Source organism: Plectropomus leopardus, chromosome 12 (assembly GCF_008729295.1).
Source record: "Plectropomus leopardus isolate mb chromosome 12, YSFRI_Pleo_2.0, whole genome shotgun sequence".
NCBI classification, from domain to species: domain Eukaryota; kingdom Metazoa; phylum Chordata; class Actinopteri; order Perciformes; family Serranidae; genus Plectropomus; species Plectropomus leopardus.
The window spans coordinates 5,644,729-5,933,086 of NC_056474.1; the positions used below are offsets into that span (position 1 = coordinate 5,644,729).

Here is a 288,358-nt window from a genome sequence, read left to right on the forward strand (position 1 = left end):
CACTCAATTACTGTGGTGACCTTCAGATGGGCGCGGTTGTTCTTATCGTGCAATCTCCACCAGTTGGCATTACACCACAATTAAAATGCGTGTTCAAAGCGACCTGTCACCGCGGTTGTTTGCCGTGCTGCTTGGCACCCTGTAGTGGAGAGGGTGACATCTATGACTCCTCGCCAAGGGAGCCCGGTAGACGCACCTAACTGTAGTTATTCTTCCAGCTCCGCATCCAAAAAATCGCCGAATAATTACACCAACAACTCCAGCCAGGGGAGTTTTTCCCGTTTCCTTTTTCCATTTTTTTGCAAGAACAGCTCCGACCCCACACATTCTTAGATGGAAGGTAAGATCTGTGTTTTTTTTGTTTGTTTTGTTTTCCGAAAGCAGCGAGTCCTTAAGCGGTGTTGTTCTGGTAATAATCTGTGTCTATGACCTCCAGCGTAAAGGCAGACAACCAAATGATATTATATTTTCAGGTAGAGTTGTTTTTTATTTCTTCTGCGAATATATTCTTGCAACTTACTCTGCATCCTAATTGCGCCGTACTTTGAATTCCTGCCCTGAGGACTTGCCTCGGTTAAGTTTCGGTGGATTTACTCTCTACACGCATTCCCTGTCATGGTAGTGATCCTAAAATGTGATAATAAAAACTCAATGAGTTCACACTTCGGTAAGACTTCTCTGTTAAGCCCTATTACAGGTGATTATTGTCATCACTGTATGCTGTAGCTGTATTTTGTGATTTTCAAATGACATCGGTGCGTTTAGGTTTGCAGCTGTTGGGGCTGGAAGAGTTGGACGCTGCTGTAGAGAGCGATGCAGCTCATCTCTGAGTAATTACAGCATGAGCAACTTTAAATAGAAGATTAGATTTTACTGCAGATATGTCTCCGCTTACCGATCAATTTGCATCATGATACGAGTTTAAAATGATTCCCTTGACATGAATAAACGGGAGAAAATGATCAATTTTATTTTTATTTTTTAAAAAGCATCACTGAAGGATCGAGTCATTTGCTTTGTGAAATTCTAGGGATGAGTTACATTTAAAACAGAAAAAATCAGCCTCGGTGGCAAAAAAAGATAAGATACGGCGGCTGATTCTCTCATTAGAATAAACGACCCGAGGGAAGGCTGACTATTTTTGCGCAGTTGCTCGAATTTAACAACCGCGTAAAAACAACGGCTGAAGTTGAGATTTACAAGCAAGTCAGTATTATCTTTAGGACCCGGCGGAGCGCTCGTATGTAACTGGACATAGTGGCTCCATCTGAGGAAGATTGCTTATCTCTCTCCTCCTCTCCCGTCCACAACTCAGCTGAGAAATCTACCCAAACGACTCCAAAGAGTTGCTCCCCATCGGGATGTGTTCTAATACGTGTTGATGGACTTCAGCGAACCGGCGACCGCTGTGAATCCCACTTGAAGTATTTCTTGTGCGCCATTCCGATGAATGCTGCGCCAAGAGCAGCGCTGCGTGAAGCCAAACAGCTCGTGTGGACGTCAGTCGAGATTCGGCGGCGTTTGTAAGCGCGGAAGAAAAGGGTCTAAATGTGAACCCGGAGCGTTATTTGGAAGGAAAGTCAGCTTTAGTGTAACTCAAAAGTTTAAAGAAAAGTTGAGAAAACGTTGTTGTCTTTACGCGAATGCGCGCTTTCTGCGCATCCATCGCTTTTATTGATCCATCTGTTGAAATTAGAATTAATTGAAGAGAGAAGAATCAGTCAAAGGCGTGTGAAAACCTTTCTGCAACTACTCTTGGCTGTTAATAACTTGTTGAATAAGCAGCTCGTCCCGGGAGCGCATTTTAAATGTGAGTATTTTGAGCATTCAGATTGTTCACTTTCCTTTTTGCATACCGTCACTTGGATGATGATGATGATGACAATCGTGACTAAATGGGCAATAACAGGGTAATTACAGTGGGCTGTTTCATGGGCGGAACTATAATTGTAATCAGGTTTGAAGTGGGTTAAATGAATAAGGAATGAGCGGCGCAGCTGAAATAGAATTTAAAAAATCCACAGCGTTTTGCATTTTTCTCCGTAGGAAGTTTAACTTGAGAAGGTTTTCTTTATTTAGCAAAGCTTATAAATGCGGATTTGCATTTGTTTCCACTTTATCAAAACCTGCTTTCATTGTAAATACATCACCATTATCCTTGGTGGTTTGATAAATGAATGATCATGACTGTAACCTGTTGCGCAGCAGGTCAGTAAAGTCAGATAGGTGTGCCTCGCCTCTGCGCAAAATCTGACACAGCACACATTGAGCTCAGCTTTTGTTTAAGTCTAAGTAGTGATAAATGGTTACTTTCTTTGCATTTTCATTTATATTGTGCCTATAACCTGACAAATTCTAAAATTACTGGACCTTTGTCCTTTGTTCTGTTTCTGGTTGTATGAATGTTACATATTCTGTATATTAAAACTACACATTCTGCGTGTTTGCATGTTAGTACTTCAGGAGAACTGTGAATAATGTATGGCATCAGATTTCATGTGTGGCAGTGATGCAGGCAGGCTGGCTCTCTGGCTGAGGCTCCACACTGAGGGACCCCTTGCATTGTCTCCACATCAACCACATCCTCTCAGGGAAAAAGCTCTTTGTAGCAAAGCACAGCCAGTCCTTGTAAATAAAAAGTGACTCCAATTGCAGAGGCTAAAGGTGCAGCCCTTGGACATTAATTGCAATGCTTTATGTGCTTATACGGATCTAGTGCAGCAAGGAGAGACAAAGAAATGGAGATGGGGTTTGAGGAGAGAAAGAGCTGGACTGAGGGATTGAGTGAGAGACCCAGAGAGAGGGTACGAAGGAGTGAGAGACAATAAGAAGACAAATGCGTGCCAGGACAGACATGCTTCTGCTTGCCAGTCAATCCCACTGTGACTCGTATGGAAGGGTTGGTTCTTGGCTCGGAGAACGTTGGAAGCATTAACCCGTTTATTGTTGCGCTCATCAGCCAGCTACAAAAGCATCAGTCTGCTCAAACTGGCTGTGGATCAGAAGTTATTGGTTGGAAGTCAGCGGAATCAATAAACACAACGAGGCGGTATTGTATGTGTGCACATCCAAAATCCTGACCAGGTGCTCTATATAGAAAGGCAACAAAATAGCAATTGTTGCGGGAAAAACCACAGAGGGAGCATCAGTTCAGGCTATCAGACGCTTTTTTTCTATTAAAAACTCTGTAAAAGTGTCATTTTGAAATCACTTGGTGTTTAAGAAGCAGTAGGAGCAGATTTGATATCCTGTATTTCAGCACCGTGGACAGCTTCCCCTCCACTTTGCCCCTGTATGGGAGCCAGGAGGCGATCAGAAAAGCCACACTGAGACAGCGAGCAAAGCCACACTTTAGTGGGATTACTCTAAAATGAATGGAATACATCCGCCATGGTTTTAAGAGTCTGGCTGGGAGTTTGTAACCAATATAAGCCACGGGGCACGGCTGCCTGCTGCTTTTAAAACACTCTGCCATGCTTGAGCTGCCCAGGGGATGGAATGCAAGCGGACACAAGGGGGTGTTTCAGAGGCTTCAAAAACAAGTGAAGGAAAGAGGGGGGGGGGGGGGGGGGGGGGGGGGGGGAGGTGGTCACCCTTAGCTCTAAGCTCTCTCTCTCCCTGCATATGGAGAGCTGCTCAAATATTGATGACTTTTAATATAGAATCTGACCTCATATTTTTCTCGGTGAAATTATGACATTCCTGAGTTACTCGTTGCATTTTGAGTGCCACAGGGTATATAATACCCAATGAGCATTTAACGTTGAAAAAACATTTAATTAATGTTTACTATATGTCTATTTGTCTTTTGATGTTTGAATTTATTTGTCTTTAGGCGTTCAGATTTCAGTTATTCAAGGTTGAAAAGTAAAAGTTCATAGACATCTAGTCTTAGCCTAGATGAAAGAGTAAAGAGAATCTGTGTATATGACATAAATAAACATTCATAAGTACATGCAGTACTTACTTACAGTACTAATAAATAATTATTGTAAAATATGGTCTCCAATCAGGCTATATGTAGCCGATAAATCCTGGTGTAAAACAGTGCTAAAGCTTGGAGATGGCGTTTAAATAACATGTATTGATCAGTGGGTATAGATGCAGTCCAATGAGCAAGCTAACATTAACAAGATGTTTAATAAATGTGGACTATGTGTCTATTTGTCTTTCGGCATATAAATTTCAGTTATTCAAGGTTGAAAAGTGAAGTTTAGTAGATGTAAACATTTAAACGCGGGGGGGATACAGTACTTTTGTTACTTATTTATAGTTTTGTACTGTATTCATAATATATTTAATGGTTACTTTAAAACACTAGAGTTCCCACACATTTTCATGGGCAAAATTTCAAAAAGTTTCCATGACTTTTCAAGGACCCATAATAACCTTAAATGACCACTCACAACATATGAAATAAACAGAGCTGCATGGTTTACTTTACTCCAAATGTGATTGTTTTGTGTGTTTTTTTGTATGAAAACTATAAAACAACCTTTTGAATCTCAAATAGTTGGTTATGTTTTTTACACTGTGTGGAAGGTTATCCATAGAAGCAACAACTAATTCATTACAAGCAACAAAATTCTATGCTGTTTCCAAAAATGTCAATGTATTCTACTAAATTCACATCTTTTTTAGGCTTGGAAAATGACAGTGGTAAATTCCATGACTATTCCAGGTTTTCCATGACTGTGGGGACCCTGAAATATGGTCTAAAATTGGGCTTTCTGTAGCCTATTATTCCTGCTTTTTGTAGCCGATTATTCCTGGTCTTTAACAGGGCTAAAGTGTGGGGACAGCGTTTAAATGACATCTTTCATTCAGTGGGAGGGGAAACAATGATAGAAGGCTCTAATTTTACTGTTGCATTTCCACGAGTTAAAATGTTAGTCATTTGTTTGATGTTTCTATAGGGGGGGAATTAGCTTTCTAAATGGTGTCAGAACACTTTTTGTATGCAGAAATAACCTATCGCGCGTAATGTCTTTTTCTGTCACCTTAGTAGTGTTCTGATGTTGAATGGTATCTGTCATTGGGGGTTCACTGGCACCTTCCTTTCATCTGTATAGTTTTCATTACTCCAAGTGTCTATGAATTAAATACAATATTCTCGTGGCTAGCTCCATTTGCTGTCACTTATTAGCTTTGAATGTTCCCTATTAAATAAAAATAAGATAGGCGACCTCCACGACCCTGCAGCTGGTACCTAATTTAGCTGTCTGTATAATGAAAGTCAACCTCAGCGTTACGGGGGGGGGTATCTTGGTGTGTGTGTGTGTGTGTCTGGCCTGTGAGTTGAGAGCAGTCCACCCTCATGATGCATCTTTGACCCAAGACTGACATTTATATTTATGAAATTTGATACACCCCAGTGAAAGAAATGGCTTATTCATCACTCAAAGCTCCAGCCGTGTTATCAAATCGTCTTTTTGATTGACACAAGCATGTTTAAAGAGACAAAAAAAATTTCCAGGTACACTGTAAAATCTTGTTAATCTTACTTCAAATATTCTTGGAAACCGATTGTCTTGAAAATGCAAAGTAAATATAACAAATAATCTTAATTTATGTTTACTTTATATCCAATTGATAAGCTATATTTACTTAATTTTTTGAAGTTGTTGCAAATTAAAAATGACAGCTGAAATTACCTTGTTCTTGTTAGTGTTATAAACTTCCGTAAACCAAATTAGTCTGACTTTACTTGATCATCACAAAGATGATTTTTGCAAATGATAGAGTTAGGAGATCTGTTTTTTTAACGTCCCATTATGTCCTCCCGATTGCCATTCACCTGTCCTCTGAGGTCAAAATGACCCCGCCTGGTTTGACATATTTTGACAGCATAAGATTTCATTTGGGGTCAGAATGACCCCAAGAACAACACGTAAAGAAAAAGAGGATCTGGCTGGTTTAAAGGCACTGAGGTGGATAAGTATTGCATCTCACTACCTACTACCACTCACACCACTTAAAGAAGTTAAGAAAATACAAATATGATTGGCTAGTTTGCAGCTATCAGAATACAGACATATAGCACAGTAAACTTGGTTTACTGAAGTTGCTAAAACTTAGAAAAATTTATTTAATTAAACGTGTCATTTTTCAGTTGCAAAAACTTCACAAAATTAAGTAAACATAACAAAATTTTAAGTAAACTTAACAATTAGATATAATACAGACATCAATTCATATATTTACAGACATTTTTAAACATAATTAGTTTCTTTTTTTTTTTTTTTTTTTTTAAGTAAAATCAACTTGTCAGATCTTACAGTGTACACCCCCCCCCCCCACAGTCTTCTCTCCTCTCCCACCAGAGGTCTGTCAAATGAAGCCGTCCACAGATACCTCCTGACATGGCTCACTTTGAAGGGTCTGCCGAGCCTGAATGGCAGTGCAGATAATTTTTCCTGGCTCAGATGAACATCTGTCATTACAGCTGAAATGTATTCAAGCCTATAGTCATTTTGTAAAAAGGGCATTAGGTTGGGAGAGGAAAGTGGTAATTGCCTTAGATGTGGTCAAACCCTGTTAAAAGTGGCACAATTTTCAGTCAAAGATGGCCAAGCTGAAATACTGAATTCTAATGCCTCCACAGTCAGCAGGGAGCAATGATAACTAGCCTGCATGTGTGAAGATGAAATTCCCCAAATCTCTCACACGATAAACCTTTCTACTGAAATCCATCCAGTAATTAATTTGATTTGACTTGATAATCTCTGGATAAAAATTGTAATCTTGTAACAAAAATCCCGAAGTATCCGTTTCCTCTGAACATAAAAGACTCTCCAATGCTCTCCATTTTACCTGAAACCTATTTGTTTCTGCAGTGATTGTCAGTCACAGCAGTAGCCTGGAGGGTGGAGTCGTAAAGCTGCTGAGCGGAAAGTCACTGGTTCATCTGCACATACCGGCTGAATGTGCCGGGCAATTTTTTAAAGTCTGGATCTGCATCAGAATAAATGTGATGTGACACTGTGAACTTGTAATGGGCTTTTAAGGAGGATAACTGTACATGCTTGTTTAAATTGTACCCTGAGTTGGCAAAGGTTGAATTGAAATGTAAGTACATTTTTCCAAACAGCCACTCGCGGGAACATAAGACTTCTTTTCACTACGGAAAAAAACCTCAGGCCGTCTGAGCGCATTGACAGTCAACAGTAACTTAACTCCTATTTACAGTGTCATTACTCTGTTGCAGGCAGCTGTATATAGCTGCTCAATTTTATTTTCCCCACTACCGCACACGCTGTACCTGAGACATTGAGATGGTGTGGGTCTCCATTGACTGCTGCCAGGCACCATTACCTGATGACTTAGGCCATCTGACTGATGGTTTGTGATAGCTCAGAGAAATGCACAATCCCTCAAATAGACCATTTCTGTCTCCCAATTTTACTTTAATATTTCCCAAATGCCTCCGAAGGCATCGGGACAAACGCAACTCCACATTCGGCTGTGAAGGAGCAGGAGAATTGGAAAAAGCAATAACTTAAATGCAGTGACTTGACACATGGAAATAAGCCTTTTTGTATGAAAATCAAATGGAGATTAGGCTTTTCAGAACAAGCGCCATTTGAATCGTATACAGTGATTTTGGCAAGGTTATTATTGTGGGATACATATAAACAGTGCAACCCTGCTTTGTGTATACATTATGTATGTGTGTGTGAGTGGTAGTAGGTAGTGAGATGCAATACTTATCCACCTCAGTGCCTTTAAACCAGCCAGACCCTCTGTTAATATTTTAAAATAGTGTTTCCAATGTTTTATGTGACCTGTTTAATTCACCAAACTGTCTTTTTTTTCTGTCCTTCAGGATGCCGTCTGCTGCAAAAACCGCAACTGACAAGAGATCAAGCTAAGACGTCTGACAGCCACTGACTTATGAGGAGTGTCACTCCTCTCTGCACATCACATCTGACCGTTAGTTGACCCTTTCATCAACGCCCAACACTTGTGAAGAAGCTCCCTTGTTGACACACCTCATCAGCCAGGCAGAAGTGGCAGCAATCAAAGACAAAATAACTGAATGGGGGCTAATCGTTGCCTGAAGCTGCTTGCGCAAAAGTAGCAACATGCTGCCACAGTTCCCAAATGCATCATTGCGCCATTCAAAGCTGCAGTAAATTTAGGAAATTCTCAGTGATACTGTCATTCCTGTGACGAAGCAGCAGCTGTAAAGACAAAAAGAAGTTCCACAGAGACCATACACAACAATATCAGCGATGCTTTGGCCCGTATTGTTCACTCTGCAAGCTGTGTGCACCAGCGTGGCACATGCCATGCAACATTACCCGGCGGCCTGGGGACACTATGACGTGTGCAAGTCCCAGATCTATACAGAGGAGGGCCTGGCGTGGGACTACATGGCCTGTCAGCCAGAAGCCACCGATATGACAAAGTACCTACGAGTGGCCCTCGACCCCCCAAATATCACGTGTGGAGATCCACCAGAAACGTACTGCGCTTTGGTGAGTCGTAACCTCGCCTGTCCCCTGATGGAGACAAATGAGGCTGTAGGCAGCATCACACAGCATACTGGGTCAGGGATAGAGAGCAGTGCATACAAGGCAACGTGCTGCCGCTGCAGCAGAGATTAATGTCCACACAGACCCAGTGTGCACATTAGGATACAAGTGCTAACACCCGGCAGCACAGTCACAAGATAGACATACACACAATAGGTGCAGACACATATCAATATATACACAACACTCAGAGAAGCAGGTGCACATCAACTCACATATGGACACTAATACTGCATAAGGACACACAGGTTATTTACTTACAGAGCCGAATAATCATTCGTGCAGACATACATGTGCAGAGCATTCACGCAACAAGTCATAGAGCATGAATAAGAGCAAAATTACAACAATTTCTGTGCTCATCTGTCTCCTCTGCCTGAGCTAAATGAAAAGTGTCATTTTTCCAGCAGTGCTTTATTTATCTTTGCCAAAATGTCATGTGTCTATATATATCTTGTGAATTGTCTTTTGCAATCTGTTTGAGTTTACGTGATAGATTTTGTGCTCTCTCATAAAACGCTGAATGCAGTTGCAGAACTTAAATATTACTTACTAATATCATTTTCCTCTTTAAATTATTTTAATAATGAACAGCACTGAAATAAATTGCTGTAAAAATACAGTCAAATTCCAAAAGCAATATATTTATCAAAAATACAGTAAAACACTGTAAATCATACTACTTTTTTGAGCCAAAACAGCAGTTATCATAAACGGTAGGCTGCTGTATGATTTTACACATGTAGTGTTTTTTATTTTACCAAAAATAGGCCTAACAAAGAAACAACAAACAAACAAAACAGACACCAGCTTAGCTACAGTATTACACTGTAAACTTGACATTCTTCGTAAGAATACTGTAATAAATGTAACGTGAATATAATGTTGAAGTAAATACAGTAGTGGCACTGTAAAACAACAGTATTGTGCTGTATTACAGCTGCTAGAATTTTACGGGAAAAATTGTTGCAGTCTGCATATGTACTAGAAATGAACATTTTACGTAACTTCAAAATTGTTCTGGCATTACATTTTTACTACTTACTACTACTTGGGTGTACTTCAGTACACCCAAAAATAAAATCTAAGGTAAGAATTGGGTTGTAAATTGGCCATTGTTTGAAATTCATTTTTTAACAAACAGGCTTCAATTAGCCTTTTAAACCATACATTCTAAAATAAGAATGATCAGAAAACTTTCTGTTGCTGCCATTACATGGGTTAGACACAGCACTGATAGACAGTCTCTATCAGTCGCTATTCTCCTGATCAGTTCGATGTCTGCCCAGTTAGCACTGAGCCATTAAACAGCACCAACAAACTCACACCGACACTAAAATGGCTCCATTCTGTCCTGTTAACAACCATGAGGTAACATTAGCTGTGTGATGCTGACAGTTGGCCCTGTCACTGTGTGTGTGTGTGTGTGTGTGTGCGTGTGTCTGCGTGCTGACAGATTCTTACCCATTGTTGCTTGGTGTGGACCTCACACTCCTGCAGCAGTAGTCTCTGGACAAATAGAGAGAGAGCGAGATCAGGACAAAGAGGCGATGAGTGAAGCAATAAACTGCATGCAGCTCTACAGTAAAATGAGATTTTATCCTTTCTTAATAGTAAAAGCAAAAAAACAACAGTCATGTTCATATTTTGGAGGTTGGGCACCAATTAGTATACATGATGAACGAATACTGACGTCCCAATGAGTACTCAAGCACTCATACCCATCCCTAACATATGCATATAAAAGTATTTGGTCAAAACTATTGTGATATTGGATTTTGCCAATCAGTCCTACATCTGTAATCACACACAGACGCACATACACTTGTACATCTGACTTCACATACACAGTCACACCACTATCAGGTCTGCACACACACAGAGAGACAAAGACACAAAGGCACAAAGAAAGTTCAGTGTTCACAGTGACAGGGTAATTGTACCAGAGCAGTTATTATGCACTGCATGCTCACTGCAGTGTTTAGCGTTGTGTTTTACTGGCCCTTATCAAGTATTATCTACAGTTCAACCCCAGGTTGCATTTGTTTAGAATCACACTCAAAGCAAGCAGCAAGAGCCCATAGGCTTTAAAGTGCTTCATTAGAAGTCGTGTGTGTGCCCGTCGAGAGCTCCTGCAAGTAAATATTTACCAATTAAAATGGGCATCTTAAATGCAGAGTTTCTACTCTCGCAGCTCCAGATGGCATTGAGACATTTAATGCCACTGTAGGATGAAAAAGGAGCTGGTCTCCAGTCGCGTGTGACGTTCTGTGAAGCTTTATATCAAAAAGAACAGTGAAACCTTTATCAGCTCTGACTGTTTCGAATACGCAACATCAACATAACACGAAAAAGAGCAAAATAGAGACAAAGGGAGTCAAAAGGTTTTGGGCTGATACTGAATTTCATTACAGTAACTGTTGGTGGTTAAAGATGCTTTGTCAAATCTCTGTCCATGCTTCCCTTTTTGTTTCTTTGGAGATATATTTTCATACGTGGTATACTGCATACATATTGCCTCCTATATTTGCATAATTCATCACATAGACTAAATATACTTATTTTTAGGGGTTGACATATTGTTCTAGTACTTAATGAGACTGATAACAGATATTTGGAACCAATATGCATTCTGCTACCTTAGGTCATCAGCTGCTTTTCCTTTAGGGTCATTAGAAACGTTTTCACTTACATACATGACATACATCAAATACTACAAGATGGATTGGCACAAATTTGTATAGATATCATGGTTCCCATATAATAAATCCCAGTAACTTTGGTGATCCTTTCATTTTTCCACTAACAAATCCATCAGGTTAACACTTGAAATTCTCAGTAAAATTCTTGATTGGATGGATTGCTATGAAATTTGAAATTTGGTATAGACATTTATGTTCATGTTCCCCAAAAGATGACTTGTAGTATCTTTGATGATACCCTGAATTTTATCTAGCAGTTCTATTGAGTAAATGTTAGAAGACGTTACAAGCTAACATAAGATTGTGAACACTATAAACATTAGCATTTAGCTCACATCAATGATGTGCCTGAATTCACCCTCAAAGACTCAGTGTGGCAAAACTGTAGCTTATCTGTCTCTTTATATATTCTCTTCAATTAAAAAAAATTGAATTGTACAGATCTGTTTTCAACAGATGCTGATGAAATACAACAATTGGTCAAGAACAGAAGAACACTCAACTAACTCATCATGAAGTTTAAAGGTCAACGAAAAGTCAAATCATAAGTAGAAGAAGTTTGATCACCATACGGAGGAGGAATTAGATTAGATCGGACTTAACGGTCCCAGTGGGAAATTTGTCTTGGAAGTCAGTGTCTGTGCTATAAAAAACAAAAAAGTTAAAAAAAAAAAAAACCAAAAAAAAAACCCAACAACAAATAAATTCATCCATCAGCAGACCAAAAAACTGCAGACTGGCATCCGTGGATAGCTGGATAGCTTTCCCTCAGAGCCAAAAAATGTGGCTGTTTTTCTTTTGTCAGGTAAGGTTTAGACAGTTATTTTGGTTATTCCACCAGCCACAGGTTCTGTGACTGGAAAAAATAAGAGCAAAGAACTCACACTGATAGTCTCTGGTAACTGGGGATAGCTACCAATAGAAAACAGATAAATAGACAAAAAATTCTCTCTGTTGACACACCTCCTTTGTGCCATAAATCAAGCCTTAATTTTCCCAGGAGACTGTAACCAGCAGCAGACAGACGTGGCTTAGAGGGAATCATTTTAAACACAGATGGTGTCATTATTCTATAGCCATTACACTGTGCAATTAGTATTTATTTCATAATGATAAGTTAAAGCATAAAACTTATCTATTTCTACTTTAAATATCACTGTGGGTCAAGGAAGACAAAGGTTATCAACCTGCCATAACAGGACCTCAGTGATCCTGTTCAAATTACGGATAAAATAAAGCATTTACAATCTCCATACCCCCTAACGCTTAAATCCGAGCTGTACCTTTACCTGACTAAAAGCTTTTGTTATGTGACTACTCAGCCGTCCCTACATCTGGCTGTCAGACTGCCAGGATCACCTCTGACATGAATTTGAGGTCATCAATGTCCAGATGATCCAGAACACAGGCTCCTCCTGCACTCGCTTAAACGGCTGTTGCACGTTTGATCTGTTTACATTCTCGGCTGGCACACAGGCAGACTGACACCGGTGACCTTATCCACCGGTGCTTCCTGAGAGTTTGTTGGGAGATGAGAGCGGCATGCAAATGAGCTCTTTTAGCCAATCGCCAAGTTGCCTGCAGTGAGCCTAGTCTAATCACTTTCCCCAGGAGCTGGTTTCCCTCACAGCGGATGGTCAAAGAATCCTGGATGGCTCGTCCCCCTCTCCCTCCCTTCCCTCTGTCTTGTGCTTATGATTCCCATCTCTGTCGCTCAAGGATGTTTTTCTTTGTCCAAACTAAGCTCTGCTTAATATAGTTATGACAGAGTCTTTGCGCATGAAAAGGGCATAAATCATTCAAGAGCGGATCTTTTATAACTTAAGGTTGTTTACTTTTTGGATGAGAGATACCCTTTCGGTGTTTGGTTCTAATACCAAGTCTGCTTTTTCCTGAATTTTGAGGACAAGTAATAAAGAGAGTCCAGGATAAACAGTGTCTAGGACAGGTGTTCTGCATCAGGGAGTTAGCCCTGTTTTTATTTTTAGCTGCAGACCTTCAGGGGCTCTTCAAAATGTGTTGGTATTAAGGCTGTTCTCCTGTGGTGCTCTGTGGCACTGTCACTCACTATCATTCAACACCGATTTAAGGTCTTTTTCATCTAAGACGCAGCGTGCAAGATAAAATGTTGAAATACATACGCTGTAATCTAAAAGGAAAGCTGAATTAATTGCCATTATTTTTTACAATCTTGTTAATGTTTCTTAGTCATGCATTCAGTTGAAACTAACGGAAAAAAGGATAATTTTGATTTTGAGCATTTTCATAGATTAATACAAATTATCCAATTAGACGCATTTGAATGGTCATAGACGAGACAAATATTAGACTATTGCCCCACATGGTGCCTAACTAACAAAAGAAAGCCTGCTGAACGTCATCGGCATCTAAAAGCTCTCATAATATTTTTTGATATGGTTAATGGACATGGGAGTGTTTTTAATTACAGCACTTTTCACCCTCTCTTAAGTCTAAATCAGGTTGGCTTTGGGGGATTTAATGGTAATTCACAAAAGTGGCAGGCCATTACATCGACTTCATTGAGAGAGAGTTTAATTTTCATGCATTTCAGACTTAAACCAAGTCATTTGTAGTTGCCAAGTAAATGGGCATGGACGTGTTTATTCCACAAAACATAAATAAGCATTTGGCAGATGGCTGCCACAGCGTCTTAAAATTTTCACAATCTGAATCTGCTGGGTAAATACATTCTGTTTTGTTAAATAGACCACCCTGTCAAGCATTTCTAACTGCGACTGCCATGCTGGAGTAGTGTTTGGATTAGTACCCCGCTGATTAGAGAACTTTCCACCCAGTGGTTTGGCGGTTTAAAACGCGGCAAGAGGAAAATCTCGGAGAAAGAAGTTGAGAGACGCTCTGTTCTCACGTAACATCCACAGCAATCTGGCAGGAGATCTGAATGAATGAATGCGAGCTTTGAGTTAGGTGTCATCGGCCCACATGCTCCGCAGTCATCCGCAGCCCTGCTGATTCATCCACGTCACGTTGGCAATTGTATAAACATTTGTGAGACTGATTCAGTAATGGTGCTTATTCCAGCTACTCTGAGTCTAACTGGTAGATTCTTGTAATTCCTCTGAACTTTATTCAGTTCTCTCAGAATGGATGAAAGGAGTTGCTGCTGCCAGTTCACCACACGGCCCCCTCGGAGGCTTAGGAAGGAAAGACGAGACGAGAGCTCCCACTAAGCTGCTCGGAGACTGCCGCGTTATTGACAGTCAATGCAGCAGACTTATCTTTGCTGGCAATGACGGGAGTCATTGTGAACTTTCAATCTGCGTCTTACATGCTCACAAGAATTGACGTAATGGGTTTTGGAAATTAATCGATTAGAAGGCTAAACAAAGGGAAGTAACCTTTGCTACACGGTGTGAGGTCACTGACAGAAATAGTCAATCTGTAAAATGGCAAGTGCTTCTGCTCTCCTACAAAGTATGTTCATGTACTACTAACTTGCTTTGGCATTTACATTTTAGAGGAAACTTATTAAAGAAGCTTAGAGTGTATCTATGATTCAGAGGTTGTCTGCACACGGCTGTCAACACGGTTATGGTTAGACAGGATCGGCCTTGTGTAAATATGACGTCACGTTCTCGCTGTAATCTGAGCACCTCGGAAGGGCTCCGAATACTGAGGTTCGTCTGTTCCCTGTTGCATTAATGTTGTATCTTGATTTTTCACTTAATTTCATAAAGATAACCTTAACCTTGAACTTCATTTATGACTTAATTACATTACTAAACCCTTTATCTACAATAAATTACTCTGACTGCATTCAAATTAGCTTGTATGCATGTCAAACAGGACTGCAGATGCAACCGTCCTACAAGTGTAGTGGTATTAGATAAAACTGCTCATGTTAGGCTGCAGTGGTAGAGTTTCAGTAGTAACTGTGCATCATCATCAATTGCCTTCAACAGTAGGAGACAAGTTAAAAGACGAAAGAACAGTTACCGGTGAACAGAGATTATGAGCTCAATGGAAAGAGGGATCGTTTTCCACACACTCAAAAGTAAACCTGCACAGGTTTTCATCAGTTAGTATTTAAATTAGTTAGGAAAATAATTAATATGTAATGATGGATTTTAACTTTTTATTATTTAATTCAATAATAGTATAAATGGACAAATCCAATACACAATCTGGAGCTACACTGTTAGTTTGCTTTGCCTTTAAGTAACAAGTAATAGGAAAAAAAACTTGTAAAGTAAGGGTTGTCATTTGTAATGACGAACTTTCAAAAATTAGCACCAGACTTTGAGGTTCCTCTCAGCTCTAAAGGGCTTTTTTGTGTCTTTCAGCTCATTGTTTTGGTTAACAGTCAGTTGCAGTAGGCAGCTGCAAGATGCAGATATGGGCAGCTGTTGGCTATAAATACAAAGGTATAGATTTCTGAGGGAGGGGAGGTGAGGACATGTTCCCCTCAGTATTAAGAACATGTGCATTTGTCCCCCGAAATAAAAAGATGAAAGTAGCAGATGTCTTTTTTTACATTTAGCCCATTAATTGACGCAGAAAGGGCACAAATTGTTGCATAAAAATTTACCAAAATGCAGAAAATTTCCAGTTTGATGAAAATTTTGTAGTAGAGGACCCCCAATGCCCCCATTTCATGTGTCCCACCCAATACTGAAACAAAACCTATGCCATTGTATAAAGGCTATGTAATATCAACTTTTGATTTGTCAGTTATGTTAAGCTTTGTTTGCTGCCACCAAGTGGCCAAAAATTAAACTCATGCAGATTAAACCTAGTGCTTCAAGTCACAACAACATAATCACACTAATCATTTTTTAGACTTAAAATTGACAGCTAACAGCTTGCAAATGTGTTTGATATAAAACTACTTACAGTATATTGATAAAAATGCATTCTGAGTGACACTGAATAACCTACAGAAATAGTTGCATATGGATGGAATATTTGGGATGCAGGGTTGTGAGTACCCAAATTATAAGAAACGTGAATATCCATCACTTCCTTATCCAGATGGCCAACCCCTATTTGGAGGCAATTTATATGTTAGCAGAAGACTTTTTTGACAGAATATAAGATATTTACACCATAAATTGATGCAAAAAAGACACAAATTGGTGCATAAAAATTCACCAGATTGCGGGAAATTCAATCAGAATCAGTCCCTCGATTACTCATTCACTATAAATATACTGTGTACAAATATATACACAGTAGTTACTCTGTATTGTCTCACATGTCATAATTATAGAATGTGGTGCACTGCATTTTGGGATTTTTAGCCTAAACTAGTGAACATGCCCTGAACTCTACTTGTTCCATTCTACTGTTGGACTTTTTCAAGAGAATCATATAGTGCATACATTTTACATAGATTACCGACACTCAAAAGAGTTTAAAAAAACCAGAGAGTCATTATATACAGGAGAGTAAAAAGTGTTTTGGGAGCCAACCTATGTCTTTGGCAAACCTTTTTGAGCATCTCTAGTCACTTGAACTACCGAGCAGTTCAGAGGTCACACAAGTAACAGCCTCTTTGATCCCTGTACCCTTCCTTCTTGGGAGGGGGGTTCATTCATCCATATATTTGTTTGGGGACAGGAAACAGTTGGAGCGTTTAGCTTCCCGTCAACCCTGTGCCCTTGACTCTGTTCTGAACTGGCCCTGCCCAGCACATCATCACCGCACCACTGCGTACCAAGACACCGAGATGACATGCAACATGTCCCCTGACTCCAGGAGAGGGGGGGAGTCATCATTTATTCTTTCACTCGCCTGCCACTTCTTTTGTCTCCTGGCTTTTTAATTTTCCTGTCCCTTGTTTTCTGTCAGCTGATGACGCATAATATCCATGCCTTGTTTGAACATGTGGAGGTTGGATGCTCCATATGAGGTGAGGACAGATAGAGATATGTCGGCGTTATTCCCTGAGAATGTGACAGGTTAATTCTTAGAGGGTTGTAAATACAAGCACGGATGAATTATGCATGGAGATATAAAAGAAAGAAACAGGCTTTGTGGGTTCGACTAGATGGAGTCTTTCCGAACAGCTTAACATTTGAATGCACGTTTGCTGTCTGAAAAAGAGCACTTATAACCATACGCATTCATTCTTTAAAAATAATAAATAAATAAGCAGACGTAATACTTAAAAGCCAGTTTGGAATATTTTCCTGTAGGTGTGTGTTAGACTTGCTTTCTCAGCACAAATGATGATATTAGCAGGGTTTTTGCTGTAAACTGAACATCAGACTATCTTCACTAACAAAAGAAGTTGTCTGTTACCCGTATACTTTCCAATATCTATATTTAAATAAAGATGTTTTATAAACTGTTAACATGTTGTGAAACAGAAACATGTGTACAGTTGGTTTATTTTATTTTACACTCTGCTACTTTCACTGACACATGATGACACCAAGCTGCGTGATGTGGCAGGCTGTCAAACCTTTATGGACGATGTTATGTTTGGCCCTCTGTTTGATGCAGTGAAACTGTGCAGGCTGTTCTCATATAGTTTTCGTACTTTTACTGGTAAAAAGTAATGGCATATAATTCCTGTATAAACCATGTAATCATGAGCCATGAGGCAGAGATCCTCTGTATGCTCTCCAGGCCACGTCCCGCATATTAATTTAGCATGCTAGTATGTTTATCCAAGTACAAGTGTATTTGTTATATTGTATATTTTATGATTATTCTAAAGATAAATACATATTCTTACGAAATATGCATGCTTTCAAAATATGCTAAGGGTTATTCTTATTGTTTATTTTTTTCTATAAAGATATATTTTTTCTCTTTTAGTTTGATATATGCATCATTGTCTTGCAGCCATAACATAAAGTACACATCTATCTATCTCTCTCTCTTCATATATATATATATATATATATATATATATATCTATTAATTTATGACTGTGATTATTTTTAGAAACCATATCCATATCTACACCGAGAACAGGATGATGTGCCTGACTAATGATTAAAGTGATTAATTAATCGATCACATTGTATGTTTACTTTGCTGTGGTTAATTAGAGCAGCATGCTGAAGTATTGGAAATCATAAAACTGGAGTTTTTACAAGATGAGAAAACAAACGGCGCAATCAGTCACAATTAGTTATTGATGTGTAAGAGAAAAGTCACAGCTGCACTGCAGGCTGAGGTCAGTTTGATAATCAGCTGTCGGACTTGAGTCAGTGAGAGCTGATTATGTACAACATATGACAGTCAGCTACAGATGGAGGCGTTAATGTAACTACATATGTATTTAATGCAACCTTTACCTGCACAAATTGCATTGCAGCAGAGACTTCCATCAGCCAAGCAAGCAACTTCCTGTTTAGTCCATATGCTAACATGAATGGGGATAAAATAATTCAATCTTGCAGCTCGTCTCGACTTTCAAAATGTTATTGGGCCACATTAATCAAATTGTGATGATAAAAGAAGTTGCAGGAGTTGTAACCACAGACTGAAAATAAATGGCCGTCACCAATTTGGAATTTTTAATTGACCATATTTGGACAAGGTTGGCGCTGCGGAGGTGTGAGGGGTGGATGTGACTGAGAAGCCGAGGACACTATTGGCACTCAGCCTGTCACTTGAGGTGGTCCCACCCTTAAAAATGCATAACTTTGGGCCTTAACAAAAATGTCATAAATCCTGTCATAAATGATGAAAATTATCTACAGAGACCAAAAGCATCTTTTGTACCAGGCTGTAAACATGTTTATTCCTGCTGTAAAGTTGGGCATTTTAACATGGAGCTCTATGAAGATTGACTGACTTCAGGAATCAGCCTCAAGTTCTGTTGTGACTTTATTTTTCAGCCCCAGAGTTGCTGCCTGGTTCTAACACTCAAAACAGTTTATCTACCTCTTGCAACATAATGACGGATTAGATGGTGGTGCTGATGATGAAAGAATAAGTTAAACATTTTAGTGGGAGGGTAAAGAGACAGACTTGTAACCACTGATTAGGAGTAGTGCCCCTAATTTATTTGTATTCCAACTAATCCTCGGACCCACAGTTTAATTTTTGACCGCCCGGACTCATATGCAGCAAAGTAAAAACCGACAGCTCCCGTGAGGTTTTTGTTGGGTCCCACCTGATCCCAATCGCAATGAAGTCCTCTACTTTATTCCATGAGAGGTACCTGACATTAACCTTTGTGCTCAGAAACGGTGTCATCAATAAATCAAACGCAGTGTGCTCATTTTACCAAAGAACATAGTCTGTTATAGCTCATGCCAGAGTGAGGTCAAATTATCTGAATAAGAATCAGAGATACTTTATTGATCCCCTGAGAGAAATTGTGGTTTGTTACAGTTGCTCTGATGTAAAGCACAGAGAATTATAGAAGTACAAATTAGAAGTAGAAGTACAAAGTAAAAATATAAAAATAAAAAATGTGTTAAGAGCACTTACTATCAAGGTGTCAACTGGTATTATAGGTAGTTTCTATGTTTTTACTTTGTATTTGACAGACAAATCTGGCATAAGGATTTCCAACTAACAAAGATTCAATTTTACAACACAAAAAAATGAGACACTCTTTGTGAGTGATTTTATTATTGTATTTTCTATACAAAGTTTGACAAATGCAGTTTTAGGTTTACGTGTGAAAATCAGTCTTCTGAAAGTCAGACAGCATCCTTACTTCTCATCTCTTTTCAAATTCTACATCAACAAACTTTACATAAGATATTAAATCTTTTTTGTTCCCTTTAGGTTCGAATTTTAAAGCATGGTGACAAAGATGAATCTCATTAGCATTTACTCCTCGAGGACCCAAATTGCAGCAGATAAGACGGCATTTTGGCATGATTCAGAGGAAATCCTCTTACCTCATGATATGACTCAGCCTCCTTTCTTCCAGTAGTCCAGCCACATTTAACTAATTTGCTGTAGACTCACATGCCGACGCATTTCTGCCGCTTGCCTTGCAAAGGCGTACTGTAATACAAGCATGAATGTTTCATCGGTGATTCACCGTGTTTGTCTTACACCTCAGTACACAGGAAACAATTTGTTATTTCAGCGTATGTGGGGCCTTTCAATACCAACAAGACAGTAGTTCTTAGAGAGCCACCGTGACTCAGAGCTTTGAATGCGCTCCTGGTGATGACGTTGTTGTGGTGACCTGTGGGCCTCAGCTATTTTCTGATTGACTCCCCCCAGCTCTGAGAGTTTCCCTGTCCTATTTTGCCGTGTCCATCTCAGTTCTGCCACTTTTTCAATAAAGAAATGACAGAGTAACAAGACTGCCCACACAGTAATTTTAAAAATAAAAGGGAATTCCTTCACCATTAAATTAAATTCTTTGCACTCCCCCAGCCTTCAGTGCTTTTACACCCATTCAGCGTCCTTTTATGCCTGACAAGCTGAATGGGATTCTTGTAAAAGATACAGTAATTGAATTACTCCAAAGCTATTTGGCAGGCTGACTCTCTGCTGCTGCCCAAAAAAACTCAACTTGGCTCACCAATCTGCCAAAGGTTTTTTTTTTTTTTCATTATTTGCAGGGAAGTGCATGTGAATGTGAAGGACTTCCCCTCCCTCAAGACACTGTCTGTAATTTTGGCCAGACTGAGAAGTGTCAAGCAATCAAGCAGTTCTCTCATGGGAGAGGAACGCTTTGAAAGCTTTAACCTCAAAAGTCTGTGATGTTGGGAACATGGCTGTGTGTTACAATGATGGCCTTTTCTTTTTTTTTTTTGAAAAAGGCCACAGTCATCTATTTAACATGAAAACACTGCAGATAACCTCACAATGCAACACAGGAGCTTGAATATGATGTTGACCAGAGTATCTGAACTGAACTGAATTTTCACAATTTACAAGTGCTTACATTTTGAATAACTAAGTTAACATATGTAAAAAATACTGTAAAACTTCAAATAATAGCCTGGTCATTTATTTTCTTTAATCACTGAATTTAAGCGCTGTATATTTGGGACAGACATCGAAATGGAATGGGCCTTTAAACTTCCTGCTCAGAAAAGATGGAAAATACTATTAAACTATTCATTTAAACAAGTATGAATATGACTTTGCTCAGACTGAGAGAAAGAGAGAGACAACAGTACCAACAGGCTTTTCTACTTTGGGGACAATTTTGTGACAAGTTTCTTTATGCTTTTATCTGTATACCTGAGGCACACTACTGCAAGCATTTACATTATGTAGCCTACACTGCTACATGTTAACATCAGGGAAACTTAATTTTGGGTGCCGATGTTGTGAATTTCTCCCCAAATCCTGATCATATTCCTGCTGGAACATGTCTGATTTTGTTTAAAAGCGTTTTTTGGTGTTTTTCGGGGCAGAAAGAGCAGCTATCCCCCGTTCGAATTTAAAAGAGACTGACTAAGCAAAATATATAAGAGAGAAGTAACAACCGTAACATTTTCACTGGCCTCCATGCTGCTTCCTACTGTTTGCTAAGCTGTTTTCTGGCCTGTCAGTAACGATGAATGTAACACACTCATGCACAAAAAAAGGCATATTCATCTACTGCACAGCTGAGCACACAGCTGGGGTCTACAAGCAATTGTAAAGCAGTCTATCAATTATTTTAATCGGGTTTTCCCAGGTTTAAAATCTCTTGTACACATGGTAATCTTGGTGTGAAAGGGTATAAGTGACGTCTTTGTTGGGTATATTTTTATTTTATTGTCTTTGAATGGAATCAGGCTAGCTGTTTACCCCATAGACTGTATATAAAGATGGACAATATAACAACAATCTTGATCGCCCCCTGGTGTCTGTCTGTGTTATAGGTCCTGAGGCCCGCCCCTCCATGTTAGTGAACGGACATAGGCCACACTAAAAACTAAAAGTACACGCCAAATAAATTTTTCCCAAAGACGGTTTCTGTCACTAAAGGTAGTTGTCAATACCCTGAAGTGTTGTTTTTATGATAAGCTCAGTTTTTATAAGTAATTAAATTATACAAAAGAGGTCTTTTCCACCATGATTGACAGCTGTGACAGGCAATCTGTGCACTCGCATTCAATGGAGCCGCTCGCAATTGGTTGGATGGGTGTTTTGGCAGGAACTCACCCACCACGGATATCGCTACTGCGCATATGCATCCTCTCAATGACATCAACCTCGCAAGATGGTAATGCCCTTATCTCGGATATTTTAACCTAACTTCAGCATAGCAGGGGTAAGTGGGGGCGTGTCGTCCATCTTTATATACAGTCTATGGTTCCCCCCGTCAGTCTCTGTGCTAGGCACAGGCACGAGTTTGATAATGAGCTTCAGATCTTATTCTTGGAAAGAAAGGGAATACACGTACTACCCAAAATGTTGAACTATACCTTAAAACGTGTTAATATGTACAGCACATCCACGTTGCATTGTGTGAGTCCAAAATTCCCTCAAAGTCAAAACACTGGCTTTGGTTTTGTTTTGTTTTTTTGTTTTTGAAAAGGTCAAGTATTACCAGGCAGAATTTTGTGTTTTTGTATTCATTTTTATTTTTTATTTTGAGAAATCATGAACTGAGTCGAAGGGGCAAGACTTGAAAGAGAGAAATAATGGCGAGATGACAGGCAACTGTTGCGACCCACCTCCCCTTAGGAAACCCAGCCATCATGTTGTCAGGCCATATCGATCTCTGGGAAAGAGTGAACGAGACTGTGCTGTGGAGAGGGAAAGAGGGAGGGATGAAAGTGCAGGAGGGAAGAATGTCCGTTTCCAAAAGTGGCTGGTGTGATTTTATCATGCTCAGTGAAAGGGTGACATTTCAGTAATGCTTTATTCCCCACTTTGGCATTTCAAATTAATAAAAGCCTCTAATAACTATGCAGATTGAAAAGATGGAGGACGAGTTGACACACTATGAGCTAACACACTGATGAACAATGCGGCAATTTCACTCTCACTCGCTTCTCGTTCTTTCTTTGGCTCTCTCAATTTCATTCCAGTTTCTATCAATTTCTCTGCGATGACCCCTGCATCTCATTGTAAAAGGCTGAGAACTGAAGTCTGTGTCCTCTGATTTTCCTCTCAATGAGAGAGCACTTAGAATCCCTCAGTGGCAGATTGATGTGTTTTAAAGCTGCTTATATGAAACTAACAAGAGCCTAAATCAATAATGCAATGGTTTAAAAGACTTTTATCAATGTATTGTTAGGGTGGAGGCATTCTGGGGTAACGAATGCATTACATTTTTGTTTTGTTTTTAAATTGTTTTAAACTATAATAGGAGAGAGATAGAGTAGATTAAGAAATTTGGGTTTGTAATGAAAGTTCAGGGTTGTTACACTTGACGTGATCAATGACAATCATGATTTAGAACAAATAGTAGTCTGTTGGCTTTGCAAAGGTCAGCTCCCCTGGTTTAAATCAGCAACAATTAGGGCTTTTATATAGGAGGGTAGCTATGGAGAAAATCAGATTCCTCAATAATGATATTGCAACAATATTGCAGGGTTGACTGTTAGTGCTTTCACATAATATCTTCACATTTTGCACAATGAAATTTTCGATAAATAATCATCAGTAATGTGGAAATAATGTCCAAGAGGGTAAAGGCAAATAAGTAGGTCTGCCCCTTGAAATTCGGAGATTCAAATCATCATTCGGAGACCCTCAGTCTACTGAGATTGCTTTAAGTCGAGCAGTCGTTCTTTCTCTGTGCAGTGTTACTTCTGGGTACATTTTGGTCCACGGATTTTGCTGCAGCGTGAGTGCTCTGGACTTTCACGCTACTCTTTGGTACAGGGAGATGCAGACATGCAGGCTCCAGCATGGAGGAGAAGGAGAGAGCAGAACCCTTCTGCTAAGAAGTGGTGAATTTACAGCTCACAGCAAATTAATACAATACAGTCTCTGGCTTTTGTTTGATAACTAGTATTGGCAAAAAATGATGTTGCACATTTACAACCTGTGGTTAGTGCAGTTAACTTCTGAGGTTTAATATATGAAATGAATGTCGCTGTCACAGTGAACATCCCCAGAGCCCAGTCACACTTTGAATCATTGTATGGAAAACAAAACAAATCACTGAATATGTGTATTGAACAGTCAAATCCAATTCGACTGGCATAATTCTGATTCGAGTACAGTCTTACAAATAACATAAAAGCTAGCAGAAAATTACGTCACATTACTGTAATGCAGCCTGTAAAACCAGGGAAAGACACAATATTAAGATGTCCAAAATCTAAGACAATATCGAGTCACACAATAGTCACAATATCAAAATAACAACATATCGAGTATGGAATTAACCTGCAGATGCTTTTGTTCAAAATGAGACCAACCTTTCCTATAGATGTCAGTTTTTTAGCCACAATGAAAGCCAAAATATACCCTCACCAGATGGTAAGGCTTGTTATTTTCAGCCGAGCCCTTTTTCCAAAAGTTTGCGCCCCCTTGCGGCCGGTTAAGAGGAGAGGGGAGTCAGCAGTCAATGAGGGTCCACAACAGTCAAAAACAGATTTTTAAGATATATAAATCGCTGAAACCACAAGAGATCCTTGAGCACCTCATCATACATGTGCGCACAAAATATTAGACTAACTGATACAGTAGTACACATACAAACGTGCGCGCACACACACACACACACACAAACACAAACACACACACACACACACACAAACACAAACACAAACACACACACACAGACACACACACACACACACTCTACCAAAAACGCATAATCCCCTCCAGGAGATAATTTAACTTTTACTTAAGTACTGTTTGTTTACCCTTCCCACCACTTTTTACAACATATTAATCTTGTGAAATGTGGTGAGGCCATTTTTACCAAAAAATACTATTTTTAGCACAGCCGAAACCAATGAGACACAAACCTACAACCCTGGCACTGTCAGTGCCATGCCCTATCTTTACAGGATCAAAAGAGATGCTTGTAAAAATCTATCTGATGTGTTTATTTTACACACAAATCTCTGCCCGCGTTAAGCATTCTCTCTAAAGTATCTTGACAAGAGAGATATCAATTTTTACCACACAAGCAGGCAGCGTTTCATCCAGAGGCTGCTTTGGAATCCAGAGCGCTGCAAAGCGAGGGAGAGATCTCGCAAAGAGAATTAAACATCCTCTCATTATAGCAATGTTAAAGCGTTTTATTGAATCCCGACATCAGAGGGAATCTAATCCTGCACACAGCCAAGCTCACACATGCTGAGACTTACAGCCACACACACACACACACACAAATTCCCGGGAAAATATGCAGGTGTGCTCACGTACAGATAAAGATACACACAAAAACAACACATACACATGTACAAATGACTTTGATTCAGTTTTCAGTATATGTAAACATCCAGAGATTTTCACACATGCAAGCTAATGCACACATGAAAGCCCACAAACATCCCCCATGATAATATGGCGGTGTTAAATTTACCCCAGTGGGACTCTGCCACATGGGACAGATAATGAGGCCAGGTGTTAATTAATGTGGAGTGCGTTTCCCCTCGTCTACCGACGCCCCGTGAATCCCAATCAAGGCTGGAACGTGGTGCCGCTGATTTGCCAAGCAGTGTACTTCAAAAGGCCAGACTGGCTGTACCGCAGCCCTCAAAGGGACTGCTTTGGCGAGGGCTGCGTTCCAAAGGGCGGAGTGCTTGGCATGTGGCAAATCGAAACACGAGCACCGAGAGAAGTTTGTGTTTTGGTTTTGATCAGACATCGGTGTCAATAGAAGGTTACAGCCGTCCCCCCTGCACCCTTTGATGTGCTATTTACTGAACCACCTGATGCGTATGTTTTCATTTTGTGTGCTGGGTGCAGCCTGACACATTACACTTAAAGAAGCATTCTGATGTGTCGGAGCAAATTTTACTCACAAATCCAAACCTTAGCCTTGTTGGTATCGTAATGTATTGTTGCAGGATCAAAGCTTGACGAGACTAAGAGGCTGCTTATACGGCAACGGTTCTCTGTTGCGGTTTGGCCTTTTGTTCACACAGCAAAACATCTTTTTCTTTCTGTGATGTATTTTTTTAGAGACCTAAAGAGCTTATTGTCTGTAGTATCTCAGTAAAAATGAAATACAATTCTCTGTAGCTTTTCCAATTCCTTCTTCTGACCTTTCCAAATCATCTTTGGACCCCCAGGTTGTCGATCATTGGATTGTATCACTCAAGCAAGTTTGGGCTAATTGATTTTCACTCCTTGCAGAAATGAGTCTAAGCCAGCGGGTGTCTGGAATGATAAAAAAAGTACACAGTCATGCTTGCATGATACTGACTTGCCATTATGTGCTGTCAGGTCTCAGACGTTCATAACCCTCCAACCTCAGATGTGATATGATGGTGCACTCACAGGTCAGATGAGCAATCCTCCTGTCCTTCATTCCTCTGAAGGTCAGAAGAATGAAAAGCCTGGCTCTGTTGTGAGCCACTGCTGGCCCTGACTGCAGGTCATTAAAGCTCTATTGAGTTTCTGCCAAAGCTCTGACTCTCCCAATATCTCACCATGGCTCATCTGAGCTGTCTCTTCCATCAGGGCTTATACAGAGCCCTGAAAGGATCAACAGCCACTCCCAGTGTTCGCTGTACACTTGAGCATTCCCTCTTCTAAAAAGCCGAACGAGATCTACCTTGATATCATCCCCCCTTTTAGCTCGGCTTCTGTGTATCACCACAAACATATCATCTTCAGTTATATCGAAGTACCATGTGAGTGCAGGGCAAGGAGAGCTCGCCTTTTTGCTCAGATTGAAAGGTGAGATTTTATTGTGGTCTTAAAATGGGCATCTTGCCATTTTATCAAGTGGTGCTTCGGCTCAAATAATCATCATTTTTGTTGACTTGGATCAAGTCCCCGAACACTGAATCACAGACAAGTGATATCGCCAAGCTGTCATTTGTCAAATTGTCCTCCTCTTGTGCTCCCCATGAACGAGGATGGGCATCCGGAGGTGTGATAGAGGGGTTTGGGCCAGCGACAGGTCTGCAGGTGTCATGCGGCAGGTTAGGAGGTGTAAGGCCAAGCAGGATGATGGGCTGATTAATCCAGCAACACCTCGAGTCCAGTGGGAGAGGATTCTCTCACAGCTAGCGAGGAGTTACTGAGAGCTCAGCACAAACAAGTAGGGGAGAGTCGCCAACATTTTTCACTTGTCACTTTTTTACCCAGAGATTCTCTTACTTACACAGGTAATATTTTCTGGTAAAATACCTACATGTGTCTGCTATTGTAAACCACTTTAGGTTCTTTAATATAGAAAACAAGTCATGAGGAATTACACAGAAAGTGGGTGCTTTCTGATCTTACAAATGAAGCGTGAGGGCATCTTAATTGTAACATTACAGGATGTGACATCTGACTTCCCATGTGCAATTGCACACTGACCCATGGAGGCTCAAAAATGTAGCAACACTTGAAGTCACTAAGCTTTACAGTGTATGCTGTACCCATACCGTACATACAAGTTTTATTCAATTCAGTTTTCAATTCAATTTTATTTATAAAGCCCATTATCACAAAACAGTTTGCCTCAGAGGGCTTTGCAGCATACGACACCCCTATGCCCAAAAAGACAAAAGACAGACATAGCAGTTTCATATAGGCACAATTATAGATATACAAGTTAAGTTATCGAACTGTGTTTACAAATTTAGGCAGCTACAAATGTAAGACATGTTACAAGTGAGAAAATGGTTGTGCTTCAGCTTTAGTGTTCATAACAGATCAGAACTAGCACGCATGATATGTGGAAACTGTGCTATCTGAGAAAGAACAGACAGGCACAGACAACTGTCTGGATTTTAGCTCCACAATATGAACACAAGTTTATCTTCTAAAAACACCCCTGGATCTTAAGTTTAACTTTGTTTGTGATAAACTGGTTTTCTAGCTGCCGTGCACAGCGGACGAGTCCTGTTGATATTTCTCAGAGATGTTTACTTCCAGACGCGGGATAGATGATGTCATGATGACATTTACGTAGCGAGAGGAAATGTGCGCATTGCAACTCAACTGTGACATAATTTTTGGCAACCCTCCTCAACACACAGCTCACAGACTCATTAATGTTATGTTCTGTATGTTTTACATTAAAGCTTTGGGACCTTTAGGGTCTGTATGTGGCATACAGGTTAGGCAAAAAAAACTATGGGATTACGTTTAGTAAAACCATCATGCTTTACGTTAAAATAAGAACATAACGTGACGTAAATATGTTACGGACAGACATAAGTTACATAACTTTAAGAGAGCACTGACTTTGGGTTTCACACGGGCAGGTTAATAGCAGTATCCAGGATTAAAGTTGTGTTTGACCAACACACAAGCCTTTCCTCCCTCTCTACTCTGACTTTCTCACTCTTCAGGCTATGTCAGGTGCTCTAAGCATCAAATACTGCTACGGATGAGTTCACAGTTGGTTGAGAGCTTGATGCGTCTCATTGAGATGCCATACGGTGACTTCATCTTGATATCACATGCCATGGGGCGTATCTGACTACCTGGATAAAAAAATAGGCTATAATAAAGGATGGTAAAGCCTTGAGTTGAAAGAGAAATCCTGTTTTTTTTAATCATTTTTGTCTGAATTTTGTAGTGATTTTGGCCATCATCACTAGTGGTAATAGAATTTTTTACTCAGTTATTTGCAGAGATTAATGAATGCAGTGAGTGTGCTACAACAAAATCAAGGGACCAAGAAGTCTGATTATCATATACTGCAGGTTTTAAACAAACCCACAAGTTAGCTGAAATAATAGAATTACTCAAACTGTCCATTGTTAACACTGATCACAGTTAACAGACTGAAAATTTGGATTAACTGGTGGCCTGTTTTCAGACTTTCTAATCATATGGTCATTCATGTTTATTGCCCATTTAAATTTAATGGTATACAAGTGTTCCTCGATCTCCATAATTGCTCTGCTGGTGATACAGTGTCAAAGTTATCGTACCCAAGTCATACTAAAATGGTCTAAGGTCTTTCATATTTTAAATAATTCTATTGCAATTTCTGGAACAGTATGTAGTGAAATAAAGCTACGTCATGTAATACAAAAAGATATCATTAGAGCATTTCGGAAAGGAAATGCTATTTATGCGAGGGTACAGAGTTGCCTTCTGCATGTAAGAGAGTAAGATTAGAGAAAGACTCATCTTCATTATCATCAACTTCTGCATTGTAAGAGCACAGCCATTCATTCTATATAATCTTATTGCATGTATGTATTCCTGCACAGTATCCGTGTAAGGTTGCCGTTTGTATATATGCTGCATTTATGTAGGCAGGAAGGTTGGCGGAAACTCTGGCAAAAAACAAACTAATCAAAACTGAATGAGTAATTATTTAACTGGCCCACAATTTGATTAGTTATAATAGCTGAGAAACTGTGTTATATAATTATCATTATTATACCCTGCCAGTGTTGTGGCTTCTAACTGATATGCTTTTCAATTTGAATGAACTTTTTTTATGCTTTGGGCCTTTATACCAAAAATAAATTTCCCCCGGGACTGTTTGGTTACTGATAGCACAATATTTCCTCCTTTTTTTCCCTGAAAAAGGGTTGCACCAGTCAAATAATGTCAAGCCAAATTAATTTAGAAAGCTTTAAAATGTAAAAAAAAAAAAAAAAAAAAAGTGCATCTCAGAGTGATTTACGGAGAAACAAAGCAGTGAGCACACATCAAACTTTAAAATGTCACTGTGGTGAAATAACATGCTCGCCTTAAAAGGAGATGGCTGGAGCAGAAAACTGCAGTGGGTTCAATCTGTGATCTGAGCTTCAAGTCCAGAAATCTGTCAGCTAAACTGATTGGTTGGATTGCCTGCACCCATCCTTCAACCGAAGCTGTCGTTGGCCAGAGAATTTATCTGCCGAGCCACATCTTGTGTCAAAAGGCACATCAACGAGAGGTTACGCTTTGTCAGTCTCACAGGCCATATGTCACTCATTTAAACATCTGCCTCACATCACATCATCACATACACGTGTGTGTATGCGAATAATTTTATGATGTGTGTATTTGCACAGTTTTAGATGCCAACTGTGTGGGTTTTAATGCATTTTTGTGTCAATAGTTCAAAGATTTTATTGATATAATCATGTGCAACAGATATACTCTATGCTGTGGTTGTCCTGTCACGGCTCATCGGTTTCTATAATAGAAATCTTAAACTACTGAACACAACTATGAAATTACATCTAAATATCCACTGAGCCTTCACCGCAATCTGAAGTCCTAAATGTCCCGCATACTTTATATTCCAGTGAATGACATTTGGAGGCACATTCACAGCTCATGTCTCTCTCTTCCTTGTTCTTTTGCTCTCCTGCTGTGTGACACCTTGATATTGGATTGACCTTATAGGCTGCAGAGATCGGGGCATCATTAGCTGCGACCAGCCGCAGACTTGCTGCTCAGGCCTTCTGCACTAAGCCACTGCCCCCGGACAGATCATATAGCACTGATAGAAACCAGCTGGGCTCGGTTACACAGCAGCCATGGTGGCAATAGAGATGTCAGCAATACCAAGAAGAGACAGGCCATTAGAAGACCTTGCAGCGCTGTATGTAATGTCAAGGATGTAGACCATCTGAATGACTATCTGACTGCTATGACATGACCTGAAGGGAATATTAAACACTTACAAACCAAGAACAAACTAATACGAATTATAACGTTAAGTGAAGTATGTAAAATCATCTTATGCCACTAATGCAATGATAATATCATAGTAATGCAAATGCACCCTTTCAAAAAGAAATCAACTTGTATATATTAATATATATTGCTAATATATACTTGTATTTTATAATTTTATATCCAAACATAAGGGTTTGGGGGGTGGGAGGGATCAATATATCAAAGTATCACAATATTTGTATAACAATATTGTATTGTATGGTTACAGGGACAGCAATCAAACTATAATGAATACAATTTGAAATTCTAAAATAAAATAATCAATTGTCTATATATATATAAAAAATGCACCACATATAAAAAAATCCATTGTCCTCTAGATACATTTTGTTGCAATAAAAATGAGTTAATTTATTGCAATATATTGCTTTACTCTACATATCACAACACATTTAAAATTGCTATTATACTATATTATGCCGTATGTATCATGATAATATTGTGTCATGATTTCCACTCCTACTCAGACATTGGGATGTATCTATATAAATAAAATATAAAAATGCATGAAACTGGCCGAGAAGCTGTTACTAACATTATATCCCTGACAACAAAACACTATATTGTAAAGAACTACTTCACTGGTCCATGATTTTGCAAATGTATTCTACTGCACCTTTAATATTTGTGTCCTTGTACTGGTTCTTTTTTATGTGGACATAAATAAATTGTTAAAATATGTGCTGAGGAGCCGGGCCCCGCCCACAGAGAAACTTACAGAGGGTCAGCGAGGACAGAAGCCGTGCGACCAGAAAAGACAGCAAAATGTCTCTCAGGCTGGATTTTTTCTTTTCATTCGGCTGAGGCGCTGCACCCAAGGCAAAACCCAGCTGTTTACTCTGGCATCATGTTGGCTAAAATTTGGGTGACAAACAGGTATATTAACAGAAAGGTAACCTGGTGCAATCTATGGACATGACCTCATTAACTTCTGCTGGCCTTAAATCGATAATGTAATTATTGTGACAGACCTACATACAAATAAATGGGTTTTTTTGTGAAATAATTACATCATCAGCACATTACATTTTCTTTAAAAGTGACATTACAATTACTTCTAACTTCAATAATAATCCAGGCTAAATTATTCTCTCATGGCCACAATTCTTTTGTAAGGGTTGGTCACATTTTTCTATTGGTCGATATCTCATTTTGGTACAAAACTCTTGTTTCTTTCTAATTCTCTGCTGACCGTATCCGTCTCCCACAGCCATGATCACAGGTAAAGGATCAAGCTGAGAGGGCTTATTGTTTTTCAATAGCCGCCCTGCGGCAGAATACTGAAGCCCTGGGTCTTAAATGACCACAGAAGGTATTGATCTTCATAAGGCACTGTTTTTGTTGTTAAATAACCACCACAGGAAATCCGATAAAAGGTCCAGACCTTTGTCCAAGTCTCTGTCAGTCCCCCTTAACTGGACTGTGTGAAACCATTCCAGTATGGTGGGCTTTACTGGGAGAAAGTAAATACTGTGCATGCCACTTAATGTTAGATTGGGAAAGCGCCTTCACATTATTGACTGTTGTTAATGATGGAAGAGGCTTTTATGAGAGGTTTGTCCTCAGCCAGCCCCCATATGTGAATAGTTAGAATGATCACTTCCCTGAAGGCCCGAAGTCGAGTCAGGCAATGAGAGAATGATTATGGATCAAATTTATGACTACTGGTCTCTGAACACTTCTTCTGCTGGCGTGATGAAGCACATTTCTCTCCTTTTAATGCTTCTATTTATGCTGCTTCTCACTGTTCAGCCGGGAAATTGTTTTTCTCATTAGCCACGGGACGCTTCGGTCCGACTTCTTTATATCGTCTGTAAATAAGGCTCCCATTTCGGGAGATGCAAAGGCAGCCACCCCGCTGCTCCCCTGAACCTTACCGTGACCACAAATGAAACAAATATGAGTGAAAATTCATGCTCTTGAATGACAACAGGGAAATCACTCTCTCTTACACCGTCTGTGTATCTCTCCCTCCCTCGCTCTCCATGAACCGCCAAGGTCTAAGCTCGGAGCAGACCTCCAAGGCTGTTCAAGCACAAGCAGGGAATATAACAAGTCTCAGCATACATCATTGGCCAACAGTTGACACAAGAACAATTTATCATCCCAGTGGCCAATCTCAGGCAGCCTGCGTCCTCCCTATTTCCCCTTAACGCTCTTTTTTTTTACATCTCTATCTTTATTTCCACTTTCAGTGTGGCCTTTCAAGCAACATGTCGGCTTTGCATGTGTGTGGGCGTGCGTGGGCGTAAAAGAAGAATACTCTTAGCAACAGAGATCTTAAAAAAAAACACACATACACAAAAAGGTGCACTTGTTTTACATTCTTTCCTCCTCCCACTCTCTCTGTCATGCTATCTCTCTGTGTCTTTCCAGCATAACCCTTATTACCCTCCTAATTGGATCATGCATGCTCCTTTGCGTCAGCTGGGCGAGCCTAGTGACCCACAATCCCTCAGTCTTGTTCTACCTCATCCCATAGTTATCACGTCTACTGTAGTTGAGGAGCTGATAGAGTATCACAGTCCCACAGGAAATAAAATGGAGTGAGAAGATCGGTATCTAAGTCATACATACATCTCCCTGTGAAGAAGATAAAGCATCAAATACATTTTTTTTCTTTGGCCGAGAGGAATTTAGGGTCTTTACTCAAAGACAAAAAGCAGCCATTGGTCTTTTCAAATAAAATATAACTGCGTCTGCTTATCAGTATTCCTGCCAGTGATCTTCACTCGACAAAGTGGCAGTCTCCGCTGAATGCGCCGCAATACCGGCGAGATAAGCGAGTAATGTTGCAGATAGCACTGTTCTCACCTTTAGATAATTTTGCGTGTAGAGTGTCGGATGATTGCTGATTATCGAACCGCTTTACAGTTGATCTGAATCTCATCTGCACTTAACCTCATTGTTCCTGGAGCAGAGGTGAGAGGAATGTCAATTGGGAGTGTGTCTTGTGCTCTCCTGGCTCGGTTTCAGCTCGCTCGCGCTCTCTTTCTCTCTTTGCCATTCACTCACACACACATACACACACTCACACACAGAGGGATACATGCTGCATGTGCACACACAAGCAAACACATTCAGAGCTCTCTATCCTTCTCACAAACAAACACAAACACATCAAGAGCTCCTCTTTCTCTCCGCTAACACGCTCGCACAAACACCCAGACTTGGTGGATGTCTATGGTACAGAGCAGACGCGGGCCCATGAAAAATGCATGTCCCTTTGCGTGTTTCATAAGAAACACTCATCGGGATTCCATTCCCATCTCACTTGAAACACCACACAGGAATATCAATTACAGTGGCAATTTGGGTGGCAGTGTAGGCTGGAATGGCGCTGAACGAGAATGTGGGATCCACGGTGTCATCGTAATGAGAGGGTCACTGTCTCCAGCGGCTCTCAGGCCAACATTGCTTGCGCAGATTATAAAATACACGTTGGTCTGAATGTGACAGAAGTGCTATTGAGTACGGCGGTGGAATCATGATGGGATGGCGAGCCGGCGAGGCACTGGAAAAGCAAATAACCTTTTGAGGCAAAGTGGAGCAGCAGCCGACCTGAGAGATGCTTTAGGGTTTGTAATTGTGAGGGTGGGACTCTTAAAGCAAGCTGCTTTATAACTAACAAGTGTTCTAGGATTCCACTTTTATGCTGAATAGTTTATGCAAAACTAAATATTTAACTACCTTTTTGACATTTCAACTGCTGAGCTTCCCTAACTCAAACTACAGGGCGTAGTTTGTCCTTGGTTTTATCGTTATTGGTCGTTTTTATTGTACAAAACTGTTCCTGCACACAGATAAACTGAATGAAATTTCAGATATTTTCAGCCTTGATTTCAAATCTTTCACCACCATTAATCAAAATTTTATTAGTTTGCTACCTACTCCACAGCTAGCAGGAAGAGCTGCTCTCTGATACAGTCCAAAGGAGTCAACAAGAAACTCATGCATTCAAACAGAAAAAGCAATTAAATCATGCCCTAAGCCTTACCAGCAGTTTGTGAGACACTAATTTTATGATCTGGCTCTCAGGTATAACCATTTTCATTCCTTAAAACAGATATTATGATTTTGCTTATATAACGGTGTACATATACACTCCTGATATATGAATGCAAAAAATCTAAAAAATCTTCAATTTAGGCTTGGGTAGTATCTGTTTTTTCACACCATTGTACCTTCCTGAAATTTTTGTATTTGTGTGCTGTGTTTGGAAATTAAGTCAATAGTAAAGTGCCAAAAACTGCAGTTCATCAACTGGCCTCTTGATGCTGGCTCCAAAACATAGTCAATTCGCATAGACCGCCCTGCTAAAATCCCAAACTTTACAGCAGAAATAAAAATGTTTACAGCCTAGTACAAAAACATCAACCAAAACAGTTGTAGTTAGTCTTTTTAGTTGGCGGTTTCTCCACTCCTAACAATCACTGACTCTGGTTTGATTGAGATAAAACTTAAAATTACTTGGTTAGATGTGAAAATGACCCGTTTTTCTAAGCAGTTTCGCTCTGTTGTTGTGGGCTGGCTGTTTACAGTCCTGTAATGTAATCCCCATCACCATGTCTATCATATCAGCTGCCTGTGCCACCAGTAGATACTGACCTCTGGTGACATATGTGCAATACATACAATACATTCTCTATAAAACACCTCTTTAAGTTATAGAGAGACAAGCTTCTGTAATTTGGACAGTACTGAAAATCATACCAAAGGGATATCATAATAACCTGGTGATACCCCAATACAGCTCAAGCTTACTGCAATTAATAGTTTCCTGTTTCCATAATATGAAAAAGGATAGTAAAATAAAAGCTACTTGTCCATTGCCATTGTATTATCATATCAAGGAATTTATGAAAAATTCCTTATACCTTTGGATTATTGGTGCCTTTTTTACACAAAAGAAGCAACACTGACTCAGATGGCAAGAGTTCAACAATTAACAAATGCATTGCAGTGTTATGATGATATAGTTTTTGAATAATATACTATTTCACTGGATGCACATTTCTCTTTGTATAGCATGGGCTTGTGAGGGCCTGGGCAATATATTGCAATTCTATCAATTAATCCTGGTATAAGACTAGATATCATCTTAGATTTTGTATATCCTAATATTGCAAATGTTGTATTTTCCAGGTTTTAAAGGCTGCATTACAGTAAATTTATGTAATTTTCCAAACAGACTGTTCTAGCTGTTCTATTATTTGCCTTTAGGCAAGGAAAGGCAGGTTTATTCATACAGCACATTTCAGCAACTAGGCAATTCAAAGTGCTCTACATAAAACATCAAAATGCATCGAGACAGTGCGAAAGCAACACAGTATAAAAGGACATTTAAATGCAACTGATAACTTAATTAAAGACCTAGAGAACTGTAAATATAAACAAGCAAAAAATACTAAAACGGGTATATAATATAAAAATAAGAATAACAGTGTAGTTTAAGAGATGAATACATATTTAATTTAATAGATGGCAGTGGAAATTATATTTGCATTACTGATTATTATTTACTAAAAACTAATTGTGTAAATATCTATAGCCCTTCAATAATGTTGCAATATTAATATTGAGGTACTGGGTAGAAAATATCGTGATATTTGATTTTCTCCATAATCACTCAATCCCAAATATTACTCCAAATTCAAACTTCTGAATTTTGGATCTTGAGCTCTGCAAACATTTTTTTGTAACAACTAACTAAAATTAGTCATTGAAATTGGTACCTCTACAACATCTACGAGACGCACCGAACGCATTTTAATAGCCTGATTGCAATGTGCACTTATATTTGTGTATCCTTTTTGTTTTGTCTTTTATAGGAGAATCCTTATATGTGCAACAATGAATGTGACGCCACCACTGAAGAGCTGGCTCATCCTCCAGAGCTGATGTTTGACTTTGAGGGTCGCAACCCCACAACGTTTTGGCAGTCGTCCTCATGGAAGAAATACCCAAAGCCCCTCCAGGTTAACATCACGCTGTCATGGAACAAAACCATCGAGCTGACTGATGACATCGTACTGACCTTTGAATCAGGTCGACCTGAGCAGATGGTCCTGGAAAAGTCGCTCGACTACGGCCGGACCTGGACCCCATACCAGTTCTATGCCACCGACTGCCTGGATGCCTTCACTATGGAACCCAAAACGGTCAACGACCTCACCCAGCGCACCCTGCTGGATATCATCTGCACTGAGGACTACTCCCGAGGCTACGTGTGGAAGAATGACAAGACGGTACGATTTGAGATAAAGGACCGCTTCGCCCTGTTTGCCGGGCCTCGGCTACACAACATGGCCTCGCTGTACGGCCAGCTGGATACCACCAAGAACCTGAGGGACTTCTTTACCATCACCGATCTGAGGATTAAGCTGCTGAAGCCAGCCACAGGAGCCACCATGGTGGATGAGAATAACCTGTCTAGATACTTCTATGCCATCTCTGACATTAAGGTGCAGGGCAGGTAAGAACCATTTATATTTCCAACTGTTTTTTTTCTTGAATAGACTTAAGACTTGAAGTTTAGCTGCTTCAGCAGCTTTTTTACAGTCTCAGTTTGTATAACCTATTTAAAAAGGTGCTGAGTGTGCTGAGAAACAAACTAAAGTTATGTTTACATGCAGTGGTTTTCACCAAAAAACACTGTGGGTATCCTTCAGATCTAAACAAACATGTTGCATTCAAAACCTTCCTCATAAAACATTTATAGAGCAGATTTTATAAAATTCTAAACCGTGGATGAGTCATGTTTACCTCTTCTTCTTTTCTTCTTCACTGCCTTTGTGCATTCCTGCACGGCTTTTCACAGTCAACAAAGTCCCAAAAAAACAGAAAACCAAAGTGAAGGTCTTTCACTAAAGAGGCTTCAATTTTTTGTAAACTAAAGCTGGCATTTGTTGAGGCAAATAGTTTGTCAAACAGCAGTTTTGCTCTAAGAATCTGTATCAATACTCCTCAGATTCCCGTAGAACTCAACATTGGAAAAAAAAACAGATCAATACTGACAGATGTCATGGATGGACTAATATATACATATATGGACAGATAATATGCAGCACCATTCATTTGTTAAAAAGTGCCAACAGTTTGCAGGTTTTCATTCCAAACAAGACAAAACACACTGATTACTTCAAATGGTATTAACCAATCTACTTTTTCTGTATTTTGTGACAAAATTACTTCTTCTCTTTAGAGTCGATTTCTGGTATCGCTAATCTGGTCTGATATACAAGCTTAAACCAGTTTGATTTTGTGCAAACCGGCTGAACCACATTAGTCATTAAGTTCTGGCATAATACATATTACAAAGTCGCCTACATCAGCAACCTGTGATAACAGCATCAAAACACTTAATCTTATTTGTCTAATGTTAGTAACAAGCAACAATGTGATCTTCATACTAGTTAAATGTAATGTCTGTTTATAAACTGACTAACAGAGCCACTACTGTCTAACAGGCCATGTGAAATTTATTAGCAAGCACGGGCAACACAAAGGAGATCAAGTTTCAGTAGAGGTCAGAGGGGGGAGAGCAGTGCACGTTGTGTTTGTTTGCTAAAAAGTTTTTTTTTGGTTTTTTTTGAGGTGACATGAGGAGGCTTGGCAGAGTTAGTCTCTCAAGAAAACGAAAGGACTGTGTCAATATAGCAACATTTTAGATTTGAAGACGATGAAGGACGTGTCTTCACTGTCCATAGGCAGCAAGTGTGCCATTTTGAGCTGAAGTAGGCTACCTGCTAAACACGGCAGAGTTAGTTTCTCAAGAAAACTAAAACTGTGCCAATTTGACAATATTTTAGATTTGAGGTCAATGAACGAGGTGTCCTGACTGCCCATGAGCGACACAGCACTGCCACTTTGAGCTGGTCTTTTTCTATTATATTTCTTTGACTTGCTTTGAAAGCTTTGCAGTGGACGAGGAATGGCTGATTCATTATGGTGATATGAGAAATGATCTGCCGGATACCTCCTAATTTCACTATAAAAACCTAAATCGCCCATGTTCTTAGACATTTCTGGTTTGCAGTTAGGACACAGCATATATATGTTCCACTCAGGAGCAGCTGCTGAGTCAAGTGAGACATCAAGCGGTTTGATGTTTGAGTCACTATCAAACCCCAGTTTTTCGACTTGTTCTGATGATCTGGTCTTGGCACAACAAAGCATATATGTGTTGTTTTTCCTTTTCTATAAAGAGATATAAAAAATGCTGGTGCTTATGATTTTAGAAGGCACCATCAGCTGGGCAGAAATGTTAACGTGCCGCATTCTGATCACGAATGAAAGTCACTGAATGCACTTATGTGAGGATACCGAATTGAGTGAATTGATAAATTACATTAATGATTGAAAATTAAAAACGCAAAGGAAAGAAACTTCAAGGCCTCCCTTCCTTTAGCCTAAGTCTTGCACAATTTGTACTTGTAAACACATGGCAGCCAAAGTAGTCAGGTGACCCAGAGTTAGTTCATCTCAGCCCAAAATTCTGTTTCTAAAATGAGTTTGAATCAGCATGAGCAGATGCTGAACTCTCCTCTCCTAAATTACTTATTACAACCCTAACTTGACAAGGACAGAGGGCTGGGATTGCCTCCTGAGAGCTGTGGTGAAGAGAAGAGTTTTAATGCCTGTTTCTCTGCATTTTTTATTGCAGACACACATCAAGATTCCACAGACATCCCATAATCCCATAATATGATATTACGATTATTGGGTCAGGTAGCACATAAAGTCTGGATCTGTGAACTTACTTAGTGGTTATATATTATCTCTTCAAACACTGTTGTCAGTTCAGCTGAATGACAGAGAACTTTTCTTTTGATAAAGGCAACTTTTAGATGATGATATGAACGCATTTACATCATCAAAAAACTTTGTAACGTTTCTCATTGTAATAAATTAACACTTAAAAATACTGCCATTCGCAACTGATACACACATTGCACATCGCCATACACACAAGTCCCCTCAATTGCGGAGTGAAGAAGAATGTAGCCAAAAAGTTTAAGTTCTCTGCTTGCCGTTACGTTCAGGTACATTACCATTAGCTATAGAAACAGACAGCTTTACTGGTCTCCCTGAAGAGAAAAAAGACTTTATGTGATTTAGGTGAGCTTGGAGATGAAGTCGATTTCATATTTTATCGCTCATTATATGATGATTTAAGGGCTCTTTTTAGTGAAATGTCCTCAATTTGAGTTTTTCTGGATGAATGGTTTTAAGAAACGTGAGCTGTGTTTTAGGAGAGAACCTTTTGTGTGGCTAATTTCTATTTCAATAGTCTGGGTAAGGAGACAAAGTTCATGTTAATGAGAGGTTATGTAATAATAATTAAAAACAAACTAGAATTAATAGAAAGCACATGATATATATTTTTAGTTTCATCAAAATTGTGTTAAATGATGTTTTGCAACTTGGAAACAGCTGAACAATCTATAAACACAACATGGACGTTTTATCAGCTTAGAAAGTCCCAATGGCAAATTTATTAGCTAATAGCAACTGATTTCATCATATGCAAAGCAACATTAGCATTTATTTGGAGTTGTGTTCCCAGCTGATAAATTTAACTTTCACTCTCCTTTTATCTGTGGTTTGGTTTCCATCCACTCCTGAGGGAAAAAAATCAGACTTTTTAGCAGCTAATGACTCACTAACTTTGTCTCTCAGCCATTCAGTGCTGAGCAGGCAGTCTACAGAGCATGTGTATCCAATTTTATAGCTTGAAAACACTGATGATAAAAACATGTTTGGAGACCCAAAAACCAAAACAACAACCCAAAAAGACATTTAAGAGGTTTGTTCAGCTGAGGGAGATATAACATTGGTTGTATCACTTCAAGCATCCCCCTTGACATCACACATGCGACTTTTATCCGTTGTTAAAGGACCAGTGTGTAAGATTTAGTGGCATCTAGTGTTGAGGACTGCAGATTGCAACCAGCTGGAACTTCTTCCAGTTAGAATTCCTCCAGTGTTCATTGTTCAGAGGGTTTTCACTGAAGCAAATATCAGCAGAGGTCTCCTCTTTTTAAAACAAACAAACTGGGTGATTTAAATAGTGAAAAACACTTCATAAAGCAGTTTCATGCGAATACGCATTTTCTCCAATACTGTTTTGCATGTTGGAAACGGGCTGATTGATCAGCATTTGCTGTGTGCTCAACTTTTTTTCTCAGATAACTTATTAAAACACTGAATAAAGCTGTTACAGGTTTAAAAAATCTGTGTTTTACCAAGTTCTGGCTACTGCAGAAACACAGTAGTGCAAAATAACAATCTCAGTAGGCAAGGACCCCCTCCCTATGAAGATATTTAAATATTAGGGCTGTGCCCCACTCAGAATTATTAGTCAAATCAGATTCGGCAGTTTAATACGACTATTCTACGATTCTTTTTTTTTTTCATATGTATTAGTGCAGCTTTAAAAAAAGGGAATTTATTTATTTTGCTTCTTTGAATTAGTCTATAAGTCTAGTAATCCATACTCTATATACAATAATGTTTTCTTATTTTTCAGATTTTAAAACCTACATTTTCAGTTCATTAAGAAGGCTTCCTCTGCATGTCATTAACACAGCTTGCAATGTTGCAGCGTATGATACATTCATCAGTGAGTGATCAAAATGCCTCTGTGATTTTCCGGGAATGGAAACATTGTCGTTTCATGATGCATGAAAACGGCCCACATGATGGTCGTAAAGCCTCTACAGCTGCTCCAAATGGGACCTGTGTTGCTTGCTGCAGTTGGTTTATATGAGGATAACTAGGTTGGTAATGACCCATCAGATGGGCCCTCGGTGAATTCAAACAGTTAGTCCCTAATTAGGATTCAGTCGACTTCAATGGCAGATTAGAACCATTAGCACGTTGGCTAATTGGTAGGAGACTAATCTTGTAATTAAGAGCATTTGCAGCTGATTAAATGGTAATCATCAGAGACACATCAGTGAAACGTGCAGACATTCAGAATTGCAAGGCCGTGGTTCCAAATTTAGCCTTGCCCTGTTTAATAATGAGTAGATTTATGGCTAAATGTACGAGGTTTCCCTTTTGAGCCTGCTGCAGTTTGTGCTTTAAATAGCACATATTTGCAGAAATCTCAAGTATCTTTTTATCATCTTCACAAAATGTGAACAAATCAGAACATGAGCTGTCATCACTGGCAAAAAAAAAAAAAAATCAGACAACACTTGATGTTTATGATCACATGCCACAAGTTTTTCCCGACAGAGGCGAGTGCTTCTCAGCCCAATCAGAGATATACACGTTCTGCAGTCAAACACACCCTTCCAATATTCACACTCGTACTGTAAACATGAATTGATGAGTTCTGAATTGCAAGACATGCTACCCACTACAAAATAGCATCTCCTACCAATATCTTATTTTGCCATTCATTAGAGAGAGTGGCAAAAGGTTGGATGGGAGGAAAATAAGCTATTTTGCCCAATTTTCCATCCTGCCCCTGGGCATCAAATTCAATTTTCCACCAAAAGTTTGCAGTGAGAAAGAAAAGAAAATAAACATACGATTTCTGTCCAGAGGTGGATCAGTAACTCACTTGAAAGAGGGTGATGGGTGGGGGGGGCGGCTGATTAGAGTTCCCACCAGCCTCTGCAGCCTTCTGGCTACAACCATATGTGAAAGCCTTATCGCAGAATGGCCATCCTGTCTGAGAATTTCCAGAATGCTCCACAAACCCTGATTAACTCATACACAGCTGAATATTTGCAGTGTCAGGTAACCTGCAGATATGTTCACGAATGTCACAGCTCTGAATCAATGGTAAGGGTGGGCGAAATATTGAATATACTCAATGTATTGCAGTTTGTTTCAAGTGCAATATATAAAATTACTATATTGTGAGCATCGAATATGAATTGTCACGTTAGTTTTTTTTTAAGCCCCCGGCATGAGACTCGGTCTGCATTTTGGTTCTTTTGCTCTCTCCAACAGCTTTCTGCCTCTCTCTCTCTATCTCTCTCTCTCTCTCTCACACACACACACACACACACACACACAAAGCTGGGCTTTTGCAGAGCTCAAGACCATGACTATCTAGTCACATTTTCCCACCATGTAACACTTGTGAGACGTGCATTAATATTTGAACTGGAGAGAACTTACAGTGATTAAATCCTTACGTTTATTGGCACCGCAATAACAGTCTTACTTAATGAGTGGTAGTGGCGGTAGTGTGTTTTTGTATCTGCAGAGCTCCAATTGTGACTTTTTAGTCCCATTATGCAAACATGGAGCACAAGTACGACTTAAAAATCATTGCAATACATGAACTGGAGAGCTGTCAGTTTGTTTCCAGCTCACAGTGAATTAATTCTTATGGTTAAAGGCACCACGGTAACAGTTTAAGTTTCTGCTAAAACGCTGACATCCAAATGTTGAAATGTTGACCTGAAGCTTCAATTAAACAGCAAAACATAAACACTTCTGGCTTTCAAAATAAAACCACCATGGGTTTCATTTTATTTCATTTAATTATTACAATACTTTAACTTTACTATAACTGTACTTTATTTAACGTCATTATAACAGTGTTTTATTAAACTTTATCATAACAGCAGTTTGACTTTACATCTAACATCAACTAACTAATTATAGTAGCTACTTAACTTAATTATAACTGTAGTTCATGTAATAATTTTGTATTTTCATAGTTTACAATAGTTAGCAGGTATTGCAATATAGCCTGAAAATATTGTGATATTATTTAAAAGCCATATCACCTAGCACTAGATAGTGGCATGCTTTAGAAACATCATAGTTTTTCCACAATGATCTGTGAATGTTTTTGCCTCATTTTATACTTTTATTTCAGAAGTGACATTATTAATTCACTGTGTTTAAGCGCTTTGCAAAGATAAAAAGCTAAAAATTAGTCACAAATGGATAACTTGTTTAATTTGGGGAAAATGTTATCAGGAAAATCAATCACAGAACAATTTAAGTCCCTTAAAATTGAGATAAAAGCAATGAACTTTTTTGAAGATCATTTTGTCACTTGCTTATGAGTGTGTCATAGTATCAGGAATAACTATTTCAACTTCTTGTTGTCACTTTAAAATACAAATTCAAGAAAGTTGCAAACCAGAGAACTTTCAGCAATCGACAGTGGAAGATATACCAGTATGTTCACCAGTATCCAAGAATTACATTCATACTGGATGATTCTGCACCTCATGACTTATGACCAAATGCCAGCGGTCAGCACTAATGAAGAAAGCAGAGAGCCCTCTGAGGATTCAGGCAGTAAGTAAGGGTGTGCAGGTCAGGGTGATGGGTTTTCAAATACGAGACCAGATTTCATGAACTGCCTGCTTTTTCATATCCCTTTCAATAACACACACATCTTGCAAAGCCATTATCCGCTGCAAACCTTCTGCTCACTGCGACCCCCGCTCTCTTTCACAGTGAATGAAGCAACGTAAATATGGTGATCGATCACACACTTCACATCCATCTAGTGTTGCCATATTGCATCAGTGTGGAGAAAGCTGACCCTGAACTATACAAAGTTGTGCAGGTATCTACAGTGAAACTTCCATTAACCCCTTGCATCAACAGTAAATCAAGTTGAACCCCAGCCATACATTAATCATACTGTAAATGCCACGCACAGATAACGTGGGAGGACTTCTTCTTTTTTATGTTGCCATTTAATATAAAACACATTTCTCATTTAACCAAGGGTTGGGGTGATATAGCCCAAAATGTAATCACGGTAAGATGTTCATATCAGTCAGTATCAATAAATATCACGATAAATGTTATATCATTATTTTTTAAGTTTAAAGTCTGAATTTTTGCTCCTTAGTCTAAGAAAACATACAGTTTATTGTGCAGGATTTCCAAAAAATGTATTTATGTGTGGCAGGCAGCCACATTAAAACATCTGCCTCACATAAAGATTTTCGAGCAATATTGTAATATCTATACTGTGTCACTATTCATTGCTCAACACTCTCAGAACACTGAGTGTACTGTTGTAACAGGTGGAGCAAGAGAACACCAGCCACAGTGAAAATTAAACTTAACTGTTCATTGTGCTGGGTCTAAAAGTTTACATTCACTCAGTCAGCACCCTGCTTCACCTCTTTTTCATTGATCTGATCTGCTCTGACCAAATTACCTGATCAATTTTCCACGCCGCAACTCAAACTGTTGCTGAGGGTTATGAATAGCTCATGAGTTTTGCCTGTGCTGCATTAAACAGACCCCAAATCAGAATTTAGAGAGGGGACAGAATGATAAAAAGTGGACATATGCATGCACACACACACACAAAAAAAAGGTGAAGCGCATTAGATGAATCAGCTACACAAGTATCTAGTGTAGCTAACATTATGAGGCAAATTCAGTTGTTGGGTAGCTCAGCACTGTTATCCGTAATCAAAAAAATCTGACTATAAACAACTTTATGAGCGTGCTGAATGTTGCAACGTTATAATGTTACTGTTCACACTAGCTTGGTGGCTGGGCTGGTCTCATCTTCTTCCTTTACTTCCTCTGTTTAATGATGAGTAGCAGTTGATGTCTAAGGTGCATTAATGCCATCCATCTACCGGCATGGGGTGGTTTAATCAACTGGAACATTTATCCAGCATTTCTAATATTTTCATCCAGATAGATTATATCAAGATTATCATCATGATCATTATACGGTTATGCAATACTATGCAATATTATTATTAGGGCTGTAGACAATTCATAATTATGCCAGTCAAACTGGATTTAGAAGTTCAATACAAATACTCGATGATCCGTTTTGTTCTCCGTACAATATTACAAAATAAGTTTGAATGGGCTTAGTGTGACTGCAGCACTTGCATAATATAGTAAACAAAGTTAACATCGGATTGCAAATGTGCAACAACATTTTTTGCCAATACTAGATATCACCAAAAGCCAGAGACAAGAGTAGTGTGAAAGTCAAAAGCACTCACTCAGCAGCAAAATCTGGTGACCAAAATGTTCCCTGAACACTGCACACTGCACAGTAAAGTATGACTGCTCAACTAGCAATCCCAGACTGAGGGTCTCCAATTGATTATTCGAATCTCCGACTGTCAAGGGGCAGCCCTAATTATTATATTTCTTGTCTAGGGTAGGATTTAATATTTAGCCCCATTAAAGCAAAAAAGTGTCAACGCAAGGCATGTTAAGATGTTTCATTTTTGATGTGGCTGATGTTGCTGATGTGGCTGAATGTGTATTAATTAGTATTCATAACTTCATGTGTCAGTAGTAGTCAGACAGAAGGCTCAGAAAACTAAGAGCTGTACTTGATGCCATGACCACTTAAACTATTGCAATTAATTTCAACAAAACAACAAGCATGTTGAAGTATATAAAACAGAAATATTAACACTTTTCCTCTGTGAGTCTGCTGCACAGGTTTACTGAATGAAGCTTATTATCTGAAGGCTCTTGGCAGTCATTGTGAGAAATGTAAGAAATCCCTAAATTAAATGCCTGAGGCAGGTTGAAGCACAGCCAGCACACCAATAAAAGCAAATAACATTTCATTCAGAAATAAATCCCAGGAAGCTCAAGATGCCACACATGACATCATAAAAACACCAGAGTAGATTTTGCCTTTAATAATCTAAGAAAAAGTTGATAAATCTGGCTTCACACGGCTCAGAATCACATTGCACTGAAAATACTGGGACAAATCCCCCTGTGAAATGATCTTGTATGATAGAGAAGACATGAGGAAAAGGCAGAAGGGGGATTATTCTTTCCACCTCTCCTGAGCAGAGTCGTGTGTGGCGGGGCTGGCCGGGCTATTGATTTCTAATGTTATTCCACATCAACGGAAAACAAAAACCTTGAACCGTGCAGGCTGTCCCACCTTTCACGTCTCGCTCTCCATCGTTCCTCACTTATTGATCAGATGTCTGCTCGTTAATTAAGACATGACCGCTACCGGCTGGCTGCGCGGTCAGAGCTGCACATCTGCAGGGCTGCAGCGGGGCCTGGGAATGAGAGGCAGTTAATCCATAAGTGCTAATGTGCTATTTCTCTCATCCCCCCATGTCATTCTCTATTTTTCCCAAACTGTTTCTCTCGTTTTTCTTTTTCTTACCTCCCTGCTTCTTATCTTTTCTTTTTTTTCCTTTTACCTTGTATACAAACACTGTGTCAAAGTAACCATAAAATAACAAGTTATCACCAGGGCCACGGGTCTGATGTGATGGTATTAGGCTTTTATAACAGATATATAAGGGAAAATAGCATCATAGTTGGTGGTATTCATGCAGTTAAGAATGAGTGGGATTTAGTCTAAAATAAGAAATGTTATTTTGCCATTTAGTCTAATACTACAGGATTAACTTTTATTTAAGCTATTGTGTTTTTGTATGCAACGTATTTTAAAACTTCAGACTTCAGACGCAGAAAAGTGCAAAGGAGCAATCACTCCAGTCTAAATTCCATGTTGAAAATTCAGAAAAGTTCCATCAAGCCTGAGTTCACCAACATGAACACACCTGATATCACAGCAACATGGCTTTGTGCACAATGACGTGAGCAAAATGACCTTTTCATTAATTATTCTATTTTATGAAGTATTTGATATAGTGTTAAAATGTGCTGTAATAACTTAATAACTTAATAAAAATAGGAAAGTCCCTTCCTGAGACGCTAGCAGGACATGGTTGGTACAACTGGATTAGGCCTTCTAGTTTCATATGACACCAGTATAATCAGCCCAGTATGGTCTCTTAAAGAGGGGAATGTCGGCCAGCGATTAACATGATAAAAAAATATTACCGCATTAATTACAGAGCTAATGCGGTAAGGCTGACAGCCCTGCTAAAACTAATCTCTTCTTAGGAACTTGTTTGTGTGGCAAAAGCTATTTAAATTAAGTGATAAATCTTACCACTTACTGTAGCATTCCATTATGAATGGGCTAAGTTTGAATTTAAGAACAGCTGGTGCTTATTAGCTCCAAGATTATTTCTTAAAATCTTATTGATCACAAAACTATAACATTTAATCCATTTTTTAATTTCGGATATGCCATTTTTGATACTAGCAATTCTTGTGCAATTCAATCCCCAGTGAGACTCTACTTTGTAACACATAAGGAAGTTAGAATATCTAATGTTAACATGACTGCAGGCTTGTAGAAATTTAAAAAAAGAGAGAGATGTTTTATTCCCTTCTGACTTTGTGTGCTTACAAATATTAAACAAAAGCAAATTTCAAAGACAAACAAAATATCCTGAATACTCCCTCTGAGGTATACATGAGAGTTATTCAAAAGCAATTTGGATACAAAAGAACAATAGTTTTAGATGAGATATGAAACATTTTACTGTTATTATGTGCTCCCCAATGTTCCCCTCGAGCTACAGACAAACTCTGAATCCCCCTCTCCCGGTGGGAATCCGACGCTCATAAAAGTCCCGTATCACACTTCAGCTGGATCTTGCACTTAAAAAATCAGTCTTAATGTAGTTCCTCCATGGTGCATTCACAGGACGGGCATTGCACCTCGCTCAACCGCATATAGAAGATCTAAACCCAGAGGATAGAACGCCTTTCGAGGGTTGCATATAGATATTCAAGAAGAAGTGTAATATTACACCATCATCAAGTGTATGATGTCCCAGGATATGTTCTTCCTTCGTTTACTGACGTCCTTCTGTTCCAAAAAACAGCCTTCTCACTCTGTTTTTGTGTCTCTCTCCCTCTTTTTCTCTCGCTTGTACATTTATAAGGCAGGACAGGATGCAGCAGGAGGAAATAAATCAATATTCCTCTGGAGTGAGTAAAGAATGTTGTTGAGTAGCTTGATGGAATTGGTTGTTGATTTTTTAGCTCAGTGGGTGGAAATGATTTCATAATTTTTGACTGTTGCAAAGTGTATTACTGCAAAGCATTCAGAGTCACACAGTGTGTCGCTCAGTTTTTGACCCGGACCGTATTTTTATTCTTTTTACTCCTTTTGTTGTTGTCACATTCAAAGTTATTTTGCACCAACATTCACCCTCAACTTTGAGCAATATGTAATCTGTTTCTCTCCTTTTTGGGATGTTTGCTGCACAAAATGGATGCTTTTTCTTTCAATGACTGCTGAAGACTGTCGCAAAGTCTGCTGTTTGAAATATTTGAATATTGCCAAAGGTTAATTATTCATCCACTGTTTACATTTTAAATCCTAATCACATAACTAGTGCAGAAAAGTAATCGTTTACCTTTATCAACCTCTAGAGGCGATGAGAAGATACTGGATCTTGCCCTCTTTCCAGACTATAATTCAATAATATATCGATACTACAATATATTCGCAGTGTTAAAGTAATACTTTGCCTTCACACTGATCATTTGTATATGACCTACTCACCCCCTGTTACACTGCATTTGTGTCTTTGTTTTTGTAGCATGCCTCCACAGTGAACAAAGAACCAAAATACAGAGAAAATTCTTGATGAACTGAAGTAAAAGTGGTAGGTGTTTAACAACAGCAATAATATTTAAAACACTAACACATATGAGTAGTGCTCCTGGGCAAAAGTACGGGGGTTTAAAGTCTGCTTTTGCATTTCATTGAGCAGAGTTCAAACACACACACTTCCCCAGGCTTGCTACTCTTCTGTGTTTCAGACTGTTCAAGTCTAACTGTTTTAAATAGTACAGTTTTAGGGAAAATTCATGTGTTTGGGATGTACTGAGCATACAACTAGGTAAATGAGACTTGGATTGTTCTGCACAACTTGTGTGAGAGTTTGTAGGTGGATGTGTGGATATAGTTTTGCTGTTATTACACACACTTCCCCTTTCACTCCACTTTTACTACTTTAAATTCATGAAGAATTATCTTGGTTTTGGGATTTTTATTCACCCTGAAAACATGAAAAAAACAACGTTTTCTTCACTGATTCAATGTAAAACTGGGCCTGAACAGGTCTGATTTTTAAGATCCGCTGTAGTGCAATACTGCACCAGCCCCACTACCGCACATATGACCAATTAGATCCACAACCCCTATCAGATCCACGGCCTTCATATTCCAGCTGGTGCAGAAGACAGACATGGAAAGTCAGCAGTAAGAGAGTGAAAACGGTAGAACAATAAATGAAACTGTTAGTATTCTCATTTCATTTCAATATATTTATCATCCAACACCCACAATTCCACACACATGGGGTTTTTTTTCTCAAAGAACAAAATTGATCATTTTAGTGCAGATATACCCTGAGTTTTATATTTTAGGTCAAATACATATTGAAGAAACACCTTTACTCAGGATTTCTGCTAGAAGCTAGAAAATGATGCTGGTCATGGTCACTTCAGATGCAACATGCCTAAAGTATTCCTTGAAGTTTAAATATAAAATATGTAAAAAAAAAAAAAAAAACAAACAAAAAAAAAAACGTATAGAAAATTAGATCATACAAATGATACAAACTTTTTGGTGACTTGTCTTTATGTGGTGTGGTTGCATCAGCAAAACTGTTTATGATGCTAAGCATTTTCAAACGTGGCTACAGCTCTTCAAAAACAGAGCAAAGATTCAACAGAATTGTTTACTGAAAAGGGTGTCATGTATTGTCCATTATTCAGCAGTTGAAAATACTTGGAAAGAGATAAATTAATGCGGCTGAGAGCCAAAGTAAACACAGAGTCAAGCTTATCAAACACACGATGCTCATTCTCCTTTAAATGGCTACACTGAAGTCTTGCCCTTCACATAAACCACACCAGCCAACACAAACAGCACACACAAAATCACTGGCTCTTATCCAGCCTCTTACATACAGTGTACACACACACACACACACACACACACACACACACGCACACACGTGCCTCCAATCCTCCAAGCCCGTGCCCTGTGAACCATGACAGCTGTAGCCAGCTTGATTGACAGAGTTTGAAAGTCAGGTTCAAGTGCAGGTTCACACGACCCCCAGCGTTACTCCGCTACCACCGTAAGGCTCTCTCCAGCTCTGCCAACGCCTGCTCACTTATCTTCCACCAGATGTCTGTCACATGCTGCGATGTTTTCTGCCAGTCATCTTCCAGTCTCCGGCGTTTAATTAGTGCTCATTAAGGCCTGGGCTTTCTTTGTAAATAATATATGGAGAGAAAAGTACACCAACATAAGCTGTCTCTAGTGGGCCAGAAGCCATGAATAGTAAAATCATCAACATGTGCTTTTGCTACACTTATTGTATGATCAAGCTTTACTAGTAGTGGAACAGACAAGGTTGTTGTGCCTTCATGACTTCTAATGTATATGTGTGTGTGTGTAGGTATATGTGCGTGTGTCCTCACTTGATGGGGTTTTTTTTTCTCATTACATTCAAGTATTAACAGTGCTTCTCTGAAAACAGATATTTTTTGTACTTTCACCCTTCATTCTGTAGTAGGTGAGTGCATGCAGTAAGCATCAATTGCATGCTTCTGTGCTTTCAGTCACTCACACACACACACACGCACACACAAACACACACAGAGCATGCAGCCAGCCTCTGATTTCCATATTAATATGTCTTCCCATTGCCGATTTCTTCACGGCTTCCTCCTTGTCTCAGTGGCTTACATCACATGAATGAGACGGCCCTCCCAGGGCTGAGGTGGGTAGACATTACCATACTGTATGCCTACATCAATGCACAACCTCAATAATAGGCCCTGTCATTGAAACAAATCACAGGCTTTCAGTGGCAGTGGCCCAAGCCACGTAAATTCAAATTTCATTTCGTCTCTGCAGAAAATTGAAGCAGGGGGAATTAACTTGTGATCCATTCCTAATATTTCTCCAACAATTTGGGCAGGCCTGGCGTGGCTACTTTATATTTCGATGGGGGACGCAAACAATTTGCTTGAGATGTATTACATTACACCCTGAAGAATGACAAAATTGGCCACAGCACAGAGCGACGAAAACAAGCCTAATCGGACTCTTCAATTTCACGGTGACACAGCCCGGTGTAATGAGGTGACTCTGACTCCCCTCCTCTCCTCGTAAAAGCGCTCAATGCCATCCGAAATGTAAAAAGAGTCAATGTAAAGTAACTCTGTCAAACTCATTATGCTTGCTGGATTTTCCTTGTTCCCGCTCAAATTACTCTTGTTGATATCACAGACTTTTTGCTTTTCATTTCTGTATCCCCTGCAACCATGTGGTATGAAGTTTTCTAAAGGCAGCTTGGACGTAAGCCGCTTTTGCTTTTTTCTGGATAATGAAACTAGTTGATTCCTTATCTAATTTAATTTGATAAACCTAAAATCTCATATCAAGTTAGGATACATTAACGGAAAACTTCCTTTTTTTTATCTTTTTCATAATCACTTAAATGTTTAACTCCATATTTATTTTTTAGATTACATTATGCAAATTATATTATCCATTTCAACATACATGTATGATTTCCTTCAGTCCAAAAGAGTAAACAGATCAGCAATCTAGATCATATTTAATATGTTTTCTGAAATAAAAATCTCTAGTCTATTTGTATAGCCTAACCTTTTATACTTTTTAACAAAAGAACCACAGGATATTAGAGTTTATTCCATTAACTGTTATATTGTTTTTTTGTAGATGTTTTTCCCAACATCCTGTTCTAAATGCCTTAAGCCTAAAGCCTTAACCACACACTGCAATTCTAGTGGGAAATACTGAATACTTTATTTGTTGGCCTAAAGTAGTCATATTTAAATACATTGAGACAAAAAACACTGGGGGCAGCCTCTAAATAAACAAAATGTGTTGAGTTTTTTATGTTGTAAACTGGCAAGGAAATTTAAAGTGCCTTTCAGAGACTATCCCTGACCCTCAGTCGCACGCCTCCGCAAACCAGAAAAGTTGCAGTTACACTGTACATCCATGTTAGTGAAAACACGTATGCCTCAAACACATCTTCCCCCAGCAGCACAGAACATCTATACAGCAGAGTTTCAAGGTGGACACCCAAGATCAGTGTCACCAATTCAGTATCACCAAATGTCTCCCCCTCAGTTGAGGAGATATGACATTGAGTAATGATCGCAGTGAAGTCGACCTTTTAATTTTTTGACATATAATGTCGTCACTTCATCATTATATCTTATTAGATGTCTGTGTGAAATTGTGCCATAATTGGCATATCTTGAGTTATGGCCAAAAACATTGTGTAAGTTCGCATTGACCCTGATTTTTGATTTTCAACCACCAAATGCCGATCAGTTAATTATTGACTCAAAGTGGAAGTATGTGCCAAATTTAAAGAAATTCACACAAAGTGTTCTTTAGATATTGTGTTCACGAGAATAAGATGGACACAAGATCATAGTGACCTTGACCTTTGACCACCGAATTCTCATCAGTTCTTGTGTAAAATTTAAAGGAATTCACTCAAGGTGCTCTTGAGATGTCAAGCTCACAATAATGCCATGGATAGCTTTCTTGACTCAAAGTGGATGTTTGTACCAAATTTGCAGAAATTTCCTCAAGGTGGTATTCAGAGATTGCATTCATGAGGATAAGACAGATGCAAGATCACAGTAACCTTGACCTTTGATAACCAAAATCTAATCAGTTTCTCATTGAGTACAGGCACAGAGACCTTAACCTTTGACCTATGACCACCAAAATCAAATCAATAGCACATCATTTCTAAGTGAATATTTGTGCTAAATTTGAAGAAATTCTTTCAAGGCATTGTTGAGATATTGTCTTAAAAGAATGAGACAAAAGAATGAATGAAAGAACAAATGAACAAATTAATGGAAAAACAGATGAACGGACAGACGGAGGGACAACCCACAAACATGATGCCTCCAGCCACAGCTATCAACTGCACAGAGGCATAATAAAATAAAAATAAGCTACATATTAATGAAAAAAATTAAAAAGGAAAATAACAATGGCATTGCAGCCCAAGATACAGTATGAATGAATCGCTGAAAGTTTTTCAGCCTCCTTTCCCAGAAGATCTGAGTGGTCTGGATATCCCTAGCATGCTGTAGTAACTAACCAGTGTTCAAGCTGACCACTGATAATCGTTCTCCTTTGGCTCCAAATATGAGTATGTATAAGTATAAGTATGTCTTTATCTTTGTTTAGCTGAAGCAAAGTTTGCCGTTGCCTCTAGGACAGTAAGAGACAGGATCCCTCAGCTAGGGAACAAGACCAACTTCTTGATTTTTTAATGAAATTCTCAAATTTTTGGTCCCTCTGTACCACAGAATTCCTTCCTCTCATTCAAAAGACATAAAACAGCCTCTCTTTCCTTGTAAGATGTTTGCAGGTTGTTCTGTTTTTGACGGTTATTCTGGTTTGTCCAGGTAACACATTGACATTCATCTAAAACTTCCAGCAAGGTCAAAGTTTCTCCTAAACAGCCTTGATCTCTTCGTATCTGTCAGAGCTATCACTGGTCAGGATATGTGAGGCTCACAAAGTGTCTTGTTGAGGAAAGTTTCAGGAAGCCTCAGTATGTATTTATACAGCATAGAGCCGCATTACAGGTTCTGACCATGGGCGCCTTGTGAGAGAGAACAGGTGAAATATAGCTGAGGGAGAATGGTTTGCTCAGTCAGTCTGAGCAGTCAGAGTGGCAGTCATGGGTTAAATCTCTAATGGGAAAGACAGAAAAGAGGCTTTTCAGTCTAAAATGCTGTATAGATATTTCATAAATTTCTCAATAAGTATGTCTGCATACACATTTGCAGGTTTCAGGCAAAAGCATTTTGTACTGTGGGAGCTGCTGCCACTATTTTTCCAAATGTAGATAATATGCAATTCTCATTATCTTTATTTTTCTTATCTTTATAGCAGTAGGGAACAATGCACACACATTTTTAGCTACCAGCCCTTCATCAGTGCATGACCTGTCTCTGTGAGCCTCAGGATTATACCCCACCACAGGTGCAAACAATCAATTAGGTCAACCACATCATTGCCTCCACAGAGAGAGAGAGAGAAAGAAAACCTAGGTCGGACCACAGGGAGCCGGCAACAAACACCAGGCACATTTATAGTATTGTCTGCTTTTCAGCATCAGCGTCTCAGACAGTTCAGACTTCATCTCCAGGGCACTGGTGTGCTGATTTACAGGTCAAAAGATGTCTAGGCACTGAGGTTAAAACCATTCATCATATAAGTGAAACATCCATCAATGTTTTTATTCTTCTCCTTTAATACCAACGGTCTGCACCCACATATTAAAGACCGCTGCTCCCTCCACAGGTGTTTTCAGTTATTCTGATTAATTGGACCTCAGGATGAAGTTGGCAGAGCTATGCTGGAAATTATGAAAGGTCACCAACTCAATCTACTAACAGGCCTTTCTTACAGCAGTAAATGTGTCTTGCCATTGTAATCAAGCTTGGTTCTTTAAGTACCATAATACCATAAAGAGCTGCAAAGGAACTGCGGAGACAAAGAATTACTACAAAAAGGGTCAAAAAACCACAAACAGACACAAAATAATAACCAACATACACAAAACTGCCAAAAAGTGACACGTAATCAGAGACACGTAATTACTGAAAAGGGACACAAACAACCAAAAATGACATAAAATTACTTAAGACACACAAAATTACCACAAAGACACATAAACTACCAAAAAAATACCTCGCAAAGACACAAAATAACTGTGAACTGACAACTACCAACAAGAAAAAAAAATACCTCAGACACAGTGTTTTAAAAGAGACACGATAAAAATACACAAAATTAACCCAAAGAGACACAAAATGACCATTATAGCCATAAACTACAAAAACTACAAAAATGACCTTAAAGAGACACAAAATAACTACAAAGAGGCGTAAAACTACCAAACACAAGAAAAAAATACTTGAGACACACAGTGACTGCAAAGACACAAAACTATCACAAAATTACCCCAAAGAGCCACAAAACTACCAAAACATGACAACAAATTACTTCAAAGAGACAAAAAGAACAAAGAGAGAAACAAAGAGACATAAGACTCCTTAATTAAAGTGTAAAAAGCCTCCCATTTGAAAATGACTACAGTTAAGATCCAATTGAATTTTTTTTCAGTATCTTGGATAAGCAAATGTTCATGGTATGATCATAGTCAAGTTTCATATCACGATATACCTTGAAACTGGTATACTGCTGCAACCCAACTTTAAAGAGACACAAAATGACTACAGGGAGACATAAAACTTAAAAAAAAAAAAAAAACACAAAAAATTACTTCAAAGAGACACAAACCAACTGACCGCCTGTGCTGACACGAGAATGAAGTGACACTCCCTTCTTGTGTTGTAATTCAAGCGTCTTTGTTCTCTGTCCGATATGGCAGTTACGGGCAGTTGATATCTGAACATTATTGTCACAAAAGCAGTGAGAGCCCTGTGCAGGCAATCCTGCGTCTGACTCTCAGTCTTAGATATGCATTGGATGTCGTATACAGCTCCTTTAGATTCAGACACATGAGCAAAACCTGTGTGGGTAGACTTGTAGTGCAAACATTTTTGGCTTAAGCAACAGTGTGTCAAATATTAGCCAAAAACTTTAAGACAGGAGTGCTTCTGCAATAGTTTCCAAAGGAAATCATTATGCTCTATGGCTGCTTTTAGATGCTCAAGGTCCTGTTTCACCTTCTTTAGCAACACATGGCCAAAAATATTCACCACTTCAACGCTGGTAGCAATACAATCAATAATGTAGCTAAAGATAATACTGTAATTCTATATATATTACAGTAAAGGCACCTGAAGCAAACTACTACTTCTCGCACACGCTGGTTCAGTGAAAAGAATAACCACAGGGCACGCAAATAATTCACCAAGAATAGGACTAAGAATTAGGTGGCTGGGTTTCAAAGCCCAATATCTCCCTATATTTTTAATGCAGATTTTAAATATCCCAGGTTAAAAGGTCATCAGTAAATTATATTCTGCTTTATTCCTTAGATGCTCGTTAAACTGTTAATAACCGTGATTTCTCCCTATTCAAACACTTCTAATGCCTGAGATTTAATTCACTGTTGTTTATCAGCTAGGATTTTAGGAGGCAATGCAACAAATTAAAGTAGCATCATGCATTTTTCCACATTTACCTCAGAGCTGTTTACTTAACAGTGAAAAAGTTTTTTGCACTTTGGCAAAAAATTTAGTTTATTCAATAACAGCTTGATTACTTTAAATGTGGCCAAGATAAGGAGCAATAATTTACAGTTATTTATCTTAAGCAAAACATACACTTAATGAAATCAGCTTTAATGTGATTCTTTTTAGAAGTCACTAAAAGGTTAAACTTGAAAATTAGCGGAAAAAATAAAAGTTTCCCTAACCTGTCAGTTGAGGCTCCTCTCCTCTGAGGTTCTTATTTAACGAGTTCTGTGCTCCTCTCTTGTCTTGAATCAGAGATGCTACAGTAGAAGCTGTCACAGAGAAGAAAAGCGGTGTTAGACATAGTGAGCCTGTCAACACAGTGCCAAGAAGCTGAGGTTCGGCAGCAGACACAGGGCACTGCGGCTGTCTACTCGCGAATATCAACATAAACTAGCCCTTAGCCTCATCTAACTTCACTGCAGAGATTTGTTCTTCTCTTACATTTAGCACGGACATTCACAGGCCACAATTTAGTTCAAATCTGCATCACATTATTCACTAGGTGCAGCGTAAATCAGATGCAGCACATTATAATGTCTTCTAACTAAAATGGAAGGAAACTGTCTGCCTATATGTGTGTCCTTCAATTTTCTCTACAATCGCTCATCCGATCAACTTCCCACTTGGCAGGTGTATTCCTGACTACCCGAGGAAGTGTTGAGAGCAAGCTCTTGAGATCTAGTGGACAGATTTATTAGAAATGCACTTCTAACCACCAGAAATACACACTGTGTACTGTATGGAGAAAAGGACCCCTATAGACTCTCCATCACGCATTATACATTTAAGAGCAGATGAAGGAACAGACCGGAGATATTACAGTGCAGCAAACTCAAACATTTCAGGCTTTGTTGAGCAGCACTGAGGCCATTAATGTTTGTTTTGCATCTAAATAATGTGTAGCATTGCTAGGGAACCCAACTATGTCATGGTAGGAGCGTTTCTCAGGACCTGAGGAAGCACAGTGTTGATTGTGAAGTTGTTTGGATAACTGAGGCAGTCGTGACAGCACTCATTATTAGACAGAGCCTGGAAACTATGTTTCCTTTGTTAGGTTCATACATGTATATTGAGTTTCTGCTTGCCTAGATTCTGTCACTGGTCGATCATGATTATCATGTCAAGAAGTCAATTTTATTCCAAGATGCATCAAGATGCATTACATCCTCAATTGGCTATATTAATGCTCATGGATACTTTTTCATCAATAAATACAGGCAGTTGGCTAGCTCCGTTCTCCCACAATTCAATGCAACATTGTTACCATACTGTGCTGGTACCTTTATTATCCAGCCACAGCTGGGAAATCAACAGGCAATGTTACGTGGCTATAATCAATTATGTGTTGTCACTGCATCGATGCAGAAACGTCCACATTGTGATGCATCTTAGAAATGATTAATTTCAACTCCCCTACTAGCACTAGTACAAGTTCACGTGTTTCAGTGTCAAAAAAACCCTTTATTTTCCTGATACTCTCTGAACTGGAACAACTGTATTCACATTCTGTCTGACACACTCTGTTTTAGCACCTGCCTCTTTAAGCCCCTGAAAAAGCCCACTGTGCTCTGATTGGTCACTGTTTCTGGGTATTCTGAATCTCAGTGTGTCAATAGTAGCTGGGGAGTGACAATAGCGGTGAATAGGCACATTATTTATTGTAAATAGTCACTAAATAAAACATGAAATTATTTGAAATTGGGGAGAAATTAACACCTTTAGCAACCTAGATGACATGTTTTCCTGACTTTAGCATGTGGCTACATGCAGTAAAGCTGCAGCCAGGAAAGGACTGTATAGCTGTATTTTTTCACATTAAAAATAGCAAAAGTTTCTAAACACAACCGGACATGCTCTAGCAGGAGCATGATCCCAAATCAGGGAGAAATTAACATCAGCAACCAAGATTACATGTTTCCCTGACTTTGGCATGTCGCTACATGTAGCATTTTAATTGAGGCCGGAAAAAAAAATGTATAGCAGGAATTCATCCTGTTAAAAATCACCAATAAAGACCTCTTAACACCAGCTAACAGGCTCCAGCGTGAATTACCATCATAAATTGGGGAGAAATTAACAACGGCAGCAACCAAGATGACATGTTTCCCTGATGTTAGCATGTTGCTACATGTAGCAGTGTAGGTCACATGATGTAAACATCTGCATGTCTGACGCAGATGACCAAATAAAGAAATCTGTCACAATCTGTCATCTTGTGACAAAGTAGAAAAAATGTTGGAAACTGAGGTTTCAGGACATTCTGAAGCCTGAAGTTTTTGGCTCAAAGGGATTACTTTTACACACATTTACATTTCATTATTTTAAACTTTGGCCACATGAAATATGAGCATCCATCAATGTAACAATTTATAGATATAATAAAATTGGGGAAAGCATAATAGGTTCCCTTTAGTGTAAAACCTTGGACCATTCAGATAAAAAAGATGCATATATTTTCTGACCTGGAATTAGATTTAACCCAACAGATAGTTTTGATTTTATTTGCCAAGCTTTTGATATATCTGTCTCTGATATCTCTCCCTTCACACCAGTTCAAAGAAGGTAATGTGAATTTCATTTGTGGTGTTTACAGCGCTGAAACATTAAATTTATTAAATTCCACAGAGGCAATGTCCTGGTTGCTCTTGACAATTTACAGACCTTGCTGTGAACAGTTTTCCGTAAGATACTTGATATCAAAGAAATAGTTCCAATAAAACAAAATAATGATAATAATTGGGGGTTTTTTACACAGATCTTGTTAGAAAATAAAAACAAAACTATCTTCATACTTTAAATACCACTTAAGGTAAAAATATGCTCTTTTGCAGTTCTAATTAAGTGATCCTCTAAGTAGTGTCCAGTAATGAGTCCCAGTACTCCTTTCTTTTAAACATGTACACCTTAACAAAAACAGACATCCATAAAAGTGCTCCATTTCATCCATTAAGATCATTTAGACCTGCAGCTGAAGAATGCAATTGATGAGGAAGTGACAAAGACGCTAAATTATCTCCAGTGTCTCCTAAGGGAGGGTCACTTGTTTGGATAATGGATTATACCAATTGTTATTGGTCTATATGCTGGATAAAAGGTTATTAAAACTTTATGAAATGTGTCTACGCAATGCTGCCGGTTGGACATACAGGAGACCTCTTCCCTCTTGTGGCCAAAACTGGGGACAGAAAAGCTCTCTGATTTCAATATGACAATGCCAGCGGCAAAAGCATCACATCCCAGAGCCCCCCTGAGTGCACATCCTCTTCTCTATCAGTGTGCAACGCGCACCGGTTGGGCTCGATGATCCAGATTTTGCTGGTTTTTAATTAAGTGGAAGGTCAAATCTCATCGCTCTTGACTTCAGGGAGCTGCTGCTGTCTGCATGGCAGAAGAGCTACACCCAGTCATTAATTTTATGGAGAAGGGACTTTAATTGATTAAAAAGTTAAGGACTATGGGGAATGCAGGGTAAGAGGCACTAGCATTCACTTGCTGTGAAGCTGAGCTGGTATTCAGTCGCATCCATTATGGCTGTGAATGTTGTGAGACAGCACTTAACCTGAGGAAAGATGGTGATTTTTTTTTTTAAGACTTCAGAAGTTGTTTTCAACTTTAAAGTTGCTGTGTGGCTGCAGAAATCCATGTAACTGCAATGATGACAACTTGAAGTTAAAGGTTTGCATGATTGTCATAATCTAAGGTTTGAATTTCTGCCTAATCACATTAGATTTCATTAAGTCACTGAAAAAAAAGTGAAATCTTTTTTTATAAAATGTCAAAAATTGCTGTGTGTGTCACTAAAACACATGATTTTCAAAACAAAACAACCTTATATTGGATTTTGGTTTTGAAGACAGCATTGATAAGTTTCACTTTCTGGTTAGTTTTAAAACCCAGTAGTGAGGTTTCAGCAAAAATGCACGCAAGAGACAGAACATTTCCTCACAGATTCAAGGTCACACGTCATGACTGTTTCATACACAAATGGTCATTTTGTGGGTAAACTATTCCTTTAATGGACAAAGGATTTGTAATCACATAACATGTAAGTATTTATATACCATAAAACGGCATCAAGCCATTATAGTAATATCTATAACTTAAATAAATCTAAATATTTATAGATGTGAACAATTTAAACCCCAACCAAGCACCTTTCATTTTAAGAAGAATGATTTTTAGAATTACATTTTTACAACAGTGTCTTATATATATATATATAATCTAAAGTATTTGAGTGTATAATGCTTACAAATGCTAAATACCAGATTTAAAATACAGCATTATCCTTTGGCTGATGTTACCAGACATCCACACTACTTATTCAGACCTTATTCACTCAATTTTTACTGCTTATCATCTCTACAGAACAGGCTACAGTTTCCCGCAGCTATCTATCACTAATGTGAGATGTCACAGTAAGGCCAGGAAGTCAATTAGAATGGATGTATTTCTGACTGCTGCTGTCATTTCTCTGTCTCATGTTCACTGGTGATTGTAGGCAACAGATACCCGGCTCCTGGGTCTCAAATGGGAGAAATCTTCCCTCGGAAGCACTTTGTAAAAACAAACATATGTGAAACCGTGAGCTGCCCAAACCCGTGGGGACGGATAATGTGTCAGATATACGCGATGGTCCCCCTTCCCCCTTTAACTGTTTCTGTATCACCCCCAACTCTCCTGAGAAGCTGAGGTCACCAGCTATAACCTTTTACCCTCTTAGGAGTAAAATCAAATACAGAGAATTATATTTGGAATACAAGTGGAATATGAAACTGTAATATCTCATGTGACAACAAACATAGCCTGTTCGGCCTCTGATGGAGCTCTTTACTGAGGGTAAACACAACTCTCACTACAATAAACTAAAATTAATGCCTTATGGTTTTATGTCTCCGCAATCCAGTCAAGCTGCATTTGCAGTTTACATCCATGTGTGTGAAAACATGGATGATTCACAAACATCAGTTCAGTATCTGACCAAATGTTTACCCTTTTCTTACAGAGTTACAGTTCAGAATAATGGCCGGAAAGTGTTTCTGCAGGACATTATGATGTCATAGGGAAGTTATGGCCAAAAACATGTGACCTTCAACCCCAAAACTCAAATGGATGTGGATATTTGTGCCAAATTTGAGATAACTCAAGGCCTTCTTGACATGTTGCATTCGTGAGAATGAGATGCACAAGATAACAGTGACCTTAACCTTTAACCTTCACATTCTAAGCAGTTTATCGGTAAAAGCAAGTGAAGGTTTGTGCCAAATTTGAAGAGATCCCTTCAAGGCATTCTTGAGACATTAGAGAGACAAGAATGACACAGACAAGGTAATATTGACCTTGACATTTGACCTATGACAACCAACATCTAATTGGTTCATCGTTTATTTTAAGTGGACATTTGTGTTTTTTTATTCTATTGGTATTTGTGTGAAATTTTGTCGTAATAAGCTAATGAACTGATGAGTTAAGGACAGAAATATGTTTTGTGAGGTCACAGTAACCTTCAACACTAAACTCTAATAAGTTCTTCCTTGAGTCCAAATGGATGTTTGTGCCAAATCTGAGATAAGTCCATCAAGGCCCTCTTGACATATTGCGCTCATTAGAATGAGACGGACAAAGTAACAGTGACCTTAACCTTTGACCTTCATATTCTAATCAGTTCATAATAAAATCCAATTGAACATTTGTGCCAACTTTAAAGAAATTCCCACAAAGTGTTTTTTAGATGTTACAGTGACCTTGACCTTTGACCTCTGACAACCAAAATTTAATAAGTTCATCATTAAGTGCAAGTGAACGTTTGCACAGAATCTGAAGAAATTCCCACAAGACATTCTTGAGATATTGCATACACAAAAATAGGACGGATGGACGGACAGACCACCCGAAAACATAATGCCTCCAGCCACGGCTATCGGACACATAAAAAAGTTCATTTTGTAAGAACATATTATTTAGTCCCTGATTATCCAAGCCGTTAGAAACACACAAATGAGACTGAAACTGCTAACAACTCTTTTTTTCCCTATAAGCTTGGAAATACAAGCGCGCTTGTTCCATGTGGTCAAAAGAGGGGGTGGATTTGGTTGAGTGTTGAAAGCCATCAGGCCTTCTCTCCTCTCCAGTCAGGAGCATCTGTCAGCTCTGCCACAGTTCTGTCTAATAAACCAGCTCTGTCGACCGGTAGGGTTTCCTGCCCGAAGGCTCCCTTGCCAAATAACACAGTAACTTTGAAGAGAAAGAAAAAAAAAGAATTCTCAAGCTACACGGCTTCTCTTTATGCTATCATCTCTCTATCAGATCCCTGTTTTGTGCTCAATTAGCGAATCTTACAGACTGCCTTTCATTTAGCTCTCAGAGTGGCAAAAGTGACCTTATTCGCGTCGCTGTTCTCTCCACAGAGGCAGCGACAAATGATGCCTTGTTTTTTTAAAGGAGAGCATAATGAAGCTTTGTGGAGGCACGATCCAAGTCAGATAACCCACCAGGATTTCAATTTAGCCCTGTCAAAAAATTTGAAAAGCACAAATACACGCTGCAGCAAGGGCAGACTTTGTGCGTTCCCTCCAGAGGGTATAGATTCAATGGCTACAGAACGATGCCTATTCATGTGTCCGTCTTTTGTTGTTATCTTTCTGTCTCAGGTGCAAGTGTAACCTGCATGCCAACAGCTGTGTGTTTGACAAGGGGAAGCTGGGCTGTGAGTGTGAACACAACACCACAGGGCCAGACTGCAGCCGCTGTAAGAGGCACTACCACGGAAGAGCCTGGAGTGTGGGCTCCTACCTCCCTATACCCAAAGGGACTGCAAATATATGTAAGTATTTCATGTTTTCTAATGTTTGGTAGATACAGACTGCAGTCAATTTACTAGTAAGACTGTTCGTGCTGGTAGAAAGACGCCATTTAAAGTCTGGCTACAGCAGAAACTGGTATCTGATGCAATAATGAAACATCTGAGAGTTTACTCTTTGCCCTTGAGAGATTATTGCAGCTTTTTATCGCATTAGCTTTTAGCTTCTGGGTTGCACCTCTCCAAATGTTTTTTGATTTATCATAATCACATACTGCTAAGATTGTCTTTTGAGTGGTTGACATTGTAATCTTTCTACAGTGAAACAAATCTTAAGATTAAAAATGTACATCAAAGACTAAAATGACAACTTTGGTCATTGCTTGCTTGTTTAAACTCTTAGAATGACCTGAGTTTACTGACTGAACTGAACTGACAGAGACGGATAATAACACATTACAAAGAAGGCATATGAGTAAGAAAAAGAATATGTACTTCTACTCTTTACTCAAGTACATTTTTGAGCCAGTAATCAACTTCTTAATTCCCTACATTTGCAATGTATGTCTTTGTTACATTATATAACGGTGGAAGAGCTGTTGTTAAAAAAATAGTCCAGTCCCAGTCGAGCTGTGAAACTGTTTGCAGTGGCGGAGCCAAGAAAAAGTTCTGAAATAAACAAACAAATCATGATCTGTTGTTGATTATTACTGTATAAATAATACATGGAGCTTGTAGAACTGTTGTATAAAAGTAATATCGCATTTGAAGTCATACTGTTCCAGTGAATATCGGCACAGCAGTGGTTATCTTTGGCACTGGTCAGCACTCCTGTCATGTGATATTGCCTAATTTCTTCATCAGCCAACCTGCTTGATTTAATTCAAAAAGGTTTTATCATTCATCATTATTTTTGCACTAGACCACGCATCCTACAAAAAAAAAGAAAAACAGAAATGGAAAGTCACTGAATAATTCATTAACAAGGTCATTTTTTCAATTTTATTTGAGTCAGCTTTTATGAGAGTCATTTTTACTTCAGTATACATTTTTAGCACTCTATCCACCACTAGGAACTGATAACAGGGAGGATATTGAAACACCTGTCTCTATAATGTCCTTGGTGTTGAATGTGAGTAGCCTTCTTGATCTTTAGCTGTCCACTGACTCCTCATTGATCATTTTGACCCCTTTTATCCCTTAACATCCTTGAACACACACAGAGTTTGTGATTAAGTTATATTATACCTTGGTCTCTGATTGGCAGCAGGGTGACGGTTAGAAACTGCTAATGGACACTTGCTATGTAGTTCTGGTGAAAGTGTCTGTTCACTGTTATAAGTTAATTAAAATAATTCTCCAGTTGTCAGACGGTTCACACCTCCACATCATCCCTTAAAGGCATTATCCACTCCTTATGATTAGTGTGGGGGAGTAAGTAGTTACATAAATTAAATAACAAAATAAATGTAATTTTAATCAGTTACAGTTACTGAGAACAAATATGTAGTTAAATTACAGTTACTAATCAAAATGTTGGGGATTACAAATGGGTTACATATGGAAAAAAATATTTTTAGCCAAAGTTTATATGTTGAATAAAATACTCATTCTATTGCTTTGCATCTTTTTGCCGTGTAGGACTGCCTTCTTTTGGCAGATTTTGGAACAAAGCGGGTCAGCAAAGCCTTTGAGACAAATCTGAGCGCAACATTTATGCAATTATGTTTTTTGGTCTTTCCAGCTTTACTGCCCTGTTTAAAACATTTGTTAGAAAAGGAATAACATGTAATATGTGACATTACTCTGATGGAGTTATTAAAATAGTTACATAACTTATTACACTTTTAACAAGGTAACTAGTAATCTTTAACCAATTACAATTCAAAAGTAACCTTCCCAACACTGCTTATAACTTGAGAAAAGTTCCATATGGTCGGTTACATAATGACAAACCAGCCATCTTCATTACAACTGAGCAAAGTAAATCTGCTCATGAAGACAGTAGGATAAAACTCCTAAAAAGGCTTGTAAGTGGATGATGAACTACGATTGTTTTGTCAAGGAGGTACTTTTAAATCATCTAAATGTAACCTATACTTGAACCATAGGCTTGGCTGATAACAAAAACCCTGATAAGAGTCGTTTTTAGAACAATTTTTTCAGGTCATTGTGGGAGGCAGTGATGATAAACGACCTATTCTGTTATTTCAGTATGAGCACTTGTTGGGTTTGTTTTGCAGGGACTTCATAATTGATAAGTCACGGTGTATTTTATTCATTCAGCATTAAGTGAACATAACCTCCTCACAATACTTTAACATTAAATTTAGTATTCCTACCTCAGCTCTATGACAAGTGTGAAATAGTGCAAGATATTTTTCTGCGTGTTCGCTTGGTATCTCTGAGGCAGAAGGTGCTCTTTTGCATTATCCCCATTATAATCTTGGACGGGAGTTGAGTCACATTTATCAAATCCCATGCCTGAGGCAGGGGGCTCATTGCCTCAATAAATCTAATACAGCCACTCAGGGATGTGGCGGTGGACGGCCAGGCGAGGCCAGATGGTGGAAGATCTAGCCCTCTGGTCCTGCATTCACACTGATTCAGCCTCGCAGTCAGAAACTCTCATGGCAGCAGTCTGCTGGGATTGACAGCAGGTTTCTCAGATGCTCGGCTTGATCATCTGACTTGAATTCACAGACATGATGCTCTGATTAGATTTGTACAGGGATGTGATATTGCTATTGATCCGCTGATTTGGTGTGAGTACATTTGTGCCGTTTTTTTCTTCTTCTTTGGGCTATTTGCTGATGACGAATTGGAGGAGTACACAGTCATTTGTACGAATCTTATGAGTGGTTGGGCATGCATGTTTGTGCGCAAGACTGCGTGGGTGTGCAAGCATGCACATGGAGCACATTTGATTGTGAGTGGGAGTTTGTTTTTGGGAGCGTCTGTGAACTCCAAGGAGATATTGCTGGATTTACCCCTGCACCTCCTCTGTGTTATGAGTCTCCCTGCAATGTGGTGCTCGCTGTCAGATTGACAGGCCGTTATTAAAAAATCCAACACTTGGCCGCATCTGCACTGAACTGATGAAACCGAGGTCTAGCCATATCAAAAGCAATATTAAGCACTTGTTTGGCAGTGGCGTAAAATGCAATAATGTTGCACATGGAAATGACGTAACAATATTGGTCCCCCAGGTGTTGAATGAACACACTTTTGTCTTGGATTATTCTTATTTCTTTCATAAGTAAAGCCCTGTTACATGCCTTTATCCATTACGTGAAGCTCATATTTCCTTTGAGGATATTAAACATACAGGCCTCGTACCAAGACAAATATGCTGAACGTGCAAAATGTAATTACGGTTTAATAGCTTTCATCTGTCATCAGGTCTTCCTCTTTAATCACCGAAGTCATTTATCTCACAGGTAGAAACAGGGCAAGCTCTATTACATATTCAAATCCCGGCACATGCAGATATATGGACATACGTGACCCTTCATCTAATAAATTAGAGCCCAAAATGGAGCCCTGCGTTGCTATGGGCCATAGCTGTCAGCGGCAGAGACCGACTGAGAGTGATTCAAATCCAAGGCTTCCCTAAAAGAAGGAGGAAAAATCTGTAAGTTGCCTGCAGAACCGAAGAGGAATCACTTTGAGAATTATGTTGACAGTCCACTTTGCAGCGAGCGTCAACTCATCTTGTGTTCCAAAGCAGGTTCACAGGTTAAAAGGGGTTGTGGCTGAGAGTTTGATCAGACTGTAGAATGTGCTTTGGCTTCAGAGGGCAGCATTGTTTGCCCTCCATTTCTCACACAGAACAACTATCGGGAAAGAATGGCGGCTTGCTTGCTTTCTTGCAAATTGGAGCATAAAATCTGTGCTTCTCCTTCTGCTGCTGTGTTGTGCACTTGGCAACAGTTGTTGTGACAGACCCAAACTGGTAATGAAGTGATGAATGGGGTGCAAACAATATGAAAACCCCACGGAAACATAATCACAGAGGGATACGGGGATAAAGCATGAGAAAATTATCAGAAATTGCACTAATTGTGGGGTGGGATTTCCCTGCTGATTACATTAGCCAAGCAAGTGAATCCATAGCCAGACACTGATAACATGTTTCAGACAAGAAGGCTTTAACAAGGTTGCAAAAGTCAGCTTCAGCTCAGAGACATGTGCATGAAAATCTTTTCCCTAGCCCTATTGCCTTTTAGTTTACTATAAATCATAGGTATATGTTTGAAAGCATTTTTGTTATTCTTCCGTTTCTTTGAATGGCTCCAATTTCTATAAATCCCACTAATCAGACAATCTGAGAATATTACAAATACAAACTCTATGAATTATTTTTAGATTCTGTTTGACTGGTTTGATTAAGAGATTCTTAAATTCAAAGGTGATACTGAAAACTGACCACTGTCTACCTATTAAAACAAGCCAATTGCAGATAAGGAAAGCAAACACTTTTTTTAACTGTTCAAGGTCCTCTCTATGAAAAAAGGATAGGGGCTAAAAAGGCTCCTTTTTTCACTCATTTAAGCTAAATAAATATTCCTAACTTTGAAAATTCCACCACACAGAGCCCTCACGTTTGGTGTGACCATTTTGTGACCTAAACCAAATGGTAGAGATGGCTTGATCAGGTTGACTTCAACACATTTTTTATTAATATACTGTGACTAAAAATGTGCTCTGCCAAACAGTTGAGCAGAATGGTAATAAAGATTAATAAAAACACTGATGAAAAGCCTTTTCCTGTGTATAGAGTTTTGATTCTGTTGACATTTTGCCATTGGCAGACCTGTTATTATCATCAGAAATAGGCATGAGTTAAACCATGCATTTCCTGCAGAGCTTTAGCTGCTGTTAATCAGTGTTGGACACAGCGGAGACCAATTTGATAAGTGCTGGTAGACTCTGAATTATTCAAAGCAAACAACACAAAGAATAAAGAGTCAAATGAAATGAGTCTTTGCTTTTCATGAAACGCTGTTTCTTTGCTCTTTCCACAGGTATCCCCAGTAATCACGGACCAGTGCGTAAGTTGATCTAGCTTTTTTAAATTGGCATGCTAACTAATGGCTTCCTCCCTCAGTGATGACTAACTCTTGTTTGACTGATGAGTTTGGAGAAATTGTGCTTAACATTACCATTATCATTTATCAGTACATTTTCCACAGTGAAAGAAAATCCATCCTAACAAGGAATTAATGTTGAATTACATCTTAATACTCTATTTTTATGAATAGAAGTGAACCAATGCATGGTGTGAGAAAACTTAACTTTTTACCAATGCAGTTTTAATAGTGACATCATAGACTGTATCATAAAGATGGACAACATGACAACTCCCCAAATTGAAGTTAAAACATCTTGATCACCCCCTGGTGGCTGGCTGCAGGATAGGTCATAAACCCCACCACCTCCATTTCAGCTGATGGGACACAAACCAAACTAAAAACTCAAAGTATCCCTCTAGCTCCTAAGTGAATAACTTACTTAAACATCAGGGATTTAGCCAGAGGTGACAGTCAAGGGCTATGCAAGGTTGTTGCAGATGGTGTTTTTTTCTTTTTATTATTATTATTGTCAATTTATTTTTATTTATTTATTTATTTATTTTGTTTTGTCTTGTTATTTTCATTATTTTTTTTTTATTATTTCGTTGAGCTGTTTTGAGAATATAAAGAGCACGGTGTCGTTCAATTTCGGTTGCAGTTGCAAAAATCAGGAAAAAAAACATGCAAAAAAACAACAAACAAAGTAAAAGTCAAAGATTTTTTTCCATAGATGGTTTCTGTCAGTTTAGGTAGTTTTTATCACGCTGATGAATTTTCAGATGTTGATTTTTCTGTTAAGTTTGGTTTTCGCTCATTATTTGATACTGTAAAAGGGGATATGACATCATGAGTGACAGCTGTGTGTGTGCCAATCGTGAGCCCCTGTTAGCAGTTGTTCATACAGGTGTATGGCCGGGAACTTGATACCTCAGAAATTGCTACAGTGCACACTGGCACAAGATGGCAGCACCATATCCGTGATGTTTGGCTTTATTTTTTTTCAGTGGGAGGAAGTGGAAGCTTGTTGTCCATCTTTATATATAGTCATTGAGTGGCATGTGTTCAAATTCTTGAAATAAAAAACTGCATTTCAACAAGAAGAATTTTCTTATCCCATAGAAAAAAAAATGTAAAAGCACTATGCCTGATTTTTCATGGCAAATCATACATTTCTGCAGTTTTGCAAACCATATTATTAGTTTTCATTTTTTGGAATGTTGTTCTCCTGCCTTTCAGGGAAATCAATGGAAATAAATGGTTAAATTCCATCCATTACCATGTAGTGTTAAAATCAATGAGTATCTGCCTCAATGACTATGGAGCTCTGCAAACTTTGTGTTAAAATACAAACCACACACAGGCTCTAAGAGGCATTTTCATTTTGCAAAGAAATGAATGGAAATGAATGGAAAACAATGGAAGCCTGAGTTTTTTCCTACCCTCCAGGCATCCATTGTTTTAGGGAAGTAAATCCCATAAAACTCTGCAGCATGGTTTGCAAAATGGTGAGCAGCAGTTATATTGAGTGTTTAATCTGCAGTAAACGAGCTAAAACGTTAAGAATAAATGACTTGCTAGTTCATAAAATACAGTTGGAGTCCTGCATGTTTAGGCCAGAGTATCAGCAGGAACCACTGTGAATCATCTCCCTTCCACACTTGAATATTTGCTCTAAGCGCACAGACAGATATTTGCCCAAAGCCAGAGAAAAGAAAACTATTTTTTATGAAGACATGGCCCCCACCATGCATCCTTACGCATGTTGATGCCTGAAGGCGACTGCTCATAGTGGATTACAAAAGCAGCTACCATATGTACGTGTCTCTGCCTTTGTCTTGTGGAAGATTCACTCATTTAAGCTGCATGCACACTCCTCTACATTAGTCCATTTACTACTCCAAAACACGTGGCAGAAATTGTCCAATAATTCTGACACAAATCAGCCAACATAACTCACATAATATAATAAAAAACTGAATCTATGCATGCTGTCCCTGTGCTTTAACATAACAGCATGAATTACATGACAACTCAGTGTAATTTATAACCTTTCCCATTTCTACACAGATCGAGCAAATGCTTCATCTCTTGGTGTTGCAAATCGTAACCAAGGTAGGCTTATAGGCTTTGTAACTTCAGCATGACACTAACAATACAGAATTGATTGCTTATTGATTCGGCAATTTGGAAAAAAAAGAGAAGTAATGTAGAATATGCAAACAGCAGAATGCAATAGGTTGTTTTCCCAAAGCCCAAATGCTTTCATCCTGCATGCACACAAACACACGCTGGTCCTTACAAGGCAGACCTTTTGTTGTGAGAACACTGCAGGGAACGGACCACATGCCTCATGATCACCGAGTCCACAGCCTCCTAACCCCTTTGATCATGCCCTCTTTTTAATTACCCAGAATGCTCTCTGGGGGTGCACCCTTTCTGCCATGTTCACAAGGAGAAAAAAAAAGAGAAAGAGGAGAAGGAGAGGGAAGGAGAGAAGAGGCTCCAGGGGGGTTTATGTAGATTGATCTCCAGCTATCTCAAGCTAATCCTAAGGCCCAGATATCCTGTGTAGTGAGTGTTAAGTTGCATCTGCACCACTGCTCTCACAGAAAAAAAAATTAAAAGAGGACTTTCAAGATTTCCAAGAGAGGGTGTATCCTTCTCTTCTCTGGATTCATAAAGCTGGGAACAAGATGGACCAGTGTCAGAGGTGAACACGAAACACTGGAGTGGATAACAAACAATTCTGCATCATCTCCATATCAAGTATCAGTACACACTATCAATCTAGCCAATAATAATTTCAATAAAAGGGATTTTATGCGCACTGCATTTGCTGCACTTACATTTGAGGTTTTGAGTGCCTCGTGACAGCAGGAAAAATCCTAAGGTGCAAGCAGAGGTGACATATTTTTTATGGAGAGCCGACATTTTATATGGCAACAACACTTTCCTAAAAGGCACTTGCTCACAACATTAATGCTGAAATTAGCTATAGAGACCAAAACCATTTCTGTACCTTCACATGCTCCTTGGAAATAGTGTATTTACCGTATTCACAAGTTGCAAGCACAAAAACATCCCTCAAAAGTCGTTCTCACAAGGGGCAAACTGAGAAACTTTGACGATACCTGAATTGCCATGATGTGGCATTTGTGTGATGTTTAAGGGCAGCAGAAATGGTGGAAAGCATGAAAACATTTTGATATTTAGTTCCTAGTAGCTATCATTTACTTTTAGTAGTTGCACATTTTAGTATATGCATCTATTAGCTCTAGCATATAAAAACTATATTGATTTACTGATGAATATTTGGCATATTATTCATTAAAAAAATCTTAAATTCTAAATTTCAATTTAATTAAATCTCAGCTTGAAATACTTTCAGATGTATTTGCTGAGAAGATGATAATGAAAATAAGTATTCATGACGTGTTGCCTCTTGAGTTAACGTGCTATTCACAGAAAACCAGTGTGAAATTTAAGTATGGACATTCTGTAAGTATTTTTAAATGATCGTATCAGTAACTTAGAGGAATAGATAGATATTTGGGGCAATACATTTATTTGCTTTCTTGCCTAGTTCAGTTTAGCATAAAGAATGGAAAAGGGGGAAACAGTTATCCGGAAGAATGCCAACCAGCGCCTACAATGTTCACTAAATAACACACTAAATCTGGTTGCATGCTATAAATACTTTTGGATGAAAAACTGTCACTGCATTTGGACACTAAATTTTAAATGAAATTAAATTCCCCGTGAAATCACAACTTCTCATTTTTACTTTTCTGTTTGCGTACTGAAAAAACTGAAGGTACAACATAGAAATTTGTGGGTTTTACTGGTGCCGGTAGGTGTGTTTTTTTTAACAAAGCCAAATTAGCCTGCTTCCACTCTTTGTGCTGAGCTAAAAAAAAAAGGCTGCAGCTTCACATTTAGCATACACAAGTCTGATTTTAATCTTCTCATCTAATTCTTGGCAACAAAGAGAATGATTCCCAATTTTTTTAAACTATTGGTTTGATGAAACTTTCTAATCTTCCAATTCTGACTAGACAAGCATTTACTAACACAGGACTTGTACTTGAGTGAAAGTTAAATCAAGCACTTTCTGTCTTCAGATGCGGTATTGTATCCCTGCCACTGTCAAGTGCTACTGTGCAGATGACACCTTATATTGAACCTCCGAGCCTCGAGTTATGACTAATGATGAAGGCTTCATGTTAATGTGATAACAGGAGGCAGGGCTGATCGCAGGTTTCAGCTTAACCTGACACCATGGCAAAAGCTATTGATCTGATGTAATTGAAGTAACACTATTCTGTCTCAGAGCGTATAATTAGCTGATCCTGTATCTGAAAACTGTCTCCAGTTATAGTTAATTGCACTGGTAAATTTATAGTTATAAAGACTTTTTAAAATGTTAAATGAATCACTATGAATAACTATAGTCCTGTTTCTTCCCGGCATGTAATTAAAGGGATAGTTCAGGCTTCACATGACTGCAACAAAATCCACTGATTTATGTAATATCAGATCTGTTGATATAAACTGACACGTTTAAAATGATCAGCTATTCGACAGAACTTAATTCAAGCAAATACTGTAGGACCTAGATCTATATCTCAGAGTTCAGTTGCAGAGAATCAGAAGATCAGAAAACATCAAGTTCAATAAAATGAGTGGACTGGAAAACTGCCTGAGTATGTTTAGAAGATAAACAGACTACATTTAAAAACAGCCAATGTATCCAATATTTCAGTATCATAGTAGATGAAATGTGTCCTTTCTGGCAAAATAATTCAATCAGTACCCTGCTACAGCATGCGATACAGTGCCACAAGACAAAATCACATTTTAAAATCTCTTTCGATTGCATCATGATTCCAGTCACACAAGCAGCGATATGAAATTTAATTCAGCTCTTTGTCCTTCCTATCTTTCTCTTTTGTGCCGTTGCTGTGGTGAATTTCCTCCATGTTGCTTCGTGCAACACCAAGGCCCAAGGATGGATCTGTCATAACAGTTATACCACTGAAATGTCACACATCTGATGCAGGTGTGAGGTGCACATATGTCTCAGAGAGAGTACGCCGGTGCTAACCCAGGACTCAAATTGCTGTGTTCTCACTTGCTGCAAGCACAGGTCCAACAGTGAGAGTTGTCACACAGCGGAAATTTGTCAACTGCCCTATGTGAGATACAGTCATATGTAGAAAAATGCATAACAATGTATTTTATGATCTAATATTTAAGGAACCGTCTGCCTTAATTAATAGAATGTTTTCTGTGGGGTGAGGGAGTTCTCCAAAGTCTGAAAAAATAACCTCTAATCATGTCATCAGTGTTATTGTGGCTTGGTCTTGGAGACTTATTTTTAGCACAAAGCCTGTGTTACAAACTGGGGGGGGGGGGGTTGAAAAACATGGTAATTTGCCAGGCAGGGAGTGTGTAATGAAGCCATGGATGTATAATAATAACTAGATACCAGATCCCAAGATAATGCCTATTTATTCCACTGGCGTTGCTCACCTGGTGCATGTGCCTAAAAAAGTTTCTAACTTTCAGGGTTACTTTCAGGCCTACTGAAGGAGCACAGTGGTGTTTCTCTTGCTGGCCCATCCACAAGTTCCTGCTCAGTTTATAGACTTTACATTGCAATGACTTTACATTGCAATGAATCACAGGTTTTTAAGTTGCTTTTTTCCTTTTCCTTTTCCAGGAAAGTTTTACAAATATGAAACAACCTTGGCATAAAAAAAAATTAGAATAGAAAGATTCATAATTGATCCCGTTTGCCATTTGGGGTGTCAACTAGGGGTCGATCAATATTGGTTTTTCAAGACCAAATATTGATCATTAGTAGTTAAGGAGACTGATAACTGATATTTGGAATCTATATGCATTTACAATAAAATTAAAAATCTTTCTGTCAATATTTAGAATTTGAAATATAACAAAAACTCTGTTAAAATGCCTTTAGCAAATGTTTAATCCAAACTGAAACTTTCAATAGCAAATACAGCAAGTTCTCGCCAAATATTTTTATAAAGTTAAGTGAAAATTTAAATAAAAAATACATAAATAAATAAAAATAGCTCCCTGAGGTTTTACATAGTAAAAGATCCTCCAGTAATGACTGCTTCTGAGGGAATAGACAACTCATGAAGAGCTCAAATATATATATATATATAATATATTATATATTTGACCTGTTAATTCTGTGAATAGGCAGAGAAACAAAAAAGAAAACAATGACTTATTCATAGTTGTCTGTTCATTTCCCTGAATTATAACAAAACACTTATTCACTGATGATGAGGGTAAGCCTGTTTGCATCCTAGATATCATTCTTCTTAATTGCGCCTTCATAAAGAACGATTGTTTTTTTAAATGGGTGCATTTTTTTTCAGCCTCAGTGATGAGTCTCTCTGCAATGTCATTTGCCATGTTGAACATGACGCCCTGTAAATTCAGATGGATTTTGATTGGCTGTCAGTTTTTTTATCGTTCATCAAATTGCTCTGAAAGTGATCCCAATGATATCATTCATCCTGTCTTTGTCATTACAGTTGTGTAGACTCTACCATCCACTTGAGTTAGACTTGACTTACAAGTCCTCCAATTTTACAGAAGTGGAATACAAAATCACTGAAGTGCACCTTTAAACATTATCTCTCTTTCCGTAAACTCTCTTGGCTTTTCACACAAAATGACTACGCATTTAAAAATATATATATTTACAGTCCAAAAATCAAATTTGTCTCACTGTGTTGTTTTTACAAAGATAAAGTTTCACTGACATGTTCGTCTTATCTATAATAGATAGTATCTGAAAAAAACAATTTACAAACTTTTCATTTTTTCACACATACCCAGTCATTAAGTGAGATGTTTTTCTGAGCGACACAGAATAATTGACTTATTTTTCTCTGTATTTGTCATGACAGCAGGGCCCTGTGACTCCACAAAGACACCGCAGGCTTAAGCATCAGCATCAGCAAACTAATTGGACTACAGATGCTTTTAGAAAGACAATGGTCCTGAGGGTCTGCTGGAGGACACAGAGATTATCCTTCGGCCACAGGAAAAAAGTTAATGTGTAGACTAGACAATGGAGACTCAGCTGATCCCATGGTAATTTTAACCAAAACACACAGAGCAGGTGTTTTCCATTAGCTGTAAAATGAGAAAGCTGCTTTGGCGTTACTGATTGGGGTGTAGCCAGAAGGCCATTAATGCTTGAACCCACTGAGGACAGGGCAGCAGCACTCTGTAATTCAGCAGTCCATTTTCATGCATGCAAAGTTCAAGTACAGACAATTTTGCACCTGTAAGGTGTTCATTTGTTGGGCATGAGAGGACTGACAGAAAGTCTTGGCCTTGTCAGACTTGGACCGAGGCTGTCAGGGCCTGAGGCATATTTTAGCTGGGTAAGAGCTTATATTGCATACAGAGTTTGGGGACAGGTAGGCTTGAATTACAATAAAACTATACTCAAACTTTCTATTACTGTTTTTTAGGCTCTTCAGACCAGAAGAAACAAGTTTCAAGTTGATATTGAAAACCTGATGTTTAATTACAAATGCAGTAGGCACCGACAACACTTATTTAGTGTCCTTCACCTCCTGCATTTGTTGTTGATGCTCCAGGACACTGTGTAGATTTACACTTGTTAAATGCATTGTATCTTTTCAAAATATAATTCAGTTTTTGCAGGAAATGTACGCAAATAAACTTACAACATTGACAAAATACTGCATTTCGCATACATCTCTTTGTGCAACACAAGCATGTGGTTAGGTTTTGAAATAAGCATCATAATTTGGCTCAACATTCATATGGGAAGTGAACAGCAGTCTCCGGTGTGAAATCCAGGTTGTGTTGGACTGATCCAACCCTTCGCCCAGTAGGGCTTTTACAGGTCCTTATATTACGTCGTTACTGGCAGAATTTTAAACTTACGACATCTAGGCATATTATACCACAGTGAAAGGTGGCTTATGTCATATGTGTCCAATCCTAGAATCCTAGAAATGTCCTAAAATCTGAGAAATGGCCTAAAATACTAGAAACATCCTAAAATCCTACATACATCCTGAAATCCTAGAAAGGTCCTACAATCCTCAAACTGTCCTAAAATCCTAAAATTGTTAAATATCCCAGCTCTACCATTTTTTTAAAATCCTTCCTTTGTATCACCATGCAGTAGCAAAATATGTACACAAACGCAAAACTTGCAATACAAAAACAGTCAGTGGTCTTGGCGGGGAGCCATGGCATGCCAGCCTCTAACACACCCAACAATAATATAGTAATTCTAATCCAGCCGTGCCACAGCTGCACTACACCCTCTAATTATGAAAATTATCATTTTTTTCTGTTCAATATTGAATTGCCCTTTAAATCTGACCTGAATGTAAACAAACAGCTTATTCGTGACATGTTTTGCAGATCAGGGTCCTTTGTGTATTTTTTTGTGCTTCCTCTAAAAACAAACATTACGATGTCATATGTTCAGTTTTGATTCAAGTTTTGTGGTTGAAAATTGGTAATCTATCTAAATCATCAATTGTAAATGTCAGGTTTTGTTGTCAGGCTTTGAATAGAGAAGCGGTGGCTCCTTGCCAGACTCATTATTTTGCACCGGCGTTCAACAATCATACAGGGAGAAATCTATCATGCAACGCAGCCCCGAGAAGAGCTGCATTTTAAGTAAGGAGTTTGACTGACTGGAAGAGCTGCTATATTTGCTCTTATAATGCTATCATTATCTATCTTTCTATAAATACATGAAAAAAAAACAACTGAACACAACAAGGCTGACACACCAAACCTCTCAGGGTCTTGGAGGCAGAAAAGGGCTCACCAAAACTGTAATTTATAACACTTGATCAAAAAATTATTAAAAATCCCATATTGATGATAAAACCCTCTATCCACAGGTGGAATTTCCATTTAAAGTACATAACAGCCGCTGTGTCTACATGAAGGGGATGGGAGTATTATTACATTAAATGCAATACCAATGCCTTTCTAATCAGTTTTGGCAGCAGCAATGATTATTTGTTGAGTTTATTCTGATGCATGAGCCACATTACTGAAAACCAAAAATGTGATTACTATTTATGCAAGGAGAGATATCCAATTACACTGAAATCTCTTGGCAAATATTACGTCTTCCAGGATTTCACCTCTGCCAGCAAAGAGGCTTCTTGGGATAATTGAGTCGTGAGTTTTTGTCTGGAAATGTGAATATTAGCTTATGTAGTCCTAATCAATCTCTATCAAAACAAAGAAATGTTTGGTGGCCGCTAGAACAATGCAGTCCTGGATGTTACATCGTTTTTCTTCTAACAGGATTGTATTGTTTGTTGTAAGGTCGACCACAGACAGGAAAATAAGAGGTGAATTACTGAAAATGCATATTTGCATATCAAAAGGTAGTAGTGGTGCAGGTGGAGCCAGGTATCCATCCCATGTTCTCTCCTCTTTCTGTGCTTTGAGTGTCACCGTGCCAGAGGGAAGCAAAAATTTAATCTCCTGTCCTGCACAAAGGGGGGGCTGTTTCACAATACTCTGGCATCCTTTGATTCACTAATCATTAATTTCACCTCATCACTGCCATGGTTTGCTTGCTCTTTTGTTTTGCCAGGATTATTTGCTCTAAAGTCCCTTTTGGTGCTCCTAAAAATATCCATAAATCCCGAAAATGTCTGTCTGTGTTCTTTTGTCATAAACAATCATTCATGGCAAGGGTTGTCACAGGCTGTGGGCTGCGTTCTCATACAGTACGTGCCCTGGTTATCTGTCTCCCCTTTTTCTCTGCCTCCACAAAAGTCCTTGGCTTCACCCTCCCTAATGTGTCAGCTGTGCTCTAAGGACACAGAGCGATGCAGACAGGACAAGAAGAGGCAGCTTGTGCCCTGTGAACTTGCCTGTTGATGTTCTCTGCCGACCTATCACTGAGTGATCTATTAATCACCCCTCCCTGTCTCCCCCTGCCCTTTTTGCTTTGTCTCTGCAGCTCGGGTGTGTGACAACGCGATGCTGCGCTGTCAGAACGGTGGCACTTGCCACCACCATCAGCGGTGCCATTGTTCCCCCGGCTTCACGGGCGTCCTGTGCGAGAGAGTTCGCTGCCAGGGCCCCGGGGAGTGTGATGACCAATTGTCTGGACGGGCCTCCTTCCATCATCCCCCCATCACCCGCCAACTCGCTCTTACCCTTGTAGTGCTCCCGCTATTGATTGTTTCCCTTTGCTGAGAGACCTGAACGGCCTCCCAACCCCTCAACCAAAACCCTAAGACCACATATGTTGAGACTCTCAACCTTAAGGACATAAAGGACGTGTGGACAATGTGCTCAGCATACAATATAAGCAACTCTTTTGTATATCCAAGGCCACAGTGGTGGGTGATGGTGTTATAGGTGCAACAGTTGCTGCACTGATCTGTTATACTGAGATGGATTTATGAAATGCTTGGTGAAGTCACTGCTGTCTGATAGTGTCAAAGAGGAAGCAGCTGCTTTGTGATTAAGTCATACTTCATTAAAAAGGCAGACTGAAGACTCAGATAGAGCTACCCACACTCTGAGAGAAAACTGTACAAAACTAGACACATGATTTCTAAGTATCATCTGAAGTTATTAAAAAATAATTATGTGGACGGGGACATCTTAAAACATCTCGCCTCACTGCCTCCTTCCTTCCTTCCTTGCTTCTCTCCTTTCCTCACTTTTCCCCTTTCCCCGCTTCTCCTCCCTGTGCTTTGGTGACTCTGGTGATTTTACTTTGCTGAAGGGTGTCTGTTGTTTTTGCCAAAATGCTGCACATGTATTATTATCAAGCCCCTCTACAAGTCTTTTTTTTGTTTTTTTCAGAGGCTTTGTAGTCATGCTGGAGCTCACCTGTACCGGGGAGAGGAAAAAAAAGTTGTAACATACTGTAACTGTATTTAATTTTTGTATAAAACAGATATTTTCATGACTACGCAAAACAAAAAAAGATGTATTACTTGTTTTCTATTGCTGCCTACCCTGTCCTAGATGTGGACTATGAGTGCGCAAAGAGTTTTGGTTGTATTATTTCTTTGCTTGTGTGGCACGTGGTTCTCCTTCATTTGAGAGCTGCTGTCGAAACTATGTTTACATACACACTTACACAATACACTTCCACCAAAGGGAAAAAGAAAAGCACGTCTCTGTCTTGTTGTTGAACAGTAGTTATTTCGTTAAGTAGTAACATGACATTTGAGACAACATGTGTAGAGTGTATAATTTGTAGTTAAGCCAATGACAATAGCTGAATGTCATTTTGAAGGATTTTTGAAAGCGATCAATGCAAATTGTTCATCTAATCACTGAAGCGACAGTTGCTGGTAGCAATATATCAATCAACAAATTAATTCCTCTACAGCTGTTTCCATCTAATGTGTTGTAACCAATAGGCCTGCAGCGGTATGTAATATTTCATACCTTAGTACTTTCCTGAAATTTCGCTGGGGTATATGATATACGACAGTATAATTGTGCAGCACTAACACGTCCCACCCCAACAACGCGTGTGCTATTTACTCTTAGCCTTTCAGACTAATAGATACATGACACTCAAAAGAAAGCTACAAAATGCTCAGAAAAGTAATATTATCACATCTATTTGATTACTAAACAGAGCAATATAACTGTACACCTTTTGAACTCAACTTCCTCTTAGTTACAGAAGTCCTCATTCAAACTAAACAGAAACAACATAAAGCTTACCCAAACCATCTTGCTAGTGATCTAATTAGTAAGTCAACTGTTCCAACAATCACCAGCTCCTGTTTGGTCGAAATAAATCCTTAATACACCAATTTAGAAGCAAAAAACATGCCATTATTACCCACGGTCTTTCTCTGCTAATACTGGCCGCCAGCTGTTTACAGTCCTGCAACTTATCTATTGTTGCCCCTTGAAAGTTGGAGGCTTGAATCATCAGTCGGAGATCTTAAGTCCACTGAGTCAAGCTGTCATTTTTTCTGTGCAGTGTACTTCTGGGGACATTTTTGTCCCTAGAGTAAGTGCTCTTGACTTTCAGGATACTCTTTGCAGCTGCAGACATGCAGGCAGCATCATGGAGGGAGAAAGGGTGTAAGCTGAAGAAGTGAATTTACAGCACAAAGCAAGTAAATACGATACAGTCTTTCTCTTTTGTTTGATATCTAGTGTCAGTAAAAAATGATGCACATTTGCGATCCGTCATTAGCGCAGTTAGCTTGTTTAGTATGTTGCATGAATGCAGCTGTCACACTGAATGTCCCATGGAGCCTGTTTAAACTTTAAAACTTTTTATGTAAAACAAAATGAACCATCAAATATTCATATTGAACAGCCAAATCCAATTCGAATGACATAATTCTGAGGTGGGCTCTAAACTTTTCTCTCCACCACTAGATGTAGTGGTGTCTTTCAGCTCAACTGGCTGTTTTCCACCTGTAGAGACTGGAGACTGAGCTCTGATGGTGTGTGCTATGCACCACATACAATAAGTTTAGTAGAAAGAGAGACACCTGTATTTATGACTATGAAGTAATGAATAACATACCTTTGGGATTTCTAAATATCCTGGTATAACGTAACACCGTGATACCGCCCAAGCCTGGTTACCACCCTTAGGGTCAAGAAACATGTGAAAATCAGCAGAATCTCGAGCCAAAATCCCATCTGCTTTATGTAAATTTAACAAGAAGACTTGGAGGGGAGAAAAAGGAGATTGCACGGCTGTCGCAGAGGTTGTCCAGCTCAAGTCTGTAATCAAATATAATCCTCAAATCAAATGGAAAGAGGGAAAGGTTTTCTGAGCTGGTACGGTTGAAAGCCTGCATCCTGCTGTGGGAGCCTCCGAGAAGCGACACATTCAGGAAATGAGCTTTAATTCATGGAGGGTCAATGAATAGAAATGAAGTCACATCCCACTGGGTGACATACTGAGTACTGAGACCAATTTCATTTGAGAGATTAATTTTCTTACCAGGGTTGTCATGAAACACCTAATTGCGTTAGAATCCTACTGTAAGTGCCTCTCATTAAATGACACTGTCGATTAAAAGAGAAGCGAATGCCTTTTTTGACAGAGACTCCTGCTTTGGAAAGCACATTTTGGAAACATGGCAGGGGTACTCGAAATGGGTTGAAACTCTCTGTGAAATAACCAGAGAGGGATAGATATTAGTTATTTAGTAGAGCAATAATTACATTTGTAGAAGAAAAAAAGAAAAGCTCATGGTCAGTGTGAATATGCTGGAGAAAAACAAGAAGCATATTGACAATTAATTTAAATTAGAGAATAAATCAGCAACATCCTTGAAGAATTTACCACTTGCTAAATTTTTTCCCAAGACAGGGATTGCTCAGTCGTGGGCTAGCAACCGTAACTAGGCACAGCAGATCTGTCAAGCTTTTTTAATAATCCACATGTTTAAGTGGGGAGCATTAGGCTGAATTAAAGGTCCACTGTGTAGGATTTAGGGGCATCTGTTAACAGAAATGGAATATAATATTCATACCTATGTTTACATAAGTGAGCTGTTAATATCATGGATGTATTAAGAGATGTAAACACTGTTAAAGGCAGGACCCTGTTCATTCCTATGAAAGTTGCTCTTTTGCTGAATGAAGCAAAATTAATTGAATTACTGTGTAAAAAATTTGGGGGATGATTGACGCTGCTTCTGCATCACTAGGCTCAAAACGCAGTTGAGACTCCCGGCAAACGTGAGTAGATTTTGGTTGTTGGTCATAATTTAGACAGTCTAAATGTGAAAATATTCAAACACTATTTAGTTGTACATGTTTTCCAATATAATGTTATGATGATCATTTTGAGAATTTATCAGCATTTAGGTAAAAGTCATGTGAAAAATTTTGCAGGGAGGTCCAGTTGTGGTTGCAGCAGCCATGTACAAGGTGCAAAAAGTGTATCTTCATTAATAGATATTCTATAGGTTTATCCTTATCCCTATCCTGTATCAAACAACTTTTTGGTTCACGGTTTTGCTAGTTTATCCAAAAGGTGCAGAGATTAACCATCGTGAGCCGATAAGAACAAGCATCATGCAGACAACACACTGTGTGACACACAATGTAAGGCACTGTCTCCAGGTGAAATACCAAGTTTTTTTGGGAGTCCCAGCTGGAGGAAGCATTTTCATCCAAGTCAAGAAGCTCAGGTTAGCTACAGCCAATGAAATCACCAGCAACTGTTGTCACTGCAGGTGTAAACAGAAAGGCAACTGCCAGCTAGAAATAGGAAGCGAATTTCAGAATGGTGAAAGAATGGCCTGTCTTACTCTGCTTCTGATTGACTTACCCTAACATTTTTACCTGACCCTTATCAACCCCATGCGTCTTGCCTACAACTAACCAATCCAACCAATGAAGGCAAGGAGTACTAGCCACTCACAGGAAGACTTGGGCAGGTCATTCTTCTGCTGTTTGCAAATTTGCAAACAGGAAAGCCTGTTTATGCACCTGAAATCAAGGACCTGGAAATTGTTTCAAAATTGAGAACAGAAAGATTATTAAGGGGACCAACAGTTACCTAAAGGGGATTTGGGCTTAGTGAAAGGTCATTTGCCCTTTAAACTTGCAGATATAGTTAAAACTGACAAACAACTATGCTCTTATCCCAAATACAGTAACAACATCTTATACTAAATCAAGCATTACAATTATATCGCCTTCTGTGACTTAATAGTTTTGTTCAAGGCTCCTGTCTCTGAACTGGCACTGCAAAATGTGAAGTGGCACTCTTGGGAGAGTTTGTGGTGACAGTTGGAGGAAACAAAGCTTTAGAGCAGCATTTAAGGGCGAAAGCGTGTGTGTGTGTGTGTGTGTGAGAGAGAGAGAGAGAGAGAGAGAGAGAGAGAGAGAGAGAGAGCGAGAGAGAGAGAAAGACAATTACCTTTATGACATGTTAGTGCAATAAAAATGGTGTTTTATGACACTTGCTCCTGCCTTCGGGCTGTATTTTGCTATTAGCACAGAAAAGTTTTAAGGTTAAATCCAAGTCTCTTCCACTTAAATGCAGATTATGGCACAAAAGGTTGATGAACAACTTGACTGGGACCATTGCTCTGCCTCTGGAGACAGTACAACACACTGACAGTCTTAGCCACGGAGGGAAAATGGGCGCCATAGATCCTCCACATGGGCCTGCTTACTGCTGGAGTATTATGGGCTTGGAAATATTTAAAGCAACTTTCTCTACCCCAGATTTACAGACAGAAAAAGATGTGGAATCTCCACCTTGTTACTGAACATATGCATGTATACACTTTCTAATACTATCATACATAGCTGAACAGAAAATGCTGACATTTAACACTATTGCAGTGAAACATTTTATGATAATGATTTTTTTGGTACAATGCTGGAGTGCAGCATGAGGCTTTTTTTTATTTTTTTGCAGGGGTCAGAACTCAGTGCACAAAGAAAAGACCTGAGGATTTTGTTCGCCAGTTATGTTCCCCACTGTTCCGTGTCACAGCAACGCCTTGTCCTTCCTCCTTTCACTTCTAAGACTCAGGAGGGGGTATTAGAAGGACATTTTTAGACACGAGCAGTCCTTGTGTTCTGCCGCTGTCAGCACTGGTGGCACCGACACAAAGTTACATAACATAAGACAAGGGGTATTCAGTGTCTAGGAAAGAAGAAGCTCAGCAACATGACTGGGGCGCTCAGCTTATTAGCAATCCAATATCCATATTCAGCTCATCAATGACACTCTTTGAAATGCCCAGCAGTTTGGAGTCAAAACAAACCTGTGCCTGCTTAAGGGGTAGAAAGCCAAACTTCTCTGTCAGGCAGCAATGTAAAAATACTATTGCATGCATTTTTCCAAACCATTTGATGTGCTAAAAATGGGAACGCAAAGCCACAATCATACTTCTTCCAATGGCGCTTTTCAAATCAAAGGATCGCAAAGAAATTACAGCTTGCGTTTAAATCATGTTATATATATATTCACTATCTTACAGCTCAGAATCCAACTAAGAGGTTGTAGATTCTTATATTTGTCGCAAGTACAGTATTGTTTCTAACAATAAGTCGTCCTTGACCCATCACTGAGCAGAGCTACAACTGCTGGCCCAACTGTCAAGGCAACAAAAGAAATGAAACTATAAGTGTGGCTCCATAAGGAGAGTTGCAGTTTCCACAAAGATCTTCTCTTCCTTTGAGCAGCAGCAGCAGCGGTATTCTCCTAGAGCGAAAGCTGCCTGCTGCCTGACAATGGAAGCGACTTTATTTATATATTTTCTTGTCAGTTTGTTTGTTCAGAAAGTTTTGTTGCAAGAGATATCAACCATTTGAAGAAAAGTTACACCTGGTTTTGCAAAATGATTGAGAGCACCAAATGAAACTAATTACTGTGTGACAGTTGGAAATGATGGTATGTCTGACCAGATTCTGAAATGCTGGACTGACAATTTTTATTTTTTAATTGTTACAGTCTCCTTTCTGTATGTTCGTGTAACAGTACCAGTGGATGGACCTTTCCATTCATTCAAGGGACAGCACTTCTGAGTCTGCTTACTACTGAATCAAAGGCACAAATTTTATGTTCATTGTCCCCAATTGCGAATTAATTGATCAATGTATCCTCATACAACGGTTTGTACTATATCCTATGAATTAGCCCCCCAAAAATGATGTTACTTCCTTAAGGTAAAGTTACAGAGGTTAGTTTAAGAAGAAAAACATTGGGCCTCTTTAGGTTTAGACAAGTAAAATTACTGTATCTAGTTTTAGGGAAACGAAATATGGTGCTGACGCACATGAAAGGGATTCAGATTTCACTGAAAATAGTAAAATATGTCAGAATTTTGGTGTATTGCTTTTCATAGGAAAACGTATGAACAGTGCATAAGAACAGCCTTTACTAATTGTTGCAATCCAATTGAAATAATGAGATTTTACTGCAGAATTTTGTCCCTTTAAATACTGATGTAGCCAAGCCTTACGATGAATTTTAGCCTGACTCTGTTACCTGCATTGACCTCTGAGCAAGACTATGTAAAAAAAGGGCAAAGAAATGCAAAGAAGTTCCACTGTGAGAAATCAGTGATACAGGGTAAAATTACAGTGTATCGTCTTATTATCACATCCTCATCTAAGTGCACTTTTGGCAACAGTTATGCTTTTGTGCAGAGAATAGTAAACTAGAAAACTCTTAAGATATTGTATTAAAGAAGTATTTCACTGCTCTGAAGTTGGTCTTTTAATATAACTAGACTGCAGTCTGCCGTAGAAATGCGTAAATACTTTTGAAATTGGAGCGACATGACCACAGAAAACAGAGAAAAGGGCTGTGGCATTCACTTTTGCTCAAGACTACAAGAAAAAACATACCACAAAAAATGCTCCCACTGGTGGGTGACATAATGCAAAGATGCCCATTTTACACAATGGTGGCCAGCTGGTAATAAACAGTTAAATGTTAAGTAGATACATGTTTCTGAAAACATTTGAGGCGAGAAATAGGCAACAAAATATCAGAATCTTGATTTTTATTTTTGGATTTGGTTTGAGTTTGTAGTTCAAACCAGCAAAATACCACCAAATTACTTATTTTGCGTCATTCACTGTAGTGGGAGAGGGGAGACACAGTTATCACAGTTCATTTACACATATTATCCACATTGTTATGATACAAAGCTGGATGAAAACCAGCGAAACATCCCTTTGAAGTGTTCTCTGGACAGGCAAAAAGAGGTTGAACATCATGTGAGAGCCTGAAGCAACACAAAATGCACTTCATGTGTTTCATGTACAATTCATACCGTACATGCGGCTAGGCACACTAACACACCAACATCTACAGGACCTTCCGCCCTCTCCATCCTAATCAATTTGTCAGCTCCGGCGGTAGAAATTGTATTGACTCCATTCATGTGGCAACACATCAGGAATGGCAGTTATGGAGGGGTGGGAGCAGCATGCCATCTGTGGCTTTATCAGACTCCTATTCACATCCGTGACATCGCAAGGACAGCTGGTGGGTGGTTGGCTGGCTTGGCACACAGAGCCAGAGTACACTGGAATCAATAGACAGAACAAAGAGGAAGTTAAGCTGCCTCCGCTGAAACATAATGGAAATACCTTTCTCCCCACTGCTCTTTCAGAGGTCTTGGAACTGGCCAAACAGGAAGCAGTGCGTACACTCTGCTGCCATCCATTAGCTCAAGGAACATGTGAAAAATAGTATTTTTGAAATCATGCAGGTACAGATTTAAACTACCCTTGTATCGCTGAGGATTTATACTACAAATTTGTATTGGATGTAATGGACTCAATGTGGGTGTCAAGTGATATGCACAACAGTTATTCAAAAAAAAAAGAAAGAAGGATTTAATATAATTTATCCAAAATACATAGGCAGCTTTAAGCAGGGCTGTTTGAAGCTATGAAAGAATTTTGCTGTCTTGTCACGACCACAAACCAATCTGATGTCCCCTCATTTCAATACAATCTAGGGCAGCAATCGGCTCTTCGGCTATAGATGGTAATCCTATTCAGTGTCACACACGATCACAGCTCTTGTCTATTTTTTCTCAATGCCAAATCCAGCAGTTCTTGGCCTTCAGTGCCACACCTAAATTGCAAATCAGCCACGGCTGGGATTGGCACCGCAAGCCCCCAACACCCTGTTGAAGAAATTATTTATGTATCACACCGACGCCGTCCATAAATAAAAGATACCATTCACAGTCTGTTCCAGAGTTCCCGGAGCTTGGAAGAAAACGGTTTATCCTCATTTTTTTCACGTGCTGGGAGGGATGTGTTGCTCCCTGGGTTGCATCATAAACACCTTTGACTGGGAAAACAAAAATAACATACCTGTAGAGTGTATAAAAGATTACACCCTGTTCCAAAGCACACTGCACACGAAGACTGCTGTGAGTCCAAAAAAAAAGTCATTCCAGTTTTAACATTTAGTATTTCTGCTCTGCTATTCTTACAGTGGGTTTTGGGGTTTGCCCAATAGGACCCCATCTAAGGACCAGAAAGGATAGTGTTTAAGTATTTGAGGTTAGGCTACTAATTTTAACATCTACAATCCTTATTAATTAAAATGAAAACGAAGACTGTTACGCTGTAGACATGGCTGTAGACTGCTTACATATATTTTGCAAAAAGTGTTAATGATGATTTACATTTTGCATCAGAGGCGCAGTGTTCAGCCCTTTTGAAATCTCTTTACCTCTCTCTCGATGGCAAGAAATCAGTGGGTTTACCCAAAAAAAAAAAATCCCTCACTCATCTAGCTATATCTGACTAAGCATGGATCCCAGCAGTAGTACAAACAACATTAAAAATGTAAGTGCAAAACATATTACTAGCGCAGCAGTGTAGCATCATTAAGACGCCTCAACTGATGTCCGCAGCACACCGCAAACCCAACAGAGAAAGTTTCAAGGTACAGCGGACAGACCACTCAGATTGTTGGATGTTGTGATAAAACTGCTGCTTTTCTGAGGAGTCAACATGCATCAAAGCTGTGAAAAAGGGCAGTGATGTGTCCCATTCCACAGTTAGTTTACATGCACACTTTATCTCAATCTGATTGAAGATTTCGAGTCAACTGTTTACATGGAACATCCTCCAACACGATCTGGTGTTTACATGCACCGACTCATGGAAAAAGAACAGCTGTGTGACATGCGCAAAAAATATGAATGTAGTAACTTGACAAGGCTGCCAAATCTCGCACTGACCATGAGAGACACACACTTGACATGTTCACACAATCTCATGCTACAAGTGCATTTTCTTTTCTTTTCCTTCTTTTTAAGTGCAGTGAAAAATAAATGACGGATAACTTCTGACAGCAGCAAAGCGCTCTCTCCCTCTCCCTGTGCGCACCTGGGCAGGAGTGAGCAAGTTTCTATGGTTACGTGGCCGCTCTGCCCCCCCCCCCTTCTAATGGCTAAAACGGATATTTATCATCTGTTCAGGGCAGTATTGGATGTTGTTTTGATGCTCTTACTCAACTAACAGTGTGATACGAACAGACTTCTTCTGGAGGCAATGAAGAGGAGAAGAAGTGAGGATGGAGCACGCGCAGAAAGATGGCAACCAGATATGAATCAGTTTCATTGTTTACATGATAAAAAAAATTTCTTTTGATCAGTTTATGAAAAATTTTAAATGACCTCTCTGCAACCTATTGAAATTTGAATACGTTTGGGCCTGTTTAAGCTGACTGAAGTATTTATATGGATTATGTTTAATCTGTTTGGGCTTTTAAACATATTCGAATCAGATTAGCAGGCTCTGTGTAAACGTGCCTCGTGACACAGGTCAAGATGCCGCCATTGCGCAGACTTACATCAGGATGTTCTTAACCTACATATTTTGGAAGACTGTGATCACATCACCAATGCATTCAGTCGGTTAGAAAATTTTGGTGGCATCTCAATGTGCTGAACCACCATATGCATTAAATTAATTGACGCTTGATCTTCCCGCAAACAAAGCTATACAAATAGTATTCAAAAAGTTAAACTATCATTCAACAATCATCTTTAACTTGTCATAAAAGCGTTTTCTTCATCTGTTAACTGACATTATCCTACTGTGATCTTTTCATGATAATTCAAAGGTGCATATGCTTTTGCAGTGAAGTTTTTGAAAAATATAAATACAAAATCACTTCAGATTACATTAAATCATATTCACAGTTTCCTCATACTAGAAAACTAAATTTCTAAAAAAAAAAAAACAGTCCTCAATAGGTTGTATGAAATTTTCAAAGGATTCCTGCTCAGGATGACCCTGACTATGATCATGTCATATTTCATGTGGTCTGATGGTAAAGTTTTGGAGAAATGTGCAGGGAAATTTAGCTCAGATCACATAACATTTTCATAACTTCCTGAAATTCATATCATAGTCCCCCTCTAATATCATCATGTGGGAGACTATATTTTAGTATGATTTAGTTTGTTGTAATATTTCATTTTACATGTGAACTTTAAGTCATTTTAAGGCACGTCGTCAACATGTTTCTTTTACTAAACTTAACTACAGAAACTTTATTTGCCTAAACCTAAGCTCTATAAATTTATGTGAATTGTGTAACTTTGTGTAACATCATTTGTGGGACGCTAATACGTAGGATACCACACAAGTGTGATGTCCTTTCCAGAAACAATGTCCAATTCCTAACAGACCTCAGTTTTCATAGGGACTATTTCCTCTGTAAAACAACTCACCTCTGATGTATTGAGGTGTCAGCAGAAATGTTTATCTCAAAAATAACAAAAAAAAACTAAATAATTGCTATTATGCCGCCAATCTACAGCCTCTAGTATCTTCTGACATTATTTCAACATGTCTGTCATTTTAACAAAAAGTGTCTGTTCCACAACTGTTGCAAACCAGTGTTAGCGATAGTACTGGTTAATCCAAGGACCGTTGTCTTGTGTATTGGAAGAAAGAGAGGCACAGGTGGTGGCAGTAGCAGAAAATCCCAAAACAAAGAGCTGCTACAAAAGCGGTTAGAGAAGAAACAGAAACACAGAAAGATAGTCAGAAAGACAGACTGACGGGGACACGAGAAGAGGTTGTTTAGAGGCAGACAACGGGCACACAAAAACAAAGACACTGAAGTTACAGTGGGGAGAAATAAAGCGGGGAAGACAGAAGCCTTCATCACAAAAGCCCGCCATGAAACAATGGTTCCCTGATGGAAAGAGGCAGCAGTAAACATGAACACCCCTGTTTGGCAGACCTAGAGGAAAGGACTGCAGGAAAAGAGCGAGACACAGAAGAAAGAGGGAGAGAGAAGGAGCAGGAGGGGTAAGAGACAGACGGGCCCTGCCAAAGCGGCCCCCATGACGAGCAGCGCCACCTCGTTAAACCTGTCCGCAGGAGTCACAGGCAGATGCTCCGCTTTTTCTATGATAATGGCCGAGCTGCTAAGCAGCTAGCGGCGTCACGCTCCTTTGAACAACTATTGACCTCAAAGCTGTCACTCGGTTTCAAGCCAGCGCTGGTTCCAACTCGCCACACTCAGAAGGGGCTTGTCGCACCATAAGTTTTAATGCGGGCCTGGATGTATGAATATTGCTTGTTATCAAACGCTGTGCAAAATGCCTTTCTGCCAATATGGTCTCCATAAGTCTGTTAGGCTTCTGCGCTCAGCTGCGCTGCATGTGGGCATCAGATCAAGTAGCTACGGATTCATGATCACCAATTATGTCTTAAGACCTTTGAAAACACGCTCCCCAGCCAGTGCAAATTGGCATTAAGGATATGAAAGTGTTACCCATTAATGTGCATTTATTCACCATTTTACATTTAGGAGACCCACCGCTGTCAAGCATCAAAGCGCAGTCAGCACATGGTGCCATGAGTCAAGAGGAAGGAACCAGGGTGAGGGAGAGATAGAGAGGGGGAAAAGGGAGATAGACGGAGGAGGAGAGAGCAGCGGTTCTCTGAGGATTAGCTCATTTAGACTGCTTTGATCTGGGAGATCTTAATTGCTGGGTAGTACTGATAGAGTCCTCACAGCGACTTAGCAACAATATCCAGGCGAGGAGGGAGGAGGGTGGTCTTGTCCTTAACTTCTCTTCCTCACTTCTTTCGCTGGATAAAATCATCTGAATTCCTGGACATTATTATTTAATTCTATTTCTATTAATTATTAGAAAGAATTAGCGCCTACATTCGCTCTGACAGCTTTGGGAGGCTGAACTTTGGCACAGCAGAGCTTTAAACGCTGAAATTATTGTTCATAAATGCTCATATTTAATGTTCACCATCTGCATTTAGTGTTTTTTATGTGCTATTATTTGCTAAACACAAAGTGCTATTGAGGAATATAATTTTTATAGGTAATTAGTCAGACTATAGTGTAAGTATGAAGTGTGAATAATGAAATTTTTACCTGATGATTGCAATTTATATAACATATTTCAAATTTTGTGACTTGGAATGTCAGTTAAGGTTAATTTTGCTTTTTTTAATACCCATGAATCAGCAACTAATCAGGGCTGTACCTTCTGGACCAAAATGTCCCCAGAAGTACACTGCACTGAAAAAAACGACTGCTCAACTTGAAACGACTGAGGGTCTCTGATTAATTATTTGAGCCTCCATCTTTCAACCAGTTACATTTTTAAGAAATAAAAAAACGCAAAACGACGTGAAATGCAAGAGGCTTTTCCCAGGTTACCTGCACATTCATTTGTTTGTAGCGACCCACTACCATCACGTTTGAAACATCTGCCACCACATTCAGTTATTTTGCATCTCTTTGGGCTCACAACATACTGTGGGCACAGCCGGAGCAGCAAAATGACATGCACATTGAAAGTGAAACTTAACCGTTCATTGCACTGGGCCTAAAAGTCTGCAAGAGCTGCTCCTCTCATCTATAGATCTGATCAGCTCTGACCTGATCTACAGCTCAATAATCCACACCTTGATTCATACTCCTAAATAGGCTGCTGAGCAACAAAAAAACTCATGACGACATCCGCCTGCACTGCGTTTATGAATTCACAGAAACATCTAAATTTGGAGTAGGGACACAAAATGATATAAAAGGGACACTTTAACATTGCTTCCACTGCAATGTTGAGTTGTGACGGTATTTGTGGTAACCACCAAATGAGAGACTCCACTAGCCAGTCCACACCAGATTTAGTTGGTGCGCAGTGCATAAAACTAAGGAGCAGCAAAATTAACCTATAGAACAACATGTGTAACCGGTCAAAAATATTCTCAGCGGTCAACTGGGTAACAGATAATTGTTGACATCCGTAACTGTGTCTTGCCATAACAGATATAGATACATTTCACCAAATAAGTAATGAATTTGACCTGCCAGCTCCACTTGATGAAAGCCAGTATAACTACAGAACATAGGTGGTACCAGAATGACTCACGTTTACAAAAAACAATCCAAGAGTATTATCTGATCTGCCACCCATGTCACGATAGAGATGGGCCTACGGGTAAGATTTGTCAGCTAATGAGGCTTTGAAGTTCAGTGAGGAAGCTCTTTTGTCTCATTGGATATCTGCTTTTTCATCCAGCTACAAACTTATTTAAATGCTTTTGCAGAGCTCCTCTCATTCACACCCTTTTACATCACTGAATCTGGCCAATCATCATTCTTCCCAAATTCTATGAATCTTGCACTTAAAAACATTCCCTGTTGTCATCTTAAAAAGAATACTGTGTATATATTTCTAAATGATCTATCCTCTATCCTTAGGTTGAGGAAAACATCGTGGTTAAAGTTTAAGTTAGAAAAAGATGGCCTGTGTGGTTAAAAGAAACTGACTGTTGACGGAAGCAGGACTTGAACATCCACTATAAAGATGAGATGAGAAGAATCAGGGATGATTTGCAGATTAGGTAGACACAGATGTTTTCATTCACCACTCTGTCAGCTCCACTGCATTTCTGCGTCTAATTTCAAGTTTTGGTGGTGCTTTTTGTGATCAGCATTGGACAGTGGTGGCATGTGGCTGCGTGTCACTCATGAGGATAAGAAAATCAACTCACCAGTCTGTAATCTCTCCTGCTATTTCTGCTAATTAACCAGGTGGAGGTTTTCAAATGTAAACATCAGTAACATCTAGAGAAAAGATGGACAAGAAGGGCACAGCCAAACTAAAACCCTGCAAGCCATTACACAGGCTTTTAAGAATAAACTGAATGAGCGTTATGGTACCAATATGATTATAACAATTACAATGTCCATTGATTCACCAAAATTTGACTAAATCTTTGTCAACGCCATTAAACCAGGGGGGTCATGTATGTAAAAAGAGCATACAAATTTCTATGGCAAGAAAAAGAGAGGAGTGTGCTTAACGGTGAACATGGACTGGTGTGACGGTGAGAATGTGAGGTGCAGTCCTGTTCCTGCTGTGGATCACCGCGACTCTCTGTTCAGAGGCGACTGCTACATGGTGCTGTCTTTAAGAAAACCTTGTTGGGTTTGGGATAAATGGTCCATTAAATCATTCCACAACCAGAAACCATGATTTACCAGAACCATCTGAAAAAAGGACAAATACGAGGCAGCAGCAGCAGCAGCAGTCAATTATGTTATTGGAAGCAAAATAGAAAAAAAAGGACTAAATTACAGGGCACAAGGTAGAGGAGCTGATGGGATCACATTGTTCTGCAGTTGTATGTTGTAGAATGTGATGGGATAAATGATTGATTTTAATCAATGCGAATATTTATAGTATTCAGTTAAATCATAAGATTTCACGACATCATGTGGCCCTTGAATAGTAAATATCAGGAACAACACCTGCTATGGGTTTTGAAACAGGACTGCATTTTTTCTATACATTCCTCTTTTCTCTAGCGAGGCAGGTTTTATGTACCTTGTCTGCATACAGAAAAACTCTGTACTTGTAGATTTATGATTTTGTAAAGGGGGGGTTGATGGTCACAAGTCAGCAATTGAATATAAATCTTACAGATAAAGTCTTCTGGAGAGTCGAGCCCTTCTGAGAGAAACTGAGAGCTCACCGTATTTGAGGGCAGCTTCAGCTTTTGCTAAATCCCTGTTTAACCCCCATATAGAGATCCAAAGGGGCTGACTGGCAAAGACTGGGGGTTAAGGAGATCATTCAGACAGATGAAGATGATGCATGGCTTTCTTCGCTCTCTCTCTCTGTCTGCCTTTTTCTCTCTCAGATCCACACATATTTACTTACACACCATCTTCTTTCTCCATGCACTTTATCTACTCCATGCAACCTTGTACACCCATTTCTCTCTCTCTGGCTGCTGTCCAACTGCTCTGTCGTCGCCTTTCATCTCTTTGGCTAAGACAGGAACAGGCAGATTAAGGAGAGGAAGAGTATTAGGGGAGCCATTCTTTTCTGCCTCTTTTGTGACGGGAGGGTTACTGTTAGCGCAACAGAGCCCTCCCTCTGCTGAGTTTGGTCATTAGAGAGGCTGCAGAGCAGTGGGGGGAAAAGTAAGCCTGAGGGAGTGTTTACATTACCAGAATACTGATACTGTGAGACTCTGGTGGGTAAATGCATCACAGAGGATTTCTGTTTAATCTTAAAATTCAAAATCCACAAAATACAAAAGGAATAAATTAATATAATTGTTCAAAACAGTAGACTGAGCTAATTTAAATAGCAAACAGATAACAAACAGCAATGTCATGAAGAAAAAAAACTTCAGAGCATTACAACACTACACTGACAAAAACCATTACAGATATATCGTTATGGCAGACATAATTGAACGATAACTAGCAGCGTAAGAAGGGCTCAAGGATCCAAAACAATATTCCAACTGGGGGTGTTGCGGTATATTGGTATTGACAATAAAGGTCCTATTTAAAAAATGAAATAATGATATAATGTTCACAATACACAAATGAAAATATCATGTAAATAATCAAGCACCTCTCAAATCATTGCTGTCTTTACGTTTTTGTTTTGTCTCCCTCTTAAAATCCCCATACTTGAATTTTGAAAGCCATTTATTTACCAACACATAGACAAAATAATAAACAATAAACAAAGTTCAAGATAAATTTGACTGATAGCATTATTAGTAATATTTTCAATTTTTTTATAGATATCATGATAACAAAGTTATCATGAATCATTTTGATAATCCTGTTTAGTGAAAATCTGTTATCATGCCAGCCCTAATATTATAAACCTTTTATGAATTGAAAATAAAATAAAACACCTCTAACTGCTGGAGAGAATAATGTAAACCGTAATATTCTCTTGGCATGGACATCCATGCTCGTCTGTTCATTATGAACGTATTTGGATAAAGCCATGTTTATTAAAACATCCCATGGAAGCACACTGTTTTGGTAAAGCAACAACTGTACGCTTGCTTTTTGTAATATCTGCTTGTATGTAATATGTAGAGCAGCTGCTTATCACAGTCATTATTCTGATCTGATCAGCTGTGATTGGATCAACTAATAAAACATCCAACTTGTTACTCAAACTCTATAAAACTGCTGCTGAGGAATAAAATATGTCATGAAAAGTTCCAGTTTCACTGTGTCCAGGGACCCAAAACTGTCTGGTTTTAAAGAGGGGACACAAAATGATACAAAAGACAAAAAATAAGAAACGGAAAGTATGCTTAAGTTTGGAATCATATCCAGACATATGATGTTTGCAGTTGCAGATTTGCATATCATCCAGAAGACTGATGTTTTGGCCGATGGTCTGCGCTCCCTGGGTGCCCTTCTAGTTTGGAAAAGTGAAAGCACTGTTATTGCTAAAAGTTGATTTGCTCCTCAGCAGTTATGAGGATCCCTTCAATACAACATTCAGTGCATTGTAGAAGTTAAAATGTCCCCTTACAGCACACCTCCATTTATTTTATTCTTTATTCTTTATTCTTTTTATTCTTAATTTCTGCATGTAATATGAGACTGAACAATGCATGCAAAAAATGCATCAAAAACTTTGACCTCATTCAGCATAAAATAACTTCTAGATATCTGGCATGAGATGAGATTATAACTTCAATAACTATTTTCTGTGAGGCTCAGGAGGGTTGTCCAATAATCGCAAGATCTGCGGTTCAATCATCGGCTTGTCCAGTCCGCATGTCAAAGCATCCTTGGGCAAGAAACGGAACCCCAAATTGCTCCCGATGGCCGTGTTACTGCATATGAATGTTTCAACTGAGCATCAGGAGGCGCCTTGTATGGAAGCCTTGGCCACCAGTCGATGAACGTGTGTGTGAATGTGACATTATGTAGTGTAGTGTAAAAAGCGCTTTGAGTGGTCAGACGATGAGAAAGGTGCTATACAAGTCCATTTCACATTTTATGTTTAACTTTAGATGAGCTATTCCTCTCAAGCAATAGAAAGAGGGTCAGTGAGAAAAAGGGCTAGAAACAACTCCCACAAGCAGGTAGTTCTTACATGCAGACTGCAAACAGTGCAACAGTGCATTTTCACCTCACCCAGCAAATGACAGATAAATATGGGAGTCCTAAAGGGCTCTCACGTGTTCATGCATGGGCTGCACATGTGGCATTTGTTTTAGCTGGTGAAATATGTAAATTTTTAACACAAGAGGGTTTAATCTTGTGTTGCAATCTTGGAATTTCGACCGAAAATCTTCACTGACCTAATACATACATATATATGTGTGTGTAGGTATGTATGTATGTATGTATGTATGTATGTATGTGTGTGTGTGTTGTGTGTGTGTGTGTGTGTGTATATATATATATATATGTGTGTGTGTGTGTGTGTGTATATATGTATATATATATATATATATATATATAGTAAGAGAGAGAGTAGATAGATAGATTGATAGATAAAAAAAATATTCTCTCTCTCATTTTGGTCATTTGTGTTAATGACAATTAACATGTATGTATTAATATCTCAAATGGTTATATTTTGAAAATGTAATGTCGCAAAAAAAATTTTGCTAAAGCATCACAGACAGAGAACATAATAAATTTTGAACCTGTGTTTTCAAGAGGGGAAAATGAAAAGATGTTTCTATACCACAAATGCTTTTTGGTGTCTCTCTTTTCTGTTCTGTTGTGTTTGTTTAGCCATTATGTGAACACAGCCAGCTCCACTGCACCTCCCCAACTGTGTCAGACTCAAATAGCGTCAATCACACTATGATTCGTGATGCAACCACAGAGCCTTTGCTCCTGCAATGTAACATTTGTCTGAAAAGAGAAAAATAGACGATCAAATTTCAAAAGTACAATTCAAAGAGTCTGCTTGTATTAAATATTGATGTCACACACATGGTTAGCGGGATGTTAACGTTTGAAGGAAAACAGCATCACTTAACGCCCTTGTGCTACCTTGCTCTACAGTGAACAGCAGTTACATCACCCTTGAATCATTCATTCTGAAACCAGAAAGAGTTGAGGTAAACATAAAATCTGTGGAATGTAAAAGGGCTCCCCAGTTTCTACAGAGAATGATCAAAAGATGAAGCAGCTCGTGGTGAAGTATCGACCTATACCTACAATTGCACAATCCCCCCCACACACATGCACTTTTCAAAACCTATTTGTCCTTGAATCCTTTTGTGCATATTATTTCTCTTTGATGACTCCACATGTATGAAGCCAAACATGAGAACAGGGTGTTCCTTTTTCGCTTTTAGTGCCATTAAATGGGAAAAATGTGAAATATTATCTGAGCGTGTTCTCTTTATTTTGAGTCTCATGAGTTTTAGTCTCACAATGCTAGTCATAACTGTACTCAAATTTGGCTTAAATTAAACTTTGATGTTTTGGGAAATACGTCCACTCCTTTCTTGGTAAGAGTTTGATGGGAAGATTGATACCTCTTAAATTGGTGTCCGTTAAATATAAAGCCAGCAGACGTTTGTTTAGCTCACAGATGAAGAGAACACTACAATATTTTACCTAAGTGCAATTAAAACCACGTGTGAAAATTTATTTAGAGACTATTTGTTATTTATAATGGGGGAAGGGGGATGTAAAATGTGGAAGGCATGTTAGATATCTTTTTAAGCACTGGAGAGGGATTTTTTTTTTATCTTGGCTCAGGAGGTATAGATAAGTAGCTGTATTTTATATTTATTTTGCTGCCAAATTTTAAAGAAAAGTTCCTAACAGAAGGCATAGTTTTGTTAAAGATTGACAAAGTTACCAAATACCATATCAAGAAACTGTAAACGAAGGCTTCTATCAAAAAAATAACCAATTCTGAGGCTAAAATAGTGGTATTTCATAGAAATAACTTTTTCTTGGTCTCATTTAAAATTTGGCCAAAAATAAAGTTGGCACAGACTAACCAGCATGCACAAACAAAAGTGAAAAAGGCTTGTGTCTTCAACTTTTTCACTTTCAAACATCAAATGGTATGCCTAAGTTTTAAAATCGAACAACTTTTTTTGGTGAAGGGAGGGTCATGTCACTCAGAGAGGCTTAAGGAAAAATATTTGTAGCTGTGGGTTGGGTCATGATGATGTATTAAAAAAAAAAAAACAAAGACATACCCCAGCCACCCTTCTCTTATAGTAGCTAAAGAACAGTCCCTTAAACAGAAGTAGGTCACACTGACCCTGAGCAAAAACTAGTCAAGGAAGGATGAAAAAAAGTATATGATGATGACATTATATGACAGTCACATTAAATCACAAAATAGGCCACAAAATAGCCTACAGAGCATTAAAATGTCAACCTACAGCCTGTACATCACACCAAAGAGACCTTATGACCAAACCAACGCTGTATTTCCTCTCTGTATCAGGTGCATGCAACTAAAAATCACTTACAACAACATCTTCCTCAGAGTAGCCAATAATTTACCAGAAAACAGGAAAACATGAGCGACAATACACACAAAAAACAAGAACACCACGGCGGGTGTAACAAGCATCAGTAAGCCACATACATTAAATGACATTTCTGACAGAAATAACAGCAGAATAAAATATAACCAGGGCAGAAACAACACGGACATGCACAAACAAACTGCAGAGAAACACTCACAGGCCTACAGCAAAAACACAGCTGCAAAGTTTTTGTACTACCTGTACTACATGCACGCGGACATACGCGCACAGCCTCCTCTGAAGAGTTACAACATTTTACAGTGAGTTTGTGGTTGTACTCACCTGTTTAACCAGCTCTGCGTGAGTCTTGTGCACAGCGAAGTCCTCCAAAATCTGCTCCATTTTCAAAACTGCTTTAAGGTCCATTGTTGTAGCAAAGTATATCCAGTTCACGCGTCCTCTCTGTCCGCACTCCTCAAAGTTTTCAGACATAATGCTCCGCGGTTATAACATGACACCAATTATGTAAGAAAAAAAAACGCTGTACTTAAGTAAAAATACTCCTCAGTGAAGACCAAAGTTGCTGCTGAAGTTTCCATTAACACTTAGCATGTTAGCTAGGCACCTGTGCTACGTCAACAACTTGTGTGTGTTTGATTGTGATCACCTAGCGTGCCAGCGGGGCGGAGCAGTGATTTATTAAAGGGATAGTTCACCTCAAAACGATATAAATTGTATGGCGCTCACCTCCTGGTTCCAGAAAAAGTGTTGTATCAGTTAGTGTGCAGTGAGCACTTGAGGTGTATTATGCTCTGTTTATAGGGGTCTTATCCTGAGGTCAAAGGTTAAGGGATGGTTAGGCCTTGGGGTCTAATGCCTGGAGTACGGACACATGGCTTAAATGACATGGAATGTGTCCCCTTGGGGTTTTTGTGGTTGAACACAATGGGTGACTGATAAATGTGTAGATGCTTGTACCTATATAAGACACATGCATGAGTTGTAAGGGAGAGGGATTCACATTGGTCCCGAATCTTCTCCCAGGCAGACCATGGTGCCTGGTGGATGCTGAACTTTGTTGTAATAAATTGATTCTTATGCAACTAAGTCGGTGTCAGCGGAGGTTTCTTCATCGTCTACACATCATTGCTGCTTAGGAAACAATGACACACTCACGGTCCCCTTGTCTCGAAGTCAATGTGCTTTTTAAACGTCTTTTTGTTAGATAAGTGTAATAAATTCTGTGGTCAACACCACAGACTGTATATAAAGATGGACAACGTGCCCCCACTTACCCCCACTGTGCTGAAGTAAGGCTAAGATATCCACGATATGGGCATCATTTTGCGATGGTAAAGTCCTTCGAAGCCGGAGTCTGCACAGTGGGGGCGTTCCCGCCAAAACACCCGTCCAACCAGTCACAAGCAGCTCCATTGAATGCAAGCACACGGATTGACTGTCAAAGCTGTCAGTCATGCCGGAAAATCCCCTTTTTGCAGCTATAGTTTAATAACTGATTAAACCCTATCTTATCATAAAAACAAATACTTGAATAAACATTAAGGTGATGAAAACTACCTTCAGTGACAGAAACCGTCTTTGGTAAAAATTGATTTTGGTGAATAATTAAGACTTTTAGTTCTATTCACTAATATGGAGGGGCGGGCTGTATGACCTATACTGCAGACAGACACCATGGGGCAATTGAGATTGAAAAGCTACACTTTTGGGGGAGCTGTCATGTAGATGCTACTTTGTTGGGTTTTTTTTAAAACCTGTACTAAGGTACAGATATGATAACCTTAACCTATAATGATTTTCTTATGCTGCACTATTGGAGGCTACTGTTCACAAACTGCTTATCCCAGCAGTACTGCATCACACACACGCACATTCAACATGTATCAGTCATAGTGTCAGTGGACTGCAGTGTCACCTCTTTGGACACGGAGTGCTCTGGAGCTCTGTCCTCATACCATCAGCTTCAGACAGACACCAGCCGCTTCTTCTCTTCTGCAGCTGCTGGTTTATTTCCTTTTATTTTCTTGCATGCACACACAGTATATCAGGACTTTTTATGTGACTTTTGTTTTTTACTCTTTAAGGGACACCACTTGAAAAGTAGCAAAGTGCAATGCTTGAGATTAAGAACACTTAAAGCTGAAATGATAGCCCCTTTTTTGGCGAGATGCAATGACACGCCATCACAAAACGTCATCCGCCTTTGTCAAAGCAGCACTCAAACGTTGTTCAAAATTAGTCTGCACTAAGTTTGAAAGAGAAACTGAATTAAAAGAAGTAACAATCGTAATGTTTTCAGAGGCCTCCATGATGTTTTCAACTGTTTACTAACCTGTTTTCCAGCTTGTCCATGATGTCAAAGATGACACACCAAAACAAAATAATCAAAAAGCACAGACACACAGAAAGGCATACTTGTTTACTGCAGAATGGCGCGCACAGCTCTGCTCTCCTGGCAATGAATGACTTAGCAGGTTTCATTTAAAGTTCTTACGTACATGTGCTAATTTTGGTGGACAAGGTGTATCATAAACAATTTCTCACAAAACCAATTATTTGTTTTTGGTACGGATAAAACAAGCATGTTAATTAGTGACTTTACAACGGACTGGGGAGGCAGATTGTTCTACCTTCAGACATAGCTAGGCTGGCAGTTTCCCTCTGTGTGCAGTCTGCACATAAGCTAAGTTACCCAGCCGCTGTCTCCAGCTTCACATTGAAGAAACAAATTGAAAGTGTGTTCTCAAAACTAACAAAATCAATCTATTGCTTTACATTCGGCTGGAAACAATAAAAAGGGGAACTAATTTGTAAATCCTGAAACAAATGAATTGTCTCATGAAAATGCTACTTAAAGTTGAGGTGGTGATAGAAACATAAACAATGATTTAAAAGAAACGATACCAGAATAAGACTTGGGAGACGTAGCTTTATCAAACTTTCCACAACAACATTATCGACTACTTTGTGTCCAGATGTGTTGCTCTGTTATGATATGATCAAATCACTTCTGGCTCCACAAGTATAATAGTTATCAAGATTGCACCACATGTGAGTGACAGATCCATTGTTCATGCTGTGATACTGAAATCTTTCCATCCTTTTTCCAAACAGCATCAAATCACAATTCAGCAAGTGCATTTAAAATATCATGTTGCTCATATCAGTCCAGTGATTTAAACTGTTACAAATAAAAGTCTTTGACAGAAAGTTGAGCACAAAAGTCTGAACAGCCAAGAGGGCCACAGTGCTCCAACAACAGTCAAAGCTCCTCCTGCATTTCAATTTGGTGCGGTACCTGGGCGGTGCGCTGTCAGCAGGATCTGTGTTCCAGTTGGGTGACTGAGCCTTCCTGGTATCGAAACATGATGACAGTGAAGGCAAGTCTCACCAGCCAATGGAGTCATCAATAATAAGACAAGGTGAGCAGGAAGGGAGGAGGGAGGGTTATCTGGGTACAGCACATGCACTTCCCAGAGGGCCGCAGGGGGCAGACAGGGCCGCTGAGAGGCGAGATATGGCGTGACGCTCCTGGAATCTGTGATTTGACATCTGCACTGTGTGAGAGTCTGTCAGAGGGCAGGAGAAGGTTTTTGAGGGCGCCGCCACATCCTCTTTAGTCCGAGTCTCTGGGTTTTATCAAAGAGATCTGACTTGCAGGGCACAGAGAGTGGCTGAGCAGCAGGGCGCTCGCTGGAGGTGGTCGGCTTTGAACGGACGCTAAATAGACGTTACCCCTTCTGCAAAGTCAGTCCTCCTCTTCCACGTAGGTAGAGGGGAACCAGCCCATCTGAGAAGCAACAAAACAGGAAACAATTCAAGCAGCAGCACATGTATTTGACAGGATATACATCTTTAGGGTACTTTTTGCATTCCCCACCTCTCTCTCCGAATTTTGAATCGTGAATTGTCCTCACACTGCAGCCCTTGTCACAGCCAACTCTTACTCTTGGCTCAGCCTACACATAGCACTAACAGTAAGGAGCTTCACAGAGGTTGCATAATGCACACAAAGTTTCAAACTAACCCTTCCCACTCCTCAAACATCAATCCACCCGCCATGCAGATTCCATGAGCCCCCAGGAATCCCTAAAAACTTGGCATTTCACCAAGTGGGCATGGCTTTCTAGGACGTAGAAGTGTACACTTTGGCAAGCTCTGTGACCATCTCAGCCTGTGCTGAGAGCACATTCATACCATAGCCTGCATATATAGCTGGACGACATGTCTCCCACTGTACAAAAGTGAAGCCAAAATATCTCAGCTATGGCTGCTGTCATCTTGCGCTGGTGATGTCATTTGGAGCCAGAGTCTGGGCAGTAGCAATCTCTGCGGCATTGGGTTTCTGCTGACCAATTGCAAGCCAAACCACTGATTGTAAGCCCACTTCTTGGCACACACAGCTGTCAATTATGACCTCAAACTCCATTTTTAGATCATTTAATGACCAATTAAAACCAAATTTATTGGAAACACAAATCCTTCAAAATACATCAGTATAATAATAACTACCTAAAATGAGAGAAAATGGTCACCTCTGGCCACAAAAAATTCAAGATTTTGACGGCTGAAAAACTGAACTCAAGTCTTCAGAACAGTAGTCCAGCAGCCAAGGGGTGACCTCACGGTAACTATGTCCATTATGTACACAGTCTACTGTATGTGTGTGATGCAGGACTTAGGGAACCACCCCACCAAGTTTTTAGGGAGTCCTGTAAACCCTCACCATTTACCCTACACCACCTTGGCACCCAAATCTTACAATATGTATGGTCAAAAACGACTGATTGAGCCATAGCATAGGTTTAAATGCTAAAATATTTGTGAACTGTTTTCATCAATACATACTGTACACTGAAACTCTACTGCTCAGACAATTAACCCTCAATACTAAAAAAAAAATATCTTACTCCTTTTAAGCTCTAAGAAAGTAAAAATTAATTCTGATTAACTGACAGCAAAATATGATACCAAAATATGTATGACATTCAAGAGCAAACTGTTCAGTTGACTGAATGTGTAGTAATACTGTATGTATATTTAGGATAGATGTATAAAAAAATTCTACATTAGCTACCACTGTATAAGATAAAAGCAAAAATGGCACAAAAACATCAAGGTAAAAATTAAATAAAATGTGTTACCAGATCCTTCAGCAGACCTACCCTGCCATCGACCTCTCCCTTCCACCACCCGTTGGACATCTTGGTATAGATCTTTATTATGTCTCCCTGCAGCAGGGAGAGCTCCCGCGTGTCTCTGGAGCAGAAGTCATAGCGCGCCACTGCAATCCCCACCACCCTGGGAGAAAACACTGAGACAAAGAGATCTTGTCTTATTATCGAGAGACATCTCTTATTTAAGTTTTTGGAGCAACTGTTGGACAAGAACGATATTATCTCTGGCACCTCTCATTGGTCCACCAATAACTATCGCTCTCACTAAATCAGAGAGTCACGCTCCATGCAACAATTTAATCAGAATCCAATCTAAGAGTATGGTTTCTCAATGCTCCTCTGGGTAGCCCAAGCTGACTATTTTTAAAACTTTAATACTCCCTAACTTTGAAGTGCACAATTGAATCTGCAGCACTCAGCCATTCAGTGTTTGGAGAACTTCTCACCTGTGTTAGGCTCCTGAAGCTCTCCAATCCAATCGGAAATCCTAGGCTTTCTAAAAGTTATGCTCTCACCCTTTAGGTTTATCACCTTGGGAGCACATGCAAGGGCAAAGATGCTTGGTGACTAACTCTTATACCTTGAACTAATCATATTTTTTACATTCTTGTAAAACTTTTACAAGAAAAAAGTTAACTCAAGGTCCCAAAATAATTACTTGAACTATATCAAGCCTTTTGAGACTCAAAGGGCAATCAGAACTGGGCTAAACAAATCAGTTTCAATACCTTAACCCTTTGAACCCTGAGCAAATTGGTGCGATTTCTTTCAAAGACATGGGAAGAAGGCAATGAGCAATGAAAGAAGAAACAATCCAAAAATTAGCCAAAAAATTACCTAAAAAAATTACCTGAAAATTAGTTTTTAAAAAAATAAATAAAAAAGAGAAGGAAAGGAAATGTCCTGGAAAAAGTGCTTTTTAAATTATACAAATTTTGAACCATAATTTTATATATATAATTATGATAATTATGAATATAGTTTTCCCTTAGCTTTTTTCCTGATACATTTTTTTCCTGGCTTTTAAAAAATAATAATTTCCTACACCTACTAATTTCTTGCAATTTGTGGAACATTTCTTACCAAGTTGATCATTGCCTTTTTCCCCATGTTTCTAAAAGAAATCGCACCAATTTGCTCAGGGTTCAAAGGTTCGTGAAAGCGACTGAAAGCAACACAAGGAAAGTGAAATAATATGCAGAAGTATATTATCTAGTAATCTAGTAATTACTAGATATCTAGTAATATTATATTATCATTATCTTTCTTTGAAGTTTCTCACAGGTGTTATTGATAGCAACAACTATCTGGTAAGAATGACAGGGCAGCAAAGAGCCTTGACTCCTGGGCCTGAGTCATACAGGGTGTCACAGCAAAACCAAAGAGTCACAGATGAGGGCTGAACTCTCCTTATTAGTGAGCGAGGAGAAATAAATCGAGGTGCCCAGCTCAGCGGTGCCAAACACACAGTCAAGATGACAGGTCATGGGTTATCGTGGTCATGTGTTGATCTCATTAAAAGTTAATGTTCAACGCAGCACTTATCAGGTTATACAAGGTTATTCCTACACATGCAGGTCAGGGCTCATATCATTTGTGAAAACATGTGTACATAGGTTTGTTTACCTTATCTGTGGAAATACAGGTGACACAGCTGGGGAGATATACTGGATGAAAGGCATTCATCTGCTCCCTCATGCACACACAGGCACATCATGCCAACACAGGAGTGCAGAACCATACATGCACGCATGCATATGGACTGAACAAAAATTTCAGTGCAAGACTTTTGTTTTTGCCCCCATTTTTTCCACAGTTTTCAGTTAAAGATCTAGGAGTTTTTTTTAATGTACTCAATGGATACATTTCTTTCAAATCTTGGTCACAAATTTGTTAAAATCCCTGTTGGCACACTTCTCCTTTTTCAAGATAATCAAAAAAATGCCACAGATGTCACAAATTTTGAGGCCACTGGCATGCTGACTGTCGTGTTGGATGAGACTTATTTTCGTAAAGATTTATTTTATTTGGTAGATAACTTTATTTTATTCTCTGATTTATTTAGGCAAATAAGTCAATTTCATTTATGGTAAATTCATTCATTAGACTGTATGCTGCCTTTTAAGTTAAAATTAGGAACTACATAATGTGGTGCACCTTCATTTTAAGGTCAAGGATGGTTTAGATAGCGGAGTGATATGAGAGACGTAAAATGAGGAATCACCTTGCTGTGTGTTCAGTTGAGTTGTTGTCCTGCTGATGAAGCGGATATTAAAGTGACGGAGAAACTAAGACATGGTGCCCATGTCTTCCTAACCACCGGCCTCAAGTAATTCAACTTACAAAGTTAAGACTGGAAGAAGACAACCTTACAGTAGGAATGCCCACCAGAGGTGCTGCATGTGAACTGAATGTTTATTTCACCATGATAAGACGTCTCCTGTATAGTTTTCCTGAATTTGGCAGTACATCCAACCGGCCCCACAACTGCAGAAGGCCATTACGATGACAAACTGCCGTCAGGTCGAGATCCTGGTGAGGACGATGAGCATGCAGTTGAGCTTCCCTGAGATGGTGTATTTTATGTAGACGTCCTGGTTTGATGGAAGGTTTGATGTACTGCCAAATTAAAGGAACTTGGAGACCACTTATAGTAGTGAAATAAACGCTCGGTTTGCAGGTAGTAGTGATGCTGTAAATAACTGATAAATAAACAACTTCAACGATGTCTCCTTTAATTTAGCCGAATTGATAATGTTATCACTGGATTGTTGTCAAATGTAAATGATGGCTTTGCAGCTCTTTGTCACTGATTTGTTGAAAATTCTGCAGTTATTTTTACCTCGTGGGAGACATCAGAGCTGTCAGAAATGGAATTACAGGAGACTGACGTGAATGTTTTTTCCCCAAATGACAACTTGTACGATTCTTTGCGATATGACGTAAAAGCGGCATCATTAGACTACATTATTTAACAGAGACAGGAAAAACAAGACAGTTTTGTCTTTGGAAACCTGGAAATGTGGGCATACAGCAAGGGAGAGACAAAGAGAGTAGAAAAGCTGTACCCGTACCTGACCAGAAAGGCGAGGAGGAGGGAGGAACAAAGCTGCAGCCGCCAAGAGGAACTACAGAGAAACGGAGCGAGTGATGGGAAGGGGGGTTCAGGCCGTAGTGGGAGCAAAGACAGAAGATAAGCAAAGTAAACACAAGTTTGACAGAAAGAGAGTATGAGAGAGGGTAAAGGAGAGAGAAAGTGGGGAAAAGTTGGCAAAGTCAAAGAACAAGCAGAAAGCAAGGACGGGCGGGAGACAAGAGTGAGAGAGGAGGGCAAAACTGTGAAAGCATCAGATAATTTGTCATTTCACCTTGCATATGATTTTTAAGTAATACTGACCAATAGAAGGGTATTTAGTCATAACTTACTGCTGGGCATGTACAAAAGTATGCAGACATGTTCACATACTTTGGACTGGAGCTGTTTTCATCAGGCTTAGTTCCAATCAAGAGAAGTCCTATTGCTACAACAAACAATGATATTTCAGACAATAGTGTGCTTTTAACTTTTTGGTAACAGTTTCAACATGACACCATTACACAAAGCCAGGTCTATTAATGGTTTTTGAGAGTTTATGTTTGGAAGAGCTTGTCTGGCCTGCACAGAACTTTAACCTCAGGCCCATACAACACCTATAGGACGATTTGAAACACTGTGACTGAGGCTCAGTGCCAATGCAGGAGTGACAAAAACTGCAGTTCTTTGAATAGCCACTTGAGGCTGGGTTGGCTACAGAAGCCACTCAATCTCCATTGACCCATATGTTGAAATGCAGAAATAAGCATGTCTATAGCCTTGTACAAAAAAGCAAAAAAAAAAACAACAAAAAACAATTTTGGTCACTAAAGCTAATTTCAACATTTATGACAACTCTATGAGAGAGAATATCTTATAAACTCCCCAGTTTATATTTTTTTAAGGCATTATGTCGCACTTATTGAGGGTAGGGCCGCTTTGAGTGGCAGGCTGATTGCGAATAGTGGCTTGGCTTCTCAGTTAGATCAGCCCCTCGCTCCACACAGCCACCCTCTCACCCAAATATGGTCACTTCTGGCTCCAAAGAAACCAAGATGACAACAGCTGATATGCTGAACTCGAGCAACGGGAGTCCACAAACCAGTAGGTGACATTACGGTAGCTACAGTGGTTTATACAGTCAGTCTATGACTGCCATTCACCGTGCTTGCTTCTACAGTCTATGGTTGCAATACATTCTCATGTCCAAATTGTCAAAAGCCGACGCTCAGTCAGTGGCACTTCAAGCTAAATAATAACGTGCTAGCTCGGATCTGGACGCTCAGGGACTGCATGACAATTTACCTTCGTACATGCTTTGTGTTTTTGCAGAATTTCCACAGGAAATATACAGTTTCTACTTGTTAAATGCATACAGTCTCCTTAAAAAAAACTTTAAAAACTGGAAAAAAAATGTCATGGATTGGCTCAAAATAAGTATGTCTGTTACTACATAATGTAATTTCATATCACTAGCACAGTATGCCACACATTTTAAAATACTATACTGTTATTTAGTAACTCGGCTGACTTTTGGTTTTACATGAGACACAAACAGCAGAATTCTGGAGTTTGTTTGACCGATTCACCACCACTCCTGCCTACCCTACTTTCTCGCTCTTTATATAGTACAGTAGTTGCCAGGAGCATCAAAAAATGCTGCATCTTATACTGCTGCTAAACGGTGCCTCTGTGTGTCACTGTCTAAAACGCTGAGGGCCACTGATGGATTAACGGTATTTGACGAGTTGGAAGTGAGAACAGGTTCTGCATTTCTACTGTTTGCTGTTGTGATAATATTTAAGAATTTTTAAATTGTGTCTCAGAGTATCATAAATATTGGTGCAATGTTTTACCTTCTGATGAGCCTTCAGACTCATCAATCTGTTACTCAAACAGGACTTTCATGATCGTTTTTTTTTTTTTTAAATGATCCCACTGGTACCTGAAGTAACATGCCAAGACTAAGGCAACCTCTATGTGGTCATTAATATCTGTCTGTTTTTCGGTCTGAGCACCCACTTATTGCCCAACAGCAATGGCTGACCTCTCGTGGCTGAATGGGAGCAAATCCCTGCAGCCAGGTTTCGAAATCTTGAGCAGAGCCTTTCCCAGTAGAGCTGCAGCAGCATATCGATGCCTGTGGTTTCTGAGGATCAGGTGTTGATAGGTCTAGATACCTATGACTATGTAGTGTAGCTTCTATTATCTTCCCCAGGTCATGCTGCTTAACACAATAATAATAACCTTTTGAGCTTCAGACTGGGCAAGCCAAAGCAGCAGTTTGGGGGTAGGTATGCGTCTGGGCACAGCATGGCACCCTGACAAGGCAATTCATGCCGCAGAGCCAACGACTTCTGCTCCGGTATGAAATCCCATCTGAGCCAGCAGACCCTCACACTGAGAAAACCACCTGCTGTCATCACAACAATATGTTTCCATGCCTTTTTCCTCTCCCCCACAGGGATAAGTAAATGCAGGGCCAATATGTGTCAACTGTTTGTCTGACCAGAGTGCACACTAGACTACACACAAACCTGCAGGAAGTATAAACTAACACAAACTGTATGTGTACATATATAAATAAGCATGTGCTGTACATACAACCATAAACTCACACAAGCATTTTATAAAAATCAAACTAAAATATCCAGTTTTTACAATTTCTCTCATACATTCTCTAATATTTTCAGATCTCATTTTGAGATTTTGTATATTTATGCTCAATTAAAATACCCCCCTTGCCCCTTTCACTTTGCCCTATCCCTCCATTTCGCATGTTCACATCTAGAGGAAGGATGCAGGGCAATTCTTGTTGAGATAGAGGGGTAGGGCGAAGAAATGTTAAGGACAAGACACACCAAACTGACATCAAAGAAGTAGCGACAAAGACAACTGCTTCGTCACCTCATGTCGCCTGTGTCTCAGCCAAAAAGTTGTACATATACACACCACAAAGACCACAACCACTGTGTGTTCTGGGCTTGCATGCGAGATAATACCCCTCCACACTGGCAGATGGAGGTTGTCTGTAATTGCCATTAAAAAAGAGAAACCGAAAGACAGTTGATGCCACTTAGCCAGATAGCACATTAACAGCACAATCCATTGTTAAAAGAACAAAGCACATTCACCGTGCGCCAGTGAACAACAACACAAACCATCAGGAAACGTTTCTGCTTAAGAGCCCAATGGCTAAAGAAAAACAATCTGGCCTAATATAACAAGTTTGATTTGATCTAACTTCCTGTTAACTTTAGCTCTTTGTTTACATTCCCCACCTCCGTTTCTCTTTTTGTGCACGGAGCTAAACTACCAATGAGAGTGATTTTATCCACCGATGGATGATCATCCCTAACACTGATTCTCTGTGCTTAATTGGCTGGATAAAAGTAGACAAAGGTATACAAGGGCAGACAAGGGCCAATGACATGGGTCACACCGCAGTGACTAGGGTTACGCTCATCAACGATCCAACACCAATGGCCGACCGGCCCGTCGGTCACCAGTAGCTACCAGCTATCTAACATTCTACTGTTATTGCTAATTTGTGCATGACAGTTATACATTATGACACATTTTCATGTTGCACCCCCCCACCCCCCACACCTTTGATAGCAGATGACACCCAAAATGAATCCAGCAGCACTGTTTTAGCATTTTAGCACCTTTCACCGCCTCTCCAAATATCAGTGCAGACTGGCAGGGTGGGAGCATGGGTTGCTAATATTAGCCTACAGAGCGCTATTAATGGCCTGGTAATGACACATTGTTTGTTTGTTTTTTTAACTTACTGAGTGTAATGCAAAACTTAAGTTGCAAACGAAGTGTTCGTGCTTTTCTACCTCATTCGATAAAATGGCACGTCATTGTAATAATACGATTATTCCCATTGTCGCCTCTGTTAACTTAAACGCCTTTGATGACGTTTGATGTTTGACCTTTGATCAGGATCTTAAAGAGAGAGGAGAGGAAGATTTAAACTGTTACCTCTTATATCTCTTTTCTGAGGGGAAAAGGGGTGCTTGAAAAAAAACAGGTAGGGGTTAAAATAAGCGGTCCTGGGCCTTATAATCACTCATTTCAAACAACAGAACTGCATATCCTGACAACACTGGTACTTAACTCCAAGATGATTTTAAATTATTTCCCATCCCCAACATTCAGGCAGATACACAGATGAAAAGCACTCAGTCAGAATTAATTAAAGATGCTGGCTGGGGTTTCTCCAAACAAATTACTCCAGAGTTTTGATGGTTTTTCAATAGTTCTGCATCTTGTGATTGTTTACTCAGCCTTGCATTCTGTTTTCTTTGCTATGAGGTGTCTGTTTTGAGACTCAAACCATTTTGTGTGTGTGTGTGTTTTGTTTTGGCATGACATCTGTCTTTCCATGGAGGCTGTTTACCAGACAGAGAACGTGGTGCCCACACTAAGTCTGTCTATGGGGGTGGACGACTTAAGGCAATAATAATCTATCCCAGAATGCACTGAGGCAACGGCGGGTCTGTCAAGGCTTTCTCACAGAAGCAAGCACGGTGAATGGCAGCGATGCACAAACACACCTCTTGCAGAGCTGCTTTGAAGCGTGATGCGCTGGGAGACCGAAGCTGCCAAAGGAGGCTGAGGGACAAGGATGTAGCAGAATTTTACATCCGAACAGACACAAAGGGCTAACTTTGACTTTGTTCCGACGCTCGTTTCTGCTTGCCTCTGCTGCTGCTGTTGCAGCGGCTGTGGTTGTTTACACGTACACCTCTCTTTAAGTTAAGACAGTTTACCTCCAGCTGCTTTCTGCTCTTTTACATCAGATCATATTTGCAAACTTTTCCCAGTTTTGTGGGAACAGGCGCAGTCCCTCAGTTGGACCAGGGGTATCCCCCAGGTGTGTGTCAGCAGGCGGCTGTCACACAGTTTTCTCCGCTGCCAGCCCAAGTGAAATGTCATGTCCTGTCAGGAAAATTGTGAAGCCATCTCGGAGCTGAGCAGCGTGCGGAGTGTGACGTTTGAGGTAGCAGGCTCCTGGTGCTTGCCTGGGGCATTGGGCCTTAACTGGGACCTCTCCGCCAAGCCTGGTGAGCTGCCGAAGCTCCTTTTTATTTCTTTCACTCATTGTCTCTCTCACTCTCTCCTTTGTCTTTTGCATTTCCTCTGTATCTTACCAAATACCTTCCCTTTATACCCTGAGTCTCGCTTTAATCCCATTCACACTTGGTATTAATACACCATCTGTATTTCTCTGGTTAAGGAATAACACATTAATTAGAGGTGCAAACACATGTGGAATACAGTGCAATCTGAATAGAACTGCAACACCACATCTGGAAGTGGTCCAGCTTGAATTACGTTTCTCTAAATATAGTCTGTACATTTTTTGAAGGATGGTTTGACAGTTTAAGAAATGCACTTATTTACTTTCTTGCAAAGACTGATTAATACCTCCCTTGTGTCTGTCTGTTAGAGACAGGAGGTGCTTCCTTAGCTTTGCATAAAGACAGAAGGACATATGCAGGGAACAATGTCGGGGGCTGAAAAATAAAGCAAATGTGAAAGCGCCAAAAACTGCAGATCCTCTAATGGCCACTTGAGGCTGGCTCCAGAAGTGAGTCAATCTGCTTATACCCCCGTGTTAAAATATCCAACTTTAAGCAGAAATAAACATGTTTACAGCCTGGTACAAAAAACGATTTTGGTCCCTATAGTTAATTTCTCCCTCCTTAAAAAATGACAGGGGGTGAATTTTTATATAATTTACCCATTTACATTTAATTAAGGCTTAAAGTTACACATAATTAGGAGCAGGGCCACTTGAGTGACAAGCTGTCTGCAAGGCAACAAATTCTCATCTTAGCTCGTCAAATACCGCTGCTTAGTCAGTGGACCTTCATGTCTAAATATGATGCACTAGGTCCTCCTGCTTCTTTTTTGGACATTCTTGGATGATGTGTCAATTCATACTTATTACGTGCATTGTGTCTTTTCAAAATTGAGAAAAAAGGTTAGCATTTAAAAAGTATTCACTTCCTCCTACTCCTTTTCAGACATTACTTTACTTGCTGTTCTTTACTAAATATGTGTGATGGGAATTCTAGTATCATTTTTCTTGCTAATATTCTATTTTGTGCTCCTATTTTATTTGGCACGTTAGAAATAAAGATCTAACAACTACTATAACACGAAGTACACTTCAGTTTTGACAGGAAATGTACAGTTTCTGCTCATTACATGCATTCAGTCTTTTTTAAAATGAACTTACAACAAAGGTAAAACACTTTGTTTTTATGTTATTTCCTTAGGTCAAGGCACGTGTTTAGGTTTAGAAAAAAAACATCATGTTTTGGCTTAAAATTTCCAAAAGAAGTGAAGAGCAGGATCCCAGGTAAAACTCCCTCCTGTCTGCCCAATAGGGACTTCATGGGTCTTTATATTACTGTAGTTGCTGGCAATATTAAGGAGTGTTGCTGCACTGTGCGTAACATACCACCATGAAAAAAGTCTGGTGCAACCGTGTCTGACACCAACATCCATGGTGGTATTTGACGAGTTAGGAATGAAAATGGGCTGTACAATAAGTCGGATCCACCCTGCACTCCTCAAAAGCATCAGCCTTTTGTTCAAATATGGACACTTCTGGCTTCAAAACCAAGTTGGCGATGGGCAAAATTCTAAACTTGAAGCTTTAAAACAGGCGTCCACAAACAAGTGGTGACATTATGGTGGCTGCATCCATTCAGTCATCAGACCTGGCCAAATCATTCAGAACAAAATACTTCTAAAAACAATAATTTTATCTTTTCTGGGTTTTTTTTTTTTTTTACAGATTAAACAAATGAGATCTGTCCATTCTTGAGCTTTTTAGGTGCAGAACCAGGTTAGCTGTTTCACCCTGTTTTCTGTCTTTATACTGTAAGCTCAAATAAATAGCTCATTATTTAGTTTGGGGCAGCGGTGTCTCAGAGGTAGAGCAGGTCGTCCTCTAATTGGAAGGTCAGCAGTTCGATTCCTGGCTCCTCCAGGCAACATGTCGAATTATCCTTGGGCAAGATACTGAACCCCAAATTGCTCCCAATGCTGCGTCATTGGAGTGTGAGTGCGTATAAATGGATGCTGAGTGGCAGGTGGCGCCACGTCCAAAAGCCTCGGCCACCGGTGTGTGAATGTGTGTTTGAATGGGTGAATGTGACATGTTGTGTGAAAGCGCTTTGAGTGGTCAAAAAGACAAGAAAAGCACATACGAGCGCAGTCCATTTATCATTTACCATATTTACTGCGCAGACAGAGAGTGGTTTCAATCTTGTGATGTAACTTGGTTAGTTCAAAGACTTCACTCCAAAAAGCTACAGATGACTCTCCAAAATGGGGTTTTTGTCCTTTTCCATTTTACCTCAATTTCTTCCACTTTCCTCTTCTTCACTATCTTCTTATCTCCCATTCATCTCACTCTCACCCTTTCTTCCATCAATTTCTTTCTCACCCATTTCTGTCTCTCTCCCTCTCCCTTCCCTTCTCTTCTGACACCTTTTTTGCCGTTTTCACCTCTTCCTGCTCTTCCTGCTTTCCATCTCTTTCTCTCCCCCTCCTCCACTTCTTCTGTCCATTTCATTCTATCCACAACATGCTTTATCTTTCCCTCTCACACTCTCCATTCCTGACCTGTCACTTCCTTTTTTCTCCCTCTTCCTCAAGACCATTCTCCTCCACATGCCTCCTCACAGTGAATAAGCATCTAATTCTGTCTCCGAGGGCTTGAAATGACGCATTGATTGGACTTGTTGAACTTAAGCTCAACCGTGCATTTGTTGGTGTCTGTTAATGCCAGCAGGTAGAAATCAAAGAGTTGCCACATGGTGACAGTACTTAGGCAATACACAACACTGGGAGCATGTTTTATTCTGACCCTTTGAAAGCTTCTCATGTTTGAGTCAAACAGTATTACTCTCTAATGTTTGTTGAACCAAGATGCACAGGGTCTGCGATATTACATGTGTCACATCTATCAGATAACCTATAATGATTACACAAAGAATGGTTACATTACTTAACGCTTAAAAGTGACTTTGTAAAATTTAAGTCCTTCCTGTAAAACTGTTTTATCGTGTCTATTTCAGGTACATATTTAACAAAAGTCATTCTCAACTGAAATGACACCATTCTTTTCTTAAATCTATATTAAATTAGCATATTTCAGTACAATCACTGACATTATATATATATAAACAATATTTTGCATTTTGCCCTTTATCCGGAAAAAAAACATAATCTTACTAGGCAGTTTGCATGGCTAATGAATATTTGACTAAAACTCACGTGTACATGCAGCCTCTCATGCTCCGAGTGACCCTGACAGAAATCTAAGCAAATTGCTTTGATTTCTTGCAAACACATGAAGAGAAGGCAATGAGCAACCTAACAAGAAATGGCCTCAAAAAATAGCAAGAAATTAGAAAACAGTTACAGGGAAAAAAAGAAAAGAAAACTACCTAAAAAAATAAGCAACAAAAAAAGGAAAGGAAAAAAAAGAAAAGAAAATTGGGCCAAAAATTGAGGAAAATCTATTGGACTAAAAAAAAAATTTACTAAAAAACTATACTGATAATTGTTATGATTGGTCATTGAGATCTTGCAAAAATATTATAACTGGAATAAAGGACATAAACTCACCAAAATCAGTGTAATTAAATTATTATAAAGCCAATTTATAAAAAAAATTGACTTTATTTATGTTCTAATCTGATCTAATCTAATTGAAGTGAACTATAGTAAGCCCTACTTGCTGGTTGGAGAACATTTTGTATCCACATTAGGTCTGGCTGAGCTCTAAATGATCTATCTAAAAAGCATTATATATGTGTAAAAATGATGTGTTGGACTTTGCAGTGATAAGGATCAACCGAGCAAAACTGAAGAGGCACATCTACTAAGAAAACACTGCTGCTGTCTCTCACCTAGCGCTGCTCCGGCGGGGACTCCTGTTAGCTCATTATGCTGTGCTAAATATTTCTAGCATGTCTCGCACGTCAAAGATGGGACTGCCTCGGGTATTAAGACACAATTTAAACCAGAGTGTCTAATAACTAAGGAAATGCACCATGACTTTGTAACGTAACATGTGCATACAGCACATTAACTGGTCTGAAATAACAAAATCTATCAAGTGAGACTTCAGGAAACTGTTTCTGACCTCAGCATTTTTTTTATTTGATGACCTGGAAAATATCCCGTTTCCATTGACTGTTTTGGTCATACAGAGAAGCTTTATAAGCAGGTCGGAGAAACAACACCCCTTATTTCATCAGACCTGGACTGTTGACTGCAAAAAAAAAAAGTCACCCCTGTGGTACTCCAACAGGTCAAAACAAATGCTCAGAATCACTTTCAGCTGTAACCGGATCAAGATCAGATCTGAACTAGTAGCATTTCCCTCTGTCAGACAGTCTCAGGGAGGGAGAGTGGGTGTTTTTGAGGCAGACTCACCACTGCCAGCCTTGGTAATGGCCTTGGGCATGTTTCCATTGGACAGTTCCCTATAGGGGACCTGCAGAGTGGTGTCAAGACTGCTGAAACCCTCCTTCAGTGAGTGCTGCTTGTAGTATTCCACCAAGTCCTGTGTAAAACAAGCACAAGCAAACAAACCTCTGTGATAATCCTGGGTGAATCTAGATAGTATTGTGTACAAATGTATAGAAATGAAAGACATGTGGGGGTGCTGGTTAGTGGCGACTTGCTTGTTTGATCTTGATAATTCAACATCAGTCGGTACTGAGGAAGTGATCCTGAGCAGGCAACTACCTGCCATATATCTTAAGGATGGATGTTGTAATTCTTTACTTTTTTTTTTTTAGGGATTTTGTGCCCTATAAACTACTCTTGCATCAATGAGTATAATCATTTTGACATTGCTTTTGCAGCAGTCCCCTGGGATAAATCGTGTAATATTTCAGTTGCAACCACTTTGTGACTTAATTCTGGAAACAAACCACTACTGGTATTTTATCATTGTACAAAACAAAAGAAAACCTTTTTGCTTGGATGCTGGGGTTTATCCCAGGGGACTGCTGCAAAAGCAATGTCAAAATGATTATACTCATTGATGCAAGAGTAGTTTATAGAGCACAAAATCCCTAAAAAAAAAAAGTAAAGAATTACAACATCCATCCTTTACCAGCACAGTCTTGAAGAGGCGGCTGTCAGCGATGTAAAAGCAGCCATCCTTGGTCAGAATCTTAATGTGCTTGACTTTGTCGTTGAACCTGTGGAGGATGAATAAGACATGGGCTGCTAATCAACTATACATGCTTCCACATCAATCCAGTCACTATGGTGAAAGTGTCACGAAGGTCTGTTTAAGCTGACTGCTGGTTACAACGCTGAGCTGAGCCAAGCAACTCTGTTTGACAAGAACACCTTGTTTTTTTTCCTGCAGTGGATATCAGATCCAGTTCACTCATATCACACAATAATAGAAGAATATAAGGATTTCCCAGTCTTAGTCTGTAAGATGTCTTTATTCTGTATGTGTCTACCTGTGACCCTTCATTACAGGTAATGCTTTAAAGTTGTTAACAGCTATACAAAACAGTGGTTTTCCTTTTTCAATTATTTCATTTTAGATCTTTTTAGAGACATTAAGAGCTAAAAGTATCAAGTAATTAACAAGAAAAGCAACGCGTCAGAAAAAAACATAATTAAAAGTATTTCCCTCTTTGTTTCTCCCTTTCATGCTGTCTGAATGCAAGCTTTGTAAACTCTGCAGGGATAATGCATTGTTTTGTGTGGAAACAAACAAAGTATTCAACTTTAAAATAATGCAATTAAAGAAAGAACTATTACAGTTTAAAAAAAAATCCCTCAAGAACGAACAAGAAAGAAGTTCCTAAAATCAACATTTTTTTTGATTTATGTAAAATAACTAATTTTTTTATGAATTAAGTTAATTAAGTTTTATTTTTTTTTTTGCCAAACATTTGAGAAACAGCTTTTGTTCTACTTAGAGGTGATTGGCTGATGAGCATAAGGAAATGATACAAAAGATGCTCTTACAGACGGAAAAAGCAAAATGCAAAAACAAAGCAAAATGTTTTGATTGAATTCTTTTTTCATTTTGTTTTTTGTTGTGTGATGTTTCTGGAGCTGTCACCACCATTTATAATGAGCCTTTTTTCCACAACAAACATTTAAACGAACAGCAGAAAAAGCACATGAGTAATTAATGACAATAACAATAACTTTGGTGCATTTAAGTGTATCAGTAAGCCTTGTCAGTGAGCCAGCATACACATCTGAATCCCAAAAAGCTTAATGGAATGCAGCCCTTATTAATATTAATGACACCTGTGGTGTTCCTGCTGACAAGTCAAAACGTCTGCTGTGAAAAAGGCAGTTTTTCTTATTTTGCTTTGCATTTCTGTGTTTTATCTCAATTTGCCAACAAGCACTCCCATCCTTGAATACGCCACATGAAGTGCTTACTCAATCCAAGATAGAAACATGTTTCACAATCAGCTGTTAAATATACCATACAGTACTTGAGATGGTATGCTATAGGCTTACTTAAATAAATAAGTGATTAAATAATCATATGTTATGTGAGAATCATAGTTCAGGCTACAGTAAGGCTGTCCAACCTTGAAAACACACATTCTGTAGGCTCCAGTGGGGATGTGCTGTCAAGACAATTGCAGGCGCTGTGCTGTATACAGCATGGCCTCCATATGGTGATGTGCTAGTTCCATGTGGAGATAGATCCACATTGTAAATCTCCTAATGCAGCGTATAACGGATGAGAAAAGTACTGTGTGATCAAGTTGCAAATTTGCAGATGCATTATGAATATACGGAGAGCAATACATTATTTATGTGTGTGTTGAGTTATATGGTGCATACGGTAACACACGGAGACAGATGAGAAACTTCACTTCCTCCTATAGGCTCTCGAGTCTGCACACAAACATGATTCAACACACACACACACACACATACACAAACTGTATTGTTTGACACTCGACAGTTGCAGTTGATTAGTAGCAGCTCTCTGTATAAAGCTCCATTATCTCAAACGGCCATCCTGATAATGATCTTAAGCAGTGAGACAGGCAATTAGGATTGGAGCGTTCAGAAACTGGCCCTGTACATCAAAGCTTTGAATGAGGGAACGGTATGAGTCCACCAAACCAAATGGGCTGGAATGGTGTGTCACTGGCTAAATAGTCTTAACATCCAAACACTATTTCAGAGTGCACCCTCAATCGTTATAATCTCCCGCAGCCGTCATGCCAGGTCAGGAGGACGCGATGGTCCTTTTTTTTTAACGACTGAACAAGCTTTGATGTAGCCTGAAAGATATTCGCTGGTTAAATGGCCAGTGTTGTATTTCAAAAGAGGGATACCGAGGCACTCAACTTGCAGATAAAGCAGCCATTTATTGGAGCCTAAAGGGATAGATGCTTTATCTACAATTCGAGTGTGCTGCTAGCCTTCTTTTGAAATACATTTCTAAGAGTGATAGCCAAAGAGCAGCAAAAGTATGATGCAAAGCTATCGGGTTGTCTTTGAATATGTGTCTGAGCAGAGGACTCAGACAATGGGTAGATGGTAAAATAGATCATCCAATGCCACCTCTCGCCGACGCCGCATTCAGCTAAGATGTGCATGGACAGGAAGGCCATGAACGGCAACAATGTTAAGGTATGACGCGGTTCAAACTCTTTCCCACTGTCACAGGGAGGACGAACACCCAAATTCGACTAACATTTTCTCATATACCATCAGTATCAAACCATGCTAATATGGATACTTTTAATACTTCTAAAAATCTTTTTAGTCGGGCTTTTATGTTGTGTCTTACTATCAAAACTTTATGGTTTATACTTATTCTATTTTCCATCCATTTTTTTTTAAGATTCCTTTTTGCTTATATCATATATTGCTCTTGTTTTTGTTTCTTCAGTCACACTGTAAAGTACTTTGAATTGCATTTGATTTGTTTGAAAGGTGCTACATAAATAAAATGTCATTGATTGACCATGCCTAAAAGTAGCAGCATGTATTTATAGATACAATATTCAAACTTTAGTGAGAGCTGTTGTAAAATGTTAGCAACCTGATGGGCAATAAGCAGATACTGATATGTGCAGCTCTCGAGGTCATATAAATTCAAATTGACAACCCCATTTTTAATTAGCTATCATGATGAGCTGACGTTATGGCAAATATAACATCCTGCTGGAGGCTTCATATGACCAAGTAACATTTGTTAAATGCAATAAAAACTGCAGGTATGCTGTCAGTTCTTTTAAATCAAGGCTGAAGTTGTTTCTGATTGCCATTGCTTAGTATTAACTCAAATATTTATTCACTTCTTGCAATGCACCATAACTTTTTTCTTGTATTTTATACTTATGTTAGTCTTGTTTATATTCTAGCTCTTTAATTATGTTTCTTATTGTATTTACATTTTCTTTGATAATGTGTATCTTTTGCACTGTCTTTAAGTTCATGATGTTTAATGTTAGGCACTTTAAATTCCCTTGTTGCCAATATGTGCTATATAAATAAACTGGCCTTGCCTTGTTAAGCACAATCGCACTTGAACATTGATCATGATTGTAATCAGCACAATTGCGAACCACGATTACCATAGTAACTTCAGTTGCCTACATTTGCTGACTTGTTGTTCTACGCCTTTTTAAAACAAATTCAAATGTAATTTCTAAAGCTAAAACTTTTACAACTGAGAAACATAAATGAGCAACATTCAGAGTCCGGACCAAGACTTCCAACTCGCAGCTCTAACTTTGATCCTGAGGGCAAACATTGGGGTGGCTTAGAAAAAGTGGCGGCGGCTAACAGTGCTAGCTGTTCTAACGCTTCTAACTGCATGAACAGTGCAAACCACATAGTTAGTGCTGAGAGTTAACAGTGTTAATCTGGGGGGGGGGGGAGGGGGTGGGAAAGGATGAGTGTTACACCTCTGCAATGATACTGTCTCACTAGTAGGCAGGTTTCAATTAACCCCCTAAAATTGCGCAAATTGAAATTGTGAATGAAAAAATATGCCTAATGGAAACTCAATTTTCCACACTCACACTCAAATGTGGCAGCTCCCAGGTATAAGGGACTTGCCTTTCCATTACTGCTCACATAAAGGCCAGTGCGGTGGCTGCAAAAGAAATAAACCTGCTAATGTTGTTAACAAGCTTGATGTCCCATAACACGACACAGTCATCTCACAATTGTGTTTTATCGACACTTCAAAAATATCGCTATATCTATATAAGTTTTGCCCAAATCTGTAATGGAAACCTGCCTAGCGGTAACTGCTATATGAGCGCAGTGCAGAACATAGGCAATTAGCTAGCCTGTGTTACATGAAGAGAGGGACTAATCAAGCCCCCAGGAACTGCGTCAGACCAAAGCCAAAGCCAGTTTAACATAGTAGTCAGATATAAAATTAAAAATCATAATTACATTGCGAAATCATTGGATACTTTTTTTTTAGCATCACAAATCCATGACTTGTTTCACTGTCAGAATTTGATTCATTTGGTTCGATAACATTTTGAAAGTGTAGAAGAGAATCATTTTATCCTCATTCAAGTTAGCTGAGCGCTAAACCAGAATCCCGTAGAAGCCTGTAAGTCTCTAGTACACTTGGGCCAGAGGATGCAAAAGATCTGGGCTGTTTCTACTTTCATAGGAATAAAAACGGTCTTACGACAGAGGTAGAGGTAATGTGACATCAAAGCAACAGCAAATATCTGTTTGCTGCTTTATTAATGTTCAAACATCTTCAAGAACCTTTAAGACAAACAACAACGGTCCGCAATCCATTAATGTTTACTGAATGAAATACGATGGCATCTAATGCAGGGTTTGGTAGTGTGCAGTCTAAAAGCTCTAAGATATATATCTCAAAACTTGGGCAAAACTATTTGCTTTATATGACTCAACAATGAATGAGAAAATGTATTTTATTGCAATTTTTGTAAAACAGCCCTTTGAACTTAAATCTGCTCCTCACCATTTCCATTTTAGACTCAACTGTGATTCATCAGACCAGGCAAACTTTTTTCAACTCTTCATGATTGTGTAGTCGCCATAACTTTTTGTTTTTCATTGGCATGAATGAAACTCAGCATGACCTCCTTCTGCTGCAGCACATCCACTTTTAACATTTGATGAGCTGCTTGTTTCCAGATAACGCACCGGTGTTGTGCGGAGCTATTATTTGCATGTGGGCATTTTGTTTGCCTGAATGATTCTTGCCACTCGCCTCTCACAATAAGGTGTTTTTGCCCACGAGACTGCCACTGACTGCATGTGTTTTGTTTACACCACCAATTTTAAAGTGAGTGAAAATTGTAGGCAAGTCAGTATGGAAATAAATGAAAAAACATGTCACTTACTTTATACTGATGGCGTATTCGGTGCACTCTTTGCTCCTGTGTCGAACCAGATAGGTGCTGTTTCCTCGGTCCAGAAGCTCCACCTCAGCCTGGTATCTCTCCATCGGCCCTGCAAACCTGAACCACCCATGAACAACTACTGCACTTACACTGCTATCAATCATTCTGAACATGAGGATGAAAACGGTCAATACAATCAATAAAATAGAGTAAGAATGATTTGTGGTTATTGTTAGCAATCTGGAGTCATTTGTTTGCATCACTTACCAGAGCTGGGCAGAGTAATCGACAGGTTTTGGAACCTGGTGTGGAAAACAATTGTGGTTATTTTGTGTTTTAATGGAGTCGATGCAGAGGGGTGGAGGTCATTTGTGGTAATGTGATATTCAAGCCACATCTAATAGCTAAAATCACTCTTCTACAGCAAAAAAGTGCAATAGAAAAGCACTACATTTCTTTGCCAAGACATCAATAGTAGCCATTATCCACTGACTGCATTGTAATCACACTAAATGTGTCTTATTGATTACGAAAAATATGCACACTTACACACGGGCAAGGCCTCACAGCATCACTTGGAAAGAAGCCAATCTTGCTTGTCGCCAGGATTTTTCCCTGCAATGGCAACTGGCTGTTAATCGCATTATATTTGTCTGGGAGCGACTACACCTCTCTCTGTCTCCCTCTCTCTTTCTCTCTCTCTTCCTTTCCTCTTCCCCTCCCACACTCGCTTCAATAAATCCTCAGCAATTAGCACACAACAAGCAGTGCATCTAATTTGCAGCCCAAGTTAATTATGGTTCAAACTCTGCCGGCAGTTAGATTTGTACTGCATCAAAACAAGAGCCTCGTTTAACACTAAATAATGGATCTTATTCTGGTCTTTGAATATCCAAACAGCGTGAGCTCTGTGGCTTGCACTAAAGACTAACAATTGCATTTGAGCTAACCCGCCTCTAGCACAACACAAGTTTTATATGAAAATCATTAATTCTTTCAACAAACATTGTGTAGACAGACTTTTTTCTCCAACTAAATAAACCACTTTGTTTACACAGATTACTTAATTCTATAAAGACTTGCTCCTACACAGAAGTTTATTCCATAACATTCATTCTCTATTATGTACATTATCTGGTAGACAGTAATATCAACATTAAGTTAATTTCAGTTTCCAGTTCTGAGTTTGCGGTCAATTTGAAGTCCATTGAGTCAATCTGAGAAGACAGTGAGTGTTGAGGGCATGTGGAGCTCCTCATTCAGCTTCCTGCCCTGTTTATGCTTTCCTCCTCACTCCTCTTTATTAGAGTATGAAATGCTTTTTGGGACCGTGCAAGCCCCGGCAGTAACTAGATTGGAAAGCGAATCTTTACCCATCTCTATGATTCATTCTGTGTAATAACATTTCATCAAAGGTTTTTTGAGAGCCCCTCTCTATTTGTTATGCCTTCGATAAGCGTATGATAAAGATTAAACTTATTACTCTGTTGGCATAAACAGGCAGCAGCCAAAGGATCAAATGAAATTACAGTGATTGATTGTATTGTTCTGCCAGTGGGATGGGGGATAATTGCCTCCTGGGTAACAGGGGATATGAATTCTCAATGTTCTGTAATTCCATCCTCTGGCGCCACTGGGGACGCTGAAGATTAAAGGTACCCTGTGGAGCTTTCATTGTAAACAAACTGGGTTTTCTTTAGATTCTGTGTTTCCCTCCAAAACACATTGTGTGCCACTGTAAGACCCAACAAACTTGTTGAAAACAGTTGCAGAGCCTTTTTTGCTTGCTTTGTTAAACTTGTATTGTTTATAAGGGACCTCTATTAATTAATGCTTTTTATATTTTGTGTTACAATGAAGAATTTTCATTTTAAATCTGGCCAGAGTGGTTCAAAATAATGAGGTAAATGTATGTAGAAGCAACCCCTCTGAACACTTTTAAAAGTTTTTCTACCATGGCAGTATGATGTCATAATGTGCCATGGATTTCTATATAGAGAAACCTTGTAATGAGTCCTAAAACCCAGAAATCCGTATTAGCAACTCAAAGTCAACTGGTTTTCTGAATGTTTTTTGGGGGGTAGAACCCTTAAATAGGTCTGTGGTTCACAATTACATAAAAGACTTTAATGTTTTGTTTCATGACAAAAAATACCTTCGGAAATGCCCCATACGCAAACTTTGACGCATTTATGTTTCCTAAAAAAGACGGTTGCTAACAAGTGGATAAAAGAGACTACAGAATGTCGTCACGCCAAACTGTGTAGCCTAGCATTAGCTTTTTACTTCTGGTGACTGCATTCAGGCTTAAAAAATCCTGAAAGTGGTGTTCATTTGTGAAAATTATTTTGCTGAAGAAAACATGTAAGTATCATAAAACAGGCTGTTTGACGAGGGAACCAGGTTGATGTTCACTTCCAGGTTGACTTACAGAAAAACATCAACCCTCTAACACTGGGGCCACTGGAAACGTGGAAGAAACTGAAACGCCGATCATTCAAATAAACAGACACTAAAATGGAGAGTCTCAGACAGAGGGTGAATACAGGTGTTCCAGCACAGACAGTATAAGAAAAATCAAGTTTATTTTGAACCCTAAAGCATGTAAACATGTTCTGGTAGAAACCTTAGATAGTATGAACCAGAAAATGAGCATAATAGGTCATCTTTATATGAGATTTATTACTGCATTCTACATTTTTCAGCCCATACTGCCACCAGCTGTTGATATGCATTACCACCTCCTGGTGGGTTTTTTTTCCCTTTTTTTGGAAGAAATGTAAATCTTAAAAAATATGTATAATTTCATACATCTGCAAACAGACTTAATGTAATGCGACGTTTTGGTGGATAGCTACAAGTGCCGTTGTTGTAGTATCATTATGCACGGAACAGGAATAAACACAAATGTGCATTATCTTTTAATTCCTTTAATTATCCCCCTCCCAGCAAGCGTGGTTACCATGGCAGCAAACAATGCAGTGCCATCAGGTCTGCAGCATGACATTCTGCTAGCCCTTCTATCGGCTTACAAGAAGTCTCCTGGCATTCATGTCCTCACCCTCCACCTTGTGCTCTGTCACAACAGAGAGAAACACGGAGCATAGGAAATCGGGCTGAGCGCCAACTCCCAGCCGTGCCGTTGGCAAAGACTGCAGTCTGATTGGAGCAGCACCAACAGCAGGATGAGGCTTTAATGCCGCCGTAAAGCAGAGTGAGAAACAGCTAGGGAGGCTGCCGAAAGACCCCAGATAAATCGCCCATCCTTTCAAAAATAGATAAGGTCAAATGCTGTCAACCTTTGGCTGACCTCGTGAGATGGTTGCTAAATGTGCCTGTACATGAGGTTGTGCACCAACCATTAAAACATCCTCCAGAGGCTCCAGTGTCTGCTGTTTTATTGTCTCACTGTGACACTCAATTAATCAGCTGAAGCCGCTAATTGGTTAGATCATCTGATGGAGGCTGTGATTCAATCCGAGGAGTGAAAGAACAGACAAATACCTATTTCTAATGTAACTGGGGTTCATAAAGTTCTTCGACTGATATTTCTAATTACTCTGATGTCATAATAATATCATATTTATGGCTCACCTGACAGCACACACAATGTGATAAAACGATATCATTTGTGATTTATAAACAATAATGCCCAAAGGGAGATAAATTGTTGATGTCATCCCATTCATATGTTATTTTTTAAAGCTTTTCCAGATAACGAGACACCCAGCAGGAAAGAGAGAAGAGGTGACACGCAGCACGGATTCAAACCCATGACACTGCAAAGACTTTGCTTGCACGCAGCTAACCCAGTGAGCCGTAACATGTTATTTTTTCATAGAGTCACAGATGTTGAGATAAAACGAGGATGAGCTAAGTGACACGCACCTGCCACCAGGAGCTGTGCAGGTCTGCAAACATCAGTTCAATGACATCCCCCGCATGAATGCTTAGTGGGGGCCCGCACTGGGGACAGGGGCTGCCACTGTAGTCTCTGATCACAACCATCCTGGGTAAACCTAGCAGACAGGGAATACAAACACAGTCATACTCATACTTTAAAACATTTATCTGAGAGGCTTATCCAGAGGAACATACAACAGGTGCAAGAGTAGCAATAACCACGTGTAGCCTCATTACTTTTAGGTAATAGATCAAAAATACTGCAACCATGAGACGCTTTTTGAAAATGACAAAGGAAGAAGGCACAGGTGATGTTTTTCTTTTCTTTTTTTTTTAAGAGAGAGGGCATTTGAGAGAAAGAGCTATTTTTGCTCAGGCTATGACTAAACTGGAAAAATCGGATTCCAAGTATTCTAGTAGACTTGTAGAATTACACTGTATGCTAATATTTACTTCAACTGATATTGTGATGCCTATTCTTTTCCATAACTACGCACTGATAGTATACATGTAAAACACTTGTGGCTTTGGCATTTTCTGTGTGCAGGGTATAGAATAAATTAATGAAACAATTATTTTTATTTTGGTGACATGCATCACGATAACCAAAAAAGGAATAGCCTGAAGCCCAAGGCTAATTTTTGTGTATCCTATATCAAACAAGAGAACCTAAAATAACAGCAAAACCAAAGAAAGAAATTGAACAAAAAAAAACATTTCAACCAAGAACTCAAAAAGTATTTTGAGTTGTAAACAATAGTTTTAGAATGTTTTTTCACATGTGCAGTAAACACACATACACACGTATCCAATGTGAAAAGTATTGACAGAAAAATTAAAATAAATTTACTGCAGATTCACCAAACGCTCTTAACCATTCTAATCTGCTCTTCCCAGGTGTGCTTAATGATGAATCTCACTTGATCATTAGTGACCTATTAGCACAGGTAATGCACCCTAGACACTATAAGGGCAGGGGTTGTGTCATGTGCAAAGACTTTTCAAATAAAATAAAATTGGCAGATAGTATATTTTTAGCCCACAAATTTTAATGTGCCTTGTTTCCTCTTGTTGCATAACAATTTGTGAAGAGTGAAAACGAGATGTTTTTTTCTCTTAAACTATTAACGGTGCTCTGAAACATTGTAAAAAATAAAGAAAATAAGAACAAATTGTGAATATAAACAAAAATAAGATAACATTTGTAAATCGCTTTTTGCATGAGGCCCATTGTTAGTTTATGCACTCAGTAAAAAACTGTAAGTCAGAGACTTCTTACTCTAATTAGAGCTAACTGCAGCTACGGCCTACATACACAAGGATATGTTCTGATGCATTATCTGTTTTCATTTGCTTTGTTTTGTTTGGTTTTTTTACTTCTTCATACTGACAACAGCAAACTATGGTGTGCTGATGCACTCTGGAGTACACTTCTGTACTATTGCAGTAATGTGAGGTTGGAAAAAACAAGATTTCTGGCTGCTGTTAAGTTGCTCTTAAAATGTTTTTTTCCATGCTCTGAGCACGATAAACAAAATTTTTCCATCACAACTGCTTTGTGTTGGGTTGACAGCACAAATCTCAGAGGCGGATATGTCAAAACATGGGCAAATAAAACCAAAACTATCTGCATGACTAGATATCACTGGGGGTGGATGCATTTTTTTTTGTTTTGTTTGTTTGTCTGCTTCAATAATTATTATAATATAATTTATTTCTTGCAATAATCGTGCATATAAATCAAACTGTATGCAACTGTCATCATCCCAAATGTTGCAGCACAATCGCTCTTCAACGTGTGCATAAATGTGGACGTCCTGACAGTCAATTTGATTGGGCTTGGTATAAACCATCAAAATGGCACCATCCCTAAAAAGCAGTGATTTACTCTCACAGAAAATTAATCTCTTTGATTCCTGTACAATGCAGCTCCAATCTTTCCTCAGCGTGGCAGACAAACACAGCCACAAGCATCCGGCTAAGGCTAAGACTAAACACCCCTGCCAACTTTAAAGACACAGCCACTTACTCTCCACAGACTCACACATCTAGCCCCCTCAGACACACCAGCCACAGCTCCCCTGCAAACCAGCCCGGGGAGACTATTAGCTGACGGTGACCTCAAATGAATGGAATATCTCACATTCATGTTTTTAATAAGAACAATAAGCACGGCTGTCTTTTTCATAAAGCCCCTTATGGAAATTGATTTATCATAAAGGCACAGCTCAGCGGTTGAGGCCACGGCATATAGACTGCTAGAAGTGCTTTTCTGCCAGCATTTCTCTCGCCATAGTCCTCATAATGATTCCACCCACTCCAATTCATCTCAATGCCGTCTTGGATTTAGGCATCACAGCATGCGGTGAGAAAAGGGATTTTTTTTTTGTGCATTGGTTAAGGGATCCTTCTGCATCCTATTATTCATTGGTTATTCTTACTCAAATCTATTTGTCAAAAGGAAACTGTTGAAACCTTCTTTGAACCCTGTATGTGAGCAGGAGAGATTCATGTCAGTGCATTTCTAAGAAAAACATTTCAGGGTTTTTTTAGGGCAACAAAAAAAAAAAAAAAAAAAAAAGGAGTTGAGTAATATTTGATCAAAAATGAGAAGGGCGGGGGGTTTGATAACATCTGAGGGTTAGCTTTAAACCACCATCTATCTCCTCCAGGTCTCTCTCTGGCCTCTGACTAACCGTCTTCTTTTCATCCTGCCCATGTTTGTTTTGTTACAGGAGAGAGATGAAAGCAGCTTAAGAGGTACCACGTAAAGCCCTTAGCAGGTTCACAAAAGTGGTGAAGTGGTCGTGCCATACTGACCTGGGTCTGGTGGTGTTGTGCTTTCCTGTGGATGGAGAGAGAAAGTACGTGAGACAGAGGAAAACAAAGGAAACAAGGAAGGAAGACAGATTTACAGAGAAAGAAAAAGAACACAGGATCAGCCTGACCTGAAGAATGAGTCATACTAAATACAATCATCTGTGAATGTTGCACTCTTTAAATGTGGTCTAACCATTTTTAAAGTGCAAGACAGACATCAAGAGTAAATTTTAGGAACTGTATTTCTTAGCATTTTGTCTTTTGGGGGATTTTAAAAGAAAAAATCATAAATACTGGATCTTTTTATCCTTTTGTCCACAACACACCTAGAGAGAGTTTCCACGTTTTAGATTTGTTGTTACAAGTAGCACAAACAGACATGTCTTGGAGGCAAACTTGAACTTTTTGCATTTGTTGCAAAGTGATTCATTTTCTCCATCTAGCGTTTTAAAAGTAAAAGCCTTCATCAGTTTCTGACAAGTGATTTATGGAGCTTTCACATGAATAAGAATACATGTGCTTTTAAATAGTGTTGGGTGTGGCAGCGCTGTAATTCCACTACTTTTGGCGCTGACTGGACATATAAAGAATTACTTTCTCAAATCAATAATGCAATTAAATTACTGATATTTATATTTACATAGGTATTACTCATGACTTTGGTCTTGATCATAACAGTAAATTGCAGCATATTCCCTGAAATTGTTCAGTGCAAGGTGGACTATTGCATACAATGATTTATGTTCCATTATCCATTACATTTAAAGACATGTAAGCAATGCACCACCAGAAAATAAATAATGTCCATCCCACAGCGCAGCAGTAGGAGATCTGATTGGCCAGCTGTTGACAGGAGTAGAGCTAATCTTGTGAATATTATCTTTTGTGCTGTGTTGTGCCTCACTTATAATGTTGGTGTCTTAGCCAAAGAAGAGAAACGGTGCAGGTCTTACCTTGGGTTTCGGCTTGGCAGAATCTGCAGTCGGGTGAGAGACAGACACAGTGAGAGGAATACGATATGAGCGTGTGGTGGCTTTCTGACATACAACCTCAACTGTCAACCCCTGCTGGCCCTCATCACGCCTCAGAATGCATAAAGACCACAGCGCTTCTGCTGAGAAGGCTTGTCAAAGGCCCGAGCTGCCTTTAACTGTCTGTGTATTCAGAGAGGGTAATGTACCTGGACTGCAGCCTCGGACCAGTGACAAAGAGCTAAGGCTTCACTCGGGAGTAAGATGCAACATCTGCTGAATATCTTAAGGACATAATTTACCTTCAACTGCTAAAACACCATGTGTGATATGCTGTCTTTTGAATTTATTTAACCATTTAAAATCTGGACATCAGTTTTCTTTTGCTGCATTCAAATTTGATTTCTCTTCAAAACAAAGCTTAAACAGCAATGAGCAACTTGGCAAGGGATGTTCTGCAAATCGTAAGAAATTAGGAAAAGGTGGCAAGAAAATGACCTGAAAATTAAAATAAATGTAATTAAAGATTCAAGACAGAGAGAGAGAAATTATTAGAAGTTAATAATAATTAAAAAAAGTTATATCATTGTTATTATTATTATAGTTATTATTATTACTATACTATGCAATCTATATCTTTATTTTTTATTTTAGTTTAATTTTTTTACCTTTTAATTTTCTTGTTTTTGCTTAGTTTCACATAATTTGCTTGTAACTCATAGCCAATTTGCTCAGGTTTCATAGGGTTAAGGAGAAAATAAAGGTGTGTTTAAAGGGAAATATAAGTCTAAGGGTAGCACAGATGACATCATTCAGAAAGATTAATCTTTTGGGGACCATAAATATTTCTAACGAATATACCTGCTGTAAGATATTTTATGTACAAGGTTGGCAATCTGGTACGAGTGTCGTGTTGGAGGAACTCATGGAGAGCCAAAAATGCAAAAAAAGTCCTCCTTTAGGGAGCACAAATATGCTCAGTAAATTTCATGGAAATCTGCCTTTTAAATTTTGATATTTTGTGAGTTTAAGTAGAAGTTGTGGCCTGATGGTGGCGCTAGAAGAAAAGGTCACCAAAAACATGTTCTCTGAGGGACATAAATATACACAGCAAATATTATGGAAATGACACCATTGGTTTTCACGATAAGCTGTTAAGGACAAAGGTTTGGGCTTCCATCTCACCTGTTCTCCCACAGACTCCCAGTCGACCCAGACACTCCTTATGAGCCCCGAGCCCACATTTCTGACAGAGATAACCCTGGTTAAAGATGCCCCTGGACACAATAAACCACAGGATATATTTCATGCATAACAGCGTCCTTAAGAGAAATACCTTGACATTTTGAATTTTCTGGCTTCTGTCACAGTCTCGAGATAAGAAAAATGACACAGGAAAATGTCCTTCAGCTTTCCCAAACCATAAAACTGATTCTGTTTGCTGAAAAACTGAAACAGCTAACAGTCTAGTTATTTCAATTAAACCCAGCGCTAATGAGCCATTTTCAGTTAATTTTAGAGAATTGCTCGAGGAAAACTGACTGAAAACTGAAATGTAAAAAGTCATGGTGTTCCTTTCATTCCATCAATAACAAAAAAGATTTGAAAGTGTAATTTTCAAAGAACAGTGAGTCCCATGTCGAAACCTTTACAGAGACTTCATCAGGTTCACATAATAATCCAAAACAGAAGAGTCTGTTCATGTTACCTGAGCAAGAGGTGACAGAAACTACAAGAGGTGATCCTTTCGAAGGTGTGCATCTTGAACTGGTGGGAGTTGTGGTTGGCTTTCTCTGGTCGGATATTTGATCTGAGAAATGATAAGAAAAATGATAGGAGTAAGAACAAAAACTTGGTTTAATGCAGAAATGAGTCTATGGCTTTGTGATGCTGTATAGGCATATTTTTTTTTTTTTTTTTTTTTTTTTTTTTATATATATTGTTTTCAGTGTTTTTCAGGCCAAGACCCTGTACTACATCTTTTGCATAAAATTGAGTTGCATTTCAAATAATTCTCTAATAGTAATTCTCTATGCAGCTGTAGCATGGCTAGGTGCATTAGCCCAGGGTCCCTACAGCTTACAGCAAGTGGAGTCAAGACTTTTTCAAAGTCAGTCAAAACGAAATTTGACACTGATTTCACGATAACTGAAATTTGGGTGAGAGAGGAGGCCCAAATATTTAATTCAACATACAACATGACTTTTGGGTGACAGCAATGCAAGCGTTTCTCTGTGAAATTCTTTATTTTTATTTTTTTAAACTTACCTATTATTTTTAGATTTTTACAATACAATTACAGAAAAAAAACATAAAATTGTATCTTTTATGTCTTAGTATTATTGAGAAAAAAAAATAAAATTAATTAAAGTAAAATTAATTGAAGACATTTGAAGGCCAAACAAGGCCTTGTTTTTAGACTAATTAATTCAATACCTTTTAAGACTTTTTAAGGATCCTCAAGGACCCTGTAGCCTCACCCTCAGCACTTCACTTTGGATGGTGGTTTTTGCAGTACAGTGTGTCAGAATCTGTTACAAAATTATCCAATGTGGCTAAGAACATCTTTATACTTGTACTGATAATACAGCAAAGTGCTAACATGTTTCAGTGAGTTCACCTCATCATTATGGAAAAGTGCCTCCCAGGGATTTAGTGTTATTTCAAATACTGTGTGACTTCAGATAAAAGCAAGTCCCAATTACTAGCCAGGTGTGGCTACATATTTTGACAAATAAAGACCTGTCTCAGTTAGAAGCTCTGGTTACCAAGCAGTTTATTTTCATAGAAGTTCTTTGGATGTATAAATGTTGGCTACCTGCTGGAGATAATGCTAGTTATCTGCTTAGATCACGCTTACAAAAACCGATGTATATGTGTTTAAACTTTTGTCAATATGGACATACTACTCATAAGATTAGTAAAATTCCCTTCTTTTCAATCATTCAGTTGATTTTACTGAAACTATAAGCACCAAAGAATACAGTAATAGTAGCACAGTAAATGAGAGACGCAAAAAAGAGGTTTAAATAAATAACTGTATTTGCCTAGCAATATTTTTCTGAAAAAGAAATTAAAAAGTCTCTCCTAAATATAAGTCTGTTGAGTTTAGTGATTAGAGCAAATAAAAGCCCGGGCTATTCATTAAAGTTTGACGGTAGTCACACACAGATTTATTGGTAACAGTTAGCTTAGTTAACTTCTTGGGGCTGAATGCATACCAAAGTTCTCGTGTGTCTCCGTAGTGGGAACAATTTTCTTTTAATCTGCTAAATACACAAAACAGTCTTAATCACTTTGCTAAATAAAACCACTTTGTCATGGCAAACACAATCTGCAATTTGTTTCTTCAAATTGGCCACATTACCCCCCTGCGCATGTGTAGGTGTAAATGAATAGGGCTTGAACCAGCCCAGACAAATTCAATTTTGAGCTGCATGTGTTTAAATTTGAGAGGGGAGACATGAATAGCAGAAGTAGGCAGCCTTTCTGGAATGTGAACAAACAAAACTGACACAAAAACGTCTTTTTGCACTGAACACCACCATCCAGGAGCCACTTAAACTGAGTGCTCCCGTAAGCGAGTCCTTCATCAGGAGCCCACATCCTCTTTACAGGTTCAATTTTCTCTTTGTGAATGGACTCCTCCTGCTGTCATTACCCAATACAAACAGGCACACACAAACTCTGGATCTGTGTGTGTGTGTGTGTGTGTGTGTGTGTGTGTGTGGTGGTGGTGGGGGGGAGGGGGGTGTGATTTGAGAAAGTTTTGAGCATGTGTCAAGGGCCTGTTGGTCTTGTAGGTTTTAATAGTCATGCATGACTACTTTCAGTTCACGTCGGAGAGAGAAAAGCATTTCAATTGCACATGGTTAGATGTACATCTCTACCAGAGCATATATCGGTGACACTTATGACCCTGGTGTCTCAATTCATTATTATTATTATTTTGATAATTCAGACAGGCCTGGGTGGATAATAACACATTTTTCTCTGTATGACTGACTCATTACACATTTTTTCCCCTTATTATTAACTCCTTTATTCACCTTTATCAATATTATAATCTATTTGTCTGAGGGCCACAATTGGCCCCTGGGCCGAACTTTGGACATGCCTGACTTAACAGAAAGTGTTATCCATATATCAGATTTAATCCAGAATACTATAAAAAGTGAAAATTGTATTCAGGAAGGCCATAGTAAATAGTCAGCGTGCATATCAGGAATATTTTCTTTAAACATATCCACCCCAAACAGACAAGCGTTTGTTCAGTCAATCAGAGTGTAATGTCAAAACAACACCATCTACTCCTGAATCAACATAACAAAGGATGCAGACAGGATATCTGCCTGACAAAAACCTCCCACTGTTACAAAATAATACAAAAGATATACCTCCGTAAAGCACTGATTTGAAGAACCATCGAGGCAGGGTGACTTCTTTGTAGTTTTGCAGCTCTTTGGAGCAGTTTACGTGCAGTGTGTGGGTTTGTGTATGTGCGTGCATGTGCGCGTTATCGTACTGTTGTCAGCAGTGTGTGCTTGATTACAGCAAAGACCTGATCAAACAGCGCACATGAAAGAGTCAACACCTCTGTCGGCCTTGGAATAACATGCATGCAAACAAAGGAAAATAAACACTACACACACACACACACACACACACACACACACACACACACACACACATGCATGCACATAGCTGCACATGGTCAGTTTTCCCTGTGATACACACACACACAAACACACACACACAGGTATTCTGCGTTCTCCTGTGTGGTGTTCATGTTTCCGTGTACTTACATGGCCATTTCAAACTGATCCAGCCACTTCTTCTTCAGCTCTCTGGTCTTAAAAAAGAGTTCAAAGCCTGCGTGTCCCTGCTGGTGAGTCACATAGAACCCGTAGCACCACTGTGGAGGTCAGGAGGAAGACAGCAATCAAACTGAATGCATTTTCTCATGAATGCATATGCACATTTGCATATTAATGTGAACAGAGGGGAAACTACCATGGTTACATTTGCACTGTAATGATTAAGTACACTTTAGATGGTGGGTGGCTCAAAAGCTCAGTGTTATTTCACAGCAAGTGCAATCTTAAAACCAGACTGCCTCTCTTTTCAGACTTTGCATGTTTTTCTTTTCATTTGAATCATAAATCTCAGATACTCATGGCAGGTTGTTACATTTTGTTTGTAGATTTAGGTGTAAACATGATACTCTGTACTTGAGGGTTGCATAAATAGGTGCACTGTTTTAAATACCAAATGATGCCTTTAGAGCTAAATCCAGCTAAAGAACTGGATAGGAAAAAAAAACATACCCAAAAAAAAACAATTTGCAACTGCAGGTAGTCTGACACACCAACATTAAAGGTGCAATGTATAAGATATGGCTCAATTTGAGTTTTTTTTTAGTTTTATGATTTAATTTAGATTTCCATTTAATGTGACAAACATGTTTTTTCACATGATATTCATGTTATTTTGATTCACTCTTGGCACTGTACATCTGAAAACGAGTGCTATTCACATAATTTTTCGAATGATTTTCTAGTATTATCTAGGTCTATATGTATATATGTAGATATTTACATTTATCTATATATGCGTACATAGTGATTTTTGCAATTTCATGTTTCTTTTCTCTAATTATTGCATGTCTAATCCACATTAGCTGTTATCTATCTATGTGTTAGTCTTTATGTATTTATGAATGGGAGCTTACTGGGTGACCTGGTCTATTAGTATTTGCAGGTGGTGTCTGCAATGTTAACTTGTCTGATAAAGAACATCTGGCTTGAAACGTCACCTTGGTGGTAACTACATTAAATATTCATCGGAGCCTAATCTATTGTGGGGATTATATTTTTTCTTCTCTTGTATTATCTCTTGTGAATTAAGGGTTAATTTCAACCAAACCAGAGTTGGTGATTGTTGCAACATTGGAGAGAAGAACGAAATGTTTTTGTTTCTCTTTTTGAATGAAGATTGTTTTATGCCTGGATAGCAAGGCAGTGTAAAATACTACTTTTATTGACATCTTGTAGATTTATTTTGTTTATTTATTGGACTGAAAGAGGTTAGAGAGCTTGTATAGTTAGTTTGGACCAAATGGTAAAATTGACTTTTTAAAAAATTTATTAATTGTAGTTGTGTAGTTGTGTAATTGTAGTTTTTATCATTGTTGTGACTGTATGGGAGCTAAAGTATACAAGAATTTCCCCATAGCGATTTAATAAAGTATCTATTTATCTAAATGAAGCTCGTGCAGAAGTGCCAAAAACTGCAGTTCACTGCACTTTACTATTAAGGCCCAAAGTTATCCATATTTAAGGGTGGGGCAGCTTGAGTAACAGGCTGTCTGCTGATAATGTCCTTGGTATCTCCCCTCACTCCTCCACAACGTCAGTCTCTAATATGGCCACTTCTGGCTCCAGAAAACCAAGATGACAATGGCCGGATGCAAAATTCGAGGTTTCAAAACAGCAGTCCACAAACCAATGGGTGATATCACAGTAGCTATGTTCAATATTTATACAGTCTATGGTATGGAGGTGACATGCTGCCCCCCAATCAGATGGAGCACGTAGCCAGGCATGACACATTGCACCTTAAATGCCGTCATCAATCATCACTGGCTTTACTTTCTATGTCTTTGTGCCACAAGGCTCACAGATCAGCCAAGAGAGAGTTGGCTGCTGTTTTTACTGAGAACATCAGGAGAGAAGCAGTTATTAGTTTAACCAGATTTCTGCCCAGAGAGGACTTAAGCTGTGATGATTGTGAGGCAGTCTGCTAATCTGCCTGACAGGAACCAAACATGACGTATGATCTTAATTTTCCAAATACTTTCAAAATTTAGAAACATCATCAAAACTTTGAAGCCACAGTTACAAAAATCCTCAACTGTGGTGTTTCAGAAATTTTCCAAAAATTCTGGGTATAAAATGTTCACACTCTTCAACTGCCGGCCACCAAATATCCACTACCACTGCACCACTTACACGTTAAACTCCTTGCCCGGGCATTTTTGGGAACGATTTTCAATCAATTCCCAAACCTCTCAGTTTGTGCCACCCTAATCTGTTCCAGCTTGTTGTGTCGTATCTAATAATAGGAAAAGTGGTGGGGTTTACCCGTCAGTGATTGGCCAGCCCTGCAAAGTCCTGAGTGTTTTAGAGCTCAGCTGAGTGTTAAATCATTGATGACTGTGTGGGTGCTCAGTGGCACCACATCCACACTCTGAAGTTTCATTTAGCAGAAAATGATATATAGCTATAAGCAGCCTTGGAGGACCGCGCACATTCATCACCTGATATTAGCATCTCGGTCCTTTGGTGTGTGTGTGTGTGTTTGTGAGTGTGTGTGCAGGTGGATGACGGTACACAGAATCTGGATGTCTGCGAATATTTGTCTTTTTCTTTGTTTCTGTGTCTTGCTGCAAATTAATTCTCACACGTGTCTGCGTCCTTTTGTGCGGCGAAATGTTGGAAGGTGAACAGAATACAAGATAATGACATATCCGAGCAAAATTACACCATTTGTGTCAGAACAAGATTGTTAATTTAGAAATAATGCTAGAGACAACCAGGAATAATGCCCCCAAACACATCAAGACCATGACCGTACTTGTTAAATACCAATCACTGGCACGCACGCACACACACACACACACACACACACACACACACACACACACACAAATCATGATTGCACAATAGAGTAAATGAGGATGATAATGGAGTCCCTTTGATAAAAACCGCACAACCATCCCATTCTGGCAAGCTGTCAGTTTTCACATTAGCAATCAGCAGCAGAGTGAGAAGACACCATCTGCGGGCATGCATCAACAAGACATCAACAAGTTCCCTCACTACGATACGGCCTGCAAACGTTCCCACGAGGCGAAAAATAGCTCACTGCATAAACTGTGTGGGGTGACTGACCCAACATCAGAAAGAGAGAAAATATCCTTCTCGATTACTCTAATTAGACATTTATTTCCACAATAATGTCTGTAGCCAGACATGTTTAATAGCAACATTTTCATACAGTAGTGTAGTTTATTGGTATGATCTGTAAAATCTAATCAAAATGTGAGGGTAGATACAGATAAAGAGGCAATATTTAATGGGATGTAAAGTGCACAAATACTAATATACAAGGGCAGCATCTGTTCATTATTGTCTTTTTGCAGCCAACTGACCTTTTTACTGTCTCTGTCTGTGGTGGGGTTGTTTGTGATTTTGAAGTAGCTGAGTTCCAGGATGTCCTTCATCTCATAGTTGTCTCCTCGTCTCTTGCACACAATGACAGCCACATCAAATAGAAAGATGTGTCTATAAAATAGATGAAAGAGTGTTGTATTAAGTATATATACACACACACACAAATTTGCTCATGAACACTGTTGACCTAGAAAGTAATTATAATATTTATTGGAAAAATAAAATTATTACGCTACAACAAAAAACACACCACCGTCCAAAATAACCATTAGCAAATGCAATTATAATCATAGATAAACTTAACAAATTGCCTTTATTATTATTAATACTGCCTCCAGTATTACAGCGTACTGCAGTACTGTGTGTGGTTTGTCCAAGTGGTATTGCTGTAACCTGCTGTTGCTCAGCTGCTACTGTATTGTCTGTTTTATTCCTTTCAAATATATTAAAAAGGCTGTATTTGTCAACTGTTATAGCTTTTGTAAGAGCTCAGTATGTCATAAAAAATGCCATAAGAAATAACATCAATTTAATTTAGTAAAATATATATATCTATGTAACCAGTTTATTTATTCATTTTTATTTCATGTCTCCAATTACTATGCCATATAACTCTTAAAATGTCCTCTGTGAGACATCTGGAGGGTTTGATCACAGAAGGCGAGTGCTACAGGGATAACGTTTTTCTGTAGGCTGACAAAAGGCCTATGGGATTTTTCCATTGGATTTTGGATTATTGCTTAAAATGAACTCTTATGAACGCTTATGAATTCTGACGCAAAAAGATTACGTTATGCTATTTACAAACTATACCCAGGTGCATGACTTACCCTATCACAGTGAGGCTGTAAAGCCGTATTCGGCATGATGACGCTCTAGCAGCATGCTTAACCAAGGTTTGTGGTTAAGCATGTTAACCACAAACCTTTTTTCAGGTACAGTATCTTTCCAAAAACCCACTGACTTTAAGGTTTAGGACTCATTCCTGGGGAACTCTGTGTTGAGTAGGTGTTTACGGCCATGCTGTTGACACTTACAATAACTGTGCTGAACAGCTATGTTTCAATAAAGCGACATTTATCAGATATTTAATGTGAATTTTTTTCTTGTCTGCAATCTTTCCGGACAATGAAGTCAAACAACCTGTCCTGTTTCCTCTTGTCAACACTGGAGACCATGCGCACTTCTCCGTCACCTTTTGGTCGACCGTAGCTGCTTAGAGGCTGATTCTGAAAGTAAAATAAGAGGGTGTTAAAATGAATATTAAATACGTATGAATTATGTATGAAATATATGCATTTGAAATAAATGCATTTATAAGTAACTAATCCAAGTCAAAAGCGTAATAGTTTAAAATAATTAAAATATGGTTAAGTGTGTCACTGGGGACACATTTCCAACCATCTTTTACATAATCAGCGTCTCTCAGTGACTAAATATAACCCAGATATCCAACATGACATATTACTGGTTTTCTTATTTTTTTGATACATATCGAGGTATTTCCAGGATAACACCATTCTGGCACCATCAGCTCATCAGTATTGGCAGACTCTTGTTATTACCAATGACATTCACCTCAAGTTGCCAATTCTGTTCAGTCAACACAAGGAGAAGGTCTTCATAACCTGACAAGCTCTCGCTCCCATGATGTCTCCGCTGCTGGTTGCACGTTTTTTTCCACCCTGCTACTGGTTCTGACAACTGATTTCTTCCTTCATTAACTCGTCACATCATGTCCCTGTTTCTCATTACCACATTTTGTGATGGCTTCTCTTGCCTTATGTATGAGCTGTATTCCATATATTTCACCATACATACGGTATGTTTGCGGTATGTTGTGTTCAGCTCGGGAACGCAGTTTACGGTACTGTATTCCACGCTGAAACCCACATTGATAGTGTCTCACAGAAATTTAAAAAAATAAAAAATAAAAAAAGCTCTTTAATTTGATATTTTAATTATGGTAATAACGACACAGCTGCTTCCTCCTTTAACTGGTTTAGGGCTGCAACTAACAATTATTTTAATTATGGGTTAATTTGCTGATTATTTTCTGAATTAATTGTTTTCCATAAAATGTAAGAAACTTACTGAAGCCCTGAGAGGAAAGTGAGGAAAAAAATAAATTCCGTTGATCTATTTTCTGAGGGGGATTTACATTAATTTCTCTTCTGTGTTTATGACAGAAAAAAAGGTGAAATAAAAAAAGTTTTTTCCTGGATAATCTTTTTAAGTTACAATTAAAATTTCCCAGAGCTTGAGGTAATATATTCTGATGTCCTGATTTTGTCTGTCTAGCAGCCTAAAACCTAAGGATATTTATTATCATACATGATAAAGAAAAGGAACAAATCCTCACATTTGAAATGTTGGAACCAGGGAATATTTAGCATTTATGCTTATTTAAAAAAAAAAAAAACAATTAACCAATTATAAAAAGTTGCAAATTAATTTAAACTAATTGATTATTGGTCTAAATATTAATGCTCTAAGCTGGTCTGCCATGTTGTTAGAGGTCCCATACTTTATAATCATATTTCCATGTCTTTTTTTGTCATTATAAAGCAGGTGTAGGTGCTATATAAATACTGTGAAAATATCAACATTCTTAATCCAGTCAGTATTCAGAAACCTTTGTCTTTAAATGTGTTGTCAGGATTTCTGTAATGTTGTAATGTCACAACTATACTATGTAAAGATAGAAAGTGCCATTACAGTGCTGTTACAGCATAGATGTATTAAGAGAACTGGATACAGCATTCAAGGTGCAGCTCCATTCGTTCCTTTGAAAGTTGCTCTGTAGTGCATTAAGCCAAAAATCTCTTTTTCTGCAGTATGAAATTACCCGAAACTTTTAGGCCCACAAAGCAAGCGCACTGGAGACTAATAGCGGTCAAGCATGGCAGAGTGAGGCTGTGCAGCTACCTTTGACAAGCCTAACAGCTAACATCCGGTTTAGTGCTCTGCTAACTTCTTGCAGACCTTCTAGATTGTCAAAAGGTTACCGGACCAAATTGATAAAATCCTGATAGTGAAATGAGTTTGGCGGGGCTTTGATGATCAAAAAATGAACCACTGATGTACAGACAATGTAAATCTATGGGGAAAAGTCTTTTTGGGCCCCAATGGCATCATGTGATGGACTCTGGAGTCAACCGTCATTCCCTGGCAGTAATGACAGTGCAGAGCACAGACAGGGAAGATTCACAAACACTTCAGACTGGGCAGACTGGGCTTTTTCTGGAGGGGGCCTTAAAGGGACATGCACTAAAATGGAGCATTTTAGACACACGGTAAATAGAGGTATATTCAACAGTATTTTTCATGAATGCATATTAACATGTTCTGGTAGAACCTTTAAGGTTTTCTCCACCTAAAATTTAAGGTTAATTCTATCTTTATTATACTTAAAAAGAAAAGTCAGAAAAAGTTAAAAAGTTAAATGAAAATTGCAAAAATGCACAGAGCGCCAATATAAACAATGATTAGGCTAATCTATATATCGTCAGCCAAGTATGTTAGTTTTCATCTGCGTAAGCCCTTTAAATCTAAGGTAATTTCTTGTATTATTAGCTGATTCCTTCAGATGATACCAAAGCTGAACATCTCAAAAAAAGGAAACATGACTCCCTGATATTCTGCACTTGCATAAGAGATACACTAACAGCTGCTGACAGTTGTAGGAAAAGATTTTGGTTTACCAGATTTTCAATAGACCTCTGGTACTGGTCGATCTCCCTTAGTGTCTCATTATCTCTCTTCACCTCATTGACAAACTGAGCCAGGTCCTGAGCAACACAGACACACACAAACACATACAGACACACACATTTTATTGGGTTAGTTCAGTGAGGAGGCGGGAAAATGTCATATATTTGTACATTTTGGGAAATATTATCAAAAACACATTCATTCTCTTGTGAGAGTTAGTCAATACCACTCTTGTATCTTCAATATGAAGCTGGGGCCAGGAGATGTTTGTGCTTTCTTAGCTTATCATAACAAAACTAGAAGTAGAAACCTGTTTTTAGGGACTGTTATTTATTTATCAGAGGAGAAAAGTGGCTGAGGTGTGCCTTCTATTTGTTTGTTTGTTTGGTTTGGTTTGGTTTGGTTTGGTTTTGTAAACTAGATCCTCCCAAAGTCGTCCTTGAGCCTCCCTGAGTGACTGGGGGGAAATGCATGACCATCCCTTCAACATAAATAATGATATCTTTTTGTATAGTCACTCCATATATAGTTATGGGGCCAATGCAATGAGCAAACAGCATGGTAGTGAGAGTTTTCACCACAACAAACAAATACTCCTAAAAAAAAAAAAAGGATGTCTTGAGGAACCGAAAGAAACTTGAAAATGTGATGATAAATTCGTTTTGACAGTTTCTGGTCATGATAAATGCTGTGATTTGGGTGATTTTTAAAGAAAACATGCCTTTTCAAACCTGCCAGAAGGATTTATGATTCAGAGGGTATTTAAAAACATATTCAAAATGTAATCAATTAAAGTTCTCCCTCCCTGAAGCCATTTAAAATATTCAAGTCCATCCCCAGTGCTTAAAAAATCATTTGACATGCGTCACCCATTTTGCAGCCCCCCCCCCCCCCCCTTTATAGATAATCAACAGTCGCTTCCACATCATTTTTGGAAGAGATTTAAAAAACAAGATTCACCATTCACCACCACCATTAATAAGTTTCTGCTCTTTATCTTAAGCTAAGATTATCAACTGCAGGCTGTAACTTCAGACATGAGAGAGAGATCAATGACATCTAACTGCTAGCAAAAAAAGCAGATAAACATACTTCATGAAATCGCCACCTATTCTTGAAATTGTACGTACTAATACACATGTAAATACTAATGTTGTAGGGTGTTGTTTGTGCTTCTGTGAGCTGTTAAAAGTATGACTCAAGCCTTCAAGTTGTCTAAAGCTATGCATTTCCTGTTTTTTTATCCTAAAGTCAACTGTCGATCATGCTGAGGTTCCCTTTCGCACTGGAGCGCTCACTAATGTGATGTAAATGCAAAGTTTTTATCAGTTCACGCCCATTTGTTGCAGAGAAACATGAATGATTTATGACTCTTTTTTTGGTAATGTAATAAAAGTTGATAGTTGAATGGCGGGGACTGTTTCCAGTAAATCAGCCTGCTGTTGGAAACAAGCTGAAATCACAGTGATTACAGACCATTTACCGTAAGCACTGCACTTACTTTCATGGCATCAAGAGCAATCTTCAAGTTGCTCTTGTCAGCAGCATCTTGAGTGTGTTTGACTAGCTCCTGTTAGAGGGGGACAGAAAGGGAAAAAATGTTCACACACAAAACTCACACTCACGCAAAAACACATTTAGCATGAGTAATCAGGTTATTGATTTCATAATAAAGACTACTTTTAAATTGCTTTTTTGTACTTGAGGAGAGGAGACCAAAATATATGATCAGTAGAAAATTGGTCCAGCCAGCTACAACACAAAAATGCCTCTCACACATTAGTGGATTGTAGTTTGGTCATGAGACTGAAAACTTTGACACAATACCTTAAAAAACACTGATACTGGATAGGAAAAATTGACATTAAGGGCTTAACATTAAAAATTTCTAATGAATTGCAATTTTATAAATATAACAAGGACATAACATGATGAAAGCGCCGGACGAAGAGAGGGAGGAGAGCCAGCATCAGGGCGAGGCTGACCAGACTTGGACCAAGAACTGTTCCTCCACCAAGCCTTATTCTGGCTAATGTCCGGTCACAGGAGAATAAAGTGGATGAGGTGTGATTGAGGCTCACTCAGCAACAGGAAATCAGAGACTGCTCTGCGCATATCTCAGCAGAGACATGGTTAACCGCTAACATCCCGGATCTGAAGGAACTGAATGATGCCACCAGCAGCAAAACGCCCAAAGAACCAGATAGAGTTTTCATAGTGGCTGCTGATTTTAATCAACTCAACCCCTTAACTCTTAAGATGTAGCAGGATCAAGAACAAATGAAATTTCGTTTTTTTAAACTTTGTTTAAAAAATGACTAATAAATCTAACTTCTACCTTCTGCCTTCAAAATGGTGTTCTTTTTCTCGAAGAATCGAAGAATGTCTGCAGTTAACCTTAACATTAAGAGAGACCAAGAAGAGCAACTGTGTATTGATGCTGCAAAAATGGAGTGTTTAAACCATTTCCAATCATCAGAATCAATATTTTTCAATAAATTGATTTTTTTGGTGTTTAAGTTATAATTATTCACTCATATAATATATAATATTATAATGGGACTTGCAAAGTTTTTCATAGTCTACTTTTGCTACCTTTATTTTCCACTGAGAGCCTCAATGTAGTTCTTATAACAAAAAGCAGAACTTATACTTTTGTAATAAGAAAATTCTCTTAAATTAGTCTAATTTGAGTTCAGAAAGGGGATTTTAGGCAAAGATGTAGCACATGTGCTTCACTAGTATTATCATTTATTTTTAATCAACTGTAGAATAGAGCTAAATAGACAGATAAATGGAACTTTTCTGCTGTCTGAATTCACAGAACAATTAATAAAACATGTGTAGGAGCGAGTTCGTGAAGCTGTACAGCTTTATACAAAAACTGTCAAATGTCTGACCACATCATGCTGCCAACACCCACACGTCTGTTTTATTAATTGACATGTGGCAGTTGTTGCAAGTGTAACCTGCAGATGCACCGTGAAATCTCGCCAAAACACCAGGCAAACAACAACGAAGACATGAGACAAATAACCTTATACTAGTCTAGACTGAGACATTACTGCTAATATTGTTTTTGCTGTGTAACGTGAAGTTGGGTGAAGTCATTTTAAGCCCTTCATTACCTCTCAGATAACATTATAAAATGAAAAGATTAACTCTTCAGTCATGGTGCTACAGTACTGCTTCCTTGCTGAGCTGTGTCCACTTCATTTCCTCTTCCTTTCTATCTCTTCACTCACTTCCCAAAGTCTTTCCTCGGGGGCGTCTGGGAACACTGAGGATCACCACCATTTACCACGGAGGCCTTTACCCTCCTCAACAATTTAAAACAGCTTTCTGGTCATTGTCCTCAGCTGCCCTGACAGCTATAGTCTGACCTCTGATTCATACTAACCAGTGGAGACAGTGTCACACAGCTATCAGAGGGTAGTGAAATTGGGGGGGATTAAGAAAGGCTGCATGTCTGGTTTCTAGGAGGCAGACACAAATGTAAGACAAAGATAAAAGCATGTATAATCAATATGGGGATATTTACACCTCGGAATCTATTTCATAATAAGGTGACAGACACTAAAGAAATAAATGATCTCCTCTAAATTGAGGAAATTCTGCACCGAGCCAGGCCGAAATGATGTAACTTCAGTCATTTATTTATTGTATTTTTTTGCCAGATGTGAAAAAAGTAAATGCAACACCTAAATGACTTGTCAAAATAGATGAGCTTTGCAGTGTGAATGTGAGATGCTGGCAAACATTAAGCAAACATGTGGAGAATGTCGCCCTCAAGTGGCCACTTGACAAAAAAAAGGCATTACACAATTTGAGTCAACTGAGATGAATAACAGAATCTCCCAGAGCTCAATCTCTGAGGAGTAAATTACATTCATAGACAAATGTAATACAACAAAATATGCATGTGTGTGAAATCCTTTGAAAAGGTTCAAAGTTTGAATCTCTTCAGAAACAGGTCAAATTTTGGCAATGTTGTCACTTATTCTTGCCTCAAATGTGGGGTCCTGGAGTGAGGCAGTGAGCCACAAATGTTCCAGATGAGTTGCCAATTAAAGCTTTTAAATGTATAAAATAAATGTACTTTGCTGTGGATTGCTAAAAACAAGCATATATCTCAAACAAAATGATTTTAGTGATTTACGAGAGCACAAGATTAAAACAATAATGGGGTCCTCCTCTTGTTTGCACAAGACAGGTCAAGAATGAAAAACACGGCCTTTTATACCTGCTGATCTTGGGGAGAAGGTAATGGTTACAGCATGGAGAGGCCAGATCATATATTATTACAGTATTTTATATTCATGTGATATCCATGGATGTATTATAGGAAGTCTGATATCTGATATCTGGTGATATCTGGAAAGACACATTGCAATCTGGATTTATAAATAGAACTACAGGTAAGAGGAGAAGTATGTATTTTTTATTTTGGGGTGAGCTGTCCCTTTGACACACCACAGGGATTGCTGATCCCTGAAATAATATGATTTTTCCTTAAAAAAAAAAAAGAAAAAAAGAAGCACACTCACAGACGTGGTTTGACACTCGAGCTTTAAATTAGTGAAGTGAGACATTCATACCTGGAGAAGTAGATGGTACTTGAGGACTCTCTGCATCGGGACAACCAGCAGGTCCCTCAGCGTAAACTTCCCATTGTTAGCTCTCTTTGAGCACTCCTGTAACAATACACAAATACATAATAATAATAAGAAGAACTGACAGGACTTATGTAGCACTTTTCTAAGTACTCAAAGAGGCTTAAAATGCAAAAAGAAATGACAAAATAAAGAATACAATATACCGAAAGAGACTTACATGAAACAGAAAAACAAATACAAATACATAATATAGAGGATATGACAGTTCAGATTTGGGGAAGCAGTGGGAGATAGATATTGTCGGCTTGTTTTAAAAGGTGGGTTTTGAGTTGTTAGCTCTGGTTCTTGAACTGTTTCCACCGGTCTCAGGTGGAACCATTGTAATTAAGGATGTGTAATCAATGAAGGGCACTGCACAATGCACAACAGAAGTAAAGCGTAGATGAAAATCACGGATAGCAATGATTGCAGGTGAACTTTTGTTCTGTTATCCCTTTTAATGAGACCACTGCAAATTCTTTTAGTCTGACGATTTCTCACTTGAGCTTTCCATCGTTGCTTTTTCCATCCTGTCTTGCGAACCTACAGAATATGACCGATCCACTAATGTAGTCACAGTTTGCAACTCAGGTCAATGTAAACCTGCTATTTATTTTTTTTATTCCAGCTGAAAACCAACTTTTTGGATTCTGTTCCAATTTATCGAAATCTATGTTATCATTTGGTCTAATTTTATGATGCTGGTCGGTTCTGTGCACACCTGTTTGTGCAGAAGAAGAACAGATGTGCTCCAGTTGCTCCTCCTGAAGCTTCATCCAAACTTTCCCCATTAAAGGTTTTTTTCAGGTAGGTGCCATATGTTGACCAGATTGTAAAGCCCAATAAGACAAATAGTGACTTCTGATATTATAAAACTGACTTAACTTAATAATCTAACATTTTCTTTAACTTAAAATCTGTCACATAAAATCTGCTATTTTAATTAATTTTTACCACCATAGGATGGTTTATCATGTTTTTTAGGAGCAGTGAGAACCAGAAGGACAAAAATGAATTAATTGAAAGCTCCCAGTGAGCTCTTTCTACTGCCGAACGGGTACTTGTGAAGTCAAGAGATATATATCAAAAATCAAGATTTACTGATTACACTCAACTATTCTGAGCCAAAAAAGGGCCTAAATGACTTTAGTACTTTTAGTAAAAATTAATAAATGTTAAAAAATTTGTCCATTAGGTCTATTGTCACAAGTGTGTTTATTAGGTTTTAACATTACAGACTTAAATCAATAAACAAAATTGGGACAAAATGTGGTAATATTTTGTTTTGGCTGTCTTAAAGTCGGTCAAAGTTTCTTATGTTCCTCTGGATTTCACCCCTTATGGGAAAAAAAAGTAATATTTATGTAATGTGCAAAATAAACACAAGGGGTCGCTGGAAACTGGATTTGTGTACATGTGTATGTGTTTGTCAGATGTCTCACCTCCAGCTTTAGACGAACATCTTCTTTCTCTTTGCAAATGAGGTCTAAAACAGCGATGGCGATCTCCACCCGACTGCAGTATATTCCATAAATGAGCAGTCTACAATTCAGAGGAAAGACAGAAAGGGACAGTGAGAGTGTGTAGCCAGATAGTCAAAACTAACTCACTCAAAATTGGAAAGTGTAGCTCGTGATGTGTTGCAATCAACATGGTAAAGATGGTATCAAGTGATTCTTTGATACAGAATTCGTTGCAGGACAGTCATCACAACATCATAATATGACTGAGAAGAAAATCCAATCCTCTAATATGTAACGATCATTTTGTCGTACTTTCAGTTTGACCGAGAATTTTATAGAGAACTGAAATAGAAAAATAGCCATAAAATCTGAGGCAACATGTAGATGTAATTCAGATATAAAACTGGCAATTAGCTAACAGCCCATGTGCCAGAATGATCCACATTTCAAATTTTCTGATATAAATTTACCCTTTGAAACCTGAAGCGACATCACTTTTCGTGGGTTGCTTTCAGATGCATTTCACAACTATTTAAAACTGTCTTTAAAAAAAAAAAAGGAAAAAAAGGCAATCAGCAACTTGGCAAGACATTTGTTTTTAAAAGCTATGGGGAATTTCTAGGGGAAAATAAATTAGCTAGGGAAAAACTATATGTTTAATTATTATAATTACATATTTAAAATCATGTTACAAAATTCTCATAATTTCTTAAGCACTTTTTTAAGGTAAGGTTATCTGTTTGTTCGTTTTTCTTTCTTTAACTAAATTTATTTTACTCACTAAAGGGTTAAGTTTATATGTCTGCCTCAGTATTTCAAGAGAATGTATTGCAATGTTTGTGCTAGTTTACTGAGAGCAAATTGTGAAGGGAAAGTACAGTGAGCTACTGGCTAGTGGAAATTAAATTTTCTGTCCACATTCAGCTGAAGCGGAGGGGAAGTTCTGGGAGATACCGCTGCGGTTGCCACTTTTATACCTCTCTTTGTAGCTGATAAAAATCTGGTACAGATTTAAGGCATTTTTGTTTAAGATGGAGTCCTGCACGTCGACCATCAGGCTCTTGTGAAGTTTAACCAGATCCTGCATTAGAGAAAGAAGAAATCAATATCTGTACATTAATATTTTATTTCTGTGTCATGTGAAAATAAGGGAAACTTACTGGGATGTTGACAAAAACTTTGTCAATTTCAGCAGCAGAGAAAAATTTCTTCAGAGGATTCAGGAAATACTGAAAAAAAATAATAATTGAAAACCTGAATGAAAATCTCAGCGTCACTCCTCAGAGTCTTTAACTAATTATCTAACTAGAATCTATAAACAGTAATGAAGGTCATTTTTGATTACAACAGCTAGGGTGCACACATACTGAAACTATTAGAAAAAAAGTCATCACACTAGATATCAGATAAGTGATTGCAGGTGAAGTTGGAGAAATGATAACTGGGGTTTCCCTGAAATGCCCCTTTTAATGACATTAAGGGCTTTTTTTACAGATTTACAAATGCTTGATTTTTCCAGACATCTCTCAACTTTGCCCCCATTACAACAAAGTTGTACAAAAGTTGGCACCGGATTTATGAATTTCACACTAAGGAAACATTTGTCATATAACATTATATGATCTTAGTGCACTATAGAACAGGAAGTTTATGTACTTTTTCGATGGACTCCAGGGTCTCTGTGTATTTCTCCTCCGTCTGTTTGATCTCCGTGAGGCAGCAGCTGCGGACATCCACCTCGGCCTGCTTCTAGAAATAACGTACACGTTAGAAATGTGGTTTGACTGTCTTTACTTCTGTTTATCAGCTACACTAATATGAACTCAGAATACTCATATTAAATATCTGGCATTACCAAATTTTGAAACTCAGATGTTTTCCTTTTTTTCATTTTTCTGATACAAATTATTTTCAGACAACAGTATTTCTTAAGCAGCATGTGCACACTTCGTGCGTGCATCTTGCACAGCAATAAGGTGCAGCAGGAGGCTGATGAATGGACGGACATTTAATACTGGATCACGGCTAAGTTCCACCGCTGTAGGTGTGTTTGATATCAACAAAATCATTTCAAACATAAATCAGGGAATGGGATGATTTCTCTCTGGTTTGCACAGTGTCTGTGTTTTTGTCTAAAAGATTTATTGGATTTATAGGATGACTTTATAAAATATAATACATTGGTATAGATTATAAGATACAGTATAAAAAAGGTTTAAATCAGCTCCAACTAAATTGGCTACAATACTAAAATGATGCTGACATGCTAATTGCTTCTATAATACTTAATATAATATAATACTTAATTTTGAATGCAGGACTTTTTCCATTATGTATTTGTACTTTTATTTCAGTAAAGACTCAAGAGTTGCCATAAATAAAGATGCCGAGTCACAGAAGAAGATTCATCTGCTTAATTGCATTAGATGAGAAGTTGAGGTGTTATAGGTCATAGACCAATAACTTTCACCCCCTGAAGTTTCTGTGTGTGTGTGTGTGTGTGTGTGTGTGTGTGTGTGTGTGTGTGTGTGTGTGTGTGTGTGTGCATGCATAAGTGCGTGCATGTGTGACTCATTGTGGTACCAATGGGGGATGCTGCTCCGTTCTCATGAGGTCTTCATAAATCTCTCCACCTGCATAGTCTTCCTCCAGCCCGTACACTGCTGCATACAAGTCGTCCTCATCCTCAGGGGCGTTCTCGCTATCGTACAAACACACACAAATACACACATTTGCATCTCTGAAATGTGTTGATTATCAGTCACAAATTAATTTTTGCATTGTGAACGTTGCAAGGCAACAATTTGTGGCTAACAGAAACGATAATGCTTAACACATTTAACGGTAAATATTAGACACAAATAAAAACAAAAGGCAAAATTCTTTTGATGCAATAATACATCAGCAATCAAGATTTGGGCTCCCTTTTTCACATAACCATTAATTCATCATCAGGGTGCAAAATTAAGTCGTTCTAATTTTGTTCTATACATATTTGATTACTCTTATTCATCTTTTAGCTATCAATCAAACGGCCAGCAGCACCCATCCAGACCCTTGATGTGGGTGGTATGCAAGCACTCAGCAAAAACATGCAGAATTACTCATCTGTTCCCTCTGACAGTAACAGAAAGACGGAGCCAAGCCTTTTACCAAAACATGTGGGTGTCCAGACCCCTGGAGAGCATGGATGATGAGCAGAGCTGGTTCTGCTGCAGAGTGAAATAATCATGTTCTATCAACACCAGTAATGGCCCCGCAGAGAGGAGCCTCATACATACTCAATCAAGTCTTCCAGATTATTGTAAATGTCCTCGTCTTTTAGGCTCTCCTCTGTTGGAAACGGCCTGGAAATGACAGCAAAGCAGCGTGAGGCTTGGTGTTTAACAGAAAAAATCACATTGAAGAAACTATTATCAGTGAGTGACTTTGGGCAGGAAACTAACTTTTGATGTATTTAAATGTATTCAGATATGCAGGTCTGCTTGATATGCTTTTGCACAGCAGAAAAGGACACAAATTGGTAAAAACTAGTTTGGACAAGTGCATTAATTTATCAGTGCAGCTTGAAAAGCAGCAGTTGGGGCCACAAGGCATGTTTTATTGAGATCTGCAACTCTCCTATTCTCACAGTCAATGGACGCCAATAATTATTAAAGATGCCAAAATAAAAAGATACACACTGAAAGAAAAGTCCACATAATGCAAACGTTAAAGAGTGTACACAGCGTGTATTCCCATGATAACTCTCATGATAATTATTTCTCTGATATCTTTATATGTTTTACAAACAGATGTTTGTCATTTCTACATAAAACACCTGTTAAAACAGGAAGTTAGTTAGCCAGTTGTGGCTAAATGTGGCTGCGGTCTGGGTAAGGAGATGAAGAGATGGAGGTGAAAATTTAGTACAGATTCTCAGGGGTTCGAAAGTGTGTAACTTTATGAAAATTTCTACTGACATCTGAGTCTGTTTGTTTTTTAATATTGGTTGAAGTGAACTGGAAGCCAGCCTGGAAAATCGACTTGCACACACACTCACACTCATAATTTGTATTGATCTTTGTGACGTTTATAACTAACCCCATTTTAAATTGCTTACATTAAAGTATTGTAATTTATTGTATTACTTTCTGTTACTGTTTTTATTGGTGCAAATAAATAAATGAAAATGAAAACTTACTTGAATCCTCCTTGCTGTGCAATTGGTGTGTAGGAGAGCTTGGATAGAGTGTCCATAACCTGGTGAGAAGAAGAGGAAGAGGAGGAAGAAGAACAACAAGAACAAGAAAAGAAGAAAAAATTCAATTTTTGTCATGTTACTTACATATAACATACACACAGGCCCGAAACACACACACGCACGCATGCACAAACAGGACCTATACACATGGACACACACAGGTTCAATGCTTTGCTCGAGGGCACCATGGCAGCGTACAAAAGGTGAATTGGCATCTCAAATATTATTTTAAAATGGCATAAAAATGATTTAAAGCATTTGCAATAAATTGCAATAAATATGTAGCACAGCATGAAATTTATTAGATTAAGTATGGTGCTCAACATGATAAAACAATGTTCCCATTGAATTATTTGATTGAAATCAAGTGATTTTGATTAAGACACATAGTGGTTGACATATCTGATATGATTTGTTATTCAAGAAATGATTTTTTTGGTAGAATTGACTAACATGATTTCTTTTTCCTTTAAGGTTTTTTAACCTAACACACTTCAACAATCATTGCTCATCGTTGCTCTTGTTTTTATACTAAATAGTTACAATAGTTACTTAAGTTACAAATGTTCAATCATTTTCATGCCAATAAATAAACTTCAAACTGACAACAAGCGACAGACAGCAGACAAACAGACAGAGAGACACAGGAAGGTATGCATGGTCTGCAGGAAATGGTCACACTGCCTCATCTCACACCTTTGCATCTGACTGTGTGTGTGTGTGTGTGTGTGTGTGTGTGTGTGTGTGTGTGTGTGTGTGTGTGTTTGTGGTGGGGATTTATGTGTGAAATAGAGAGAGAAAGAGAAAAAAAGTGAGAAAAGTCCGATCAGCAGACAATAATAAATCCTTATGTTAAAACCTCTAGTTACATGTTGCGTCCTTCACCAAAATGAAATATTGTTAAAAAAAAAAAAAAACTTTCACTTTCACTTTCATTCACTGGTTTTAACAGACAAAATCACATCATCCCCGTGTTGTGATTTTAAGATTTTACTGATCACGTTTAAAGCTTGTTTGGGTCTGACCCCAAGTTACACGACAAAAATGTTGACCCCATAAGAGCCAGTTCACAACCTCAGATCCTCGAGTGGGGCCCTTCTGGCCGTTCCACAGTCGAGGCTTTGCAGTCAGGGCCCCTCGGCTTTGGAACGACCTGCCTGAGGAGATAATGCTGGCAGAATCAGTCACTTCTTTTAAATCACTTCTTAAGACCAATTTTATAGACTTGCTTTTATATATTATTATTTGTATTTCATCAATATTAGTTTGTCTTTTAATTTATCTTCTGATTTATTATTTCATTCTGTCTTGGTTGTGTTTAATTCCGTTATTATTACAACTATTTCTGTGTTTACTGCTAATATTCTTTGAATTGTATTAGCTCTTATTGGTCCGCGTTGTTATTGATGTTTTTGTTGAATAATTGCTTCCCCCTTGTTTAATTATATTTTCAAATTTGTCTGGCCTTTTTGGCATTATTTTTTGGATTTTATAGTTATGCTGCCTCTGAAAAAAAAACCCTTCTTGCTTCTGCTTTAGCTTGTTTGTCAAAGCACTTTGTAAACTGTTTTTAAAGGTGCTTTATTGATTGATTTTTTTATTTATTTTGAACATGTAAAAAAGGAAATAAAGAAATATTGCACAAAAACAGACCGACAAAAAGCAGAGCAATAATTACAAACAATGAAAAACATAAAGCAAAAGAAATGTCTAAATACAAAATGACTCACTTTACATATTCGCAAAAGGAGTGATAATTAATTTTATTTAACTAGCTTCCTTATCCATTTATAAATAAAGTTATTGATAGTAATAGTAGTAGTCATAGAAAGTCACTTTTTTCCCCGTCACATTTGAAGTAAATATACACATTGTATTTCTGAATGTGCAAAAATACACAGTAAAAACTGTTAGAATGACCCGTAGTGTTGTTCCTTTAACTGAGCGAATGTACACTGAAAATACGTTTCACATCATTACTAACACATGAGCCACAGGATGTTAAAATCAACGTCGTCCTGGTCAATGTTGGAACAAACAGTATTGAAAGTTCATGCATTGCAGTCAGGAGAAATAGTTAAATGAAACATAACGTGTGTTTGATAAGGATGATAAGGTGCCACAGTAAAATATGCATTAATAAGATGCATTGTGTATATCTTATGTGTCATTACAAACACAGCTAATATAATCATGTCATGCTTCTATCTCCAAAAAAAGCCCTGGTTAATTTATTCTCGGTTTGATTTGAAAAAGTTTCAAGAAATGATGCTGCACCTGTTCTTAGGATTTGGATCAGCCGTGGTTATGAGAGATAGTCAGTGGGGTTAGTATGAACAGCCTGTCTATCTGCATTTTATCTCCTCTTCCTGTGTGACTGAGTGCTGTGGCTGAACCTAGGTGTGCTTGTGACTTGAAAAAGTCCTGTTTGTAGTGTGAGAGACCAGCTTTCAAACTGCAAAAGGCCTCATCACAAGTTATTTACAGCAGCCAGAACTTTCTTTCCTGCAATTAAACAAATATTCTGCTTTTGAAGTGAGACTTCCTTTATTTAGATTATTACTTGCACCTCTAGTATTTAGTTGTGTATCATTATTTCAAAAATGTAGACACCTAAAACACACTCTGGCCCTACAGGTCACATTCAGTCAGTTGATTCAAGGAAACAAAATGTTGAAAAATGATTCTCCATTAGAATCAACATTGACTTTTGCTTTGCCAAGATTGCTAAGAATAAAAATTACACAAATGATTTGATTTCTGTGGTATCTTCACAAGAGGAGGAACTTTGTTACCATCAGTATGAAGTTCATTGTACCGCAAACATCACACTCGTCACATCAGATTTAACACTGATGATAACTGATGCTACGAAGGACTAATCGGTTGCTTTAAAGACACGTAAGTAGGAGGAATAACTTAAGAAAGTGTAGAACATTAGTTCTTCAAGACAGAACGAAGAACTAAAAAAATCAAGGATTAGTTTATGTGTAATGAGTTGTAAATCCTTTGAGGCTGTCCTAAGAGCACGCTGTTCTCACACCTTGCGAAAGTTTAAGCCACATATGGCCTGAAAGGCAAAGCCACAAGCTGAGCTGAAGTCAAACCACCGTGGCGAGTGTGGCCTGTTTACTAAGTGTAGCTTAAATCCCCTGAGCATTATTCAAAAAAGAAAGCTTAAGAAAGAGAAGATGAAACATAATGTCATAGCTCAAATGTGCATGCCTGACCCTCTTATTTTGTTATCGAAATTATACAAGCAGTAGTATTTAAACATGTTAACAATAATAAATGTTAAATTATTTCGTACCAAAAAATGTTTAACCTTATTGCTGTGTTTAGAGAGATGTTGTACAAAATGGGAACATTTTGTTAGGGTATTGGGCATGTGCATTCATCTCAAAATTATCAAAAAATCTTTTTTGTGGTAGTGCCCCATGTGCAGAGGTTTTGTCCTCGCCGCAGCGGTCACGAGTTTGATTCCGGCCTCGACCCATTGCTGCATGTCAGTCTTCTCTCTCCCCCTTTCAAGCTTGAGCTTTTCTATCAATTAAAGGCATAAAAAGCCCAAAAAATAATCTTAAAAAAACAATCTTTTATGTAATGACCATGATTGTTAATCATACAGTAAATGTTAAACTTTTATCTACAGTTACGTGTTTGCTTATTTAATTTCAAATTCTTAAGACTAAAATTGACACATTTTTAACACAGCAATGTCCCTATCACAAATCTTGCATAAAACAATACTTGTATAATAACAGTAAAAATTTAACTTCAGACCCCTGTATGGCACTGAAGTAATCCAGTGGGATTGCTCACCTGTCACATATGCCAAAATAAATGTCACGCTTCCACTACATATGCACAGTGGTGTTTCTCCCACTGACCCCACCAACGAGCTCCAGCTCAGCTCATCGACTCAACATTGTAATGATACCACAAATTTTGGCTTTTCTCTGCTCCAGGAATGTTTTACAAATTTAAAACCTCCATGGATTAAAAATTAATAAAAGAAAGATCAATAATTGACCTTGTTTGCAATTCAAAGTGTCCTGTCAAAAATTTTACAAATGTCATTTTACCGTTGTGGTCTATAGGGAAAATGCTTTTTGGGCCGCAGATGATTTTTAATACTGCATGAAAGTGAAAGTTAACAGAAAGAAAAAAAAACTCCAAGTCCGGACACAAAAATACTTGTAATGGAGTATTAATACTTCACTATATCACACCATCAATAATATGTGCATCTACTAAAAAATAAATGATCTATTTATTATAAAGACAACAAAAAACAAACATTCCTTCAATATAAAATGCCCTTCTCTACTCATCCAAATTTAGTAAACAAACATTTCAAGGTTGACATCATTAAGTTTAGGGAAGAAGTAAACACATTTTTGGCCTTCAGGCTGCTGCATGTAGTCAGCGTGGCTGCCCGGGGTGAAGCCTGTAGTAACTCAGCAGAGGAATGTAGGTTAGAGAGCTCTCATTAGATATTCAGTGGACTAATGCTCGGTCTACGGGCAGAGTTGGCACAACTCAACCCCAGTGGATTAGAGTGGCTGAGATTTGAGATGTTCTCTTTTGGATGTTTTCTGGAGAAGAAGGAAGAGATTGAGCATTTACTCGTTCGGCTGTACAACCCTACATGGAGCCAATCCAAGCCAGTGGCTGAACCTGCAGACACCCGCATTTTTAATGAGGAAAAAAAAAAAGTAATGATGCGGCCCAATCTTTCCCCGCCGGAAGCTTGTTTGTTCGATTGACAACTCCTGAACATGACTGAGATTATGCAGCCCGGCTTGGATGGGCTGTACATATTTGCAGGCAGCACCTCCCCTGTGGGATTATCAGCAGCCAGATTAACTGGAAGCTTCTTTAGAAACACAACACACTGAACTGAAAGAAAAGAGGGTCTGTGTGGGAAACTGCACGCGAAGCTCAGCAATTCCTCACAAATATAGAGAGCACCACTGACCACTGTCTATTCCCTGCAGGGAAGTGAATTAAAAACGTTTATAATGTATAATTAGCCTCAATTCTTTGAAACCGGAGAATATTGGCTTGAATTCCCTCGAAAACATGGGAAGAATGCAATGAGCAACAAAAGAAGAAATTACTCAAAAATTAGCAAGAAATTAGTGAAACATACAAGAAAATTACCTGAAAATTAGAAAAAAAGAAGAAAAAAGTTTTTAAAAAAAAAACAAACAAGGAAATTATGTAAAAAAAAAAATGTGCTAAAAAGTATAATCATTTTGTAACATAATTTTGATTATGTAATTATGATTATTATTTCCTCCATACATTTTCCCTAGCTTTTTTCTTTTTTCCCTAATAATTTTCTCTAACTTTTTATCTTTTTTCCTAGATGTATTTCCCTAGCTTTTTAAAAATATTTTTCTAAATCTACAATTGTTTTTGCAATTTGCCTTTCTCCCCATGTTTCCCCAAGAAATCGCATCAATTTGCTCAGGGTTCAAAGGGTTATTGATGCCCGGAGAACAGGTCTTTTAATCAAAATTTGCATGTAGTATAAAATGCACAAAACAATCCCCTTAGGGTTTACTTTTTTTTAAAAAAATCTAGTGAGCTGGCTTCTCTGATATCGGTAGGTAGTGTGCTCCATAGCTCTGGGGTGTAACTGACAAAGGCTGCATCCTCAGATTTCTTTCATTAGTCTTATAGGTTAGTATATTGCAAAGAAAAACACACCGATCACACCCAGCTCTGAAGAACCAGTGAAATACACTATTCGACTCAGTCTGCGGAGCCCTGAATCCCCACCAACACTGCTACACAGAGCCACAGCCAGCTGATCCCTTGTTTATTAAAATATATTAATATCGATTGTGTCGCCTGTCCAAATCGCAACAAATTCAACAGTGCACTTCTTTGGGTCCAAAGTAATATACCCAACAAGTGAGAAGCAGATAAAAGTAGATAAAAGGAAAATATTGTGCATGTTAGTTTAGTGGAGAGCAGTTACACAAATTATGTCTTTGTTAAATGATGATAACACTTGTCCAGACTTAATCCTCTGTATTTTAGAAACTAAATTATGAAATAAATATGTTTAGCACAGATTAATACAAAAAAGAATAAAAATTGAAAAACAACCTCAGTCAACTCATACTGCTCCCAGGCAAAGTCATGCACCGGATGAGCTGAACTAAGGAAATGTGGGAATAAGGCTGCTGTTCAGTGTGTTTTCTTCAGCTGAGTTAAATCAGGCTCCTGCGCTGCGAGCGAGAGTCCGCTAAGTAGCTAGGAGGAGCGCACTACAAACCCACTGACCTGGTAACACTGTGTACACACACTGAAACCAGCTCCCACAATAACACAGCAATAAAAAGAAGTGGAGCGATCCCTCCAGAAGTGCACCAGAAAAATGCAAGACCAGGCAATGAGTGGACACATAAACTTTCTCTCTCACACACACACACACACACCATGCCTCCATCAAAGGAAAAGACATCACACCCAACTCAGACCGGCTCTCTATCATCCAGTTGTTTTTTTTTTATATTACTCACATTCTTCATCTAAATGCGTAACTAGATGTTCAGGCGGTCAGATGTGTTACTCTTTCTCTAAAATTTTCAGATGCAGATTGCAAATGATGACTGTTCATTTAACGTTAAATTGTTTCTAATGGAGATTTCGCATGAAAATTCGCTTTTTCTTTTAAAGAAAAATGCATTTTGAAACGTGGAGTGAAATCACTTTTCTTGTGCTGATTTCAGACACACTTTCACAAGTATTTAACCCTCTCTGAACCATGAGCAAATTAGTGTGATTTCTTTCTAAAAGAAATGTTGTATGCACTGCACTGATAAATCTGTCTGTCTGTCTGTAACAAATTGTTGCTATATTGTATGTTGTCCAAAACAGGTCTCTCTTGAGAATGAGATCCCTTTGAAACACAGGGAGCACTTTAGTGAGAAAAGCTCCACAAATTGTGAGAAATAAGTAGATCTTAAAAAAAAAAGCTAGAAAAAAATATGTCTTGGGAAAGAAAAGAAAAAAATCTAGGGAAAAAACTACATTTATAATGATCAGAATTACATATTTAAATTTATGTTAAAGAATTATTATAATTTTTAGACTTTTTTCTGGGTAGTTTTACTGTACTTTTTTAATAATTTCTTGCTAAATTTGGGTCTTTTTTTTGTTGCTCAGTGCCCTCTTCACATGTTTTTGAAAGAAATCAAGCCAAGTTGCTCAGGTTTCAAAGAGTTAAATTAGTTAGTTGTTCTTATACATATATATGATAACAACATATATATATCAAAATATATATATCATCCTAGATTTTGGACAATGCAACATTATAGGTGTTTTTTTTGCCCAGCTTTACTGCATTACAGTAAATATGTAATTTTCTGACTTTTTCACCTGTGCCTTTACCCACTTAGTCATTATATACACACACTGATGATTATTTATGAAAAATCTCATTGCGCAAGTATTTTATGAGAGCACTTAAACTTAACCACAATATCTCTGCAATATAAATATCAAGGTATTTATTTACATATTGTGATACTTTATTTTCTCCATATCACCCAGCCCTGCTTTTATCACCTCTCAGTAATTGCAGCTGCAACACAAGTATCTGATGTGCAATGATTTAAAAACAAAAGTTATTTTTGCTGTCTTTAGGGATTTTTTTTCACCATTATTAGATTTTTTTATGTAAGTAGTTCTGACAATCCAAAAAAGCAAAACTCTTACACTGTTTTAATGTATGTGTCACCTGTTTTTGTTTTGATTCTCACTATAAAGTCGTCTAAGTCTAAGTCTAAGTCTAATAACATTTGAACAAAAGAGAAAAACAGTCAGATGCACTTTACGATTAAAACCAAGTTCATCATCACCACTCAGCTGTAATAGATATCACATGACTTTAACACACTAAATTCCTAGTAAACAAGCGTGTAAAGGTGCTATATCCTGAAAAGCTTAAAGACATTTGTAAATCGTTGCAACAAGAGGAAAACTGCTAAAAGACGGAAGGAGAACAGAAAAGAGGAAATGGATGCATTGGTAGAGAATATCATGTGCAGAATTACATGCTTGTTTTATGGTGTTGTGACAGGAGACGGAATGATAGGTGAGGATATTACCTTTCCAAAGTCTCGAACATCGAAGAGATCAAAGGCATCAAATAAGTCACTTTTCTTCATACCAAACACTTCATTGCAACACGTCAGGAATGTTCGGATGTTCTTCAAGCAAAGGAACTGCAAAGGGAAAAAATTGAAACTCATTAGGTTTAGTATCATTTGGCTTCATAGAGCACTTACAAAAGTCTGTGCATTCTTTCATTTGGAGAATCACATTCAGGACAAATTTTTCAGTTACTCGTCCATAATTAGGAATAACATAAATGGTTCACTTCTTCCAGATTGAAAAAAAAGTAAAAAAACAAAAAAAAACAAAAAAAAAAAAACAAACATATTTTAGTGGTGCCTATGCAAACAGTTCTAGGTTTACGTGCTACATTTTGTTTTTCTTTTTGCTATCATAAGAAAGAAAGAACATTTATTGACTGAAAAATAGTATTGTATAGTATTGTTTGACAACCACCTGAACCAAATGCAAAATAAAGGTTGTTTTCACCTGAACGACATTAGTCCAGGTTTTAAGGTCATGTCTCGGATTTCCCAGAGCTCACAGCATTGCAATACTGCAAAATTAAAATTTCTTCACAAAACAGAGTCACACATCAGTTTTCATTGGAAGTACTTGAAAACTGCTGAACTGTTGACAGCACGGTCTGTGGATTATCCAGAGTAACAGTGACATTATTTCTGGAAAGAGATGTTGATATTCTGTGTTTTGAATATAATTAAAAGAAAGGTCAAGTATTATGTATTTAGTTTGATGCTTTATATGTACTATACTGTATGAACAGTTTGCAAACGGTTGTTTTTAACTGTTTGTATTATACTGTCAGCATGTAGTTTGTGTGTTTTCTTTTTCATTTATTCCTGCCTAGAAACTGCAGATGCAAATTAGCTAACTAGTTAACTCCGACTCAGCAGTTGGGTTGTGCATGGCCTCTATTCAAAAAAGTAACAAACTAAACTACAACATAACTACAGTGGTGCCAGTAAACACCTCTTATTTTGTTATCATCTTATACTTTCATCGGATATTGTATTCTTTCATTTTTGTTTTATTCTAGTTGTCTGTTTTTATATGCCTCAGTGCAAACCCTTTGGGCACAGACTTGCCGACTTTGTTTATAGATTGTATTTATGTTGGGGTTGCTGTGTCTTTGTTTTTCTTGATATTGCATGATCTATTTAATCAACCTTGTAAAGCACTTTGGATCTATATATCTATATCTATATATATCTATATTTGTACCCAACCTTGTAATTCTATTTAACCGATAATAAACCTACATTAATACTATAATGTGAGCATGGAGAAGTTGATGTTGCCTTTTTAAATGTGAAAATGAGCCACACAAACACATACTTGCAGCAAACTGAAAGTGAAAACGGAGAGTTTCCCAGTGCGAAATGAAACCACCAAGCATGTGCTCCTTTGGTGTCACTTCCTATTACAATCTGTGTTTCGGTGGGAAAAGTGCAGTCAGACAACTTTTATAAGGACAATTTGCTTATGGTTATAGATTCAAGCTCCACTTGCACTAAAAATCCATCCACACAAATAGCCCTGTAAAAAACACCCATAAACATGCACGAGTTTGGCAGCATAATTTGCCCTTTTGCACACCAACTAATGACTAAACCAGGAACTGTGTATATGATAATTTGCAGTAAAAACAGAGCTGATTCTTGAGAATAGATAGGCTCCTATCACATCAGCTCATCATGGAGACGCCTTTAATCACTCCACCGCCCCCCGGGGGCCCCGTGTGTCTGCGGAGGAAGTGCATGAACATGATGGTTTTGCACCACCAGCAGCCTCACACTCCTGATTACTGTCACAGCCCCTCTGCATATCCACTTTCTTCACATCTACTCTGTGACAACTAAAGTAAAAGTGAAGATCTTTCTTGGTACAGGATGTTTACCTTTAAAACCTGGGTCAATATCAGTTTTCTTGTGCTGGATTCAGATGCCAAGCTTTTAAATCTTAACCTGAGCAAATTGGTTTGATTTCTTACAAAAACTTGTAAAAGGCAACAAGCATGAGATTGGTAAAAGGTGACAAGAAAATTATCAGATTTTTTTGGAGAAAATTAGAATATATGTATGTGTGAAAAACAAAAATTGGGAAAAGGTCCAGGACACTATGATTATCATGATTATATATTTAAAATACATTTATATTTAAAAATATTTTATATTTATATAAAATATGTTTATAAACTATTATGTTGTTTTTCATTTTCTTGGTCATTGTTCGATTTTTACTTTTCTTTTATTCCTAATTTGCAGGTAATTTTCTTTTCACTTTTTACTCTTTTCTTAATTTTATTTATTTATTTTTTGATAATTTCTTATGAAGTTGCTCTTCACCTTCTTCCAAAGTTTTTGGAACGAAGCCAATTTGCTCAGGTTTCAAAGGGTTAAACTGATTGAAGGAGGGCTAATTTTGGGGTTGCTTGATGCCGTGTTTATTGGTTGGGATGATATTGCTGTTGATCTGATACTGCATTAGATATTGAGCTTTTCGTTTGTATCTTGACACTATTTTTTACCTTGTTTGTGCTCATTTATATTGATATTTTGCTGCATTGATTTGTCTGATGCTAAAGTCTCCCTTGAGAGACTTTTTGGAATATCAGCTGCTTTCTCACTTTTTCTGTGAAAAAAAAGCAATAAACTCAGACATGATACTGAGTGCCTGAGTGCCTATTCATGATCCATGCATAAAAAATTTACTCTCACACTCTGTGTTTTGCATTTGCACATATGCCACGATAAAAATAGCACTTCTGGGCGCATTTTCACCACAGCACACTGCACTCCCGTCCCCCCATTCCATTACCTTCATGCCCTTGTTTCCATTTCTGAGACTGGTGGTCAGCAGGGCACAATGAAAGGGCCACTTAAAATCTGGAACCCACTGACACACATGCCTTTCTTGACCATATTCCAACCCATATTCTGACGGCCTACAGCTGCAGGCTGTGGTTACCCATTGTTCAGCACGCTATAGCCTGCTTTTACTGTCTATCCAGAGCATAAAAGAGGGTGGACAGAGCACACACACCGCACTGCAGTTTATAAGGCAGAGCACAGTCTACTGCATGACTGAGAAACTGTTTTTATTTATTAAGGAAACAGAGATTTTTGAAGCCAAAACTATTTTGAGTACATGTTTCCATGTGTTTATGGCAATTTGTGGATTTGTGGAATTGTGTAGAATTAAAAACAGGTTTTAATTTAATTATTTTTAAGCAATTTGTTGTGCAGCATTTCAATCATTAATTAAAGGAACTCCAAAAATGTTCAATCTCATCTTTAAAAAAACTTACCATGTGATCTCAGCAACATTATTAGACCTAGTTATGTAAAAAATTTTGTGTGTGTGAGTCATATCATTGTCATTGTTATTAATGTGTCATTTGACCTTAATAGGTTAGTAATGAAAAGTGTTGTGGTGATTAACCGAAATTAGGTATGCTCCTAGTCTGAATGTAGATGATACATATTCACTTTTATCACACGTTTAAAAAAACCTGATGAAGATAAAATCACCTGCAATGTTTCCTGAATGAAGTGAGTACATGTGTGCACAGGAAATCTTGTTCTTATAGTGACATTTTACATAAAGCCATGGAAATTGTAAGTGAGTATTTCGGTAAACACTGCATTTATAAGTTAAGTTTGCCGGCACCTCAGAAAATAATTTACGATATCTGTCACATATATAAGAAGTGAAATATGCTTCTAATTACATTGTTTTATTTTATTTTATCAAACCCATATTCAACCACTCAGATTACAATACATTTCTACTTCAAAAGCGTGCTGGCCGAAGTAGTGATCTGTGTGTTTAAATGAAAATGTTTTCAGCTTTAATTATTGATCACATATATAAAAGGTAAATATATATGGATTTTACATTTTTATGTAAAGTACCCTGAACTGCATCTGTATGATATGGTGTCATACAAATAAAGGTGAATGAATTTAATTTCATTTAAGTGAATTGTATTGAACTGTATTAAATTAAGTGAGTCACAAAAGAAAATAAATCACACAGTCTGCTGATGGGTAACTACCAGACTACCATCTGCTGCACACATAGTAAAAGTTCTCTGACTAATGGGTGGATCAAAGTCAGGATTTTATCAGGCCTCTCTAGCGGCAGAGGGAAGAATTTAGGCAGACAGAGGTCAAGTCTTGGACTATCTATTTGGGTTTTACAGGCTGTGGTACATTAAGCACTCCCTCAGTAAATCAAAAAGAGTTTCAATTGCTTAAAGTAAGATTTTAATAAAAACACAGACTTATGGAAAGATAAATAGTCTAAATCTGTCTGGATTAATTATGACTTAAAGAGGAGGCAGACTAATAATATCCGTCTGTCGGAGGTCATTCTATGGCCTTATTTTCTAAAAAGTTTGCACTTGTCAGTTTGACACAGAGGAGAGAGGATAGGTCTGTGTTCGCAAATTCAAGACTTGAACATAAAGCTGTTTTGGCCTTATGCTTCTAATCTTGACATTAACCGTGCAATTTTGAAATAATGGAATAACACTAAAGTGAAAATAACACACATGTATCTTTGCATCAGACTTTTAAGGATCCTGGAATAAAGAATCTATATCCAAATTTTCCTGCTGGTGATCTATAGTAACAAAACAGTGATGATATGCTAACATAAATTTTACATTTTTCAGACCTCATGTGCAAAAAGCAGCTGTCTTGTGTCCCTACCTCAGGCATATCAGTGGCACCATTAGGCTTGGGCTTCCACGGCTTCAGCCCGAAATGTTTTATAAGTACCCCTGTATCTAAGTATAAGGGATTCTCTTTCTTTTTTTTTTCTCTTTTTTTTTCAAAAATAAGAATAAAAAAAAGGTTTTACCCTAAAAAATAAACTTACATTCCACTATTGTTAACATAAATACATACATTTATCTATTTTTCCAACTATAGCCAAAAGATTCTCTAAGGGACCGTTTATATTGCAGCAATTTTTGCATAAAACGTTTAATTTTTTGGGGGGTTTGGCCATTTAGGGGATCTGAAAACACAAACTTTTGAAACCAGGTTCCAGAGTGTAATCTTTTGAAAACGCAACCCCTTCTGTTGCCGTGTAAACTGGCAATGCACAGATCCTGTAAGCCAGTGGCATCACAGCCGAAATTCACACATGGCGTGGTGTTCTTCTGTGGTGTTTCATTACAACGTTACACCACCAAGTACTGGCCTGGCATGCACACTACAGCGCTTTCAGTTGTTTTTGAGGCTCTGTGTACAGGAGGATCGTTCTTAATGTTATTATATGAACACAGATTTTTTTTTAAATGCATAGGAAAGACTTTTCTACTTTTAATAGGGCCATTCTCGTCTTAATGTGGCCTTAAAAAACTGTTTTTATTGGTAAATTGGGTTGCAAAACAGCTTGTTGCCCCAATTTCCCCAAATCAGAACTGAACTAGGAAAATGTAATTCTATAAATGCAACTTATACATCTGACAAGAAACTTAAACTTAACTTAAACTCCTTCACCATTACAGCAAATGCCATATTTCAGATCTTGTTTTAAATGAGTGTAAATGTTTTTATTATACTTTCAGATCATAACACCTTTGTTATCCTGTATTGAAATTTTAAGATATTTACATTATTATTGCTCTTTGTTTTGTATAATTTTATTTCTATTTTAGCTGTCATTAGTTTGCTTGTTGATTGTTTTTAATGTCTTCATGTGTTCATGCTCTGCATCAATGAAAATCAGAGTCTCCCTTGATCCCAAGTTTTAATTAAAGATTTGACAAGAATGTGTGAGGTGCCAGTGTGCATTTAAAAAATAGTTTTTTCATTTAAAAAAAATGATAATCTGAACAGGGGATCCCCCTGAGGTCTGGACTAAGCCCACAATGCCCTCAAATCCTAGAAATGCCCCTGATACAAAAACACATTTTAGGTAAGCATAAGTGAGACTGATTCGGCTTCCTCCGGCTAAATTGATTCTTAAATAAATAAACTTACACTGCCATGATCTAAGACTAAAGGTTAAGGCATGCTTTTAAAATTCATCAATGTCCAGGGACAATAATTTGGATTTCACATCAAGTTTTGCAGTTCCTTTGCACACGTTACAACCACAAGTTGCTCTGAAAGCAGCGTATAAATGACTTGTCTACCTGTGACATCTGCGGCCTCAGATTGATCTCCTTCAGGTTGATAGTGTGACGTCTCAAGTTGTTGAGCAGCTGGCAGAGCAGCACCCCGTCCCGCAGGGTTTGCGCCAGGTCAAACACCTGCGCCGTGTCCGCAGTCACCCGGTGGTTTGCGGGCAGCACGTTGCAACTGATCAGCCACATCGCGCATTGCCTCCAGTACTCCATGTTGGCGGAAAGAGGTGAAAACAGCAGGTTAGTGCCAAATGCAGAAACTTTTATCTCTATCTTAAGCCCGTGCACGACATGACAGCTGCGCTCAGCGCGGTCAGCTCCGCTCGCCAAACTCCAGCATCGCCTCTGGAGGACAGACAGAGCTGCTGCAACTTATGAGCGCTGCACAGCTGGAGGAGGCTGCCCTGAAACCCCCTCTGTCTGTGTCGACTTCCCCTTCCTTCTTCTGTGATATTTCCACAGAGGTGGTCGTTAAATAGTCATTGCATTTCCCTTTACTTCTTCTGTGACAGCCTATTTCTGCATTGGTGGTCTTAAAAAAATCTCTTTTAAACTTTCCCTTACTTCTGAAATGAGGTGTCAGTAAATAAGCTACATCTGCTGAGGGTAGGCTGCACTGTAAAATCTGACGAGTTGATTTTACCTAAAGAAAATCTGGAAAACGGTTTCCTTGAATGTCAGTAAATATAACTATTAAACTTAAGTTATGTTTACTTTGTATCTAAATTCAAATTTACTTTAAATGTTAGTTATAATTACTTAATTTTGTGAAGTTGCTGCAACTGTTTGGTTTTTTTTTTTTTTTTTTTGGCTTTTGCCTTTATTCTGATCGAGCAGGTTAAGTTTGAAAGGGGGAGAGAGAGGGGATGACATGCAGCAACGGGCTGAGGCCACACACACATTTTCAATTTATTTTTACAAAGTCAATTTGCTTTGTTTCCCTTTCTTTCCTCTGCTTTTCTTTGTTTGTAGAAAATAATACAGCAGCATAACGTGCATCACTCGACTCTAGCTGCGTTTAGAGACAAATCCTATTAAGGGGTGGAGTAAAACATTTGGCGGATTTCAGTGGTGGGAAGGGCCTCAGAGAGCTTCTACTTTTACTTCTAAGTCTTTGAACTGTTTTATTCAGCCAATGTTAAGTCAGATGGAATTAATTACTTTTCAAAAACTAATCAAAATCAAACTTTTCATTTCTGGATTTTTTGGGGATTTTTTTAGACTCAAGTAATGAACTGATTGTTTAAGTTTTTGGCTATAGTGTTTTGTCAGTTGACTAACCTTTTAACCAACTAAAAAATCCTGTGCTTATTTTATCATTCACACACAGTGTCTCTATGAGAAAGTGTGTTTGTTGCAGATTAATCTTTCCCCCTCAAAGTCTCAGCTGACATTCCACGTGGATTATAAACAGCTTTGTGTTCATTGTTGCATGTATGCCGGGATGCTGTGATCTCTGTTTCAATACATAGATTGTGTTTCTATACTTCAGACTGTAAAGAATTTAGGAATCTAAGATAAATGCAGAAACACATCCTCCTGCAATAGGATTTACTGTAGATCGCTGTCACTAAGCTCATGACATAAACACAGGAAGGAAGCTGGGGGATCCCATCTTGTTTAACCCTGAGTTAGGGAGCCAGATGTTTCCTCACACATTAACTCATAAACTTAAACTTTTATAAGAGAAAGTAGGTTAAACAAGAAAACTTGATAACTTAAATACAAAAAATATACATATTACAATGCAAATACGCACCAGATAGGACACATCCAGTGCTGCCCACAGGATCAGATAATTTTCCTAAAAAAAAAATGAAGGACAACAACTTATATTCATAAGAGATCAGTAGTAGTAGTAGAACAATAGTAGTAATAGAAATATTTGTGTATTTAGTTAGCTAGTTATTCTGCTGGGGCTGCTAAACCATAGCCAAGAAAAATAAATTAAGAATATAATGGATTCAGAATAATATTCAAAATATTTCGTTATTAGGGTTTCAGAAGATGTGCTATTGTTATTATTATTATATTATTATTATTATTATTATAACAAACTAATGAAGAATTTCATTCATTAAGAAAATACATTCTAAAATGATACATTAAAAGAGTAATTAATAACCTCAACATTAAATAGCCTAAATATTAATAAATAGGGGATATACCGATGTTTCAAAACATGTATTATCATGATTATTATTTTATTATTCTTTGCTGTTGTTTTTGTCATTTTTATATGGCCTCGCGCACCTCCTATGTAAACTTCCGGTGAAAAAAACGAAGCAAGCACGACACCGGAAATGGAACTAAAAAAAAAAAAAAAAGAAGAAGCTGAACCGTCAAAACATAAACAGAGCAGTCAACCTTGTGTCAACGCAGTTAGCTCGGGTTATAGTCTGTCTTTTACCAAAAAAATCTTTATGCACGCATTCCTAATGTCGTGTATTTACGGTCAGAAAATCCCTAGTCAAGGCACTTAGCTCAGCTGCTAAGTAGCGAGGTGGAGAAAATAAATCTGCAATAAAGATTAGGACTAAACTAAGAAGTACGCCTCGTCGGGCCTTCAAGTAGAGGTAACGCAAGCTATGCTAGTTAGCCACTACAAGCAGTGCTAGCTCGCTTTTTTTGGACAACCAGCTGTTTGGCTGCTGCTCTGACATTTAGTTTCAATTTTCATTAGCCGCACGTAGGCTAGTTAGCATTAGCTCGCGGTAATAACACTGTCAAGTAGTCGAGCGCTGCAGAGGACAATGCATTACATGGTATCACAAAGCAAAACAGGGCATTAGTCGGGCCTGTGAGCCAGCTGCCAAGCGAGTTGGATTGTTTTTGTGGTCGCAGGCAGCGGTAGGTAGGTGTTAAAATTAGCCTCGCTGTTAGTTTGGAAGCTAACAGGTAACTTGTGCTCTACGGCTTTCAGTGCGACGTCCGGACTTGACAACAGTTCAGCGAGTGCGAGCAAATATGTCGGCTTACTTATGCGCACAACTTGTCTGTCGTCTTATTCAAACTCGTAATTTTGTTCAATAAACAACCTAAGTGTTGGTTTTCTCTTTCTAAGGTTCTTCCTCGGGTCGACGCAGGACAAAGGAGACAGGATGGCTGAGGCTGACGGCAAATCCACTGCGCTTAACGGTAAAGGATCAGTGCAAGAAAATAACTCACTATTTATACTGACCATAACTGTGCCAGCTGTCATGCTCCTGAGCGCCGAGAGATAATCAAGAGGACATGTTTCGGTTTAGGTGGCTCTGAAGAGAAAGAACCAGGAGAAGATCAAAACAAAGAGACAGACGCCTCTGCAAGCAAAGAGGGACAAACACAGTCTTCTTCTCAAGATGGTAAAACCTCATTTTTGTAATCTTCATCAGCTGCTGACATCGTTTGGTAATTTGTTAATATTTAAACGCATTTGTTGCTGGGATACTTTATTTTGCTATTCCTAACGTTATTGGAGTTTTATCTTCTCTATATTTTTGCAGCCTGGTGGAGCTCAACCAGTGTTGTATCAGCAAATTCTGGGCCCTATGCATAAGCAGTCTTTGCAGGCCCCCAGCCCCCCAGCCCCTCAGCTCTTGATCTATGTCTCTCTCACGCACCTTTTGAAATGTTTTAATGCCTGTTTTCCACCAAAATTAGCGAGTGCACACAGGGTTTTTTAAACACAGGTAAACGTGCTTACCACACTTGAGTATGATTTTTTTTTTGTTGTTGTTTTTTGTTTTTTTTGTGTGTTAGTTCATTGTTGCAGACAGGCCAGAGAACAGGTAAACAGCAGAAAGCAGCATGGAAAGATGGCTGTGAAAATTTAAAGGTGGTTACATCTCTTTATATATACCTTAATTATTCAGTGTCTCTTTCAAACTCAGGGACCATTTACACCGCAGCCGTTTTTGCATGAAACTTTTGTTGCGCTTGGCCATTCGTTCACACGACAGTGGCCTCAAAACACAGACTTTTGAAACCGGGTTCCAGAAGGTAATCTTTAGGAAACACAACTATTTAAATCATTTTGCGTTTTTAAGGGCTGAAAGGGGCCTCAGAGAGTTCCTACGGTTTCTTTGTACAAAGTTCAGTCCCTCAACAGGTTTATTCAGCCATTTTGAATTGATTTGGCACTAATTATTTGAAATAAAAAAATTGCAAACAGAATCCAAATTTTTATTGCAGGGTTTTCAAGGGTTCCCTGCCGATTTGGGCCCGGGAAATCAGTCCCACTTTTTCCCCCACTATGACGCCCCTGAACTCAACATTGAGTGCGTTCACATGGACATGAGTAACAAGTTTATGATGGAATATGTTTAAGTGTTTGAACATGCAAGCACCTTATTCCATTTATGAAAAACCCAAATATGCTAGCTAGAGTACTCTGAAAGTAACTAGGAATGTGAATAACCCAATTTCTTTGGGCTCATGTCAGCACCATATTCTGAAAATGATCAGAACCAGGATAATCCTCATAAACGGGTTATTATTATCACATGCATGTAACTGCAGTCACTGATATAGTATACAGTAAAGATTGTGCAGCGGTTTCACAACTTTCGTTGAATCTCCCAGTGAGGCAGTGATGTCTTAACCTTATCCTCCATGGCTCAGGCTTTTTCCTATTTCTGTAGCTCCCAAAGAAACAGGAGAGGCGTCTGGAGACAAGCCTATGCCAGATGTGGATGTAGAGACCGGCGCAAACAGAGAGGGAGAGGATGAAGAAGACACAGACAGCATGGATGGCAGCGGCCTTTATTCCCTGACTGAGGACGGTGAAAGAGAGAGCGAGGGCGGCCGACGGGAGAGAGCAAAGGATAAAGACGGCGGGAAAAGGGCGGCTAGAAAGAGGAATAGACCTGGCGGTGGTACCAATCACTCCACCAGCTCAGAGGACGATGACGATGAGGATGAAGAAGAGCAGAAAGATGATGACGATGATGACGAGGCTATGGAGGCGTGGCTGGGAGCAGAGCTCCGTGACCTGCGTGGCCCTATATGGCGGGCCATACCCTCACTGCGCTCCAGGGAGATCGGCAGGGACTCGCATCAGTTTGTGAGGCGTGTGTGTGGGGCCCGCGGTCTAGTGCAGAGGCTGGAGCTCCAGGGCCGACTGGAGAGGCACACGGGCTGCGTCAACACGTTGCACTTCAACCCATCAGGCACACGCCTGGCTTCAGGCAGCGATGACCTGCGGGTCGTGATCTGGGACTGGGCTATCCGTCGTGCTGAGCTGGAGTTTGACAGTGGCCACAAGAGCAACGTCTTTCAGGTAAAGGAAAAGAAAAATATTTACTTTTTGAGAGAAAAAAAAATCTGCCTACTCAATATTAATCAATACTAAATGACAGGTGAGTAGACGCACTTTGAAGTGAGTGATTGAGTGACTAATAACAGTGACTGTCGTGATGACAAGTTTAAAATAAGTCCTCTCTCTGCCCTCAATGTACACAGGCAAAGTTCCTGCCTCACAGTGGTGACTCCACCTTGGCCATGTGTGCTCGAGACGGTCAGATCAGAGTGGCTGAGCTCTCTGCCACACAGCGGTGCAAGAACACCAAGCGGGTAGCACAGCATAAAGGGGCAGCACACAAGGTGAGTGTTTGTACTGCATGTGCGAATGTAAGAATTAAAGACGTATTTCAATGCCGGAAAGATGCACTTCTTGTAAAAAAGGGCCGTCTCTGCAGCAGGAAGACGCAAATACTTTTGAAATTGATGCTACATGACCAGAGAAAACAGAAAAGTGTGCTTTTGCTCAAGTGGTAGAAAAACTACAACTACCAAAATTCAGTGCGCTGCACAATAAAAGCCCTGCTGGGGGGGTGAAGCAGTGCAAACTCGTACATGTGAAACAGTGGTGGCCGGTCAGCAAGAGATAATCTTGGAGAACTATTAAACAGTAAGATAAAACTTGTGTCCGGAAACATTTGAGCCCAGAAATATGCAACTCAGTAACAGAATCTTGGTTTATATATTCAATCAGCGCTGCTTAGTTTTACCTTTGGATCAATTTTTTTTTCACTGTGAAAGCACCTGAGTGAGTGCTCTTGACTTTCACGCCTATCTTTAGTACAGTGAGCTGCAGGTATGCAGGCAGCGGCACGGAGGGGGAGCAAAGAGAGACCTTTTGCTTAAAAGGGGTTTTAGTTTTTTAAGTAACAGCTCACGAAAAGTTAATACAACACGGTCTCTGGCTCAAGACAGAAAAATGTTGCGCATTTGCAACCCATCATAAACGCAGTTAGCTTGTTTGCTATATTGCGTTAAGGCTGCCGTCACACTGAACGTTCTGCAGAGCCAGTTCAAACTTTAAAATTTAAAAACATCATCAAATATCCACTTTGAACAGCCGAATCTGATTTGACTGGCATAATTCGAGTACAGCCCCACAGCCCTACCCAAGAACCAGCGAAACTCTGCCGGAGTATGTCTTTTGCATCAGTTTACATTATTCAGCAGTTTTGCTGTGGAGGGAGGAGGGATATCTAGGTACTGCTGAGATGGAGGGAAGTTTACCACAGTTGATTTACACATACAACTCACATTGTAATAATAGAGTAGAAAATATGTAAAGTATCCTTTCATGGTTTTTGTGCCATAGGTTGCAGCTGTTGTAAGTGTATTTAAGTCTCTGAAAGCCTTGTGATTAAGCACAGTCTCCACTCCGGGCGTGTTTTTTTTATTTTATTTTTTTTGTTTCAGCTTGCCCTGGAGCCAGATTCCCCCTGCTCCTTTCTTTCTGCTGGAGAGGATGCTGTGGTGTTTGGTATTGACCTGCGTCTTGACCGCCCTGCCAAGTGAGTAATTCTGTTAAAGTTTACCGTTAGATTAAATTTAATCATCTCAGGAAGTAGATTTTATGTTGGTTTTCTGACCAGACTAGCATTTAAAATAGTTGGACAAAATATCATAACCCACAACATAATACTCATTGTTTTCTATTAAGACAGTCGCTGGTATTGAAACAACTCTGTCCTGTTTAGGCCACAGTTTTCAAATATCCTGTGTTTCAGTGTTGGTGAACACCCACTGTTTAACATGTTCCTCTTTGCCAGCCAGTTTTTCTGTGTTTGCCATGTTTCGTCATGATTTTTACAACTTCCCCATGCCAGAGCTAATACGTGTTTTTCCTTTGTGTCTCCTTAAATGTGTGCGGCAGTAAACTGGTGGTTGTAAAGGAGGGTGATAAAAAAGTGGGGCTGTACACCATTTTCGTCAACCCAGCAAAGACACACCACTTTGCTGTGGGCGGAAGAGATCAGTATGTGAGGTATGAGGCCGGTTGTGGTTCTAGTGTTGGTTATTTTAAACATAGAAGCAGGACAGTAATATTTGATATTGTTTATTACTGTCTCTTAGATGTTAGCTCAGATCTTTTGTGGTGGGGTTGTATGAGGTACTTATCCATAGTCAGCGTGTTACATACAGTAGATGGCAGTCAACACGCCCTCAGTTTGGAGAATGCTGGTGTTCGGCACAGAAGTATAACAGCTTTAACCTTTCGGGAACGTGTGGTGCGTTTTGCATGTCATTCTTAATTTTTTGGTCATATATTGTATTATTTCTTGGTGTCATTCTGGGCTTTTGCCTTGGAATTTATAATTTTTTTTTTACTGTTTTACATCTTATGTCTTTTTTTTTTTTTTACCATATTTGGCAGACAGAGAAAATACATGTTATTTCCACCGGGTTCCTCTAAAACATAGTGGCATCATGAGAAAAACCTGACATTTTAAGGGTTATGATTCTGAAAATTAATTAATATTTGATATTTGTGATAAGGACTGATATTGTTTAAAACATAAACTCAATGAAAGTAGAAAATAACATTAATATAATGTAATTTTTAAGCGATACGAGTATGTGTACTATTAAAGCAGACCCCGAGGGTTAAATGTATGCTCTTTGGAATATTTTTAGTACTTTATCTAACTCTCAGATAGTGATTTCCAATGAGGAACTGCGGCTGTTTTATTGAGTTAAAGTTACAGTTTTGTCAGTGGAGTCTGGTGGCTTTGACAAGAGCATAGATGGGGAACTGAAGAAGTTAATAACTCCCCTGTCAGTACAAGCTGTCTTATGGAAAGGTGAAGCAGTGAAAAATACTGTCAATACAGCATACACTTAAACTGATATAGATTTTTTTAGGTGGTTAAAATATGATTTGCAGCTGTCCTTGTATGTTGCTCAGCTTTCATGTCAGCACTCCTGTCACTTCCCTAAATTGGAGGCGTGCCAGCTGCCATCTGCTGTGTGTAATACACTGACCCTGGACAAGTACACCATATAACTCCACCTCAAAAAGGCAGAACTACCCCTTTAACTTCTTAATTGTTTTGCTCTTCTCTCACTTTCTCCTCTCTTCGCCCCCTGTAGGATTTATGACCAGAGGAAGATCAATGAGAATGATAACAATGGTGTACTGAAAAAGTTTTGTCCTTCACATCTGGTATCCAGCGAGTCCAAAACCAACATAACTTGCCTTGTGTACAGCCACGATGGCACAGGTAAAACAATAAAAATAAAACTTACATTATTCTATCATACACAAAGTAAAAATACATGAAACAACTTGCATGGAAATTATTCTACATCTCTATGGTGTGATTTCATTTCCTTGCAATCCCCATAATCTTGTTTCACATTTATATTTGAATGAATTGTGATTATCTTTACCTAATTATACCATACTCTGAATATATTTTAGAAATATTGAAAATAATGAGCCCTACACCTCACGCTTGCTTAACTCAGTGTCCAAAAATGGCCAAACTTCTGCCCTTCCTCCTGATGCAACCACACTGCAATATCAGTGAGACTCAAACAGAATGAGATCCATCCCAGAGAGCCTTAACAGTGTTCTCGTATTTGCCAAACACCAGTAAGATCAACTTTAGAGACAGTTATGGGATTTTACTTATGTCCAATTAAGATTTTTTCTGAGATCCACAACTCAACTGAGCTTGAATCTTTGTGATGAAAAGCTATGTCCATCTTCTGCCTTTATGGAATTGAAGGGATTTTTTTGACTCTCTTTGTGTGTGCAGAGCTCCTGGCCAGTTATAATGACGAGGACATCTACCTGTTTGACTCCAACCACAGTGACGGGGCTGACTACCGCAGGAGATACAAGGGACACCGTAATAATGCTACAGGTGTTAAATTCTGTGTCAATTACAGCACAAATTTACTACAGTAATAAAGTGCTAACTTATCCAAGATGGCCAGCTTTACAAGCATTTGGCTGACGAGTGACTGTTAAGATTTGGCCGATGAAAACTGAGCATTTTTTTCCTCAGTTTGCACTGCAGGACTGTGGTTATCACACAGTATATAATTCTCATCTTCACCTCTTTGTCACAGTGAAGGGCGTGAACTTTTACGGTCCGTGCAGTGAGTTTGTGGTCAGCGGCAGTGACTGCGGACACATCTACCTGTGGGACAAGCACTCTGCTCGCATCGTCCAGTTTATGGAGGGAGACAGGGGAGGAGTGGTGAGTCAAAAAGAATATTAAATGCTTTTGTTGGGTTTCAAAGATGACTTTGGAAAGGCTGTATACATGACTTTATGGGTTTTCTTTTGTTAAAAATGCACTTGTCGTCTTACTGAAACAGAGTTTGGGTTGACAATAACGGGTTTTATCGTAGCGGCTCAGCTCATTCTGCGTAACTGGACGAGCCCACATATGCTGGCGATTACAGCGTGGCTTAAAGTCAAAGACTGCTGCTGTACTCAGTTTCTTCCGTTTTTATTTAAATTTTCAATGAGCTTTATAAAAAATGTTGCTGGGAACTTTCTGTATATGATGTTGAGTGTTTCATTTGCTAAAGGCATTTAAGTAAAGGTTTGTGTTGAAGTTTGTTATATTCCAAATTCTAAATTTTGACAAATATCAATTATTAGTCTCATTAGTACTAATAACCGGTTTCAGCCCTTAAAAACCAATATTCGTCGATCCCTAATGCATATGTCTGTCGAAGAAGGATTGCAGTGCCGCAGTGGGTTGTGGGTAGCTGCCTGTTAAGTTGGATGGTTTTTTTTATTGTTTATTTTATTTTGGGTTTTTTTTTCCAAAGTTGTTTTTTTTTTTCGTTCAGTTTGTCTAATTTGGTCACACACTGTAGATCCTTTTATATCTATTTAATTTGTATTTTTGTGTAAACTCCAAAAGTCTGTTGACTGATAAAAACTGCACTTGCACTTTGCACTACAGGTGAACTGTTTGGAGCCACATCCCCACCTGCCGGGTATGGCCACCAGTGGGCTGGACCACGACATCAAACTGTGGGCGCCCACAGCTGAAAGCCCCACGGGACTCAAGGGTCTAAAAGAGGTATTCTGTCCTGCTCTATTTTATTCCATCCTGCTTTTTATAGTCCTGGCCATCATTCTGTTGGTTGTGGTAACATTTTTTTCCACTCTTTTGTAGATACATAAGGATGCAGAGCAACCACTGAAAGTCTTTGCGCATCAAAATATTAGTGGGACATTTAAGAAACCCTGCTTAACTTCTTTGTCTAAAGCACTTTTGAAAGTGAAAGTGAATTTGAAAGTGAATTAGTCACAACTATCCATTGTAATTCCAGCTTTGGTAGCTCTGTATTGTAATAGATATTATAATTACTATTTGGGGTCATTTTAATTCTTTTGATTGACCAGGGTAAAGTTGCATGTTATAGTTTCTGCAGTGGCTCTGCAGGTTAAAGTGTTATCATAACTTTGCATAACAGGAATGAAGGCCAAAACTACAAAAAATAAAATCCAGGATGTAAAACATATATTTTCTTATGCAATGACTGGCTGTGTTATATAGATTATGGTGGTTATGGTAAGGCTGTTTAACGGCCTCACTTTGGTTGCAAAAATGTTATCGTTTCTAAGTTGCATGTTCCTTTCCCCATTTTCCTACCTGTTTGTTGTGTTCGTCAAGGTGATGAAGAAAAACAAGCGGGAGCGGGATGAGGACAGCGTGCGCCACGGTGAGCAGTACGATACCCAGCTGCTGTGGTTCCTGATGAGACACATGAGGAACAGACGGCCTCCGAGGGTGAGCTCCCCAACACTACAACAAACCAAATGCAGCAGATGTTATTTGTGTTTTGGGGGGGGGGGTGAGTTTGAAAAGACATGAGCATTGAACATACAGGTAAGAAAATACCCTGTTGATATTCCAGTGTAGCCCGATATCTCCAGACCAAATTGCAGTTTACACAGCAACAGTTCTTGCATTAAACATTAAACTTTACACAGCAAACACTGTAAACGGGCAATGCTCTGAAGAACGCCCTTATGTGCAGGCACGTAGTGTTCTTCTATGATGTGTCATTACAAAGTTACACCGCCAGCTACTGGCCTTGCATGCATACTAAAGCACTTCCTGTTGTTTTTTGTGGATCCGTGTATACAACGATTGTTCTAATAATGCTATCATATGAATGCAGATATTTTTTTTTAGTAGGGCCGTTGTCATCTCTAAACATGGCCTTAGTCTGAAACATCTCAATTAAATCTCAATTTAAAATGGGTGTTATCAATGGCCATTGTTCAAAATGCATTTGGGCACAATTAGATAAACCTACAACTAATCAAAGCAATGAAATGTGATGTAGCCCTGAGCGACGGAAAAGTGTAAACAGACTGGAGTGTGACTACTGCTATAGAGATGAGCTGTGATAGTGTAGCATCAGTATAACCCCCTTTCGACCTTGCATCAACATGCATTTTGGGTGTTTGGTCTGCAGTCAGATAGCACTTAACCACATGAAAGTGCAGGACTAAATGCATCAAGGATGTATTGTGATCCAATCAGCCATACCACCTCCGGAGGTGGTCAGTGAGCATTGTGACCACATTGAACATGGGTAAATACGATTGCATTTTCAGTCCACATAGAACAACTATTTGGGCAGAAATGCAGAATTGCGCACGGCCATTTCAGACCAGTGAGGTAGCAGCTATTAGCAAGCTAAGTCAGACAGTTATGAGAAAGCTTATGGATATTCAAGACACTCGTGCATAGAGTCAACAAGATGAGACGAAGTGTCTGCTGTCAATTAGACAATCTGGATATGAGACATTTTAATGAAAGGTGTAAAGGGGGTCTATGTCTGTGAACGAATGTTGCCGTTTTTGCTACCCAAGTGTGAAAATAGTACTTCAACAAAGAGTTCCCAATAAGCTGCGTGTTTGTTTTCAAAAATGCTCCAACGTTGCTCATCTTTACTGAGCTATGTTTGTGCTTGCTGTCGTGTCCCGAGGGTGTGCGAGCCTAAATGATACCATCACATATTTTGCAGTAAGCGGGAAGGCTCTGCTAGCTGGCAGTTGTCGTCTTAAAGATGCCCCATATTAGATAAACGTTTTTAATTGGCCCGACTGGAAATCTGTTTAAATAGGAGGGGGACCAGACGCATCTGCTCGAGCAAATTAAACATGAGTTTGCAGATTCGTGTGGTTCCCAGGCTAAATCCAGTGTGGAATTACTGGTAATTTTGCACTGAAAATGTGGAGTAGAGTTTCCAACATTGAGAACCAGGTTGACAAGTCTTCTTACTTTTCTCTGTTTTCTTCTCCTTTGTCTCGATACAGGCTCGCCGTGAGGGTGCAGACGCAGACACAGATGAGTCCTGGAGCTCTCCAGATTCCTCTGATGAAGAGGAGGGAGGTCCAGACCACGTCCAGTGCATGTCCTCCTGAGCCACACACACACACACACACACACACACACACACACACACACACACACACACTTACATAAATACACACTTTATTGCCCTTGAATTGATGCACATAGGCAAGCACTATTGACACACTGGCACACTCAAACACTGACGAGCCACAGACTTTTTTTTTTTCTTTTTTCAGTTTTTACACACATACAAACATAAAAACACACATTTACTTAAACATACTTTTGAGTGACAGAGATGCTTAACGCCTGGTTTCCCAGCAGTTGTGAGTGTGCAAAAGACGACTACAGACTTGCATACACACTACCAGAATCCTGATTTTTGAGAATTGTACAAAGAGGTGTCTAGTGAGTGCTTACATCCCTATAAACCACTCGGAGGCCCCTGCTTGTCCATACATTATCTATATGCTCTGCATAGCCCCAGAACAATGTACTGTGAGTGTATGGCAACAAGCACCTCCTCTTTAGATACCCTGTAGGAAGCTATACATCACCAGCACACGATCCCCCACTCTCTTAGTAACACACCTCTCGCTCTCCAGCTCTCTGTGCTGATGAAGGGAGGTTCAGCAGGGAGGAAGGGTGCAGAATCGTACCTTCAAACTATCCCCTAAATGTGACTTCCTTTTAAGATTTGAATTCAGAGGGAAACCCCAGCGTCCCCTCACGGCATCGCCCCAGTCTCTTACTGATTTCTGGCCCCGAGTTTGTGCAGCAGGTTGCATTTTTCACTCATTTACTCTCCGAGGACTACTAAATCCCTACATGCTGCATCACCCTACATGCTGCCCCTCGAAGCTACTCCCTCGCCTCCTCTTTCCATCACGCTCCCCACCTCACTACTGAGTGCACTTTGAATCAGGGACGCTTTAGTTTGAGACACAGACAAAACGTGCACTGAGTGTGTGACTTTGGGGGGAAAGAGCTGTATCATTCATTGGAAAACCAACAGTTAAGTTTATTTCTATTGATTTTTTTCTTTTCTTTTTGGAGTGGGGAGACATTTTGCACTTAAGAGTTTTTTGACTGAGGAAAAGGAGAGTTTTTTTGCTTCCACCAGCCTTTTCCTCTTTCTCCTTCCTCTTCTTCCTCTCTCTCTCCATCCTGACACCCATCTGACAGGAATTCAGATGTTGAGGTAGATGGTGTTCAGCATGTGCAAAGGACAAGGACTGATGTTGGTATCTGTTGGGGGAACTTATTTTAAAGAGCCAGAACCGACCTGGATCAAATCCCAATTGAACACTGCCTATGTGCCAATTGAGATTAGATTAATAATGTGGTTCCTTAATCCTTTAAAACCTGGGCAAATTGGATTGATATGTTTCAAAAACATGGAAAGAAGGCAATGACTACATCTAAGAAGAAATGACCCAGAAAGTAGCCAGTCACTAAAAAGTACAAGAAAATTACCTGAAAATTAGAAGAAAAAAAAAGGGAAAAGTTAAAACAAACATTAAAAAAACACAAGGAAATGACCTGAAATTAAAACAAATATATATATATATTTTCCGTCAAAAAATGAATAAATACAGTTATGGTAATTATAAATAGTTGTCTGGACATTTTCTGGCAGTTTTTATAGAATTAGATTTCTAAATCTTATAATTTCATGCTGTTTTCAGGACATTTCTTCCCAACTTGCTTATTGCCTTTATTCCCCCTCTTTTTTTTCTTCCAAAAATCAAACTAATTTGCTCAGGGTTCAGGGGTGAAACACATCTGAACACAACGCAAGAAAAGTGATGTCGATCCAGGTTTCAAAGGGTTAAAACCCACCTGTGATGCTAAGAGTCAAAAATCAATTGCTGAATTACTTGGGTTGTTTGTTTTTTTTTTCAGACAAACATTTGAACCAGGTCGTGTGTTTGCAGCCAGCGCACCGCTTGTGAGGAAACGTGTGTGTGTGTGCTGCATTAACGGCTCAAAGAGGACGACTGGGAGGAGGGAAGGGGGGCGGCGGGGTCAATATGCTTGCCAGTCATTTGTTGTGTGAGAGCGATAAAGTCCAGCTTTTCTCATTTTCTATGAGAACTCTAGTTAGTTGAATTTATATGTACATATATAAATATATATTAAATCTGTAAAAAAAAAAAACTAAAAAAAATAAATGAACTTTAGCAAATGCTGTTTGACTTCAAAGAAGAAAAAAAAAGATGTCAAAACATTTGATTGGTATTGATGCAGAGGTTTATATTCTATATAAGGATAAAGTACTTTTAAAATCCAGAGAAAAAAGTCCACTTGAGACACCATTTTTCTTCAGTTTCGTTCCTTTTCTGAATGACTTCCCTCTGTTACGAACAGAACAGCTTTCATTTCAAGTATTAAAGTTCTGATTCAAGAAAAAAAAAAACAACAAAAAAACAGTATTTCCTTTCTAGGTCTTAATCCATCATTTGAAACAGTTATATCCAGATTTTTTCCCACTGGCTATTTTTGGCATCTTGTATACATAATAAGGCATTTGATGAACAATTTTTTGTCCACCACTGCCTATTATTGCGTTCTACCAGTTGAGTTGGAAATATGTACGATTCGTGCAATAAACAAAAAGACAGTGCTCTTGATGTTGTTGTTTTTTTATGGTCTCATTCTGTCTCTTATTCATATCATATGTATAGATTTCATTCATTGGTTGACATAAGAGGTACTATTCTTATTTTTTGCACGCTGCCAGAAACATTCACATCTACAACAGTTTAAGCCATGCAAGTTTCTGACAGCTCACACTTACAGTTATGTCTTTGAATTAATCCAAGAGATCGATATTTTGTGCCCATATTTGTCAGGTATTTGAATGATTGCATACTGTGCTTCTGTTAAGTTAGTGATGTTTTTGAAGATTTTTGAAAGAATGGCCACAATCTGTGCAGCAGAGCCTAAGAAAGTGATACTAAACTTGGCGGGGGGGCACAGGGGCCACAATAGGGTGCCAGGGGCCCTGCCAAACAATAAAGTCAAAATTAAAATTATTTGATTTGCACAGATTTTGGGGGGGGCTTTGAATGGAAATAAGGCACACAGAGTGCATTAAAAAAATAGTTTAAAAAGAGGATCTCACAAGGTGGCTCCAGAGAGAAGTCATAGTTTCAAATTAACCAATTGGGGTACAACACATGCACAGTGAGATCTGGTCTGCAGGTGCTGAAAGGCTCAATAGCTGGCACACTGTCATAGCCAGAAAAAGTCCATAATAAAAGACCCTAAATAAATGCTTTCTCAATGCAAAAACTATCCACAGTCTCAATTTAATTACAGACATCACACATTCTGCTTGGATGTGAGCCAGTAAGGTGCAGAGATGAATTCAATTTACTGCGTCCCCCACTGATTCTACTGATCAGGCACTTTCTTATTCTTATATATAAATGCCTTTCCTTATTATCTATGTACCATAACTTCTGTTGCATCTTCCTTTTGTGCAGTGCAAGAGTGTTAGTTTTTGCTTTGCTTACTCACCTTTTTCACAGCAGAAATTTGGGCTTTCCATCGAAGTAAAAAGCACAGGTGTAACTGATGACATTAATCAAGGACAACTGCATTCAGGTGACATAGTTCCAGAGTGCTGCTGTTGTGCCTGCAGCTTCACCGGGACACTTTGGATGGAACTGAGCCATCGTTACCAAAAATAGTTTTACCTGTGTTTTCTGGAAGAGCCCAACAGGCAAAACATCTCCCAAGAGCTTTATTCCTACTATGACAAGTTAAGATTATTTGGGGAGTTTTAGGGTGACAGTTTCAGTACTTAGTACCCTGATGAAGTATATGTGCATAGTCATGAGCAGAAAGCGTTGATAACACCAAAGCTGACTCATCCTGCAAACTCTTACATTAAATGTAAAGAAACCCAAGCAATCAACACTTTATTTGTATGCTTTCATCGTCTTTTGTTTGTTTTCCCTTTTTTTTCAAAACTTTTTTTAAGCATCTTTTATGTTCATTATTGTTGTTGCTTTTTTACTTTTAACCAGTACCCAATCCAATATCATTGTTGACTTTGTATTTAGTTATATGCATGCACTAAATGGTGAATAAAGGGTTAAAAAAGAAAGAGAAAAAAGGATAATAGAGCTGACCACCGATTCTTTGTGATTTCTAAACATTTTAATACCATTTTTAAAAATCAGTTTCCATTATTTCACGACTTTCTGCATCTTCTTCAGCACTTCAGGGACTCCCAGGTAACTTTTGTGTACAGAACTGCCTTTAGGTCTGTCAACACCCTCCACTCTACCTTCATTTGTGTTTTCTATTGTGTAATAGAAACTCAAATGTGGTAAAACTTCATCTACATAAAGAAGGGTGCAGATGATCATTTGTAATTGGCTTGTTTGAGCCAAGAAATTACAAAAAAAAACCTGGCAAATGATATTTAGATATTGTTTTATTCAACAGGTCTCTGAGTGGAAATTTAAACTCCAATACTTGTTACCAGTCTCACCAAATCTCCATCCCTGATCTGACATGAAAAACACCCTTATATCACATGAAAACTGACAAAAACAAACAGTAAACATGTACAAACAAGAGGTGTCTGATCTGTGAATCTGGTGTATTTTTAAGGTAGAGAACCTGGACTGATGCGCACAGCTCACAGTAAACTAGTTCTCCAGGCTGGTGTTTAGAACAAAACCAGATCTAAAAAAGAAAAAAAAAAATTCCAGACCACATTTCAGACACCAGTGAAAGTTACAAGAACGCAGCTTCTTTTCTAAACACTCTGACACATCCCACTTCCTCTCACTCCTCACAAAAAAAGCAAAATGTTTTGAAATGACAAGAATAAAAGAAAAGACAGCTGATGAAGTGTGAAACAAAAAAACACTTATGTAATTTAGTACGAATGCAGCACAAACACCTCTCTACAACTCATCCCAGTCGATGAAAATCAAATTTAAATTGATTTGATTTTCTTGTAATACAAATGAAGTATCTTTTTGAGTGAGTTGCTTATTTATACAGTAAGACAGTTTCAATCTCTCGAACACGGGAGGCAACAGTTGGGCTTCCAGCCTGTTTTCAGTCTGTTAGTTGGGCAGGAAGCTCAACACGTCACATATGTAGGAGATGTGATCTAGCCTATCAAACACAATCCGCCATGACGCAGTGCAGACATAAATATTAAAAGAGGCACTACCATGGCGTTAGCTTGTTGCCTCACTAATGCAAATGCACACACACACACACACACACACACTTGCACGCACGCACGCAAAACTGAAGGCACAAGAGTCGAGTCTCAGGTGTTTTATTCCTTGTACTCCAGAAACTGCTGCAATCTTTTCCGGTGCTCTGCAGACATCTGAACAGCACTGAGGATTTAAAAAATATACGTTACAAATGACTAAACTCAGCATTATCTTTTTTAATGATTTGAAGACTGTTAATTCTAATGACAGGCCTTACTTTAAGTGATTTCCAAAAGTGGTTGTTATCCTGTAGATGGCGGTCTTGAGCGTGGCCCTGAGAGCAAAGCGCAGTGTTTTGTGAGTGGAGTCTCCCATGCTGCTGGCCGACCTGACGGGTTTACTGGAGGCGTGAGGCAGCTTGAAGTGGCGATCTACTGCCTGAAGACAGGAAGGACAGGACACAACTGCTGTCAGTGGGTGCACAACGATCTGTTGTTGCACTAAGTGCAGTATCTGTATAACTGTTTCCCTGAAGTCTTTGCTACTTGTGAAAAGAACATGTAATAATACTTCAGAATTGAATCTGTTAACTTGCACCTGTAGAGTGAATATCAGCAGTTAAAATTTAGTTCAAACGGTGTGTTACACAGATTCAGAAAAACTCTTGCTTGTCTGAGCCTCCTGTTTGCCTGTTAAGCTCTTTCTCACTGTACAAAAAAACCCACTAACATCTGGCTTTTGTATTTAAGGTTACAATCAGCATTCACTCCCCAGACATATGGCTCTCTAGTGGTCACAAGTATTTACCAGTTCTGATAAAGCACCCGGCTGGAAACACTAATTTTAACTCCTTTTCCGGCATGATACAATGACACAAAATACCAGCTGTCTCCATCCAAGCAGCACTAAACCTTTACAAATTTAGTTGGCAAACAGTCTGAAAGAGAGATTGGATAACTAATATATAAAAAACAAGTAGTAATATAAGTAGTAATAGTAGTATATATCATTTTATTTACTTTTATAAATATATTTCCCTGTTTTAAAAGAAAAAAGAAAATAAAACAAGAAAAGAGGAGTATAGATGTAATGCTGGTTAAAAACAGTTTCAATTAGACCAAGAGTGTAATATCATAACTTTCTGTAATTAACAGCAAAGAAACCGGCAGTGTCATGAATGTATGCTCTCCACCATACACAGATTAACACCATGTTTAAAAACAAAATGTGTTTAGAATAACTGGCCCCTTTGATTTTCTCAAATCTCAGAAAGCACAAAACACTGAACAGTATGTTTGTTTTAAAGTTCAGCTCCAGATTTGTACTCGCGAAGCCAATTCACACACTCAGGACAATACAGCTGGACAATGAAATCTGATAGCAGTCAGGGTTGGTTCATCATTGCTGTTACACCAATATGTGCTCTCGGGACAGCTGCAATAAAACCATCTCTGCTTACCTCTTGTAAGGCCAGCATGCAACTGAGAATGCTGGGTAATGTAGTCTGTACAACCCCAAACTGGTCCTCTGAGAAGGAGGCTTGAACAAGGTAAGACAGACCTGCAGGAGGATGTTTAGAGGACACAGTGATGCAAATGTTGTCTCAACAGTTTGTATGATTCATATCAAATGAAGTTCACCATCTCCTCTCACCTTCTAAAGCCCAGATGTGAGCCTGGCTGTCTGCAAACAGAGCTTGACTGGAGGCTTCTGGAAGCTGTAAGAGACGATGTTAGCTGGTACGAGTCTCTACTGAAGACAAAAGCACGTTTACCAGAAGATGGACAGGTTTTAGTGAGACTACACTACCACTAGGGATGCAGGATATAAATTTTTTTGCCAATATGTGATATTTAACAACTAATTTGGCTGATGATTGATATCAATATATCCACTTTTTCCCCCAAACCTACTTTTAATGATCATTAAGTCTCTTCTGTAGTGAAATAAACATATTATGCAAACTCTTATTGTGATGGCCCACCAGCAGATGGAGACATGAAATTTTATGCTTTTTAGTGTATGTAATATTCTTTAATTGTGCAAAATAAGAAAAATACTTCAAATTAAGTTTGATGTTTTGTACATGTTTACTTTGTCAATAAAAATAAAATTGGTTTGTGATATCAACAGAAATCAGCATATTGGCAGAATTTTGATATTTGAGTTATTTTTATTATTACGAAAGCCAGTATCTGCAGATACCAACGTTGTGTCGATATTATCGTGCATCTACAACATGCATATGGCATATACAGAAACCCCAGAAAGCACAGCTACCCAGACTAATTTCTACATATAGGAAATGGTGCAATGCAAGTACAATATTTGGCTGTGATAATCAGTACCTCACATTAATGATAAGATCACAAGGGCATGAGTTCTCCACATTTGATTGGTACAGACAACACTTGCATGACACATGTATTGCACAACTCCTTAAATCAAGCTTTTCAAGTAATTAGTGAGGCTCTTGTGACAGCTAAGGGGATGGAAAAGAGCAACATTAGTAATGTGTGCACAATCAAGCCCAAAACCAGGAGTTAAATTAGTGATGCGTACAGGATGGGGTTGTTAGATTTGCTAAAACTACATGAAAATCTACTGTGTATGTTGAGAGCATGCAGGGAGCCCCTCACACTGTGCAGAAGACACCATGCACATGCCACACATCCTTACCTTGTTAAACAAATACATTATCAGCACCCGCTTTGCCAAGAAATTTTTAACCTGAATGGAACAATTCAAGTATAAAATTGTTTTGTTTTCACATCCACTGAAAGAGTATGTAACACACATGTAGAAATAACGACTTTTCACACTTAACCTGAAGCTAAGACCACCCCAAAAAGTCCAAATCTTGGACTCTTAATATGGATGTACAGTCTATCAGAACAAAAGCGGATTATTTGACCTTTGCTTTATAAGGCAGAAGTAATAATGAGTGAAAGGACATCAGTAACCAGGCTACAGACAGGACACATTTCTAATTTTCTCCTGTCTCATCTGTCTGGTGCCAGCACAGAAGTGATTGGTGCCACTGAGCTGAAAATGAGGAAAGAGGAAAAAAAAGAGCAAAAGGAGCTCTTTCCATTTTCACACCTGTACACAACCTGGCCAATCACGGCGTAAAGCAGGAGATTACTGTCAGACTGCCGGTTTTGCAAAAGTTACAAAAATCATACAAGACAGACCTCTTTGTATAACTATTGTTAGCCAGAGGTTAATAAAAGTTAAGTATGAAAAGCCTTTTGTCAATGCTGTATAAAATATACTCAAATCTATATTGTAATTCCATATTGTAACAAGACTGAAGTACCTGTTCTTTTCTGTTCTGGAGGAACTGAGCCAGGAGACTTGGTTTAGACGGTTCCTGTTTGGGACTAGGAACTGAGGCGGGGGATGCCATGGGACTGCCATTGGCCTGTGAATCTGCACAGAGACATTAGGTCATAAATGGGAACCAGCAGAGAAAAAGCTCCATATGCAGGTACTGATCAATCATCTACCTGCTGCGAAACTTATGTAATTAGAATTTTTGACTTATTTTCAGGTAATTTTCTTGTAACCGTTTAACCAATTTCTTGTTGATGTTATTTTGCAATTTTCTTGTAACTTTTTACTTATTTCTGGGCTATTCTTGTAAAGTTTGTCAGCTTCTTCCAATGTTTTTTATTGAAATTAAGCCATTTCTGCTCAGGTTTCAAAGGGTTAAAATGCTGTGTACAATGAACATGCATTAGTGCGGATAAAGCCTCTGTCATTTGGGGTGAAAATATATAAAAAGGTGAAAATTACATCTAAATATTACTTCTACTAATCTAATAACTTTCACACCTACAAAGAACAGATCATAAGAGGTAAAACGTTGTCATTTACTGGCTAAAATCGGACTTTAAAGTGTTAATCTGAGTGACATGTCTTTCATTAGCCTCCTCTTACCTGTGGAGGTGGACCAAAGTTTTGGCACTCTCCTCATGACGTGTGGGCTCTGCACTGTGCCGAACCACGGCGAGCACTGGTCCACAGGAGCAGTGAGACGCCGCAGGGCCGGAGAAGCAAAGGGGCTGTCCAGATCAGGAGTGAACGGTGCCGTCAGAGGGCTCTGCGGAGCGCCGCCAACAATGGAGCGTGCAAAGACTGAAGCTGGAGTTTTCATCAGATAAGTGGGCCTCGGGCTCATCAGATCCTCTGTACCTGAGGTTATTTTTAAGAGAGAAAAGTGGGACTAAAATGATAAAGGAGACTGATCATGAACCATTAAGTTTATTAATGTTTTGTAGCAAAATACCCGATGTCTCAGATGAAGTCTTCCGTTCGCTCCCAGACGACAGTGATTTGGCTCTGCCGTTGGTTGCTACAGTGTCGTGATAGGCTACGAGTCTCTGGGTCAGATCAGCCAGCAGAGACAGACACTCCTTACTGATGGCATTCCAGTTATGAGCATGCCCACCTGGAGAAGACAAGGATGAAAAGATACATACATTTAGATGTAATCCAAACATCAAAAGACTTTCAAAAACAGTTAAAGAAAGAACCTCATTTCTGTGTAGACAACATGACAAACCTGGCTGACTCAGACTGAAGACCTCACAGCGTCGAGATGGGGAGTGTTGAGACAGTAGAGCCAAGTCCTGCAGAGCTAGAAACTATAATGTGGAAAAAGGACAAGTTACTACACCCAAACTTAATAATCAGTAAGTATCAAAAAAAAGAGGAGAATATATTCTTTTCATCTACCTTTAATATCATCGGCTGCTTGTCGGTAAGAACTTTAGGAAGACACTGGTGGGCGTCCTCAGTAAAAGACGACTGCACAGGAAAACTGTACACCTGCACATTACAGAAATATATTAGAAAACATACTTCCTTAGAGGTAACTTTAATGATCACGTGAGATGAATTCTGGGGATTTTATCATGAACATTATAATCCAGAGGAGTGCAGGGCTCCTATAGCTTACAGCAAGTGGAAGGCAAGTTTTTAAGACTTTTTCCATGTCAACAGAATTAAATTTAAGACTGATTTCACTAAAGCCAAAACTGGAGGGAGGGGGAAATGAAAGAAAAAAACAGACACCAGTTACTTAGGGTTAGGGAGAAAGTATTTGTCCACATATTTACTTAAATATAAAACATGACTTTTGGAAAACAGCAATGCAAGTGGTATTTTGTAAATTCTTTTTTTTAAGTTATTTATTAATTTGACATTTAACAATGTAATATCATACAAAAAGACTCACAAAGTTATACATTTTATATCTTAGCGCTTTTAAAACTTTACATTAAGACATTTTAAGACCAATTAAGGCCTTATTTTTAGAATGATCAGTGCCTCTAAAGACTTTTGAAGGATCTGCAGGGACCCTGTGCACAGCACTCCCTGCATACGTAACATTCAAAGCAATGACAACATTGCCCCCCAGTGTTACTACATATTTTAAAAAGGCAAAGAGGTTATCTTTACAACACAGCACTCTACATCACAGACACCGTCAGATTTGATTATTAGAACTGGGCCGAGTCTATGATATTTTATGTCGTTCACCACAGCCAGCTGTCACTTTCATCTTTGGTTAAGTGGTAAAATAAAAGAAATAATATAAAAATGTGGAAAATTCACTTAAGCACAGTGAGACCTTTGTATTTGCTCTTATTGTGATTGTATAAATTTGACCTTTATGGATACACATACCTCAGTTACAAAGATCCTAAAGAGCAGCAGTGTGATGTGCCACGTGAAGAGCAGGAAGCTGGCACTGATCCACAGGTGGTAGAGCAGGGACAGGTCCAGCAGACCAGCTATACTGTCAAGAGGGTGGACAGAGCTGGAGGTGGAGATAACACACAAATAACACATTAAAGCAGTCCAGGAGGCAGCATTGTGTGGCTGCGAGTATGTTTAATCATATCTAAGATAGTATTTATACTGACCTGTTTAAATTAAGATTCAGTGTTTTACAAATCCATGCTTTTGGAACATATCCTGTTCAAAATAAATTGAAATCCTGTGTTTAACACTGGTAACAACTTTGTACAGAAAAGGTTGAAAACAAAATGACTGAACAATAAATATAAGCATGCAGGAAGACTTCAGCCCCACCTATTTATATATCAATTACTCGCCCCGTGTTGTGTTAAATTGGTGGAGAAAAGTGTTTTTCTTGAATGCTTTTGGTGCTTTTGTAAACTGATGCTTTTATATAGTTTTGCTGTTGTTAAACGTCGTCACCTATGACTTCAAATTCATCAAAAACTTTCTCAATTTTTGGATTCTTTGTTTACTTCATGAATTCAGTGTAATGCTAGTTGAGTAAATGATGGACAAATTTTTATTTTGGGGGTGAACTATTCCTTTAAGAGTCTACTTGGAAGACGATCATTAACATTTTAACTCGCAGTTTGTACTAAGGTGTAGGATTGCAGTGTTACTGAAATTACATTTTTACATAGAGATCACTTACCCAAAAAGAAATACACAACAATGAAGTTCCTGACAGAGTAAAGTGCTTGAGTGGCGCTGCACTTCACCACCAAAGGCAGGGATCCCTTAAATCGAAGGTATTTGTATTGCTGGGGGAAATAACAAAGGGTGAACACAGACCGTAAACCACCATAAACACCATAAAAAGAGATAAAAAATAGCTTTTAAATGTCAAATCTTTGCATCATCATGTGTCAGATAAATGAGTCAACGTTTACATATTGTAATTGTAGTATTAATGATGATGTGAGAGTCACAGTAACAGCACATATTCTACTTGTGTGCTAGACTGCAGTGTCGGCCTGTATGGTATCGGTCCTGATGCTGCATCATTGTTACTGTCAGGACCTGTTGAAGGTTTGTTTGTTTATTAAGATCCCCATTAGCTTCTGTTTTAGCTACTCTTCCTGGGGTCTCAATTATTTTCATTTACAATGTTACATAAATACACATTACATAACATTCATACTCGCAGTTTGACTAAACACGACACCAAAACAACACACAGCAATCAACACAAACTTAAAAACTGTAATATATACAGTCACTCTGCATAATGATTTATCTCTTCAATACCTGATAAAAAAAAAACGTAACAAGTAAATCGCAAGAAAAATTAGATAGCTAGCCCAAAGTCGACTTCATATCTTCAAGACCATCAAAAATATCTAACATATAAAGTGTTTTACACTATTCCTTGTGTAATTAAATAAAAGGTGAAGGTGCTGAAAATGGTTTATGTTATTAGGAGAAGTCATTTTTAACACCTACTTAATTGTTATTGGCCCTATGGAGTTATGGTGGACATTTATTAATATGCTGCCGTGGAGATTGAGTGTGCATAGGTGCAAGTCACCCTGTGTACAAATTAATGTCAACTGTTGTATGTTTCTGTGTCATATTGTTTGTGCTTTTTGTGTTTTATTATATTTTACACTTACACTTACAATGGGACAAATAACAAATGGAATTTAACTGAGTTCAACTAACATCACATACCTGAACAGTGTGAAAAGAGACATAATTCATGTTGTGGATCACACCCAGCAGACTGTGAGAGAACCCAACAAAGGCTCCAGCCAGCAGAAGAATGAGGTGAAATTCATTCAGACACATCAGAGGGGAACCGTCAGTGCTGAAGACAAATTAAGAAAATTAGACACTGGATAAAGCATGTAAAGCTCAACATGATAGCTTCATGTGTTAACTGCTTACCCATTGGTCTGTGCGACTGTCTCATATCTGCCCCCGATGGTGACGGCACAACACCAAGCCACGATTATTCCCATGATGCAGTGGACCAGGGAGTTGACAAACTGACGAGGGTGGAGCAGCTGACCCAACAGGGCAATTTTTGAGCATGCAATGGTTGGGATGACTGAAGAGAAACAGATCAAACAATCAAGTTACAACCAAAGACAATCGTGTGCTGGCTGTCAGATTTTCTTGTATTTGGCGATCTGGACACCGTTTCCAGCGCAGCATCATATGAATGTGCAGGTATATTATTTAGACTCAACACTGACGAGAAGTGCAATTTTAGCAATGTATGTCACACTAAATGAGTTGGCTAAGATTATACTGTGATCATATATTAATACTGGGGAATTTATTTTTTTTTAAAGTAGCGTACAATGGCCACAGAGGGATGATGAAACCTAGGAAAAGAAACATATTAAATATAAATAAATGCTTTCGCATAAAAGAAAGTCTTAAGAGAGGATTTAATAGATGTTAATAATGTAGCAAGTCTGATCTCAGGAGGCAAAGTATTCCACAGTTTGGGGGCTCTGACAGCAAAGGCGTTGTCATCTTTCTCTTTCATAACAAGCCGAGAACAGGGAACAACGAGCAGAGCTGCACCCGCTGATCTGAGGCAACGCCCAGGTACATAGGGGGTCAATAAATCCCTAATGCAATGCATTAAGTAACAGGCAATTAGTGCAAGCAAATTTGCTATGAGTAATGTGTTCAAATTGATTATTATTAAGCAGTGCACCAGCGCACTGAAAATGGAGCGGACCCAGCACTACCTAGCAACTGGAGGACCATGTCAATCATACCAAGGTAAACAACAACAAATCACATAGAGGAAACTTTCCGTTAACTTTCTGCAGTATTTGCCACTCACCTGTGTAATACTCCAGGTTCAGGAACCCCACCATGATGATCACTCCACACAGCAGGATGAAGGAGAAGATGGCGCTTGCGCTCGTTAAGAAGGAGAGGCATTCTGTGATGGAAAAAGCGGTTTAGGTTGAGCTTCATGTAACTTTAGAAAGCCATGAGTCAAAGCTTACAATGAAGGTGGTGACTGACCTGATGTCGTCTGGATGGGGTGGAGGAGGCTGAACCTGCTGAGGATTACAAAAACTGCTGTGATGGGAGGCAACAACAGGACAGCCCAGGCAATACTGGCCACAGCTCTCCAGCAAATCACCTAAACAGAGCAGTCAGTCATTATGATATACATAACAAACACACAATCATTAACAGAATGGTAGCCGTTAAGACTATGACTCTTCTCCTTACAATCCCTGTTACGACTTTGCCTACTCGCAAAACCTGTGATGTAAACCTGAGTGATAGGAGAAGCAGTAACACACTCATGTGTGAGGAGTTAAGACATGACATTGCTGGTCGTTTCAACCATTCGTTTATATAATGTTAATAAATGTCGCAAACACAATTAGGGACACAGATTGTATGTTATGTTCATCTTTTAATTGGTCTTTTAAATTATTGTTCAATTTGTCTTTACATTCTGTCTTGATCCTGTTCATTAATATTATAGTAGAAGTAGTAGTAGTAGTAGAAGTAAAAGTAGTAGCAGTAGTAGTAAATCCTGTGTTTACTGCTTTTATTCTTTTTTTTTTTTTATTGTATTTACTTTCATTGGTATGGTGTTTTTATTTTTTTTTTTCTCTATTTCTCATTATAATCGGTCTTCTTTCTAATATATTTTTGCCTCTGATCTGTTAAATTCTATCTTAGTTCTTGTCTGGCCTAAGTTTGGGATCATCGTTTGGCTTCTGTTGTTATTTACCTTTGGGATTATTGCTTTTACTTTACTTAGTCTGTCAAAGCACTTTGTAAACTCTGTTTTTAAAGGCGCCATAGAAGAAAAGTTATTATTATCACTGTCATCATCCAGGACTTTTTACATCCAGAATTTAGTTTAAAATTGAACTCATAGCATTTCAAAATACTTTTAAAAGGCATTATTTGGGCATGTCAAGAAAATAATCAAGAGATGAATTAATAATGAAAGTAATCGTTAATTGCAGCCAAGGATTTTTTTTTCTTCTGGATATAAACTTCTGAGCAACTTTTCTTTTTTTTTGTGTACACCATAACATACACGTCTGAAAGACCTCCAGATTATGGTAGAATTACAATCATCAGTCACAATGACACTTAATGAATGAAAATTCAATTTAAAACGGAGAAATGTATTAAAAGTCTTCCTTATGAAACTGGCTAAAACTTTCGCTAAAAATTTCGCCTTTTTCCTATGCCGTAAATGATCATTATAATTCCTCGATTTGTTTAATTTTTTCAACATTAATCTCTAAATTATATAAAGGATTAAGTTAATAGAAAACGTATGAACTGTATATTGACATGTCATGAAAACATCACATATTCAAAGTTACTTTGTTCTTGATTATCCCCTTTACTTTTCACTTATCCGACTCTTTTTCTCGATCTAATATAAGCTTATATAATCAGCCAAATGTTTGTTTCTCGGGTATATTTCCTTTCTTGTTCTGTCACTTGTTTTTGTGTTTTTATGTCTAAAAACAAACGTTAGCTTCGCTCACAAAAACTAGCATAAACAGACAGAGGCTACTTCGATTAGCGCGCTGGATCACGCGACACATTTCTATAGTTTTTATGAATGAGGAGTTCACAGACTCACCTTGCGGACAAACCAACAACTTTGCTCTGCAGAAAACATGTTGTTTGGATAAACGGAGAGCTAAACGACGTTAAAAATCTCCTCAGCTCTCCTGCTGTCAAACTATTTTCCACTGTTTCCCATATCGCGCGCCACATGCATTCAAAGGACCTCTGAAGGACCCCCGACTGAATGGTGTCCGTATTCCTGCCTGTTGTTAGTGTAACAGCCACGAGGATTCAGTTTAACCCTTTGAAACCCGAGCACAGTGGCCTGATTTCTTTTAAAAACATGGGAAGAAGAAGTCGATAAGCCCCTTAACTCGACGGCAAAATTCTAACTTGAGACCGGGACCAAGTTATAAGAAAATTACTTAAAATTAGCACAAAAAGGAAGTACAAAACAAAAACAAACAAGTAAATTACCTGAAAAAGGTAATACATTTATATATATATAATATATTAGCATTTTTAATATATAATTCTAAGACTCATAAATATAATTTCTGGACATTTTCACAATAAATTATTTTATTTTATTTGTTTTTATTTTTTACATTAATAATTTTCTAATATTTGTTTGCTTCTTTCTCCTATTTTTAACAAACATTTTCGTTTTGTTTTGTTTTTTTTTCTTGTCACCTTTTACCCATTTCTTGCAATTTGCTTACTGCCTTTCCCCCCCATGTTTTCAAAGACAATTAAACCTACTTGCTCGCTCAGGGTTCAAAGGCTGAAATAGTATGTGTGTCTGTATGCATCACAAGAACATCTGATGCTGATCCAGGTTTCAAAGGGTTAATGAGCTTGTCCAACAAAAAATATGTGTACATTTGTAAAGTCTGGCCAATGCAGGCATGGTTAAATGAAATAAGCTAACAAATACTATACTTTACAAGCTTCTTCAGTTAAAAGTTGCCTTAAACCCTGCTTTCAAATGAATTTATTTTGAGCAGCCTAAAGTTTATAGACCTATGTGAGTATTAGTATACACATATTATCTCGGATAAGAAAATAAACTTAAAAGAAGCCTGCTGCAGATGGTTGACGTACTGCAGTGATTATTTAGAGCTTCTTTTCATGCTGCTGCAGCAACATTACCACCTAGTGGATATTTCAATGTACTACATTTGCAGGGGTAGCTGCAGTTATTGTTGGAAAAAGATTTCAGTTTTGGTATTGTAGTATGAAACTGTTAAATCAAACCCATCATAACAGCTCTCATTCAGACAGCCTATGGCCAGGGCTTCACATCTGTACATGTTATTTTAAGAATCCTCACATCCCACTTAGACTACTGACCACAAATTGTACAGTCTAATCCTTAATCCTTCTTTTCCTTCCATCTTGAAAATAATTGAAGTACACAATAGACTGTATAGTTTATGATGAATGTATTTAGTCTTTGTGACTGCAAAACATCACCATCAGTCACAACATGTACTCTGTTAACAGAAAAATCCTTCAGAAAAGACAAATAAATTCCAAATCTCTGAAATTCAACAAAAATAAAAAGTTTACCTGACACTTCATATTAATGAGTCAACCAATCAGCTGAAAGCCAGTCGCCTGGCTCTAAAATCTGCAGCCGGCTCAAAATCGCGAGATTATGAGATCATGATGTCAGATCATGAAGTCAGGCTAGGGTAAAATTACTTATTTTCACAACTAGCCTGCAAAAAGTGCAAGTACACAAAAAAACGACTCTGTTAAAGTAACAAGAGTAAATGTATGTAATTACCTTAAACAGGGCTGACAACCTTTCAGAAAAGTTTGGAGTGAGATTTAGGAGGTGAAAAAGTGTTTTTGGTGGTGGCACTGCACGCAAATGTTCAGTGCAGCAATTTTTTCCTTACACACAGCATGGCATAATCTGGCTAATTTTTTGTAAAAGAAGTTTTGATTTAAAAAGTTTTTATTCTTTCAAGTGTTACAACAACATATAAAAATGTGTGATTCACACACACAGACGTGCATTGAAAAACAGAGTGAATGTCAAACTGCACTTAATTGAACTAAAAGAGATGGAGCGATGCACTGTCGTATTTATAAATAATTCCATCTAAAATCTGACTAAAACTGAGACTTAAAGTCTTCTGTTGAAATCTGAAGATGTCACTTTCCCCTTAAACAGACGCTTTGGCGCTGTGAGGAAAAACTCTGCTGTCTGTCTCTGTTACTGCGCTGCCCTGTCAGTCTGCTGCGATCTATTGATCAGCTGTGTGATCAGCAAAATGTGGTTGGCATATTGTTTTCATTAGTGCTTTCTGTTTTCTGTTGGTGGTCAAACATAGTAAAATTACTCTCTTGGGCTCAGTTACTTTGGTTTGGACAGGAATGTCCGACCTGACTCACACTCTAGTATCCAAATGTGCACACTCATGTATTTAGGCACGTTTCATAAAAACAAAACTATTTCTGTGTATTTTCAGTATTAACTCTTTAACCAGCTGCTGCATGCCAGTAAAACACAGGACACAAAGTGACATTTTTGGAGCGGTCAAAGGCAGAGATGACACCCGGTTCCCCGCAAAGTTAACACGCATTGTTGCCGGGAGGACACCGAGACAGGGCAGCATAAAACGGGAATCTCTCCTGAATTCGGGAAGGTTTGCGGTATGGTTGTGACATGCTGGTCATGCACGCTGGCGCTCCAGCTGGTTGTACTGTTGATGTGATGAGGAAGGGTCCAGGATGGTAGCCAAACGAGCCACAGCCTTGCAGATTTACATACCCTTTGTTTGCACTGATTAATTTTCATGTCATGTTAAGGAACCGATAAGCAGAATGGAATTTGTTTTTCCACGAGTACCCGTTACATGGCGTGAAGTACTCGGTTCTAACTTGGAACCAAGTTTCGGTTCCCAACCCTACTAGTCAGGCAGATCAGTCTTAAGAACGATATTGCTGGTGGCTTGACCAGCCCTCTTCAGGAGTTCGTAAACCTTTTTTTTTCTTGTTTTGGATTTGTTGGTGTGAGAAATAGGAGATGTGGCGTGAGAGCATGTGTCTCACTTTTATTGCATGAGAGCTGGCAGCTCTGATGTATCTGTAAAATTAGGTTAAGTGATACAAATACTAGGACTACATTGTCACAGAATTAGTACAAAGTACAAAATGCGCCTAAACAAGCCATAAATCAACTTTTAGCTGTTGAAATTGTATTCATTTTACTCATTTGTGATTTACAAATATATCACACTTAAGTCCAATAATTATTTGCCTTATCTCTGCTCAATGTTCTCATAGTGGCTGTCAGTCAATGAATAGAGTCAGTTCTTAATTCCTTTAGTTTCATCATGCACAAAAGCTTTCTTTTCATGATGGAAGCCATTTCCATAAGCTGGAAAACTGTGTTTATCCAAAACTGTCTTTTTCTCATTTTCCCGAGAGAAGGGCTTGCTCTCAAAAGCATTGACTGGGAGCTTTTGGGATGAACTGACTGACATCTCAGTTTGAACTGCTTTATGGACCACTGGTTTCTGTGCAGATTTCTGAGCAATTGCAGGGAGGGCGAGCTGCTCCCTCTGGACCTTTTTGTCTTCCCACAGCTTCAGCAGGCGGCGCTGATTATTCGTCATATCCTTGAGGTTTTGCTGCAACGATTGCACTTGATCCTCTAAAAGTGTCTTAGAGGTGACTGTGTTTGCCAACTCTGAAGTCAAATCATCAATGGTCAGACTCAGTTTCCCAGCTTTCTCCACCAGAGAGCTGCACTCACGGTCCTTGTCGTGCAAGTCATTGATTATGTCCTTTGTGGTTTTTCCATTGAATTTGGGGCTGCACTCGAGTCCAAGCTCAGTGCGGAGAGTCTTCACTTGTTTCCTCAGCTCCTTGTTGTCCATGGTCAAGGTCTTGAGTTTTTGTTTCAGAGCTTCAGTTGAACGCATCCTCGACTCGTACTGTCTGAGCTTCTCCCTGAGGATGTTTTCTCTGTGCATGGCATCATCTCTTTCCTTTCTGCATTTCTCCAAAAGCTTCAATGTCTCAAATTTGGACACTTTTTCACCTTTTCCATTAGAGGTGGCCATCCTTTAGCGAGAATCCCCAAATCACAATATCAAAAAAGTTAATATTAAAAAGGCATTTTCTTTAAATTATTACTCTCAAGCTTCTCAAATAGTCCTTGCGCATGGTGTTGGTAAATCCACTTCACAAGCACGAGCAGCATGTCTGAGACTGAGGCAGGTGACATTCCTCTAACAGGGTTATCTGTTTGACGGGCAGCTCCTGTGTAACTCAAAGCTGGGGCTAGAATGACCATTAATTAGGGCGCCACCATCCCTTTGACACCGTTTCAAGTGACACAATTTTTTTTGTCTTCTATTTTGTTAATTAATCTAAAAACTTTGCCCTTGTTAATCAACGGAAATATGAAACACAGACTTCACAGAGGTCCCTTTGCGTGTGAGCTGCCGACCACACGCGGTGTCCCTGCAGGCTTTACATACATAAGTAACATTTTCCACTGCAGGTGATCTGTGCATCCAAACAGTGACACAGTAGATTCTATCAGTTTGCTCGACCACACGACACTTTTGATGGATGAGTCGGAAAAAGAGTCGCAGCAGCCAAATGTCCAATTTTAAACTTAGACGCTGACTTTGAAATGTTGAAGATATACCAATTAGAGAGGATCTCACCCTTTAATATTTAAAATGTTCAACTGTTGAAATGTACTGGCAGCCTTTAAAGCTGCCAGGAGCAAGCAGAGAAGAGTCACGTTGCATGCACGTGTGGGAGCTCGGGTGATTTAAGGTTTTCCTTTCTGAAACTTAAAGTTTACTGACATTTCAGCATATACATGATGTAACTATCCAGAGTAAATGGACATTTTTGTAAAGACTTTTGAAGTACAAACACTGTTTTTTACAGATGGCAAGTAATGAATCCAGATGATTGTGATTATTATTATGATTGTTATTTTCATCATCAGTAAACTAAATGAACAAACATTCTCCATGGTTTCCATCTAAGTGGAAAAAATGTCAACAAAATAATTTTAGTGTTATTTAACCCTTAGGGCACACTTTAATATTATGCATACTTGTATTAATCTGCGCACAAAATGCACTTTTCAAAATCAAGCTTTATACCTTAATATGATCTTCTAATTTAATTGAGTTTATTTTTGTTTTGTTTGTTGTGTGGTTATTATTTATTATTTATTTCTTGCAAATTTTTGGACCATGTCTTGTTAAGATGGTAAGTGCCTTCTCCCCACATTTTTTTTTTTACAAGAAATCTAACCAATTTGCTCAGGTTTGAAAGGGTTAATGCATGTCACCCTGCAAGACAGTATGTCAATAATCTATTCAGAGTTTAATATGTGCTTGAAAATAGGCGCCAGCTTGACTGTAAATGAGTGTTATAATACCTTTAATAATGATGTTTTCATTAATAAAGGTGGGTCCCACAAAGATCATGATTCATTTTTGATTTTGAAACAGTGTATATATTAAATCGTATACATTTTATCAAATGCTTTTTGTCACAATAAAAACAAATTAATTTAAAAATAGTTACACAAGTTGCCTTGGACATCAGAACGAGTCTTTGGCATTAATTGAGGGCACTTAGGGTTATCAGTTAAAGGAAAATATAATATTTGTACATAATAAGCCCAAACCTTGAATATCACCTGTTATTGTTGTGCTGTTCAAACCCAATATTCTTTACACAGAACATACAAGCCAGTAACCATTAACGGAATATAAAAAATGAATATACAAAATGCCTTTGATTTTATCAACATTACTGCACAGACTGGTTATCTAAATATTTTAACAGAGAAAAACTATAAAGCAGAAAACTACCATCTTACAGGAGATCTTTGTGCTGTAACACCATATCCCATTCATCTTTAAGTTTAGAACCCATTCCATTAGAAATGACATAGCTGGTACCAGTGTTCATTTTCAGAGGTCATGCACTTGAACCAAGTATCCGCACAGGGTTTTAAGGTCATGTGCCAGAATGTGCGAGTGCAGGTGAAATCCAGACGACCAGTGACTTCATCACCACAGCAACCCGAGTCTCTCAAATAAGGCAACAGGAGAAGCTGCAATTTAAAAAAGAATAACACTTGCTTTGGGAAGGAGAAATCGTGTAAAGGAAGTCCGGTGTCAGATGTTGTGCTCTTAGCAGGTCAAAAAACAAACACAAGAGCCAAAGCCCCTAAAATAGGACAGCAATGAGCTGCTACTGAAGTAGGAGGTCATCATACATAAATGTGAACAAAAGAATGACCATGAGAGAGTACAAGGTGGAGGAATATGACCAGGGTTCCCACACATTTTTACCAATGAATTTTCAAAACTTGACCATAATAGTTTACTGTATTTCCACGACTCTGGTTAATGTGTTTAAAATGGGTAAGCCTATATAGCGATACAGACATACATTTTAAAAGACTTTTTTTTTTTTTTTTTAAGATTATTTCTTGGCATTTTTGAAAACAGGAGATTGCTAGTGTCAAAGGGGCAGAGACAGGGGATGACATGCAGCAAAGGGCTGCAAGCAGGAATTGAACCCGCAGCCGCTGCAGCAAGGACACTGACTTTATATATGGGGTGCCTGCTTTATCCACTGAGCCACCCGACACCCATTTTTTTATATTTTTACATACTTCTTATTTTCTTACATCTATTGTCTACTTTTGGATAGGATTTGTGATTTGCTTCAGTGTGACTGTATCACAATGTATCATAATTTCCTCCAGGGAATCTTTAGGTATTTCTGATTCTGTAGTCGATAAATAACCGACCTGTTAATAGGAAACTGTCTGATTTAGGATGAAATTTAGCTGGAAACGACAGCTTGATGCTGCTATACTGTATGACTGTACTGCAGCAGCCTCCCACTCAAGGTAATGTTAGTTCTCCATCAGTTTTAACTGTCACCAGCAGCATTTAGTGCTTTCCCACACTGACAGTGAATATTATGTGCATGATGTGCATCAAATCTCAGTGAAAGCCTTGGTTATCCCGTTATGCAACAGCTTTTCAGCATTTTTTGTTTCTCTCCAGATGTGACGGCGCATTTCTCTCCTGCAAAAGTGGGGCGGAGCCTTGTCGAAGACACAATGCTGTTTGGGTCTATGTGTTTGATGTGATACCCCCGACTTTTCAGCAGTCACAGGGTGCAGCATTGAATTTTAAATTAGCGATACAAGGAATGTATTTCACTAAACACTGGATAAATTTGAGGTTTTAATAAAGATTATTTAAACAACAGCCAAAACAAAGTGTATTCTAAACTTTTTAAAAACATTCTGTTAACTCCAAACCAGTTTCATAACCTCTCCAGGGATTTCATGACCGTGGGAACCCTGTACGGCTTACATGTATCAGGTAATACTGTATTTGTACAGTGGGATCAGGGCTTAAAAAGCTTGTGTGTCACTATTGTTTACCTTTAGACAATGAAAGGCTTTCATGTCGAGGACGGCGCCTTAGCCACCACAGTCACAACAGACTTGTCAGGTGGTAGCTCTGGTTGTGGTGAGTGAAAGAAATAGGCCTGAAACAACAAACAAGGGAGGGAGAGGATGAAAACCCCAAAAAGAAGCAATTGCAGTATGAAGAGAAACCACTAATCATTCATGAGTTCAGTATTAGTTAGAGTTTAGTTTAGGGTTTGTTTTTTTTATATATTTAAAATACACAAAATGACATGGTATACAGTGCAGCAAGAAGCAAAAAACCGAGGGTCTTTTTTGAAGCCTTCACCCATAAAAAAACAGGTGTGTGAGTGAGTGTGCTGCAAATGTACAGTGTTACAGGAGAGAAAACAAGCATGCTCTCCTGCAATCCATTCATCTTGTTCAGCCTTCAGACATGGCTTCGTTGTAGACTAATTACATGAATGTGACCAGACATACGATACCTCTGTGCACCTGACAGTGTTCACATTAACAAGCGCACTAACGGCCCGTTCTCACACCAGTTAGCCAGTGCGGTCACAGTTTCCAGTGAAGAGAGTCTCCCCAGAGGGAGCAACTTGACACTATCAGGTATAGTAATTTCCCAGAAACAGGAGGGAGAGACACGCAAAAATGTCCGTGTAGTGTTGTGTCTGTGATTGACACAGACAAGTTGGGTCAGAGTTTGGCCACGCTACTGAGATCATTGGGGACAAATGAGAGTGAGTCAATCATTGCTGTTATCTACACCGACATGGACAGGCGGCTTGAATCAACTGGATTAATGAAAATGTAGTTTGCCAAAGCAGGACAATGAACGTTGTATCTCATTTCCCCCGAAACAGATTTGTTTTCCATATCTCTTAAATTTGTAATTAATCCAAACAGTTATGTAAAAGCGGCACCATAAATACAGCCAGTGCAATTACCTTGCAGCCGACAGCAAGCAGGGCGTTGAGCACAACAATAGCAGACATGACTGCTATCATAACTTTGGGGTGGTCATCCCTGACTGCAGGCCAGAAAGTCAGCACCAGAACTGAGCCAGAGAGGCAGAGCGCCACTACGATGGTGCACCACTGCAGCCATTCAAACGGGAGGATCCACAGGACCTGATGAAGGAAACAACAGTGCATTATATACAGGGTTCCCACACATTTTCATGGACAAAAATTCCATAAAACAATCTATCAGACTTCATTTGTATAGCACTTTTCAAATAAACAAAGTGTACCACAAAATGCCTCATATAATAAAAACAAAAACAAGCATGCAAATAAAAAAACACACAAAAAAGTAGCTGGCGCACATGAAGGGAGTGAGGGGCCACGGGGAGAAAATGGAGAAATGTACGTGACAATAACAAAATGTTGTCACACACTGTAGTTAAGTTACATCGACAGCAAAATACATTTTCCAGTATGTTACATTAAGTGGAAGGTAATCAATGCAAGTCAGGATTTATAATTAATTTACTAACAATGTCATACAAGTAAATGTTATCAGAATATTGTAGCTAAATCTGGTGATATTCTATGTTTTCTTTTTGTCAACAAATCTGGAAGAAAAAAAACAAACATTAATTTAGTTACCCATTTTTAAAAATTATATTTTCAAGAGGAATCAATGGGCTTTGGGCTGAGTGCCACAGACTGAAACTTTTACATCTGTTAATCTGAGATAAAAAATCAGGTCTTACCACTGCTGGTATGTAAATTGCAAGAGAATATCCATACACACAGACGATCTCCATAAACGAGTAGGACACCAAGTTCATGATCTTGTTGTTTCTCCATAGCAGGAAACCCCAGAGGGCGAGGGGCACAAACCAAGCATAGCTGAAGATCACTGTTGCAGCTATGGTCACTGGAAAACACAGAAAATTCAAAAATAGAAGGCTCTTTAAGCAAAATGCAAGGTATTTCTCTTAAATTCAACCTGAACAAGTGAGCCATGAATATCAAAGAATGGCAGCACTTACCTTTTTGAAACTCAGGGGTATACTTATAATGTGGTTGGCCAAAGTGCACCAGAAAGTTGGAAATGTTTCCACTGATGGCGATGGCAAACACAAGGGTGGTACAAATCCAGAATGGTCCTGAAAGCACAAATATCGCGCATTAATGCTTCAGTCTGTATGCACCTTTATTTCATTCATTTTAAATATTAAATCACTTAGGAAATAGCACAGAACATGAAAATGATTATCTTTCATTTACTAAGAAAAAAAATCACAACCTCTTATTATGTCATGCATGTTAAAGTGCTTTAGTACTAACCATAAAGATCAGGATTTCTGCGAAGGTAAAGATGAATGAAGTTCTTTCCAGGCCATGGAAGCATTGATCCAATGATTCTTTCCCTCACCTGAAAGAAATGGGAATAATCATTACATTTGTAAGTAAATCAAAGCTATATCTGTTGTGAACCACGTCATAAGTCATTAAAATAAGTTGTAAATGTATTACGTGATGGGTCTCGATGTCAAAAAATCGTTGGTAGTACTCAAATGTCCAGAAAGGGACACTTTTCTTTTGCCCAGAGAGAAGCTTCAATTGAAAAAGAAAATGGATAAAAGCAAAATTAATAAAATATATATTTGAAGCAACATTTTACATTTCACTGAAATTTGTTGGGCTTTTTTTTTTAAGTCTTGTGCAGACCTCAGCCTTGTCATCACTGGCAAGTGGGTCCTCATCATTTACATCAGGAGAGAAACCAGCTGCTTTTCCCTTCCTCTCAGGTTGGATGTCGTCGTCTTCAATGCTTATGGTGATAGCATCTCTGTTGGCTTCCAATAGATTGCCAGCTTCTTCAAATTCTTATTTCATGGCATGAATAAATGGAAAATTTGAATCATTTTTAACCATTTTATGAGTGAACTATCATTGTTGCAACTAACGCAGCACAGGAGGAGTTCTGAAAGATGTGCTTTTACAGATGCCATACAGCAGGGATACCAGTCACAGCAGCTCCATACATGTTTCCAGGACTTAAGAACGCTTCTAGATTTTAGGACTTTTCTTGGATTTTAGGCCAATTATAGGATTTTAGGACTTTCTGAAATTTCAGGACATTTCTATGATTTTAGGACATTTCTAGGGTTATATGACACATTATGTTTCTTGGATTTCAAGACGTTTCTAGGATTTTAGGACATAAGGGGCTTAGCTAAGACCTCTGTTGGCACTCAACTTGTCACTTTTTTTTGATAACCAAGCTCTATTTTGATACTGTTTTATGTACTCTGGCACCTTATGTACACCGAAAGTAACAAAACAATTCCTGTTGTGTATCAGTATATTTTTAACATGAATTAGAAAATGGTTGGAGGGAGCAATTTGACTGTCGGGCAGTAAGTTGAGTATCAGTGCTGTAGAGACTGGGAAGAGCACCATTACCATCAATGAAGCAACGTCAGGACTCACCTTTAAACTGGAATGGATCATTTACCGACGCCATTTACACGGATTCACTCTCCGTGAAGCTGTTCGTCACACAAACTTGTCGGCAACTTAATGTTGCTCACAGACAACAAATGAATGTTAGAAAGCTGTGGAGGAAATGAACATATCGTGTCAAGCTTCTGCGGTTAATTATTAATTCTCCGTTGTTTTAAAACACTGTAAACTATGAGCAATACGGGAAAAAGGTATCAACATTAGTTAGCTTAAGTTAGCTTCCAACTCCCATCTTGACAGCTCATCAACGACGAACATTAGCTAACGTTACTTCCTTTTGCTAATGTCTATCGTTACTCTACGAATGTGAAAATTACGAGAGCCTCGATGGTATTTAAAGCACTGTGTAGCTTATGATTACTTTCTTAAAACAATGAATGCTTACCAAATTATCTACTAATAAAAATCATTTCACTTCTCTCAGCTACGTTAGCATCGGCAGAAACAGGATATACTGGTCATGTAAACAAGGCTTCTTCCTGCTTCTTAAGATTTTCAAAGTAAGAGTGTACACTTTTTGAATTAAGTATATAATTAATTGCATCGCAAACTGTTATATGTTATGTTTTCATATGATCATTTTAAGTTGATTCAAGTTATAATTTTGCTATTTATTTTGTTTGGGGTATATTTAAACGAGTATCTATTAGCAGTTGACTTTTATTTTGAAGTTAGGAAGCAAAGACCACAACTGGGCAAGGTGGTAACGTTAGGCTATATCAAGGAACTCAAAATACGTAGTAAATATCTTGGTGTTACAAACTAAAAAAGATGAGAAACGAAAGCAGATAATATACGAGTCTTACTTAGGACTTAGGCTCCTTTTAGTGTTGGTTTTAACTCAGTCAATGAGCATGGATTAGCTAACTAGCAAGCTATTAGTGCTTCAGGTGTTTAGCCGGCTAGCCTACAAAACTTGTTAAAGACTTTTGCCCTTGTGTGACTTTTAGTATGGACAATAGCACCGTTTATGTCCGAGAAAGAGGCAGCCTTCGTCGTGTCGGTGACATAGTCCTAGCACAGCCAAAGCCAGTGTCATCATGCAGGAGGACAAATCCATTTGTGCTGAGAAAAGAGCACTTCATATTCACCTATAATGCAGAGGGGAGTCTGAGATACACCACAAAATCTCTCTTTAACATCACTCTGTTATTCGTGGCTGATAACATCCACCACGTGGACTCTCTGGTGGGCTTCCCCGAGCAGATAGGAGACAGACTTTTTGCAGCAGCAGAGGAGAATCGTGTGTTTTTAAACGCAGACGTTTCTCCAAAAGCCTTGCAGTTATTCAGTGATGCATATGGGGAGATGGTGCTCGGATCACTATGTCTAAGAAATAAGTAAGTTACAGTGCTAGTATATTCCCAGCCGTCCAATTTGATTTGCCAGCAACAGCATCTCATGTCCCCTTTTATTCCTGCAGATTTCCACTTTTGCACGAAAGAATGAATGAAATCAAAACATTTCATAGTTTGAAGTCTCTGGATCTGTTTGGCTGCAGACTGGGAGATGATCATGAGATATTTCAGCATCTAACATCCAGCTCTTTGGCGAGGTAATACCCTGATTGCACAATCCTAACAACATGATGTGAAGAGTTTTAGATGCAATGTTGATAAGGAGCTGTACTTTACTTATCTTCATTTCTTTCTGTTATTTTATGTTAAACAGACAGTCTGCCTTGTTTAATTGTATTATTGTTTAAAAGTAAAAGAAGCCAAAAATCAAATAATCCAAAAAAGAAGCTGAATAACCCTTAACTAACTCAATGAAAAAACATTACACCCTCCCAAGTTCTTAAAAAAAATATCTGAATTGCCACCCCCTTTTGCATCACCCCTTCCTCTGTCATAAATAACAAACAGTGCATAACACTTTTACTTTTCTTCTTCAGCAGCCTGATTCAGCTTTTCATTGGCGGGAACAGTCTGTCAGATGTCGGTCTACAAAGACTGACAGCACCTGTCCGAATGCTGAGGAAGGGACTGGACCGTCTTCAGTTACTTGATGTTTCCTGTCAGTCACCAAAATATTATCTGCTTTCTCTCTGTAGTTGTAGCGCAAATATCACCACCTTCAAATTTAAAGAATTTTGAAGTTGACATCCATCATTATTCTGTTTCTTGCATAGACAACCCTATCTCAGTGAGGGCTCTCAGATATCTCACATGCCTCCCCAAACTTGAAAATCTTGATGTATCTGGGACCAGTTTGAAGGTACAACAGTAACAGAAGTGTGTAACACTTGGCTGCAGCTTATTGCGATGATGACTCCTAAATTTAATTTTCACCTCCAGCTTGGCACAGGACTGAAGGCCGCCATATGGGACCTGTTGGGGCTCATGTATTCAGAGAAACCACTGGACACCTTTGATCACTCAAGATGTAAAACAGCAGGTTGGGCAGAGCAGGTAAATATCTTCAGATGTTAATAAAAGTAAAGATATGTGTCTGTAATGTAAACACTGTTTTTAACCCTTTGAAACCTATTGGATTGGATTGATTTCTTTCAAAATTATGGAAAGAAGGCAATGAGACACTTAAGAAGAATGACCAAAAAATTAGCACAAATTTAGTGTGCGAAAATCACTTGAAAAAAATTAAACAAAAACACCAAGAAAATTACCTAAGAATTAGCACACAAAAATAAAGTTTTTAAAAAGCCAAGAAAATTACCCTTAAAAATTAGGAGAAAAGTTTTAGTTAAAAGAGCCAAGAAAATAACCAGAAGAAAGTTTTTGGAAAATAATATGAACTCTGTAACATAATTTTTAAATACCTTTTTATGGTTTAAAAAAGGGGAAAGTAAAACAGCCAAGAAAATTACCCCAAAATAATTTGAAAAAGTAATGCTAAAAAAATAAGAACGTTTTCCCAACGTTTTTGAAAGAAATTAAACCGGATTGCTTAGGGTTCAAAGATTTAAATATATGTGAATGACATATTAACCTAGCACAAGAAAACTGATGTCGATCCAGATCTTATTGGGTTAATTATAGGCTAAATGTTGCAGAAGTAGTGCTGTTTGACATCTCTTAAAGAAATGCATTGATTCATTTTCAGGTTGTAAACCAGTGGGAAACAAACAGCTCGCAAATGCCAAAACAGAAGAAAATTGACGAATCCAGAACATCAGCACTTCGCTTTTGTAAGTTCATTTTACATTGCAATATACAATTTTTAAAAATCAATATTATGACATATTATCTAAAATAGATTTTGAAGTGTTTTTGTTCTCTAGTCGGCAGGCAGAAGTTTGTCAGAGAAGTACTGAACGCAGCCCCTTTGGTATGTGAGAGCGAGGAAGACGCCAAAACAGAGCGACTGCATTTCTTCAAACCTGCAGAAAACAATCACAAACCAGAAAAACAGACTCCTTCTACATCAAATCACCAAGCGAAGCCTTGCTGGCACAATATCAAAAAAAGGCAGCGTCAGTCAGAAAGGCGTGACAGTTCACATCAAAGTCCTCCACCAAAACGTTTGTCCTCACCTTCAGCTCTTACTGCAGAGGACATGGACTTGTTGAACAGCTACTGAAGAATGCTGCCATGTAGCATTCCTCAAACAGCAATTTAGGTGTGTTGCTAAATCGGTGACATCTAGGCTCAAGTGAAAAAGAACATTTTCCAAGATGATTCACACTGGTAAACTGTAGACACTTTCTCTTGGATACAGGTGCTGTTGTATGTATGTATGTATGTATGTATGTATATTTGTAAATAAAGTTGAGCATTTTTTATGTGTTAACTCCTTTGTCCAGCATTTTTTTTATTTGGTTACAGATTCATGTGGATTTTCATACAAGTTTTCCACCAGACTACATATGGCAGAGTTGGAAGCAAATTACATTTATACTGGATTACTGACTTTTTTTTCATTTCTGAATTTGTACAGCCCAAGACCTGTAAACAGACTGCGATGTGTAAAATCGGTGCGGTTCCACTAAATCAAATTACCACACGACAAATCAGGAGGCTAGTTGGTATTTCAACACAGAAAAGATGTACACAGTACATAGAGTGGGAGAAAAGGGAGGTTAATAGGGGGCCTCGCATCTCGTTTTTGTCCCTGGTCAAGGTTAATTAGCAGGTTAATTTACCCATGAATTAAATTTTTTATGAACTGTGTAATTGCTGCATCTCTGACCTGTCACCTCAGAGCAGTCCACACAGTCATTCAAATCATCACATACAAAGAAACAGTTCTGAATGTAATCACACATAAGCAATAACACACTCAGAAAATGCCTGGGGATGCTGAAAAACTGACAAATGGAGTACATAATCCTAAAAATAATGTAGTGTACAGTAACAAGATTGTACCCCTGAATTTCCAGTAAAAATCAAGTTGTGTGATTACTCATAAATACATTCATTAAAACAGTTTAGTATCGCACATTTTTTGTGTGACAATATTGCCTCGTTACTGGGACACTAAGTATCTATTTTTTTAATTTGACAAATAAAAATTTATCTTTTGGTAGCCTACTAGAATAATATAGTCAAATCATTTTTTTCATACCACTAGATACACATGCTGCAATAAAAATGAGTTAGATAAACAGACTGGAAACTCTGGCCATGGTTGTCGCCGGCGCAGAGGTATAAAACGAGAGGAAGTATTATGCCCACTGTAATGAAACACCAGAGATGCAAGAAAGACTTTCATAGCAACAAGGAACTTAGTATCATACTGTAGTACGATCATACTACAGTATGATACTGCAGCTACGTTATTGTGTTAAAAACGTTTGTTTACTGAAAGACCGCAAGTCAGCTACAGTACATAACGACAGAAAAAAGTCACACCCATGTCAACACCTTCACTCCATTGTATTTAATTCAGATCGGTCATTATGAGAACAGTGAAGCAGGAAAGACCTACCATGTGTACCGTCACTATTAATTAGGATTAAGAGCTTAGAATTTTATTGTAAAACCCTATATCATCTGTAAATCACGGCAGTAGAAACATGGAAACAAACGGGTAAAGTCTGCAATATTAGCACAATCTATTTTTACCAAAAGTTGAGGTTGAAACCTGCATCACTTCAAGTCACAAATAATTTCATTTAGCCATTATTCAATAAAATAAGCACACCAACAGGGATCTAACGCACACATCGAAACTGAAGAAAAATCCCCAAAACATATTTTACTCTCACCATCATCACTATACTGTAATGCCTCAATTGTACCAATATACAGAAAAAACACCTTTTCAGTACTCCAATTTTAAAAGCATCAAAGGGAGACATTATATCAGAAATACAAAATGCTCTGTGAGTAGTTACTTCTGTTTAAACCACAAGAAGCACAGGTCTTGTGCCAGAGGGTAAAAATCAACTTAAGATTATTCATAAAAGAGGAAATCCCTTCTCTGCTACAGCTTTGGCGTCTAGATGTCGGACTGGCCCAGGTTGACTTTGGAGGGGAGCGGCCCGGCTTCTTCTTCTTCTGGGCCTTTGGAGGTAATGATCAGCAGGGAGGACGCTGGATATGGAGTCAGTTTCTGTTCCTTGACGTACTCCCTGTCCCCATAGATGCTCAATTTCTGATGGAAAAAAAAGAAACCTTTGAAATATTGTTTTGGGTTTTAACATTTTAGACATTGCTGACATGTATGAGACATTTAAAACCCGTCTTATTAAGACCCATCTCTTTACATTAGCCTTTTAAACATCATGATGAAGGCATACCCAACCACACTGCCTGGCTCTACCTGTATTTTATATCAATTTATTTTGTCTTAATTTCATTTTATTTTGTTGTTTGTGCAATGCTATGTTTGTGTTACAATTTTATCATATTGTATGTTCTTGTTGACTTGACTTTTCTTCTATTTATGGCTGTTTTGATCAGTGATGCACGATAATGATTATTTCAACCGATATTGATATTTTACAGCTTCTCATGGCCGTCAAGATATAAATGACCGATAATTTCTTTTTTTGTTTGTTTTTCATTACATAAGGGTATGATAGGCTGAGATGTGATGAGTACAGATTAATTAAAGTTGTTAGAGTGGAACATTCAGGAAGCAGCACAGCTACACAACAGTCCCGAAGTAACGCTTTGTTCTCATCTCTGCATATTTACATGTTATCTGCTTGTTGTTGGAAGGAATCAAACATCAGATATCAATTTATTCTTTCAGCATAACCAAGCTCGAAACTCACTGCATCTGAACTCAAACCGTGTCCAGCATGTCCTCTTATCATGTCCTCTCATCATGTCTTCGTCACACACACACACACACACAGAGCAGAAGGAGGCAGCCGCTTACACCAGTGTTCAGCGTTTACTGTAAGCCAAGAGTATGCTAATAAATGACAGTATCAGGGCTGGACTAGATATTTTAGTGCTCTAGAAGAGATTCTGAGACACCGGCGCAGCAGATATTCGGAGACACCGGCGGGGACACCGGCGGAGAATGAGAGAAGAGCAGAACTTAGTGTCATACTGTAGTACGACACAGCAGTTATGTTCTTGTGACACTTTCATAATTTTTGAAGCCAAAGTGCAATCGCCAGAAGTAAGAAGCTAATATTAGGACATAAATGAACTACACGACTGTCACATCCCAGCATAACGAGGCTGTAAAGCTGTGTTCAGCGTGATGATGTTCTGTAGTCTCATTTAGCCACTTGTTAGCATCCGCCTTTTTAAAACACATAAAAGCTTTAAAGTTAATGAGAGGGGTATTAACTGACATATTTTATGTCACAGAACAAAGCATGAAAGTCTCTTCAGCTTGTTTTAACCAAAGACCTTATTTTACACATCCAAAAACTCACTCACTTTGAAATGAGGGAACAGGAGGTACTGAAATGCTCACTCATTTCTGGCTTTTAGGACTAATTCCTGAGGTACTTTAGTGAAAGAAGTATCAAATATTGATATTTTTAAAGTTATTTTATCAAAGTTAGAAATTCTAGTATTGTGAGGACACTAGTCTAAAGGTTACTAAATGTTAGATCTTGTTTGTTTAATTTGTGCAATAAGAAGATAGTTGATATGGAAGTCCAGGAGAATTACAGACCAAGGGGGGGAGCAAGTTAACACCTGGGGCAGCTTTTGTAGCCTGGAAGTCCCAGGTGAGCTTAATCAAGGCAACGACCCTCCCACGTCAGCCAACAGGCTGATTGTTGACCAGGTCACCCTCCAAAACAGAGGGAGGGGCGTCAGATTCTTCTCATCAAACTACCCGCAAGAAAGTGAATATGTGCATTTCCCAAAATGTCAAACTATTGTGTTAACGTCTTCAGGTCACACACATTATGAGCAGCTACCCCAAAAAAGCAATCAATCATTGGGAGCAGAAAAATAAAACTACACAACCCTTATATTACACCGTGTTAACTCAAGTGCCAGGTATTGTTAGAAAAAGCAGAACGTACCTCAGCAGGTACGTACTGGTCTACAGCGGTCGCCACAGTGGCACAGCAGATCCAGATCAGCACCAGCACAGACAGGATCAGAGTTGTGGTGAGGATCCACCCTGGTAGCCATGGGTTCCTGAGGAGGAAAGCACAAATAGTAAAAAGTCTGCGTGGCTGGTACTGTTAATGTCACGCTCTACGAAGCAAGTTAAACAATTTAACTCCCTCGACAACGTAGACAAATATGTGCTAACCAACCTTGAAAGACAGCTGAAGAGGTTGTATTCATCATCGAAGCTGCGGTCTCCGGTCAGATCTCTGTCCCTCTCCTGGATTAAAGTGCGATGGTATTCTTTGTAAACTGGGCTCAATCCAGGGACTTAAAATGAGAAATAAAAGTCACTGACATGCACAGATTTAACCTGTTTATGTCCCTGAGTGTATTACAAGAATTATGATTTTTTAGAATGTAGATTAAGAAGGAAATAGATGGCATTATTCTCTCTCTCTCTCTAATCTTTTCATTGATTTTACACCTGTATTAAGACATTGAGCAAAGGCATATATAAGATGGCAGTGTAAACTGTTCTCTGGCTGACATATAAGGCTTACAACAAGAACATGAAACAAACAAGTTCTGTTAACTCATTCCCTAATCTCCCATTTGCAGATATCCCACCCGCTGTCATTCCACATCCTTCTCACTGGTTACAGACTTCAAATATTTTAAGAGCAAAAATAAACAAATAAGGAAAATATAAAACTAAGTAAGGAAATATATAATTAAATAGTTCATATAAAACAAGATATAAAAGGACAAGTAAATAAATAGATAAAATATTATTATATATAATAAATTTATATAATTCTAAGTTTTCTTGTTAATAAATTCCACATAAAAACCAAAATCATGGATATGTTGGGTTTGTCTTTCAATATTTTCTATTTCATTACCCCGTGGCACTGAAAACTGCATGCCAGATGGTCAAATAGCTTTGTCAAATTGCATTTCCTGGAACAGCTGGACACAGTTGTTTTTTAAGCAAATCTTACTTATAGTAGAAGACTAAAAAAAGCTTTTCTAAAAAAGTTGTGCGCATGTTGCTATATTTTTAGGCCTTTACATTAAAAACTTCATCCTTTGTTTAAAAAAAATTGAACAGAGGACTTACAGCTCTTCTGTGGCTCCTCCTTGTCTTTTTCCTCCTCAAACTGGGAGAAAAACCTGACTTGTGGTTCAGTCTGTGAAACAGAATCAGATTTTTACAGTGTACTTCATGATATTTGCACAGGATGAACTGTGTTGTTGCATACAGATTATCTGATTAGATCGCCCAATTTTTCACTTGGTACGATACCTGGAAGATGACAACTTTGCCATCATCGGCCTGGAGGTAGAACGTCCAAGTGGAAGTGATGAAGCTGTGGGCCTGACTCATCATATCCTCCCAGAACCCCCGGACCAGAGTCAGGGGGTACAGCAGGTGAATCCTCGGCATCATGGCCTCCAACTGGGAAAACAAAAATCAATATTGAGTGTGCTGTTTTTTATTAAGACATCTGCATATAAACACAGACCACTGATACCCCTTTTCCATCAGCATCGAACCGTTCTGTAGTGGTTTCCGCACCAAATTTCAAACCAATCAGAGCATTTCCACCAAAAACAAATTGCTTCAGAACCTGGAAAGCTGGTTCACAGCTGGAAAAACAAAATAGCAGGTTCTTCTTGACCTGACTGTTAAGACATCAGCCGTCGAGTCATATATAAATGCTTGTAAAGAGAGGATGGAGAGATCAAGTGAGAAATCGTCACACAAAAACAGCTTGTGCACTTGTGTCATTAATCGCTGGTTCATGCTTGTTATTTTTTTCTTCAATTAATAAAAACATCCGTAATAACAGAACAAAAGTTTGCAAGTAATCAATTTGATCTGTGATTTTAGCTACTACTCTTCATTACTGTGTGCATTGCCCGCCGTTGATGACACATCTGTGATTACATTTTTTTTTTAATCAAAACTGGTGGTAACACAAGTTGGTTCACTTGCACCAAGTTTTCCAGAATCCTGAACGGAACCACTTCAAGAACCAGAACTAATTTGGTGAAAAAAGGGGTTTGAGTGATTGTTACATACTTATACCTGCTCATGCCGTTGCTCAGCAAAAGGAAGCTGATTTTGGCAGCCCAGGTTGCATGCATACTGCTCATCAGAATGGGTGTAGGCTTCACGACAGGCTGTGGAAGTTTTGAGGTGATGAGAGGTTAACAGGTGGTAAAACAGGCTTACAAACAGGAAAAAAAGAGACACTGAGAACCACTTATATGGAGCTGGGTGTGTAAATACAGTACCGTGCAAATGTTGTTTAAGCAAAGTTGTTGTAAGGAAGTCTGAACAAAACGGCTCCTTCAGACTGATGTCAATATTGATGTGAAACATGGAATCGTACAACCATAACAAAGGTGGCTCAAACAATATTGAGCTTTGGACATGTCTCGAATGCAACCTGGTATAAAAACACCAGGAGCCATATTCACAAACATCCTGAGAAAACTCTGAGAGCTTCTAACTTAGCCTAATAAATTCTGACAGGGAGTCCTAGCTTAGGAGTGATTTAGAAAAGGTCTCAGAGCAACTCTGAACTGGAAAGAGACAAACTTTCAACTTAGTGAGGAAGTGTGGTTGACCCTATTGACAGGTATGACACATTGTTTTAACAGATGTGATTGGTTGTCACAGACATCTTTTTGTGGGCCTGCGAGGTGCAGACACCCAGTGGAAATGAAACGAACTGTGTCACAGTATGAGACTGTGAAAGCACTGCTTGTGCAATCACACATCGCATTTTTCCAGATGCCGAACATCAAGTGGTGTGATTTCTTTTTTTCTGGCATTATACCGTTACTGCGTCGAGTGGGCGATTGAGTGCATTTCTACTGAGTTTGACTGCAAACATTATCCTTGCACCATCTAATATGTGGCATTACATTTACTCACTGTCAACCAGTGTTTGGAAATATTTCTCCCACCTCTTTGTCTTTGCCACCATTTTCTGCTCTGCTTGAGGACTAAGATTATTTATAAATAACTTTTATCTTTACCCAGACCTAGTCATAATTTTAAGGGGAAATTCTTGAGAATTTCAAAATTATATGAATTTTCTTAAAATTTCATCACTAGGGGCAACTTTTGGTACTAGGAAGCTTTGTGAATATGGCCCCATAAGATTAATATTGTAAATCTCATATTGTCTGCCCGAGGGAGTTCAAGACCTGTTAAATGGAAAGGGAGGTCACACCAAATACTTGCAACTTTACCCTTTAAGAGGTGTTTTATTTTGCTATATTTGCATTTTTAATAGGGGCTGACAGATTGTCTGCCTGGCCAATTATCGGTGCTGATGTGTGGCATTTTGACAATTAACTGTATCTGCGTTTTTTCTCATGATAGCCAGTAAAATTAAATTATTTAAAAGGAGCAAAGAAAGCATTACCATGGGACAAACTTTTACTTTGTTAAACCTTAGGGAGCTATCTTTATTTACTCATTCATCCATTCATTGTCCATAACTGCTTGTCCTCGTAAGGGTCGCAGGGGGGCTGGAGCCTATCTCAGCTGTCATCGGGTGAGAGATAATGTATTTATTCGTTTTAATTTTATCTTGACTTTATTAAAAAAAAATGCTGGGAACTTGCTGTATTTGATATAGAAAGTTTTGACAAAACATTTGCTAAAGGCATTTAAACATTGTTTTGAGTTGGAGTTTTTCTAAATGTTGACAGAAAGATTTTAATCTTTGTTGTAAATGCATATCGGTTCCAAATATCGGTTGTCGGTCTCATTAGTTACTAATAATCGGTATCGACCCTGAAAAACCAATATCAGTCGACCGCTACTTTATAATACTGTGTACATATTATTGTATGTTTTGGTTGTATTACAGTAAATACTTATGCATGATCATTATAATTTTGCTAAAATAAGGTGGCCTAAGACGTTTGCACAGCACTGTATGTGGGCTGATTACATATTATGCAGGACCAACTGTTTATAGCTTTACAGCAGGTGATAAGTTATAACATAGAGGCCTGGGCAGCGTACACTCGTATTATAAAATAGGTCAAAGGCTCAGCGCATGGCTTACTTGATTCACAATCAGATTTGGTCTGATTCAGGTCGTCGTTGTCACGAACAAACTGACAAATGGAGAAGAGACGGCAGCCTCTCTGGCAGGCGTACAGTTCCTCCTCCTACAAAACAAACCACAGGACCAGACGACAAACAACCACCGTGAAACATGACGCACTTTCAACTTTTCATAACTCACTATCCTTCACAAACAACATTTAACTAAACAAAACGCGAATCACATATTTAATTACACAGGCCCACTTTTGATTAGTTACCAAACGTTAGCTAGCAGACGTTACTTTACCCCATCGAGATGAGTACTCACCCGAGGATACGTGTGCAAACTATATGTCATTTCACATGACTTGTGGCAGGATGCCGTGTTTCCTAACACGCTGTCGAACACATCTGAAGATGCTGATGAGCTCGCAAGGAGCACAAAAAGTCCAGACATACAGACAAAGCAGGAAAGAGTCCCCATTTTGTCTGCGAAAACCTAAACAAACAACACGCTCCTCTTCCTCCTCCTCCTTAATCGGCCTAGTATCTCGCGAGAATTCCACCTCACGCGAGATCCGTAATGTTTTGATATGTTTAAGTTTTCCTCGTAAATTCTTCACTTTTTGTAGATCATCGCTTAACAGTGTGAAAAATTATAGATATGGTTTAGTTACTCTGACAGCTCTGTTTTTGTTTTATTAGTTTTTTATTAGTGTGTTTAATTTTTATATATTTTGCCCTATTTCTAACATTTTGTAGAAACTTTGTTTTAAGTTATTTAATGAACAAGACTTGAAAATGTGCCCTGTTTGTTTGTACTTATAAAGTTCAGTAACGAATAAAAAATGCCAAACATACCAACATTTAAGTTAATAAATGAATAAACAGTGTGAAGATGCTTTTAAAAAAAAAAATTAAAAAAAATTCAGAGCTAAACATTTCTTAAAATTAACCCATGTGGAAATAAATTATAGTAGCATTTAGGGTGTTTTTGATTTCCTGTGTCACACTTTTTAATGCACAATTGCATGTGTACTACTTCGTGTTGTCTGTTTAGGTTTTACTAATAAACTGATTTTAAAAAATGCATTGGTATATAAAGGAAATAAAGGAGCGTTAAAAGGAACCCACAAAATGAATTGAAGACAGACTTTTTTGATGTAAGAAAAAAGATGTAAAAATAACTTACAGTAAATACTATCTATCACTGTGAGAATAAAAATAATGAAACTACACCAATGGGTTGTTTAATTTAATTTTGTAAATTATTATTCATAATTTATTGTGCTGTATTTGTTCAAATTACTTTAATTTCATGAATTTTGTATCGTGTGCTCTCCGATAGATTACACACTTAAACTTTTTTTCTCACCTTGAAATATCTGGTCCTTTCAATTATTTCCGAATGACCCTGAAGGCAACATTAGTAGGTACTGTTTACCATAGCCCTTTAGCTGCAGCTAGCCCTGCAACATAGGTTTATCACAGTCATTTGTAGTTATAAAAGCAACTATTAATTAGTGGAGTACGGACGAATTACTTAGACCAAGCTAGCGATGCGTTTAATATGTTGATATCGAAAGAAAATCACAGTTAGCTGGGTTACAGGAACCGGTTAGCTAAGTGCTAATCCGAGGTAGCATTGCACTGGTGATCTCTGGACCCTGAATCCCCTTTTTAGATCAAAACTTACCTTTAATTACGTTTTATTTTTAAACTAACCAGTCTACAAGATTGGCTGCTGCTTTTTACGTAAAAATGGACAAGTTTGTAGTGCGTCTTCCCAAGGGAGAAACACCTAAAAAATCAAAAGGCACCGAAAAGGTTTACAGACAAACTACAATTGAGTCTTTACGGGTGAGTTATCAGACCTACATGTGATCAGGCAAAGTCAGTGTTATTGTGTGGCAGATGAACATTCATTGGGTTTTTTATTTTTTACAGAGGGTGGTTGTGATTGAGGACATCATGCGCTATAAATCCATGTTGGAGCTGCCAGATCAGAGCAAAGACAACCTGCTGACCGCCTTAACAGAGCTGAACAAGAAGATCCCGTCCAGAGAGGTGCTCAAGTCCACCAAGATAGGTAAAAAAACTAATGCTGAGATGTTCATTTCACAATTTGTTGATATGCAAAGCACTGTTGATTTCAAATGCATAAAAACATAATGTGCAGTAGCAGAAAGTTTACATTTCATTTATTTATTTACTTATTCATTTTATTTTATTTTCAATGCAGTGAAAACAGAATAAGTGGAAAAAAGAGCAATGATATAGGAACAGAGAGACATACAATGACATTTACAATGAAACACAAACAAAAGACAGTGAAACAAAACAATACAAAACAAAACAGGCAATACAGCACAAGCTTTAACAATGGGTATTGGGAATGTGTTAAAAAAAACAAAAAGAAAACCCAGAGATATATCAAAAACATGTATGCAGATGGATTTCCAGTTGTGTAAAAATCCTGTTTTAAGAAAGAAAACATATGCTAATTCCATTAGGGACACTATCACAAGCAACGTTGCTGCAAATCATTGACATATCTCAGGCTGTGATTATATATATCAAAAAGTGGCATCGTGACAAAAACCTGGTATTTAAAGGGTTAAAATTCAGAAATGATATGATATGATTATGATAAGGGCATATTACGACTGGCAGATTTTGAAAAGCGCATTTTGTCTGCAGAGTGATTGAAACATGTAATATTAAAGCGGGCCCCAAGGGATATTATTATTATTATTATTATTATTATTATTATTTAATATTATTATTATTATTAACAAAATAGCAGGGTTTAAAAAAACAAATTCTATCTTTATTCTTTTTAGCCTTGTCATTGTCTGAATTAAATTTCTCTGTCCCTTTAAGAGAGTATTCTTCGTATCAGCAGCGCCACTGCTCAAAAGAGTAAACAGCTACCAAAATTCTTTTCCCTCACACATGCCAGGCCCTTTATCAGGTTCACACATTTACACGAATGACTTCAACACATTATGAAAACCTCTCTTTCTCCTAAGGTCACACTGTCAACAAAATGCGGAAGCATCTGGACCCCGAGGTGAGTTCAATGGCAGCAAAGGTTTACACAGACTGGAGGACATTCATCGAGGAGAATTCCAATAAGCCGTCTATTGAAGTGCGCTCCGACAAACAGTCTGAAGGACTCAGGAGCAACGCTAGAAGACTAATGTCTGAGGCCCTGGAGGTCAAGGTGAGACAGAGCCTCTCACTGAAGTCCAATATAATGTGTTTTCCTTCTGTTCAATCCACTTCTAATTTGCATTCTGCATTACATTTGCATTACATTTGTTCTGATGTTTTGGTGATATAAATGGATGGTTAAGTCACAGTGTGTGATACATTTTATGAATGAATAAAACATAGCATGAGATATATTTTCATTTTTGTATGGCATCAGAGATTAAACTCATCAAATTATTTGCAGTTTAATAGCCCTTTATTAAACAGACAATGCGCTGAAGGGCCGCTACGAAGTCCCTTCCTCATGCTGTCTTTTTTAATTTAACGACAAACGTATCATGCCATTAGGGTGTGTGATTTTAGATGGCATGCCAGTGTCACGGAATCAAAAGGCATGACAGGCATGACATTTAACATAACAGTGTTGGCCTCTAGTGTGACATATAATATACACATTAGTCATGTTTTCTAAACAATAACAGTGGCATAACATGGCAATAACAATCATTTACTGTCCCTGTTATATGGTGGCCCATTTTGTCTTGGAGGGTAAGGAGCTCCCAGACCTCATTGTCTTCCCAATTTGTGGACATTTCTGGCCGCTGCTCTTCTTAAAATTAGCTGCTAACTACCACTATCTGCTTTTTTAAATCTCCTGCAGTGTGTCACACACATAACATGTCATCAAAATGTCACAACCTGCCGCCCCTCACCCGGCACTGCCAGCTGTCACATTTCTACAGACACTTTCAAAGCTGTTTCTACCTCCCAACCAAATACCTGTTCAAAAAATTGACTTTGAGAAGAGACAACCGGAGATGCTGAAAAGCGAACATAAGTTGACATATTTTTGTTTGCTTATGTATTTGTGCTCTTCTTGTCTTATCTGATCGGCAGGAGGATTCTGGTCTTATCGACAACATTGAGAGAGAAGTGTTTCACCAGAGCTCCCGGTTAGTCAGCAGCTCATACAGACGGACGGTTAGAGCGCTGGTGTTTGCCTTCAAACACAACCCGGATATCAGAATTCAAGTGAAGGACAACACAATATCAGTCAACCAGCTGGTTTCTAAATACAAGAAATAACTGATAAGGGAATCGGGCTGAGCCCCCGACAAGTTTTTTAAACTTTTTTTCAATTTTTCCTTGTCATTTTCTTTATTTTTTTGCAAAGAAGATACAAAATACTTTTACATTTTGTGGCACATCAGCAGCCTTACACTGTTTTTATAAATGCATGTAAATCACAGTTAAGAATATGTAATTTATTTCTGATAACGGTAATGAATTAGGATTTTTTTCGTTGATAGGTGCCATGTTTTAATACTGTTGATGAACATTTTTATACAAAATATGATCGAAAACATTATATCTTCAGCGTATGAGTCCTTTCTTTGTGGGATAAAAGCCATATGTATTACTAAAGCAGCACCAGCCAAACAATAGCTATCACCATTAGAATAACAGCCAGTACACAGATGCTGATGAAGACGATATCGCTCAGGTCATAAGGCACAGCTTCTGGACCCCCTGCAATGTCATTACTGTTGTTGTCAGTTTGCTGGGCCTGCTCCTCGAGACGACGCTCCTCTGCTGAAATAATGGACACTGATGCTATCTTCCGCAGGGCATCACACTGCACTCTATATTCCTGCACGTTCTGCTGCTTCCCATCAGAGAAATCAATGTAGAGCTTGTTTACCAGCACAGTGATGTTGCGATATTTCTGTAAGGGATCAGGAGTTATGGTATTAATAGAAGCAAGTCACAAATGTCTGTCAGAAATCAATATCTTTAACAGTTGAAGTATGGTGAGTCATTGCTTCTTATGGTGTACCAGTAAGTGAAATGAGGCTGTAGTTAATCACCTGGCCAGCAGTGCCGCAGTTGACAAACTGAGCGAGGATCTTATATGAGGTGGCTGTCAGCTGGGCTGCACAGGTTGGGTCTCCCAGGTAGATGCTTTCACGGTCCAGCTGAGGTAAGGACTGCTGTGGTATCAATATGGTGAATTCTGATCTTGTGCAGCTTACATTTACAGGGACCACTGGGATAGAAGGTGGAAAAAAGATCTTTTTAATAACATGGAAAAGAGTTATTTGCAGAGATAAATATGTTGAATTTTAAGTACTGAGAGTCTTACCAAGAGTATATTAAGCTGAGATTTAGGTTGTGAATGTTGTACGCAGTTTTGGTTGCAAGACTTGAACTTACAGTATTAATACTCCTACAGATAACAAACATGCATTTTATATGCCTTTGTGACTGGAGGCATTATGTTTTCTGGATGTCTATTGTTTTTTTCTTTTCAAATTTAGCACAAACATCCACATGGACTTAATGGTGAACTGATTAGATTTTGGTGGTCAGATGTCAAGGTCTCTATGACATCGTCTGTCATATTCTTGTGAACACGATATCTCAAGAATTCCTAGTGGGAATTTCTTCAAATTTGGCACAAATGTTCCCTTACACTCAAAGATAAACTAATTAGATTTTGGTTGTCAAAAGGTGAAGTCAGTGTAACCTTGTATCCATCTCATTCTCATGGATGCAATATCTCAATAAGGTTTTGAGGAAGTTTTCTTAAATTTGGCAAAACAACCACTTGGACTAAAGAATGAACTAATTAGAATTTAGTAGTCAAAGGTCAAGGTGACTGTGACCTCACGAAAAATGTTTTTGGCCGTAACTCTTAATTTATACCCTAATTTATTTCCCAATTATGACATCATTTTACTCAAATGTCTTTTACAAAATATTGATAAAGTGATGACATTTTATTTCCAAAAGGTCAAAGGTCAACTTCACTGTGACATCATAATGTTCTGGGGAAAAAAATGTGCCCCCTGCTCAAAATCATATCTCAGAAACAGAGGGAGAGATATTTGGTTGGATACTGAATTGATGAAACTATTTCGGGAGTCCGCCCTGAAACTGTGTTGATTGCATAGATCTTCTGTGCTGTCCAGTTGAAGATGAGCATGAATCAACCATGTTTTCACAGAAATTAATGTAAACTTTAAGTGCAATTTGACTGGTATGCAGAGACATACAACCATGTGCCAGTAATTCTAATTCACTCTGAAAATAAAGCAGATGCCTAATTACCTCCAAGATAAGAAGCGCTGAACCCTCTATGAGCCTCATTTCTGTCTGTGCTGAGGACCACCAGCAACTTGTTGCCCTTAGAGACAAGAAAGGGAGGGTGCTCCCTGCCACACCAGCGTCCCATCAGGGTGTCCGTCTGACTGTCCCCATCATAAACTGCAACAGAGTCGTAGTCACACTCGTCTGACAGACTGTTGCGGTCTTCTAAGTCCATGATGGGGAAGTAGAGTTTGATGCGGTACCCAGCTGCTAGAGTGATGGTCCAGTGGCAGTTGATGTTGTTTGGGTAGATGTTTGGGAAATGTGGACTGCTGAAGTTGCCACTTACAGCTGACAGGACCTGCTGACATTCACCTGTTTAGGTACAATTGGTTAAATACGTTTTTTTTTTTTATTTGTAATACAGCAAGTTCAGATCAGTAATGACACATTAGGATACTCCATCCACTGTTTGATATGAGTGAGTCTCAGATTAGTAAAGGTTTATAGCATGTATTCAATTGGCAAACAAGATAACTGTCACTATTTAAATAAGTTGGACATTTAGGCACCACTCTCATTGTGTTTAGTAAATATGAAGCTACAGCCTGCAGCTGGCTAGCCTGGTCACTGCACCAGACCAAGGAATCGTGAAATGGCAAATTGTTTTTTTGGTTTTTGTAGATTTTATTTTGTTTTTATATGGATCCAACAAACCAGGCACAGTGCGGTAGATGGTGAGCATTGGAGGTGCTGTAGAAATTAAATTTCATTACCTTCAGACTACAGAGTGATGAACGGATGATGTATTTTTGTAAGCTAACCAGGAAGTAAGCGTCGCACTGGTTCCCTCGTCCGTGTGAGCATGCAGACATGAGAGTGGTTTCAATCTTTTTTATCTAATTCTTTGTAAAAAAAAAAAAAAAAGTAAAAAAAACGTGCATTGGGTTTAACGTTAACTTTCAAAAACAGAAACGATTACACTTTCATTTGTTATGTGGTGAGTTAGTCCAACTTTTTACCCCACACTCAAACATCTTAATTTCGTTTACCATGTCTCTAAAACAGATGATGATTTGCATGCATGTGACATACTTGTGCACGTGCAGCATTGTCTGTATCTGACTGTAACCGTAATGATTAAATATTACTGTATCAAAAAATATTGAAAGGATATTATTTTGGGGTACAATCAAAGGCCAAGAATTGGTACCCAATTTCTCAAAATAATTTCCAATGGCAACCTGGTAACTGTCCAACCCTGATGCATAATTCCCAAAATGTCAAACTATTCTTTAAAATAAAAATAAGATAAAATGATAATTCCTTTAACTGGAGTGGTCATCTGATTTAACAATAGATTAAAAGTAAATTTCTCATATGTCAACATGTCATAAAATGTGCAAATACTTTTTAAAAAGAATATTTAATAGTGAAGATTAATGATACAGTAAATTATCCTCCTTTTGCAATTGTGTTTTAGGACTTCCATCGTCTTGCAGATTGGTTTATGCTCTGCAAGGTCAATGGGGGCAGTCTGTGATCAGCTGTCTAAAAGTTATGCTGCAGTGTTTTAAATGGATTCAAGTCTGTGCTTTGGCCAGCACACTCAAGGACTTTCACTTGAGGGACTTTTTGTTCTTGTTCGTGGTAGAGATGGTATGAGACGTGTGATGAGCTCTGCTTCACTCAGAGATGGTGCTTTGCATCTAAGCAGAGGTGTTCAATTTTCATTTCATCATATGACAGGATCTTTTGTGTCACATTCTGGGTCTTTCATGTTCCTTGTTTCAAACTGCCGGTATAATGTAATGTGTTTTTTCCCGTCTTTTTGGATTTTATTTTAGCTTTCCCTTTCTGAATAGGCTAATGAATAAGGTTTCTGCAAATAGAGGTTGCTTTTTGCATACTTGAAAGTCTGACAGTTTAATAGTATGTTATGCTGATAACTGTCGCTTTTTTTTTTATTTCTAATTCCTGCAGTTACACACAAAAAAAAAAACTCACAGAAAATCAAGGGGTTCAAACACTAAAAGCACTTTAGATTGCATAACAGTGACAAGAGTTTATTTTTAGTATACAACTACTCATATCACATTGTCCTACCTGAGTAATAGTAGGCCTTGAACCCTCGTCCACCAATGTTGAAGTCAGACTTGAACACTACCAGAAGATGGTTGGAGGTGGTTACGATGTTGGGAGGTTTATCCGCCCCGCAGTATTTGCCCAGGTGTCGATGGGTGACTGTCGGGCCATCAAACAGGGCGACAAAGTCAAAATTACATCCCTCGTTGTTTTCCAGCTGGAAGTCTAAGAAAACCAATGTGACCACACTGGTGTTGGACACGTGGATGGCCCAAGAGCAGTCAGCATTGTTGCTGTAGTCCTGAGGGTAGCCTGGACTAGAGATTACACCTGACAGGCCAGTTAGGACGCCGCCGCACATGTCTAGAAAGCATAGAAGGAAAACTCAGATGCATCTTACGTTTTTCTTTTTGAAAAAAGAATAACACTGAAGGTACCAGATAATGGGTACACTAACTTACAAGTTTTTTTGTAAAGACAAAAGCATCTGTAAGTTGAACTTGTTTAATGAGTCTCTGCTGTGCGAAATTTATATCTTTGAAAACAGTCATTAACAGTTTTAGCTATGCAAGTGGTTTAACTCTACGGTTGGCAATGTTGGTTTGTGGTCCACCACTTTAGTCCAAACTGAAATATCATGACAACTGTAGGATTAATTGACTATAAGGTTGCTGTTTGTCCCCAGAGGATGAACCCTGGTGATTGCTGTACATTTTGGTGCACATATTTATGGTCCCCCAGTCTTGATTGTACTTTGTGTTTAGTGCTAATCAATCTCAGAGCCCATCGGTTGTCATCTGATGACTTCCTCTTCCATGTGCCAATTATATTTGGCTAATAGAGATTGGTATTCCACAGATACCTGCATTTATTTGCAGTTCATTTAAAATAAAATAAAAAATCTAATATAAAGCCAAATAGTCATTAGACTATAGCGGAATGGGTTTCTAGAAGGGTTGCAAATTGTAAGCACTTTCCTGAAATGATTACTGGTACAATTAATGATAGATTTATTGTTATTTGAAGAAAAAAAAATTAAGAACTTTGCTTCTCTCAAACAATAGTAAATGTATTTTCCCTTAATCAAAGCTTACAGCAGCATATTGCATACCAATTAATTGATTATCAATTAATTGTTATCATCTCTAGTTCCTAGACTGCATTTAAGCCAATGTGTTCTGCTTTAACCACACTGTTTACCTGTCATAAGGACGTGATTGGTCAATACCAGTCAGACTACAAATAGCCTACAAACTGAAACTTGAGCACTTACGATACCAAAATCTTGTCCTGTCTGCATACAATTAGCAGAGTGAGTTTATGGTAAATAAACAAATGTTAGCATGCTAACACACTAAGCTCAGATGATAAACATGGTACATTATATTAGTTTAACACAGACATACTAGCATAATCATAGTGAGCATGACAGCATGCTGACGTGAGCATTTAGGTTAAAGCAGCACTGTGCCTAAACCTTACACAGCCACAAGCATGTCTGTAATGTTTCTGTATAATGTTTTTCTGAGTAAAGTGAGTTTAAAAAGGTCAAGAAGTTTTAGCTAAAAGCCATGTATTATGGCACTGCCAGAAAAGAAATCATCTCAAGTTTTGGGCAGTTAGCCCACTGACCCCTGTCATGTTGCATTAAATATAATAAATTACCTTTTCTGTAGCCAACACTGAAGCCCCTGTAGGCCACATGGCGGTCCGAATGGAAGATGATGGACATGACATTCCAAGACGAGGTAAACTGCGGAGGAGAGATGTCACCACAAAATGTCCCAAGGAGGTTGCCCTCATCCTCAGATATGCCATTGTAGATCTTGATGTAGTCGTAAGCACAGCTGGCATGGTACTCCAGCTCAAAGTGGTGAAAGGTTAGGAGGACGGAGGAGCCCTCTGCCACCACAATTAACCAGGAACAGTCAATGTTGTAGGGATACAGGCCTGGGAAGTTTGGACTGGAGATATTGCCAGATGGAGCAGAGAGAATTCCTCCACATTTGACACCTTACAATTAAAAAAAATAGAAAGTTTAATTTAAGTCCAAAAGAAAAAAACACTGAATACAATAAATGGCTCTTTCCTTGGGCTCTTTTCTTGCTATTTATTTGACTGTTTTTCAAGCAACCTGATACAACCTCTGAAAGCGCATTACAAGGTGACATTGAACAATCGAGGCCCAACTTTCTCTGTATATACAGTACCTGCAAGATAAAGCACTTCCATCAAATTAAAGCTTTGCTCCATCAAGATAAGAAATAGTGACTCACCTTTTTTAGAATTAGCCTTGTCAACAAGCAGTAGTAAATGAATCAGTATAGCCACCCTAAGACTCATGTTGTTATTGTTGATTCGGCTTTTGTCACGCCTTAGCTACAATACCAGCAGAGACAAACAACGGCAGTGTCAGAGCACGCAGCCTTGAGACATCAGCAGTGGTGCCTGTAGAGGTAATAGGACTTTGAAAAATTCATCCACAGCCTGAATGAGAAACGTGATCCCTACCTAGGGCCACGCTTTGGCCTCTTCGCTAAATTTTAATGACTGATATCCAATGAGCATGAGTGGCTTGTCAGGACACTGTTTGGAGAGATGCTATACATTTTTAATGATGGCCACAAACACACAAATACACTCAACAACAGCTGCAAGTGGAGTTGATAAGAGAGACAGGAAGAAAGGAGGGAGGATGATCACATTTGTCACCAATATAAATGGCTTCATTAGAGCGCCGTGAGGGAGAGAAGATCCCACAGCTATTGATGTTGTGGAGTAAGGGGCACTGTGTAAACTTTGTTTTTTCTTTTGTAAAAGCAGCTTGAGCACAACGCACAGACATCAACATCCTAACTTTGAATGGAAATGTAATACTATGAAAAAATGCACAGCTATAACAGATGTGTTCTAAGAATGAAATGATAAATATGTCAATATATTGGATGGTGTACTTTTTTCCTATCATAATAGCTGCTACTTCATTCTCAATCTTGGAATTAGTAGTTTTTTGAAAGATCAGATGAGAGGAGACTGAGATGCAGCTAGAGTTAAGATTTCTGTTTGTTTGTATTTACAGACTTTGAACATTACAACAGAGTATTAGTGCAATATAAAGAAAAACGATACAGTTTTGAATTTAAGTCATCATTTTGAGAAAAAAAACTATGATAAATTGGGAAAAAAGTAATAATTTTGAGAAAAAGTCATAATATAACAATAATGATGTACTTCAATGAGAATAAAGCTATCTTATTCAAGAATAAAGTCATAATATTGCAAGAAAGAAACAGGTATTTAAGCAGCCTCACTCCACTAAAACTTTTCCAGATTGTCTTCGCCTCCATGCCTGACCCTCCAGCACTCACTTGCAGTGTTCTGCTGCTTTGGCTACATCGAGAGAGATCGCCATTCTTTCAGCTGTCTTCAGAGCCCCCCGCTGAGCAAAACACATCTTCTGTGTGAGTGCCTCTGGTGTTTATTGCTTTAATGGTATATCGATTCCCCGGCTGTCCTCGTCAATCCCGCTGCCTGCTCCTACTGGATTCGTCTGCTCCACTGCCTGCCTGCCTGACGCCAACTCTGCTTCCTCCTCAACCACAAGCCCTGCCTGCCCCTCTCTCCTTCCACACTCTGTTACAGAAAGGGTGTAAAGTGTTAATTGTTTTTTTTGTTTAGGGGGTGGAGTTATGTAGGAGTCATATCTTGAGGTCACTGCTCCCAGTCGAGTAATAGTTTTGCTGTTTCGACCTTTAATGCTCAGCTAATCCAAATGTCTCCTTACTGTAGCTTCAAATTTAACAGAGTGGTATCAACCTTCTTATCTAACTCCCCAACAATGTATCTCCCGCTGCTCCTTTAAGTATCAACACCACTCTGGTATTACATTAGAGGTAGTCATCTTGCATTTAAATTTGACTTAAGTAAAAGCATTCAAGCATTTGCATTTTAATGTAATCAAAAAATAAAGTACCCGCTGTTAGGAAAGGTTCCTGTCTCTGCTGTTTCTTTTACTGCTGAGAGTCACACCTGCAGCTTGTAGGAAAATTACATCCTAAATCATGGAATTAGCTACATTTTTATAGATGCATCATATGTTTTGCACATAGCAATTTTCTGTACCTATTTGCAGCTGTCCAATAAATGTATTTACCTTTGCTCTATTATTTTATCAACTGAACCACTTTCATCTGCAAGTATTTATTATTATTATTATTTATTTCAAGTGTTTTATTACAAACTAATTGAGCTATTGACCATGGAAGTCGCTGCAATGTGACTCCTATGCAAGGTCACCTTTCTCAAGGATGCAAGCTTTTTTAAGTTTCTGTTTCTGAGAAAAATGCTGCGATGACTGTCAGACAGAGATTTTGTTGCGTTTGCCAAATGCCAATCATATCCCCTGATTCATTCCTCCTGGTTTGGCAGTCTCATAACCGAACAGTGCAGACACATGTAAGCAACAATAATCCTGACTCAGTGGAGTGTGTAAGAGACAGGGAGATGAAGCACTCAAAGTAAAAACCTATTCTGCAAATAAACGCTTGCTATTCCAGTGGTGCCGTGAAGGCCGGGCTTTTAGAGTGAATATCTAATGGCTTCTGTGGGCAAAGCTAGTGTCTAGAGAGGCCTACTAGATGGTGCTGTTGGACTATGAAAACTCTGTGAAAATCACCACTGGATTTTAAAAAGTCATGCTGAGCTCTAAGCTGAAATAAATAAGAATGTGATTAAAATCAGTCAAGTGTTTTTCACACAGCGGTTCCTGGAACTAAAATGAACCGCCTTGCCTTTGAATTTTAATTCTGTCCTCTCTGAAAGCTTGTCATTGTTCAAGGATGTGGGCACTGGGCAGTGCTGAAATGTGTTTCAGAAAGATATCGTTTGTTTAGAGCAATTAAATCACCTATTAGTAAGTAAATACTCTAAAAACAAATGAGGTTGAAACTATTAGAAAATTTCAGCAGAATAAAGGGGAATGTCAGTCAAACAAACAGCAGCCTTTTGACCTGGGATAGCTCTCTGAGCTTAATTGAATGATTCTGGCACAAAAACACACAAAATGAGTGTTTTGTTACAGTTCAGCAGTAAACAAAATCCATTATTAACACCCTGAATCTTAGGATTTAGTGTTTGGCAGGTGAGAGGAGTGTCTATGTGTGTGTGTGTTGTTGTGGGTGGGGGTGACTTGACAGCTATGGCATCTGGCATCTTTTGATCCAAACAGCGAGAACGCAAATGATGCGTATGTTGATATTTGTCTGGAAAAATTTTAATAAAACTTAATCTCCTTACAAAAAACATCTTTTCCCACATCAGGACAGATTATGTTAGATTCCAGCTACACGGAGAATGTTGCCGGTAACTCCTCGCTCTGATGAATGCTCTCTAAAGCTCCTGACAGTCGGGGGGAAATGAGATGAATATATAAGCATATATGTCACAGGACAATAAAAAGTTAATGTTTCTGACACAGCCTGCAGCCTGGCAGAACATCTACATGCCATCTCCAAGTGTATTCAGGGTGATATGGTGTCTTGGTTTGCATGATTTGTCTTTTAATATTTTTTAATACATGGTGTGCTTCTGCAGAGGGAGCCTAAGGATAACCCTGAAACTATTTATGCAGCACCCTGTTTAGATGTAAACAACAGCACAGTGTTTCCATATATTTTGCATTTCATCTGGTTAGGTTTTTTTTTACTCTTGTTTCAGCTGCTTTTTGAGTTCACTGTGCACTAAAAGCTAATTCTCAACAATCAACCAGGAATACGCACTTTGGTAAATTTCCAGGAGGCCACGGGTCAGTTTCAGGAGCCACATACATATTTCTTGGCTTTTAGGACATTTCTGACATTAGAATGTTTCTAGGATTGAAAGATCTTTATAGGATTTTAGGACATTTCTCAGATGTTGGGACATTTCTTGGATATTAGAATGCTTTTTGTAGGACATTTCTCTGATGTTAGGACATTTCTAGGATGTTTCTATGATTTTAGGTTGTTTGTAGGATTTTAGGATATCACAGGCTTAGCTAGACCTTCTGTCAGGAGCTGCAGGGGATCCTCCACTTTTTTTTTGATAAACAAGCTCTATTTTGATGTTGTTTTATGCACTCTGGCACCTTATGTATACAAAAAGTACAAAACAATTCCCTGTAAAATCACCCTTTTTTAAAATTGTTAATTAGAAAATCATTGGGGTTCACCCAGCATCCTATTGGGGGCCAGATTTGGCCCGCGGACCATAAATTGTGTAACAGTGCAATAGACCTTTACTTAATGACACTGAGAGTATTCAGCATCTTAATCCATTTCTTTCAGCAGTAGTGCCATTTTATTATGCAGGAGTGGACCAGCCAGTGTGAATGAATACAGAGGAAACATTACTGTACAACCTTGTACCATGGTATTCCCAGCTGGTGCTCACTAACAGCCAGAAATGTTGTTTTCTCTCCCTTGCAGTGATTTTTTTCTGCATCACTTTGTTACATTTCCCACCCTCTCTCTCTACCAAGGACAATATTGATATGTCATTGCACCTCCAATTCAGGGAGCTCACAGATTGGATTATAGACCATAATGAGCTAAGCCTCCCTCTATAGTTATGAGGGCAATGAAATCCGTTATCTAGGTTAAGCAACGGAAAGGAGAGAGAACCGACTTCCCTTGACAACTTCTACTACCGTCACTCTGCTTCAATAGATGAGAGGGCATTTGTTATGGTTATTTTTGTTATTTATACAAATTTAATTGCACATAGAGTGAGGATGTACCAAGAGCATCACAGAGAAAATGACCACAGAAACAAAGTAAAATGCAAGTAATGAGACATTGTAAAGTCAGTGCTCCGAGGCTTAAATAGAAGATTTAGCTGTTTTAATTGGAACTTCCTCTTTTTTTCCCTAAAAACTTGGTACTGTATAAAATAATCTTACTTTTTCAACACACTGTATGTAACACTAATTGGTTGTCAGCTGCGGCAAAGATACATTCTCTCAAGGATAGGTGTTGTTTGGACATTTTAATTTAAATTATTACAACTGTTACAAATAGGAAAAACATACACTTTTGAGAAATGAATTAAAATTATCTAATAGAATAGAATAGAATAAAAAAATACCTGATGAGCCCAGTACAACCACAATACCTGATTTTTTTTTTTTTTTTTTTTACAATGGATGGACAGCTTCAATGGACAACCCCAAATACAGACAAAAGGCAGTAAAAGATTATCAGATGACTTAATCACTAAATAATACTATTATATCACTAAAATGGAATATAAAACATGACCTATAAATCAGAGCCTTATATGTTTCCCTAAACCAATCAACACACAAATAATATAAGCAATGGTCTGCACAATCACATATACGGTCATACAAAAGGAGGGCAGTTTTTCTGGGCATTATTCACTAGATACAATACAATATTGCATTAGAGTTCAAAACCAAAATCCTTGCCTATACCAAAATGCTTTTATCACCTAAACTAGAATCAGATATACTTTACTGATGGGGGAAAACTGTGATTTGTTACATATGCTCTGATGCAAAGCATTTACGAAGTCAGAAATAAGAAGCATGCAAAGTATAAAAATCTGTTTTGTGCATTATGCTACAATGTTTGACACTAGTATGTTAAAAAAAATAATTATATAAGTTATGTATAATATGCTAAGCAAGTGTGTAAAGTGTGTAAAAAATACAGAAATATGTGCATTGTGCTACATTACAATGTATCAAACTAGCATGTTAAGTTTTAGAAATATAGAATATAGAATATTCCACAGTTCAATTATTGCACCAGTTAAGACAGTGTTGCAAGGAATTGAAATTTTATAGATAAATATAATAAATAGATTATGAAATCATAAAATGCTGACTACTGATTATGGATTAAAGGGCAAAACTAATTAGTAGCCCTGGATATAAAGTTGATTTCCAGGAGACAGTGATAAATCAGGTGGTTAAAAAGGAGAAAAGCACAGGTGTAACTGATATTATTAACCATGTTACATTCAAGTGCATCAGTCCTTGACAGCGAGTACCCCTCACTGATTCATTAGTGTTGCTCTTCTACTCTTAATGACTCATTTTATTTTTCAACTCCTTTGGCTTTGTGAGATTTTGGGCTCAGACTCAGTTGGCCACAACTGAAGTCAACAATCATTTAGGCTGAAGCATGGATGTATTATAAGGAAGTTGGCTGAAGCAACAAATAGAAACACCTGAGATTGGCTGCAACTCACACGTGACATACTTTTCCCCTGTTGCAGCGTGCCTGGTGTTTTCAAAGCTTCATATTATTTTTTAAAAAAAATAACAATATATAAAACAATCTTGTGTGACAGTGTGAAAAAGGTCGCTCGTAGTGAAGAACCTGAAATTAATTTAATACCTGAATTTGCAGCTCCTCTGGGCTCAGTGTCTGCGCACGAGACGTTCGGGCACGCGCGCACAACGGCAGAAAGTTATGAGCTGTTAAAATAGCTTCGGCTCCAGCTTATGGGCATATAGCTTTCATTAGGGCGCTTTATAGCTAGTTTCAGTTCACTGTGTAGCTTACCCACCCAACCCAACCCCACATTTTTGCTAATTTGGTTTACTGTCACAACTCTCATAGCGTCGTTTTCGGCCGCAGCCGGCACCAAACAGCCCACAGATACGGTTAGCAGCTAGCTAACGTTAGCCGGCGAGGATTTAGCAGCTAGTTAAGGAGCTGGATATTCCCCTCCGGCGTTGGAAGAGACCGAAAAAGCAGAGTGAATACCGGACAAGACATTCCTTAGGTAACCCTTGACAAAAACACATCTTAAAAATGAATGTTTTCCTAAATGTTATCTGCTGTGTGTGTAAATGAGAACCTGTTTGCTAAAACTTTAGCCATGTAGCCAAAGTAAGCTAATGCAATTAGTTGTGTTAGGCTAGCTAATTAACAAACTAACCAGAAAGAAAAACTGACAGATGGACTAACAGACAGATAACCGGACACAGCTACACAGAGTTAGGCTATAATGCCACAATTATGGTGAAATATAACATAAAATTGACGAGTAAGCTTATATTGATGTTTATGACAGAACACTTGTGCAAACTTGGAGGATGAAATAGGACATGCCAATTGCATATAAGCTATCCTCCTGTTTTAGCAACAACAACCCTTAACTTTAACCTTTAGGGCTTGCTCTGCACACTAAATATGCTTTTCAGAATCAAGCTTTAAAACCCCCATTAATCTTATTTTCATACTTTCATTGATTTTTTTCAACCGACTTTAACCAACCAATCCTAATCATAAATCGTAAATATGAAATATTTGTTATTTTTTTAAAATGTTAACCCTAAAGTAATGCCAGACTGTTTCTGACACTTAAGTAAAGAGTAGAAAAGAAGCCTAGTTAATGACTGATGAGATAAATGTTACATTTATAACAATGGGAGCCAATTAACAGTGTGTGAATTATTTTTCTAATGAAAACAATCTTTTATTTTATCACACAGGTAACTCCTGTTATTATGAGTTGCAGTGATGAATCAGAGTGTAAAATTAGAGACACTATCAGATATCACTACAGGAATAAAATAAACTTTGCATAATTAAAATGTAGCCAAAATCACCATCATGTTTCTTGTGTTGTGAACAGTCTTTCGGTTTGTCAGAGTCTCTGCTTTAAAAGCAGCGGAACTACAAAGTCTGGAACAATAGTATAATGATTCTACTAACCCAATAAAAATATTAACACTTTGTACCTGTCACTGCTGTTACTTCAGACTTTTGTCACAGTTTTTTTCCAGTGATGTGATTGTATAGACGTCGGGGGTTTGACAGGTTATGATCTCATTAGCTTAAGTTAACCTGCTACTGAGCAAGTCAGCTATTCAGCTTAAGTTACCAAGGTTATTTTCCCTGGTAAAAAAGTAGTACTGAAAACCCAGGTTTAACCCTAACGTTACCTCACTAACTCGAAATCCAGCTTTGTAGTACAGGCTCCAGATAAAGGCTGTTTTGCTTATTTGTTAACTCTGCTCCTGATGTAACATTCTATAAGAAAGTTAGCCTGCTAACTCTAATAATGTTACTTTCAGGACGGCTTGAAAGTAGATGTGCTTCAAGTCAGGTTTTCCTGTCTGTGCTGTGAGACAACAACGCTGATGCTTCCCAATTAAATGACAAGCCAAGGTAAGTACTTGATGTTTGTGCTAATATGACTTAAAGAGTAACTAAACCCTTAACTTTTGGCTTGAGCGCCTCCTCCCTGGCATGTGAAAAAAATGTCAAAAATGGGCAGGGCTGTGAAGGGGGTTAAGACACACCCAGTCATCCAATTGTGCCGCATCTCGATCTACAGCCCCTCCTTGCCACCTATACACTCACTGAGTAGTCAGTTAGTGAGAGGTTGGCGATGGGGCAGCTATCAGCATCAGCCAGTATCAAAACTTAATTACAATGGCCAAGTTTCGACCTTCAAAGGGCTGTCACTATGCATATGCAATATGTAGAGTTTTAATACTTTCCAGTCACGGTTCAAAGTACAAGGTAGATTTATTAGTCATTTTTTAAAACCTCACTGCAGCGGCCACAGGTTTGATTCCCGCCTCGGGCCTTTGCTGCATGGCTGCCCCTCTCTCTCTACCCCTTTCATGCTACAGCTGTCCTATCTCTAGTAAAGGCAAAAGCCAAAAAATATATATATTAAAAAAAATTCTCCTTGATCCTGCTACAACTTTGCTGTTCCGTAGTCTGATGGTTAATTAATAAATATCCATATATATTGCTTTTAAATTGAAAAAAAGTGGTTTGAGGGGTTTAATTACTCTACTCTACTCTAGCCAATATATTGTTTCTGTTAAGTCGGGCCAGCAACACTGCTAACATGCAGTGTCTTCTCTCTTTACAAAACCTTGCTATGTTTCTGCTATCTGTGTGTAATTGTGAACAATCTCATTCTGCTGGATGATCATATTTTTTTTGGCTTCTTTGTGTTTGTTTATAAGGAAGTCTCATATTGTTGTATGAGGAGATGAAGAATAACTTAGATAGGTTGTTTCCTATTGCATCATTGTACAGTGTACACCTGGGTCCCTAATAGAGTCTAAGATTATGTCGCTGTAGGGATGTAAACATGTTTGTTGCCTTGCACATATTATTATTTCCATGTAATATTGACTTTGTGGAGGCCTTTGTAGCACAGAGGATGGCACTGTTGGTCATGTCGCTTATCAAAGCCACATAACCTTCCTATATAAGAAATTCCTCTCATCTATGAATCTGTGATTTGTAACATGCTCAAGATAACAGTTGTGCCGCATAGCTGAAATGTTGGGTATTCAGACTGAAAACAGCATGTTGCTGCAGGTTAGCTGCAAGATGATGAAATATGATCAGGGAAGGTTGCTCTGAGTAATAGATTTGTGAGTTTGAAGGCTTACCAGACACTGAAACACCACACAGCAGTTTCTGTCACTACAAGGAAAGATTTTATATCTCTGAAAAACCATCATGGTGACAGTCGTTTTCATCCCTTCTTTTACAATGATTGAAAGATAAACCGTAGAATTATCCAATTCAGATTTCATAGTAATTTACCAGGCTTGCATGTATATAATAGGACAACACAGTGAGATGCCAGATGACACCATGTTCATGTTTTATGCTAGGCGACTGTGTTTTTCACTTGTAGCCCTTTGCATTGTCAGTCTGCTGTGTCAATGCAGTGGTCTCACTGAAAGAAATAATGGGGCTGTGTTTTCTGCACCGAGCTAACGCGACAGCCTGCTGCTGCATGTGCTACGGATTGATGGGTTTAGAAAGGTTGCTGCCATTCTTTTGGCTGTTTTTCCCATTTTCTTACTTCAAACCAAGTCTCTGGTGGAGGATAAAATCATACCTTGGCTTTAAATACCTTTGTCATCTTGCTCACAGCACATTCACAGTTATTTTACTGCAATATTGGCTTCATAGGAAGCTCAACGTGGCTTTTGTCACACATAGGAAGGGTAGTAACATTTTCTCCACATGCTTGACATTGTGTGAAGCATTAGCCAAATTGTGTAATTAAACTCAAAGCAATAGCTTATGCAACTGGTTCATTATAATCCACATTTATTATTCCTTGCAATAGCTGGTTTTGGTTCATTATGTAATGTATATTTTGGTGTTTATTATCATCAGCCCCCCAGTCTCTGCTGGTGATTGTGGTGTATGTTTTGGGGGACTGACAAGTTCAACTCTGCAACTATGCTGTCTGAAATCTGTTAGTTTTTCCTACTGGCATAATCCGTTGTAAAGAAAATTACAGTCAAGGTACTAAAACCAAAACACAAAGTTGGAACCAGATACCCTGCTCAAACTGATTGATGAGTCTTTTAACACATAATCACTAAACAAGTTTCTAGTGTTTGCTGATTTTGTTTGTTTACATCTGTGACTTCAGTATTAATCAGTTCTGCTTTGCTAATTGTGCAAATTATTTTGAAAGGCACAGTTTGAGATGTACTTTCATCTGTGACAAGTGAAGTGTTTCTGTATATGTAATGATAATATAGTATATCTCAGCTTTTCATGGAGCAAACACACTAAAGTATAGCATCAAAAAGGAGCTCTATAAATCAATTCCAACTGAGCCGTCTAGACGGCTGTGTTGTTCTGGGCAAAAAGTGACAGCATTTTAATTAATCACTCGCATAGTGATGCTGCAGTGTAAATACTCCAGATAACAGGAAAAGGGGGGGAGCACCCTGCCACATAAACAGAGTACAATTATGGCCCTTAGCAAGAGCACTTGATTAAGCTGTTTTTGTACCCTTTACTCACTGGGTACTAAACATCTGACTCATAATACATCAGCTATATCAGAAGATTGCTCCTGCTATGATCTTGCATGAATATTCACACAAGTAATTAAAGGAATGGAATGATGAAGTGGATGGGGACAGGAATCAGTGACGCAAAAACAGCTTAGCTTAGTTACTCGATGACAAATACAAGGGCAGTGACTTGAAAATATTAATTATTTTGTCACTTGTGTCACATTGTTTTTTTATTTTGAAGTGAATCTTGTAATCTTTCAGTTTTAACCCAATAACATTTATGCACAAGTTACGAAGTATGGCAGCTGTTGGAATTGTCTTGCTTGTACAGCAGGAGAAAAGGACATTGTACTTCATTGTTACAGAGCAACAAAACATTAGCATAATGTTTAAACATAGAGAGAAGGTTAAGGTGGTTGGATTCTTCAACAAAACATTACTGTTTTTTTTTTATTTTTTCCTGTTGACAGTCAACATCTTTTTATTCTAACCATGATTGTGATCATTTCAAAACCAGGTCATGGTGTTTCTTTAAACATAAGTCATTTTTGAACCTAAATTGATCCAAAACCTTGTTGAACATATCCTAAATACACTAATAACTATAGGGCGCTATTCATAAGTGCTATGACTGGGGATGTTTCTTAATGACTACATTCCCTGATGTTTAGTCGTAAGTTTTAACTTGGACTAGTCGACGACTAGTCTAAAAGTAAGAAAACATTCAGAATTGAGCTATAAGGTCAAAAATTGTCCAAAGCCATTTCAAACTGTTACTTAAGATGCTGCTGCATTGCACATTTATTATTATTATTATTATTATTATTATTATTATTATTATTATAATTAATTATAATAATAACTATTATTATTATAATAATAATAATAAAATAACTTCATTTATAAACCAAAATTCATGCCTAGACTGCAGGCTTAGACAGGATAAAACAGCCATCAGTTGAAAACACATTTCAGGAGAAAGCAATGGTAAAAAGATGTGTTTAAGATTTTGTTGTTTGTTTTTCAACAGATTTAGAGCCCCTGATACTCCGCAGGCAGACTGTTTTGGAGTTTAGGGGCATATTTTACAAAGGCTGCCTCTCTGTGCCTTTTAGTTCTGACCTCTGGAAGAGGTTTGAGTCAGAGGATCTTAGGGACCTAGTGGGCACATATATCTTGACCATGTCAGCCAGGTAAGATGATACAAGGCCATTCAGTAATTAAAAAAAACAAACAAAACAAAACTAAACTAAAACACCCAACAAAAAACCAGCTCACTAAATACAATCAAAATAATGGTGTGGTCTGATGCAGCGGCCCGGCACATGTTTTTTTTTTAGTGTTTAGTATTGTTGCTCTCTTAAATTATTTGTATTATTTTGTGTTTTGTTTATGGCGCTGCTGAAGACTCAGGAAACTGACTTTTGTTGTGTTAAACAATGATAATAAAGATCTTATCTTATGAGTAGTATTTCTGATGCTGTGACAAAGGTGTTAGCAATGTTTTAATCCACTAGTTGACCAATCACACACATCCCTAGGTGTGTTTTCTGCTTAATACTAAATGCCAGTATCCTGCTGAGTTAGCAGGTACTATACAGCATCCTGAGAACCTGTGACTCAAGGTCAAAGACTTACGACCTCATTGCCATGTCAACAGAATTTAGATGACTTTTGCCTCATTGGAGCTCAACCAAAAAACCCAAAGACAACATGGTCAGCAACATAGTCTTTTACTGTATTGTGTTCTTACTGCACAAATAACACCATAAAACCGTCTATCTGGCCACAGTTTTCCTCCCTACTGTTGACCCTTTTGGCCTTGTTGGCCTTTTGGGTCTGAATCTGCTCGTTGCTTCCTGACAGATGGCCTTGTGTACCAGTCTTTTCCCGGTCTGTCGGGGGGCACCAGCTGTATGTACAGACTGGGCTTATGCAGTCAGTGCCCATAATGTAACTCACATTCAACATTTCCGCTATATTTAGTTGCAAATAATGTGAAGTCTTGCATTGCACAACAATATGAAAACCAATTTCACCCGGCATAGTACTTAAAAAGGCCACGCTGGTGGTGTTCCATCTGAACAGTTTACATAATGTTGCAGTAATCTGACAAAACAAGGTGGTAAAAACATTGAGCAACCTAATTATTCTTTGACATTTCTGGCTTTAATATTAGACGTGGCTTTGTTCAGCAAGAAAAGTGTAATCCACGAGATACTTGCTCGCGTTCAAAACAAAACGTGCGTGTTTGTATGAGATACCAATTCAAAGTACTCTCAAAATAATTCACCTCGCGTGAATAAACAGTCGGAGATAATCAACCCCTTATTGAGAACCAATGAAAATTCTTCCCAGGAGTCATTTGGAAATGATGCCCACCAGTATATTAATAGTTTGGAGGACAACAGCAGCGATAGAGACAGAAGGTTAACAGCTATTGGCCAGTTAGACTCCTGGGATGCAGAATGGCCAATTACTGTGATTAATAGGGGTCTAATTAAATAGTATCCCTCCTAAAGAATGTTTTCCGTGTAATAAAACAGCAAGCAGATATTGTTTGCTCTTTCTCATATTTTATTACTCCTGTGCTGTTCATATCTGCGAATCTCTGTGTTGTGGGTAGATCATCAATGCCTCTCATAAAACATTATCATTACTTGAATGCAGACTGATGGGAGTCTGTTTGTGTATTTCTGTGTTCTTGGGGTTGTTTGTGCCGTGTTCCCTCATCTATCAGTAGGCTGCCCTTCTGTGATGGCTGCCGAAGCTCCATTAGTACTCACAGTTCTGATTGATGTTGCACAATACTGTGTTGGAAGGCTAGGATTGTTGTTGTGAACCAGCGACATGCTTATTACAACACCTTTTCACCTCAGAAAAGGGAAATTTCCATGCTGATTTTGTGAGGCTCAGATTTGCATTGATGTTGAGCTCAGCAAATGTCTGAAATCATTTGATTTTCAGATTTGTTTGCAAATGTACCATGTCTTTGTGTAAGAAAAATGTTTTTGAAAACAGTGCAGTTTTGATAATAGGGTATTTCTTGAATGGATTTAAAGAATATGTTATTTCATGTGGAACGGTTCTAAACCCTGACTGGCAGACTGCACATGCTCCCCTGATTCAGATGATTTAGAGCTGCTAAGTGGTTACATTTGAGCCGCTGTGTTGGTTGAAATGCCGCAAACCTGCTTGTTTGGAAAGGATTTTTAGCAGTTATAGTGAGAGCTGTGACAGTCAAGGTCCAGTCCCCTTATGATCCCACTTATGAGCTAACTGAAACAACATAAAAGTGGATGAATTTTTCCTCTTTTCAAATGAAATGAAAACCAGCAACTAGAGAGTCCAGTGATCAAACAGAATCAAATTCTCAGCGTCTGTGTTAAACATCCTTGATCGTGTGAAGTTAAAAGATAAAATGAAAAGATGTGAAAAGTGAGTTTGGTTGATTTCCGGTTTTGCCAGTCCAGCCTGGTGTACAAGCTTAACTGGTTTAATTTATGCAAACTGGATGAACTGGCATTTGTCCTTGTGTCACGTTCTGACAATTTTAAAAGAAGCCCCAGTCAGACCACCAAATTCAACTCAAATTGCCTTAGTAGTAAGTAATATGAGAGCGTGATTAATATAATGTCATGTTTGTAAACTTTCTAATCAAGTAACTCGTGTTAAATTTCAGCAGAGGGTGGAGAATGGCACGTTTGTTTTCTTTTTGGTTGATTAGGGGAGATAACAGACTACGTCTTCTAAAAAGACTAAAATTGCACCAATATAACAACATTTTGGATTTGAAGCAGTGATGGTTGAAAAACTGCAAACCTGCTTGTTTGGAGGGATTTTAGCAGTTTTCGTGAGAGCTGTGACTGTCACTGTCCAGTTCCCTTATGATCCCACTTATGAGCTAACTGAAATAACATAAAAGGGGATGAATTTTTCCTCCTTTCAAATGAAATGAAAACTGGCAACTAGAGAGTCCAGTGATCAAACAGAATCAAATTCTCAGCGTCTGTGTTAAACATCCTTGATCATGTGAAGATGACGTAGTAGGTGCTATTAAAATGAAAAGATGTGAAAAGCACAAATTGGTTACTTTATAAGATCAGACGCTTATATGGTTTCTCTGATGAAAACATACTTTTTCCATGTGATCTCGCTTCAGTCTCTTTCTTTTGATATCTGTCAGCAAAATTGAATGTCTTGAAAAATGTAGGCTCGCGTTATGTTGCTACTTTTCAATATGGCCTTTGAATTCTTGTCTGCATTCATTAGTGGGAAGCAATGGCACCATGAGTACCAGGGCCAGCTGCCAAGACATCCATGCCGCGAGACAATGAGGGAGATCGCCGGCTCTGTAGCCTGCTGATGAGTACACAGTCTCTTTGATTTTGCATTTGAAACAGAGATGTAAAGCTTGTAACCCGCTGGACTGTCAAAAAGAAGCTGAGCCGAATCACTCAAGTTTGGATTTACTTTGTGCCAGCTTTGCTTTTGTTCCTTCCTCAGTGGCGCTTTATTGTCACTATCAAGGTCATAAATGAGTCAGAAATGAAACTGAAAATAGTTAACATGTTGTCTTCTCTCTGTGTCTGATGAGTTTTTGTGATGGATTATTTGCCTGAAGAAGTGTGGGTTGTTGATGAAAATTAGGATGATGTTTGAGATTATTTGTCTATACAGATATGCAGGAAGTATGAGAGAAAGAGAGATGACATGCAGGAAAGGCTGAGTCAGATTCAAACTGACAGCCTTAACGAGCTAAGCTTCCCACACACAAACAATTCCGTTTTTATTGTTAAATTCATGCTGCTTGGCAGATACATTTTTTTTCGTCATATTTTTTTTGCCAGCAGTATATCTGTGGCATTGCCTCATGTACAATGACATGTGACAAAGTGCGGTGATTGCTTTGCTGCATATTGAACGCACCATTTTAGTATTCCAACGTTGCACATTATTACACCGGTTTCCACACATTAACCTTTCCTGAGTTCTTTCCTTACCGTTGTGCTCATGTGTTCCCAGACTATGATTAATATGCCTTTGCCCTCATGTGATAAAATCTCGCAAATCTCCCTTCCTGCCTTCCTACAACTCCAGTCACCTTATTATTTTCGAAAGGTTGTATGGTCACTGAGCTTAGATTATTCCATTCCCTGCTCTACATCTTATATTATATCTCATTCAAATGTGTTTTTTCACCAGGAATGGAATATGGAAATGTGTTTTAGCTTATGTGTGGATGATGTTTCACTGTATCACGTAACCATTTCATCAACTTCCCACCAGGGCAGCTGGTGTGGATGTCCTTCGTTTGCATGTGTTTTCTAGACTGGTCCTTTGTGGCTAAATTGTGACATGAGGAATTGAACCAGAGACTACATCTACTGGGGGACTAAGAAGTGAAAATAAGGTTGTCATAAACCTCATTTATTTTTTACAGCAATTTTCTATTGACAGTATTTGCACTTTCAGTGTTTTGTTGTACATAAATTCCCAAAAGATGTCCTGATTATTTCAGGTTTGGAGGTGATGTGTGCAGGTCCTTAAAGGATAAAGCTGACATTACTCTCTTTTTTTTATTGTCAACAAATCCAATAGAAGATGAAAACAAACAATATCTTAGTTTGTCTCTTAATATTTTAATATTTCCGTTCCCTGTCTGTGGCACTTAGCTCAAAGCCCATTTGTTTCTACTGAGGATGAAGTCCTAGAAAAACAGGTTGCGCATTTATAGTTTCATTTTAGATAAAGGCTCAGTAATTTCCTAAAACTACTACGCACTGTAGTTTTTAGCAAATGTTTCTCAAACAGTAGTAAATAGTGCATCTTTGGGACTATAGTCTTACAGCACTGGTTCCCAGCCTGGTGGTCACAGCCCACACTAGGTGTCCCCAAATCCTCACTTAGAGTCACAAGACCTTCTTAATTTTTTGAAGAAAACTACATGAAAAATTTTGATTATTGTACAAGATATAAACTTAAAAAAATCTGTCAGGAAGGGCACAGTAAAGATCTCAACGCAAGCTATATTCATAGAGCCCTATTCTCTGCTAAACTGTCACATTCTGTATTTAAAAAAGTACACCGTTAAAACAACCTATGAGCTAATAGAACAATGGCAAAGCGTCAGGTAGAGGAAAACACTGAATGGAAAATAAAGCTTACTAGGTATGTATGACTGTTGAATATACATAGGAGGAAATAATCTGCACCAAATTCGTCCTGAACACTCACTGTACACAATGTTGCTGCAGTTATAGTGTTGTACAGTTTATCAGCTCTTCTGCACTGTTATTGTTATGCATTCAATATAATATGAAATATCCATAAAATATGCCACTTAGTCAGGGTTTGTTGTTGTTTACTCAGTGATAGAAAAAGGGTCCCTTAAGGAAATAAACCATTGTCCTACCTGTTTAAATTCAAGGCCTGAAAATGTGTTCAGTAAATTTAGTGTCTCCTCATATGGTTATGACAGATCTGTCTTTGCTACGTTAAAACTGAATTTGACATCGATCTGTCAATAAATAGACAATTTAGTCTTTGGTTTAGCTTCATAAAATTTGGAAGAACTCCACACACTCTGTCCGGGCTTTGGTGTCAAGACAGTATTACAATAAACATGAATAATTGACACAGCTCAGCTCTTATGAAATATTCATAGAAATTTATCAACTGGATTTGTTATTTGCACTCGAAAAACATCGGACCTTTGGAATATTCTAATTATTATTAGTAGTGAATAATGCACAAATAATCTTTTATACATGACCCCATCTATTATTTATTAATTGTGGTGTTTTTCTACATGATAGGGGAAAAAACGCTCTCTAGGGCTACACTCATTGCTTCCCATTATCACATTTCACTAATCTGAGCTGCTGGAATAGGTCTTGCTGTATTAATCAAATACTTGATGAAAAATGTTTGAGACAAATTTTACATTACCGTAAGGCAAGAAAATATTTAATCAGACGTGTTTGTCGTTTCGGGGTTAAACAATTCAAAAAAATCTGTTATTTCTGACCTCTAGATCTGGTGAAAACTCACCAGAACTTTTCCTAAACATTACATTTTCTGTGTTTTTATCACTCCTGGCAATGAAGTTAGAATAAATGCGAAAAATCCTCAAAGAGAAGAAGCTATTAGGAGTTGTTTTCAGGGAGAATCTTCAATGTCCATGACTGAAGTAACCTAACTTCTCCCTTGAGTCAGTGACTATATTTCAACTCCAGCATATGCTCAGACAAATAGCTCTGTGCATTAACTGAAGTTAAAAGCTAAGCCTGACCAAATGGACCTATCTACCCACAGATACTGTTTCAATTAGCACAGAGACAATGATGAAAAGACATCCATTACAGCCCACAGCATGTTTTCAACAGTGGCAGATCTGAGGTATGACGACAGGAAGAACAAGAGGAGGAAGTGATTGCTGTTGTCTCTATAGTGTTACTCTGGGGAGACCATTTTGTTCTGCAGTGCAGACTTGCACAGTATCTCTACTTGAGCTCTCCAACACATCAGCCATTTCACATTTCCTCAAAGCACGCAGTTATTTTCAGAGTGAGGTTGTGAAAGATTCAGCATGTTCACAATCCATCTTTACTAGAGTGCACTATCTCTGTTTCTATGTGGGTACTCTGCACCGTAAGGTGTCCACATAGCAAAAGAAAAAGTGCAACACACTCCTAATATTTTAAGAGATAATTCTGGTTTATTTCATATTAGGTGTTTTGGAGTTTTTGCCATCATTTCTAACTGTATTTGAGATCTAGGAGCGCACCCACATTGCAGAGGAGACATTAGACAGAGCAAAAAAGACATACAAATCAGATGATTAGATACAAACTCCCCAGGTTATAACAAACACCCAGACTTATTCAGAAGATAAGAAAAGGCAAATGGGAAAATTATTACCCTGTCTGTTGTAAACATCCATCACAGGTGACATTGCTTAGATTGTTGGTACTCTAACTTGCACTTTTACCTTTAAATAAAGTGGTTTAGTTTCATTTTAGTTCAAGGTCTACATACAGCTCAACTTGATCTCAAATGGGCCGCACCATTAAAACAATTTCATAATAACTTAAAAATAACAACACTTTCAAAAGTGTCCCTGCCTTTCAGTGTAAATAAGTACATTTTGAAAAAGCCCCTTCCATTCACAGGACAGATGATAAACAGTGTGAGATGTCTCAAGACAAATAAGTGCAGTTTCAACAATATTTCTCAGTTTTTCCCCATTCAGTCAGTCTGCCATTCACTATCATCGTGTGTGCATTTTTGATACATTTCCACCTCTGCGTAGTAAAGCTGGAATCACCAGAACCAACTAAAGTGAAAGCCATTGAGGAGGCAGAACAAGGCCACTCATTGTTAAAATTGTTCTTGAAACCTGGCACGTCTAAGCCTTCATGCGTCAATATTAAGTGTGCAAAGTCAGTGGGCCAGATTGGACTCTTTGGGCTGTATGCTTGACATCACTGGTTTAGATGGACTGGCTAAACCCTTTGCGTGTTCACAAGCGACCTGATCATTTGACTGTTCATGTGTCTTGTCAGACTTGAAGTTTTGTTTAGTCAATCAAAAAACAAAACAAAAGAAACCCTACAACTATTTTCTGTTTTAAGCTGAAACACAAGCCATTTGCTTTTTTTTAGTCTTGAATGTGAGGATTTACTGCTTTTACTTGTCTTACATTATTGTAAACAAAGACTGCATAAAATCTATGGACGTAGTAGTAGTACTGGCAGCTACGCCCTTAATTATGTGAAATTTATAGCCTTGATAAAATGTAAACAGGAGAGTTTTATGAAAATGGTGTAAACGTGTTTATTTCTGCTGCAAAGTTGTACATTTTATCATGGGGCTCTATGAGGATTGACACGCTTTTGGGGCCAGCCTCAAGTAGCCATATGAGGAACTGCAATTTTTGGCTCTTTATTTTTCAGCTGTGGAGATTGCAGCATGTTTGCAATTAAATGATGTTTTGCACTTTTAGTCGCACGAAACAAGCCGTTTAAATATGAGCTGGCACCATGGGATCTGGGAAATTTGTGATAACCAATGATTACTATTTTCTAGCATTTGATAGACAGTGATTAGTTGAGAAAATAATTCGCCAGATTTATCAAAAATTTAATGGATCATTAATTGAAGCCCTAGTAATAATGCCGTTTTCCCGTGTTTCAGCAATTAACCTTCATTGAGTACAATTTTATTATTACCAACAGAAATGTTGGCCAGAACACCAAGAAAAAGGGTCTGTTGTGAGAAGCTGGAATTATTTTTCAAGTCACAAGAAATTATTTGAGGATATTGCAATCTGCCACCTGTGGTACTTTATCACATCTCCACATCAAGTACAAACTGTTTGTCCTCATTTCTCAGGAGGACACCTTGTACTTATAAATTACTGCTGCGTAGTGTGTGTTCTCAGACCAGCAAGGGACACTTTATACCGTGTGACAAAAGTGGGTAAATTTGCGTGGCTCTATCTGACTGTCTGATCTAGGTGGAGGCTATTAAAAGATTTACATGCTGTGCAGATGCCCTTTCCATCATGGCAGGATCTGCTCCTAATGTCACCTTTGTCACTGTGACTGACAGCATCGAGAGAGGAGAGGGAGGGGTCACCTGCTCTCCAACACAGGACCACCTGTCAGAGCCAGCAGGCTCTCAACTGATGATGTTTAAGATCAACTTGGGGGCAGTGGACTTCACTTCAAGGATGTACGCTTCATAAACTCAGTGGTAGAGCATTCATTAGCTCCATTAGGCCGAAACTTTCAAAGGGTAACAGTGTCATTGACCTGAATAGAGCGATTTCTGTGGGAATCATCACTCACTTAATGTCCTGGAGTGTGATCTTTCCTCTGGGGTCCTACTAGTCAACTTTCTTTTCAGGTGATGGCCCATATCTGCTTTTATGACATGATTTAATTTACTCGTGGTCAGTGTCTCAAACTCCCTTGTGTGAAATCACTGTTTTTACTCATTTCATATGTGTCGCATTACTAGACATGTGATGTCACTTTTTAGGGGATAGGTGGTCCCTTGCTTCCATAGGATGCTCATTGAAGCAGGAAATTAAAAAAGGTGGAGCACCACATTCATAGCCCATCACCTTTATTAAGCCTTGTTTGCACAGACAGAAAAGTGAGTATGTTCATTTCACGCTTAAAGTTACAAGTGTCAGCTGTACCCACTTCCTACTTAACTCCGAAGAGGAGCTGAGACGGATCCGCTCTTATTGTCATCGGCCTTTTAACAGATGGGGCTGATCACAGAACATAATCTCAGCATGCTTAGCTGTTGATGTACGGTGTGTTTGCACCTGAAGTCGGCAATCAACAGAACCAGAGAGGAATTTATGTTGACACGCTGGTGAAAATCACCCTGTGATCTCAATGAATCAACCTCAATACAAGCAGGATTAGGGATTTTTCAGGGAAATATAAAATCACGCAGGAAAAGGTATAACCTTCACACCAGGGAAAAAGGTACTATATTGCAGTGTGATTCAGAGCTCTATGCTAACTTTTTTCCTCCCCAAGGAGTTAATGTGCTCCTAAATTTAAAAAAAATAAATAAATAGGAGCGCAAAAAAAAAAAATTAGGGTCACACCATGCCACTGTATTTATACTTCTGCTTGTGTATTGTATTGCTTCTGCAAAACAGTTTTTTTTCTCATTCTGAGTGAGGTGGCTGGTGAATGAAAAAATCCACCAGCCAAGCATATAAATAAATGAATGAATGAAGATACTTTATTAATCCCTGAAGGGAAATTTAACTGTCAACTAACAACTCGATGGACGTCTGACACAAACAATAGAAAAACATGTAAACATTAAAAACTACATTAAAAAAGACCAGTCATTTTTACTGGGCAAAATGATAAATTACCTTTTTTGTGTTTCATATATACATGTGTTTCAGTACATTTCATTGAGATAATAGTTTACTTTGTTGAAGGCAAACTTAAAGAAGAGGACAGAGAAAAATCTTAAGCAGAATTATTTAAGTGAGAAAGTTACTGTTGCTGAAGTTAGTGTCCCCACAAAGGCATTTCTGGTAGGGCATTTCTGTTACTCGCACAATGTGCTCCTAAATTGTTTTTCCAGTGTGCACATATAAATTTGTAGGCACAATTGTTAGAGAATTCTTTGCATTTTAAAGGCTTGTCATTGTTATTATTCTCTTTCTATGACCAGCTATGGAGGCATATTTGACACAGACATCATACAGGGTGAAAATAGCCAACTGCCAGAGTAATCCAGAATCATCCAGGGAGTCGTAAAACAAATGAAGTTTCCCCTGCAGTGACCCCAGCAGGCCCAACAAGATCTGAAAAACCCATACTTTAAAACAAGAACACTGGGACTGGGAGATGGAATTTAGGAATATACATGTACATTGTGAACTGTGGCGATGGAGAGGAGCCCGTGCTGCTTGAGACAAAAGTGGGTCATGCAAGAACATCTTAAGGGACTGCTGTGAAATTCTAAAAAGTCATTTGCTGGGAATTGAATTTCTAATGATACTAAATGAAAATGGAGCTGTGAAAGTGTTCCGCTCCTGCGCGAGCCCCACTTTCTACAACCCCACTGAGACACCGAAGCGACACGGGAGGGTAGTAAAGGCAGGGCTTATGGAAATGAATGGCACCATGTGAAAATCACATTTCATTGTGCTTTATTAAACTTTATGGCGGCTTGATGAGGCCCATGGCTCTTAGATATGATGTCATTCATTTACAGTGTTGGGGGGGTGGAGGTTTTTGTTCCTCATTTTCATATACAGTAAACATTTAATTAGGAAAAAGCTGACTATAGTAACAGTCAGAGGGAAGTTGTTACAGAAAGTTCAGCTGTTTAAGTTACATGTGCACCAACAAAGATGCCAGCAGTGTGTTGTGCAGTAGAGTGAGCAGCTTTATTGGGGCAGCAGGACAAGCAGTTAACTGTTATTGATTCAAGGATCAGCAATAACTTCTCCCACCCAGTTATTCCCAGCTAGAAATGTTAACGGAAACTCATCTTTTACAAGCTTTCTGATCCTCAGGCTACCACTCTCTGTGATGGATTAGTTCTGTTTGGTTCAACTAAGGTTGTTTTTTTAATCATGATAGATCTTTTTTTGATTCACTGGTTGATTGTTTCATCTAAAATGTCAGAAGAAAAAAAAATGCAGACCACTATTTCTCATATTTCGAGAGGCAAAGTCTTAGTTCTTTTATAACAGATGACCAAAATCCCAAAATATTAAATTTCCAATAATAAAAAAAGTACAACACACATTTGAGAAGCTGTAATTGATTACATTTGGCTTTTAAAAAATAATTGTCATGTAGTGTTAAAACAATAAGATTAGTCGGATGACAAAAAGTAATCTACAATTTAAATATACAATGTGTAAAGCTGACCTATCATGCTAATTTTCTATCATGCTGTGATTGGTCAACGTTTCGGCATCTTCTGTATGTGAGCTGTCAGTGTCTCTGCACTTACTGGCACCAATAAAACGAAATACTCACAACTGGACATGTTCCAGCAGGAATATGATTGTGGATAAATGAACATCATCAACAACAAGATCACGTCTCAGTGTTTGCACGTTAGCGTATAGCTACAAGTGGCAGTGTAGGCTGCATAATTTCTTTCATATCTATCTCTCTATCTCTCTATCTCTCTATCTATATGTATCTCTCTCTCTCTCTCTCTCTCTCTCTCTCTCTCTCTCTCTTCTCTCTCTCTCTCTCTCTCTCTCTCTATATATATATATATATATATATATATATTATATATATATATATATAAATAAATACTTAAGCATTTTTGGGAGTCAATTTTTTTTTTCAGTCAGTTTTTGGTCAACTTTCACTTTTACTCCACTACATTTCAAGCATTTCAGCTACTTACTACAAAATCAGGAAGGAAGGGAAGGAAAAGATGAGTGGACAGATGCGTGATTAAAGGAGTGGGAGGGAAGGACAACTGGATTTTGTTCTCTAAAACCTTCTTTATTAACACCATTCTCTTGTTGTTTTACTTTCAATACTTAAGTACATTTAATTTTATAAAATGACTTTTTGATACTTAAAAACTTTTTTTCTGAAGTAACAATCTTATTGGTGACTCTAACTTCTACCAAAGTAATTTTCTTGCAAAATATCTGTACTTTTGATTGACTTTCAGATACTTCATCCAGCTCTGACTGAAAATAAGAAAAAGCATTGTAGATCCCCTTTAAGTAATTTATTATGGGAAGATGCCAATCATTCGCTTGTTATAGTTTCTAGAATATGAATATACCTGCTTTTTTCTCCATTTAGTTATTGGAAATAACATAAAAATTTAATGTTGTTGGGCAGAGAAAAAAATCGATTCAATAGATTAAGATTGCTTCAGCAGTGTTTGTTCACTGACTTGCATTGCACCATTAAACTGACCTTTAGCTTAACCAAATGTGCGTACTGATCAAGGAGCAAATGTATTTAAGATGTCTGAAACTGCCCTCTCTCTGATCTTCAGGCATACTGAAGAAACTATCTCGGTGTGTGAGGTCTATGTGGAGGTGCTAATAATGATTACTTGGCTGTGGGATTGTATTGATTATTGGCTTTTGACCATACCCATTACCATGTCTAGACTTTTGTCTGTGTTCGCCTTTTTACTCTGTCCTCGGTTACTCCCTCTTCATTATACATTTTTCCTGTCCCGATGCGTCTTGCAGCTGCTGCCCTGTATAAGCACCCCGTTCTAAGTTGCATAAGCATGTGAAATGCTCTTGAGTGGCTAAAAAACACAAAATAAATAAATAAAAGCAAAGTGGATTATCTGTGACTCATTCCAACATTCGTGAACACTTGAAGAATTTTCTAATTTGTTTGATTATCTTTGAAGTGACAGTCATGCATAGTAATCCAGATTTATGCTAATGTGCTGCTCCCCTTCCTCTTCTCCCAAACTGAGGCTGAAGATATTGGCATCTGGTGGTTTTGACGTGCATGTGTGTGTATGGAAATGGAGGGCCTGAAATATAAAATGAAAATGGACCAGTGTGATCTGTTGCTCTGAGTGCGTAAATGCTGTGCCATGGATGCTGCTCATTGGCCTAGTGGTGGAGAGGCTAATTAACAGCAAAAGCCTGCTGGTTTGGTTGCCAACACCAACAGAAGGGCATGTTCCAGATGCCAGCTGGTATCTGGAGGGTGACTGCTTTTAGATTAATGGAAAGGACATAGTAGAGGGGAAGTTGTAAAAGTACCACTTTAGGGGCTCACAGTTATTTTACACTAAGAGATGGGCAGCCACAAAGCCACACAAGAAACATCTTATTCTAGGAAGACTCTTTATTTGAATTGATACTGGACTTCCTCTCACTTTATGTGCATGGAAATATAAATCTAGCAAGCTACACTAACTAGCCTCCTCCCAGAAATTGGAAACTACTTAGCTGAGTTTTTTTTGTTACACACATATTTGCACCAAAATAAGTGTGTACACAGAATTTTTAAACACATGAATACACAATTAAAATAGCTGATAGACTCCTCTCCAATTGCCAGTAGACCACAGCCGTGTACAAGGCTCTGCAGCAGATGAGTATGGCTTTCTGTGTGTGTGTAGTTTTTTACTGGTGTGTCATGTTCATCATCACAAAGAGGCCTGTGAACAGGTTAGAAAATAGAAAGCAGCCTGAAGGCAAGTGTAAAAGTCTCAGTGGTTACTTCACGTTCATATCTCTTACTGAATGGTATTGTCTGGCGGCCCGTCATTGCATTGCGCTGGTAAAGGGGGGGGAATTAATGTGGGTGTTGTGTTTCCATTGTTTGTTGTTTATAGTTTGTTTATTTAAGGATGCCCATGAGAGGCACATGAATGTGCTTCTAGTTTTCCTGGCTTCCTACACTATGAAATACAGTACAAACATAAAATAAAAATACGGACAACTTAAGATAAAAAAATTATCCAAATGCTCGACTAATACCCAAATGAAAATAAAAAAAAATAAGAAATAAGTAATAGTAGTCTAAGCAGTGCAGTTAGGCATAGCAACAAAAAGGAAAAATACCTACAGACATAAAGTGATAAGGCAATAAAATGGTGAGCAGACTAAACGGATAAATTCATGACTGAACAGATAAATTAATGAACAAAAAAAGAAATTCATCAAAGAAAACAGAAATTAATGAAAGAATGGCAATGGAAGCCCATTGGAGCTGGAGAAGATGAATACCTGTGACTAATGCTGAGTCATGTGACCCGGGAGTGATGGCCAATTGTAACCTTTCCCAATAAATTAAAAACAAAAACAGACTTTAGTGGGTTTTTGTGCAGTGGGGAAGTGGCTGTATACAAAGGAGGGGGGTCTAGCTGCCATTATTTGTGTCTTTTTCACGGGTCCTGTTGTTGTCATGGCAGAAGACCAGACTCTCAAAACACACAGAGGCGAGTATCCCTCTAACCTCTGCACTCCCTATGTTACTCCATGATTTTATTCACAACTCTGGGTAATGTACAGAGTGCTCAAATCACAGATGGGACAACATGACGGTGAACAAAAACAGTATCCCAGCTGGTAAACAGTCTGTGTGGCCATCGGAATTGAAGTGATATAATGAACTTTGTGCCCACCCACACAGATACAGTACCAGCACTGCCATCCAAAAACAAAAAATTCACTCCCGTTGAAAAACTCTAATGTAGTGGGAGCTATCACTGCCAAAAGTGGAAGAGTAAAGTAGAGTTGACTCTGGGTAAGGATGGAATAAATGCAGAGAAAAAAAAATCCCTTGGGGTGTAAAGAAGCATAACTAAAGTAAGTTAAACTACAAGTTTAATTACAAACTGAAGCTTCCTAATGTTGCTTACTTGCCTTGCCTTTGAGTCAAACTCTGCATCCCTATCTGCTCATTTTGCTGCAATTAATATGTGAGACTTCGTCTATGCAGGTAGAGCCATTTTCACAGTCTGGAAAGAGACTGCAGATGACAATGAATGAATATTAGCTAACAGTGGCACATTTCTATTTTAATGTTGATTAATGTGCAGTGTCTATGACACATAAATAACACTTAATACAATACATCCCTCTCACCTTGTTGATGCATGCCTATTGACAGAAGTGAAAAATTACAATTTCTGATCATCTTTTGACTGATAAAGCAATGTTAAAAACCTGATAAATGAGACAGCTTTGCTCAGGTTATGAAATAACATTTTCATTTTTATTGATATTGAAATCACAATTACTTAACACTATTACTCATTGGCTATGATAACATGATGCAGTCGCTGAATATTAACTCTGGTGTCTCCATTTAACACTGCAAGTTTTTTAACTTTAAATACAATTGAACCTGAAAACAATGAAAGCGTGTATCACATTTTGAACATGATTATAGTTTGTTCACATTCACATAATATATAAAACCTACCTCAACTACAATAATTTAACTATACATGACAGTATTTTGAGTTTATTTACAAAATTAAAGACAAAATGTAGCAATATTGGTAGACTCGTCATGCAGCATTATCTTGTTGTGAAAATCTGGGGAAGCCAAAATCGTAATTGAAAATAAAATTATTAATGATAAATCGCCCAGCCCCACTGTGTGCCCCTTACAAATTTTCATAAAACAGTCTCCTCAGTGTTACCCAACATGGAAACACAGGACACTTCCACATGATCTAAAGATCCTATAGGGTTATGCTATGCCCACCAGTTTTAATTATTTACTTGTGATAGGTCATAAATCGTATTGGTAGTGAAACAAAATGGGGGAAAGATGCAAATAAGCTTTGGATTATGCACCAGAAACTTTTATGAGGATTTTGTTTAAATACAATAAACATTAAAACTAAAATACCCTAGTTACACAGTAAGAATTTTATCACTGGAAGGCAGTTCTGTTTTCTTAGTATTTGCTTTCTTTAAAATCAGCAATGGTAATTGCTGGTGAAGAACTTTTTACATGTTCCCTTGGAAGAATTCCCAAACTGCAGCATCTGTGCCTGCTTTGAGATGTCAGTCAAAATATTTTGCCCTTGAATGTTAGATGAGTAATCTACCCTTGACAGAGTATTTGCAAACTTAGTGGAGAAAAATGATTTTATTTCGAGCGCAAATGTCTGAGAGGAACACTATTTACATGCTTATTTATTTAGCCTGAATTGTTGCCATTGTGTATCTAGTAATGCACACTTGAACATCATAAAAACACTGCCATATCAATAACATGCAGTATTTAAGGTATTGCTGCATAATTCCAGAGGTCTGCTTCTCAGGTTTAATTGCTGACCCATGGGCATCCTAAAGTATTATGTTTTGTTGGGAAAGATGATGACATGAGCCAAAACTAGTCATATGAATGATGGCAAACAAATCCCCAGATTCATCAGTAGTCTAGCTGAGTGTAGTTCTCCTGTCTCGCCAACCCATTGCTTGTCTGAGAAGAGAACTACACCTGATATGATGCCAGCAGAGCACTGTGCTCTCCCTTCTGGCACTACAGAGATAATGATTGCTTCTGATGATATTTATAAAGTAAAGTAAACCATCACTTTCAGAGAATCGTTCACAGTTTTCACCCTCTTCTGTTTTCAAAGGTATTCTGTGCAGCTTGTCTCCCAGCATTATCATTTCTTTTCCAACTTTTTGCTCCTCGTCCAGCTAATGGTGACAACTCTGCCTACGGAGAAAGGGCCCAACTCTCAGGTGGTCCACTATTGATCAGCTGGAGGCGGCACATTTTCTATCTTTGTCAGCTTAAGACATTTGTAACAGCATGTAAAGGAACCTATGGGTGCTCTGGGAACAAATGGTGTTACACTAGACAGAGATATAGCACCGCTTCCTTTTATAAAAACATCCAATTATCATGAAAGCAAGACTTACTGTAGTCTGACCCGTTCACATTTTATCAGCCCATAAGCATTTGTCTCCTTATATCGGAAATACTGTATCAATTAATTTTTTAGCAAAGTGCCAGAGTAATAATCAAAGAGCATTTTAATATGGGTAGTATATCAATATTATTTCATTATACTGATATGAGACTAGCTATTGTCTTAGATTTTTGACATTGCAATATAATAGTATTGTCTTCTCCTGTTTTTAAAGGCTGCATTACATAAAATTAATAATGTTATGTTGTATATGACACCGTCATAATTAACCTCTATAGTGTCCAGTATGTCAGATTTTTCTCATCAGTCCTGTTCAACCCTTAGTAGTGAAAAACTTTTCCAATATTACATTGGAAATCACATTTATTTTCACTTGAGGCATGCCACTTCCCTGAGCACAGAGTATACTTGCAATGGGTGAGTGTTAAAGTTGAGACCTGTGACAGGAAAGAAGATGCTTTGGTCTACACAGAATGCTACCAGGTGGAGTGAACTCAGTGCACTGTGGCGAATTAGGTAATCTAGAGATAACAAGCAGATATTTATCCCTCCTTGACCAGTCGATTGGTTGAAGAGGGGGTAGAATTTCAGTCGACCAAGATTTTCTTTTGTTGCGTATGGCCCTAATATTTGAGTGTTTGACATCAAGGAGATTTGTGTCTAAAGTAACATTAAATAATAATGCACTGTAGTAAAAATAGAGTTTATACTGCCTTGGGCTGCTGTTACTGTAATAAAAACCCTTTAAACTTTTAATTGGGCCTGGTAACCTTCTGTCGCAATTATGTACAACATGTACAAATCATTTTTATAATATTATTTACATACACAATCATAAAATTTAGGGATAAGGATAGTGCCTTTAGCTACATAACTTGCTGTAATGGTATGCTCAGATTTTATATTCATAGTACATGTTCCTATGGGATTAAAGTGAATAAGAAAATGATTTATGGCTTGTTTTCTTTTGAAATTTACTGTCAAATAACTGATATATATTTAATGGCTTATTTCATTTAAAAGACACTTTGCAATGCTCCTATATTGAGCTGTCCCAATAGACATCTCATTACTCAGACATCAACTTGAGCTGTTTACCACAGTACATTCAGCCCTAGCATTTGTGATTCTGTCTGTGTTGCCTTTTTTTGCTTTTTTAATTTATTCCCTATCAATAATTAGTTTTTTGTAAAATGACATTTTAAAAAGCAATGTGTGATACTTCAGTTATACACATTATTTAAAAATAGTTGGATTTTTGGGGGTGGTGGGGGGTGGAATTATATTTTCTTTGTGCCAAACAATTCATGGAGACAAGAGAATGTGGTAGTTCACATACTTGACAATAAAAGTTAGCAGCTTGTTTGCTTGCTATTAATGGGGGCCTTTGATTTATTCATCTGGCCCCAAGATCTGCAATATTATATGCTGATTGGAGTGTAACCGTTTACATGGTCCTGTGCAGATGTAGTCATCGGTGAAGCTGCCTGGGGCATGCCTGTGTTTACCATCCCACTGATATTCATCTTTAATCAGCCAAGGCCACAGATGGATTAGCATGCTACATGTAGAGCTGTGTCAGACATTAACATGCTCCCCATTCGCTGGCGGAGAGGAGATGTGGAGGAAAGCAGATAAGGTCAGCAGTTAAATATTATCACTAGCCACAGGAGAGAGACCTGGATTTGGTGGAGGGAGGCAGTGAGGTAGCCACCATGCTTAAACTGCTCCATAAATGCCAATCAATGAGGAATAACCAGGGGTCCCTTACGGCCATGGCAGTTTCCTTCAGGCATCATTCTTAACAAAAACTAGGACCAGCGTAAGGACACATGATGATAAGCATCTCAGTCCACATATCTCCATCCATGCCAAATTATACCAGACAACAGGGGTTGTAATGTGGGATGCACTGGTGATGATGTAAAACTTGTATTATTAAATCCTTTATGGAATGACAGTCATAGGGATTAAGGCTTGGGCTTTCTTCTTATTGACCTCTAAAGATTGAAATCAGAAAGTAACAAGTAGAGGTGTCCCATATCATTTCGTCCACAATAATATGGTTACAATTTTTAATATGATAAGCAAAATTCATATTGTGATAATGGCAATATTTTGACATGCTGACATAATGGCATCATACAGCTATGCAACAACAAGCGTGGCTGAAAGCATAATTGCTCCCAGCCAGGAGAAATTACAGCAGTGTGGAATCAGTGGTGTCATTCGGCTTGGGTATCCTGAATGCTTTACGAACAGCCACGGACTCTTTTTGCAACTTAACGCTGAGAGTTAACTGTCAGCGGCTCCGAGCAGCACATCGTCTCTCACTCTCTCTCTCTCTCTCTCTCTGTCTCTCTGTCTGTCTCTCTTTGTCTCTCTCTCTCTGTTTACGCAGGAATTGGTGTCAGCAGGTAATTTTGTCATAAGCCTGTCCTAATATAAACTGGTGTGACTCTGCAGCACGACAAAAGCTACATATATTTGAATGTGCAATGGTCATCGTAACATAACAGCCTATAAAAATGACTGAGGGTAAGTGTGTGTGTGGGGGGTCTGATTGTCAGGGCTGACTGACACATGCTACATTGAAAAGAGTGGAGGAGAAAAAGCAGTGCATACAGGTCCAGGTGGAAAAAATAACTCAGTCATTTATATATACGTACTAATATTTAGAATCTGAAGACAATGTTTTTTGTATTTGGCAGCTGTTTAGATGTGTCATTTTTGGTCAGTTTTATTTTTTGTAATTTACTAAATATTTTAAGGCAAACTACATTTATTTTGACAAATAGAACTCTAATACTTATTTTGTTGCAATATTATATTTATGAAATTAATAATAAAATATTCTCAGTATTCTTGTCATATCAGCAAGAATGTCGTTATCACAAATTTACCCTGAAATATTATGATATTATTGTATGGCCATATCACCAGCCCCTAGTAAAAAGTAGAGTGTTGAAATGGGGCAGCAGAGCTGAAATATGTAAGCTGTATATTCAAACATCACTGTTCAGACTGGGTCTTGTTTGTTTTTCAATCAGCTGGGACACCCATTTCATCTTCTCTGAAAGCCATGTTCACACCCCCATCACAGAGCAAAGCTCATAGTCTATTTCCGAAGTCTGCATCACGTTCGGTAGATCCCTCTAATAAGCACAGGTCAAATAGCCTCCATAAATCATAAAACACAGCACTTTTCCTCTGGTTTCACTGCAGCTCTGCTGTAATGGAACAAGGATCCAAGATAAATTGTTATTACAGCTCCTATAGCGGGAACCACTGGTGGAAAAAAAATCAATTGTATAATCACTCGTGGAGGAGAGGAGGAAAGGGCGACATTGAAGTGTTCCTCCATTTCAGGTTATTCCTCTCATGGAGGCTTAGCGCTGCTCACAACCCGGGTAAGGGGCAAAACAGAGTGAAACACTGAGAAAAATGATTCATACTCAACAGCTCTCATCCAACTCAAGCACCCAGCACATGAAAAAAAGCAGGTATGCAACTCTTTGTGGCTGGCATTTACAGTTCATTTGTTTTTGCAGGAAGTAATTTTCATTAGCAAAACCAATTTCCCCCCAAGTTCTCAACCTGAATAATAAACACAAACTATTGCAGGGAGAGGGAAAAAAACAGCATTTCAGCTCAAACTCTTCTTAGCAGCGCTCTAGAAATATTTTAGGGATGCTGTCTTTGTTTGGGCTCCAGGTAAGAGGTGTCATAGTTTGCAGAGCGTGTCGTAATCACTTGCCTTAGGAGAATCCTGCTAGAGAGCTAATCATTACCACTCTGCCAGCATGTAGAAGGGGGGCACATTTCTCCTGCTCAACTTTGGGCTGTTTTCGTCTCTGTGTGACTGCTGCCTGTCAAACAAGCCACCACTGGCTGAAACGGCAAGTTTACATCAAAGCCATTCACAACACAAGTTCATTTTGAAGCTGCAATGAAATATTCAATGGTGTCTGCCTTAAATCATAGCAGAGTACTGTTATTCTCCGCTAAGAGTTTGTTTCCCTGAAAACAAGCTGCCACTTAAAGCTCTGTGCTGCAGTTTCATTGTTCTTATAAAGCTCAAATAATTCAGGTGTGCTTTTTTAAGTGAGATCTCACTGTAACATATGATACAGAATGAATTACAGTAGTTTGTGTTCTTGACATAAGCTTTTTCACTGTATTCTTAAATGTTCAAGCAGTTAAAACTATTGGATTGCTTGCACTTTTTTTGTAGTTGGCTCATAAATAATTATTTCATAAATGGTGATAGTCTATGGACTCATGTTTTTAGCCATACTAATGGCATGGCTCAGGGCTAATATTCCACTGTCATTATGCACATGACAGTATTTCCTCTGGCTTTGGTGATGTCATGTCATGACATGGTGCCACTGTGAGGTTGATATTTGTGGTTAAATGATTTAAATGCCTCAAAAAATAATAGATGGATTGTGATGAAATTTAGTACAGACGTTCATTATTTTTTTCCCTCAGGCTTAATTAACTTTGGCAATCTCTTACCTGAAACATCCTTAACTCCTATCTTAAGTATCATCAGGTTAAAATGTGCCCAATACTTTGGTTTATGACAACACACCTTATAACATTTCCCCTCAACCTTAGTCTTGTGTTTTGCGCTAAATAGTGAATTTTAGCATGTTGACACACTAAACTGAGATTGTGAATGTAGGAAACATCGCCTGGGTAACATCATCCTGTTAGTATTGTCTTTGTGAGCATGAATTAGCATTTAGCTCAAAGCAATGCCTCACAGAGTCACACACATGACTGTAGCCTTTGATTCTTGTTATATGCAGTTGATGCTCTTGATTGTGCATGAATTCCTACTCATTTTAAAACCATATATCTATGTTTTCTTGGTGTGGAATTATGATTTATTGAATTACTTGAGATTGTTTATAGAGTTTTTTTTATTTTCAGACTTTTAAACAAGGTCCGTAAGCAATTTAAATTGGATTGAAATCATTCTGTAGAGTTTAATTTACAGTCACACATTGATATAGATCATCACAGCACACTTGTATTCTCACTGGGTTCTGAAGTGGATGGCAGCATCCCTTTATCAGACAGTTGTTGTTATACTTTTGCTCTGCTGTCCAGATGTCTGAAAATATATTTTGTGATTTATTTCTATCTCTGCTGATATACCAGAAGCTCTCTATGTGTTTGCTTTGCTTAAGAAAGTCTGGCGTTTGTATAGAATACAAATCCCTCAGAAAACCATGTCTGCTCCACAGTTTGGTGGTAAAGAAGGAAGCGACCTAAAAGTAGGCCAGCATTTTGATTACTTCTGATCAAATCCTGATAGCTCATCTTTAACATTCACAGCAGCACTTTGTCCACCCCTTAGAGCGACTAGATCAAATTCTCAATTAGGGTTGTTGTAAGTGTGCCATCGACCTTGAGAGGGCTTTTTTTTAAAAACGTTGTTCCTTGTTTGAATGTTAAGCCTTTCAAGCCACTTGAGGATAAATAGTTTGTGAGTACAGGAACCGAAGAAATGTAGACATAATGGCGGATTTTATTGATACCATTGATGTATAATTTGTTAGTTTAGCAGAATTGTCTTGTTCTTATGTGCCTGTTATTGTAATAAATTATACTGCTAATCCGGGTAAAGCTATGTGGAGTTACTCTCAGTAGCCCTATCTCATTTTATTTACAACAAATGAATTACAGCAGACACAAGCACACAACTGATTCATGGCTCCTAATTGGCCTTTAATGGAAGCACAGTGTGTTAATAAAAATCAACCGCTTGTATCTTTTTAGGAGTGTTGAACCTTGGGAGGAAGTGATTAAATTGGTTATTAAACAGGTAAGATGCTCAAACACTGGGGTGATTAATTCCCCAGGGAGCACCTTTCACTGTGGCATCCTCTGAAAAGATGAACGTAATTGTACCAATTTCCACCCTGAGCTCGTCTCTCTCTCTTTCCTAATTCACTGTCAGTCCCCAGTGCAGACCAAGTGGACTAAAACAAAACTGGTGACAGATGCACTGTAGCTCTGGTGAGGGGGAAAAATGAAAACTGAAGGCACTGAAGCTGGAATACTTAGAAATGAATTAAACTCAAGCAATTATCCAGTGTAGTGAAACGATAATTACAGACAAGTGATCAAGGGATTTATTTAAGAAAACAAAATGTTGACTAACGTTGTTGATGTCTCAGTGCATATGACACACTGTGCTTACTAGAATCAGTGCCTCTCAGAATATCAACAAAGGTGTTAGAAATTCCTGCCAAACACTGTCATTCATACAAACACTGGCTTGGATTATTAGTTTGGTCAGTCAGACATCTGGGTCTGAGCCCAGTAGATTCCTTATTTTCACCAGATGTAATACATATGGTAAATGAAAAAAGTGCAGATGCAATGATGATATGATGATTCTAATCAGAACAATTTTAAGAAATTGCATTTTCTTCAGTTAGTACACTGACTACAAATGAGTGTTTTACCAAGTTGTTATCTAACAAGACAAGGAAGTCATGATGTTGGACAATTTTACTATTCTTGAAAAAAAAAGCTGTATAATGCAAAACAAATATTCATACATTCACTGGACGTAACTGCTTATCCTCTTGAGGGTTGGGGGAGGGCTGGAGCCTATCCCAGCTGACATTGGGCGAGAGGTGGGGTACACCCTGGACTGGTCGCCAGACTATTGCAGCACTGACACATAGAGACAGACAACCCTTAATGCTGACATTCCCTGTGATATGTGGAATTTGTGAAGAAAACATTAGCCCCTTTTACACTGCCTGTTCAAAGCGGGAATATTGTGCTGTTATGCTGCCTCGCCATTCTGTGTAAAAGGTACGATTGCGGAATGGGGGGACAGAGTTGTCTCGCTTTTAAGCGACAGTGAAGGTATTAACAGTGCCGGATCGACGTCTGTGTGAAAGGGACAGCTGGAGGGATGGTTCCGTAAATTAGTAAATTATTGTTATTTCCATGTAAATATTACTGTGATTGTTCAGAAAGTGCTGCCAATGCCTATGTTATATGTCACACTAGAGGCAGGCGCTCTGTTGTGTTAAAAATCACACCTGTCATGCCTCTTTTGCTTCTGCGATGCTGGCATGCCATCTAAAATCACACACTGAAGAAGCACGATGCTGCCGTTGTTTGATGCTGCCGAAAACATGTTTTCTTTGCAAAAATGTACCTCTGGGTGAGTAACAGCTAAACTAATGTTTGTTCCGGGTGGAGTATGCCTTTAAACTAAATGGCTACTATGTCTACTACTGTGCAATATTATACAATTATGATGTGATTAATGGCTATCTATTATTGTGCTGTTGTATGATGGGAACTGTTGGCTGGCTTTTTACCACCACATTATGTTTAGTAAGTGCATGCATTATCTCTTTGAATCTCCTTTTGGTCTGTCAGCAATAGACACTTCTATACAGTCAGACAATTACTAAATGCAAATACCTTAAATAGTTATTAAAGGAAAAATGAAGATCAATAGCGGAATATAAAAAGTTTGAAATATACTATATGCTGTATGAAACCATACTACTACTGTAAATGGGCCATTTTTAATCCATGCACTGTATGCTGTGGGCAACACAATAAAAGCTACAGTAGAAAAGTTCTTGTGGAAAATGGTGCACTGTGCATATCATGAATGAAGCTTAGCAGCCATCAAAGGACTTGTCACTATGGCAGAGTTTTCATCAAAAGTGATTGCTTTTCTTACACTTACTTTAAGGCATACTTCACAGGAGCTGCTATTGAATAAAGTAAGTACTGTATTAGGCCTATGATTGCCATGAGGAAGTCTCAGATATATTTTACATTTGAAAAGTAACATTTTCCAACACTTCACACTCTGATTCCGTCAAATCAAAACACTTGATGAGTATTTAAAAAAAAATGAAAGCTTTTATAGAACTGCACAGTCAAAGACCTATCACAGGATTGCATCCTAGACAGAAAAATGAATGAATTGAATTGAAAAAACTGATAACTGTCGTCTGAGTGGATTGGGAATTATGCAAGAAATTCAGAGTTTCCTGAAAACGGAAACCTCCTCTGCAGTACCTCAAGAATTCCTCAGAAGGTCTTCAAAGTTTTTCAAGCCTCGCTCGGAGAAAACGAATGAGGGGAAAAATGCGACTGATGCTCTTGTCTCATAGCTTTAAGAAAGTTGTCATAGTCTTGTCTGTGATTTCTCATCATGCTCAGAGTGGGGAGACTTGAAAAAGCCTGCACAGTGTGTCAGGAAGAAGACACATTTTCCAAGATAGCTGTTTCATCAAAAGAAGCTTAGGTGTGTAATGATGGTGGTATCAATCGCCTTGTGACATAAACCATAAGCACCATTGCTTTGGCAGCTATGACAGCTCCGTGCCTAGTCAAACATTTTTAGTAGTGGCACCATTTACTCTAGTCCAGATTTTCATTACTTTTCCCTTCAGTCTTCAGAGAATATGTTCTGAATCCTAATTGAATCAGATAGGCTATGTCCTCTGCCTGTTATCCATCTTTTATGTTTTTTTAGGGTAGTTTTGTTTTCTCATTTGTTCCTAGAGGACCATGTAATGGCATACTGGAATCGTATAATTGCTTTGAAGCAATCTGCATTTTTCTTAGGTGAGTTCAGCAAAGTGTAACCGAATGAATGTCTTATTTCGTGTTAATAGAGTGACTCTGCGTTTTTCTGTAGCCCAGTTTTATAAGATTAATGATGGGGGCCAAGCCCTCCTTAAGGCTCATTCATTACTATGGGCTCATCTCCCTATAACCAAATACAACACCATGAATCAGTATTCTCTCACACCATGTAGCTATAGAGACATCTCTGGATCAGTTTACTGTTTGCAATTTCCTATTCAGAGAGGTTGAGAAAGATAATTGTGGTGACTGGTGATTTGTGTGTGCTGTTGGGGATATTAAAAAATTGCCATGTGTTCTGTATGCCTTTATTCTCAAGAGAAGTTATTACCCTGCCAGATAAGGAGCAAGACCTGTTGCAGGACAGCCTGTCCTCCTTCTGTTGTTATGTGGCACATAGCCTTGAAACAAACACGTCATTGGTCATAATGATGCACAGACTCTGATGTTTGGATTGGGTTATGATGCCAAGGAATTATATTTGGGTTTTGGATAGGGCTGGCCAATTTGATGGTATTGAGTAATGAATATATTGAGTTATCAGTTATTGAATTTCTAATGTGCATATGAATGGTTCAGAGAAAATTGCAACAGAATTATCACCTGTTAACTTTTTTGTTTGAAGTAATGCATACTGCTAGAACACTCAAATTAAGGTTGGAAATTAAAAACAGTTTTAAATGAAATGAAACACAGTTTTTAATAAAAGGACACAGCAATTGTGAATGAAATGAAGCAACAGAATATAAAGTATTTCAAACTGGTTTATAATGTATCAATTATAAAATCCCGTAATATACTTTGAAAAGGGAACTTTGTGTTAAGACAACTTCCATGCTTAATACTGAGATATATTTTGTTAATAAAGTTTTACTTTTACCTCAGTAAGAATTTCAAAACAAGATATCGACTTGTTATGGCCGTGGCAGTGGCATTGTGTTTTCAGGTTGTCTGTCCAGCTGTCCGTCCCATTCTCATGAACATATAATCTCAGGAACATCTGGTGGGAATTTTTTTAAATCTTGAACTCATCAATGAAAAGATTCAAATTTGGTGGTCAAAGGTCAAAGTCAGGGTCACTGTGACTCTCCAAAACATGTTTTTTGGCCATAACTCTTAGACTAATTATGACAAAAAATCCCCCAAATAGCTAAAAGGACACAATGATGAAATGATGCCATTTTATATCCAAATATGTAAACTTTTTTGCCACAATTTTGTGTTCTGTCCTGTTCCTCTGGTAGTCCACCACCAGCTCATTGGTTTTGCTGATATTGAGCTTCAGGTTATTGTTGCATTATGTGACAAAGCTCTCTATCAGTCCTCTGTTCTTCTCTGTAAAAACAGTCACTTAGATAAAGACAGCACGTTTCTCAATGTAAATTTTTCACTTGAATCATACCTGTCAACAAGGCAATAACTTCCATTTCACCATAATATACACTCAGTACATTTAATGAAAGGAAAGTAGATTTTTTTTTTTTGATTATCACAGCCTGGAATATGTCAGTAACTTGCAGCAACATTGATTGTGACAGTGCACTGAGTGGAAATAGCATGTATTTTCTCCATATGCCATATATGGTGGAAAAGAGTAAAATTTACAAATTCCAAGGCAAACGCCCAGAATGACACCCAGAAATAATACAGTGCATGTTCTAATGCTTTAATGGCTGAGGGATCAAAAGTTGCAGGTTGAATGGGTTTCAGTGGCGCATTTTTTGCACTTAACAGTATGAATTTAACAATTTTGTTTACACAGTGCAATTTAGACTTATTGTAGGAACTGGGATGGAAATTTCAAAATTCAACAAAAATACATTATCTTGACAAAATGTATACCATATGCATTGGCACAGCCAAAATAAAAAACAAAGAATGAAACGTGTGTAAAATGCGCAGAACAGTCTTCAAGGGTTAAGGATCTAAATTATTGGAAATCCTTCTATTTCGTCCCTAGTGTTGGGACATCCTGTACCCAGAAGAAATCACAGCTACTTTTCATATTTAATATCATGTATTCCCTGCAAGTTTTTATAGTCTTCCTGCTTCTAAATGGAATAATGCAACTTAGCAGATGTATTATGCAAAGCATTTCAGTCAGTTGTAAGAGCATAAAGAATTGCAGTGGGTGTGTGTAAGGGCAAAGTGAATACAATCAGGCATGTAATTGTTTGGCTATAATGGCAGTGACAAAGCATAGCTTCAGCAATAACAGATTGCTTCTCTCCACAACAGACAAAGGTGTTATGTAATGGAATTCAATCAGCTATGTTCTCTTCCTTTTTTGTTTCATTGAAAGTGAGGGGGCAGCCATTTGCTTGTTTATAACAGATAATATAAATCAGCCTCACAGTGCTGTCTAAAGATGTGCCACTCTTTGATGCATTGTGTTTTTGAGGTGATCTCAGTTTTTTGGATCAAATAGAGGAGGAAAGTATTGACCGAAATGCCATTAAATTGCAGCCCATATTGAAGCCAAAGTGCTTGCAAACTTTTGCTGAAAGCAAGAGACGGCTGCGTGATATATTTCTGTACAGGGTTGTGATTGAATCAGGACTCTAGTCCAGTTGGCAACAATGATATTGTTACTGCTCAGTATTGGCTGCCTTCACCAGTTGGAAAAAAGGAGCGAGTCAGAGATGTGATCGAGGTATAATGGAGTTCTTCACAGGTCAGCGCAGAACTATTGACCTCTCAGTGGGTTCTCTCTGTCCTCCACTCATCCACCACAACATCCACCACTCATCAGCAGTCCATCAGCCCTGGGTTTCCAGGAAGAGCTGAGAATTGTGAATCATACTTGTGTCCAGCTGCTGCACCGTTTCACCGATTTCATCCCTCTTTCCTTCAACTCTGGCTGCCCATGCTCTCACGCATCAATCAAAATAGCAAATGGTCGTCTAAGAGATGAGACAGTGGCGTGCAAAATAACTGGCCAGCTCCCAAGCACATTAGCCTCTGTAACAATTTTCTCTTTATCAGCAATTTCCCCTGCTTATCATGCTCCATTTATTATTCTTTCTTTTTTCATTTGCATTTTACATTCTGGATATTGAAGGAAACACTGAATTAGAGGTTATCCTTAACAGCCCACACAAATTGGATTGTTTTTCTGTTCCCTGCATATTTTCACAGCAGCAGATTTGTATCCTGGAGATGGATGCTGTTTTACCCAGTGGTGAGCACACATTGTAATTCCAGTTGATTCTATAGGACAGCTGTTATGTTGTGCATGCTCTGTGTTTTTCTCAGATGCACAGCACCTCTGTTCTGTTAGATCACTCTTGATGCTTGTTCTGTTGTGGCTCTCAGCTGCACTGACAGATAGAAAAATAAATTATAAAAGTGCCTGTATGGGTGTAATTCAAGGTATAGATGAAAATGAGCATGCAACCCCAGTATCCTTCTTGGGAGAATTTAAAAGGGGGTTTTATCTGAGATTAAATTCCTACTCAGTGGCAGTAGATTATCATAGATATCGTTTTTAGATTGCATATGTTAAATGATAAGGCTGGTGTTATATTTTTCCAATTGTCAACAAATCCCATGAAAAGACCAAACCAACAATGTGTCAGTCGACGTCTGTGCTTTCCAACTTCCCTTCCCTGTCTGTTCAACTCAGCTGAAGTCAGAAATCTTTAAAAATAGAAAAGTCACAAAATCACAAATGTATCTTTTTTAAGGATAAAATAATTCCTAATACGCAGGACACTACTGATTTTTAGCAAATGTTGTTCAAACAGCAGTATATTATTATTTTTTTTGAAGTATTTTGGGCTGTGGATTAATAAAATGTGATGCTATCATAATTATTTACAGCAGCAGGATGGTGTATGTGCAGTTGACCCAAAATAAACTTCCGCACGCATGTTCATCATCATAATGAAGAAACATGTCACGCAGTGCAGTGGAGTGGCATAGTGTAGTTAGTGTTCAGCCATGTGAGTATTTACTGTTGGATGGATTGCCATTAAATTTTGTACAGACCTTTGTTGTTCCTTTCGGTATGAATTATAGTAACTTTGGTGATCCTTTGACTTTTCATTTGGCGCAATCATCAGGTCAAACTTTTAATTTGTACAATACTTTGCTTGATGACCAAATAGTTGAAAAAATTATGAAAGTGTCATCACCTTCACCTCTACTGTATAGTGCTAATTGGCAAGTCTTAGCATGCAGACACACTGTTTTTGTCAAAAATACTGATTTAGTGATATTTGTAACAATTTAATTTCTCAGTTTCCTTTGCAATGATACATTGGTACCAACTGTGCTTTCTCGCTGTCTCTTATTGTTAAAGTTTAGTTATTCTGCTATTCTCTGCAACTGACCAATAAAAGAAAAGTTGTTGTTGTCATGTTATGGCCTTTCTATGTTTATGTTTAAAAAAAAAAAAAATCAATTTTATGCCCTCGATGTAATTTTTTACGGTAACCTCTGAGGCTTCAAAAACAGCAGTCCACAAACCAGTGGGTGATGTCATGGTAGCCACATCCATTTTCTATGCAGTCTATGACTGTTCCCCATTGTATTGGAAATTGTATTGAATATCGATATTTTTTATGTTAATATCAGAGTCAGAAATTCCAGTATTCCAAAAATAGTAAGAAGTAATATGATGGTTGACATAGTAAACATTATGCCTACTGCTCTTTGTCTCTGTAGACAACAGTGGAGGTTTATGGCACAGAGGAATATTTATATTTCAGCTACACGAAAATTACTTAGGATAAAAATAGTAGGTTCAGTTCACTGTTGGTTTTAATCTTTTTTGTGGGATTTGTTGATAATAAGGATAGAATATAGCTAGTCTTTTGCTTTTAATATGACCATTTGTACTCCTCAAAGAAATGAAGACATGGATGTTTGGGTTTATATAGCAACTAAATGTGTTGAAGAATGGGAATTTAAGGAATTTAACACTATTAGCACTTGTAGTAGCATGCCAAGCATGACAGTGTGAAAACACACCTGGCTGCTACTTCACAGCTAAATCACTTTCTTTGTCTTCCATTCATCTCTTGCCTCTCTATGTACGGTATGTGTTTTTGTCACATTCTTCTGGCATTATTAGCACTTTTTTTTCATGAAACCGTTCCTTCTGACTTCACACAAAAATTTGTCTGTCCTGAGACAACATATATTCGAGCTCAGAAAGGTTAATTGGCTCCATCGTGGCTGATACTTGAGAAAAACCCCAGCCATTTTAAGGACAAATGCGACAGCAGGTGGATTTTTGGGAGGATGAATAGGGGACATACGAGCGAGGTTGTTCACCATTTACTGTGTAAGAGAATATGCGTTAAAGGACCTTGACTGCTCAGAGGAGCACCAGCAGAATATAGAGAGGATAAGAGACAGGCCTCTGTAGCAATTTGTACTATTCATGCTACATTACACAAACAGCCGTTGAGCTAAAGCACTTTGAAGAACCTATTTTTATTCAATTGTGCCCTCTGTGCTGAAGAAGCCTCAACATTTCTGCCATCAAAGGTTTTTGTGAACTATTTTATTTCAAGTTCAGATACTGTTTTTTAAGTAGAGGATGCTGTGGAATTAACTTAAAGCCAAGTAGGGTGCCATGCTTGTGTGTTTGGAACGAGTTTTTATTTGTCAATGAAACCCAAGACAGAGCCACAAGAACCTTGCGTTTCCAATTACTGTCTGTGTGGCTGGTTCAGTATATAATGGGGAATGTTCTTGTGATGACAGAGTGAACCCATCAACACAGTGGCAGCAGAGGCAGCCAGCATTAATGAATCCTCAACATGAGACACAGAGCAATTATTCCTGATGTTACTATGGCGTTTGTTCTATGCTCATGAAGAACCATCTAATTATCAGTTGATCTTAGAGTTTCCAGGGGATCACGACAATTGTCACTTGTAATTTTGTTGTCGCTCAGATGATGAGAAATGTAACTTAGCAACAAAATGGATGGCTTTACAGGACTGGGCGACACTGGGCTGGTTTGTTGTCACACCCTAATTAGATCTGACAAGCATGTCATCATTTACAATTTCCATTTTTCCCCCTGTTGGTGCATTAGAAATGAAAAGTGGCAAATAAACAGATGCACTTTTCAGACACTTCACCAAAAACAACAATAAGAAAAAAAGTCCATATAGTTTAGCTTTTTGTTGCGAAAAGTCCGGTTAAATAAATTCTAAGAGCTTGTTATTACTTAAGTAATATAATTTAACAAGAGGTTTTAGTAAGCCCTGAAAGTGGTGGATTCTAATCATCAGTGGGAGACCACAAACCGACTGAGATTCAAGTTGAGCAGTTGTCTTGTTGTTGTTGGTGTTTTTGTCAGTCAGTGTGCAGTGTATTTTTGGGGATGTTTCGGGCCCCAAATGTAGCTGCAGAGTGAGTGCTCTTCGCTTCCACCATGGATGTATAACACACCTGGACAGTGTTGGAGGCAGGGCCTCACTAATTTCTATGAAAGTTGGTGAATTAACATGTTATCGGACCAAGTGGGTCAAATACAAAAAAATGTATCCACTGATTAACAGACGTTCGCGTCAAAACGTAAGTCTATGGGCCCCATAGACACATAATGTAGCGTGTCATACTCTGAAAGTCATGCCCACAAGGGAGAGAAACTAGCTATGCAACAATATGCAACTGAGGTCTGAAGTAGAGCAGAGTGCCTGTTGCTAGCTAAAAACATTAGATATTAACATCATGTTGCTCAGACATGAAAAGTTACATTGCTGAACAGAATATTGTCTAGCTATCTTAGTGTCCCTTCACTTTATTTTACTTATCTTGCAGAAATCATCCTGCTGAATGGCCAGAAGTGACATGCTTTGATATTTACAACTAATTTATAGAATCCCTTGGTAAGATCATCATTTAAGCAAACAAAGATCAAAATCAGGCATTACATAGCTTAGTTAGCTTCAACCTCTATAGTTTCTATGGCCAAATTAGCAAAATGGTCGCTGCATTTAGGTGAGTGTCAGAATTTTCTCATATCTTCCTGCTGATGTCTCATATCTTACTTAAAAATTCAGTTTTTTGGTTCAGAAGCTTGTGAAAACGTAGTTATTGATTCTTTACCAAGATGTGTATCCTATCACGAAATAACTTTAAAGTATTTTTATGTTGTTTGCTAGCAGACGTAAATGACAAGGCGGCACCGTCACATAATTCAAAGTCAATGAGATCAGTGGATTGCACGTTTCTGATTGGCACGCCTTAGCTTAGACAACTTGGATTGTTTACTATTAGACCATGTGAAAGTTGCTGTCATCCTGAGCATCCCATTGGGGCAGTACTCAAATATTTGTATTGAACTGCCAAATCCAATCTCACGGGCACATTTCTGAGTCAGGTACAACCTTAGATTTCAAGTTTTTATCATTTGTGTTCCTCTATTGGAGAGACTGAATTGATGATCTTATTGGACAACTGTCTACTGTTTTTATTAGCAATTTTTCTTTTTGGTTTGTTTAATCTGCTCTTTTTTCGGCTTTCTTTTGTCATATGATTTTTAAGGCTGACATTTGATTAAATTGTTTTTTACAAGGTAAGACTTGCACAAGCCCCTTGGCTTCTTTCCTCTCCTTCACATATCCATTGAGCTCCATCATTGTTTCTTTTATCGTGATATTTGGATTCTGACTGTCTTAAATCTTTAAGTCTAGTCAGAGTTTTCAGGATAGAAGAAACTTGAAGATGAAAACATACCCTTAACGTACCGTCTGCTCTTTGATATCACAGGGATAGAGTAAGGGATATATTTAATCCTTCCATATATGAACCATTATTAGGATTTCATAAAGAAATCAGCACATTGCGCCAGTCAGCCCCAGCACCAGTGACTCCCCAGTCTCTGGATGATTCTACACATCAGCTTTTGGAAGTGAGTCAACCTTGGTGTGTTGTTGGCACAGTACCTGAACAGCTGCACATTTTCTACCGGCACAGAAGGAGAAAATCCTCTCCCTCCTCCAGCGTATGGCTTTATGTACTAATTTTCATCTTTTTGGATGTATAAGCATGTTTCATGTTCCCAGCGCTTCTTCGTGTTGCCCTGCTTTGTTTTACTCGCAGTGAGGATTCATATTCTGTATTTGCATGATTTTATCAGGTTTTTTGTTTTGTCTTGGATATTTAGTTTGGATAGTAGACCAAAAATGAATAGTGATTTTTTTCTTTCTTTTTTTTTTTTTTTTTAAAAAAAAGCACATGAATTTTGGTGTAGTGTTTTAGTAATTAAAGATGTTCAGTCACTATCTCTCAGCCTCACTGTCACTTGCTCTCTCAGAAGTCCCTGCTTTTGGCAAACAAACCACTAGGGGGCAATATCTCACCTGCAGTCCCAGTCTATTTGTTGACTGGTGTCAGTGGTAGGCTCCAGTTTTCTACATTGTGCTCTGTGCTACCAGTGTTCCCATAGCCCCCCTGTGTGTGTTGGAGAATTGTAGGCATACACCCTGAGGCCAGGCTACATTTCAGACAAGCAGGAATTTGAACACTTGGACGGCGAATCATCAGATCCACCCACACATGCAGAAATAAATGAGGGAGATGATTCTTTCTGGGCTCTGACTGTCCTTATTCAGGCCTAACCCAGCCTTACTACAGAATAACTGAGGGGAATTTAGTGTTGTCAATTGAAAACACAATATGTTGGAAAAGAAATACTGTGATATAAATTCTACTGTCAGAAACTTTTACGATTATTTAAGCTAAGGAGGGGTTGCGCTCAGTGTCATCAGTAACTCATAATGTGATTTACCTTCACACCACCATTTTTTAAAAACTTAAAGTTAAACATTTCACTTTAAAATAAATCTCTTCAAATGCTCCCTATAAATCTGCCCTGCTCTTGAACCAGTGGATGCTTGGCTTATTTCAAGGCTCTGCTTTTATAAGCAGTCTGATGTAATAGCTGAATTACTTCTGTACTGCCTTTTTCCAGGCGAGCACCTACTATTTTTTTTTCCCTATACATGAAGGCGTTGCTATTTAGATGCTTTCAAGCAAGTCTGCAATTGCAAACAATAGTGATTTTACATGTAAAAGCTATATTTAATGTCCTTCAGCATTCCTCATTGTTCTGATATGCTGGTCCTGGTTGATCCATGCATAAAAAAAAACAGACAGACGTGTGGAAGCGTGCATTCCCTGTGTGAATATATACAGCGAGGTCTGTCAAGCATGTCGTTTCGACTGCAACTTAACTATGCATGCTGTCACCCTTAAGCGTCTCTGTGCTTATTCAAGTGAATGTAAGAATGTATGGCATGGCAAGGTATCTTCTGTGTACCTGACATTTTCTTGGCACAGGAGCAGTGAATATAGAATATTCTTCTATTTTCAGTTATGTTTGAATTACACCTCATTACATTCGATGTACCTTGTAGCCACTGCCCGGATGGTGCATTTTACTGTGTGTGCCAGCCACAGAAGAAGGAGCACATGGGCTGGTCGTACGTGTCAAGCTCTTCTGACTAACTCACGTACCTCGACGTGTTTGTCCAGTTCATTTCACCTCATTCTGGTTTCAGTCGTATCTGGTTTAGCCTTTCCCATGCAATGAGGTCCTACTCTCTATGCTGTTAGCACAGCCACTTAGTGCAACAGTAAGATCTCATAATGAGCTGGTCAGTAAACATTGACAATTTCAATTTTAATTTTTTTAATAAAGCACAAATAATGGCCATGGTGCTTTTACAGAGAATTTGTAGAAGAATGGGGAATTGCAATCAACAAAATTATACCAAAACATATGAATAGATAAAGTAATGAAAAAATAATAGAAAAATAATTAGAAATAAATGTTAAATTCTAATATTCATTACAGCCCATCAAATGTTGTAGTTTGAAGGCAAACACTGCGATTGATATTTTTGAGTACATAACACATTGTATTATTATTTTAGAACAAAAATAAATATTTTTTAAAAAAAGATTTCTTAAGCACACAGTATGTTATTTATGCATCTAGGGGTCTCTCAATCAAAACAATAATAAAAGACAGACTTTGATGAAGTTGTGAAGTAGCCTGGAATCATGGGAGTTGTCCTCATTGTCAAACAACTACCATTGCTGATGAAAATCTGACTCAAGAAAAATTCATGTTCAAGGACTAGGAACTCTAATAAATTTGTATTAATGTTAAAATTATTCATGATGTCATTTCAGTTAATTAATTAGCTGCAAGTAACATGAGCTCACGCAACGTTAATTTTCTAACTTGCCATTAGCATTTGATGAGCCAGTTACTGATACAGTATGCGGTAGCTAACACTATGTAGCAAATTCAGTCGTGGGCTGGGGCTGTTATCGGTGGTCAAAACAATCACACTAAAAATCTTTTCACTAGCGTGTTGTTGTGACATTACAACATTAAAGTTTGCTTTAGCTTACCATACGCATTAGCTTGGTGGCTGGCATGAGCCACTTGTCATAGTAGCACATCACTGTGAGCTGGATCAATATCATCCCATTGTATTAATAAATTAGGTCTCAACTGAATTGAATTACTGTTTGGCAAAACAACATGCAGTTAATGAAAAAAAGTATGCTGTGTGGTAGAAAAAAATGTTCTTGAGTAAAAGTCTGACACTGTAGGATTTACAATGACTTATCATCTTGTGTTTCCTGTGTTTACCTGGACATTAGACTAATTAGAGGGTTGTCTAGATGGTAACCCAATATTCTCAAAAACTGTAGCGAGTTTTCATGCTTCAAGCGATCATTTAAACTCAAACTATTGTCTTTCCCTGACCCTAACCAGTGCTTTTTGTGTTTAAACCTACCCAGACCTAAGCAACAGAGTTGTCACACCCTGCAGCAGTGACATAAAAATATTTTTGATGCATTGGAGTGTTGCAAATTTACAATCTAGCCATGACCCAAGAGGTAATAAAGGCGATATTATGTCATTGACGGGCGACCAACTGAAATGCACCTTTACTTTGATTGAAATTACAGCTTTCTCTGGGTTTAAACATCATTGAGAAATTTGGGATAATATAAGCACACAACTCAACAGAGTATATAACATAGGTCTAGTCATTTTAGACATTTTAATGTGGACATGTTAAATGTTAAATCTTTAAATTTGTTGGAAGAAGAAACCTTGATGTGTTCTGAGCAACACATTTTTGCAAATGAAAAATAAACTTGCATGTGCTTCTGGTGGACACACTATATAATTGTGACACTGTTTCTCCACGACCTCAATTATTTTGCATATCTGAATGACATTTTCTTGTTAAATATCATCCAATGTATAAACTAACTACTATCAGCTGATAAAACAGCAGTGCCAATTGCTCAGTCTAGCTCTAAGATGCACATTACATAAAAGACAGAGAAACAATAGCATTCAAAAAGTTTAAGAAAAAATAGGGTCTTCAGAGATGTTAATAAAAAAATTATGAGTGGATGGGGACAATTTAATCTAGGAGCATTCTGTTCAACAATGGCAAATACTCAAACTAAAAGTATAGAATTAAGAACAATGATTGGTCAATAGATGTGAAGTTTTTGGAGGTGGAGTAAGGACTTGGGAAATCAGAGTCTTAAAGTGGTGGCAGCCTGTTCAGTGCTTTTAAAAACAAAAGAATCTTTAAATAATTTACTGTATTTCACGGGTAATCACTGAACGAGGGTCAGTGCAGGGAAGAGGAGCTTGCAGTTGTCTCTTTGTGTTATCCCTCACTTTCTCTTACCATTTGCAGCGACTTCTGCATAATCTGTGCTGTGAGTTAGGTGTCAGTTTCACTATGCAACACAATGGGAGGTTTGGAATCAATAACCTGCCAGTGAGTGTGTGTGAGAGAAAGGGAGACAGGGACTTTGCATATATCCAACAGAGTGAAGAGAGTAATTTCCTTTCTGTGGAACAAAGCACTGATCCCTAGAACATAGCTCAGTATTTAGGCAGAAAGCACAAAACATTTTACACCCCATAGCCTCTTTATTGAGGACACCTAACCAGCACCAAATTGGATCTTTTTGCCACCAAAACACTTTGAATTCTTCAAGTCATTGACTCTGCAAAGTGCTGAAATACTGCAAAGGGATACTGGTCTAATCTGACACTACTTTTTTGGCATTAAGGACTCTATGTAACATTCAGAGCATTAATGTAGCACCAGACAACTGCAGACTTTCGAGTCACTTTACTTCTGTGTGTGTGTTGTAATTTGAGTTTTTCTGTGGTTTGTTGTGGAAAGCTGGTCTAGAGGTGCGTGGATGTTACGGCAGGTACTTAGGGATGTCCCGTTTGTCACATTGTTTGCCACAAATCCTGATCCAAGTCATGTATTAGTCCCAATCTAATACTTTTGTTTTCCTAAATAATACAACTGCACGGTGCACACTTTCAGAAGGCTTCTTTAAAATAAAAAAACAACAAACCTGTATCCAAGCTGTTCCTTGATGTTTAAAAAAAAAATAAAAAAATTAAAATGATTAGCCTATTATAATTATCTATTTATTTGTTTTACAAAATGAAGTATAAAATGACAAACCCTCCCATTAATCTTGTTGGGCTCCTCGCTGTCTCGAGGGAATGTCTCTGTCCTTTTAAGAGTCCAGTGTTTGATGCTCCAGCAGTCTTATGTTTTAGTAACCTGAATAATCTGTATTCTGAGTGTTTACTTTCGTCGTCTGCATATCTTTTGGCTGGATTACCCTTTATTAATAAAAAAGTCATGTTGCCTTTTTGCTCGCGGAGCTCTCATACTTGCAGTGGCAAGCTGTGAGTGAGGTTGTAGTGAGCTCAGCACCGATTTCCGTGTCTCGTCAGTGCAGTCGAAAGCAAAACACAAGACTCTCACAGTGTGCTGAAATGAAACGAGTGCTCATAACTTCGGTAAATAACGTGATTAACAGTCTCATACTGTGTTTTCGTTTATGGTATGTGGTGTTTTGTGGCGGGCGGGGCCCAGCTGCTGCTCTTAAGTTCAGCAGAAAGGAGAGATGTACAGCTTAGTGGAGGAGAGTTGACAAAGGGTGCAAAGTTTTTTTTTTTTTATAATGTTGCTGTTGTTTTACGCTATTTTATGGAGTTAGCATGTTAAGAATTCTATCTAACTATTCATACAAGGGTTGCAACAGTACAAGATTTTTACAGTACAATAACTCACTCAGATAATATTTCATTTTCATGGTATCAGTGTTACACCATTATTATTATTATTGTTATTATTATAAAGATGGGAAGGTTATTTTTGGGTGAACAATCGTTCTATAGAATATTTGACACTTGAAACCTTTTTTTCAATGAAAGTATGCACAAAAAAAGTCTTCCTTTTGAAATGTACTGAATTAAAATTGAGATTCCCTGTCCAGTTGCATTTAAAAAAAAAAAAAAAAGAAATCATAGATAAGCAAATGTACACAGTATTACAATCTTCAATTTTCATATCACGGTACTCCTTGCAACCCTAACTCATACACTCTGAAATTCACCTAGAGCCCCTTCAGCATCCCATTTTATGTTATCCCAAAGGTGCACTTTTGGGTTGAGATCTGGAGACTGATCTGTCTCTGCTCACACTGATGTCTTCAAAGTGATTTATCCTACACAGCCCAAAAATATTAAACAGAAAAAGGCAGCAAATCATCTTATTCGCAAAGCTGGAGCAAGGAATTTTTTGGTAAATTTTGCATGATAAAGTACTCAAAGTTATTTTCAATGTATTTTATGTTGATCGACAAATTGATTAATCTACACATTGTGTGGATACAGCCACAAGGAATTGTTTCAAAATCTTGTCTATTTAAAAAGAGAAATGAGAAACAAACTACACAGAAACGAAGCCTCGCAAAATCCAAATATCCACTGTGGGCATTACATTTATTTCCAAAAACAACCACAGTACAAATACAAGGGCCAAACATCTGGAGCGATACATTGCATTTTCCCCCTGATGTATGAGCGGAGCTGAATATGGCACTTACTAGACATATTTAGCACTTAGTTTTCTTTTGCTCTCTTTACTTCTGTTAACTCCCGCCTCCTGGTGCTGCTAAGCTTTTAGCTACAGAATGATGAATTCACTGCTGCCTCTCCCTCACTCTTGCATCTTTTATAATGATGTTCAAGCACCATGCAGTACCTGTGTTTTTGCATGCCTTCTCAGATTCAGTTGAGAAAGTTCGCTGCGGGCTGCTCTGTGTGCGTAGCTGACACTTGTGTTGTAGTGCGTTCATGTGCTGTGGGAACCTCCAACTCACAAAATTTGACAGCCAGCTCGGGAAAGAGTTACCTTTTTAATGTATGAAAAGCTGGCAAGGGTATCCTTTTAGATGGAAATGATGTTTACTTATTGCGTGTGTTTTAGGTTTGATTTTCTCACACAGTAAAAGAGATGCTGACACTGAATTTTTGGATGTCCAGAGCTTCACACCAGCACACAAATACACAGCTACAAAGACAAAACAGCCTGTGTTCTTTCTATGTCATTTTTTTCCCTTCAAATTGCAGCTTCCAGATCCTGTTTTTAGCTCAGACCTACACTGTAAATCTAACAAGTGAATTTTAGCTTAAAAAAATCTAGTAAACGATTTGCCTCGAAAATACAAAAAGGTACATACAATTAGTCTTAATTTCTTATACTTTATATCTAATGTTAAGTTTTCTTAACATGTAGTTTTATTTACTCAATATTGTGAAGTTTTTGCAACCTAAAAACCAATCTTTCCAAGTTTTAGCAGCTTTGGTAAACAAAGTTTACTGTACTGTATATCTGTACTCTGCTGGTTGCAAACTAGTCAGGCATATTTGTTTATTCTTAAACATGATAACAACTTGCAGATCTCCTAACGTAATCATTGGCTACATCCTCTTTGTCATGATCAAGGTAAGTTAGACTAGCTTGAGCTGCATTTACACTGCCTGTTCAGGCTGGGAATATCACGATGTTAGCAAAGCAGCTGTTAGGGTTGTGGCTAATAAAAGAAGAACAGCGGCCACAAGCATCGGCAAACTGATAACAATGAGAAGCAGGAGCTCCTTCCCCTCTGAGCAGTGGGCAAAACTACATTATTGTTCAGAAAACGTTTTCTACGCTTATATTATATGTCAGGTTAGAGGTGGACGCTCGTGTGTTAAACCTCACGCCCATCACGCCTCTTTGATTGCGGGATGCTGCAGTGCACACTGGAGCAAAATGACGCCACCATTGTTTGGTTTTGTGTAAAAAAAATACATTGGCGGTATGAAAGGGGGACCTTGTTGCGGCCCTATAGCATGATCTCTGTATAAAAGTGGTTTTCGATTTACTGAATTTGTAAAAACTTAAAACCAAGGTATTTTCACTTGTCATTTTTAAGTTGCAACAACTTCCCAAAATAAAGTAAATACAACTAAATTTTATGTGAACTTAACAATTAGGTATACAATAAACAAATTAAGATTAATAGCTATATTTCCTTTACTTTTTCAAGGCAGTCCATCTCAAGATAATTTTATGTAAGATCAACTTGTCAGATTTTACAGTGTAGTGGATATATGGATTCATGTTGTTAACTTTACATACTGACCCCGCTACGAGTACAACGATATTTACTGTAAGCATCGAGCCATGTGGCCCTTTTCTGCTCCTCATGTAGAAAGGGTTAGTGCTCAATATACCCACCTCAAATTCTTAGCTGGAAGCCAGCAATGATCTCCTGCTGTCTTTTGATCTACTCCGAACCTTGATGAGTTGTTTGTTTGGAGATGCTCTTCTGCACACCATTGTTGTGCAGAGCTGGTATTTACATACCTTGTCCCCCTTGTGTGTTTGAAACCAGCCTAGAGTTTTGCTTTTCTTCCTTCAGCTCTAGTCAGCATTGAATTTAGCCCACAGCACTGACTAGAATGTTGGTAATTGCATGTCCAGAGGGCAGTTGTTTCTTGCAACTTTTGGTTGTTTCTGAATCGCTGAAAATGACGCATTGACTGTCATACCACATTCAAGGTCACTTGAACCAAACGTCTTGCCACTTCTAACATTTACTTGAACAGTAACCGCACATTTTATCTCTGCATTATTTGTACTTAAGCTTTAGTCACACAGGAATCTGGAGGAGCAGTGCTGGTGTAAACACCAAGGTGTGCCAGATAAAGCGGTGTGTATGTGTGCTATACTTATAAAGTGTGAGTCTTCTTGTTGCGCCCTCAGGGGTTGATGGCTGAGCTGCTCGGGAGGGGAGCTGCAGTATTTACCACCTGCTATGAAACAAGCCTTCTGTGCAACTGTGATAGTGTCATACGAAGTGAAATGAAGATGATGCAGCTCCATATCAATGCGTCCTGTTTTTAGAATAATATTTTCATTTTATGACATTCCTACTTTTATTAGATTGTGTGCAAGTGGTGAGTGGAGAAGCAAAGAGAGGGGACAGAGTGGGGATGACAACAATTGTTATGTTCATTTCTGTTTGACAAGCTTTTGGCTCCCTGGGATATTTACATCCAGGACAAATTGACTCAGCTAATATCTGTGTTTCAATATTTCAATTTATCAACAAATCTGAACTGATAATTTTCTTTTGCTTTCTAGTTTTCTCTTATGTATGTATATATATATTAATATATATATAAATATGTCTATTTATATTTATATTTATATATATATATATATATACAAACCAAGGAGAAGCTGGAAATAAATTGTCTGTGCAGGTTTGCTTTATAGAAGTGGAATAGAAGTACTATTAAGCCAAACAGCGCACTGGTTTACCACCTTTACAAGGTGAAAACAAGTGTCCAGCTATCACTCGGCTTCACGTAACACCGCAGCTCTGTGTCCACACTGAATCCATTGTGCACCTGTCAGTTAATCTAAACAAACCATGTGGCTATCAGCTATGTGCTCGAGATCACACTGGAGATTTAAACACTTAAAACGTGGGTGAGTAGCCCACTTGCCATCTTCCTATGTTTGTCATGTTACTATTTAAATCAGAAAACACATGTTTTATGTTGTAATGTTTAATGAAAATACAAGATAGCCAACACCAAGTTAAATTAGCGTGTTTTTGGCTATTTACCTCAGCAGAACTTTTCAGCTGCCAGCTGGTGCTGTGTTTAGGTTTTTGTAGTGAAAAAAAGTAGATTTTGTATAAATAATTCCTAATTTCAAATTCCTGAATCAGCCAGTCCTCAGCCACAGTGGTGCTTTCAAAGCAAGCAACAGGAAAAAGTAGAAACAGGGTGTCCTATAAAAGTTCAGCTCACAACAGAACAATGTCAGATGCAAATCCAAAGTCTTTTTAAGAAAAGTCTTTTTAGTCTTTTTAAGAAAATAACTCCATGTTGCCATTTCTCCTCTCATCACCAAAAAGTAAACAAACAGCATGCGCTACTCTCTCCCCTCCCCCCTCTGCTGAATGATGATGATTTCTCTCATGTTTGAAACAGGCCGCCTTGGCTTGGCAGTAAAGTAAAACACAACCTGTGTGACACTAGTTGTCCAACAGTAAGTTTACAAACATAATATTATACTTATCACAGTCATATTGTTTATCTCTAATGCACTCTGAGTTGAATTTGGTGCTGTGACTTAGGCTACTTTTATAATTGCAAGGATGTGACACAATGACAAATGCCAGTTCAGCCGGTTTGCATAAATCAAATCAGTTTAAGCTTGTTTACAGGAGCGGACAGGCAAGACTGGATATCGACCAAACTCCTTTGCTTTATTCTGTATTTCCCTTCCAATTCTTCTCCTCATTCTTCATTCTTCTTGTCTGTTGGCTGCTTAAACTAATGGCAAACCAACCCATTGCATTACCACCGCTAACTAGAGCCTTGTGTATAGAGGAAAAACAAAATTCTTTTAAATTAGAGCAAGGTTTTTCCTGGCTCACAATTTAGAAAACAGTGTTTTCCATGAAGTGGGATGAAACTTGACTGAGGCAGCTGCCTTGTAATTCTCTATACAGGAAAAACACTGTAGATTAGATCAGTCTCTCTTTGACTTTACTGCGCATGCTCAGTTTTACTTCTTTAATCTGTCACACTTTTACAGTCTAAACTTATTGTTGGTCTGAAACTGCTGGCTCTGCAGCGCTAACTGGATGCACTTCATACACTGACCCCCTGGGATGCCCAGATCTGCCGAGGGTGTTCTCAAACAATGAGATGAGTCAGTCAAAATGGGAATAAACTTCTGTATTTTTCATAATTTGAGCCAAGTTATAAGACTCTAGTACCTCCTGGAGAGAGAGTATTCGTATAACATGTTTCTCCCTTTACTGGTGCACATGGAGGAGGATTATTTTTCTTCAAACACGAGTGCCCTTGTCATATTTAGCATATAGTCCACAGTAATCTGGGACAAATCCTTGTCTCCAGTGTGTTCCTCCCATGTGTTTTGTAAGGTCTTGGTGAAAAAGGTTGAGTCAGTGTATAAAAACTTTACGCTTCTTGGGATTTGTAGGTTCCCCACTGGAGTGCTTAGCTGAATGGGTAGTAGCCCCCTTGACCGTGCTGGAGTGTACAAGGAAGTGCTCCGTTGCCTTTGTACTACATGTGCGCTGCATCATTTGTGTCTGTACTGGAAACATCGGGGCAAACCCTAGAGCAGACATGATGGTTATGATCTGATCTGTCCATTCCATTATGTGTCTGTCATAACACAAATTCTCCAATAATTCATATTATATTCTTGCTAGCTTCACTGTCATCAGCAGCAATTTGTGATGACGTAAGAGAATATTTGATTATCAGTTAAAGAAGTATATCACAGATATAAAGAAGGCCCTCACAGAAAACAAGGCCGTCTCTACGGTAGAAAGACGTAAATCACTGTAACAAACTGCTGTAAAATTACGGCAAAATTCTAACAGTTATGTACAGTTTTTCAGAAAATACAGAAAAACACTGAAAATCTTGATGCTTTTTGGAGCCAATATTACACTGTAAACCTCAAATTGTCCTGTAAAATACTGTAATAAATTTAAACGGTAATATGATGTCGAAGTAATTTCCAGTATTGTCACTGCAAAATAATGGTAGCATGCTGGTAACTACAGCTGCCAGTAGTCAAATTGGTGCTACATGACCAGAAAAGATATTTTTGCTCAAGAGGTAAAACCTACAACTACCACATTGCTACGCTCCCACTAGTGGGTGATGTAATGTGGAAAGGTCTGTTTGAAACAATGCCGGCTGGCCGGATCTCATATTACAGTTACATGGTAAGCGAAAACATGTTTCTGAAAACATTTGACACGAGAAATATGAAACTCTGCAACAGAATCTTGGTTTATATTTGATCAGCTCTGCTTAGTTTTACCGTTTGATCTCCATTTTTCTGCTTCCGACTTAAGCCTAACCCATCTCCTGTTTGCTAACGAAACATGGCATTGAAATACACTTCTGAAAACATTTTAAGGCAAGACATAGACAGTGCATATGTGATTCCTATTAGATCAGCACTGCCTAGTTTTACAGTTTGATAGGACTTCAGTCTGAGTTTTAGATAGAGAGAGAGAGTGAGCGAGAGGGGCGGGTGTGTCTCTTGATCAGCTGAATATTCCATGAAGTGATAGTTGGGGGGAAATGCAAAAATTCTGAAGTACAGCCTGTATTTTGAGCATCTACCCCAAGAGTCAACAAAATCCTCCAAATGATATAATTTACATCATTTTGCCGTGGGGGGAGGAGGGATATCTAGGCACTGGTTAGATGGAGAAAAGCCTACCACAGTTCATCTACACAAACTACCCACATTGTTTTTTCCAATATCTTCCAAATAATCTTATGCAGGGACATATGGACTGGATTAGGTTCCATCTGAAGACTGAGAACTGCAGCGAAATGCAGTAAAGCTGACAGAGAACAAGCTGTAAGTTTGGTGGTGAGTGTGATTCATTGGACTGTTGACCTTCCTTTAAGGGAGATGATGAACAACCTGGTACCAGACCCCAGGCCTCAGGCCCCGCTCTCCCTCTCAGCTGTCTGCAGCTTCACCTTCAGCTCACATTCAATCACTCTGGCAGCCATCGGCTGATAAATACCCACCATATGGCTACCTTCCTCACCTCTTGCTCCATCCTGCAAAACAAACAACAAAATGTCACCGCTACTGCAATGGTGCCACCCAGTCCTCCCATAAGCACCATATCCCTTCTAATTTGCCCCCCTTGCACATAATAGCCTGCATTACTGCAGCTAATGGAGAAGATGACGGACACATTGGCGCTCTGTTGCCCTTGCTAAAGTACATTGGCTTGAAAATGCAATATTAGCGCTATATTTCATATATTTTTTTTAAAGCAGGTTTTAGGAATAAAAGTTTTATCTAGCTGTCTCTGGTATTTTTACATGGAATATTATTTTATGTGTGGGTTTTATTGCATCACCCACAAAAAAGACCTTGTGCTGTCCTGATAAACCTCTCAAACCCATAACCTACAGTCAAGCATGACTGTTTTTCTTATCAAGACATGCATGCAAGAACACCCTGGGGCCTTACCTGGGAAAGAGGGCTATATTTCTTTGTCTTTTATAAAAGAGGTCTGAATTGGCCTGCAGAGGCTTTCTCTTAAACCAAGTAGAACATGGTGTGGACTGCTGCTGGCATGTCTGGGGAAACAAGCAGTGGCAGTTATTATAAGTCCTGATGCATTTCTGCCCAGCCTTAGGGGTGTTGACTGGGCAGGATTTGGCTCGAGTGTCCTCTTCAAAATTCATCAGCACACACCTCACGTTTAAAGTACAAGATTATTTCAAAATGACAGGTGAGCCTGCACAGTGAGATGCTACAACAAGACATTTCACAAAGGATGGAGAAATATAAACACTACGAAAAACAAGATTTCTTGATGAATCTGACTTCCAGGATTCCCATGGTCATGGAAAACCTGGGAAAATCACAGAATTTCACAATCGTGTTTTCAAGGCCTAGAAAAGTCATGGAAGAAGTAAAAATTGGAGAAGTCATTAAAATTATCAACCGTTAATTTTACCTGAGCAAATTGGTTAGATTTCTTTCAAAAATGGGAAGAAGGTGATGAGCAACTTATAGGAAATTACCCCAAAAATTGCAACAAATTAGTAGAAAGTGGAAAGCAAAAACAAACAAAAAAATGACCTGAAAAAAATCCTTAAAAAAGTAACAATGCTGTAACTTAATTACACAAATATGTGTTTATAATAAAGAAAATTACAAATATAGTTTTCTTAACAATTCCCTAGCTGTTTAAAAATATTTTTCTAAATTTGCAAATTTCCTGCAATTGCTCGTTGGCACTTTTCCCATATTTTTCAAAAGAAATCGAACCAATTTGCTCGTTGCTAAAAAAAAAAAAAAAAATCCAGCAAGGGGTGTCTGAATATGGCGGTTAAAAATCAGTTAAATACAACAAAATTCCATGACTTTGGATTTAATTGTTGCAGTAATCTTGCGTCGATATCCCTTCAAATAATGTAACTTTAAGGAAAATGTATTCTCTGAAGCTGTTGATTTTACATAGCTGTAGTTCTGAATCGTGACATTTTCTTTAGGATCAAGTATGTTTATTTGTTTTCTGCTGAAATTATCTTTAAATTTGGCAACAAAAAAAGATCATTGGTCCTTGAAAAGTCAGAAGTTCTAAATTTTTGTCCATTAAAATGTTAGGGAACCCTGGACTTCTGATTTTGATTGAATGCCCAGCAGCTACCTTCAGTTTCTGTGCTCTGGTCAAATCAAACTTGTGCAAAGCATTGTGTTGCTGCTATAATGAGACCACCCTGTGAGCAATTAGGTTTCCTAGGTAACACACATTAATTATGATCCCGGTGTATGAGCACATTATTCAGCAATACTATGTAACGTTTTAATGTTGCTATTTAAATGCAAATTTTGACTTAATGACCCCAATTGAATTACAATGAATAGTTTCAATTTCAATGTTTTTATGCCTTTTTATGTGCATGAAAACACTGGAATTGTTCCAGCATTGCATCATGGTCACTCATTTCTGTACACAAACAAAAAGAAAAAAACAAAACAGCTTTGTGTGCATTGTGGAGGAACATGCCTGCAGTCTTTTGTTATTCATGCAAAATAGCTGAGTGTCATAAATAGCAATATTCCCCACATACTTTTGAAACAGTCAACTGATAAAATTATCCAGAATTTTGCATTTAGCCAAACAACCTTGGTTTTAGCTACACTTCAGTGGCTCAAAGTATATTTTACAAAATATTTTAAGGTTCTATTACTCGATTTTAAAGCTCTCTTGGACTGGCCTGCATTGCATGTCTCACAAGCTCTCTGATCTTCTGCCGTTTTTAATACAGGCAATTATATGCACAGGAAAATAGGTAGTGCAGCTTTTGTTAATATGCTCAAAAATTATGGAATACCCTTCCAAAAGATATAAGAGAACTGGGCTCAGTGATTTTTTTTAAGTATTGCTGAAATTCTATTTATTTAGTCTGGATTTAAATAATATAATTCTTGAAATTATTATTTTATATCAGTTCTCATATTTTACTATTCTTACTGGTCTATGCACTTTTTTACCTTTTTACCTTCACGCTTATATTTTGTTTATCACACACTGTCTTTTAATTGTCTAATTTTATATTATTTTGCTTTGTGTTGCATTTTTATTGTGAAGCACCTTGAACTGCATCCCTTGTATGAAAAGTTTCTTCTTTTTATTATTATTATTAAGGGAAAGCATGAAGGTAAAAGAGACTCTGACATAGAGCAGCCCTGCCCTCAAAGAAATTCACAATCTCTCCCATGCCTGGCGTCATGGTGGGTCCCATCACGTGCTGTTGAGCACATGCCTCAGCTGTAACCTTGGCCAATCCTCCAGT

The 288,358-nt window shown here is 38.4% G+C and overlaps 10 protein-coding genes across 19 annotated transcripts; 4 read left to right on the top strand and 6 right to left on the bottom strand.

Annotated features, from left to right (window-relative positions):
• Positions 1-234: 234 nt before the first annotated feature.
• LOC121951725 (netrin-G1-like) lies at positions 235-79,795 on the top strand. Of its 3 annotated transcripts, none has more exons than XM_042498176.1 (7): positions 235-340; positions 7,826-8,480; positions 36,745-37,388; positions 63,691-63,863; positions 68,867-68,893; positions 70,982-71,026; positions 78,942-79,795. In XM_042498176.1, the coding sequence occupies exons 2-7, from the start codon at positions 8,235-8,237 to the stop codon at positions 79,178-79,180; spliced, it is 1,374 nt and encodes a 457-aa protein (XP_042354110.1). In that variant the 5' UTR covers positions 235-340; positions 7,826-8,234; the 3' UTR covers positions 79,181-79,795. The 3 variants fall into 3 exon arrangements, with proteins under 3 accessions (XP_042354110.1, XP_042354109.1, XP_042354111.1); XM_042498175.1 differs by lacking the exon at positions 235-340 and adding an exon at positions 1,629-1,810; XM_042498177.1 differs by lacking the exons at positions 235-340; positions 70,982-71,026 and adding an exon at positions 1,629-1,810.
• A 21,847-nt stretch (positions 79,796-101,642) lies between these two features.
• LOC121951493 (guanine nucleotide exchange factor VAV3-like) lies at positions 101,643-170,436 on the bottom strand. 3 transcript variants are annotated; one of them, XM_042497827.1, is made up of 29 exons: positions 170,379-170,436; positions 168,957-169,001; positions 167,207-167,404; positions 161,028-161,144; positions 152,836-152,894; positions 151,934-151,999; positions 151,236-151,353; positions 150,309-150,398; positions 149,813-149,881; positions 149,630-149,733; positions 148,632-148,731; positions 147,133-147,228; positions 144,036-144,104; positions 142,525-142,611; positions 139,964-140,049; positions 138,799-138,931; positions 135,392-135,501; positions 132,295-132,396; positions 131,772-131,863; positions 130,569-130,591; positions 129,616-129,640; positions 126,781-126,911; positions 123,442-123,507; positions 123,160-123,194; positions 122,893-123,009; positions 117,651-117,738; positions 116,963-117,092; positions 104,404-104,552; positions 101,643-103,028 (listed from the first exon to the last, which is right to left on the bottom strand). In XM_042497827.1, exons 1-29 carry the CDS (start codon positions 170,397-170,399, stop codon positions 102,987-102,989), a joined length of 2,568 nt encoding a protein of 855 aa, XP_042353761.1. In that variant the 5' UTR covers positions 170,400-170,436; the 3' UTR covers positions 101,643-102,986. The 3 variants fall into 3 exon arrangements, with proteins under 3 accessions (XP_042353761.1, XP_042353763.1, XP_042353762.1); XM_042497829.1 differs by lacking the exon at positions 170,379-170,436 and adding an exon at positions 170,177-170,241 and having other exon boundaries at positions 150,309-150,401; XM_042497828.1 differs by lacking the exons at positions 168,957-169,001; positions 170,379-170,436 and having other exon boundaries at positions 150,309-150,401; positions 167,207-167,519.
• On the top strand, positions 169,530-185,079 carry dcaf8 (DDB1 and CUL4 associated factor 8). Of its 2 annotated transcripts, XR_006106394.1 has the most exons (14): positions 169,530-169,773; positions 170,262-170,335; positions 170,446-170,541; positions 171,820-172,457; positions 172,640-172,780; positions 173,891-173,985; positions 174,348-174,458; positions 175,565-175,695; positions 176,236-176,343; positions 176,552-176,682; positions 177,403-177,522; positions 178,120-178,236; positions 179,778-179,937; positions 185,056-185,079. XR_006106394.1 is itself a non-coding variant. In XM_042497833.1 (13 exons), the coding sequence occupies exons 2-13, from the start codon at positions 170,299-170,301 to the stop codon at positions 179,883-179,885; spliced, it is 1,833 nt and encodes a 610-aa protein (XP_042353767.1). In that variant the 5' UTR covers positions 169,530-169,773; positions 170,262-170,298; the 3' UTR covers positions 179,886-181,243. The 2 variants fall into 2 exon arrangements, 1 of the variants encoding a protein (XP_042353767.1); XM_042497833.1 differs by lacking the exon at positions 185,056-185,079 and having other exon boundaries at positions 179,778-181,243.
• ndc1 (NDC1 transmembrane nucleoporin) lies at positions 185,064-195,541 on the bottom strand. 2 transcript variants are annotated; one of them, XM_042497831.1, is made up of 18 exons: positions 195,418-195,541; positions 193,815-193,935; positions 193,627-193,728; positions 192,711-192,873; positions 192,495-192,630; positions 191,476-191,584; positions 190,946-190,997; positions 190,707-190,839; positions 189,753-189,845; positions 189,580-189,661; positions 189,304-189,465; positions 188,955-189,209; positions 188,332-188,444; positions 187,692-187,742; positions 186,666-186,729; positions 186,472-186,572; positions 185,290-185,450; positions 185,064-185,195 (listed from the first exon to the last, which is right to left on the bottom strand). In XM_042497831.1, the coding sequence occupies exons 1-18, from the start codon at positions 195,454-195,456 to the stop codon at positions 185,132-185,134; spliced, it is 2,001 nt and encodes a 666-aa protein (XP_042353765.1). In that variant the 5' UTR covers positions 195,457-195,541; the 3' UTR covers positions 185,064-185,131. The 2 variants fall into 2 exon arrangements, with proteins under 2 accessions (XP_042353765.1, XP_042353766.1); XM_042497832.1 differs by lacking the exon at positions 187,692-187,742 and having other exon boundaries at positions 185,065-185,195.
• Positions 195,542-198,667: 3,126 nt separating this feature from the next.
• zgc:113691 (uncharacterized protein LOC503529 homolog) lies at positions 198,668-199,426 on the bottom strand. The gene has a single exon (XM_042497447.1). It carries the CDS (start codon positions 199,424-199,426, stop codon positions 198,668-198,670), a length of 759 nt encoding a protein of 252 aa, XP_042353381.1.
• A 1,331-nt stretch (positions 199,427-200,757) lies between these two features.
• Positions 200,758-206,749, bottom strand: yipf1 (Yip1 domain family, member 1). Its single transcript, XM_042498502.1, has 10 exons — positions 206,665-206,749; positions 206,247-206,371; positions 205,482-205,639; positions 205,287-205,367; positions 205,098-205,185; positions 204,800-204,916; positions 204,518-204,684; positions 203,748-203,930; positions 202,810-202,916; positions 200,758-201,456 (listed from the first exon to the last, which is right to left on the bottom strand). The coding sequence occupies exons 2-9, from the start codon at positions 206,278-206,280 to the stop codon at positions 202,830-202,832; spliced, it is 915 nt and encodes a 304-aa protein (XP_042354436.1). The 5' UTR covers positions 206,281-206,371; positions 206,665-206,749; the 3' UTR covers positions 200,758-201,456; positions 202,810-202,829.
• A 225-nt stretch (positions 206,750-206,974) lies between these two features.
• Positions 206,975-210,006, top strand: lrrc42 (leucine rich repeat containing 42). 3 transcript variants are annotated; one of them, XM_042498019.1, is made up of 7 exons: positions 206,975-207,619; positions 207,703-207,834; positions 208,174-208,295; positions 208,411-208,496; positions 208,577-208,690; positions 209,343-209,427; positions 209,521-210,006. In XM_042498019.1, exons 1-7 carry the CDS (start codon positions 207,231-207,233, stop codon positions 209,817-209,819), a joined length of 1,227 nt encoding a protein of 408 aa, XP_042353953.1. In that variant the 5' UTR covers positions 206,975-207,230; the 3' UTR covers positions 209,820-210,006. The 3 variants fall into 3 exon arrangements, with proteins under 3 accessions (XP_042353953.1, XP_042353954.1, XP_042353955.1); XM_042498020.1 differs by having other exon boundaries at positions 208,177-208,295; XM_042498021.1 differs by having other exon boundaries at positions 209,505-209,591.
• Positions 210,007-211,095: 1,089 nt separating this feature from the next.
• On the bottom strand, positions 211,096-218,326 carry tmem59 (transmembrane protein 59). The gene is made up of 8 exons (XM_042498022.1): positions 218,122-218,326; positions 217,810-217,915; positions 215,808-215,902; positions 215,022-215,174; positions 214,836-214,905; positions 213,922-214,042; positions 213,682-213,799; positions 211,096-211,835 (listed from the first exon to the last, which is right to left on the bottom strand). The coding sequence occupies exons 1-8, from the start codon at positions 218,275-218,277 to the stop codon at positions 211,680-211,682; spliced, it is 975 nt and encodes a 324-aa protein (XP_042353956.1). The 5' UTR covers positions 218,278-218,326; the 3' UTR covers positions 211,096-211,679.
• An 893-nt stretch (positions 218,327-219,219) lies between these two features.
• Positions 219,220-222,192, top strand: tceanc2 (transcription elongation factor A (SII) N-terminal and central domain containing 2). Of its 2 annotated transcripts, XM_042498059.1 has the most exons (5): positions 219,220-219,653; positions 219,741-219,882; positions 220,826-221,019; positions 221,907-221,942; positions 222,003-222,192. In XM_042498059.1, the coding sequence occupies exons 1-5, from the start codon at positions 219,555-219,557 to the stop codon at positions 222,093-222,095; spliced, it is 564 nt and encodes a 187-aa protein (XP_042353993.1). In that variant the 5' UTR covers positions 219,220-219,554; the 3' UTR covers positions 222,096-222,192. The 2 variants fall into 2 exon arrangements, with proteins under 2 accessions (XP_042353993.1, XP_042353992.1); XM_042498058.1 differs by having other exon boundaries at positions 221,907-222,191.
• Positions 222,193-222,401: 209 nt separating this feature from the next.
• cdcp2 (CUB domain containing protein 2) lies at positions 222,402-243,320 on the bottom strand. The gene is made up of 6 exons (XM_042497448.1): positions 243,296-243,320; positions 227,850-228,197; positions 226,206-226,547; positions 224,121-224,474; positions 222,878-223,056; positions 222,402-222,735 (listed from the first exon to the last, which is right to left on the bottom strand). The coding sequence occupies exons 1-6, from the start codon at positions 243,318-243,320 to the stop codon at positions 222,430-222,432; spliced, it is 1,554 nt and encodes a 517-aa protein (XP_042353382.1). The 3' UTR covers positions 222,402-222,429.
• Between the last annotated feature and the right edge of the window lie 45,038 nt (positions 243,321-288,358).

Bases quoted from the DNA above. Each gene is read 5' to 3' on its own strand.
- LOC121951725 (XM_042498176.1), top strand. From the start codon at position 8,235: ATGCTTTGGCCCGTATTGTTCACTCTGCAAGCTGTGTGCACCAGCGTG. The intron at 37,389-63,690 runs GTAAGAACCATT...TTTCTGTCTCAG, and splicing joins GACATTAAGGTGCAGGGCAG to GTGCAAGTGTAACCTGCATG. The intron at 63,864-68,866 runs GTAAGTATTTCA...CTCTTTCCACAG, and splicing joins CAAAGGGACTGCAAATATAT to GTATCCCCAGTAATCACGGA.
- dcaf8 (XM_042497833.1), top strand. From the start codon at position 170,299: ATGGCTGAGGCTGACGGCAAATCCACTGCGCTTAACG. The intron at 170,336-170,445 runs GTAAAGGATCAG...GTTTCGGTTTAG, and splicing joins CAAATCCACTGCGCTTAACG to GTGGCTCTGAAGAGAAAGAA. The intron at 174,459-175,564 runs GTATGAGGCCGG...CGCCCCCTGTAG, and splicing joins GGAAGAGATCAGTATGTGAG to GATTTATGACCAGAGGAAGA.
- LOC121951493 (XM_042497827.1), bottom strand. From the start codon at position 170,399: ATGACAGCTGGCACAGTTATG. The intron at 135,502-138,798 runs GTCAGTTGGCTG...TGACCTCCACAG, and splicing joins CAGACAGAGACAGTAAAAAG to TGGTGCTACGGGTTCTATGT. The intron at 117,093-117,650 runs GTAAAGGATGGA...TGTTTTACACAG, and splicing joins GCCTCTTCAAGACTGTGCTG to GACTTGGTGGAATACTACAA.
- ndc1 (XM_042497831.1), bottom strand. From the start codon at position 195,456: ATGTTTTCTGCAGAGCAAAGTTGTTGGTTTGTCCGCAAG. The intron at 189,466-189,579 runs GTTTGTCATGTT...TGTCTTCTCCAG, and splicing joins CTTCAGTCTGAGTCAGCCAG to GTGGGCATGCTCATAACTGG. The intron at 188,445-188,954 runs GTAAGAGGAGGC...GTCTCTGTGCAG, and splicing joins ACTTTGGTCCACCTCCACAG to ATTCACAGGCCAATGGCAGT.
- zgc:113691 (XM_042497447.1), bottom strand. From the start codon at position 199,426: ATGGCCACCTCTAATGGAAAAGGTGAAAAAGTGTCCAAATTTGAGACA.
- yipf1 (XM_042498502.1), bottom strand. From the start codon at position 206,280: ATGGCGTCGGTAAATGATCCATTCCAGTTTAAAG. The intron at 205,640-206,246 runs GTGAGTCCTGAC...CCATGAAATAAG, and splicing joins TGATCCATTCCAGTTTAAAG to AATTTGAAGAAGCTGGCAAT. The intron at 202,917-203,747 runs GTAATTGCACTG...TTGTTGTTTCAG, and splicing joins TGCTTGCTGTCGGCTGCAAG to GCCTATTTCTTTCACTCACC.
- lrrc42 (XM_042498019.1), top strand. From the start codon at position 207,231: ATGGACAATAGCACCGTTTATGTCCGAGAAAGAGGCAGCCTTCGTCGT. The intron at 207,835-208,173 runs GTAATACCCTGA...TTTCTTCTTCAG, and splicing joins ACATCCAGCTCTTTGGCGAG to CAGCCTGATTCAGCTTTTCA. The intron at 208,497-208,576 runs GTACAACAGTAA...TTTCACCTCCAG, and splicing joins TATCTGGGACCAGTTTGAAG to CTTGGCACAGGACTGAAGGC.
- tmem59 (XM_042498022.1), bottom strand. From the start codon at position 218,277: ATGGGGACTCTTTCCTGCTTTGTCTGTATGTCTGGACTTTTTGTGCTC. The intron at 217,916-218,121 runs GTGAGTACTCAT...TTTGTTTTGTAG, and splicing joins GTTTGCACACGTATCCTCGG to GAGGAGGAACTGTACGCCTG. The intron at 213,800-213,921 runs GTTGGTTAGCAC...TTTCCTCCTCAG, and splicing joins CTCTTCAGCTGTCTTTCAAG to GAACCCATGGCTACCAGGGT.
- tceanc2 (XM_042498058.1), top strand. From the start codon at position 219,555: ATGGACAAGTTTGTAGTGCGTCTTCCCAAGGGAGAAACACCTAAAAAA. The intron at 219,654-219,740 runs GTGAGTTATCAG...TATTTTTTACAG, and splicing joins CTACAATTGAGTCTTTACGG to AGGGTGGTTGTGATTGAGGA. The intron at 221,020-221,906 runs GTGAGACAGAGC...TCTGATCGGCAG, and splicing joins CTGAGGCCCTGGAGGTCAAG to GAGGATTCTGGTCTTATCGA.
- cdcp2 (XM_042497448.1), bottom strand. From the start codon at position 243,320: ATGGATGTCTTGGCAGCTGGCCCTG. The intron at 228,198-243,295 runs GTACTCATGGTG...TTTAATTGTAAG, and splicing joins TGTCTTGGCAGCTGGCCCTG to GTGTCAAATGTGGAGGAATT. The intron at 226,548-227,849 runs GTAATTTATTAT...TATGCTTTCTAG, and splicing joins CAGTGTTGGCTACAGAAAAG to ACATGTGCGGCGGCGTCCTA.